This window comes from Conger conger, chromosome 4 (genome assembly GCF_963514075.1).
Source record: "Conger conger chromosome 4, fConCon1.1, whole genome shotgun sequence".
Taxonomy (NCBI): Eukaryota; Metazoa; Chordata; class Actinopteri; order Anguilliformes; family Congridae; genus Conger; species Conger conger.
In genome coordinates, this window is record NC_083763.1 from 49,069,771 (window position 1) to 49,282,965 (window position 213,195).

Sequence of the window (213,195 nt, forward strand, 5' to 3'; positions counted from 1 at the left end):
CCTGCAGTGGCTTTACTGTGAAATTATATTAGGTTTTTCACACAATAATTAAAAATGACACATTTTACATGCATATTGCAGCATAAAGCATAGCCTAGGCAACAGTTTTAACTGTCTGGCCTAACTGCAATTGCAATAAGTGCTCCCCTTGGTCTGTTGCTCTTTGTTAAGGGATGTAATTACAGTGTTTACCATTTGTTAGCACAGTGGCAAAGGGGAATACAAAAAGCAGCTCAATCAGTTCATTTAAAATCGGCTTGGCCAAACTCACATTTCCAAACTCACACGTGTATAGCCTAAAGCAAATTGCTCTACACCAGATCAAATGCATTCTTTGCATGAGAGACTCCAGTTTAGGTGAGTGAAGAATGTAAAAAAAAAAAAAAAAAAAAAAAAAAATACATCAACATTAAATAGAATCATTAGATTTAAATAAATAAATAAAAACAGCTTTTAATAAATCTTGTTTGATCATTAGCAATAACACTAGGGAAGCCAGATTAGCGCTATGAAGCCGTTATGCCGATATGGGGCAACGCAAAATGGCACATCAGTCATATCCGGTCATTTGGTGCGCTGCTACTTGGTTACATGTCAAGCAAGTGTTACTAACAAATCATCCGTTGCCACTGGAAACGTTTAAGTCACGCCCCCTTTGAGTACGCAATTCTACTAACTATGCTGTTCAGAATGCAGCTTTGCATTTCGTGAAGTAGGCCGATAGCAAATAAGGTTTAATTGTTCATTGTTGAAATACGGTTTAAATAATTGTAGCACAAGATTTTCTCAGTCGCATTTCTTTCGCCCTCCCACCCAAAGTAGTATGATCAGCATGACTCCTGCGCGTTAGCCAACTAGCTTTCTCATTTACCCAAACCTACTTGTAGGAATTTGATAGATGCAGCATCGGCGCAACAGCTGCGTATCAGTGAACTAGTGCTCAGTCACAGTCAACAGGTTTCGGACTACCACAAAAAGTAAAATAACTTAGCAGTTTTATTCAGGATAGTCTGTTAGATAAAACTCGATCCGCTAGGTTGTGTGATTTCGCTGCCTAATTTTCGCAAAAGGCTAAAATATCACCTTTTCATAACGGATTTTCAATTATAAACGACAAATCCATTTCAGCGTTTAACTTTTATAGCTTGCTGACGCTAGCGCGCACTTCCTTACAACACTATGTAACTACAGTAAGGAACGTTATAACGACAAACGTTTGCAAACGTATATAGGCTACCAGCACTTTATTTTTAATCTTAGGGTTGATAAAACGGGCTTCTAGTTTTCATAAATTAGCCTACAAATTGGACTGGTAGTTAAAGCTTGTTAGCTAGTGTGGTGTCGGCTACATGTAGCGCGTGCGACTAAAGCTAGTTTATCACAGGACCGGCGATCAACAGGTGTTTACATCTCATGTGATTCGAGGAGGCGCAAGGGGAGGGATACAGTCCAGATGACCAGATGTCATCATCAGCATTAAAGGGCAGAACAACCGCCTTCAAAACGAATAACACCGATTCCCATAACAGCCATGTTGAATGTAGCAAAATGTGTTTTAAAGTAGCTCATATCGGTTGCTTTCGTTTGTAGTTCCAGAACTTAGTTGTATGGGACCAGTCACCGTAGGTGGACGTAGACCCTGCCCCCTCTTGCATATTAGCCAATTAGAAACGCCAGAGATGCGTACAACATACCCCCCCCCCCAGAACAAAATTGAATATAATGTGAAATAAATAGTGCTATACCTCGTCATACAGTGCACATATACCATATATTGTAATTATGTTTGATGTTGCTATATTTTATTTACTTACTTGTAATTAATTAATGACTTATCTGTAATGTTTTTTTTTTGTTTTTTGTTTTTTTACAAGCGATGCCTTCAAGGCATCTTCGATGAATGAGACAATGAATATTAATGTCAAGTGTAAATTATTATTATTATCAAGATGTTATCTAGTGCTACTAACAAAAATCAGCCTAAATATTATCCTTAAAGACATAGCCTAATATGAATGTCGTTATGGATATTACCAGTAGGCTAGGCCTACGAACGCAGTCATACAGCCCAATGCCGCTATCATCTATAACAGCAACAGCACTTTATTCTATAAATTATAGCAAAATTGTCCTTATATAAATAATATCATTAGATTGAATGGAATTATCATTACATTAGTCAACATTAAATCCATTCAGTAAGCGCTCTTATCCTGAGCGATTAGCCTACAATTAGGCCTAGAATATAAAGTGCATTGACTTGAATTAGCCTATCACTCAGCACAGAAGTTACCAAGATAGGCCAACAGATAGCCTATGTTGCCTCAAAAACACTTATTGTTAAATTTAACAGTTATTGTTTTGGGATTCGATAAGCCTATTTAAGCCACACCGTGTAGCTAACATTAGAACATTTTAAAAACAAACAAAAAGCGGTCATTGCATTGCATCTGTTAAAGTTAAAGTTAAGCGAATATAGACATAAAGCGCCTCTTTCGTTTTTCAACAACAGATCATTATAGTCAGATGGTTGTTGCTCGATAAACTTTTCTCACTTTGCTCGATAGAGACTCCTCCTGTAGAGATGCTTACTAACTGAACTAGCTAGTGGCAGCAGCCTCAGTAACACGTCCCCTTGGAGACTGGCAGTCCAACACGTGATGCGTCTACTTATCAGGTTTAGGGAGAAGAGAGAGCAGCGCTGAGAGACCAACCGAGAGAGGATAGCGAAATAAGTGAGACTTCTCTCCTCCCGTTTCTCAACTCTTTACCTCCATCATCCTCATTGGGAGGACGGAAGAAATATTGAACATAAAAAGTTAAAGAACTTAGGACATCCTCAGAAACGCCATTTTGATTCCTCTCCGGAACAACTTTGCAGTTTTTTTTCTTAGTCCATCATCACCATCATCACCATGTCTCGGCGCAAGCAGCCCAACCCCAACAAAGTCAAACGTAAGTAGCTAGCTTGCTAGCTCCTCGTACCACTTTCTTAGTCTTGTATTGTTTTTTTGCAGACGTTCGAATGGATTCTTCAGCGAATATAGGAGGTAACATTTGCATGAAGTGAAAGTTTAGTAAAGTTGAAAAAGAGATGTGTGGATGGTCTTTAGTTTTCGCAACTGTCGTTTGCTTCCTAGTTTCGTTTAGCTAGGACCTGATGCTCATCCATGATTAAAACGTCTGAGCTGTGGAATTTGACTGGTCTCTTCCTCATGCACATTTATTTTTAACACACCCGCTAACTACCTGGTCATGGCAGTTCGAGCTTAGCTTGGGAAAACTACAGAAATGGATCAGGTTAGAAGTTTTCCCCATTATTTTAGTTTTGAAGGATGGAGGCTCCTGTCGAAGCTGCAAAGTTTATTAGTTAGCTAGCTAGCTAGCTAGCTAGCCGCTTCGTTGCGCGGAGCATCCATGTCTTTTAGCTAGCTAGGATAGCTAGTGTACTTTGACCGGAGCGTACAGCTTAGCTTGTGGCCATGCGTGCATTTAGCCAGCTACGTTGTGACCTTGTGGAGACATTTAGCTAGGTACTTGTTGGAATATTAAATGTTCTACATGATTTGTATTTGGTTAATACTACTGCCTAGCTGTCGCTCTATCCCTGATGTTCCTCATATGACGGTTTGGCAGTCCGACATGTTTTTTTTAAAGTCCAGCCAAAGAGGAAGCCAAAGTATACTTCTATTTAGTCGTTTAAATAGCGTCACTAATTAGAAAATAGTGATGGATTTCGTTGCATCATCTGTAAGGGTATTGAACTGTTAGTTAATGTGTAATTTTGAATTGACTACAACCTTTTATGCTGGGGGGTTGGTGTCAAAAATTGATAATTATAAGTCAACGTTAACTTAAATGTCGATAAGTCTTCTCTCGTACTACCTACCCGGTGTGGCTGACGTAACTTGGACTAACAGTGTCTTTTTTTATTGACTGTGAAAAGTTTCACAGCTTGGTGAATGAATTGATGAGTTCTGGTCGCTCAGGAAACTGCAGCCTAGTTAGCTGATGGTTGCTAGGCACCTATTCCTCGCAACTTTAACGTTACTTCCTTCTGCTCGACTGCAAGTTTGTAACTCTGGATGTTTGAAAATCAACGTATTTAATGTTTAAGTAAGCGAGTCGTGTTGTTATACTGAAGTTAAACGCTTATTTGCATTTGTTGACATTACCAGATATTATTTTATAACTAAATGTTAGGTTGTCATGAAAACTAAACGTTATTGACAGTTGGTTGATAGATTCAGCTAATATAAAAGCAGATAAATAGCCGATGGTATTCTTTAGCAAGTCGTCTCGCGTTCCCTCCTGTAACCGCTTGGAAGAAGATAGAGAGGAGAGTGCAGATCCGGATGAGCAGTTCACATTCCATTACGAAATTCTACACTACTCCAGAGTCGACCTACGGCGGCAGCAAGGCTCACACATCACATTCTCATTTTGTATAAGCACACAATTTGAATCCATACATTTAGGCTAGGATGAACAATAAACCAGTGAAATAAGATGAGGATGCTGAAAATAAGGGAGTACAAATACGTTATTTAGTTTCGACAACACGTTGTTTAAAAGGTGATTTGGCAGGAGTCTTTTTCGTTGCTTGTCCTTTTTGATCATCACTGAACTGCTACAACTCAAAGTAGTACGCCTGAGTGACTATCACATCTAACAATGGTATTGCAAGAGACCACTGTCAGCTGGGCTATCATCCCAGTAATGTTTTCTTGGGTAGAAATTAGCAGGGGGTTTCTGACACAATCGTTGAACGGCCTGTGATTATTTACAGATTTAATTTTACCTGAGAGAGGAAGTTGTAACTTTTGCTAACGCTAACCCGTACTTTCCGCTGTTAAAAGGTCATCCAGTGAAAAAGGAGGTGGATGTTGTTTTTGCTGCATGTGTATTCGCCAGCCTGGTGGCATCCATACTCAAGTAAAGACACGCAGCAGCATCGCGAGTTTGAGGGGAGAAGTCAAAATGGCAGCTACCATTACTGGCTTTTACAGCTTCAAAAAACTTTCGTCTTTGTTTAGTATTTGTTATCCGTTTAAATGCTAACAAACACGAACACCTTTTATCGTTTGTAGTTTGGGTCATTAAATTATTTTGTTGTAATTGCTTTGGTTTTAGTTTTTACACAAGCCCTGTGTGATGACTAAAGAGGATTTACAGTTGATTAAAATGTGCCCTCCGAATGATGAGCAAAACTTGAGCAAGTCTGTTGTGACTCTCCAGTCATCTGACTCACCTGAAACGGATGGCAAGTCTTCAACCGTTTGGTTTCACAAATTTGGATGATTCACAGAGGTGCGTCGCCATACAGTCCTTTTGTTCTTGCACTTCGTTTTAGGTGTTAAGAAGTGTGCAGAAATTGGTATTTCACCAACTGAAATATTCAAATTGATTTTTTGCTTTATGTTTCTTTTGTATGTCGAGGCATTTACATTTGTAAAATCACTGTCGTTACCTATTTCCACCAGAGCATCTTTAGCTTGGGTCACCTTGTATATATTCTTGCAGATGGGAGGAATATCTCATTTTATCTTAATCTAATTTGAAATGGAAAAATATAGCCACTGGATTTCTAGAAGATGGCTCACTGTGGTCAGTGGTGGTAATTACATAGTGCTTATTTATTTGTAAACTAGCCTATTAGTATGTAACTCTGGTATATGTACATGATTAAACCGCACAGGTAAAAATGTTGCTGATGTCTGTGAAGATTTTTTTTAAATGACTCTACATAAGGAGTAAGTTAACCATTTGATTTTAACACCAGTATTCATATTCTCCTGACAAGTTCATTGTAATGGTGAGAACAATACAATGTGCACACTTATTTTATTTGAAGCAGGCTATGTTGCCATTTTCATGGGTTGAGTTGTAGCAACAGTCGAGGAGAACAGTATGTGTAGTCAATGTTTGCATTATGCATGACTAATCCTAGGTAAAATTGTTTTGGCCGCTTTCGCTGTTTCACTACGGTCTTCCCGTTTCCGAAGGGCTTACTTGTTCCTTCAAACTTGTTCAATGTAGCATCTGTGCTTTTTCTTGAACATAAGTTATTAATAATAATGTAGCAAGCTGAAGCCAAAATATCTTCTCTTCTTAGTTAAATGTAGGGTGGTGAGCTTTGTAGTGACTGTGTCTGTTGCATATGCCCTTGGTCTCTAACTTCCCCTACTCTGTCCTATGGCCCGAACAGTGGCCTGTGTTGTGAAAATAGACAAACCTACTACTCCTGTCTGTGTGGGAGGGTCTTAATAGATTATACTTGTATCTGATTGAAGGTTTCTTCTCTTCGCTATTGAAATGCTGATAGAGCAATAAAGAGGTGAGCTGTTGATTGGTCTGGGTTTCCTCTTCTTCCTCCTCTTTCTTCCTACAGTTTTTAAGATGGCCAATATTTTCTTTCTTGAAATTCAGCATACAAGATTGCATACTTTTTTGGTAATAATTAATAAGCCATAATTCAGTATTTATCGAACCAAATATTGAATTAAGCTAGTGACTGCATAATCGGAAATCCTAATAAAAAAAAGCTTGGTGATCGTAATTTGTCAAGGAAATGTCACATCCTTTGGTGATGACAAATGCCATGTGTGACTTGATTTCAACAGGCATGTGGTTTGTTGGACCCATTGACCACACAAAACCAAAGTTGTCAACTTCCACAACAATTGGAAGTTGGGAACACAAGCTTGCAGTACACATGCTTCTTTTAAATGCTGTTAAGGACACAGAGCTGCCAAGCCTAGTGGAAAAAAAATGCCTTGGAAAAAGTTACAGCTGAATCAGCCTTTGAGCCCCATGTTATCGTTTGTATATAGCAAGTAAAATAGTTTTGTTTAATTCTGCAAATCTGGCCGTTCGGACCATAGGCAGGTTATAATTGTACGCTGTAATGCACTTATTCTTTCAGTGAGCAAAAGAGATATTTGCTGAAATATCTTCAGGTATAGTTTTCAGACAAACGTCGGCAGACTTTCAGAATCTTTTCTCTTTTCTTTCGTGTCTGTGGGGGGCACCCCACAATTCCCAACCCCACCAAATGCACAAGTCAGGAGGTGACAGATCGCGATTTGTTTATCTGGTTCAGACACAGCAAACGGTCCGTTCAGATGCATTCATTGGAAGACTTTGTAAAGCGCTGTAGAGGCGGGCAGCTTGGGTAGATTTAAGAGATTCACATGTGGACGTTTCTATCCCCAGCCTGGGGGTCTCCACAAGAATAGCAAAAGCTGTAGGCCTAGTGCATAGAAGACAAGCTCAGTCAGTTAGAGCCAGGTGCAGGGTGATTGATTTATTTTTCAAATCATGTCTGTCGCTGTAACTCTTTTATATACAGTAAAGATCCTCTTTCGCTATCATGAGCTTTTATTTTAAGTCTGAGCAAATATTTACTTTCATGAATTAGATGCTTTAACAGTTTATCGACTCAAATAGCATATATGGAGTTAAATAACTATGTAGGCCGGTGTGCCCCCAGGAAATGTATTTTTCAGCAGTGGCAAGGCCCTGGGTCGCGGGGTTTGAGGTTTGAGGGGCCATGTCACCCATCATCATCGTAGACATTATTTGATGATCTTTAGATTTTATACACATCACGTAGCCTATGAAAGACGCGTGAGGTTTCTGCAAATGCAATACGTAACGCTCCTTCACCACTCAAAATAAGCCCGTGTATAGCACCTATCTTACTTCACATGTTTCTCATACCTTGACTTTATTTCAAGGTATGAGAAATGCAAATGCACAGGCCAAGGCTATGTGAAACTAAGGTTAATTTACTGTTGCTTAGAATTATAGGTTTTCAAGAGAATCTGTAACTCTCCAATTGTTATTTTGACCAATACCGATTTTACACACATCGCTATATGCGAATTTGACGGTGTTACATCTGTCACATCTATTACCTTGAGTAGCCTAGAGGTATCTAAGAGGTATCTAGGCTACTCATGAGATCTGTAACTAGCTACAAAGCAAAAATATGTTTCACAACATGATAAAACCGCATGTTTTTTAGCTTCATATTATGTCAAATTATTAAACCCTGTTCAGGGAGCTCTGTCTGCCTTTCTCACTCTCGGTCTGATGACGAGGTCTTTTAGGTGTTTCAAGATGCGCTATGGTTTCATAAATTTGAGCAGGATGAGGCGTGGCTTCAGCTGTGTGTCAGGGAGTTTACTACTGCACGCTTGTCAGAACAGAGTGCACACACTAACGATGATATCCATATTTTGATGGGAAATTGTATAATTTAATGCACTTGCTTGCATCCACGGTGAGAATCTGGTAGCGCCGGGCCACTGAATGAATGTAGCAGAAACACTGATGTAGGCTATATGACATCTAGAATTGTGGCCATACTAGTAAAATTAAGCGAATTAATGGTGACTTGTATAACAATTTAGGCTGTGATGAGATTTTCAAGATTTTTAAGAATTTGTGTTTGCCATCAGAGATTTCTTCGCTCAACAGAATTTATGCAGTCGCATCTCTTGAAATGAAGTGAAAGTGAAATCTGTCATGCAAGGTGGCTAATTTTCCTCTTCTGTCGGCTGCCTATTTTTAGGCAAGTTAAGTTTCACCGATTTGATTTGCGCATTCAAGTTCCGGGGTTCTCAGCCTCAGTACCAATGACTGCAAAAACATTAGGGGTTTCAATCGACCGTAGGTGTTTTAGGCAAATGAAGATGCACTTTGCAGTCTCTCTCTTTTGCGAGAACAGTTAGTTACCTCTCTCTGCCATTGGCCTGTCAGCGACCACTGAGAAACATAATGGCTGTCTTCAGTCATTTAAGCAGTCTCGTTATTACACAAAGTGGCACCTGCTGGCTCACGTGCCACCATGTATAGAGGCTTGTCTCATTAGTCATGTAAGGAACTTTAGATTTGTTTTCTGTAACTCGGATTTCAAGAGGTAAGATCTGTCCCATTAGAATAAACACTTCAAGAAACAAGAACAGTAGGTGAACAATCGTTGGTACATTATACCCTTAGAAAGCTTTCTTATCAAAACAACATTTGCATTTAGCAAAACTTTCAAGTGTTATGGTGGGCAGAAACTATTATTAACCTTGACGTCTAAACTGATCAAGCTTATAGTCCGCTCCAAGGGTCATTTCATGCTTTCTACAGCTGGCCTTTACAAATTGAATGAAACCGGCTATTGCTGCTGTTGGAAGTTAGATGTTAGTTTCCAAATTATGTTTACTATTGGGGTAAGGACACTTTCCCAACCAACAGTTTCACTTCAACAGGAGTATCCTATGATGGCGAGCTGTGTGAGAGCTCAGTTTATTTTAGCACGACCATCCCAAGCAATCTGTTGTAATGTCCACTGTATGTTCGTCCGTGGGATGAACGGTTTGCCACGAGTAAGCTAACCCAGGTGGCAGCCTCGATTGTGATGAAGTCGTCTGTCGTGCAGTAATTGAACTGTATTCCTCGACACGCATACGCTCATAAAGTCGAACAAAACAAACAGGCTCTTCATGAGCGGATGGGGGTGTGCGCATGTGTTTGCATGTACCGAGCCCGGGTGAAGAAACAGGAGGCATTTGCGGCGCCTCGCCAGAAGCTGAGGAGAGAGGAGAGCCTCCCCTGCCAGGAGCAGGGTCTCCTGAGGGCCACCCTGATGGAGAAGGGTCCTCATTCGCCCAGGGGAGCAGAGGGGGCTGCCCCTTTGGCTCGCCGGCTATTTTTAACCCGTCTATTTTAGATAAGATTATGTTCCGTCCTCAGGCTGGGTGTGGACGGGAGGGCCTGGCCTTGAGGGAGTTTGAGGATGTACCTGTGGGGGAGGGGGGGAGGGTGAGCCAGGGTCTGGAACGAGAGGGGGCTCACCACGTCAATTTCATCGCTCGGAAGGAAGAGCCGCTGCATCCTCGCACACCCATTACCCTCCTCCGCCGCCACTTTCCCCCTGCTTTGCATCCGAATATCACATGAATCATTTCGACGAGATGGGATTTCCATACTGTAAATCTGTGGAAGTATGCAAGGGAATAGACTGTAGAGAACTGTTGATCATAAAGCTACCTGCAGCTGTGGGAACATTGAACAAATAAAATATATTTTCCATAAAATGGCAGCCTCATGTAATAGCTCTTGTTCGCTCTTTTTGTGAGTGGGTCAGTAGACTCCAACGTTCTTGTTGAAACTTGAGAGCTGAGAAATTTCAGTCAACACCGTGAAAGAATCCTCTGCTGCAATGTGCGGGAATCCTGTATTGCGATATTTAGTGCTGTATCGCTGTTTTGTTGGCCCTTTGGATGAGCAGATAAGCGGGGCTGTTTAGCCTTGAAACTTTGGTGTTGGGGAACATTTAACTTCCAGTTCATAACGGAAACAAATGTTGTGGTAGTGCAGTGGAGATATAACCCAGCTAAAACAAATTGCTTTCATCACAATGTTGCATTGCCACTACATGGCAACATCATTGTGAGAATGTGTTGTGTTTGCTGGGAAGCCAGTCCACTGCAGATCTAAACAGCTCAGCTCTTGCGATGAATGCATTTAGTAGACAAGTAACCTTCCATAGTCTGGCTCATGTCCATACTGCCTTGTGTAAATATAGAGCCAGGGACATTGTGTGTGTGTGTGTGCGTGCGTGCGTGCGTGCGTGCGTGCGTGCGTGCGTGCGTGCGTGCGTGCGTGCGTGCGTGCGTGCGTGCGTGCGTGCGTGCGTGCGTGCGTGCGTGCGTGCGTGCGTGCGTGCGTGCGTGCGTGCGTGCGTGCGTGCGTGCGTGCGTGCGTGCGTGCGTGCGTGCGTGCGTGCGTGCGTGCGTGCGTGCGTGCGTGCGTGCGTGCGTGCGTGCGTGCGTGCGTGCGTACGAGCACTCTTTGGTGAGGGGAGATGGGTGGCTTTTGTAGAATGGTGAGTTTCAGCATGCTTGAGTAGGCCCTGCATAAGAAAGTCAGAGACTTTTCAGTCAGAGAAAAAAGAAACAAATTTCAGAAATTCTAAGCTAAAAGAGATGAATGTAAATTAAAGTATAGAACCATACGTACCTTACTCTAATACATGCTATCATAATTGTCTTACATTTTTGCCTTTTGAGATATCCGGCCATAAAAATATGAAATAATTAACATGCAAAAATATTAATATTTCCTCTGCTACAGAATGAGGTAATTTAACAGTCATTTTAGAAGGAAGCAAAGCAGTTGTGGTGAAGAAAAGTCACTTTCAAGAACCGAAACTTCTTATCACTCTTAGAAAGCCCACACTATAGTGCCTTTCTGAATCATACTCGTTTTCCTTTCGAAGGGTTGCAAGGGTCAGGAAATGATACGCGTTTGAGTTTTCTGTAGTCTTATTTACGTGCAACATGCTTTATTCATACTTTAAACTCTAAGAAAGGGCAGGATAATCAATCATTTGTTCACATTGTGGCTTTTCCTGTGGTCTGTAATTATGATTATTTTCTACAATGACCTCTTAAGTGCCTTTTTAAGTGAAGAGTATCACAGTATAGTGAATTCAAAATGCCATAAAATGCAAATCCAGGAGTTGAATTACACCTGAAAAAAACAGGTGAATCACACAACAATTCCCTGTGGGCACAATCGATATCCTGCAGTTGCTGTTGACTGCCCTGGGCCCACTCTCATGACCCACGTCCGTAGTCTCAGTTAGTCCGCTCCACTGGAAGATGCGAGGCGCCCAAAGTGAAGTTTGCCCACAACATGGCCTTTGAACTGCCATTATATTGTAGACAGTAACTAGACTCCCTGTTCCCAGTCCTCACTGTTCTTGTAGACAGCCAGAAGAAGAAAACTGAGTGCCTTTTTGCTCTGCTGGTAGCCTGTAAGGTACATTACTGGGACCCGGGAGGTTAGTGATTCAAGCCACGATAAGACCCGCACAACTGTTGGGCCCTTGAGCAAGGCCCCTAACCCTGCTTTCATCCTAACCAACTGCAAGTTGGGGGGGGGGGGGGGGGGTCATACTTTTTAACCCCGGTTCCAACCCGCAGTGGTGTTAATGTTGAGTGCAGATGCTCACCCAGCCTGTATATCCTTTGGCCTGCTGCAGGTCATTATACTGTACTGAGAGCCACTAGCAGCAAATAAAGCAGGTATTTACTGCGGGTCAAAGTCTGGTCTGCAGCTATATCACTGATGTGAAAGAATGTGCTGGGGAGGGAGGGAGGGAGGAGAGGGATGGTAGAAAATGTAATGGCTGGCAGCAGCACCTGGGGTGAGGAGCAGAGGAGCGTGGGGGGAAAGGAAGTGAACCAGTCCATTTTGGGGGGTTCAGGGGCGGGGGGGGGGGGAGCTGGAGGAAGTGTTAAAACAATGGCGCGGAGAAAGCAACCCCCCCCTCCATCGGTTTATTTTCCATCCTCTGTCGAGGCAGCTCTGGCAGTGAGGATCATGGAGAAAAGGGCGGGGTGGAGTTGGTGGGCCGGGCGGAGGCCCCCCCTCGGTGGGGTCGGTCCCCTCACTTGGAAGCCGCGGGGAGGGAAGGGTTAACAGGCCTGGGAGGGAGCGATGGAGAGGGAGGCTGAACGGAGCGTGCGCAGAAAGAATGTCTTTCCTTCGATTTTCTCTCTCTCCAACCCCTCCTTTCCTCCTCTCGCTCTCTTTCTCTCCTCCCCCCCCCTCTCTCTCTCACATACGCACACACACATTCTGTCTCTTTCTCTCACTCTGTGTCTGACTTGGTCCCTGTCTCTCCCTCCAGCTCCCACCCTAGTTTTCTCGCTGACTAAACAGTTTTGCCAGCTGGTAGTCGCTAGCAGGCTGAGGAGTTGCGATAGCTTCTGGAGGTTAGCGAGGGAAGGGGGGGAGGGGGAGGGGGAGGGGGAGTGGGAGGGGGTGGTACTCACAGACCGCACTTGTTGCTCGCTGGAGTTAGACGAGAGAGGGAGGGGGCAGAGAGGGAGAGAGAGAACGGAGAGGGAGAGGGGGAGAGGGGGAGGAGGGGGAGAGGGAAAAAAAAGGACACGATGACAGCATCGTCCAACCTGTTTTTTTTTTGAAGCCGTCGCCTCCACTGACACCCCTGGGCCTTTTGTCTCACAAGGCCGAGGCCTCACTCGTGTGCGAGTATGCGGATGTTTCTCCCGCGGAAGCAAGACTCTTACACCTGTAATCAAGGTCTAATGACACCTATACTCTGCAGCTTCTGTAGCCGGCCCATCTTAATTATTTCAACGCAGTCAACAGATTAGCCGTATTCAGAGCCTCGAGAAACGGCACGCTTTTAGCATGGTTGCAGTTATATTCCGAGGCCCGTGTGTTTATTGGGTTCCCTGCCCCTGCTGTTCGAGTGTTTCCCCACGTCTGCCGCCTTCTTGTAAGCTTCGCTTGTCTCGGCACCTCTCCTTTTTCGGGTGTTAATTGGGAGCGAGCGTCTGTGTGCCTCTCGCAGCCTGACCACCGCATTTTTGTTCGCCGGCACCGATAAATAGAGCTGCCTGCCATGACGGCCTCGCACAGAAGTGCATGCTGGGAGGCGCAAGGTGGCTTTGTTCCATAGTCCGCTCCGTGAGTAAATTTTTTTTAGGACAGCCAGTATAGGGTGGACATTGCAAAACCAAACGGGTGTTCCAAGAACTCACACATTAATGATTGCTTACTTGAAATTGGAATACTAAAATTTACTACAATACAAATAAAGATTTATGATAAACATTGTGGCTATTTCCAGATAGTCAAAGTAGGCAGCAGCACAGTGTGGAAACACTGTCTAATGACAGCTTGAGAACTAAAAAATAACGGTCACACACAGGTGTTCACCACAGCCTCTGTTCTATTCAGATTCTGGTAACGCTTTCCAATGAAGTCACATGAATTGGCATTAACTAATGTAGTTGTTAACATGAATGAATGATTTACAAATGCATGAAATTCACTTGTCATTAGTTAATGTATTTATTAACTCTTAACTAATGTATTAGCTACATGAATATTTATACATTAGCAAACCGTAGGATAAATGGACAATTAGTTAACCAGTTAATGTATCTGTTAATGCTATTCTCATCCCAGTATGAATTGGCATGTAGTTGAAAGCATGTATTCATGATGTACTAAATACATGAACAAAGCTGAACAGCTTAATGTTTCAGTAGTTAGATAATTAACAACGGCATTAGTTCTTGCCAATTCAGGTAACCTTTGTAAAATGTTACTCAGATTCTCGCGGCGTATCTCCACAGGGGGAACCCAGCAAACGTTTGTCGGCCAGGCTCCACATGGTTCCTGCAGGTTCCATCAGTGTATTAGCAGCACCAACCTGTTGAACGCTGGTCGTCCGGTTATTCGCCAGCCTTGCGGTTTTTTAAAAATAGATTTTGTTTTGCATTCATCTGCCACGACCCAAGTTTCGGGGGATCGGCCCGGGTTTTGAAAACGATATCCTGGCGACCCACAGGATGAGAACATAACTTCTCCGCCACACACGCATCGCTGAAAACGAAAGGCAACCCAGGGATTTTTAGCGGCCATTTGGTGCACCCACAGGAGAAGAGCGAGGGCTTCCTCGGTTGTCTGAAATGGGAACCACATGCTTAATCTATCCAGCACAATGGACTGGGCAGAACTTCCATGGGAAAGTTTGGTGGGTGTCATCTGAAATCTATGCGCGCACAACATCTGTTAGCTTCTCGACGGAATATACAGATAAATCGTTACTTTGGCACTGGGAAGAAATGCATCTTAATTCTAATTTGTGCATCCTCTTGCAAACTGTGCGTGCTTTGCAGTTGTGCGTTTGTACTATCGTTAGCCTGACTGTTTTTAAACCACCAAAAAAAAATCATAAAATAAGTTACAGCATCGGTTCAGCAGCCATAAAAAACATTATATTTTTACTCCATATTGACGTGAGCTGGCTTGCAGGTATTTGGTGTGGAGATTCCCACCGTTACGGCTTGGTCAGTCTCATCCCCCAGAGCCTCGTTCCCATCACCTGTGTGAGATCCCACCCTCCCCCTCTCGGTTCTGAGCGCGTGCAGTAGCGCACCTCCCCCCCCCCCCAGTGCATGCTCTGCCGCCTTGCCCTGCCTGCCTCCTTCTCACCCTGCTGAAAAGGTGCCATTGTTTGTTCTGCAAACACCGGGCGCACCTCCTCTCTAAGGAAACTCAAGTGCCTGCTCCTGCCGTACTCCTTAAGCCCAAAATTTGACTCTTGAAGAAAGTCTCGTCCTCTTTCTCTCGCATGCTTGCTCTCACTCTCACTCTCTCTCTCTCTCTCTCTCTCTCTCTCTCTCTCTCTGTCTCTCTGTTAGTTAATCTTAATTAAAGTTGTTTTTAATATAAAAAAATGATCTGTCTTACACACTTGCTCACTCTCACACTCTTTCACACACTCTCACATACACTAACACTAAGACTCTCTCTCTCTCTCCCCCCCACACACACACAATCTCCCTCTTTCACTCTCACACAAACACACATATCTGCATCCCTTTGTGGAACTGCAGTAGGAGTGGGGGAGCGGGACATTTTTGACACAAGCTGTACAATGCTGTTGGAAGAAAGACACGGAGAAAGAGGAAAAGGCGAGGGATGGTCACTGGTCTTGTGATGGAGGGTGGGGTCTCTTCACAGTGAATAAATGAAGGGTCAAGAGGTGCAAGTGAAACACTGTTGTTTTGTTTGTTAGAACACTGTTTAGTTTTACACAAATTTACTGGGAACAGTTGACTTTTTTTTATTTGTTGCATCCTTATGTTTTTTGATACTCTTGAGTGTAGTTAGCATTATTTTTTATTACTCAGTTCCTCTTTACATAAATGGAATTGTGTTCCATTTACATTGCAGATATAAAAAAAGTATTCTCATGTCAATATTCAATATTTCCATTCGGTTTATAATTCAATGTGACAATAAAAAGTTCTAGCACACATACTCCACTCAACAGGACTTTGTTAGCCTTTCGCTCCCGTTCCGTCTTTCTTTTCAAACCTGTTCTTTGGTACCTGCAAATCTGGCACGTATTTCCCTTGTGAATAGTGAGTCACCCCTGTGTCATCTTCGCAACAGCACGGAGGCGGTCAGAGGCTCGCCAGACAAGTAGGGCATTATCCCCAGCGGGTGGTTTTCTTAACGCTCGTCCCTGTATCTCTTGTCATCAGCACGCAGCTGCTTTGCGGTCCGTTCGTCTCCCGTGATGACACGCGTGTGACGCGGTTCCGTCAGACGTGCCGGAATGGCTGGAGACGGAGGCCACGCCCTCCTCGGCAAGAGCGGCCTCCAGCCCGATCCGCTCGTCTGAGACGAGATGCTACTTCGTTAGCACCTCGCCCGTTCCAGAGTAAACCAAGTCCCCAACGGGGGAGCCAGGCAGAGGATGGAGGGCACTCCTTGCAAAATGAAATGAAGATAAAGTTAGGTTGCAGGAGGGAGCGGGGTTGGGGAAAGGGCGTTTCTTCTGGGAAGAGCTTTACGGCAAGTCGGCATCCTCCCTTGGGAGTAGTATCAGTCATCCGGGCCTCGATAGCCTTTCTTGGACGTGCCCCCTAGGCGGGGGCGGACAATAAAGGGGAGAAACATCCCCCTCTCTCGGGTGTGAGACGGTGCCTCTCCCCTCAGAATGTGCTCACACAATGGATAGGCTGAAACTTTGCACTGGGAAACGAAACAAAGGTGTGCTCACGTACCCACCTAGAATTCAAGCGGAAAGGGCCTTGTTTTCCCGTTTGACAATTCCCGACTGGGAAACCACCTCGGATCAAAGTTGCCGTCGGCATTTTTAGCCATGTCGGCCGCAGCTGATCCAAGGTGGTTTTCCGGTTTGATACTGGACTCCGCCGGTTGTGAAGCATGTACTCCCTGGAAAGATCAAAAGCACTACGGTTTTTATGGGTGTGTAAAAATCATCTTTTATCAGAAAAGATGTTAAAATAATTGATGTCACACAACAAATATAACTTCTTTTTTTCGTACGATTAGCAAGCTACTGGTAGATCCGGTACCTCCGTTTGCTTTCAGGAGGCACTAGTATAAGAAAACCGCCCCATGCACCAGATTAGGCTGACTCACTTTAACAAAAGTTAACAGTTTTCTGTGCATGAAAAGTGAGCTGAGAACAGAGACTGCAAATGGTGAACTGGCCTAGACATTGCTTGCAAACAAATGGCTCATTTTATTAAAAAAACTGTTTATCAACCATCAAAATGTAGTATTTCCTCATATTAATTTGACCTATTCCTAGACATTCAATATATAATGCTGCCTTCTTTCTAAGTGCAGTACTGTAAATCTAAAGTCACATTGAGTCAAACAATGAATTTATAGTGCTGCAAAAAGCAGTATTTATTGGTGTAGTTACGGAGTTTATAAAACTTACTGCTAGGGAATTACTGTTATTATTTTTTTATTGTGTCCACATATATCCACTCAGATGGATATAAATTGGAGTGAAAGCTTCACTCCACTTTTCACTCATTGGCACCTTCCCTGCAAAAAAGAGAGACAAACAAAGACTCATTCCCAAATGAAAGCTAACCAGTAAATCAAATTCAATTAACTGTGAAGTGCTGTATGACTACATGTTGGGATGTAAGCACTTGGATAATTCGGTATTTATGGCCAAATGTAGGCTTGGTAGCAGAGTTGCGGCGTGGTGTATTTCAGCAGTTTAAAGAGCACATAAATCCCATCTCTAATAAAGATCAAAAGCTTTTTAATAGCTTTTGCTCTGATGCCATAAAGTGTCAGAGAAGGTGGAAACAAACTGCTGTTATCTCTGTTTGTATAGTTTTGCTGAGGGCCACTGGCTTGCTCTGTGAAGCTACTTCTTTTTGGGCAAAGAAGTAGAGCCGAGCAGATCTTTTTACAGGACATACCATCCAAAGCTTTGGCTCACCCTGCAGTGCAGATATACTCTGGTGGCCTTCTGCCTTGGGTAGTGGGGGGTTGGGATGATTCCAAAGGCCCTGACTGATAGAGGTCCTCAGACATTTGTAATTGTAATTGTGCAGGGATGGGATGGAATGGCCTGGGGTGGTGGGATGTGAGATCTTTTTAAGGGGCTCAGAACCCCTGCTAATGCTCTTGATGATGGAATCCCTCTCATGGAACAAATATAATGATTAGTATTGTTAACTAACTTACTACTGAGAAGTTAATCTGTACAGTTTTGTTAATGTATTTGTACATCGTTCATTTATGTTAACAACTACATGAGTTAATGGCAATTTATATGGGAATGTTTTTTTTTTTGAACGAACACGTTAGTTGAGTTAAATACATTAATGAAGAGTAATATCATCTTTGTGTATTTGTCCATCATTCATTTGTGTTTAACAACTCCATTAATTCATGCACCTGATTGTAAAATGTGACCAAATAATATTTTTATATCTGATAGCCATAGAGTAGTGACCTGGGATCCAGGATCAGTTTCTGTTACACTCTTACACCAGGAGAGCTGTCACATAATCTGGTAGAATATAAATAATATTAAACCCAAACAATTATCGTTATATCTCTCTGTATTTTCTAAAAGTATGCAGATTACCGCAAAGCTTTTTGGAAGGGCAGAGGCTACATAAATGTAGTTGAAACCATAACATCTCAACTTGAGTGCAAAACCCCTGCCAGAGCTCTGGCATGTTCACCTCTGCTGGACCAGTGGAAGGTCAGAGTGATCTTCAGTTGCTCTCTTATCATTAACTTCCTAGTTATGCTTCCCAACCTTATCCCTATGCACTTTGATACTTGTAAAGAGAAGAAAGGCACAACCAGGCCCCAGCAACAAAAAAGGCCCTGACGTTTGTATGCTTATGAAAGGAAGTTATTTGCTTTTTCTCAAGTGGTATTATAAGCTACTCCACTCTGCCTGCTATTGGTCAGTAAAGGAACCAGGCAGATGTGAATGCTTAACAGTGCACTAATCCGGCCATTTCAAGCCACGAGCTCCACCAAAACTGTGAGCCGTTGCTCACCCACGTTGTCCGTTTATCCTCCTCTCGACGTACTCATTAACTTCTCGTGGAGGAGTCATTTGCAGCAGAACGTCCCAGAGTCCCTGAGCCATATTCCCGGTGCAGCCCAAAGCCCCACAGACCGTGTTAAGGGTAATCACGCTTCATTACCCTGCTAATTGAATCATTAAGCACACTCAGGTGTGGCTGAGCCTCAATGACAATTCGGATGGCTTCTAGAAACGGATGGGTACACGTGACTTGCGCTCCGTTTCTTTGAGAACCATGATTTGGGACTTTGGCCTAATTCATGCTTTTCTGAAACCAGCCATGGATTGGTTGGAGGCTGTTTCTTGGTCCCACCCACCTGCAGGGCTGCCTGTGGGATGGGGTGTACCTTTGTGAGGTTGGGCTACATTGAGGCAATGTGTCATATGGTCAGAATGCATGTGTCAACATTAATCCAGAATGCATTGTGTTGCCTTCATTCTGTTGTAAGGTGCCTTTGTGGCTCAGATAGACTGCATATGTGGCATAGTATGTTACCAAAGTGATTTATGATGAGTTTGGATGTGGGAAGGGTTAGGAAATCTGAATGAAAATAATGCCCGTTTTAAGTTCCTTAAGGAAGCGGGCAATCTCTCAAAGTCTTGGACCTCTTAGCCTCCCCTTGAACAGGAAATGGTGGATACTGCATGTTGTTTCAGGTTTTCATAATTACGTCAAGTTCCGCAGTGCATTAGGGCAATTGCTGGACTGCGGGAGAAGTTCTGCAGTGCATGAGGGAAATTGCTGGACTTCGGGAGACGGTGGTGGAGCAGTACTCTGCGAGATACTAAACTCTTGCAGGAGATAAAAAAAGAGCCAAAGTTCATCCTCAGCTCCCTTGGAACTCGATTTGCTCACGGCGTTGGAGTAAACATTAACTATGATATCAGTGTGTGGAGGGAAACCTTTTTTCCCCCTCATCTGCAAAGAACAGCATTTTAATATTCTCAGAAGATGGATGGTGTCCATTCTGACCCATTGGACAACTGAGAAGGTGGGGCATTTTCTCTGTCCCTAGGTTGAAGATAATTACTATCACCCCTTTCCAGGTTAGAAGTGTATACTGTAACCTTTTGTGTTATGAGGATCAGATGACATCCAGGTCGGTAGGGTGGTTTTGCTGTTCTCTTTAGTAGCTCACAAGGGCAGATTGGTCACCTTGCTGGAGTGTAAACGAGCCCTGTCCGTTGAATGTGTAGTAGTCTTGTGTTGAACTGAACACTTTTCCTGCTGTCATTTTCCCCCCAATACTTACCTTTTATTTGTCCAAAGAACCCAGACTCTGTTTTTAATAGGTAATTGTAAGCTGAACTCTTGAACCCTTTTTCAAGGAACAGGCATGGATGTCCTTAAAATATCTGGAAAAACGATTTTCATGAAAAAATACATATACTAAAGCTGCATAAAAATAGAGGACAAATAAATCATCCTTGGCCCACTTCAAGAACGTAAGCTGCGATTGCAGTTTTTATTTTTAGCTTTGCTCTCAGCCTTGTCTGCTAATTGAGACAGCTGTGTTTGCTGCCAATTTGCTAGCAATGGAAGAATGGTACTAAAAGGAGGAACCGAACAGAGCGAACGCGATTTCGTGCGATGCTTGGGTTGCGCTAATGTACCCGACATCCTTTACGCGTTTCTTCGGGGTGGAGTTTGAGAAGTTCTCCAGTTTTTATCTGCTCCCAAGTGTCCAACTTCTCCTCTAAGGAGTCCCGACTGTCGAACCCGCGTTTCCCGATGAATCACTCCCTTGTAGGGGCATATCCTCTGGCGGAGGGCCTCGTAAGGCGAGCGGGCGGTGACGCCGGAGCTTGAGAAAAACAATGTCACTCTTATGTCGTTGGGTGGGGGGAGGGCGCGATGTGCTGTGTGATGCTGGGGACCCGTTCCAGGGCGGCGGAGAAGCCCGGCGTTCCCGCGTGCTCCGGTGATGGATGAGGGCGGCTGCGAGCCTCGGCCCCCCGCCGTCAGTCACTCCAGAGTCCTTCGTCGCTCCGGCACAACAGCTGGCCGCCGCCACCCTATTGGCCCGAGCCGAGCCTGCGGGGGTGGGCCGGTGGGGGGTGGGTTAGCGCTACCGCGGCTAGCAGTTGGCTGATGCTGTGGCCTTGTACTTTGGCCTGCATCCTGGCTTTGGAGTTTTGGGCACAGTAATGGTACAGCCTGAGCCAAGGGGGGTGTTTTGTGTGTGTGTCTGTGTGTGTCTGTGTGTGCTCTCTCTGACAGTTATCTCTCTGTGTCTCATCTTCTGGCTCAGATGTGCAGTGGTTCTCCATACTGACAAAGGGGTCCAATATTATGTAAGAAATCTGAGAAGCTTCTTTCTTAGTGCAGCATTTCTCAGAAATGTCCTGTCCATCTCTCAAGATGAAGTGATGGTTTTCTGCACATCTGTCAGCCAGACTTCTCTTGGAATTGTGAATCTGGGAGATGCTTACCTCTGAGTTAAAGACTATGGAGATGTTTTGTTCCTGGATGCTTACTGGCTGAGATGGTGTTCTACAATTCTTTGTAAACAGCATCACTCCGCGCACTGTTCCAAATTATATTACAAAATACGTAATATTTTGTTACCAATTAATTATTTGTATGTGCTGCAATGTTGTGGGAATGGTATATTGACAAAATATTCCAGTACCATTGTAAGGAAATTTTTTGTTGGCTGCACAGGAAGTAGTATCCCTTAAAGATCCCCATAGATTTTACCTACTGTCTGGACGATTTAATAAAGTTACACAAAATGAAGAAAATTTGGTTTAATAGGTTTCAGATTGTGCCGCTATTTAATTTTTTTAAATTACATTTTCCTCTTTTTCATAATCGCTCCCTTATCTTTCCTTCTGCTTGTGTTCCTTTATCCTCTTTATCAGCCCTGCTCTAACCCTGATTCTGATACAGTGCTCTGAACATCGCTCCCTCCTCTCTCTTTCACCCTCCTCCCCCACCCCTCCCCTTGTCCCCTCCAGCCTGTCTCACCTGTTTTCCCTCTCCTTTGTTTTTCTCCCCTCTTTCAAAGCTCCGTCCCTCGCTCCACATCTCCTCCTTCCCCCGTCAACCAAATGTGGCATTAACTGTTAGCAGGTAGCATCAACTATTCAGCTATTTAAACAGAACCACACAAGTGATACCATTTGTGACCATGGAATTCTAAGGTTCTGTCTGTGTTCTGAGTTGTGTGAGATATTGAGCTTTAAAGCTTTCACATCCTAACACAGCAAAACTGAAATGCAGGGCAGTTCTTCAAAATGACAGATACTGGAAAAGTACTCTGAATGTACAATATCAAATTGCCCTATAAACATCATATTTATGACACTGACTTATATTTGTCAAAAATGTCAGCTAGAACCTATAATTCTGGTCTGGCATTGATGCAATGGCAACTATTTAGCATTCCGTTTCAGTTGGTTTGTTTCCAAAAATGGTATAATTCTAACAAAAAGTAATGACATATCTTATACATTGCTAAATCACCAGCTCGCTGCTCAGGGTTGTTTTAGCCAGAGCAGTTTGCCTTTTAGTGTACTTTTTGGCATAAAGCAAATTTTTTCAGCGTAATCCCGTAGTGTGCGTAAACAGTACTGCTAGGCTAGCATGTGCGAGCTTGCATGCTGTGTGACTGAGAGGGCCTACAGGCACTCTGTCACTCCCCTGTAGCTCAGGTGCTGAAAGAGCTTAGGCTTTTGTTTGTGAAAGACGCTGCCCCGCCCGAATGGTACTAATGCAGGCACCCGTGTACAGTGGTGGGTGATCTGTGTGCTACCTCACAAAAAGTGCGTCCAAACGAATATCATAACATGCACACGTATGTGCATAATGTGGGCATAGCGCACATGCAAAGAGGCCTAGCCTAGTGCCGCAAAGGCGCCTAGCCTAGCGCACACATAAAGGTGCCTAGCCTAGCACACACGTAAAGGTGCCTAGCCTAGCGCACGCGCCATGGTGCCTGCCTAGCGCACACATAAAGGTGCCTAGCCTAGCACACAAGTAAAGGTGCCTAGCCTAGCGCACGCGTAAAGATGCCTAGTGTAGCGCATGCGCAATGGTGCCTAGCGCACGCGCAATGGTGCCTAGCCTAGCGCACACGCAATGGTGCCTAGCCTAGCACACACGCAATGGTGCCTAGCCTAGCGCACGCGCAATGGTGCCTAGCCTAGCGCACGCGTAAGACCGAGAGCAGGGCCTCTCCGAGCTCTCCCCCCCCCCCCCCCCCAGCCTTCCCTGCTCCGGCATACCCGTCCTCGCAGCCCACCCGAGAATTTGCCAAGAGGAGACGACACCACTGTGGAATGAATGTGCCATTTGTTGTGCAGAGAGACAACTGTCAGAGAGCAGCTCAGACCTGCTGCGTCTGCAGAGACAGAGACCGAGACAGAGAGAGGGAGAGGGGGAGAGATTAACGAAGATGGGTGGACAGAGTCGTCCAGAGAACAAACTCTCTAGCGGAGCTGAAGTGAAATTTTGCCGTCTGCTTCACGTAGCGCCACGCTCTGGCTTTTATGAATTGGCTGGATGTGTAGCTTGTGGACCTGTGGGAGTGTTCCTGTCGCTTTAGTGCGGGGCGGCTACAGGCGCAGAAACCCTGTGTGTTTTCTCTGAAGAGCATGCAGCTGTCCGTGTCACTGGGATCTGTCGGCACACAATCTACATCTGCACTCTTACTTTCTGTAACTTACACTGCAGCAACCCACCCTGTGAGTGCATGTGTGTGTGTGAGAGAAAGCAAGAGAAAGCAAGAGAGTGAGACATTGTGTGTGTGTGTGCTTGTGTTTGTGTTTGTGTGTGAGAGAGAGCGAGACCATGAATGCATGTTATTTGCTCTGAAAGGTCCCATCCCAGTCATATTCAGCATTTTTCTGTTTGCAGGGCTTAATTACTTTGTACACATATTGGTAAGGGATGGTGTTCAACCAGAATTCAAGCTAGATGCCTAAACAATGTTAACCTCTGAGCACTAGATGCTAACAGGGCGATACTAATGACACAGAGAACATGTCCGCCATGATACAGACCCTTCCAGTCTGTCTGTCTACTTATCCAGCAGTCAGTTGCTCCCCAGAATCACCATAATCACCATAACTGAGGAACACTAACAGGCTATTTGGCCCAAAACAAAAGACCAGCCTTCTGGGGGATGGAGTAGGGGGCTAACAAGCTAAAACGTCCTGTCACAGGCACCTGTGCATAGTGACAGCTGAGTCTCACGTTGCCTAGGACCCCTGCTGGGTCTGCAGTTTTCTCCGTTAACCCTTAAGTCTGCCTATCGTTTCATTTCTTTTCAAAGTATATTTCTATAGGAAATCACATTTTAAAAGATACTGCTGTGTAAATCTGGAACCGCAATAGACCATTATCTTTGCCATTTCCATAGTTATCATTCATGTGTTCTTGTTCATTTAAATCAAGTGTTGTGTTGTGGGTGTTCTGTGTTTTCTTCCTTTTAGATATGTGAAGCGCTTTGTACTTTATGTAAGGAAGGTGCTATACAAATAAAGGTGGTTATTATTATTATTATTATTTCTTACATTTACATCAGGGCCCTATAGAAGTGTGGGGTTTTTGTATTGGCTTTAATGTGTACTCCTACACCTATTTTAGTGCAATTGTCATTGGTCTGATTTGTGGAAGTGCAGTCGTCATTGGTCTGACTATGGAAGTGCAGTGGTCATTGGTCTGACTGGAAGTGCAGTCATCATTGGTCTGACTATGGAAGTGCAGTTGTCATTGGTCTGACTGGAAGTGCAGTCGTCATTGGTCTGACTATGGAAGTGCAGTCATCATTGGTCTGACTGGAAGTGCAGTCGTCATTGGTCTGACTATGGAAGTGCAGTCGTCATTGCTCTGACTGTGGAAGTGCAGTCGTCATTGGTCTGACTGTGGAAGTGCAGTCGTCATTGGTCTGATTATGGAAGTGCAGTCGTCATTGGTCTGACTATGGAAGTGCAGTCCTCATTGGTCTGATTATGGAAGTGCAGTCGTCATTGGTCTGACTATGGAAGTGCAGTCGTCATTGGTCTGACTGTGGAAGTGCAGTCATCATTGGTCTGACTGTGGAAGTGCAGTCGTCATTGGTCTGACTGTGGAAGTGCAGTCGTCATTGGTCTGACTATGGAAGTGCAGTCGTCATTGGTCTGACTATGGAAGTGCAGTCCTCATTGGTCTGATTATGGAAGTGCAGTCGTCATTGGTCTGACTATGGAAGTGCAGTTGTCATTGGTCTGACTATGGAAGTGCAGTCCTCATTGGTCTGATTATGGAAGTACAGTCCTCATAGGTCTGACTATGGAAGTGCAGTCATCATAGGTCTGACTATGGAAGTGCAGTCGTCATTGGTCTGACTATGGAAGTGCAGTCATCATAGGTCTGACTATGGAAGTGCAGTCGTCATTGGTCTGACTGGAAGTGCAGTCGTCATTGGTCTGACTATGGAAGTGCAGTCATCATTGCTCTGACTGTGGAAGTGCAGTCATCATTGGTCTGACTGTGGAAGTGCATTCGTCATTGGTCTGACTGTGGAAGTGCAGTCGTCATTGGTCTGACTATGGAAGTGCAGTCGTCATTGGTCTGATTATGGAAGTGCAGTCCTCATTGGTCTGATTATGGAAGTGCAGTCCTCATAGGTCTGACTATGGAAGTGCAGTTGTCATAGGTCTGACTATGGAAGTGCAGTCGTCATTGGTCTGACTATGGAAGTGCAGTCATCATAGGTCTGACTATGGAAGTGCAGTTGTCATTGGTCTGACTATGGAAGTGCAGTCATCATAGGTCTGACTATGGAAGTGCAGTCGTCATTGGTCTGATTTTGGAAGTGCAGTTGTCATTGGTCTGATTATGGAAGTGCAGTCGTCATTAGTCTGGCTATGGAAGTGCAGTTGTCATTGGTCTGACTATGGAAGTGCAGTCATCATTGGTCTGACTGGAAGTGCAGTCGTTATTGGTCTGACTATGGAAGTGCAGTCGTCATTGGTCTGACTGTGGAAGTGCAGTCGTCATTGGTCTGATTATGGAAGTGCAGTCGTCATTGATTTAGGTACAATAGAGAGTGGAAATAAAGGTGGAAAAAGCCTAGACTGCTGCATCTGACCTTGCCGTCCGGGTTTGACTTGACCGACGGAATGCAAGCCGTGCTGAAACGCAGGAACGTTCACACACGGTCACAGGCGGAGCAGCGGGCGGTCTGTCAGATGCCTTCGATTAGCTCCCGGCAATTTCTAACTTGCTGTCATTTCAGATGCAAAGAGGGGGAAAAAAACGTCATTCAAATATCTGAAAATGGGATTACAGGGTCGAGCACCAGGCAAATTATGAACCGCTCCGTTTTGTGCTCTCGACATCATAAAGCACATTGTGTATCCTCAGGTGAAGATCACAAAAAATAAGTGTTATTCATCCTGTTTTTGTTACACAATACACACCATTACAGACCTGGCCTCATCTTGTTATAAATGGCCTTCTGGTCTTCTTGGACGCCTCCCTCGATGCGAAATAAGGCAGTATGCCCATGGGGTGTTTTGCCCCCATCGTGCTGTGAGGTGAGTGCGAGTTCATCTTGATAAGGACCTGGAGTCCTCTCTAAAATGGTACACTAAACCCCACCCCACCCCACTTAACCCCCCACCACAACCTTTTGTTCTTGGTGTTAGGAAGCTTGCAGGGGGTCCAGTGACAGCCTATGTATCAGATGGGAGTGCTGCAAAGCGTCCTCAGAACCACGTCGGATGGGCCTGTAGGACTGGTTCATCCAGATTCCCCCACCTCTTCCCTTGACATTCTGCTCGCTGTTTGCCCCTTCTTCTTTTAATGTTTTTTTCCCCCTCTCTTCATCTGCTTTTGCTTCACTCAACCTCCCCCGCCAGCCATATCTTAACCTTTTTGCTGGTGAAACTGATATTGGACCGGTTTACTGTAGAGCGTGCGATAAAGAGCCTCCGCATGTTAATTGGTCTTAAAACCGGCCTTTTTGCATGTGCCCAGGCCCTGTCAACCAGACCAGGTGCGACAGCATCCCAAAATTATTTGACGCACTCGCACTTCCAATTGCGCCCACGGACACCCACGTTATTTCAAGTGCGACATTAGTGTAAACGGCTAATGATTAGCACAATAGCTGAAATTTGAATATTTGTCCCACTGTTGACTAAGCAGGACAGTGACCTATGAGTTCTTGTTCTCCGAACGCCCTCACCTGCTGGGTTTTTATAAAGTAACAAATGCATAATAATTTAGTTAAAATGTCATTGTTTGTAGTTCACTTGTTCGATTGACCCACGTGCCCAATAAGATTCTGGTGATTCCTGTGATTACAGTGTAGATATGTTATTGATTTTGGTCCTGTTTGATCACTCGGTTGAAGTACGAGCACTTGGTGGTTTGTTTGTTTGGAGTGTGTCTAGTTATGTGTGGGATGTCGATAGTTTGGAGAGTCTTACAGCGGACCTCGCAGGTCCTGTTCAGCAGAAGGTCTGTGAGGAAGACCAAGAGGCCTACAAACTGCTGTGGATAAAGAGGGCTTGAAACTGAGATGTTTTGTTGTCCCAGTTGCAGCTACCTTCCTGACACTTAATTGGGCAGTTCTCCCAGCTCCTAATCTGATAATCTCTGTTGCTCACTCTAGCACTCTTTCTCTATCTCTCTCTCTCTAGCTCTCTCTCTCGCTCTCTCATTTGCTCTAGCTCTCTCACTCACTCTAGCTCTCTTTCTTCCCTGCTCTACCTCTCACTCACTCTTTTTCACTCTATATCTTTCTCTTATTCACCCTCTTGTTCTCTCCCTTTTCAAACCTCCTTTCAAAAAGAAGCCGAGCCGTCAGTGGTTCTGTGACACTTCTCTCTCTTTATGCTCGCCTCTCTCCGGTTCAGTCTCTCTCCTATTCTCTCCATCGCGTGCCATCTCTCTTTGTCTCGTCTTTTTTTTTTTTAAAGAGAAAAACTAGCCTTTCATGGAAGTCTTTGTGACATTTGCTCCATCTCTCCTCTTGCTCCTCTCCCATGACTCTCTCTCTCTCAATCTCCCCCTCTCTCATTCCCCCTCTCCCTCTCCCTCTCTCTCTCCCTCTCCCCCCTCTCTCTGTCTACACCTCTGCCTGTCCAAGCACGCCCGCAAGATTCGCTCAGTTCATTCGGCCTCATCCTCCATCTTCAAACACAGAGCCTGTTCCCTGTCCTGGGGCTCCCTCTTCCAAATTTGTATAATTCGTTGTATAATATTTGCCTGCTGGTGCAGACAGACCGAAGTGGTCAATGGTTCTCATGGGCTCCTCGTACTGTTACACAACGTTTGCGCAGTTCCCTCAGTTTTTACCATCATCAGTGTGTTCAGGGCTTCAACTGTAAATCTGCCTGCTCCTGCTAGCTGTTTGGTTTATTCTGAAGTGGAAAGCAATACAATACAAAGCGGTCAATACAAAGAGAAAGATTTACAACAGCATTAACTTGTAATGGTGTATAAAGTGTTGGGGGGGAGGGGGGGGTTGGGTTTGGAGTTTAGCTCAGCATTTACAGGTACCAGTGACTCTTGCCCTTGATTATAGCCCTAGTCCAAATTTCTGCTGACTATTTAGGTCACTGTACCATTGTTTCCTCTGGGCCTATGGGAACAAAGGAGTTCTCAGTTTACCAATCAGAGAAAGCGAGGGGCGTGTGCTGGCTACGCAACTTTAGCGGGAGCGGGGCCTTTTTGAAGTGCGCTCGGAAAAGGCGGGAAGCAAACGAGCCGGTTTACGGCTTAACAAGGCCGGCTTGAGTCAAAGTCCTGCCTCGTCGGCGTCAGGTGACCCCCCAGAGGCCGATCTGATTGGAAACGGCGCGCGATAAGCGCAGCTGTATCTAATCTGAGGAAAACGCATGCTGTTTCTGATGCTGTTTGTGCTGTGTCAGTGCGATGTGTAACAAAGCTAATCTCTGTCGTTTTCCCCGCAGTGTGAGCGGCCGCTGCTGAAACTCATGGTTTGCGGTCGCCCTCGGCCCTGATCGAAAATCTTCGACCTTTTAGCCCCCCCCCCCCCCCGCCCGTTCTCCGAATGGGTAAATATGCCGGAGACGCAGACTCTGCCGAAACACGCACAAGCACACACGCACCACGCATGAACAGGGGAACCCACGATAACCTGTACTTTGTATAGTCATTGTATACGTTCTTGGGTTGTTATTAATGTCCTTTAGCAAACAAAGCTAACAGTGTTATCACAATACCAGTCTAAAGATAAGTCCCATATAGTTTCATTTTTAAAATAACATTGTTCATGCTCCCTTTTTTCCCACCTATCCTCAAAGCCATATGTATGGGTTGTCGTGTTGTGACACTTGTCATATACAAGTTTCAGTTAAAATGTTATTCTTTGGATACCAGGTTCTCAGAGGCACTGAGTATACATGTATGTATACATTTTTGCCATTCAGTACAACTGTGCATGCATATGTGGTTAAAGTGATGAATAGTCTTAGTGTATGTGATTGTGTGTGTATGTGAACTGTGCAAGTGTTTCTACTTGCATGTACTGTTCCTAAAGAATCATGACTGTGTTTCTGTAGCCTCTGCATCATTATGTTGCTTTGGGCCCTGAAACTGCTACTGATGTCAACTAAGGTGTTGCTTAATACCTACGTGGTGATTGGCTGTGATACAGTTGTGTGCCTGCAAGCTGTCCTTTGGTTGACTTTCAAACCTCTGTTCTGCTCTCTGAGAGGTCCCGGCCTTTCAGATATTTGACTTCTCGCAGTTTCCAGGGTGTAAGCATTTAATCATTTATAGTTTTTGTTTGGTGTCTGGGAATTTGCCCCATCTGGGAACAGTTAGTCACATAGTAGTTGCATAGTAGGGCAGGGGGGGTTACAGGGCTTTGGTTCTAAACATCCATCACCTTCCCGTGCAGTTCAGGCCAGAATAGCTTTTTTTATTATTAAACTGAACATGGTTACTGTCAGTCTAAGTTTATTTTTTAACCGTGTTTAATTTCTTACTGATGAGTAAAAGGTTGGTCTCCTCCATTTAGTGAGCCAAACCACTGCAAGTTCCTCATTGTAAAACACATTCATGTCTTCTTAAGAAAAATAATTACTGTTCTAATGAGCACCCACTTACCGCTCGTTTGATTATTGATTTTCAACTTACGCTAAGATGAATAGCCACATAATGAGTGTAGTCAGTTAGAAAGTAAGCCAAGGCTTGACTAATGTAACTATCCCAGTATAGGATTCAAATTAAAATTGGTTAAACTGGGACTCTCAGAGTTACATAGGTTTCAGTTTACAGTCCCCCCCCCCCTCCCCCCCATTTCAAAGAACTTGCATCTTTATGATTCAGCTATATTGTTGTTTATTGAACTATTATGTAAATATTATGTAGGTATTTGCAAATTAAACCAATTCTTCACATGAAGGGTATTTGGATTGATTATTAGTCTTGCCTGAAAACCCGCATTTATGATCCGATTTTACTGACTCATAAACAGTAGCCTAAATTTCAGGTGTATTTTATTACTCTGAAGCCCTGAAGCGCACCAGTTGTGCATACTGAGCGGAGGAAGTTTAGCTCTGTTCTCAGAGGATCTTACTGACTCCCATGAGTCACTGCACGGCTGTCATAAGTCCCTTTGCGTCTTACAACAAAGTGTATTTTAATATAACGTGGGCTAATGTATGACAGCGCGGCTAATGTACTTTCCTCCGCGTTTTCACGGTTATTATTCAGACAACTTTATGGTTAGTTGGTGCTTGTGTTTGTTCAGCACCCCCCTGGGACCTGCGGTACCCCGTGTGCATCTGTTACCCTTTTTTACAGCTCTGCGTTTGGATCCCTGCCACAGTCCTGTAAGTACACAAGCCGGAACGGCGTGGCGCATCAGCGGCGATAGGCTTGGGATGAGAGTGTATATCGTGTGACGGACGGCTCACACGAATGACATCATAATTAAAATGCGGGTTACCGTAAGAAACACGGCGGTGCAGCGAAGCGCATCGGGCCAACTGTTGCAGTCGCCTTACCCCGGAATACGAGCGCGGCTGGGACGACGGAGAGCGCAGTGTCTGAGTAGCTCCGTTGCCAGTTATTTACCGGTCATTTAACGGGAAATATTTTGCAATCTGGCATCCTTTGCAGCTGAACTTTTCGAATCTGCTTATTCGGTTAAATCGCACGAGATACAAAAAGAAATGAATGCAAAATGCCCGGCTTGAACCTCCCTCGTTATCGGCCCGTCGGCCTGTTGGAGTAATCGGACGGTTTGGTAAATGTTATTACCCGACTGAATGCGGTTAATAATTTAACCGTCGCCATTGTGTTGCTTGGTTTGTGTGCGCGAGCCGGGGCTGCAGGGGTTGTACAGCTGTACGGTTTCTGTAGACGTCGAGCGGGGAGATCAGTTAGGCCTCAGGCCTCTCCGGGCCTCGCTCTGAAGAGTTCTCTTCGGCTCCCTGCAGGAAGATTTTGTGGGGAAATGTTGCCTTGGACGGAGACGGCAGAATTATCCCTGACTCGGCAGATCAAGATCGGATTCGAGCCACAGGAGCAACTGAGCTCCGCAATCCAAAGCACCTTTGTGTCTGAGAAGTGAGGGACAGGAAAAAGAGAGGGAAGGCGAAGGGGAACAAACGAGTGAGCGAGAGAGCAAGAAAACAAGAAAGGGAGTGAGAGAAAAAGGTCATACCATCTCGCTCCCATGAGACACTTGCTGGCCTTTTCCTCGGCTTGTAATTAGACTCTTGGTGGATAAGGCACACCCCTCCCATAATTCCTTTCACCGTCACTTCATTCATTGTCTACCTGCTCTGCTGCAATTACCAGAATGTCAGCAAACTGCGGTTACGATGCTCTGATGCTATCTGTGAAGAAGCGACAAGTGTTTGATGTTTTATTTTTGGCTCATGCAGTATGTCTGAGTCTGTGTGCCCCCCAGTCATACGTTTTATCGTTCGGATCTCAGGAATCAGGGACATCGGGCCTAATCTTCAAATTGAACATTTTGGGCCACAGACACAGGCACAGATTTAGCCTAGCCCTAGACTAAATTTGAGTTTGAATGGAGATTCCCCATACAAAACGAGATATAGTCCAGGACTAGGCGTAAGATGTGTCTGTGAGATAGGCTCTTTATGTCAGAAATGAAGCCTTCTCCCTCAAGCTTAGCTAGGCCTTGTAGGGTTGCAGCCAACCCTGTTATCAAGGTACCTCAAATCCTGAAGTGCTCTGGGGATGCTAATCTTGCTTCGTGATGTAGACGAGTTAACTGGATAAATTCGCAGAGTAGAACCAGGAACAGCTGTTTTCACTTTAGTTACTCTGTGAACATATCTAGCTAACTTTGTAATCCTGCTTCCTGATATACCCCCCTTGGACAAAATAACTCCTGTGGTGTTTTGTTTTACTCAAGGTCTTACTCTCTGTGCCAAGCTGTACACAGCTGTAGTTGAAGCGCACGGCACCCACACCCGTCAGTTGAATCCCACCACACTACCAACAGCTTCGGACTCCTCAGCCGGTTGCATAACACAGCAGTCTCAGCTCTGAAAAATGGCATCCTGTACCATAGCCAGCATACCTCCCTGGGTGTGCTATTGTGCAACATACCGCAAAAACAGGAGCCTCTGGGATGGTAGAGCCATTTGGAGGAAAACCAAGTGAATGAGAGCGAGAGGGATGAGGGAGGGATGCAGAGAGGAGGAAGAGCAGGGTGCCTCTATCCTGGCCTGGCTCCAGGGCCTGCCTCTCCCTCCCTCCCTCCCCCCCTTCTGCCCTGATGAGCGAAGGGAACTCTCTGCCTACATGAACTTTACCTAGCGTAACACAGAGAGAGGGAGAGAGAGAGTTACACCAGCAGTATTGTTTGTACAACAGTGTGTGTGCATGCTTTGAGTGTGTCTATGTGTGTGTGTGGGGGTCTATTTATGTTTGCTTGTTTATATGTTTTGTTTGTAGGTATGTGCATGTGTGCCTACCATAAGTGGCTGTGTGTGTGTGTGTGTGTGTGTGTGTGTGTGTGCGCGCCTACGTGCCTGTGCGCCTGCGCACGTTCGTTTGTCTGCGTGTGTACATCTAGCCAGGTCTGGGCGTTAGGAACAGAATGAGAAGAATGAACAGAATGAGGACTGGTTGACCTGCTTGCTTGTCACTCTTAATCACTCCCCAGTCAGCCAAGGCCATCGACAAAGTTCCCCGTCTCTCGCTCACAGACATGACTGAACATCACGGTCGGGCAACAGAAGGTTCAGGCCTCCTCTGTGATTTTTGGACTTCCTGTTTCCTGTTGTGACAGAAGCCAGCGTCATCCTTTGCCACTTTGTCGAAACGGCAACCTCTGCAGTAACGGGCAGCACAGAGCTGACCTTCCACGCGCATTGTTCAGACCAGGTCTCGGCTAGGTTACATTGTGATAATCCTATCTGCAGCGGAAACGGGTCACGGGAGCGAGCCACTTGGAAGCTCTCCGGAGCTCCATGACTCAGCGCACTGAGCGTGCTCACTAAGCGCCGCATTCTCACACCCTTGCTCATCCGTCAGAATGAGAACGCTCCTTCTCAACACCGGTGCTCCCAGTGGCCATTTTCCCACATTTTTAGACATTGTTGTCAGAAATAACAACAATGACCCGCCACTATGCTTAACAGCAGAGGAAATTTGATGTCAAAGTTGTGATAAGTGACATGTTTCTTCATACAAAATAGATTTGAAAATTCCAGAAATTCCATTAAACTGCTTTATTTTATGGGTTGAGTGAAGGCGGGTCATTTTTTTTGACAAGGGGAGTATACAGAATGTTAAGACTAGACAAGGGTTAACCAGTCAAGGTTCTAAAAGCGGTAGCTTTAAATGTTGATGAGTCCACTAAAAGGAAAAACTATTATTTGTAAGTCTTGCGTTGCTAAAATAAATATTGCGGTTTTTGCCGTACCCAGTACATGCGCACAGCGCTCAATTCTGGCAGAACTTTCAGATATTGAGTGGGGATTGAATGCGGAAAAATATCACCACTGTGTTCTGAACTTCACGTTATGACCAAAATAATTTTCAGCATATTCATAACTCTGATATTCATAACTCTGATCTGATAAAATCTTTTGTCATGTTAGAATCTTGGTTATGCTGACATATAATAGTAAAATGTTTTGATCTAAAAGACAAGTGTACCCTTTATTCTGAATTTGTGACTTCAGAGTGCTGTGTACTTAACATTTAGGCCTAAACACGTTGGCAGGAGATTTGCTTGGCACTTGCACAAGCCTTAAGTGTGGATGTTTTGCACACCACTTGTGAAGGCTGTTGAGGAATATCTCTTGAAATCTGGTGTATAGCCTTCTTAATGCTTAAAAATATCTTGATTTTCGTCACGATACGGAAATGGTCCTCTATAGCTAAAGAGTAAAGAGAGCCAGAATCAAATGCATGTATCAACAAGCCCTTTTTTTTAATCAACAAGCTACAGTTTTATATAGCACTGTATTGAGCGTACTTTGCTGATAGAAAGTAAAAGGAAAACCAATACTATATACACACACTATATACACACTCCCATGCACGCATGAGAGTTCTCTGCTGACTTGCTGCTCCTGTGTAACAAAATGCAAAAATACCTACAAAGAATTATCTTTGTTTTTTTTAAACTGGCTCTTTACTTTTCAAAGTTGCATAGGAAGCGTATTTCATCTCTAGAGCCTGCCAAATGTCATCGAATGCATTTCTTTGCCTTATTTTTAAATCCGCGTAATTGCTTAAATGCACGTTGTTGTACATCACTCTGGATAAGAGCGTCTGCCAAATGCCCATAATGCAAATGTGAAACGCATCAGGTGACGTGATTCACCTCTTCTGCTGCGCCGTTGTATATTGTGGCAATGCACGGCACTCACACGGATGGCTTATCCTGCCTCAATGCGCTCTTGTGTACTGCTTTAAACAAAAACTTGTGGGTTTGGATTTTAAAGCAGACTCCACTCTACGGCCCTGCCACTGTGGCGCTCTGTACGTCTCGAGGTTCTTTAGTGTCAGGGGAGCGAGAGTGGAAAGTGTAATAAATAGCTCCCATATGGCCACTGGATCCCACCCCACCCCCACTCCCCTCCTCTTTGGCCGCGGCTGCCTCGCCCCTGATTCTCTGGCAGGCGGACAAGCTCCAGAGGAGCCCTCCTCGCTAACGCGTGCTCCAACGCACATCCCCCATCCCCCCCACCAGCTCCCTGATGTTCGGAAAACCCAGCGCCGCATCCCGGGAGCGCCTGTGAATGGCGCGTCGACGCTCCTGAGTCCCTCTCCGCTCCCCCCTCGCGCCGCTCCCACGTTGGGGGCGAATAGGTTAGCGGGTATAAATAAACGCCGCAGTTAAAGCAGGAATGAGGAGGCTCGCCGCTGTTCGCTCGGCTCCTAGCGCCCCGGTTGGGCTCGGCTGCCTTGTTTCACAGGCCAGGGGACCCTTTCACCTCTCTGGGAGGGCCGTGCATTTCTGCTTCAACCCTGACTGAGAATGCATCGTCATTAAAGGAATACACCCTACTTTCCCAGACTTAGACGAAATGTATGATTTCGTTTTCATTTTTCTGCACTCACTGGCTCGGTTTTCATGTTAGCATAACGTGTTAGCTTAGCATAAAGACTTGAAAGCCTATAGGAGTCAGTAGCCTACCTCCTTCAAAGTGAAGAAATAGACCTTACAGCAACCCCAAATTATTTACATGAGGTATGATGTGTGCCTAAAAGTTGTTGGGGGGGGGGGGGGGGGGGAACATGTGGGGGAAAAAATAGTTAAGAAAACCAGAGAAGAGAAGCTGCTGGAGCATTAAAATAACTGGTTCCCCCTTAAGGTTTCACTCTTTTAGCATGATAATGAAGGAAGCGCAGTGCTAAGCAGTTTTATTTGGCGTGCATTGCAGTATGAAATGAATGTGAAGTAAAGCACGTACATACTGTTGTCGCCAAACAGTTTTATAATGAATTACATTTCTAACTTATTTTTAATGTTCTCAGAAAGCGATGTAGCTAAATGAGCATCACTGGGGGTGTAAAGTGTTTGTGCTTCAGTAGCTTGAAAAAACAAGTGCGACTCATACACACCTATTGAATATTTATTTTTGGGATACACGTGTGGGATGTGCATAAAGGGTTATGGGTTCCTGTGTTTCAGACATTTTGTCCTATTTTGTCCGTGACATTGTCCTCTATCACTTGCCATCTTATCTTGATCCCTGTTTACACTTATATCTGATGCAATTCCCAAATCACATCTCGGTATCTCCATAAAATGCAGTTTAAGCTTAATTTTTGACACTGCATTTCTGATTTTGTGCGTTTGGACTGCACTCAAATGTTCAAACTGACCTGACCACCAGATTTGCAGCAGGGTGTCCCGCGACTGTCCTGCAGGCTGTGCGGATCTTATTGTGGCTACACCGGGGATTGAGCCACCAGCCTTGCGGCTCCCAGTCATGTACCTTAACCGCTACGCTACAGGCTGCCTGGATCCCATTTTCAGAATTATCACAAATTATTTCTGGGAGACCCATGTTCCCATAAGCCAAGCTTTGTGGTTCCTCAATTTGTCTGCGGTTCAGATTTGTGGGAGACGTTCTACTTGCGGGTATCAGGGAGCAGGAGACAAATTCCAGGAGCCATCCCAGACCTTTCGGGAGAGGTGGGAATGATGCCTGCATACAGGAGAGCAGAGCAAGCACTGCTGAAAAGTTCTTCCAGTCCCGTCAAGAGTGTGGGAAAAGAGGAAGCTCTGGGGCTGCATGAGGCCTTTCACTCATGAAATAAACACAACAGTGTGCGGCATTGTGGGAAGGGGGAGGCCCACGCTTGCATCAGAAGCAAACCTCGGCAGCGGGGAAGGGCCACATCATCAGCCTGGCCAGACGTGGCTACGCGAGTCATAGCTGCAGTCTGCTTTCGCTGAAGAGGCCTGAAACTAGACGAAACCGGTTTAAACGATGCCTGGAAAAACCGGTCGCAAAGATGTCGATAACCGACTTTCATGCTGCCACTTACAGCTGAGGCCACAAGCCAGTTTGTTGAGAATTCCTGAGAGGAATGCATTTGTTAGACCTAAAACCTCATGTAACCTCATATGTCTTATAACCCAGAACAAGATGTAGAGATTTATAATGGTGGGTGTCCAAGTGGTAATTAAATTAGTGAGAGTCAATTTTAGTTCTTGTTTTGTAATTCAAAGATCAGAAGTGAAGGAAAAGTAGTACTTGAGGTCATTTTTCAATATTTTATCTGGAAGAGAGCAGCGTAATTTAATACGTGATGCTGCATGAGTTTGCATTTGAATGTGTGCTTTATGAGCCAGGCTAATTGTCTTGGATATAGAAAACAGTCCACATTAGTTTCCCTCGATATTTACATGTTTTGTGTGAGCTGAAAACCCTTTTTATTGATTACTTGTGTTGGAAAATACTTTATTTTTAATCTGCACTGCTTTTAAAAGATGCTTGCTGTATACCATGTTGAATTTTTTGTCTTCTTGCACATTATCTTCATCGAGCACTGTTACATTGACTTTGTATCCATCTTGGTGCTGTATTTACTATATCTATTGTATCATTTACATTGTGTTATCACTGTATTGTATTATTACTGACTACCATACCTACACTCAGTGAGCACTCTATTAGGAATTTATTAGACTTATTTTTTTTGGACTTCTGCTGCTATTGCCTATCCACTAGTTTTCTCACGTTGTGTGTTCAGAGATACTCTTCTGCATACCACTGTTGTAATGTGTGGTTATTTGCATTCCAGCTGCATGAACAATCAAAATCGAACTAAATTTACAAGGTGTCAAAATGGCCGATGACATAGCTGAGAGATTAAACGGAATGTTATCGTTACAGTTATAGTCTTGGTGTGGATTGGCCTTTAAGCCTAAACCCAGTAGCACTACTGTAACTTTGGTAGGCTGCTACTCAAAGATGCTCCAAGGCATTTTGTCCGCGCTGTCTCCAGCTGTCACTTAAGGCGCTCGGGGAGGAGTGAGGCTTCAAAAAAAGGGCGCAAAACCGTCATTAGGCGCGCGGTCTGGAGTTACCTCAGTTGGCTGGCGACATGATTGGACTCGATTCGCGATGCCTGAGGAGCAGTTTGTGCCGCATTCCTGAAAGCCCGGCTCTGACTGCTGGGGAGGAGCGCCCGGCTCTGACTGCTGGGGAGGAGAAGCAAAACAGACCAGAGATGTTTAACACGGGAGGGGCCCGCTTCAGGCCTTCTGAGAGAGACGGAGAGGAGGAGCGAACGATGGAGAAGTGCAGGGGATGTGCGGGAGGAATGGAAAGAAAAGAGGGCGAGGGAGCGGGAGAACGGCGAGGAGAGAGGTAGAGGGAAGAGAGGAGGAGGAGCTGGCGAATGAGGAAGAGGGAGGGAGCGTGAGATAAAGGAGAGGCATTCTTCGGGCTGTGGCAGGGCCTGGCGGGGAACACGTGATTCCTGTTTGGTCTGCAGAGTGAGGAAACAGAGAGAGGGAGAGCGAGAGACACAAAGTGAGAGATGAGAGAGAGAGAGACAGCAAGAGGGTGAAAGAGAAAGATGAGAGAGGGAGAAGGACGAGGATAGAGAGAGGGAGAGGGAACGGGAGAGGGAGGGACAGAGCGAGATAACTTTTGTCCCACCCTCTGCTGTTCCTGTTCTTTTCCTGAGTTGTTTTGTAAGGATGTGCGAGAATTTCTAAGCTGTGGAGGAGGGAGAGAGGGGGGGTGACAGGGAAGGGGGGGAGGGGGGGTGACAGGGAAGGGGGGGAGGGGGGGTGACAGGGAAGGGGGGGGGTCGGGTCGAGTGAGAGTGATGGCCGGGAACAGATGTAGTAGAAAACAGCCAACCCCCCCACACCCTCCCCCAGTGTGTGTTTAGCGAAGAGACAAAACAGCACTCCAGTCCGTGTGAAAATGCTCGCCGCTCGAAGCCCTAACCCGGCTGCAAACTGAGCGGGCCGCGAGATCCATCTCTCTCCCTTTCCCTCCCTCCCTCCCTCCCTCCTTCCTTCCCCGCCTTTTATGGCGGCGATTTCCAGCGCTGCGATTCGCTCCCTCTCGCGGCGCCGCCCAGGCCGATCGGAGCAGGGACGCTAGGCTAACGAAAGCCAGTAAACCTGCCGCTAATCCGAACATTCGCCGTGGAAAACTTTCCGCGCGGTTGCCAGCTTCGTCGGGGAAGCTTTGCACGGGCAGCACTCCTATTTTAAAGTGACTAAAATAAAAGAGAGATGTTTGTTTTCCATTTAGAGTTCAGAACGCTTTCTCCGGTTTGAGTCAAAAAAAGCAAGCAATAAATTTGAGGTGACATTAAAGCACGGCGAACAAGGCCCCTCAGTGTGGCTGGGCACCCCGTGTCGGTGGCCAGCTGTTTTTAGGCCCTGTAACCAGAGGAGGCAAACAGAGATGGAGTGTACTTGTGCTGGAAATGGGTTGTGAAATGAGCTGGCCGTGGCAGTGCTGTGGGGATGAGGGCAGACGGACGAGTGTGAAACCGAGGTGTGTCAGAGCAGGAGGAGAGAGAGAGACCGAGAGGGACAGATACGGTCACAGAGACCGAGACCGAGAGAGAGAGAGAAACTTAGTTTAAGTTTAAATATATACGTTATATTGTATAAGCTGCATATTCTTAAATACATACGGTGCTGTCTGTAAGTATTTGGACAGTGACACATTTTCTGGTGTTTAGGCTCTGTACTCCAGCACATTTGAATTTTAAATAATTTTTAAATAAAACTATGATTCATGGTAATGTTAAAGACTTTCACTTTCAACCATCTAATTTGATATCATTTATATCATTTATAGTTCCCCCCAATTTTAGAGGACTAAAAATAATTGGACAATTGGCTGCTCAAATGTTTCTTGGACATTTCTGTTAAGTTTCATCGTTAGTTCAAGCGTAAAAGAGCTAGCAAAAGGTGTAGAGTTGATTGATCCATCTGCAATTGGAGTCTGTTGTTGTCTCTCAACATGAGAACCAAAGAAGTGTCAATGCCAGTAAAGCAGCCATCATTTGGCTGAAAAATCTCAATTAATCAATCAGAGACATAGGCCAAAAATTGGATGGGTCAAAATCAATGGTTTGCCACATTGTTAAGAAGCAAGAACACTGGTGAGCTCAGCAGTGGCAAACCACAGATGGCTTGACCACAGAAGACCGATGTGGTGGATGATAGAAGAATGCTTTGAATGGTGAACAAAAATCCCTTTAAAAATCCCGAAATATCAAGAACACTCTCCAGAATGTACGTGTAGATGTGTCAAAGACGATCATCAAGTGAAGATTATATGCCAGCATAACCTCAGAGGGTTCACCACAAGATGCAAACCCAAGCCTCAAGAATAGAATGGCCAGGTTACAGTATGCAAAAACATACATTACAAAAGGGCTCTGGAATGAAGTATTATGAACAGATGAGATGAAGATCAACCTGTACAAGAGTGATGGAAAGAGGAAAGTATGGATAAAAAAAGGATCAGCTCAAGGAGAGATCACCTTTCAGGTCCTCTTCGCACTTGTACTTGTGTTTGATCTGCACTTCGTTATACTTCGCTCTGGATAAGAGTGTCTGCTAAATGCCTTGTTATGTAATGTAATGTAAAAGCTCATGATCCAAAGCATATCACCTCACGTGTCAAACATGGTGGAGGTACTGTTATGGCTTGGCCATGTATGGTTGCCAATGGAACTGGCTCACTTGTGTTCATTGATGATGTCACTGCTGACAGCAGCAGCAGGATGAATGTCAAAGTATGCAGAAACATTTTGTGTGCTCAGATCCAAGCAATTGCATGAAAACTATTTGGACGACACTATCATGCAGCAGGACCAATGATCCAAAACATACAACCAAAGAAACCAAGGATTAGTTTTTTTCCGGAATGTTCTTGACTGGCCAAGCCAATCACCTGACCTCAGTCAATCAATTGAACATGCATTTCACTTTCTGAAGACCAGACAGAAGGCAAATTGCCCCCAAAACAAGCAGAAGCTGAAGAGGACTGCACTACAGGTTTGATAGAGCACCAGAAAGATAACCAGCATCTGGTGATGGGTTACAGATTTCAGGCAGTCATTGATAGAAATAAAGTCATCATATTCAATATTTTGTTGCAAATCTTTTGCACTTTGTGTTGATTTGTCAAATGACTTTTGACTATGTATAAAAAATGGCTGTAATTCCTATTCTTCACGTAATATGGATGTAGAACCCCTCAACCCTCAAACCATTAAAGCTGAAAGTCTGCACTTTAACCACACAGTGATCGTTTTATTTCAACTGTTTGTTTGCAGGTGTGCAGAGCGAAGAAAAAAAAAACGTGTCACTGTTCAGATGCTTACGGACTGGACTGTATCTATGTGCAATATATCCTCCAGTGTTTGCTACTAAAAAAACAGTATATTAAAAGCTTTTAGAATTCTATTTCTGTATTAACCTATGCTAATTTAACACTTCAGCTAATTTTAATCCAGTTGAGGGTACTGGCAGTGTAAGTGTATGCTTACTTGTTGATGCTGTGGGGGAGAACCAACCTCAAGGCAGTTCAACACTTTTCATAAATGTTTATTAGTTACATGTTAGACACACTTAAAAGGTGTGTTCATGCTTCAGTCTTCCAGGATAGCAGTATTAAAACAAACAAAAACAAGAATTCCAACAAGCTGTCCTCATATCGCTCTGGCTAGCCAAGGTAGCCTGTGGTCTGTGATATCTGTATGCTAACGTTACTGTATTTTTGTTGGAGCGTCATGTGATCGCCCAAATGGGTGGCCGCTCATAAACCAGTCTGCGTTCAAGGGTGGAGTTTGAGCAGCCGTTACCTTCTGGGTAACACAGGCTAGATATTCAAGCCAAACACGTCCAGTGACGTTTTGCCCCGTATTTTGGAAACGGCTACACTGACGGTGATTTTAAAAATGCCTACACACATATTTGAAGCATTTAATCCAAATAATCTCAACTGAAAAAAGCGTGACCGTGCTCCTTTAATGTACCCCTTGTATAAATAGAAAATATTGATGATGATTTTGTTTATTGACGAACCCTCTTTCCTGATTGTTTATTATTTTCCCATTGACTGTATCCTTTTGAATAATTATTCGCATTATAAAAAATATGCATATGTGAAGCCCAGTTGTTTACATTCCCCACACAAACATTTGAACTCCTCAGCCTAGCCTACCCTGGCTAGCTCTTGGAGGCTCACGGGAATATGTTTTTTCAGTGTGTTAAGTCATTAAAAAGTATAACTAAAACGAAATATTGAGCTTGTTGTGTACTTGCACTTGTAGATGAGCTCTTTTACAGTTATTTGCGAACTCTGCCACTGTTCTCAGCCTCCATTAATTTAACGGAGATAAGAAGCATAAAGTTAATCGCAAAGGATGCTGGGATATCATGCCCAGAGATGCTGTCTTCAGAATCAGTCATATGAAGGCACCTTAGAAGGAAACATTTCTTACACACTTCGGATTCGGATGGTACTCGATGCCTCCCTGCCTTCGAATACTGTCCTCCGCTCCTCCCTCCTCCCTCCAGCCATCTCTCTCATCATCCGTTCCCTCCCCTCCCGGCCACAGTAGCTGGGCACGGGGGGCAGGGTCCAGGGAGGCTTTGTCAATGCCCCCCTCTCGCCTCCTCCACCTCCTCTTAGGTCCTTAACATTAGTGAACTGCTGTGAGGGGAATCAGTTGTTCTCTTTGTGACTTGTAGGGAGCCAGCGTTTTCTCGCCCACCCCCCCTTACGAACGTCAGGACTGGTCTTTGAGAGAACAGCAGGCTGGTTGTTTCCTGCCTCCCGTTTCTCCACTGCTGACGTTGCCAGGGACGACCGCATCGCCAGCAGCCTATGGGAGAACCCTCCAAGGCCTGTAGGTCTGTGCCTCCGCTGTAGCCCCTCCCCTAGTTATTAGCAGCCATTATCTTTTCTCCTCAGGAAGAATGTGAGGGTTTTTTTGGTGATATCAGTTTGGGAGGGGTTTTCTGGTCTCTGCGCGCATCTGTTCCGTTGCACTGTGGGTAGAGTCTTCAGTAGCGCTCTGGCTGTCACGACAGCTGCAGTGTCTCTGGTAGGAAGTGTGCCGTTGACTTTGTCTCTGTGTGGGGATGAGAAGAGAAGCACGCACACAACACACACTCACACACACTCATGCACACACACAGAAATGCACACACAGACACACACACACATATACATACACAGACACACATACACATACACATGCACACACACAGAAATGCACACACAGACACACACACACATACACATACACAGACACACATACACATACACATGCACACACACAGAGTCTGTCTAACGCAAAGAGGAAGTGGACTGGGCCGGAGAGGAGCTTCCTGTGGGCCGCAAACGGGAAGCTGCAATTAGGCAGGGGAGGAGGTGGAGGTGGAGGGAGAGGCCTTTTCCCTGCATCTCTCTCTCCGCCTGGCCAACGTGGCTGGTCCCAGATCAGCCCATGTACGGAGCCTCCTTTGCGCCACTGTGCTAACTCAGCTAGCATGACTGATCTGGGAAGATCTCAGGCCGCTGTCCGGCCGCTCCTGCTGGGTGTGGGAACGAGGCTGTGTCTTAAAGGACTTCCCTCTCTGCTCGAAACGCAACCTCCCCCCACACGTTCATACCCAGCTGCTTTTATTTACATGAAATCACGTGTGATGGTGTTTCAGCTGTACGTGGTACAAAAGGATGCAGTAATACACACGCACGCACACACTCTCACACACTCTCACACTCGCACACACTCGCACACTTACACACACACACACTCGAACGCACACTCACAAACGCACACGCACACACACACACACACACTCTCACACACTCCCACACTCACTCACACACTCTCCCACACTCACTCACACTCACACTCACACACTCGCGCACGGGATTCCTCGGCACTCGCAGGGAATCGGGCAGTGCCGGACTTGGGTCCCTCATCCGATTTTGGCAGAGAGCGAAATGCTTATTAACCTGAGCAGCCACCTCCCCCCAACATATTTAGTTGCAAGGCAGCATGGGTAATCCCCCATAGGCCTCTCTGTCAGCACTAGCTGAAAGGCTCTGTTCAGTGCAGCTACACCGAAGAGACGCCTTGAGCGTATCGGTTTAGCGAGAAGCGGATATTCGCGCGGTCAAGGGGGGGTATCACCATTGAGAAAAGCCAGCTTGGCGGTACAGAGCGGGTCTCGACGAGGCAGAGGTAACGCGTGATACACTGTGACGTTAGCGGGGAGGGTTACGCGTGATATCCCGGTGACATTAGCAGGGCGGGTTGTTGTGACCCCCGGATTGTTCCAAGGGTACGGCGGCCCCGGGTCACGCGCCGGGTGCCGGGATGGAGCCAGGTGCTGGATCCATAAAACACCCCGACCGGGCGGGGCTCCTGACAGCGAGCGGCGTGCTGGTGACCACCCCCTGAGAGGGGGGCTAGCGGGCGCTCCCTCTGCAGCTCTGCAGGATTCCCTCTCCTCGGTGCCGCCCCCCCCCCCCCCCCCACTCCGCCTCATGCTCTACTGCCCCCTGTCTTTTGGCCTGCATGTTAGGTCATCTGTCTGTTGTGTTGGATTCTGCTGTGGGGTGTGATGCGTTTGACCCTTTAAAGACAAGCTGAAACGGAAGTTACAGCAGTGCTCTTTCAGGGCAAATTTATGAAGATTTTACTAATGTCAAATGAGTATGTGATCGACATACTGGTACATGATGATGTAAAATCTTTTTGTCCAGGAAGTGGATAGGGAAGTAAATGCCTTAAAATAACTATTTTATTAATTTTTTGAAATATATACATAATATATTCATAAGATGTATACACGCAGACAGAGCCAATTAGATAACAAACTCGTATGATTAAAGAGAAAAGAAACTGAATAATTTCACACCTTTGTTCTTTCCAAAACTTTTTTTGGTATGTATGACCCTGGGTCACTCTGGGTTGTAGTTCTCACTGTCTATGCAATTTTAGACCCCCTGCCAATATTCAAACTAAACTCGCTCCCCTCCCCTGCTCCTGTCTATCACCTGTGCCTGTCAGTGGAAATGATGACAAAACAAATGACTGATTGTGTTTGGTAATGTAATGTGTTTATTACAGTTTAGGTACTTTTCTAATCTGTAAATGAGGCACCGTTACGCTGCTGTTTCAGAAGCTACATGGTGCGATAAACAGGTGGAAAATCCAAGGTCAGTAGTATTTAGGCGCAGTATTTAGTTCCAATCACCTGGGTTTGCCAGTTAGCATAATTCTTCAGCCAGGAGTTGGAACTAATCGGTGAAATCAGCTGGCTGAGTGAATGGGTGGAGGAAACGCATGGCAGGGGCTTTTACTTTCCGACCCCTGGCGAACCCAACGTTGTCGCTCAGTTGGCGATTTGGGGGCCCGTCTCACCCATGCCCTTCTTGCCGTTTCAGAAATGGAAGGCGGAGTAGACGACAAGCAGCCGGCGGAAGGGGTCAGCGTGGATTTGGGCGCGGAGCCTCTGGGTGTTACGGACGACCTGGCCTCGGCGCGGGAACAAGACGAACACACAGGTGAGGGGACGCGCAGGAAGAGGGCGGGCGGGACTGGTGTCGATGGGAAGTAGTGCCGTAGCCAAAACCTGTGTTTATCAAATCCAGTCCTCGGGACCCACTTGGTAGAAGGTTTTTTGTTGTAACCAGGCACTCACACACATGATATAACCCTTTCAGTCCCAAGCGTAACCTTATACCTTTTCAACAAACCAAAACGGCTGTTATATTATTGTTTTGAGCCCCTATTAACTCTCTACTAAATATTCATAGCTTTCTCAATTTTCTCAACCAAAGCCAGAACCTCTTCGGATTTCGGTGGAGCCACTTCAAATTGGGCTTCGGGCTGAAAGAGTTAACTAATCAAGATGGTTTCTGGTGGTTTTTGGTGGTTTTTGGTGGTTTTTGGTGGTTTATGGTGGTTTTTGGTGGTTTGAATGGTTCAGTCATTAAATCAGGGGTGTGAGTTCCACAAACACCTTCTGGCAAGTGTGTCCCGAGGCCTGGAGTTGAGAAACACTGGCCTAAACTGCAGTTCAGTACAATTTAGATCAGGGAGTTTAGATCATACATAAAAATGTTCCATTTAGGTGTTGGTTGCTTTAAAGCAAGATGTTCACAGGAGAGAACGGCGAATCGGAGGAGAAGGACGGAGAGGGCCAGGAGGACTCGGCACAGGGGGCGGACCTGTCCTCCATCAACGCCATGATGTCCGCCGTCATGAACGTGGGCCAGCTCAATGGCGAGGCTGGGGACTCAGCCTCCTCCACGCCCACAAAGACGCCCACCAAGTCACCTTCTGGGAACCGCACGGGGAGGAAGAACCAGGTATGGGTTTTTACTTTATCCAAAGGGACTTGCAGTTGATTAGACTAAGCATGGGTCAATATCATTTTGGCTGATTGGTGTATACAGCTGTATAAATGGATACTATGTAAAGAAAAAAAAACTCAAGGATAAGTCTGCTAAATGCCAGTAATCACAGATATTTGGAAGTACATTCATACCGAGTACACTGTTAAAATTACAGTCCCTTAAAATTGTGTTACGAACCTCACTAGATTATCTGGACACATCCAATCCAGTTTGTATATCGGAATTTTACCCATAACAGGATGTGATGTATTGAACAGGGCCTTGCAGTGTCATAAGCTCAGTCGCAAGCTACTTAAGGATAACACCGTCTGCTAAATGACAATAATGTAAAGTAATATGACTCATAACTAATTTCAAACACTCATTATGCAGGAGGTGATGAACCCAGTTCTGGATTTTTGGGGTCCAGTGGCTTTTGTCTGAATGTTATAATTGAGCTGTAATTAATCCCAGGTCTTACTGATCACATGTTCCAGGCATTGAGTAATTCATGCTCTGGCGTCTCGGGGAACCTGTAGCATTGGAACATTCTGGAAGTAGAGTTAACTTGGCACCAGGCATTCATGTTAATGGAATTGGACAATTGCATCATTGGAGAAATAAACAAGGAAGCTGTCCACAATGAAGCAATACGTGGACCGGATCCAAGAATGCAGAGAATGTTGGGTAGTTAAGTTAAGGGGTAGTTACAACGGAGAGGATGATGGGAAACAGGTGGGGTGTCAAGTTCAGGGTTCGGGTATCCAGCTCTAGAACAAGGACAAATAGTCCTCTTGATTCCCTGCTCATTGCTCATTGCTCATTACTCACTCTTTTGAAATAGATGGAGAAACCATCGCTGGCCGTTCCGCTTCGTTAGCTACCAGAATCCGCAATCTGTTCCCCACCTCATCTTTTTTTTGATAGAACAATTGTCCCTCAACCCCCCCACACTCACAAACACCCTTTTTTTCTGCCACTATTAGTTTCCAGTACGCTTCATTCGTATCATCAACAGTCTTAACAATAACAAGTACTGCAGGCAAATCGGATTTAGAAATGGGGGATTTAGAATGTGCGGGTTGCACCCTAACAGATGTTACCGTCACATCTACGGGACAGCTGTAACTGGAAAAGTGTATCGGATTATGTTGTTGTACCATTTCCATACGCAGAATTTGCGGTGCATTGGAGAGTTTTATCCATAACTTATGGGCCCAATTGGCCAACTTAGCGGCTTATAGGGAGAGCTGAGGTCTAAAAATTCCCAGCGAGAAAATATGGAGTGATTTTCATCTGGTAAACATTGGAAGTTTTCAGCTGGTGAGAAATGAAGGGGGAAAGAAACAACGTGATGTTTCCTTTACTGCTTAAGATCAGTATTGGTCTTAATCGATTTGTTGGTCTTCGTAATAAGATGTTATCTGTGTACCTATTGGATTGTGTGTTATTGAGTGGAGTTGTCACTTAACTTAAAACATACCAACACCCTGACCTGGAATGTACCTTCTAACAAGGAAATGTCAAAAGGCAGAGCGTAAATTGCTGAAGGCCCTGTTGGACTGGAACCAAAGTAAATAGCAACTCTGAATGAAACTAAGATTCTAGGAGCTGAAGTGCTCCTGGTCATTGTGTGAGTGTGTGAGTGCGTTACATGCCAAATGTGCGTTCATGAATGCAGTAAACGTGTAAGGGAGCTTTTAAGTGAATGAGCTGGTGAGAGTGTTTATGTAAGAGTGTGGGAGTGTGTGCGTGTGTGTGATGGAGGGTGTGAGAGAGTGCGTTGTGAGTGACAGAGTGCGGTGTGGAGCGGTTAATGATCAGCTACCATGTCAACATCCGTTGAGTAACACCGATCCGCTGGAACAGTAACGGCTTCACTTCAGGACAACCCACAGCACAATCCCACAATCCACTGCAGGCAGACGGAGAGCGAGGGCAGCGAGCCAAACCGAGAGAGGCACATTCAAGCAGCCCTTTTAACCCAAATAACTATTAGACTGGAAGAGCAATTAGATTAGGGGATAAGAGGGGAATCTTATTATTCATTTGGTCAGCAGACGGGCAGATCAACACTCGCAGCTCCGAGTGGGGCGAAGTTGCGTTGACCGAAGCGGCCCGTCTGCGGCCCGTCCACGTGACCACTGCGACCGCGAGTGCAGCGTCCTGACCGCAGCATCCTGACCGCGTCTCCACACCTCCTCTCTGTGCACAGGGTTGGCCTCTCGCCTCAAGCCAGATGTATCGAACAAGTTATACGCTTATTTATTTAGCCACGTCCGCAAATGTAACTTCTCTCTCTCAAAAAAGAAAACGTAGCCTTCAGTCAATTTTCACACAAAAGATTTCGCTCGGAGCTTTCATAGCACCAACACAGTAGTCGTGCCATTTGTGTATCCTTGTTCAAGCATGGCTTGCAAGACAAACAACTAGTCAGTTTGTGGTCAGATTTATTGTTATGGATAATTTATTTTCAAAGGTAAGGTGACATGGGGCAGTGAATCCAAATCTGTGATGACAAATGACATTTCAAAGCAGAAGTAGTACAAAATTACAGTACAATGTAGCCCTGATGCTGAGGAAGATTACAGTTTTATTCACAATACTACATTATTGAACTTCCATCCAGATACTCAAATTCCACGTAATTTTTGAATCCGTTCCTGTTCTCTGGTCTTCTTCTTTGGTATCACTGGTGGGCAGTTTCTTTTACATTTTCAAGATCAATGAATGAGTATTTCTTTAACAATTAAACCCCCCCTCCCTCATGTCAAATAACAGTGTAGACGGTGGGCTGAGTAGTTGATTGAATTCAGCTTGTGTACTTTAAAGACAAGCGCTGGGATGCTTTAATGAAACCTCTCACACGCTATCAGGACAAAAGCAGGTCAAACAGTTTTCAGATAAACTGATTGTTTCATTGTCAAAAAGTGCATTAGCCTTAACAGTTGGTGGCACAATCTACGAGCTACGTCTGAAACATCAAAGTGTTTATGCACAATATTCTACTTTATTTGAAGGGGATGGAGATCAGAGTTATGCAACTGGTCTCAATTGAGGGGCTCACTGTCTGAAGGTGGTTTTGTTAATACAGCGTGAATGAGTAATGGCTTATCAGTATATCATTCATATGTGCTGATGACTTGTTGGTTTCCGTAATAAGACGCAGGAAATCGTTGTGTTAACACCTGTTTTGCGTTATCACTTTGATCCAGGCGTCGCGCTTTGAAAAATAAGACGCGCAGGTCCTATAGAATGTTCCTTTGAAACGTGTGTGCGGTGTTCATGTTGTTCTTTTGTGTCTGTAACAGGAAGCCAAAGAGGTGAATTCTGACTTCATTTGCCCCCTCTGTGAAAAGAACTGCCTAACACAGCACCAGCTCACTATGCATATCCGACAGGTATGTACTGTGCGCTCACCCACACCTAAACCCTGCCCTTTTAAGTACGGTGCTCAATCTTGTGGAAGTAATTTGAGAAAGTGTTAGAGTTTTCCTTCAATGAAACTCCTTGTACAAGACATTAAAAATAGCATTTCCGAGGGCCGCGGTGGCGCAACAGGCTAAGATGCAGCAGACTTGCGGTTGCAGTTCGCTGCAGTTGCACACCGGGGACCCGGGTTCGATTCTCGGTTCTGCCAAAAGCCAAGTTTGGCCGGCTCACATGGAGCAGCTTAATTGGCTCGCTGCTCCAGGAGGAGGGACTTGGCAGGGTTAGTAGATCGCCGCACAAAAAAGCACCTCGGGAGCCTCGGAATCGCGGTTACCAGCATGTGGCGAGACGGCTTGGAGGAGGCGTGTCGCTCTCGTAGGGCCGCCGAGGGACGGGGTGTGGGTGGTGTATCTAATACTAGCTCTAATTGAATTAGACGGGGTACAATTGGCTACCAAATTGGGAGAAAAAAGGGAAAAAATCCGAAAAAATAAATAAAAACAATATAGCATTTCCTTAAGCTGTTACTCAATGTTAAGGCCATAGAGCATTATGGTCTGGTTTAATTGAGAGTAAAAATGGGAACGGCATCACAGTAACCCAGGGGCGTTCTCCCATATCGTACATGGTCTAGGACGACAGTGGAAAGGGTTTCTAACGGTTCTTTGCTGTCCCCAAGCAACACCAGGAAACTTCACTGACTCATTAACAACACCGGGGAAACTTCATTGACTCATTAACAACACCAGGAAACTGAGCTGGCAACTCCCAACAATGCAGGGAGTCTACTCCGACATCTGCCTAGCAACGGAGAGAATTGACACATAACTATGAAGAGTTCTGGGCAGCTGCAGCCGTTCACATGGTTATGCGGTTGAGCCTTTGGACCAGCGACAAACTTGACTTTGCTTCTCCTAGGGAATAGAACATTTTAATTCACGATTTGTGACTTTGTATATAAGCCTCTTTGCTCAGAGTTTCTTTTGAACAAGACACATCTCCTTTGTTACCAGACCTGGGTATACATAATAGTTTTGGATTCAAATACTTCTCTACACTTTACCAAGCTTGTCTGTTGTGTTGGAACCTACGGTATGAAATGCTCTCAAAGTGCAAACCCCGCCTTCTGGTCCTCTAGGTTCGCTTAACTACACCAGACATTACATTACATTACATTACATTACAGTTAGATGCTCTTATCCAGAGCAACGTACAATAAAGTGCAGATCAGAACCAGGGACAAGTGTGTTGAGGACCCTAGAAGAAAGTACATAGACTAGTAGAGCACAGCAAGTATTTGTGAGGGAATTTGAGTATGAGTAATTGCATTTTACTGAGCTTGTCTGGTGTATTGGAACCTATTAAACACTCTCAAAAAGTGCAGAGCTTACCCCCCCGCCCCCCCCTTCTGGTCCTCTATATTGGCTTAACTACACCAGACAAGATAAATCGAGGCAATCTTTTCCTTACACTTTACCGAGCTTGTCTGGTGTGTTGGTACCTATGAAATGCTCTCAAAAAGTGCAGAGCTTACCCCGCCGCCCCCCCCCCTTCTGGTCCTCTATATTGGCTAAACTACACAAGACCAATCGAGCACAGAAAAGTATTTGTCATTTGTGAGGGAATTGTGAGGGAGTATGAGCAATGGTTTCCCTGCTCGCTTTCCTCAGCACAACTCCGATAACGGAGCGACGGACCACTCCTGCAGCATCTGCGGGAAGGCTCTCAGCTCGGCCAGCTCCCTGGACCGTCACATGCTGGTGCACAGCGGGGAGAGGCCCTACAAGTGCTCTGTGTGCGGGCAGACCTTCACCACCAACGGCAACATGCACAGGTCAGAGCACCCGCCTGGCCCCGTTCCAAGTCAGGGATAATGTACGGCAAGCCGGTTATTATCGCAAAATAAACCCTGTCAGGGAGATGCAGGACCCTGACACAAAGAGGACGAGTCTTCAATCGCCTTGAAGGGGTTTATTTAGTAATAATGACCGGCTCGCTATACATTATCCTGCTTATTACACGGCTACTTACTAAAGAAAAAAATAATTTGACAGAAAATATTGATAAAAAAATTATTTTATTGCTTCCGCTAAAAAAAATTGTCCATAGCAATGGCCTGTTATTCATAGCAGCAGTCTGCTATTCAGAAATAACAGACCGTAGAATGCCGTAAGTGATCACAATCAAGTATTCAACAAAGCCGTGTAATAAAGATTTCATTCAGAAATTTTGAATGTACATCAGTCCCAGTTATGCGTGTAGTTCTGTGACTCTTGTGACAATTGTTTTGGGTTTTTATATTTTTTATATTTTTTTATTTATTATTATTATTATTTTTTATTTTTTTAACCTTATTTGGGCAACTAGTGCAACTGAAGTACCGACTAATAGTGGGCCCTTCCCGGAATACAAACACAACCTAAAAGTTCAGAGTCCACTACCCTAACCGCTGCATGACAAAACAGGACAAACATGACAAATCAAAATCTGATTTGGCCCTGTTTGCATTGTGGGTATGCTCAAATTTGCATAACCTGTAAAAGGAAAACAAGGCAATCACTTTCAGATTCAGTTCAAAGTGATACATGACAGCCCAGAAATTGTATACATTATTGGAGTCCCAGAATAAAACGCACCTAGGTACTTCTAGTTTAATACAAGGATCAGGTGAGCCACACGCCAACTCTTGGATTTTTATCTTTTTCTGTGTGTTGGTAGACAATTATGTGATATAAAATTCCTGAAAACTTGGGCTCCATTTTCCCGGTAGAGCCATTAAAATTTTCCTGGTGTCGCAATGAAAAAAGCATTGTGGAAAGAAATGTGATATTTAAAGCTCCATAACTTTGTAAGGAAAAGCCCTGAATCTTTGTAAATTTGTCTGTTGGGATAATTTTGTATGTAGAATTCATATCTCACCTCAGAAAACATGCATCTACATGGAAGTAGACCGTCTAAATACTCAAGTAGAGAGTTGGGTGAAATTTCTTACATTGGATTCTGGACAGGCTACATTAAAAAAAAAATGGCCACATTGAATATTCCATGAAATATGTTTAAAATGAAAGGAAGAATTTGATGCCGTAGCCGATAGAGCACTATCCGCAAGCTCATTGTGAGCTGCGACGTTGGCGGTTTGAATCCGGCCGCACAACCTCTGTTTGCATGTCTCCATTCTTCCTGCCTCAAAGCTGAATAAGGCCTGAAAGTATCTTTAAAAACAGAAAAAAAAGAAAAGATAAATAAAATAAGTAAAAGGAAGAATTTAAACTGTGTCCGTCGCTCTGGATAACAGTGTCTGCTCAAAGATGAAAACGTGCAACGATATCTACAATATCCAGTAGTTTAAAATACACTAGGCCTATTAAGTAATATGGCCCAAAACCAATGAAAACATTAAATTACATTACATTGGCATTTGGCAGACACTCTTATCCAGAGTGACGTACAGTTGTTTAGACTAAGCAGGAGACAATCCTCCCCTGGATTAGAGCCTCCGACCTTGCGTATCCCAGTCCTGTACCTTAACCACTACGCTACAGGCCGCCCCCAAAAAGACATTTGACTTACACACAAGACCTGGCAAGCTGCTCACTTCATCGGCTGCACTACGCATGCCTCCGCCTTGAGCAGGGCCCGGAGGCAAGGGAGGGCGGAAATTAGAAGGAATACCTTTTTTTTTTTTTTTTTTTTTTTTTTTTTAGTGAGTCTTTGTGAAAATGATAGCTATACAACTGGGAGGAGAAGTTTGCTCCGGGAAAAGAAGTTTGCTTCACCCCACAAGATTTGTTGGCCTGCTAGCTGGGAGCAGGCGGACAGGATAATGCTCCACAGAGATAAATGAAGGGGTGTGTAGGTGTAGGGGCTGGGGGGGGTGTAGCCAGAGTTTGGTGAGAGCGCGAGGGAGGGGGTTGGTGGGTCGGCCTGTAATGGATACGGCAGTTGTTCGAGAGAGTGAAAAGCGCAGGAAGTCGGAAGATGACTTTCAACTCTTCCCTCAGTAACGGTATCTGCTTCCAGCAGCCTTCGCTGATGGTGGAGATAAAGGCTGTTTCCTGCCGGGGCTTCTGGGCCTACCTTATGGCCACGCGCGGCTCAGTCAGGGACAAGGCTGGAGGAGAGAGACAGAGAGAGACAGAGAGAGACAGAGAGAGCAGAGAGACAGAAAGAGGAGAGAGAGAGAGAGAGAGAGAGAGAGAGAGAGAGAGGCAGAGAGAGAGACAGGGGAGAGAGAGACAGACAGAGAGAGAGAGAGACAGAGGGTGTGGTGGTGCAGAGAGTGGATGATGACGGCCAGTGCGAGTGGTCCTTGTTGTGATGCTTGGAATTAATTTTGGTTCTGTTTTGCTTCTCAATCTTGGGTTAGTGTCAGTTTGAGGTTGTGGAATGTTGGGTGTGTGCAGTTGGTGTGGCAATAGATGCGTCTCAATAGACTCGTACATGTGCGATCATCCCAGTATCCGCTCCCGTGTGCATTTTCTACCGTGTCTGTTTTTGAAGTATTTGAAAGCATCTGCTTCACTTTGTTGGCTTTTTTTTATTTTATATTATTCTTCCTGCTGTGTGTATGTGTGTGTGAGGGAGAGAGAGGGGTAGAGGGAGGGGGAGAGAGAGGAGGAGAGAGGGAGGGAGGGGGAGAGGGAGGAGAGAGGGAGGGGGAGAGGGAGGAGAGAGGGAGGAGAGAGGGAGGGGGAGAGAGAGGAGGAGAGGGAGGGGGAGAACATTATTAAGGGTCTTCCTGTGAAGTTGAGACATGCTGACATTCCTGATGGAGGTGGGAGGAAGAGGTCTGAGTGTCTGTGTTTTGGTGTGCATGTGTGTGAGCTTGCATGTGTTCCTTTGGGGTGTTGAGCCTTGCTCTGGCATGGCTGAAATTTGCTTCAATTCACAAATTACCACATATTTTGCCTAACGAAGTGAATATTGTGAGAAGTGTGTCTGTGATATAGTTGGTGGGCAAACTTCTGATAGGCAAAATATGTGGTCATCTGTGAATCCAGGTTTTTACATTACAATTTCAGAAAAGCTTCATTGGGATTGGTCTAGCTGTTTGTGCCTCAGCAGTTATCATTATCCAATAGGCATTGTGGATAGCGCTGTTTACAGTAGTCAAACAGTGTCTTCCATTTTATCATGACACATGATAGCACAGGGGGGCTCTATAATCTGTGCACCTTTTTCATATGTATTTGAAACACTTTAAATCAAAACTGCCTTTTCTTTAGAGAAATGACCAAAAACCCATCCGAGGATGTAGTTCAGCTTTCTAACAAATTCACAAACCAGTTTGTCAAATTGTTCCGCAACTCTTATGCTTTTTGATCCTCATCCCGCCCTGTAGCGCAACTCTTTTAAAGTCTGAGGGACTCTGACAACAGCCCCCGCCAGCCCAGGATAATCACACGTTCGCATCAGCACACAATAGCAGTCCAGCCAGGACACCGGTAAGCAGGCCGCGACCTCTGGTCCACCAGGCAGAGAGGCTGGGCTTTAAGAGCGCTAATCTGGACAGCATGCTGTTCCATGGATGTGAGCTCATCGCCTTGTGTTTCTGAGGGTGAGGGCAGAGGGGAAATGTTTGTCCAAGTCAAACCATTTTGTCCTCACTTCCATGCTATAATGGGATTAGATTCAGTCGGTTAATGAGAATGGTGCTCTCTCCAGTGTGAACAATGCTTTCTTTTCATTGTTGCTGGTTAAGATGGGCCATCTTCATCATAAGTGCTGTGTAAGGCAATATTCATTCATTCATTATCCTAACCCGCTTATCCTGAACAGGGTCGCAGGGGTGCTGGAGCCTATCCCAGCATACATTGGGCCAAAGGCAGTAATACACACTGTACAGGTCACCAGTCCATCGCAGGGCACACACACCATTCACTCACACACTCATAACTACGGGCAATTTAGACTCTCCAATCAGCCTAACCTGCATGTCTTTGGACTGTGGGAGGAAACCCACACGTACACGGGGAGAACATGCAAACTCCACACAGAGAGGCCCCGGCCGACGGGGATTCGAACCCAGGACCTCCTTGCTGTGAGGCGGCAGTGCTACCCACTGCACCATCCGTGCCGCCTGTAAGGCAATATGAAGTGATTAATTATAAAAATTAAAACGTTTTTGCCCAAGGCATTTCTGGGCTGTACGGTAACTTTTTTTTTTTTCAAGGAGCACTTGAGCTCCTAATTTGAAAAAATTGAAGGAGCACACTAATGCTATTAAATAATTTTTCTGGTTAGCACACATCAATTTTCAGGAGCAAATACCCCAAAAAAGAGCATTTGAAGAGTCCTGCACTTTGGAAAGAGTCAGATAAAGTAGTAGGAACTGAATGGACTTCAGGAGTTTTGAGTTGTGGAGGGTTTCAATGATGGGATTATAATAAAAGGTCACACCTTACGAGGGTTCCCTGTCTGAGTTAGTGATATTGACCACCAAAATAGAATAAAAACCAGTATCATGTTGCTGATTTATCAGTGGTTTTTCATCATTGGTAATCATAATTGGAATTTTGGGTGTTCTTACTTTGGTGTAATTAAGGTTTATTTCATGAGCATAAGGTATATTATCTGAGGTGGGTAGATGGATGAACAGACAGTGGTCACAGAAACCCATGAAATGTTGCATCTTAGGAAGGTGGGACATTAAAAAAAACTAAGTGTTAAGCTAATTTACTTTGCTAATTTACTTCCTGATTAAAATAACTATTTTTGCCATAATAGGCCAACTCACAATAGTGGCACAATAAATATATGTCTTTAATAAGTTTATTATGACACTTGTAACAGAAGTCGGACGAAATACACTAATGTTTTAACCAAACCAAGTTTTGCCAAAAAGGCTAATAATAATAACAGATAAACTCTCTTTAGTAATTTATGTTTTATGTACTAGTTGATATAAAACATGTCAACGCAATGTTGTGCAAGCTACAGTGTTGTAGGCAGAAATACATTTTTGGACAGGCCTGTGAAAACATGGGTAGGCGACTAGGTAGGTTTTTCGCAATACGCAAAATTGTATTGCCTTACGGTGTTGGAAAGTTAGCTAGCTAATGTCAATCTAAAGGACTGCTGGGTATGTTTGCCCAAGTCAACATGCTGGAGCAGGTCCAGAAGAAGCCTGTCAGGATAGCATGTGAAAAACTATGACTTGCGTAAAGCAAAATATATTACGCATATCAGATAATAAACCCGGAAATTAATTGCTCATAGCTGCTACACATTCACAAACGATGTATCTAACCAGGAATTTTCCTTCGAAGCGTGCATGATGTCATCTGCCCGCCCTGCTGTCTGTCCATTTTAGCTTGCAAATGTCATGTGATAATTGCTAAATATGACTTCATGTTTTTCAAATTGAGAAATTAAGTATTAGTTGAGGGAAAAGGGATGAAGACAACAGGAAGAATTGTCTCCAGGCCGTTGGTTGTCTGTTGGTTTAACCAGTTGCAGTTTTCCGAAGCCTCTCACAGGCCATGTGTGGGGCTCAGGTATGATGGCTGAGGGAGAACAGGCTGTGGCCTGTCAGGCCCACATTTCTGTACGGGCGTCCAGTTCTCTGCCTGCTATTAATAACCACCTGCTGGAGAGTGAAAACCGAGACCTGCAGAACTGGGCTGTCTGACATTACCTCTCCCTTTAACTGTGAGACACACACACAGAGACACGCACGTACGCACACAAAGTCACACCACTGCAAGCCTTAAACCCATAGACGTATACATCTAATTTTAAAAATAAATAAATACACATGTATTTCTGCAAGCACAGACACGCATACACAGTCACATAGGGATGCGCACATAGTGTACAGTCATATAGTCACAGTGAGGCACATAGCGGCACCCGCACACACGCACGCACACACGCGAGCACACACGCGCGCACAGCCACCCCAGCTGGCCTTTTCCCAGCTCACCGTGTCTTTATCTTTGGAGGCTAAGGGGCGTGTGACGCACCTCGTCGTGTCAGTCTGGGGTTTTGTTCTGCATCCCACTTGTTATAATCTGTCACCTTTAGTGGATTCGACCTTTAGCTGGGCGGGGAGACGGAGCGGTAGACAGAGATTGACATAAGCCTTTCAGTTCTTTTTTTTTTTTTTCTGAATTCAAAATATAGTTCGTTTATTAAAAATTTTACATTGTTTATTGTCTGATACATTTTGCAAACCTTCTACTCCATTGCACTCTAGATATCGGTGTAACCTAATGTCAGCGTGTCTTGTCTGCTATCAGTCCTGGAGCTTTCTCTTCATCTTCTTCTCACTTCTCTTCTCCTCCTTCCCGTTCCTCTCGTTCATCCTCCCGGGACAGCGGCTTGGCACCCAACCCTAAAATTACTGGAGCAGGGCCTCTCTCTTCCTTCCCGCCCCCTTCCCCGCCCTCCTCACCCCTCCCTCCCCACCCACCCCTCCCTCCCTCCCTCCCATTCCGTCCGTGTGACATAAGCCGACAGCTGAAGAGTGTCAGCGCTGCCAAACCCAGCTCCCCTCTCCCAACAGCCTCCGGCGAGAAAGAGAAGCTGGCTGTAACCACCGCCTTCTAAAGTGCGCATTTTTCTCCCCGCACTCACCGCGCCCGTGTCCAGGCGTCGATTTAAATATAGGTACCACCCGGTAGCTAGGGAAGGGATGTGCCAAATAAAGAATAAAGAAAAAAGAAACGGCAGAATGCAATCGGACTGCCTCCTACCGGCTGAGGGCAGGCTGCAGCCAGCCGACCCCTCAGACACCGGGGCCGGTGAAAAACGGAATCAGCCGGAAGACGGGTCGGCACCGGGCGCATTTTTTCCAGGGGCCTTCCGCGTCTGTGCTTCCCGCCTGGAGCAGTTCAGAGCGCTGACACTCACCCGCGGTCAGAAGGTCTTCAGGATTGTTGCGGTCGAAGAGATAATTGCGCCGGTCGATTTCCTAGCCGTTGCACCAGGACCGGCGTCTGGCCCTTAAACGGGCATGTCAAAACTGCCCCGATAATTATGGCAATTACAGCCAATTACAGTCCCCCCCCCCCGCACTCCTGCCTCTCTCTCTTTGGTGCTGGCACCGTAGGGAGATGTGGAGATTGCTCTGGTAAATGGGCCCCGTGGGGTTTAGCCATAAATGAGCAGGGCTTCTGGCTTTGACAGCTCGGGCTGCGCTCCGCGGCTAACGCTAATCGTCAAGCAGAGCAGCGCATTCAACTGGTGTCAGGTTGTAGCTACTGTCTCCCAATCAATATATGCGGCCCATTTGGTCAGCTGTTAATAATGCATTTATATTTAGTCTGGGCTTCAGAGTGGTTTAGGGGGCAGTGGCAGTGGTTTGTGGGAGCTTCAAATGCCAGAGCTCGGTTACCACCATTAATCTTTGAACCAAGTGAATCAATGTTTATGCATCCCATTAAAAATGTAATTTTCTGATGTGTTGATAGGGAAAGAACATTTGTTAGTCTTGTTTCTCAAGAAAATCCCATTAATAACAGTTGGACTCAAACAAGAATGCATTTATTGATCTTATCAGTCGGCATATGTTCGATGTGGCCAATTAAATTTATACCCGTTTCAGTGTTAGCAACTCTGTTCTTATTTTTCCAGGCACATTTGACCTATAACCACATAGGTCATGTAAGTGGCCATTTTAGAGCATTACACAATGGTCACAGTTTGTGGGCAACTATGCATTCCATTTAAAGCCAGCAGTTCCTTTGCAGTCCACTGCGTGGACACTATACAGGACAGACAGCTGGGTGCACCATGGAGACCAGCTGGAAAACTATTAATCTTTAAGCCGCAAATGTAAAACAGACATGGTTATATCACAGGAGCTACATTTTTCCGGAGGGGAGGGGGATGAGGACATCATATCCATTCTATTCCTTTGTACTCATTGCATCATAAACAATGGGGACCTGTCTCTGTGTGGCTCAGTTTGGCTGGGTTTAAGGCAGTTCGCAAGTTGGGCTCCAGCAGACATGAGTAGGAGGAGGATTATTTTTGTTTTGCTCACCAGCTGGACTTGGGAGTGCCCAATCAATCATCGGGGGGTGCAAGCACATGACAGGATGCTGGCTTCCCAGCCAAGTGAAACCCTCCCATCATTGGATGGCGTTACAGCCAGTTGTGCACTGCCAGCCAGTTGACATTCTCACGGTCTGGATGGGCAGCCTGTAGTGTCGCTAAGTCTAAGGTACATGACTGGGACTGGTTGCCGGTTCAAGCCCCATTGTAGCCACGATAAGATCTGACAGCTGTTGGGCCCTTGACCAAGGCCCTGAACCCTGCATTGCTCTAGGGTGGATTGTCGCCTGCTTAGTCTAATCAACTGTAAGTAGCTATGGATAAAAGCCTCAGATAAATTAGAAATGAGAAATGAGAAATTATATTTGGTACCATGCCACGTGGTCTTCCATGAACTTGAACTATAACTACAATTAGCCACCCAGCAGCCTCCTGCATTTTTGAAGTTCCACATAGATATTCATGCTAAATGATATCTGTAAGATGAAATCATTTTTCACAGAACTTTGAGTAGATGACTGACTCTCCATACCAATCCAAATAATGTAATTGGTGTTTATTGACGGTTATAACTTTCGGCATTTTCCTCCCACAGACATATGAAGATCCACGACAAGGACCCCAACACAGCCTTGCCCACCACCCCTCCCTCGCCCAGCAAGCGACGACGCCCCTCCGCCAAGAGGAAGCCCAGCCTGGAGGGCGAAGGAGAGCGGATGGACATGCCGCCCAGCAAGAGGGTACACACCCATTCTTTCATCCCCCTTCACCCCACTGCCTGTGGCCCACTGATTCCGGGTGTCATGACCCCCTCATCCCCCCCCTTTACTGCATCCAGACCTGGGTCAGAATTGTTTTGGATTCAAATACTTATCTGTGTTTTACTGAGCTTGTCTGGTGTATTGGAGTCTATGAAATACTCTCAAAAAATGCAAAAAAACTGCCTTCTGTTCCTCTCGGTTGGCTCGTTTGCACCAGGCAAGATGAATCGAGCACAGGAAAGTAATTGAATCCAGAACAATTACGTATTTGACCCAGGTTCTATTGTGTTATTAATGGTGCTCTGTCTGCCCCAGGTACCGGAGGACATCATAGCCGATGAGCTGGATCCAGCCAAGGGTGAGGAGGAGCTGTTCCCCTGTCCCATCTGCTTCAAGTCCTTCGTCTGCAAGTTGGACCTGGATTCCCATATAGACACCCATCCAGACTCCACACTCAGGTACTGGGCCTCTACACACTCACACCAGATGCGGTTTTTTGGTTTCAAATACTTTTCTGCACTTTACTTCTAGAGCTTGTCTGGTGTACTGGAACCTATGAAATACTCTCAAAAAGACCCACGGTCTGGTCTTCTCCATAGACACACCATACCAACCAGTGGTGTGATGATGTGACTTGCACTAACCTGCTATTGTCAGCCAGTGAGTCCCAATGATTAGGTCAAGAAAAAGTCTCTGAACCATGCAGTCTGCCTTTGGGTCGCCTCCCAACTCCCCATCGTTCAGGCCGCGATTGCCAGGCAGGGCCCGCCGGGTTGCCTTGGCAATGCAGGAGCGGTGGTGCTACCTCGCGGCTTGCTATCCTCCCAGAGGCTGAGCGATCCTCGCCTTTCACTCTGCTGGAGTGAATCCAGGGGCAGTTGGGCACGGTCTCCCCCTCACCGGCCTGCGAGAGTCTGCGTGGAATGACCGTAAACGACTTAAAAAAAGATCAAAGTGCACAATTAACAGACGCTTTTAAAAAAAAGACCTCTTAGCATCCCTTTGTGTTGGCCAAGGTGTATTCGCATGGGCTCATTGTCTCCACGCTCCTTTTGCCGCTCGCCCCTTTATGTAACGCACGCCTCTGGTTGCCGTGGGAGGGCAGACATTGGGGCATTCAGAAGTGTCTCCGTAGTTGCCGGGAGACCGCAGAGGTGGCCCACAGAAGCGAGCTTTGTGCGGAGGGAGCTATAATTTAATATATCCGAGCCGGGCGGACTCCTCGAGCATACCAACGGCGTGCGGGGCTACCGAGAGGGGGGTCGAGGGCTTTCAAGGCCCGCTTCCCCACTAACGGCTATTGTGCGAGCAACGACCGTAAAACCCGCTCCCGCCCAGAATGCGGGATTCAAACCAGACCCGGCCTACGCAGGGAGCTAGGAATGAATCCCAGTCAGGCTGATGTCAGCACTTCAGTGCGTGTGTAAGGCCTGACTGTCCCTCACCGTCCCCCTCGCCGCCCCTGGCCCTGGCTGGGTGAATCAGAGGGGGACTTGGTCTGACTGCTCGACTCCCGGTTAGGGGTGATTGGAGACGGGGGGCAGTGGTGGTGGTGGTGGTGGTGGTGGTGGTGGGGGGGTAGGCTGGAGGTTAGCATATCGCCGTAAACACCACAACCCCCCGCAGTCCTCGGCACCATTGTCCGGCGGAAAGATTTAATGGCACTCAATACCGCCACAGAAAAGTGTCCAGTCAGGAAACAAAAGCCACACAAAAGAGGCTGCCAAGGCTTTCAGTACAGCTGCCTGTGTACTGGAACTGTGTGTACATTTGAGGAAGCGCTGCTAATTCAGCGCTCATCCCGTTTCATAAGCACGAGGAGCTAAGAGGACGTGACGCGCGGCTTGTTGGGTCCAGCTTTAGGTGTGTCTGTCGCTGCGAGGGCTCCCTGGGCGATAGTGGCTCCGCTCCAGTGGAGGATGGTAATCTGGGTGTGAGCCGTCCTGTGCAGGATTAGACATGACAGCTCTAATCCTGGGATGGGCTTGAGTCCTGTGAAGTGAGCAGTCTGTGTGTACACAAACACGCACAGACATATGTACACAAACACACGCAAAGACATACACAGACAAACACACACAAAGACGTACACACACACAAACGCACGCACAGACATATGTACACAAACACATGCAAAGACATACACACACAGACGCACGCATAGACCTGCACACACAAACACACGCACAGACATACACACAAACACATGCACAGATATACACACATACACAAGTCTCATTTTCAATCATGGTTACGGGAGGAATGTGTCACAGCATCGCAAGATCGCCTGGTCCGATCATATGGACGGCTGGGTATGTTCTCGCCATTTCCCTGGGGAAGAGATGCACTCTGGGAAGAAGACAAGCCAGGGAGGGAGTATGATGCTCTGGGCAATGTTCTGCTGAGAAACCCCGGGTGCGGGCATTATTATGGACGTCAATTTGACACGTGCCACGTACGGTGCGAGGGAGTACTGGAACAAGAAGTCCAATCCACGGCAGCTCAACCTCAGAACTTCCAGGACTTAGAGGATATGCTGCTAACTACTTGGTGCCTGACACCACAGGGCACCTTCAGAGGTCATGCCGTGGGTCAGAACTGTTTTGGTGGCACACAGAAGTCCAACAGTATATATATATATTTTTTCTCTCTCCCAGCCTCACAATGGCTTACTTGACTGCCAGTGGCAAAACTTGTGCCAAAGGCCATGAACTCCAAAGGCAATCAAAAGCCTAGAATAAAGACTAGATACAGATGTACAGGTGACAGTCTGCACTTTAAACGTTTAAATATCCATTGTTTCATTTCATATCCAAAGAGTACAGGGCCAAAATAAATTGTACCACTTACAGGATATACTTACAGACTGCACTGTATACATCATATGTACATATACAAATCGTATGAAGGCTGTCTGTCCTGTGCTCTTGAGGAAGTAGAGCTTGATGGTGGTTTGATAAATACTGTGACAAGCATATTAGAATTGCTATTTAGGTTTTTGAGAAACTGAAAGTTGCTCCGGATAACAGCTTCTGGTAAATGCCGGCAAGATAAAATAAATGAAAATGGAAGTGTCAGTCACTGTGCCCGTGTGACTTAGCATCCAAGAATCTGCATGTTGTAAGAATGGGATCCATCCACTCTCGTCCACGAATCAGAGTTCAGTTGGGGAACAGGAGAGCGGGAGGAGGGAGGTGCACCAGCGATTAGCTCGCCTGTCCCAGTCACAGCAGAGTGTCCGTGTTGATAAAGAAGATTAGAGCCCCCGCGGACACCTCCTCGCAGCCCTCCCGAGCAGCGCGGCTCGATAAGAGCCACACAGCGCGTCACAGACAATAAGCAGCTGTCCCTGTCAGCACTTAATGAACGCAAGGGTAATGGTGACACAGGTCATCTCTGACACTCTGGGAACCGGGACCTGTAGCACCGAGCTAGGACCGCGGCCAGAAAATGTGCACTCCCATTATTGTTCTGTACTAAAGGTTCTTAGCTGGGCTTAAGTAAGGTTATATCATGCTGCCTACTGTACACAGCCAAAAGTGGACCCTTTTCAGTTCTGCAAACTGCAGTTCTAGTTCTGTTCAAGTTATGAGGTGTCAAGTATTCTGTCATAAATGTTGTGAGGAAATCTTGACCTGCATGTTTGCGAGAAACTTGCATGCTTACATACAGGGATGGCCAGCAGAGGAAAGATTGTGAACTAAGGGGGAAGGGTTGTGATTTTTGCCTTTGTTTTTTATATAGTGATCTGAGAGTGAGTGTAATTGTGAAACTAAATGCTTCCTGATCAAAAGTGACATCTGGGAAACAATGGAGGCACAGGTTATATCATCAGAAACAAACGCTTGATATTTCGCATTGGTTGTATATTTGTGATGATGATGATAATAATGACGATCCGCTTCCCTCCAGATGTGACCTGTGCTGCATCAGTTTCCGCACACACCGCAGTCTGCTGCGTCACAACGCCGCCATCCACAAGAAGCTGCCCACCGACCCTGCCGGACAACCCTTCATCCAGAACAACCCCTCTATTCCCGTGGGCTTCAATGACCTGGCCTTCATCGACTTCTCCTGCCGGAAGTTCCCCCATATCGCCCAGGTGAGTCTTATGAAGTCTGAAAGATTTACCGGTTTGCCTGCACGTCTTCCTTTTTGATGGAGATTGTGAATTTCAGGTCTTGCTTGGATGTGGAATAGAAATCTTTTTATTTTACCTGCTCTCAGAAACTGGTTGAACTGCACTTCTGGGTCTTGTTTCCTTGCACATCATTGCTTTAAAACTTTAAGCTGCCTAGCTGTGACTGTGCCTCTTTTCATTGTGTCTGACCCTATATCCTTTTGAATGACAGGTTTGGTGTGAGACCAACCTTCGACGATGCACCAGCAAGTTCCACCGGTTTGTGTGCGAGACATGCAACAAGGCCTTCCCCTTGCAGTCGGCCCTCGAACTGCATATAGCCACACACAGCGACGTGGGTGCAGCTGAGGAGTCGCCCCTCCCCATGGACATGCCCCCTGATAAGGGGCAGGCCGGGTTCCTGGAGTCCCTGGGCTTGCAGCACATCTCTCGGGCGAAGAGCTCACTCAAAGAGGAAGAGGCCTTGCAGGCAGAGCTGGACAGCATTCGGGTCATCCACGTGGAGCCTTCCAAGTCCAACCTACCTCAGGAGGCGGGCTGCCTGGGCGGACTGGGCATCCCCCTGCTGGACCCCGCCTCCCTCCAGGGCCTGTCCCAGAGGGGCGGCCTCAGCATCCTGTCTCTGCAGCCCTTCCAGAAGGGCTTCATCTTCCAGCCCGACGGCGGCGCCGTGGTCAAGCCCATATGCAGCGAGGGCATGGAGTTGGCCGACATCCAGCAGATCCTCAAGATGGCCTCCGCGGTCCCCGCCCAAATCACCCTGCCGCCCCTCTCCAAGGCGCCCTGCAGCGGCACGCAATCCAGCTACAAGCAGATGCCCCCGCTGAAGCCAAAGCCCCTGGTGGCCCCCCGTACCAGCATGGCCGCCTCCACGCCGCCCCCTCTCATGAACGCCCAACAGGCCTCCCCTGGCTCCATCAGTCCCAGCCTCCCACCCCCGCCCAACCAGCTGATCAAGACCCCCATGGAGTCCTTCTCCTCTTCCTCCTCTTCCTCTTCCTCCTCCTCATCCTCGTTCAGCAGCCAGGACTCCATGGATAAGGCGCAGATGGAAGCCGACTGCATGGGCGACGCCTTAATGCCGATGGACACGGACCAGCGCAAGATCAAGCAGGAGGAGGCGGAGGAGAGGGGCGCAGGTGGGAAGAAGCCCGCGGGCCGCAAGAATATGTACCCCTGCCGCTTCTGCGACCAGGTCTTCGCCTTCTCCGGGGTCCTGCAGGCCCACATGCGCTACCACCTGGGCATCTCGCCCTACCAGTGCAACATCTGCGACTACGTGGCCCCCGACAAGGCCACGCTGATCCGCCACCTGCGTACCCACAGCGGGGAGCGGCCCTACGTCTGCCGCGTCTGCCACTACCCCTTCACCGTCAAGGCCAACTGCGAACGGCACCTCCGCAAGAAGCACATGAAGAACACCCGCAAGGAGATCGAGAAGAACATCGAGTACGTGACCTCAGCCGCTGGCACCCTGGACCTGCTGGAGTCGGCCAGCGCCGGAGAGGCCACCTGCCGCTACTGCGGGGAGGACCTGAAGACCTACCGTGCCCTGCAGATCCACCTTCGCACCCACAATGGCTGCCAGCGCAAGCCCTTCGAGTGCCGCCGGTGCGGGGCGGCCTTCCTGGCCAAGAGGAACTGCATTCACCACCTGCTCAAGCAGCACCCTGAGGTGCAGGAGTGGGAGATGGAGGACCATATCGCCACTCTGCAGCCAGCCAGCACCGCAGGGTCGAGGACCGGCCCCCTCCCTCAGAACGGACTGCCCCCCGTTAAGGTGGAGGATGTGAGCTGCTACGCAGCCGACCTGGACCAGCCCCTGGACTTCTCCAGCAAGAGCCGCGGGGGCGGAGGCACAGGGGGCTCATCCGGTATCAAGCTGGAGGGAGCCCATTCTGCCCAGCTGTCCCCCTACAACTGTTCCATGGAGCCGATGGACTTGTCCCTGCCCAAGAAACCGAAGAGAGAAGCTCCACCCCTCCTTCAAGCTGCGAAGGAGATAAAGGTGGAGCAGCCCGCTCCCAGCAGTGTGGACCTCCCTCACCCCCTGGCTATCCTTGGCAAAGACAAGAGCGAGAAACCCGCAGAGGAGAAGCCCCAGCGGCCAGCATCGTTCCAGCTGTCCCTCCCCGCAGCCTCCCCTCTCAGCAGTGCCCCCTCTGCTGCGGCCCGGTCCCAGAGGCTGAAGCCGCTGTTGCCCAAACCTGCCTCTGCGACCCTCAAGGAGCTCCCTCCGCTGGCCTCCATCGCCCAGATCATCTCCTCAGTCTCCGCTGCTCCAGACCTGCTGAAGAGGGAGAACAATCCCAGCAGCCTCTGCAGGGCGCCCGCCACCGAAAAGACTGTGAACCTCAAAGGCCCCGTGGTGGACTCAAACCCTCCCAGTCCCGAGGACAACCTCGACGGATCCGGGGAAGATCCCCCTCCAGACGGCTCCAAGAAGAGAGCCAGCAAGAGGCCCTCCCGTTGCAAGGAGCGGCCAAACTGCGGCCTCGCCAGCGTTGGCGAAGGGATTGACCTGGAGTCCAGCGGGGAATTCGCCAGCGTGGAAAAGATGCTGGCCACGACCGACCCCAACAAGTTCAGCCCCTACCTGCAGCCCAGCCCACCAATGTCCCTGAAGGAAGAGATGACTGACGCCGGCCCCAGCGAAGACGAGAAGGAGGCCCAGGATGACCGGCAGCACCAGCCACAGGCCAAGGGGAAGAAGAACGCATACTCCAACTCCCTGCAGAAGATGACCTGCCCCTTCTGCCCCCGCGTCTTCCCCTGGGCCAGCTCTCTGCAGCGACACATGCTAACACACACCGGTAAGATGACAACAAGTCCAACATTAACTGTCATCGCAAAACAACATCAGAAAATAATGCACTTGCTTTGTGAGCCATTTTCCATCCAACTCATTTGGAACATACTCAAAAATTGTGATGGTTACGTACAGGTTATAAATTACACTGAAACGGCAATGTATAGAAATGTGGTATGATATAGTCGTAGTCATGCTCATCTGATTGTAAGATACAGTACCAGTCAAAAGTTTTGACACACCGTGGCTTTTTCTGCTTTTTCCTATTATGGTTTTATAATCTATTATATTAATCTGTCTCAAGCATTGAACGAATTTGTACTTTGACCACATATGATTACAAAATGTGAAAATAAAACATTAATCAAAAAAGCCAGAAGAAGGCAAATTGTGTCAACTTTTGACTGGTACTCTATGTTTCTGAGGCTTCCAAATTTTCTCATTCCTTTTTTTAGCTGAGAGACATTCTTCATTCATCATTCACAGCTGATAGGTTATCACAGGATTGGAAGTCAATGTTTGGCAATATGACCTGCCCATACCACACTGGCTTGAAGGTCTTCATACACTGAAGAGGAAAACAGCTTATGTTCATGAATAAATGTTACTTTATATTTATTATACAAAATGGAGGAAGGAGACATTGTTCCTCCATTTTGAATACCTGTTGCACTTGTGTCTCTTCGATGCCAAAGTTTTTCTCCCCACTGTATGAATTGGAATCAAGATCAGTTCCTTATGGACTTCTACAATTCGAAAGACCAATTAAATGGTCTGATCATAACACATATTGCATCACTTGCATATTTCATTTACAAGAAGTACATGGAGTCTAAGTCTCATGTCTGTCTGTCTGTCTGTCTGCCTGTGGCCGGCAGGTCAGAAGCCTTACCCCTGTCCCAAATGTGAGGCCTTCTTTTCCACCAAGTCCAACTGCGAGCGTCACCTGCTGCGAAAGCACGGCGTAGCCAATCGCACGCTGCGTCGCAATGGCGCCATACCGAAGGCCAAGGATGCAGATGAGGGGTCGCGGGAGAGTGCGGGTATGGCCCAGGGTTGATGAATTACATATACACACGCACACACGCAGAAACGCACGCACACACATACACACACACACACACACACACACATAACTGGATCCCCTCTCTTGTGTGTTCATCAAGTCAGTGTGTGGTTCATTAATTAACTGAGGCTCAGAGGGCCATGCTTTGGTAACTGTTCTGCTGCACTGCCCTCTAGTGGATTTTATGGATGGGAGCTGTGTGCGCAGTGAAGTGGACTGAGCATTCAGGATCTATATGAATCCGTTTTAAAAAGATTGTTTTTTTTTGCCCTTAATTCAGTCTTGTCACATACACTGCAAAGAAGAAAATACTTTTTGGAGGACAAATGTGAATAAAGTGAAAACTTTATTCATATTCACACCATAAGGAAGGCGCTCTCCTTTTATTTATTTTTAAATTCCCATGAAAACGGTTATAACCCTCCTAACAAAGAATTGTGTTTTTCAGAGAGCATGTCTGAGACTGAGCTCCTGGCAGGAGAGGCCCAGAACGCTAATGCCAGCGAACCTGAGAGGAAGCCAGCCACACCCGCCCCCAAGGAGCAGACAGAACCAGTCCCACTGGAGCAGCTGGGCCACCAGGGGGAGACACCGAGCCAAGCAGGCCAAGCTGGGGCGGAGCCCGCAGAGAACAACAACGAGGATGACGACTCGCAGAGCAACAGGAGCCTGGACCTCGACTTTGCCAGCAAGCTGATGGACTTCAAGTTCTCCGAGGGCGACCAGCAGCAGCCGACAGCAGGGGGCAGCGTGGCGCCCGCCAGCACTGCCACTCCAGAGTCCAAGCACACCTGCAGGACCTGCAAGAAGAGGTTCCGCTACGCCACCACCCTGGCCCGCCACGAGAGGGCGCACCTCCCAGAGGGCTCGGTGGACCCGGTCCGGAAGGTGACGCGGCGGTCGGCGGAGGCCAGCCGGGCCCAGGGCCCCGCCGCTGAGGAGGAGCCCGAGGACGAACAGCAGGAGGAGGAGGAGCAGGAGGAGAAGAAGGGGGCGGACAGCGAGGGGAACGCCAGCGGGGCGGACAGCAGCACGGAAGAAGAGAAGGAGAAGGAGGAGAAGAGCGACGAGGAGGGCGGGGCCTCGGAACCAAAGGGCGGCGGCGGTGCTGGGAGCAAGGCGGACAAGAGGAAGAAGATCTGCAACGTGTGCAGCAAGCGCTTCTGGTCTCTGCAGGACCTCACCAGACACATGCGCTCTCACACAGGTGAGCATCACGCCGTCAGCACTGAAGCATTGTAGCTATCACTACTGTCAATGGTACAGGCAGGAACCTAGAGTTGTGTCACGTATAATTATACGTCTACGTGATAGGATGTAGTTGAGTGGAATTACATTGTGAAACATAAAGGTCTATGGTTTATATATTTTATATAGGAAGTAATGTGGAAATCAAAGGACCTAAGTGAGGCAAGAGCAAATAAACCAAGGGAAGTTTAATAGCTGGTTTCCGCTTGTTTTGACCAAGGGAACTTACTATTTCCTGTTTGGCGATTGTTTACCTGCTGTGCGTAGAATTTGAACTGTTCATGCTGTGCACTCTCTGTGAAATGTTCCTGACTGCAGGCTGGCATTTCTGCATGGTGAATTTCTGTTGGAAGCATGTTGTAAGAACAAAAGAAATGTCACGTCATGGATGTTGATGTTATGAGGCACTGTGATGATGTACCGTTCATTACATTATTATATTTAGCTTTTAATTTTTTCATCCTGAAGTTCCCCCAGGGAAAAATAGTAGTTCTCTTATATTCTGCAGTGTTTGCACACACCTCGACGTGTGCTGTATGTAATCAGCTTAGGTGTAAATGTGCCTTCATCACCACGGTGACTCCTGTGTCCCCTCAGGTGAGAGGCCTTACAAGTGCCCGACGTGTGAGCGGACCTTCACCCTGAAGCACAGCCTGGTGCGACACCAGCGCATCCACCAGAAACCCCAGGAGGCTGAGGGGGACGCAGAGGAGGAGGGGGACGGGGCGGACCCGGTGGGCGAGGCCGCCAACGGGACCGGCGACGAGGAGGGAGCCAGGGGCCGCTCAGCCAGCGAGAGCGAATCGGCCCCCGGCAGCACCAACCCAGCCTCGGAGAACGACAACGACAGCGAGGCCACGGCCGGCTCCAAGGAGGAGGAGGAGGAGGAGAAGGAAGAGGAGGAAGAGGAGGCCCAAACCACGGAGCAGGCCGGGAGCCCGGAGCAGGAGCCTCCTAAGATGCAGTCACCAGCACCGTTGGCGGAATCGGCCTCGGAGCCTCCGACGGAACCGTCTCCGGAACCTTCCGCGGACCCCGCCTCGGCCGGCAAGGGCAAATCCTCAGACGGCTACATCCAGGGCCTGCTGGAGATCCGTACCCAGCCCTCCCTGGAGCACAGCCTGCCTGCCGCTGAAGCCCCCATGGTGGGGGTGGAGTGAAGGATGGAGCCCCCCCACACTGTGCCCCAGTGTGCCATATCACACTCACCTTTCCAATGCGACTGCACAAACCGCAGGAGTGAAGACCGACCCGTTTCCCCGTGCCTTACTACTTTCTTTCTTATAGATATTTGTATCAAGTTACATTTATTGGAAAATATCTTTTTTTTAATTGCATTTTATGATGATTATATTTTTGATCTTTATAGAAATTAAATTGAAATTATAAAGCATTAAATGAATGATTTAAAGATACCTATTTGTATGATTAACTGAGAGAAAAATATAAGTATGTATTTAAACCGCAGTTGTACTTAAATCTGCAGAGGCTAATATGGTGGTTCGTGATTATGGTGCGGGAGGTTAAGGCTTGAAAATGATAGCATAACTGGAAATCACAACACAGATACCCAACACGGAGGCATCCAAAGTGGTGCCTGTGTTTTTCTCCTTTTTTTCTGGCAGAAATTCTTGTGTCAACAAATAAAGTGTGAAACTTTTCTTTGAAATTCTTTCGGAACTAAATTAGTTCTGAGGTAGTTTATCGGTGGAAGAGAAAGTTGCAAAAGCCTCCGAAAGAATTAAGGTAGTCCTATGTGTGTTGTGATTATTCTCTTATCAGAGAGAAATGGGCAATATTTGCCTTATAGTGTTTTATTTCTAATTCTGAACCGTGCTTAACAACCATCTTCCAGCTAAGGTGAGCCTGCATGGTATTAGGGAGAGGGTGGAGGAAATTAGTGTTTTTGAAAACTTACTGGCTTAGACAAAGGGGCCTGGTTGATTTGGCTAGGACATAAGGGCCTACCGACCAGCGACCCCTCCCTCCATGGCTCTTTGAGCTCCTCAGCAGGGCCCACATCTCCACGGAAACCAGGAGGGACGTCAAGTTCCTGATGCAAAGCAATACAATCAATCTTGAGCAACTCTCCCAAACGTTGGCGGAGTGGCCCTCAAAACCTTGAAGATGTCTTCCAGAACATTTGTATCTAAGTAAAGCCTTACTCTGTGACTCTTTTGGTTTTCAGAGCAGGATTCTCAGCACATTCTCTCTTTGTCTGGTGGAACACTACTCCACGGGGTTTTAAATGGCATACTTGAACTGAAGTCACCCTAAAGTATCTTGTTCACGCGTGGCAACCTTCTCACCCATTGCCTTCCAGAATACGCCACGGGCAGGGGTGTCGAGAGAAGAATCGGAAGACCGTCTGCAGGGCTTTTTTAAAATTATTTTTGTTGTATGTACTCTTTTAAAAAGGAACCTCAGAAATAAACAAGTAAACCTCAAGGCACGGAAGACTGTGTCTCCAAATCTAATGTTGGATGGAGAGTGGAGGATTACCATTGACATAAAGGAAAGCAGAAGGCGTTTCACACGACGGTCAGCAGCGTCTGGACAGATGACCTCAGATCTGGCACCAACCAAAAAGTTAGAAAGCAAAAAAAACAAGTGGGATTACAACTAAAACGGCAGAATGAAAAGCAATCAGCAAAGACGAAATGGAAGCGATAAACTGAAGCAAGTGTTTGAGCTGTGAGCAAAAACGCAATATCAAGGATGAACAATGCGGAGGGGGTGTGGTTAGATAACAGGTGATGGGGAAGTTGGCCCCTGACTGGGCACAAGTCCACACTCTACACCAAGCATTCGTCATGCCTTGTGAGGCACAGGGCGTGGCAGTGACCTGGATGGTAATGTGCAATGATATACGCTCAAGACTGTATTTTGGTAAAAGAATAACATTATGAAACCTAGCTTTCCTTTCCATTTTCTTGTATGCATGTGTGGATGCGTGCGTGCGTGCGTGCGTGCGTGCGTGCGTGCGTGCGTGCGTGCGTGCGTGCGTGCGTGCGTGCGTGCGTGCGTGCGTGCGTGCGTGCGTGCGTGCGTGCGTGCGTGCGTGCGTGCGTGCGTGCGTGCGTGCGTGCGTGCGTGCGTGCGTGCGTGCGTGCGTGCGTGCGTGTGTGTGTAGCTATGGGAACCCATAAATACAACACACTAGTTTTAATATTTATTGAGAACCCAGAGTGTGGTGAGGTTACTTGAGGAGAAGCCATGTATTATCACATTTATGCTGCAGAGAACAAGGATTCAAATATAAGAAATCGTCTCCCAGCGTCGACCTGGGACTACCATTAGCAATAATCACTATTGATTCTAAAGCTTTATGTAGATCTTTATATGTTTGTAGACTGTGTGGTCTATTTTGTTATGATTAGTTTGAGAAATTAATTTTTGTTTCCTCCTATATATATAAATGCATATAAAACTGTGAAATTCATTATGTGTTCAGCTAAGGGTGAATCTTAGGCTAGTTTTGCATGTTAATCTAATTTGTTCATTTTTCTCGCTCTCAGGGCTTTTACAGAATGCATATTCAATATTGTTTTCCTTTTGTTCCTGAGTTGCAAAAAAAAACAAAAAAAAACAAACTTTTCTTCAAATTCTAAATTTCTACAAGGAAAAATAAAATACCAATCACTACATTTAGCACTTCACTGTGAATTCAAATAATCAGAGAGAACTCATTCATTCCCTTTAGGCAGACTGCTCCTTCACTGATTGGTTTAGCTGCATTTCAGTTGTGCCCAATGACGAGGCCTGTTTCTGTTTTTATGTTTATTTTCCTCCTCTTTCTCTCAATGCCAGAAGGAATGTTTGACTGAGTTAACGGATGAAATGGCCGCCTGTATCACTGTTGAAGTTGTGTGACTTGCTGTTAAAGGGAACTGCTGCTACACCCACAGTGGACAGGTAACAGACCTGGATTAGAACAACTGAGTGTTTGGTACTCTACTCCTTTGTATTACTGTGCTTCAGATTGAGACATGTAAGCTGTTCTGTATTGATACAATTTAAGCAATAAAGATATATTAAGGAAGGGTGTGAATCGAATGTGTTTGGACTCGTTACTTCACCTGTTGGCACAGCCGATTTTGTACAGGAATATAGGCCCAGGAACTAGACCTTTTTCATTTATTTTTCGTATCAAATCACATCTAGGGCCTTGGGAGGTTCTAAATGTAGTCTATTACTTGTGTATGTAGATTAGGCAAAAAAAGTTAATCCTGAGGTTCCATATTTTCCGTTGTTGATCATTTGATTTGTACTAATGTTACTCATCCCACTTTTGGAAAAAGAAAATACATTTTACAATGACTTTTTTTTCATTTAATTTCATTTTAAGCATACAAAATTAGAAGACTCAAAATTAGCACTCATTCATTGACCATATGAATAATAATTGCACCATGCAATTACTTATTTGAATACAAACCAGATGACTATGGTATAGCCTCCTGCATTATATTGCCGGAAGATGGCATTGAAGTCAGAATCTTAATTGTTTCCATACTGAACACGTCAAGACAATGTCCATGGAATACATCTGTGTAAAAGCAATGCAAGACTGTATATGTATTCCATATTTAGTCGCAGATATTGATAGAATGATAAAATTACATGTAGCTATTCAGTGAGCAGTGTTTCACCGCTGTATTGGAATATCTAGCTATTTTTAGCAGTGAAACATTCAGATGCATCCTAGAGTTAATGCTCCTAGATAAGACAATATTGTCCAATGTGTCACTAGTTGCAGATGAGACTGGACAGTTAAGCACCCCCGCCCAATCTACTACTCAACTATGTGTAGTATAGCACATAAAAACATACTTGATTTAGTTGTCATATTGCTTACTAAAGGCAAGAAGAGTTTGTTGCTTCCACGCTGGTTGAAGGAGCACTGAATGTCGGGAGTTAAGCGGTCTCCGGATACCGGAACCATGGCCACTATTAGGCTCGTGCAAAGGGGTAAACTTTACAAATGTAAAAAAACAAGTACATATGGGAAAATTATCTTTATTGTAATTTAGAATCTTGCGAAACGCACCAAAAATGAACACATTGTTTAGTCTACAGTATTCAGCAAAACCTTTTTAGCTTCAAGAAGGGAAATTGTCATTCCAACACCACTTACTTTCAGCGGTCATTACCATAAAATTTCTTATGAGAATAAGCCAGGGCACACTGCACCTAATACGTGTTCACAACTGCAGTAGACGATTATGACCCTTTTCACATTTCAACTGACAGCTCTTCAGATGACATGGATCAGTACATAGTTCATGTTGATTTGGGTGAAGCTTATTTCTGTAAACATTCCTGTCATGATTCAACCTCCCGTGCCCTTACAATCATATACTGCGATAACCATTTTAAAAGTAGACCTTCAAACTGTGGGTTCACAGAATCCGTTACCCACATCATTTCCTGGAGTTACGCCAGATTGATTGCTCTCAGGTGTGTAAATTAGTTTCATTTTATAACGATGCAAAGGCCAATGAGCTCTTATGCAAGCCTGCTTCACTCCTAAATCTGTTGTTTCGTGGTAATTTCATATTTAGATAGATTTTGGAAAACTTCAGTAAAAACTTTACTTAAAAGAAACCTTGTTCTTTCGTAGTCAGGAAATGCAGAAATTGGTGACCTTCACACAAGTATCAAAAAACCTGACAATGAAATATCAAAACAAAGAGAAGTCATTTCATGTCACTTCTCACATTATTAGATAAACATGTCAAAGGAAAACTGCTTCAGTGCACTTCACTCAAAGGTGCGTGCTTACCCTGATGCGTACAGCTAACCAGTGCAAAAAATTATACCAAATTAATGCATAATTTCTGCCTTTTCTGAGACATGACCAAATGCCACGTTCTCAGAAGCAAACAAAACAAAGGCAATGGCATATTTCCAAAAGAACAAAAAAAAAAAAAAAAAGCCCAGAACTGCATCCCAATCCTGCCTTGCTCCCTTGGAAAGCAGACCAACCATCTGAATAATCAATCTGCCAGAACCAGCCTCTGCTCCGGACAAATGTTAAAATCAAGGCCCTTAACTGGCAATCCCTCTTTTATAGTAATGCACTTTAGTCACTATAATACACAAACAGATTCATAGTGCAGCTGTAGTAAGTGGTTGTATCTGCCTCCCAGTAGAGGCTCTGACGGACATGGCCTCCTCTTGCGTGCTTTGCCGTACCGCCAGATCAGACGCCGGGCGCAACGGGCAGAGACGGGCGGCAGGGTCACTCGTCCGCGCCGGCAGAACGCTTCTGCGCTCTCTTGCGTGGCGATCTTCTTGGGGAGGCCTTGTCTGGAAGGAGGTAGGGGACGAACGCATGTTTAGGCCTCAGACTTTACAATACATACTGTAACTACAAAGAAATTGATTAAACGAGGGAGAAACTGGTTTGTGAAGCAATGGTATGACGCCATGTCCCAAATCCTGGTCACACTGACCCACTGAACTACCACTTTTTCAAACTCCTAAGCTGCCCTCCATTAAGTTGTTTATTATATCAGCATACAGCATTCTGGTCAAATTGGTCTTACCCATACAAACCATAATATAACACCCCTTGCTTTTTTACTCTACTTAGCCAATTGCTAAGACCGACATACTATTTTTGGTGGCAAGATGACCCCACATAACATCTGTAACAACCCAATCATCTTGTTGAGGCTCAGCAGAAAGTCAATTTTCTGCTCAATAATGTGACTTAATTTGGGGGAGGCTCCATTCTACCTCATGTATGATGGGAGTAGATTAACAGAAGCCATTGCTTGTTTTCCTGTGAGACTACATTATCTCTGGAATTGGCGTTTCAGCTAGTTTCCGCCTAAAAGCTAACCCTTTCTCTACTTCCTGAGACACTTCCTCATGTTCCAGCTCCTGAGAGAAGAGAAGAGCCTCACCTCGTCGGCTCTGCACTGAAGGCGCGAGGAGATAAAGGGTAGAAGAAGAAAGATAGCACATCCAGTTAGAAACACCAGAAGAAAACAGTAGAAAAAAACCAAGACGGACACAAACAAGAAATGATCAGCATAGCTGCACAAAAACAGATTCAATTATGACAGAAAAGAAAAATTATCCATTGAAGAAAATTAGATGCATCACATTATCCTAGATTATTCAAGCGAAGCATATGAAATAGGGCCCTGGAGTCAGAAAAGCTATTCATGCACAGGCAGTGAAATTTTTTTACAAACCAGGACTGAGTACTGCAGAGTAAAACCCGGGACCTACCCAATTCCGGAATATGGGTTTCTCAGCACGGTTATCCGGCTAGCTAGCAAACCCCCTGCTTCCTGAAATACCCATAACTTTATACAAACTCAATAGATGGGTGGATGACATATCCAGAATTCACTAGTATCGAGTTCCCAGACATTTACAGCTAATCTTACATTACTTGGACAAAACAAGTCCAAGTCCAGGGAAGCTTCTGCAAATTAATAGCCAATAACGCTAACCTAGTACGTAACTATGTGATGGACAGTCTGCAGCATTTATTCATTTTGTTTTCCACTCTTTAGCAAATATTAGTTAGTAGCCAAGCTAGAGACATCATCTCTAAAAGGGTCTATATTAGGCAACTAAGTAGCAGATCAGTTACAGAAATTCACTTTTACAAAGGGAACCTGTGGAAACATAGAAACAATTCACAAATACATTCGAGTCATTTCATTATACCCTCGAGATTGCCAAGTGTGAATGTTACCATGTATGGACTTACTGATCTGGTTAAGGGTCTCCTGGGGGATCCAACTCATGTCCACATCATTGTGGCTTGATGTTCCCATCTCAACTTTGGTAGCAGGTCTCCGTCTCTACAAGGACCAAGAAAAAGAAGTCAGTGCACATGCCCACCATTCCACCTGCATCTTTCACAGTGCTCACAACCCATGCACTATGCGTTACTGTTAGAGGAAACACCGGTTTAGAAACAAGTTTACCCAATCAAAGCATGCTACAGGCTCATGGGAGTGCCTGCCTTACCTTTCTGGATTCCAGCAGTTGATGCAGCCCTACGATGACAAGCAAACTCAAACCAGACAGGAAGACGTACAAGAAGATCCTGAGGGAGGGGAGCAACATTGTCCATTTCATGAGTGGACAGTGTGTTCAGCAGCACAGGTTCAGGTTTAACTATGGAATCCACTGAACTAAAAATGTAAGGCTTTTTTCAGAAACAAATATCTCCCCACGTGTTTTTTTTTTTTTAATGATTTTATTTCCAATTAAAATCACTATGTCAAGTATAATAAAATCTTAAACGACCAAACTTACACAGAAAAACTATTTCAAGCATTATTCTGCAGTAAATCCTTCAAAAGCTGTAACTTATTCAGTCATCCACCCGGTCATCAACTTACGTCTCCCCATCTAGACCATCTTCTCGCTCGATGACAGTCACGGTCTGGTTGAACACTGCATCCTGGAACACGTTACCCTGGAAGAGTGAAGAATGTGAGTGCAATGCCTCAGGAAAAGAATACCATGAATTACTGTCCTACAGACCTAAAACGGGACACAAATGATTGTGTTCTGTACTTACAAGCACATATTGTGGTTTGGACAGTGAGGTGGGTTCTAGGCTTGAACGATTGCGATCTTTCGAATCATTGCTTGTTTTGTTTTTTATTTGATGATTTTCATTTGTTCTTAAGGGTCCAAAAACCGTGCACAGGTCAATGTAGAAGAGGTTAAAAATTTGCATGTACTCCACACTCACATTGCTGTCTTTATAGTTGAGGTTGATGACCAGGCCGAAGGGCCGCCCTCCCATGGGCTCGGCGGGGATGAAGGAGTATTCGAAGGTGGCCTGGCGCTGAGGTGCCACGACGGTACCCAGCTGCAGGGCGGTGAAGTTCTGGATGTAGAACTGGAAGTCCTGAGGGTAGCGGAAAGAAGCGTCCAGGGACTCCACCACAAAGTCTTCGCTGCCCTTGTTGGTAAAGCCCAACAGGAATTTCACGATGTCGTTAGCAGGGAAGTCTGGGACAAGGAAGACAGAACAGTGCACAAGAGGTGAACCTCAAGACAAATTACAAAAATAAAACAAATGCTTAATGACAGTAAGGACACAATTCAAAGCTATTAAACTTAGCTTGAATTAAATTAATTTAACATTAATTTACACATTTATGTATACAAGAACATTCAACATTAACCATTTTAACACCCATAAAAGTAAATACTGCTAACCTAAAGATAAATCCTAGCGAGCCATGGCAATCGTTTCCTAACTGTAGGTAACAGAGGTAATTTCAGGGTTGTGCAGGAATTCACCTTCTCCCTTGACAAACAAGATGGTGGTGTCAGCATGGGGCGAGGCCTTCGCTTCCCCAGACGAGACGTCTTCCTCCTCCTCCTCCTCTTTCTCCTCTGTCTTTAAAAACACGCCCATGAAAGAGTCAGGATGGGAGAGGCTTCATTTTCAAACCAGTCGATAAATTTACTCATCAAAAAAAAAAGGAAGCCATGATGTTGCGCATGGCCACTTTGTGCGTGGATCTCATATATAGTACAGCAACAAATTAACCTCTCACTTAGTGGGTCAATTATTTACAGGCTGAGATAACGATATTGAAATCAGTGTTGGCTCAGTCTTCCTATTTGATGGAAGATGCATTTTGGTAGCCAAGCTAAAACCATGAGGCCTTACATTGGCAAAGTTGATGAGGAGTGGAAATCTAGGTTGAGACATTTTCACATAAACGGATGAGGTTAACTCCAATATATAGAAGTTTCACGATATAGCCTGGCTACGTAGTCAGCTAGAAAATTCACTTTTCAACCAAACAAACTTTTCACCTGGACGCCTTGACAGTGTTGCACCAACTTTGCACTTCAAAAAAGTTAAATGGAATATAAAAACACATTTTACAGCACTTTAGCTAGGTTACTAACATAACACTGAAGTGTTGGAGGGTTTGTGTAACATTCTGACCTGAAAATAATAAAAGGTTAAAACAGGCAAGCTGTAATACTTGGCTGCGTATCAACAATAAATGTGCTAAATGGTATTAATTTCATAGTGGTTGAATAAATCGTTACACAGTGGTGTAGAGTGGCTCGCCTCCACTGCTACATTCTTTGAAAACCTTGAGCTTTGTGTTTTTATGCACTTTGTGTCATGTTGGCTCAGGCGGTAAGAGCAGTCGTCTGGCAGGAGGATTTTTTTTCGGAGGGTTGCTGGTTCGATCCCACCCTGGGTCTGTCGAAGTGTCCCTGAGCAAGACACCTAACTCCCAATTGCGAGCTGGTTGGTGCCATGCATGGCAGCCAATCGCCATTGGCGTGTGAATGGGTGAATGAGAACCATCAATTGTACAGTGCTTTGGATAAAGGTGCTATATAAATGTCAACCATTTGGCTACATTTTGCCATATGCAGGCAAGTACACATTTCATTTACTCATGGTTTCATACAGATATACCCAAAAAGGCCAGTACAAGCTACCATCCCCGGCCACAGTAACAACAGTAAGCAGCATGTTCAAACTTTTAAAGGGCAACAAGCTCTAACTTGAGCAAATGGTTTTGGTTTTTTTCCTCACCAACTCCGTGTTCTCATCATCCTCAACCTCCGCCTCTGCCTCGTCATCTTCATCCTCAGCAATCACATCCTCTACCACCTCCTCATCCTCGGTTGCGTCTTGCGCTGCTGCCAACGGACCTTGGTGGAGGTAACAGAATAATAAATAAATAAATTAACACAGAAATGCTTTCTTTCCAAGCGAAACATCTGTCTGGTACACTCAAAGTCTTCTGCATCAGGTTTCTTGTGCTGCTTAAAGCAAACCACTGCTAAATTAACTGAACTGACACCAATCATCTTCTGCAGTCTGATCAGATGGAGCAAGGTTTCACATTACCCAATACTCATCACTCTGAATGCAGGACGTGAAAAAAAAAACTAGTTAACAGATCTAAAATATAATTAGTGCTACCAAGAATAATTAACCAGATGCAAAGAGGAGACTAGAGAGGAGACTGCATATTTCATCATAATACGAAATTGTTTTTTCTTTTACATATCAGAACTCCAGCCGAGTTCCGTAATTAGCTTGTTATTTTGATTGACATTTTCATTCTGTCCATTGTGGTTTCAACAGTCCAAGCAAACCAAATTAATCAACTGGAGTGGGACATGGGTAACGGTGTTTTATCTACTGTATCTAGCTGTAACGGTGTTTTCAATTGAACACACTTTTGATCCACATCGTCACAGATTTTAATGAGATTTGGCATGCTGATTTGCACTCATAAGAAACCCCTCAAACCGAAATTGCACTTTGTCCATCCAAGATTGTTAATCTGAGAGTTATGGGCTCCGAGAAAATACTTTTGGTTGTCATTTCACATCTGCTTTTCCATATTCTTTTCACTGATACAGAGATGGATTTAAGCATGGATCACCCACACTGGCCCTTAAACCCTAAATCAGTCCCAGTTTTCTTTTCTCCCAGGTAATTAATTTGTGCTACTTACTCCCAGAGTTAGTGCTAATGATTGGCCAGTTTTCACAGCTGGCTTCCAGGTAAAGGGAGAGTGGACAACCCAGAACTAGTGATACAAAACTGTGTATTGCTACTTCAGATAAGTAATGATATCTTGGCAATGACTGAAATATCCAAGACCTAGAGATGGTGATGGCATTATAACTCTGGTGGAAATGTAAATCCATTTTAAAATACAGGTTTTTCGGCCTGTAGCGTAGTGGTTAAGGTAAATGACTAGGACAGGCAAGGTTGGTGGTTCGAATCCCGGTGTAGCCACAATAAGATCTGCACAGCCGTCGGACCCTTGAGCAAGGCCCTTAACCCTGCTTTGCTCCAGGGGAGGATGGTCTCCTGCTTAGTCTAATCAACTGTATGTTGCTCTGGATAAGAACATCTGCCAAATGCCAAAAATGTAATGTAATGTAAATGGGGGGAACATAATATACATGTAAAAGATGGAGCCTATAGGTGATATTAAAACCCCTTATCTATGATCTATAGTAATAGAGATAGGGCAAATCAAAATCATGGAGTCATGCAAATTAGCTCACTTAGCCCATATCTCCCAGATTAATAACCAGAGACAAGTGTCCTTTCTATTCCAGGGGTTTCTTATTAGGCCAAATAAGCAGGCCAAATCTCATTAAAATCTGGGATGGAATTACTCCAAAAAATCTGGAAGATGTGGATAATGGATATCACACCTGGATAAAATACATAATTGTTTCATATAATGTGTTTCTGTGCTTGATTGATATTGCCTGGTGAAACTGAGCCAACCAGGAGGACCAGAAGGTGGTGTTTGCACTTTTTGCGGACATTTAAAAGGTCCCTATACACCAGACGAGCTCAATAAAGCTAAGAAATGTATTTCAATCAAAAACAATTTGGTTACGTATTTCACCCAGGTCTGAGTGATGGAAAAGGTTTCATATTTTGCGAAGTTACCGTTACCAGTGAACTCACACTTGGTATTGAATGACTGCCAAATGCCAAAAATGTAATGTATGTAATGTAATGGGTATGCGAGGTAGCCAGAACTGTATTCAGGCACATCTTACATTGCACAACAAATGTACTTCCTACGAAGACCAGAGGCTACATATTGCTTGATGAGCCATCAGAATCCTATTTGCCAATGCTAGAGTCGAGATTGATTGGCTAGCTAGCCTATAATAGCTAGCATGGCTAATGCTACCCTGAAATATTGGTGTGCAATGCGATTATTTTTCGTTCACTTTAGATTTGTTCAGTCAAAAGAATGACTCACTTCAATCATTTGATTGATTTTTGGTGCCAGACTGCTGATCTCCTGGGATTTTCATGCACGTCTCCAGTTTGCAGAGAGTGGTGCGAAAACAAAAAAGCAGCATTTCTGTCGGCAAAAACTGCTTGAGAGGTCAGAGGAGAATGGCCAGACTGGTCAAAGCTGACAGAAAGGTGACAGTAACACAAATAATCACACATTACAACAGTGGTATGTAGAAGAGCATCGCTGAACACACAACGCACCAAACCTAAGTGGATAGTCCACAGCAGAAGACTCAAGTCTAAAAAATAAGTCAAATAAATACCTAATAAAGTACATCTACAGACTAGAGATGAGATTCATTAGTTTCATAGGAGCCCCCCTACAGGCGAACGACTTCGGACAGAGGCGCTCGGTCAAACGAACGAGTAAAATGAACCACTCAAATGAACCACTCAACTAAGAAAACTAACTAAAACTCCCGAGTGAATAAAAAGAGTCGTTCAATTCGAACTCGTTGGCGAACTGCACATCGCTACCGTGAAAGGAATGATGGAGCTGCAGCCAAACTGCTCGAAATAGCACAGGTGCTAATGTCAATCTGAACTGGTTACACATCAGACCACTTCTGAAAAATCGCTGCTCTCCTCTGCCCCAGGTGGGCCAAGGTAACGTTATTAGCTTAACACATGTCATAAGTTAACATTGGCAATGAAAACACGCAGTTACCGGCATTAGCTAGCATTTGGACAACCGGCTAACTAGGAATATCCATATTAACTTGCATCCATTTAGTAACCGGTCTGTCATCATGTAGCTAACGTGTATGCTAAAAAAATCGGATCCGCTGATACATTAGGTAGCTAACGTTAGCCGTGTCCACATACGTTACTGCACAATGTGTTCGTTGGTCACGGAAATATGCTCCGTGGTGGGTGTTTTTTCATCTAACGTTAGCCTAGAGCTAAAATTATGCTGCGCGCTAGCTTGCAACATGAGATAGCTAATGACACGTCAACGCAAATAAAAAGAAAGCTGCTTAGTTTTTATCTTATAAAAGGCCAAATGTCGACGGAGGACATTGCTTTACACTTGTTATAATCAGGTGATCGATGTTCGTTTCAAGTTGAGTGAGCCGTTAGCATAACGTCTGAAATGGGCTAGTTCCCTGTTTTCAGCATTCAGATTTCGCTGCGCTAACGTTGAACCATGCAGATTTAAATGTAGCTACCTAAGAATTCAGCAATACATTTCGTTTGTTGAATTACGTTAGTAAGAATTATATTTGTATAAAATCGACTACATATAGCTACAGACGGATTCTTTTCGAGATAACCTACACTAGCTAACTACAAACCGTTCATTATCTCATAATGAACTTAGTCAACCCTACGACGTCCTTAGCTAGTTAGCTAAATGCAGTCACACTCAATATTTTGCAAAGGCATGAAGTTACTTACCTTTGATAATATTGGTTGTTGGAAAAGCTATCAAAGCAATTATGAGCAATTTTCGTAAAAATCCCATCATGGTTCCCAGGGAAATATGTAGAAGTCTGTTTCAAACTCAATTCAGCTAGCTAGCTGCGAGCTCCTTGTAGAATCTACTCAACCACAGCGCTTTTCGAAATGGCCTGTTCATCCGGGGTAACGTGACGTCATTCTAAATTTGAAGACGCTGACCCACCGAGACCCTCAAACAGGGACATATTTCATATACATCGCTAACTCGGTTAGGACGATTCTATTGTTGATGGTCCGGACGTTAGGTTTCCTAAAGGGATCTCACAATTTAGACGGGCTTTTCGTTGAACAGCCCTAGGTTTAAGGTTTAGGACGACAACATGTACGTTGCCTATATAAACCACATGGAATTTCACTCACACAGCAGGAAATGAACTCACTTTTTGTAAGCGATTATCTATTACCTGTAAAAGTAACTGTTTGTCATCAACTTGGATGAATAAGTTCCTATCTTTTTAATTGCTATCTATTATCCTGATTTTATTTATCACAATTCTTGCCTCAATTACTGAAATATGTAATTGTATTTTTTATTTTTCCAGCATTACTTGCCAATAATGTTACACACAGAGAGATATTTAGGAATTATGTTTTTTATTTTTTATAGATAGATAGTTGTATATTTTTTATGTGAGTCACCACTGCTATTGTATCAGTTATGTATGCTGACTTCAAAATAGCATGATAAAATCCAACATGAGGCATTCATTATCAGAATTACAGGAGGTATTTCAAAGTAAAGGTAAGAGGGATCCAATGTGCTAACTGAAATTTGAGGCCCTAATAAATTCAAGTATAGGATGGTGAGAGTATCCCATATTATGCAGTAGTTCTTTGCGTAATGATTGAATAGGAAAAGCAATTCAATAGTTACTAAAATCTCCATGGATGACTCACATCACACATTGTCTAATACATATACAGACATTGTATTTAGAAATTAACATTAAATAAGAAATGCCTTCAATCACTAAACAGTAAAACTTAACACATGAGAGTGGGCAAGGGAAGCTAGTCGTTCATAGAACACAGTACACTCAGTAGCAATCACACACTAGTAGCAAAAAGGATTATCTTATTCTCGTCTTACTCTTGTGTTCTCTGGTCTTCTGGGAACACATGCCAAAATGTTTTATAACAATTTGCAGTTAAGCAGGAAGAATATAGACATATGGTCACAAACAATTCAGCCCATCCCCTGAATATTTACCTACAAGTTAGTGTGTGTAGTGCTCCTCATTTTCCTAACATTGCCTCATGCCTGGACTTGAACATCCCTAGGGTCTCAACCACTACTATGTGACCTGACAAGCTATTCCACATATTGATAACTCTCCTGAAATTTTCAGAATGTACATATTTGCTAATATATGCCCTTGCTCTATTGAGAGAACCCCATCTGAAAAATCTAGTGCAGTTCACTTTGCTAATCCCTTTTTCAACCTCAATCCAATCCCCCCTAGTCTCCCTTTACTAAATTTGAAGAGATTAAGTACCTTAAGTCTTTCCTCGTAGAGCTTTGACATTTCATACAAGGAACCAATATACTGTAGTTGCCTTCTTTGACCTTTTTCAGAACTTCTATGTATTTCTATGTATCGCCCCCGTCTGCACACAATATTCAGTGTTACCTTGTTTTTCTATATATCCCAGCCTTCTTGCCTTTTTTATGTTACAGCAAATGCCAATATCCTAATTGGCTCTGATAAACCACTACTTCCAAATCTTTTTTTTTTTATTGAAGATATTCTAACTGTTCCTCCAAAGAAATTCCCCATATACTTTCAAAAAGCATTTTGGCTACTCTTGAATATCAGATTATTGCACCTTATTTCTCATTTTTACATTTCTTAAAAGGCCTTTACATAGCTCATCTGTACTGACACTACACCTCCTTCACTCTCTGGGAATGACAGGAGAGATTATAAGTGGATCTGTATTTTGATCTTCAGTAATGACACCTGTATTAAAGTAGGGGTGCACGTTCTCTTTAAAGCCGCAAGCAGTGAATGTGTAGATATGCAACTTTGCCTCAACATTATAAAAGGAAACACATCCCCCCTCATAATCCACATACACCCCAATTCTTTTAGGCTTCACATTCATGGTGAGTTGGACCGGAGGATCAGTGTAAGCATAGTACTCGCTTCCGTTTACCAGCCACAAAGTCCAAAATCCGTTCTCAGGACTGCGTACAATGGAGCCCTTCCTATCCACTGACTTTGCAGCTACTCCTACATTCCATTCGATTTTCTCCCCGACCTCTAGCTCCCAGTAGTGCCTTCCGGAACTTAAATTCTGCTCTCCCAGTGCCGCAACAATCAGGTCAAATCTCTCGGGGTTATCGGGGACATCTTGTTTCGCGTTTTTAAGGCACAGGCTTTTCTTGTCACTTGAAATTACGAGACATGGATGGGCAGTGTCAGGATCCAGAGTCACATCATCTGGTAACAATAAAGGGGGGAAATTGTCAATCATAATGATGATTTATCTTACAAAATTAATATTTACAAATAAATATCTATTTATTTAATCTCGATTAGATATTTTTCAGCAAATGTTGTGCTTCTGAGAATGCATTAGGTAATACATTAAATAATGCCAGAAATGAGCTTTTTAATTGTTATAGTCCTCTGACTTTAAATTATATAATATTGGAAACCATCTTCCTCACACATGACAATTCCAGCTCCTCACCGCCACAACAAAAAAGGAAAGAATATGAACACACATATTTACACACCTGCATATTGCTGTATTTTCTCAAGGTCTGCAATGAAAAAACAGATATGATCAAACACATTTCCAAGAACACAGAGCAAAGCAAAAAGTTATTAAAATGAATGCAAACAGACCCATTACTAAAATAAAAATAATACTATTGCCTTGGAATTAATTATGAACACACATTTCCTAACAAAGATAATGAGTAGGTTCACCATTTTTCTGAACCACAAGACAGGGATTTAATATTGCATTTCAAATAATATGTGTGTGGGATTCCCCTAAGCACTGACAATTAGTGGTTAGTTGTGACGCTCATTGAAGCGTTTGCCTAACACATGGAGAGGGAAAAAAATATGTATGCGCTGATTGGTTGAGAAGGACAAAACCACCTTGGTCTTGTAATATAGATGCAATCCAGTAAGGAAAACATTTCACCCAAGACTATAAGGGTCTTTTTTTCTGCAGAAAGAGTACACCTCCTGACTGATTCTATACCATACAAAAAATATATTGTTTACAGCAATCATTTTTTATACACTCTAGGGTCTGTGCAAATGTGCGCATGCCAGTTTCAAGGACAACCATCTCATCCTATAAGAAAGTAAAACTCATTCTCCCATTTGCCATATTTCTTGCTATAGGCCTGCAGGATTGCGAACGTCCTGGCCTGTGAGATATTTGTATCTGACTCATGGTTACTCATAAGTAACTTCCCATCACAGATACTCCCCTTTCATATAAAAGATATACATATACAAGCAATACAGATCAGGAAAGAACACGTCATTATGCATACAGTATAATATATATATAAGAATAACAATATGAAGAAACACATGCTCAGTCACAAAACACCAATAGATAAAAAAAGAGAGACCAATGACAAGTGGAATAGTCTGTGAGCAGTGTGTGCTAACATCTCACTGGTGATACTGAGTAACCACAAATGACAAGCATTTCTCAATAGATTATAATAAATGGCATGGCATTCCTATGCAAAACAGGTTGGGCAGAAGTAGACTACGTGACACAGACTGAAATCATCAAGTCTACTTACACCATGTGTATGGTCACAGGCGAGTCAAGACATGTTTGACATTTTATTTGTTTCGTGAGAAAAACTTTAAAAGTAGTTCTTGCTGACACTGTGTACCTTGCTTCAGTAAATTATTGTTGAGGTGCAGATGGCATCAAGAACTGCCTGTTGGACTTAAATGTGGCTGTATCCATTCTGGTTAATGGTTACATGTTGAAAGCATACCAGAAACCCCCAGCCCTCAAAGGCTAAATGCCAAGTGCAGTCCATTTAACCTAGAATTCCCACACTTGCAAGTGGCATTTGGCCAAGCAATTTCCCCAAAGTTGATAAAGACATGGGAGTTGTTAAAAAGGTATTTAAACATTGTTAAAGCAGACAGTTGCTTGACACAGCGCTTTAATATAGGTATAATGCTGTGCCATACCATTCCCAGTATTTCAATTTCTACTCCAGATTTGTGGACCTGGAGATAGACATCTCGCCAAATATTGCTTGCTGGCACACCTCAGGGGGTTGTTTACATAATATAACATAATGACAAGAACAGGCCAACCAGCCCAGAAATGCTCACTTTTCCTACCCCTAGAGTGTACCTACTGCTTAGTTTGCCTAAAAGCTAAATAGTACAGTATCTAGCACCTTATCAAGTGTGGTCTTGAAAACCCCCAGTGTTTCTACCTCAATTACATGTCCTAGCTAGCTATTCCACACTCTAAAAATTATAGGTTCAAAAAAGAAACCTAGAGGTTCCTTAATGAACCTTAAAGTTAATTTCAGAACCCTTCCTCTGTCACCAGTTCATATTTGAACCTTTGTAAGTTTCAAAATGATCCCATCTTTAAAAAGGATTCTCCTAAGCATCCTAGGGTTGCTTGAAGAACTTCTTATATTAAGTTTTTATTTCTGGGATGGACTATAGTAATTGTCATGGACTATAGATTTATTGATATATACTCATATTTGTTTTATATATTCAAAGCAATATTTTAATGTTCATCTGTAGTTCACCTTGTTAATCTCTTTATTTCCCCAATCAAATCAATCCCTACACTGTTTGATAAAGATTATTTTTGGCACAGCTCATGTTAATCATTAAAGTGGCCTCATCGAAAATAAATATAAATACATGAAATGTGCAATAAAGCTGAAAAACAAAAAAAGTTAATACCAAACACTGGCTCAGAATGGTAAATAGCTATTGCCGTGTGTCAAAATATTCAGAGGCTGCATAGAAACTGCAACCATGATGTTATCCATATTTCTTTCAAGCAACGCACAAATTCTTCCCACATATTAAAAAACAACGATTTCCCAACACTGAAAATATGCTGCTGCCAAATGTATGTGGATCTAATAACAACACTGAATATATTTTAGTCAATCAACACGAAGAGGCAATTTACAATTTACAAGTGGCAATGCATAGTTTCGTAGTTGGGGCAGCCTGTAGCTTTGTGGCTAAGGTACATGACTGGGATCAGCACAGCTGTTGGGCCCTTGAGCAAGGCCCTTAACCTCCCCGGGTGTTGCACTGTGGCTGCCCACTGCTCCCAAATAACTAGGGGTCAAATGCAGGGAACATGCAGGTGATAAAACTGCTTTGGAAAAAACGGTGACCCTAAAAATGAGTTCATTTCGGGTATAATGCAATACTCTTAGCAAACCTAGTCGTTTCTACAATTTACCTTTTGCGGAAAACCTCTTCTCTTCTTCCGTGATTAACTCCACAAGTTGCGACAACATTTTCCGTACAGTTCCCAGGCATGGATCAGCATACAAAGGGATATTAGACGGAATCTTCATATGTGAAAGTGTGCTCAGCGTTGGGAAAATCTACAACGGGAAAGGCATAATAAATGTCCGCAAATTGCAGATTTTTACCCATTTGTGAAACAGCGTGATTGATGCTTTCTAACCCGCAGGATATGGATGTAATCCTCAGAGTAAGAGAGCTCCTTCAGCTCCGTCTTTCGTCTCGTAAGTTCGGCAATTTCCCGTTCCAGCTTCTCGATAAAGTCTTTCTCCCATTTCTCGGCAGCTTCTTGCTTTTCATTTATAAGCTCAACGAGCTCGGACGGGCTTCTCTCAATCGTGTGCATCAGAGCAGTGAAGACTTGCACGGTGTCCTCAATTTCTTTCTCCGAGTTGCCCTAATGAGACAACAACTAAAGTCTGTCGGTGAACATCAGCAAAACACAAACGTATACAGTGGATAGCAATGGGTATAGGCTACCACGTACCAGTGTGTCGTACGGTAGTGTGTCGTAAAAAACGTGTTCAAAGATAACAATGTTTCGATATCGAAAAAAACAATAGGGTCTCCAAAATTAAGTAGCCTTTACGCAACATTGTAATGTGAGATAACGGCACCTGTCACAACTCACTTTGCTGAGCTCCGATGACTGCTTTACCTCTTCCATCGTTTTAATTCTCTCCTGGATCATCTGGTTTATCTCATCTTCGACTTTTCCAAACTGAATCTGTGAAAAGCCCCGAGGCATTTGTTTTAGTGAATTCGTTTTCGAGTCAAGAAGCAACATTTAGAAATTAAAATTCCTCTCTTTAACTGTCTTATTCACCCAGTAACTAAGAGAATAGCTTGTAAAAGTATGCAGACCTTTTTGAATAAGTATTAGTTAGTAACAACACAATTATTATTACAATTAATTCCAACAGATGATCATTTAATGAGTTTCTATCTTTTTTTCTATTAGTTACTCTTTTTTCCTTTAGTTACTCTGTAAAGCGTATTTGTGACAGTCCTCTGTGAAAAGAAAATTGAATTGAAAATGATAGATACTCTATGTAGATAGCATGGTGCTAAGGCAAGCTTTAGAATGCTTGAGCCCCAATAGCACATATAGGCTAGTCATTTATTTGTAGAGTAGGCCTATTAACAAAGCAATGTTACAATGTTATGTTTCATTTGTTGTGCATAGCAAACACAGGAAAAAAAACTATTAGAAAGATCATATATAAACATATTTAAGCTACGTTATATTTGATTATGATAAAATAAAATAAAACATTTTATTGCAATCAAGGTATGTCATGAAGCGAGGCAAGGACCAAATTTGTCAGATGAATTTTACCCTTTTTTCTTCACATGCTCTCTCTACAAGTATGGTGTTGTGTCCCCTGTGGTCTTTCTCTGCGCACAATGCACAAATGCAAGTCTGGTCAGACAGACAGTATACTTCCAGAACTCTCTCGTGCTGTTTGCACATGCGGCCTTCCATGTTCACAGGATCGGACAGCGTGTGTTTATTGAATCTGTGTAAGCTGATATGTTCACCGCAGTAAGACGTCAGACACGTTAGGCAGGATTTCACCGCCTTGAGCTCGGTACAGATATCGCAAAGCACTGCCACTATGGCGGGGACCGGCGCTGTCGCAGATGTTTTAGCATTCTCGTCAGCTGAGCTCTTGAACTGCTCAACTATTTCTGCAAAGCTTTTGTTTACGCAGAGGTTAGGTCTTGCTTCAAAAGTCTCCTTGCACAACGGGCACTGTGGCAGATCACAGCTGTCCCAGTATCCACCGATACATGTCATGCAGAAGTTGTGTCCACAGGGTGTGGAGACGGGGTCGTTGTATACATCTAGACATATAGAACACCGAAATTGATCTTCAGACACAAGGATGTTGGGCGATGCCATTTCTGCGGAAACATATTAGAAGTAAAATGTGCGTGAAGAAAATAATGAACATGGGCCTATTGCAAGTTTGCAACATAAAAATATGACTTTAATTTGGTCAAAGCACAAAATATTCATTTTTAACACAGTGGGCCACATTTTCACAGTCCAGGCACAGCTGTCAAATTGCAGTAACATTACGGTGACGAATTAAGGTGTGTTAATTCAAGTTCAAAGTCAATTTCAGGGAATCAACACACAAAAACAGCTGTATCTATAAAACGGTAAAACGCATACAAATAAACATACTACAGAATAAAAGCTGACTGTCTTTACTTTTGTCTACTGTTCGTAGCTATATTAATCTCGAATCCAAAGGCTATCTAGAGGATCTTTCACTACCGTTCCCATGCCCTTTTGAGGGCACTGTAACACATGATTATAGAACATTTAAGCTACTTCAGACGACCCCCTCTATCTCCCTCAATGATAATCAGAAACTATATGACCACTTCTCTGCCCCATACCTTCAATGTTCATATGTCCGTATTGAACACCACAACGCAAAACAACAGAGTTAATACTCTACTGCTAAAGTTTAAATGTGGTCTGGGTTTATTGTGGCATTATTCCACCGAGTTACCAGTGATTTATTTGACTCGTTTACACAAATGTGTTCTTCTGTTACAAGCTCGTCATCTTCCTATCGTTTCATATGTAAATATATAAAACCACAAACCACCTATACAAATGAAGAGATCTATTTATGTAGAAACTCACACAACAAAAACACTGTCGTACATCATGAAGCTTACTTTTCTCACGTACTCCTGTATGTCCGCTCAAAGCATTATCCGCGGCTGCCAAGTAGGCAACATAACCTAGTTGCCCAATTCCCTTGTTCTACAGTTTCTCTTCCGTGAATTGAGGTACAATAGCTGCCACTCCACAAATGCAATCCCCAATTTACACAAATAAAGTAATGCTTTTTAAAATTGGGCAATTTACTTACATGTGCTCTTATGTGCTTCCTTTAAAAAAATTCCACAGCTGGCAAGTAAATTAACTAGTTCGCTAATGCAATTTCGTTTGACTTCAGTGAAGTGAGTTGAAGTAGATGCCACTCCCCAGTGCACGGGCGTCTCCTCTTATTACAGTTTAACCATTTAAAACCTTTTTAATGCTGAAAAGTTTTTATTAGTGAATCCGAGCCAATACTTGCACCATATCTTGGCCCCAGCAGGAATTCAATGTACTTTAGGCTACATAATAGGGTTATACGTATATACAGTAACATTAAGTGACAATCAATAAAACAAAATGCATAAAAGGAACAAGAAATTAAATTTATTCGGAAAAGTGTGTACGTGTGTAACATAATATAAGGTAGGCACTTGTTTTTTCCTTTGCAATATATTTCAGTGATCTTCACAACATATTGCCTTCATCAGGATACAGTGAGCTAGAAGGCCAAGACTTCGTTCAACATTTACATAATTTGCAACTGATTAACGAAACAGAAGTATGGATTGACAAAGCTGTTTATTTTCTCACGTGACACACTGCAAATAATAAGAAAACAAAAACAAACTGCTTACAATAGGTGACAACATTTGAGATCCACTAGTATCAGCTCAAACAAAAAATATCAGTGATGATGTTTAAACACTGGGGGAGGGAATACTTGTTTACAAGTTCTTTTCATCTAGACTAGAAAGAGCAAAATGTCAAGTCAAAAGGTTTGTAAATATGAAATGTCATTGTTTCTGTTCTTTCAGTTATTCTCACAAATAAATATTCATCTCTGTTTAAACAATCTTTTTTTTATTTCACCCCAAGATGAAAGTATTGTGGACTAGAGAAATCTGTATCTAAGGGTTGTGAAACAAGGGAAGAAATAAAATATTCTGGCAACGGAGACACATAGTTTTAATTTTAAATGCAATATGTACTGTAAGTGAATTTGATGGTAAAACTCTATTTCAGAATGAAAAAAAATAAAATAAGCAGAGCTAAACCTTGTATGCAAAACCTTATGTCTAAATAATATAGCTTGATGAAGAGTTTTTGAATGATGAGCGTCTCTTCGCTTATACCACCCGCAGTCATGTTTGTGTTTCCCAGGACTTTGTACGTGGTGTTATACTCCATTAAATTAAGCCTTCACTTACTATTTTATCATATTTTCAACACTTTGTTACATTAGCATTTTTATGTTATGCAGGCATACATCAATAAGAATGCTCAGCAACCTCGATTAAGGCCAGAGGTGGACAATCCTGATTCAGAAAGTAAAAGTCCCTCCCAGTATTTTGTTCTAATCACCTGAGTTTGCTAATTTGCACAATTTTTCAGCCACAAGGTGGAACCAATGTGAGACCATAGAATCATAAGGTTCTAACTGACATTTTTGAGAAAAATTTCATAAATATCATGATCACCAGTCAGCCCAGGTTGGCTCATGTCACCCCGCTTCTCATTGGCCTCCGCTGGCTTCCTATTGCCGCATGCATCCGTTTCAAGGCCCTAGTGTTGGCATTTCAGGCTGCTAAGGGGACTGCCCCACCTTACATACAATCCTTGATCACTCCCTACTCCCCAGCTAGACCACTCCGGTCTGCCAGCTCTGGTCGCCTTATGGTTCCCTCTCTACATGCACCTGGCGGTCAAGCTGCACGTTCACGCCTGTTTTCCGTTCTGGTTCCTCAGTGGTGGAATGACTTGCCTACCACTGTCAGGACAGCAGAATCCCTCCCCCTATTTCGATGCAGACTCAAAACCCACCTTTTCAAACTCTACCTTAGTCCTCCCTCCTGATTTCCCCCGCCCCTCCTTTCTGATATCCCTATCCTTGTCTAATAAAAAAAAAAAAAAAAGAAATTTGCACTTATGATTATGACTATGTTTAGAACAGCATTCCAGGTGTATTTTCCTCGTTCTGGATGTGATGCTTTGACTTATGGTAGAACCTATGCACTTGTAAGTCGCTTTGGATTAAAAGCGTCTGCCAAATGACAAAAATGTAAAATGTAAATGTAATAAATATGTTGTTTATAGGGCACTAAATTTACTGCAAGTGTGGAGTTTTAAAAGTATGAAGAAATGCTAAATTTAAAAGGTTATATCTACTTGGATCTCAAAACCAGTCAGAACGCAGATAGAACCCTTCAAGGCCACAAATGACTGAAATCTCCTGGCTGATGGATGGATGAAACACATGGCAGGACCTTTATATCTGTCCCGAGAACTTTCCACCTCTGATTAAAGCAAACAATATTGCCATATATTTGAGGCTGTTTTGCATCCTTACAGATTCATACATTATTTCCATCACAAAACCAATGTGGGAAGCCAAGTTACTGTACTGAAGAAATACAAAAACATGAAAGCCCAAAACTTAACCCCATAACATTTGAAAAGAAAGGGTATTACACTCAGTGAACACTTTATTAGGCAGACCTGCACACCAGCTTGTTAATGCAAATACTTAATCAGCCAATCATGTGGCAGCAACTAAATGCATAAAAGCATGCAGATGTGGTCAAGAGGTTCAACTTTTTTTCAGACCAATCAGAATGGGGAAGAAACGTGATCCAAGTGACTTTGACCGTGGAATTATTGTTGGTGCCAGACAGGGTGGTTTGAGTATCTCAGAAACTGCTGATCTGGGATTTTTATAGACAACAGTCTCTAGAGTTTGCAGAGAATGGTGCGAAAAACAAAAAACATCCAGTGAGCAGCAGTTTTGTGGCAGAAACATGTTGTTAATGTTGTCATTACAACAGTGGTATGCAGAAGAGCATCTTTGAACACACAACGCATCAAACCTCTAAGTGGATAGGCTACAGCAGTGGAAGACTTATTAAGTCGAATAAATACCAAATAAAGTGCTCACTGAGTGTATATTTGCCACTTAATGCTAATGAAAGTGAGTTTTAGTTTCACCAGTGATCCATTATTAAAACCCAATATTTTAGCTTAGCAGAAATCGTAATGCAGGTCAGAAAATAAACCCACAGCAAGGGTTTACATTGACTACCAGGCCAAACAACATTACTTGTGTGGAGCAGGTTTACCAAAAAAAGCAGCGTGTTATAGAGATAATAAATAAAAACAGCTACAGTACTATATTATTTTGCAAGATAGTACTAAAAAGGTCACTCTCTCCTCCATGCTTCTCTCACATTTTGTAAAAAAATGAAATAAAAGGTTAGTTAAATTTCAAATGAAAACTGTTGCAAAATAAAATTGGGAAAACCTCTCTCCCAACTCCCAATACTCATGAAAGATTGCAGTATCAGTATCTACAAGCTGTCACTGACCAACCCTGGTCCTACCATGCCATCTCTCTCTTTTAACATCAGAAAATAATACATGTGCTTACTTGGAGGAACTTGCTGGAAAAATTTGTGTGCATGACTATGTGTTCAATTTATAAGGCCATTGAAGACATAATCCATTGTTGACCTGTGGCTCTGAAGAACAAGGATTATTAGCCCACAATTGTTGTAGCCACAGGGCAAAACTGAACTAGGCTTCCTGGTGTTGAGATGTACTGATTTAAAGAGGCCCTGCTAAATGCCCTCCAGGACCTGGGCTGAGGTCCCCTTGGGGTAAGGTGCAGGTCTACAGTTAGTTTAAGCTCTCCACATAGTTGGCGGGAAGCATGCCGGTCTTTCCTGTCCTCTGCACCGTTCCGAACATCCAGCCCTCATCGATGGGCTGCGCGTTGATGATGACGTCACCGTCCCGGAAGGACACCTCATCATGGTCCTGTGCCGCGTAGTCATACAGCGCCCGGTATGTTCTTTCCTGTGGGGAGGAGATTGGAGCACAGCGATGGGTCAATGAAATATACCCAGATTCTACAGACCAAGGAACAGCAACTCGAGGGCTGAGAAGGACTCAAAAGACAGAAAATGTATCAGCCCTAATGCTAACATCAGCCTGCTATCTAGGCTGGTATGCAGAAAATCTGGGAGTAAATCTCCTTCTCCTTATCTTATCTTCTGGTGTTTTTGCCATGGTACAAATTGAGCACAGATACCATTGCTTTAAGCTGTGTGTTAACATCGATTTACTTCAAGGCTTAGAAATGGAAAGGAAAGAGTTAAAAGCAGTGGGACTCACCACGGTGGCGGAATGAGGGGGGGACTGCACAGATCTTCCAGACGACATGCTGGTCTGGTGCATGTAGCCATACCCCGGCTGGTGCACACCCTGGTGGTATGCTCCAGGCAGCACGGGGGCTGGCGTCCAAATGAAGTCATCCAAACAAAGGAAAAACAAGCAGCTTAGTCATTTAGACATGGTTGACAGATGAGGATGGTTTACTTCTTCAACACATCCTGTGGGAATGGTACACCTGGAGGAGCATGTCAGTCAAGGTGCAGGTTAGGTCATTAGAAACCACAGCAGCAGAACAACAGGCAAGAGAAAGGCACGTAAATCCTGTGAACAAAACGTGAGTGACAAGTTCAATTTCAGGCAGGAAAGAATGTAGTCAAAAACAGAAACATTCAATCGGTTCGTGAGCACCCTTCAAATCACTGGGAAGACCGTGAAGCTGCTTGTGATTGGATGAGCCATTGGGAAAGGCACATTGTGAAGAGAAACTGGGAGAGAGAGAGCCTAGCTTCCAAGAGACATGTTCACGAAAGGATGTTGGTATTATATGAGTTTACAAGAGTATCGGCAAGCATTTGTAACAAGGATATTTAGAGAGAATGTGTTGTGTTTTTGTGAAAGATAAACATAGGCATAATGTGACCGTTGAGTTAGTAAATGCAGTAACTCCCATGATATGTGCACATGCCTCTACTGTTGTGTGTTACTGCGTGTGTGATTATGAATCTGTGTGAGTTAAAGTTACAGTACAGTGTGTCCTTAAAGGCATACTACGCAGGATTTTCACATTGAAAATATTATGAGGGTGACAGAAGGGAAGAGCAATCGTCTGTCATTTCGATCCCCTGCCCTAGGTGTGCCAAAGTGTCCCTGAGCAAGACACTGCCCTCGATGAGCTAGTTGGTGCCTTGCATGGCAGCCTATTGCCGTTGGCGTGTGAATGGGTATAATGCAGCCCATTTACCATATATTTGCGAGTGACTGCTTGACTGGTATGAATCGCAATTCCAGAACCTTTGATAACTAGCTACTCACTAAACACCAGCAGGAGTAATTTCAAATAGCTAGCTAAATGGCTTGTGTGGAAAGCGACTACTAAATTAACCAGATGTTTTACGAATCATATTAGACCATGATTTTCTTAGCTCATGGCTATCACAGATATCACACGGTAGTCTCCAAATACTGTGTTACAAAGCTACCAACAACTAGCCAAAATTTCTTAGTTTTTGTTTTTGTGTGTAACCACAGGAGGGAAGCAAAGAAATAAATCCTGTATAGTATGCCATCTCTCCATTACAGCGCGCATGTGTTAGTCAGTGTTTTGGCGTTGTTGAGATCGAGCACTACCTCTGTCCTGCTGTGCAGAGCTGTTGCTGTACACAGACAGACTCTTGTCCCACAACTCAGACCCTAGGGAGCTCACTGACTGCTGGGACTGCTGGCGGCTAAGGCGGTTTGCGCGCTCTACCTCGGAAGCCACAAGGGGGCGACAAAGACAACAGACAGGGGCAGGATGGCAGAGGCGAGCGATTGGGGAAGAAAACAAATGAAAAATAAAAAGCAGTTGGGAAGGAATTATACAGAGAAAATGCTAAATAGTAAAAAAATTTAAATAAATATGGCACAAATGAAGGAACAGAAAATGAGTTTAAAAAGTAGAATAGTGGAGTTGATAATAAAGAATGATGAAGGAGTGAAAAGGATGAGGTGAGCAGTACCCGACATTTTTTGCAGACTTATAGACTGAATGTTATCCTCCACAGGGTCAAAGTCAAAGATGGAGCCTGGGTCAGTACGCCACACCTTCAGGTCTTTCGCAGCGCAGAGAAAAAGTCCTGGTTACTCACAGACATAAAGTCAATGGGAAAGATCCAATTTAAACTGGCTGTGGTAATCTTAATCAAATGTAGCTAGCTGGTACAGCAAAAGGAGAGGTTTGGGCTCTTGATACCAGCATCACTACAAGTACCACCTGTCCCCAGATTGAAACTGCATCATTGTCAAGTTTTTGGGAGTGAAAAGGGTTCCCAGGCCCTGCAGAACCTCTCAATGCCGTCGAGCGAGACTCACCCATCATGATGCCTGGTCTCGGGTCCATCATCACCACTTGCGGGTGCACCCCCTTGTACGCCGCGTCGCTGATCACCTGGTTGTTCCGCCGGACTCGCTCCAAGGTGGGGTCGTCGGCCACTGGGGTGAACCCTCGGCCCTTTGTCCGCTCAAAGTCCGCATGGTATTTCGCCTATCAGATTAAGCATTATATTACAGACGTCTTCCACCATTGCTCTACAATGTCATCCATATGGTTAAGTTAGTACGTTAAGAATAGTGAGAAATTACACAATTTGTAATACTCTGTACATGCAAAATGTCAAATCAGCATACACACCAATTCCAGTTTGGAGAATAGTCACACACACAAGCACACAACATAACCCATACACACACACAGTGAGGACACACTATGAGTAAGGGTGCATTTGGTCAGCAAAACGGCAAAAAGAGCACACTGAAACCAGAGGTGCAAAAGTTTTTATTCATAAAACAAAACAAAATATTTTTTTAAATGTTAAAATAAGTACACGTGAATAAAAGCGCTGGCAGAGTTGTTGCTGTCGCCCTCGTCCGGGCGGAGGGGAAGTGGGGTTTACCCTTTTCAGGGGAGTTAAGAGTGCTGCAGTCCCAGCCACAGTGAACTGAGTGCCGTTACTCCACCATGGCCAGTGGTGTCACGGCCAGCCTCACGCTACCATGGAGATGCTGCTCTGCGACTTCCTAACACGCCTCAACTCGGGCGTGTCCACCGCTGACAAAGCCCGGCCCTTCATCTCCAGCAACCCACGCTGGTACTTCACCTACAACGCATGGCAACACAAGGTCACAGAAAGCACCTGCTCCAGACCTCTATTCACTCCAGCTACATCAAAGTGCAATGGAGGTTGTGTGGTGCAATGTTCCAGCACTAAATTGTATGACTTGTGATATAGTAGCGACATCGCGGTGTTGAGCCAGTGGTAGCAGACTTGCCGAGCTGATGTTCTCCTGGTTCTGACGGACTCTCTCCATCTCTGGAGTAACGCCAACGGCGGTGGCTTGGCCCAGCTGTTTCTTATACTTCACCTGTGAAAACACATCAGCTTTCACAGCACAATAGGCATGTAATAATGTATTAAATCAATAGGCTCATCACAGTGACACAACCAAACAAAAAAGCTTGAATTTCACAGAACAGAATTTAAATGCTCAGATGGGATTCAGTAGGCCTCTGCAGCATCAGTGAACAAGCAAACTTTAATGAGACTTGGATTGGTTACAAAGTTACATAAAATTATTGCAATTTGTTCTTTGATGGGTTCATTTGCTCCTATTCTGGTTATTAATATACATAGATGAGCCAAAACATTATGACCACTCACAGATGATGCAAATAAAGGGCAGGCGAAAAGACCTGAGTGATTTTTGAGCTGAGTGTGGAACTGCTGATTATTAGAGACAGGAATTCAAGTCCTTAGTTTCTATCTAGTTCAGACATGGCCAGAGGTACACTAATCTACAGTAATTACTGAAACTGGAAAAACCCCTTCACTGTTTGTGCTGTTGATAGATGGCTACCATGGTAGATTATAGATATTAAAACCCCTCAACAAACCAAAACAATGAAGGAGAAGGTGCTGTTTTATTATAAACCTTTATAAATATTTGATGTATTGTTAAAGGGTAGTCAGTATCAAATAAGTTATTTATTTAGTATGCTGTGTGTACTGCTATCTGGGGAATTAAATCACTTCAAGATGAATTGACAAGAAAATGCAGGATATACGCATTTGAGCTTTTCCACCACTTAAAACAAGTTCCACTCTCTTGGATTTTTACACACTGTTAAGAGTCGGAGGCTTGGTTCTCACTGTGCTGATGTTCTCCTGGTTCCTCCGGACCCTCTCCATCTCAGGGGTGTCCTTCAGGGCAGTCCCTCTGCCCACCTCTTCCCTGTACTGCACCTGAACACAGGTCCTGCATTCACTCAACAAAGTCTTCAACAAAGGTAGCAAACATAGGGTCCTATTCCGCAGAGTTCTGATTTAAGATATCACACTCTGGAATCGACAAGTTCCATACCAAAACATGTAGGTGTCAACATTAACAGGTGTTCATTAGTTATTTCAGGTGTTAAACCTTTTGTATAATGAAAGAGCACGATTTTAATTCTGTAAAGTATAAATAAAGAGAATGTAATTCCTTAGTTTATATCCAGTTCAGCAAATAAATACCATCTGCTTCATGGAATCAATGTGGTTTGTCTCTTCACTCACATATTTATTTCCCCCACAATTTATTTGTGGAGTTACCTCAGAATTCTGCTAGGCATCTCTGAACCTGGACCCTATGGGTCTGGCAAAAACCAAAACAATGAAGGAGAAGGTGTTACTTTACACTGAGGGGGTTCAGTTTCAAATAATTCTTATTTGATAATGTGTGGATAATGCTCTCCGGGGAATGAAATCACATCAAAATGAATATAATTAAAATGCAGGATACACCTGAGACTTTACACAAGTTCCGCCAACTTGCCAATTCTTCTACCCCTGTTTCATAGCATAGCTGGCACAATGACTCTGCTTTTTACACAATGTTAACAGTCTTGGTTCTCACTGTGCTGATGTTCTCCTGGTTCTTCCGGACCCTCTCCATCTCAGGGGTGTCCTTCAAGGCAGTTCCTCTGCCCACCTCTTCCCTGTACTGTACCTAAACACAGCCAGCAGTGTTGGACAATGCCATATACAATTTGCTTGAAAAAAATATCAATTTTTTTTGAGACGATAAAATTTATTTTGAATATACAAACAAACATCCAAATTTCTGAATTTATTTTAAAGGATTTAAAAAATCTCCCATTTCTCCCATAGACCATCAGATTTTTTGATCTGGAAGTCTAGAAAATGCTGTAGATATTTCTGAAGGGAATGACAACACGACTTCTGAGGCCTATTGTTTAGTGCGGTCCTCTAATGCACAGTGCTGTTGTGAAAAGTCTACCAGGGTAGGGTTTAAAAGATCCCCTCAACAAGCCAAAACAATGAAGATGTTGCCATGCTATTATGAATTTTGAGAAATGCCTAATGCATTGTTCAAGTGTATCCAATTTATAAATTTATATATTTATTTATTTATAAAATGTATTTATTTATAGTGCAGAATTTATTTGGGGGAATTAAATCACTTGGAAATGAACTGAATCAAACCTCAGGACATGTTTGAGCCACTCTTGACCTTTACTGCTTTACAGAAGTTCTCCATCTGCTTCACAGCATAGCTAGCACAATGATTCAGCTTTTTACACACTGTTAAGAGTCTGAGGCTTGGTTCTCACTGTGCTGATGTTCTCCTGGTTCTTCCGGACCCTCTCCATCTCAGGGGTGTCCTTCAGGGCAGTCCCTCTGCCCACCTCTTCCCTGTACTGCACCTGAACACAGCCAGCAGTGTTGGACAAGGTCCTGCATTCACTTAACAATGGCTTCCCTACAAGTATGGGAAGTAGCAAATATAGGGCTTTGACATGTAGGTTTTAACATGTTCCTTAAAGTTATTTCAGGTGATTTGTATAAACATGATGTTTATTTTTCTCTATATATCCATGTACTGTGTTTAGAAATAATGTCAGGTCAGGTAATATGAAGGAGGCCCCAGCTGAGTGTCAATCTGATGATTATTAAGAAACTGGGTTGGGTTGGTGTTCAAATCCTTACTTTCTCTTCAGTGCAAACACGGCCAGAGCTGCCACTTGATTGGCTGTTTTGGTACTGGACTGTGTCTGATTGAGCCTGTCTCTCAATGGGTTATAGGCCTTGGAAGTCTGACATAACCCAGAGCAAAAGTAGTGAGAGGTTCTCACTGTGCTGATGTTCTCCTGATTCCTCCGGACCCTCTCCATCTCAGGGGTGTACTTCACAGCAGTCCCTCTGCCCACCTCTTCCCTGTACTGCACCTGAACACAGCCAGCAGAGTTGGACAAGGTCACACTTCGCATTCACTTAACAAAGGCTTCCCTACAAGTACATACAGGAGGTAGCAAATATAGAGTCTTTAAGCTCTTAAATTCAGAAGCCACATACCAAAACATGTAGGCTGTGTTTGAACACATAGCTGTATTAATGAAGCCCAGCACACCACATTGGCCCTACATGTAGCTGCTGTCTACATATCCTGTGCCCAACAGAGCACAGGTCTATGTAATGGTGCAATGTATTACTGAAACTAGACTGAGTACTCTTTTTTTTACTCAGTGGACGAGGTACATTTTAAGTGATTCGGCAAAAGGAAAGTAAAAATGATTATTAACGTAAAAGGTTTCTGATGGGCGGCAACAAACGCTGACTTACATCGCTGAATTTCTTAGTGTTCTCCCTGGCGAGGATGATCTCAGGAGTTTCAGTGACAGAGGACATCAAACCCCTGAGCAGCTTGGAGTCCCATGTGTATCGTAACTGCAAAGATAGACCATGCCAAAGGTCAAGACCCACAGAAAGGGGATAGGAAGGATTTTGTGAACTGATGCACAGTGTACTGTGTTGTGTTATGATGCACAGTGATGTATAGTGTCATGTGATGACTTACACTATAGCATTTAATGAGATAATATGTGCATGATGTGAGGTGCATGATGTGAGGTGCAGTATTTAATACTATAAGGTTTAGGGCCCTGTTTTCGACTCGACGCACCATGGCGGTAACACCAAGCGCAAAATTGCTAGTTTTAGAGAGAGAGGCATTACTGCGATTATCTAATTAGGATCCAAAGCCTATTATGACCATATTATAATCTTGATATTTTTATGCATGTCTAGTTTTGTACCTGTGTGCAACAGGCAGGAGGGTGTGCAGTTGTGGAGTTGCATATAGGCCCATTACTAGCCTAATATTATGCTGTTGAAATAGCAATGGAAATGACTACATGACTTAAAGCCAGGTTTTGGTTGGTAAAAACGCAATTGGATTCAGCTGAAAAAAAATAACAATACTCCGAGAATTACCATGACCACCCCCAATTTAAAGACCAAATAGGCTCATGGCCATTTCTTATTTTAAAAGTCAAGGCGCTGGAGGGAAAAAGGTCATTGCGTCTCTTTGAAACTTGCAATGCCACTTGCGTTTGATCTTAGATAGGGCCCTTAGTGTGTGATAATATTAAAAGTACAGGTAGTCGACTTACGACCTATGCAACTTACGACCATTCGCCTTTACGAACGCGACTGCGCGGTACGCTTTGATACAGAACACTTGCTCCACTAAACTAAAAACTAAAAACTAAAAATAGGTTGAACAATGTCGGAAGAAAAATGTCTGAAAAAGGGTGAATTTTTATATAATGTGTAGAAAGATGATACTGTACAGTACATATATTGGTTATAACAATAATGAACAAAAAGAACGTTGTTAAAATATGTAAAAAGATGATAACAGTACTAAGACTGGTGATACAATGGTTATAACAATAATGAACAAAGAAAATATTGATGAAATATGACTTAAAGATTATTATAATATCATTACACAGTATAATATAGGTAATTATAACATAATTCCAGTTCCACTTACGACCGGTCGGTTGGAACCAATTATGGTCGTAAGTCACCGACTACCTGTAATGAGTCATAAGCATATAATGATGTAAGGAGTAGTCTAATAATTGAAGCTGCAGTGTGTAATCATCTAAGGAATAGTGTGTTATGTACCGAGCTGACGTTCCTCTGGCTGTTCCTCACTCTCTCCATCTCCGGTGTGTCTGACACCACTGCGTATGTGCCCTTCAGCTTCTCCGCTTCGTCCTTGTATTTTTTCTGGTTGAGGAAGGGGTTAAAACGCAGCTTGAATGATGCTACAGTCTTGGGCATCATAGTAATAACACCATTGCCATGAAGATGTTTGCAGTTAGGATAGGTTCAAATACCTCCTTCACCAGTGAAATGCCTACATTTCCCATAATACTGTGCAAGCACCCTTTTCTGTGTGTGCAAGACTGCCTTACCTGGCTATACACATCCTTCAGGTAAGCGGCGTGGAGAAGCTCAGGAGTGTCTGTAACCGTGCCATATGAATTCTCCCTGAGCTGTGACAGCTGTTTATAGGAGGCCTGCAACAGCCAATCACAAGCAAGGCAATCTTTCATGCCCTCCAGCAAGAGGACTGACAGGTGGCCTTCTTAGACCACGAAGAATACCCAGCATTATATGTTCTCTTCACCTTGCTCTCATTCATTAACGAAACACAAAATTTAAACCTTTACAATTATAAAAAGATGTTGCAATTATTATGTGAAGTGCTAGACAGATTTCTCATTAGTCACTGGAAAGATGGGACGCATGTAGTCTCTCTGTTAGCATGCATGATTTATGAAAGTGGTGCTGAGCGAAACAGGCATTGGATTTTACAGTAAGAGGAAGTCAGCATCCATTTCTAAGTAATTAAATGATCAGCGAACTGTCAGTGAGTGTGGGCATTGAGTGATGCTGCCCTGAAGCAGTATTTGACCTTTCTGTCTTCTACCTGATACCTTTTTGACAGATGTTGTGTGAGTACGCAAGTTGGTGAGAGTCTTGGCTAGAATTTTTTTGTTTTGTGCAAATGCCTAATTATTGACCTTAGAAGCTGTGGTGCATTGTGTTGTGTTTTGGTGGTGGTGTGTGATGCAATCTTAGCCTTGATTACAGGCTTAAATGTGGACTTAAATGCTTTCTTATGTTGTAAGACGGCTTTGCAGTCTGAAATAGAGTAGGACTTGCCTGGCTGGTGATCTCTGTGGCTTTCTTGGCTCTTTGTATCTCCAGCACATCTGCGCTCACGTCCATGCCCTTCCCTACGATCTCTGTTTCCATGTCCTTACGGTACTCTTTCTGTAACAACAGCACCAGTACAGGTCAGTATCTCGTCCTCCTCCCTACCCAGGCATTTACTGTAATGTATGTCATGCAATGTTGCTAAAATCTCATTAGACATCATCCAAACTGCAAACACACATGTTTCAGTGTTAGTGTGAATATTATTGTACCACTGGCTGTGAAATAAATTTCAGGTTGGATACTCAGAGAGGCTGATTGGGAAACTGAACAGGCTCCATGATTACCACTTCCACTTCCATGTTTTATCAGTGTCACAGTGTCTTTGATTGCAACAGTAATGTACCACCTCTGTTTAAAGTGACAATCTCTGATTTTCTCATGTGAACAAATATAACATATGAGAAATATTCCCAGTGGCATTTCTCCAGCAATGACCATCGAGACCATTTGCATTGTTCAATTTAATTTCTATATAATAAAAATGGGAGAAAAAAAAGTAAAGAGAGGACCCTGTATAGAAATGTACGGAGTGAAACCACATAAGCTGATGGAAGAAACAAGTGTTGCGCGTGCGGAGATGCATAGTTTGCGTGGCACGCAGATGCAGGGTTTGAGCAACCACATAGACATGTATCCATTTTGCAAAAGAGCTAGGTTCTGTATAACGTGCTCAGTATAAACCATACCCCATTTAACTAAAAATGAACCAAACATGCGATGCAAAAGTGCAGCAGATGCCTCTGTACTGCTTTCTCCTATCATGCAATGACACCAGGACAGGGGATGCAGGGATAATATTGCATTAGCAACCCAATTAGTTTCATCAGGTCTTAACATTACCTATGCAAATCAGAGTAACAACAAAAACCAGCAGACCCTGCGGTTCTCCAGGACCAGGTGGTTCAAACCCCAATGTAGCCACAATTAGATCAGTGCAGTTGTTGGGCCCTTCAGCAAGACCCTTAACCCCACATTACCTCAGGGGGGATTGGCCCCTGCTTAGTCTAAACAACTGTAAGTCACTTTTGATAAAAGCATCTGCTAAATAACTGTAATGTAAAGATCCTTTTACCATTAGAACATGGATGCAACAAGGGTCATAATACTGTAGGCCCATTTCACAGATTCTGGATTTAACTGTTTCATCAAGCCCCTTCTCAATGCCAATAAGAAATCACATATAACATAAGTAAAATGACCTACTGGATCAATTCATCAGACAAGCTCAGTAAAGCATAGAAAAGTATTTGAATCCAAAACAATTACGTATTTGACTGAGGTCTGCTATGTAGTCATGTGCTGTGCGCATTCTTACCTGGCTGGCCAGCTGGGAGGCCCTCTTCGCCCTCTGGATCTCAGGCAGCTCAGCGCTGACCTCCATACCCTTCCCTCGGATCTCCGTCTCAAGATCCTTCCGGTACTCCTTCTGCAAAGAGGTTCCACATGATGTAGCTTTCTTTTCTGTCAGCCTCTTCTAGTCATTTTAGCAGCATAAATAAAACATTTTTACCCAATTTGGGGTATCCAAACACAAGGTCGTTTCCTGAAAGTGTGAGATTAGTGTTGCAATTGCGTAACACAAATAAGTGTAGTGGCAGGCAGCATAATGCGTGTTTTGTTGAGTTCAGTGTTGGGATTTGGAGGGTGGGATTGTGGGAAGGCAGGAGTGGAGTACCTCATTAAGGATCTGACCAGCGTTCTTCACTCGGATCAGGTCTGGTGTCTCCTCCAATCCGGACAACCCTTTCCCCTTAACCTCTAGCTCCAAGTCCTTCCTGTACTCTTTCTGTGAATGCAGAATGAGTACATGCTTCATCTGTTTTGCAATCATTTTTTTTTAGGTTGTTACAACAATTACATCATAGTAACAATAGGTCATTAATGAGTGATAGTTAAAGTAGCTTTATTCATACGAACAGGAACATACAAAAAATACATCACAAGCACTGCTAAAGAGTGACAAGCTAGGATTATCTCAAATGTGTCATACTACTGAAAATAATGGATATCATTCGGTCTACATCATTATTAACTAAATATAAGGTATTACATTACATTACATTTTATTTAGCAGATGCTTTTATCCAAAGCGACATACAAGAAATATATATCAAGGTCATTAGAACATACAGAGCATAAACTACAATTCTCAAGGAAACCATTGTACAGCCAAGAAAATATTTTTCAGTACACATGGCAAACAGGCCAAGTAAGTATTTTGTTTATGCTGCTAATGACAGGTTTGGATAAAACAGAACTGAAATTGTATTGTAACAGTGGGGACTCGTGCATACTATTGCATCTATGAGGCATCACTGAAAAAATGATGGAAATGAATTCAAATTACATACAAAATATATACATTTATTAAAATTGAAGAAAGCATCTAGCTCGGGTGCTGTAGGTGCTATTTTCAATCTGAGCATTATGGGACTAACCTCGTTCAGGAGGTTGCTAGCATGGCGAGCATTCAAGTATCCAGGGGTCATATCCACCTCTATCAGAGCCTTTCCCCGGATGTTGTCATCATACTCCTTTCGGTATTCCCTCTATTCAAGGGGACAAAAGGAAAAAAACTCTTCTTTCATTCCTACTGTTGCAGTTTTCCATCAGAATTTTTTTTTTCCATTATTCAGGTCATTGCAAAGATGTGACAACATTATTAAGCTCCAAAATGGCCATTGTTAATAAGCAATAATACATGTCACCAGTGGGAATGAACATTTTACGTTTGTTGTTGCCTGGCTCAAGACGAAAGGGATATCACAAACAACAATAAAGAAAAGGACTGATAGGTTCTCTGGAAACTGTCAAGAACAGGGAGTTTGAATACCAGAGAAAAACAAAACAATAGATCAAATTTGAGATTCTTTTTGACCAGAGGAAATACCGATGGCAATAAATATTGTATTTGCAGGGATATAGGAAAATGTCACACTATCCCAAAATTATGACATACCTCACTTTGCATTTTCTGAGCCTCTTTGGACACTTTGTAGGACTGAGTGTCCATGAACTCTAGCTGTGACTTTCCTTTGGACTTCTCATACTTCTCTTTGTATTTCACCTGCAAGGCAAGATGAAGGAAATGTACATCATAATTAGATTATTTTGGCTGTAGTTGAAAGGGGGCTGTTCTAACTAGATGAAAATGTATTACAAAATGGTTTAAGAGCGGTCTAGGTGGCAGGAAACGGTTCTGACCTGGCTGTGCAGTACCGCGTTCTCCCTGTGGTGGAGCTGTTCGGCGGTGTCCAAGGCAAAGTGGTACTGGCCTTTAGACTGCTCATACTTCTTCCTGTATTCCAGCTGCAGGGACAGAGCAGTGATTAATTTAATTAAAACAGACAATATATTTAATAAATGGCTGTCACTTTGAGTTCTTTGTTCCAGTCATTCCCATCATCCTTTTTTCATTTAAAAGATACTGATCTTTAATTAATCTTTAATCTCTAATGAACCCATTAAATATTTCCACGTAAGATTTACACAGATCGAGGAGTCCTTTTTTGAAGGGTGTTATGTAAATGTGATACACATTATTGTCAATACATTACTGTGTAACTAAAGGTATTTTTATTGGTCTTTTGTGAGGAGTGGATTCTAGCTCCATGTATAACACAAAGCTATGTGTTATAGACAGCGCCTGCGGTCGGTGGCAGGGAAGAGGGCAGGCATTACTGTACATTGCTCTGCAGCTTGCTGGCTTGCATTGCATGCTCCAGGTGCAACAGATTTGGCAGGTCGGTGGACGGCTCGTGTATCTGCTGTAGGTCACTCTTGTACTTCACCTGAGACCACGTAAACACAAACAGACTCAGACTCAGACCCAGGAACTGGGGTTTAAGTCTCTACTCGCTGCTACTCTCTACTGTGAATTTCTAATTAGCATCTCTTTATTCAAGATACCTATCTCTCAATATTCATTGAGACCTAAAATGGCAGAAGAATATCATCCTTTAGTGAGATACCATGACCCTCAAAATGGTGGACAAGAGCTTTGTAATGGTTCTTGGACCTATTGTCCTGAAATGTAGCACTCATTTTCATTGATCTGCAGAAGAAGAAGAAAACATAGTATCACAGTATATATCCCCAGTCCTGCTGTGGTGATCTTTCATTGTCCCAAAAAGGGATGGTGGGGTGCGGGTTTAGTTCACATTCTAGGTTAAAGTAGAAAATGGCTGAAAAAGAAGACTCATTGAAGGGTATGATGTTTTTGGCCTTCAAATGTGGCAAGATCCTTTAGTTTCCACGGGTCTGAATCAAACTGGCCCAGTTAAACAGCTATTTGCATTAAAACAGCCATTTGCCTTTAACAGGTTCCCATGGAAACAGCTTTAGAATAAATGTATTCTTTAATAGAAAATTGTTTCTGAAAGACAATAAGGTGCAAGAAAGTGCTGTGAAGCTTCAGGAAGGTCAGGGTGGCCGTCACATCTAACCCAAATGGCATGGTAACTCACTGCTATTTCAGGGGATGCTATTTAAAGAACGCATCAGCAAAATTTCTCAACTTCCTGTGAATACTGGTGTTCTCGCTGCAGAAGTACATTTTGTACATATCAAAGTGTTGGTAGGCCAGTGCACATAGATAATATTATCTAGAGCCACACAATATATGGGCAATACATATCAGAAGTGCATTTTGTGCTTGTAATGTGATGTAATGTATGGCCTGTGCATGTCTACATGTGTAACGCCAAGAGCATACTAAACAAACCAGCATATCGCAAATGACGTGTCATACCAGATGTTTGTGGTGACTTGAGAGTGTATTCTCTAATAATACACAAAGTGCCAACTTGTGTAAATTAGGTTCATTTCTGCACTAAAATGCTTAGGTTGAAAATACGGACTGGGATGCATTGCACCCACCTGGCTGGCAAGGGCAGAGGCAGCCTGTGTGTGTTTGAAGGACACACACTCCCCAGGGTTGTACTGTGGCTTCTGCCCTTTCTGGTCCTCAAACTTCTCCTTGTACTTCACCTGGGGGAGGGCGAGGGACAGTGAGGTCAAAGCTCACTATTAGACATAACTCCATACACTTTGTGTTGCTGTAGTTTACACGGGAAAGCACACCATTATGTTTTCCCTGTAAAGTAAACCCCCCTACCAGACCCTACAGAGCCTTTCCCAGCTGCTTCACAGTTCTGTGTGTTTGAGAGGTTATGGAGATATTGCTGCTCTGGAGAGGGTGTGCTGTTCGTTATTGTCTGTCAAACCCGACTACGTGAGTAGTGATAAACTACTGATAAACTGCAGTAGAAATCATTGCTGAAGTAAGACAATGTTAATATGCTGTATACATTTACTACCATGGAAGGAAAGCAGTGTTAATATACCGTATTTCAGTGGTCCTTACTCCTGGTCCTGGAGAGCTGCAGAGTGTGCTGGTTTTATTTTCGCCTTAATATTAGCAACCAACTCAGGCCCAAGAAACCAGGTCAGGTGAGGTAACTGTGTAATTAACTGCTTTAATTGATCAATTAAGTGCTGAGTAACAACTAAAACCAGGACACCCCACGGCTCTCCAGGACCAGAGTGAGGACCACTGCCGTATTTATACTCGTATGGCTCTCTAAAAATCACAGCACTAAGCTGTTGAATTAAAATACAGGAAGAAACAAAATACAGCAGCTGCAAAAAATGTAAGTAAAATTTAACAGGATTTATTTTCATAGTGTATGATGGAGCAATCTGTTGGTACCCAGTGCTTCTGAGCACATTTGATTGGCTGCTTCACCACCAGGGGGAGAATCCTTATTAACATGTCAGACCTGGCTGCAAATGAACCTCCCTGAGCTATCAATAAATTAAAGGCTATAATTGTGACAACAGTAGTGTAGTCTGTAACTGTTCAAGTAGTGTATCTGTAGTTTATCTGTATCTGTTCAAGAAACAAAACTATCTGTTCCAGTATTTGGAAAGGAACACAGAAATGGACATAGCATGCACTGGAAGTTGTACAAACAACAGAAAATGCTATGTTTCTAACATGAATTGACATTTAAAAAATGCCAGTTATTTTTGCTGAAATGTACATATGAAAATGCCAGTTTTCTAGCTCAATGTACTTTTCTTTTCTTTTTTTTAAAGATGGCATGTCCTGCAGTTTGCACAATGCCCAGTACTACACCCACTACTAGGTTTCTATCCAAAACAGATGAAGACAGTTTCGTTTCTTGAATTGATACAAATACTACCCAGAATAATAACACAGTACTAAAAAGTGAGGAGAGCTTTCTTTCCATTCCTGCATAATCCTGCATATACCAGTCAGTCAATAAAACATTTGCTATTCTTTTGATCTTAAAAAATATATGCAATTGGATGTTGCTCCATAAATAGTATAGATGTGTAATACATTCATCAACATATGCTTACATTGCAGTGTTACACATATTAATATTGTCAAAATCATCATTCACAACAGCATTTACTGGACTTTAACTTTAAATATGGCTGATAGTCAAAGCTACACAGTGTCAGAGTTTACCTGGCTAGCCAATTTGGAGGCTTCTTTGGCATGCTCAATATCTGACCGCTCCAGGACAGACTGCTCATTGTAGATGTCAGTTTTGGCTTTACTCTTATAGGCAACCTGTGACCAATAAGAGAGTAGACAACTTTCAGAAGACATGTTTTAGCATTGGGCATTTGGATGATTTTTCCACACCACACATATGCTGAAACAAATGCTGAAAATATGACATAACCTGTGAATTATTCTGCCTGTACACCATTTAAAGACCATCTTTTCAGAATCTTTGACCGAAACAGAATTATTATACTGCCCCCTAGTGGAGGATTAGATAGTGGTACTGTGCATTGGAGATGTTTATCACAGAACTAAGATAGTATTTACATTTTAACCAGCTATGTGATGATTTAATGGGCAGAACTGAACTTGATGTGAATATCCATACACAAGGACATACCAGCTCTGGCAGTTGACATCATAAGGAAATCACACAATCTGTATCTTTACATATTTGAAAAAAGAAAGCACACTTATCACACTGATCTATCACATTTTGTAGCTTAATGAAAGCATTAAGTGCAAGAAAAAAATGTGAATGCTACCCTATGTGTGCGCTTGCTTCTATAAAAAGAACTGGAATATTGACTGTTGTGTTTAATGTATCATGAAAATTGTTCAGCATGCTCAAATGATATTCTGGAGCAGCGCAGCATCTTGTTAACTTAATGATGGATTGTGAACAGCAAGCGGTTTGATCACAGTCACTTACATCACTGACTAACTTGCCAGACTGTGTGGCGTTAAGGATGTCCAGTCTGTCTGCCACCTCGGTGAACTTGTGAAGGTCCTGCCTCCCCTTTCTATAGGCAACCTGCAGGAGAGACAGTGCGAAAAAGCGGTGCCAGGATTCAGGCAAAGCTATGAGAAGTGTGTGAAGTGCCTTAGAGTTAGAGGGGAGTTTGGAGATAGACGCAGAGACAGATGGCAAGGTTACAGCAGAGTTTCTTAGTGTGGAGTTCAGCGAGACATCGGAGAACTATTTGGTAAAACAAAGAGATGCGCAGCTTGCATTGTGAGAGCTATATTTCTTAAATATCACAGTTTTAAAAACACAGCGGATTCCAGTTCTGACGTTTTTCTACAGTTATAGGCCCGTTGGAAGTAGAACACTGTAGAAAAACAATGCATTTTTAATATTGGTGGCCCAGTATGCTTACCAATAAAATGCAATGAAGACATTATTGGTTTTATTTGAACTAGACTCCCATAAGGAGCTCTAGTTCAAATAAAATGACAAAAAACTGTAATTTAAAAGAAAATAGGAAGCAACACACCACAGAGCAATTGCTTTAGTTTTTATTTTTCAAATTAATCAAACTTCTTTAGAACATGATTTTGAAAACGCAATAAGCATGAGCCCTCAATTGAAATAATGTTTTGTAAACCACCATCCTATAGCTGTAAACACCTTGATCTACAAGTCTGAAACCTTTCATCGATTTCTCCCCTCCTCATCTTCAGTAAGAATATTAACTGATGTAAAGTACTGAAAAACAGCAATGAAGAGCATCTGCATATAGTACCTTTAATTAGGATAACAGTGCTGAGTATTAGCCTAGTTTCACTGTGATGTGAATTGATCATGGCATCTCTGAAATAAGCAATCTGCCTGAGGGAAACCGCTGCTTACTGCACATGACTCAACCACTGATGGCCCTGCTGCTTCCTAAATATTGTTTGCCATTTATATTTTTATCATACTTTTATCACTGTTTAATATGTATCAGTGAATCACGGGTGTGTGTTTGTGTTTGCGATGTGCCCGTTTGTGGTGGATAGGCAACATCGCATTACGGAAAGCAGTGTACACAAAACACGGCTAGTATCTGCATTTCGTTCAAGCTCAAAAAATCCACTGCTGAAGATGCCATCTAATACACTTTCCAGCACTTTAATAGTAGCACAGAGCTGAACAGGCTTTTGTTACATGAAGTGTACGGTGTTAGTTTCAACGGAATGAGTCTCAATGGTGAAGCTAAACTCATTTGAGAATATGAATCTTTGCACATGTGTCTAGGAACATAAAGTGCAGTATGACAGGTACTTACATTGCTCTGTTGCTTGTTGACTTCCATGGCGTGGGCGACATCAGGTAGGGTCTTCATGTTTGTGTAGCTCGACTTCCCTTTTTCTGCGTTGTACTTCTCTTTGTACAATTTCTTGGGAAAAGAGGCCAATGAAAGCATTGGTGTTTTTGAAATACTGCCTGTATGAGATGCCAGTATGCCTTTAGAAGCCATTCATTGTACACACAAGACCCATTTGAACTTAAATATTTTATCAGGCAGCAAATGTTGCTCAGATATAACTACAAGACACAGTTGCTACGTATGTAGCAACTTCCGCTCCCCAAAGTGATTTTTAGATGAGACAATGTTGAGGAAAGGTTGAGGTTATTTGAACTTCTCACAGCATCTCTGTGACAGCATTCCAGGTACAATCAGCCACCTTCATAGCACATCGCAAAAACTTTCGCACACCTGACGGGAAACTGATACAGGCTCTTCAAGAGAAAAGCACACGCCAGCCGTCTTACTGTCACGCTCCAGTTAGCTCAGTGCTAACTGAAGCAGGCGCGCAGTTGTAATTGATTCCTCAACATGAATGGGACATGGGCTGGGCTGTTGTTCTAGGTGCCCGGGGGATCGGAGTATACCACAGCTGTTCCACGGCACACGCATGGGTGGATCCCCTTGCTCTCACCTCCATCTTAAGGCACGGGAGCTCGGCGGGAGCAGCCGGCTCCGGTTACACCGCCCGCCTGGGCGGAGGTGCCGAAAACCTCTACCTGACAATGGTCTCTCACCACCACTGAGCCACGACCCTGTGACCTCAAGAGTCACTCGCACTCTTTCAACCCTATTCATCTACAACAACATACAGTGCAAATGCCTATGGTCTACACCAGCGCTACTCAACTCCACGTCCTGCGGGCATTCACTTCAACTATGCGCTACGACACCTGATTTTGCTAATTAGCTTATTACCTGAACTAAGCAGGTAAAATAATGAGCGATATCAGATGGTGTAGCGCACGGTTGGAGCAAATACCTGCAGACCCCGCGGTCCACATGGAATTGAGTAGCGCTGGTCTGTACATAATTATCTGGGTGGGTTACAATCAGAAAGCTTTAGCATGGTTCAAAATACACATCCAGATATGTTTTGTTGAGATATCACAGACAAAAAAAAAACCCATTCAGTTCTTTTTTTAGCCATAGAGAGGTTGGTGTGTAGAGCACCTGTTTTTGAGAGAGCGATTTCTACAATCTATTGTGTGACTATAAATACTGATGTGAAAGGTTCAAGGAGGCTAGCATGCTTACATCACTCTGGTGCTTTCCCACTTCTTTGGCAAACACTGTTTCAATGGTCTGGGGCATCTGGGCATACAGGCAAGTGGCAGAGTTCTTCTTGCCTTCTTCTTTGTAACTTTTCTGTGAAAAAAGACACCAGCGGTCTGTAAAAAGCTCTCCAACAGCAGTAGCAATGTTGTGTGTACACAGCTGCAAGCTACGTACAGAAGCTTTTCTTGATGTGTTGTATTAAATGGCTGTCATTGTCCATAACAGCAGTAGTAAGATTATACTCATACCTGATATGCTGCCAATTTTGGCCTGTAATTGTATTGCTACAGGCTTGAATTGCAGGTATATTTTAGGACATAAATTCCATTAATTTCACATGGTACAGGGCTTACAAATATTCCATGTACACTCAGTAAGCACTTCATTTGGTATTCATTAGACTTATTTTTTAGACTAATTAAGTCTTCTGCTGCTATAGCCTATCCACTTAGAGGTTTGATGCATTCAGAGATGCTCTTCTACATACCACTGTTGTAATGTGTGGTTATTTGCATTGCTTGTCACTTTCCTGTCAGCTTCGAGCAGTCTGGCCGTTCTCCTCTGACCTCATTAACAACGCGTTTCTGCCTGCAGAACTGCTGCTCACTGGATGTTTTTTGTTTTTCCTCACCATTCTCTACAAACTCTAGAGACTGTTATGCATGAAAGTCCCAGGAGATCAGCAGTTTCTGAATCACCCTGTCTGGCACCATAACTCATTCCACGGTAAAAGTCTCTAAGATTACCTTTCCTCCCCATTCTGACATTTGGTCAGAAAAACAGCTGAACCTCTTGAGCATGTGTGCATGCTTTTATGCATTTAGTTGCTGCCACATGATTAAATATTTGCATTAACATTTGCATTTGGTATACAGGTCTACCTAATACAGTGATCACCGAGTGTACATCTTATGATAATATATAGATTTATAATAATTGTATCATTGTACAATAATACATATATGCACTTCAGTTGATGCATTGCTGACAAAGGTAAACTTGGGTGATGGTACTCTACCTCACTGATAAGCTGAGACACCTCTTTAGCATGCTGGGTTTCACTTGTTTGTGTCATCTGGGCATACAGACAGTTGGCAAACTCCTTTTTCCCAGCTTCTTTGTACTTACTCTGGAAACAAAACAACATATTCAACCCCTTTTCAAGCACAAAAGGAATTGTCTCTGTTTCTACAACACCACAAGCCATGTATATGTGGTACCCATCAAACACCTTAATACAAAGTTTATGAATTCAGAGTTTATTGAAGTTGGTTAGTTGATTTAATGGTGATAATTTTGCAGTGAATGTTCTTTGATCTATTGAAACTACTAGACTGGCACTGTTAGCATTGACATGCAGGACCCTTTCTGGCACACACACAGCCAAGGAAAGAGAGATTAGTTTGGAGTATGTCTGCAATCTTCACAACAACCAGACAGTCACCTGGCGTGGTGTGAGTGAAGCCAGTTGTTTCCCACACAATTATTCAAACACTCTGTGACCCCACCTCACTCAGAGACTGTGACATTTCTTTAACAAACTGGGTTTCAACTGTATTGGGCATCTTTGCATACAAGCAATTTGTCAGTTCCATCCAGGTACCTCCTTTGTACTTTTGCTGTGAAGCACAAAGAATATCCTTTCTTGAACATGCACAGGTAAGCGAGAAATACATTGCTCTGAAAGTACACACACATAATGGTAAACCTTCACAGTTGGCGTCTGGTTTGTGAGGTTTCTGGAAGCAGCACACAGAAAAAGTAGCTCTGTAAACATGCATTCAGTGCCTTCATATAGAACGACAGAGAACAACTAAGGTTCATGTACCACATGCAGAATACTGTTCAGGGTAAAACTTGAAACACTGAACTGCATTTGTACACAGCTATGGTGGGATAGTTGTGTACCTGCTTCCTGTGTTTATTTTGGTTTAGGTCCTTGAAATCATGCAAATAAAAATTCTGAAAAAAAAAGAAACCTACAGCAGACAAAGATGAAAGTTCAATACTTTCAACAGAAAGTACCCCTACATATCTTAATATGTGAGGGGGGAAAAAGAGGAGTCTATTATTTGGTTTATTTAGAATATAAAACCTGGGCCCCACCTAAATCTGGATCATGGAAGTAAAAATAGCTGTTCTGGGTTCAACTTTGTGCAGTTATCTAGCTAATTTAGTTCAGTTTCATAAATACAGTACAAAAATACACATACCGCACACCACACTACACCAAGTTTTACCTCACTCAGCATTTCCGACATCTGTTTAGCAAACTGGGTCTCAGTTGTCTCTGGAAGTTGGGAGAAAATGCTGTTGGAAATCTCCTCTTTACCTTTCTGCTTGTATTTATTCTGAAAGACACAAAGATGGAGGCAAGCAGTCAGACTATACCCGAGACACAATTATGGTGGTTATCTGAGTGATATGAAATGTGTAAACTCACTCACCTCACTCTGGAGTTCCGACACTGCTTTGGCAAACTGGATCTCTGCGGTCTCTGGAAGTTGAGAATATAAGCAAGCAGAAACCTCTTTTTTTCCTTCCAGTTTGTACTTGATCTGAAAACATAGAAAAGGAAGAAAAGTTATTTCAGTTGAAAATGACCTATTTACCTCAAACAACAAATTAGATACAACAAAATAAACTGGTGAAACTGATTAAATTGACTGAAATTGATTGAAATGAGACTTTGTTGTGCTGTTGAGTACCTCACTCTGTAACTGGGAGGCCTCCTTGGCGTGTAGGGTTTCCAGAGTCTCCGGTAGCTGAGAGTACAGAGAGGTGCACATCCCGTTTTTCCCTTGCTGCTTGTACTTGGTCTGAAACACAGTAGCCGACATTTTAGTAATTATCCGTTTAATTGGTACCTGGCTTCTCTGTATCCATAGACTACATTTCTCCAAAATTAAACTTTCTGTTAAAAAAAGAGTGGAGGTTGAAGTGACATGGTGGATTTGATATTCTCCTCTACAGCACAATTCAGTTTAAAAAACTTCAGAGCAGTACTTCAGTCAAACCAATACACGAAAATACGCTGTGGGGTCATAAGGAAATCATACAGTAACCAGTAATTAAAAATTAAGCTTTTACGATGCTTCTGGGATACGTATGAACAGTGTGAGCCAAGGAATATTTAATTAACAGCCATCTTTTCAAGCTTGGACACAATATACTCTCATACTGCACCATTTCTATTCCACTTACTTCACTTTGGAGTTCAGATACAGCTTTGGCAAACTGGATCTCTGTGGTCTCTGGGAGTTGAGAGTAAACACTGTTGGAAATGTCTCTCTTCCCACGTTCTTTGTACCTGTTCTAATTAAGTAGAAAAATTCAGATTTTTAGTCAAGCCAAACTGTTATCATCAATTTACATCATATATTTACATTGGGGAACAACTGGATAATATTATTGTGAATTTATAATGTATTAACTCTATAGTAAAAGCAATAAAATTACCTCGCTTTGCATTCCAGATATCTCTGTGGCAAACTGGATCTCTGTAGTCAGTGGGAGCTGGGAATAGAGGCTACTGGATAGAGTCTGTCTGCTAGACTCTTTGTATTTGTTCTGGAAACAAATTAAGAATATACCAATCTTAACACACTGGGTTGGCCCAGTATGAATCACTACTATCAAAGAGTTATGGCAGGCTCACCTCGCTCTGCAGTTGGGAGGCCTCTTTGGCGTGTTGAGTCTCCATGGTCTCTGGTAGCACAGAATACAGAGAAGTAGAGGCCTGTTTCTTCCCATCTTCTTTGTACTTAGTCTGCAGCAAAATATTTACAACAAAAAATGTCTTTATTTTACACTGAAACACATGTGTATGTGTGTGTTTAGAATTCGTATTATACAATAGGTTATAGGTTACTTGAATAACACCGGTATAAACAGTCACACGTGTTAATAAGGATCCAGTATCATTGCAAATGGCATGGCAGCTAGAATAATTAGCTGTTAAGAGCAGGTTTGTTAAGAGCAAAGATAAGATGAGGTTGATTTGCATGATACAGTATCTCAGCTAAATGGGATCTGGTGGAGAATGAGTGAAGCCATGCGTTTCTCACAATTCATCAAACACCCTGTGATCCCACCTCACTCAATGTCTGTGACATTTCTTTAGCAAACTGCATCTCCCTTGTATGGGGCATCTGTGCATACAAGGAATTTGACAGTTCCTTCTGGATATCTCCTTTGTACTTCAACTGGAAAATATAAAGAATATCCCCCCAAAAATGATAATATAGAAAACAAAAATGACATAAGTTCTGGTAGCAAACTGTAAGGAGACAGTCATGCAAATTTAATGACTTAGACTATGAGATATTGTACCTGACAGTGAATCTGCTCTGTACCAGCATCACTCTCCATGGAGATATTGTGACTCACAAATAAAAACAGGTGCTAGTTTTCATTTCCAAACAGACACTGTTTGGTGAGTTAATTCTGGTAACTAATCAACTTCATAAGCTGTATTACATTACATTACATTACATTACATTACATGTCATTTGGCTGATGCTTTTATCCAATCAGCTACAATGAGATGTTCCCTTTTTTCATGAATTTCACACTATATGTCCTTACTAGGAACAGGGCAGGCCAAAGCACATACAGTAGTTCAGCCCGGGAGTATGGTCAGACCCTAGTCTCTCATTTATTATTCAACAATACTTTACACGCCCACTTCAGTTCGCTATTTTCATTTGATATTCATAGCTCACTGGTTGTAGATAACAGCAATAGATTTTATCTCCCCTCCATTGCCAAAAACTAGGAAGTTGTGTTGGGCCGAGACCAGAGTGAAACACGACCAGCACTTTGCTTTTACAGTATTTGTTTGGAAAGTGGAGGAGCAAATGGGAAACGGATAGGCACTCTACTAACAAGTCTTTACAGCCTGTAGAAAACAAGTGCACACACTTGAAGCCGAAAGTTATACCTCACTCTGGATTTCCGACATCTGTTTAGCAAACTGGATCTCTGATGTCTCAGGAAGCTGAGAATAAAGACTGGTTGAAATGTCTTTCTTTCCACCCTCTTTGTATTTGACCTGGAAGTAAGAAAGTTTCCATATTTTAGAACAAGGCCATCCATCCATCCATCCATTTTCTGAACCCGCTTATCCTGAACAGGGTCGCAGGGGGGCTGGAGCCTATCCCAGCATACATTGGGCGAAAGGCAGGAATACACCCTGGACAGGTCGCCAGTCCATCGCAGGGCACACACACCATTCACTCACACACTCATACCTACGGGCAATTTAGACTCTCCAATCAGCCTAACCTGCATGTCTTTGGACTGTGGGAGGAAACCGGAGTACCCAGAGGAAACCCACGCAGACACGGGGAGAACATGCAAACTCCGCACAGAGAGGCCCCGGCCGACGAGGATTCGAACCCAGGACCTCCTTGCTGTGAGGCGGCAGTGCTACCCACTGCGCCAACAACAAGGCCAATACTGTAATTAAAAGCTGTTTGCAGTTTTACATCTTTAACACAAACCAGAAACATAAGTAATTTCTGCATCAAGGAATATAATGCCTTCATGAGTATTTACCTCACTTTGGATCTCTGAAACTTCTTTGGAAAACTGAATCTCAGCTGTCTCCTGAAGTTGAGTGTAGAGGGACCTGGAAGTATCCTTCTTCACTTTTTCCTTATATTTCACCTGGGAATGAGGACAAGACATTGCTAGTCAAAACATACCAGTTAATTCTACCAGTATTTAGGTTGTGAAATGCAGTACATGTTTAGCAAATATAGACATGCATTTTGGTTGTCAAGAACCAAATTCCTGAAACAAATTAGAGGAAGATTAGTGTTACATACATCACTCTGTAACTGGGAGGCCTCCTTGGCATGTTTGGTCTCCAGGGTTTCAGGTAGCTGAGAGTACAGAGAACTGGACACCTGCTTCTTCCCTGCCTCCTTGTATTTAGTCTGGAAAACAGTGAAAAACTCATAAGTCATTCATACAGAGGTTAGCTTTATGTACAACATAGCAGTTCTAAACCATTACCTCACTCTGGAGTTCTGACATGGCTTTCACAAACTGGGTCTCAGTGGTCTCTGGGAGTTGAGAGTAAACACTGTTGGAAATATCCCTCTTCCCACGTTCTTTGTACCTGTTCTATTAAAGTGAGAAAGCATATTTCGAGCCATTATCCAGTGACCTATTGGTGAAATTAATCGTATGCCATTTTCAACAGATGTTTCATTGTTACATGATACATAACTACAAAGATCAATAAAATACCAGTGTAATAAATCAATATTCATGCAGAAAACATTTGCCAACATTAGTTATTTTACTAACCAGATGTTTTACTTGGGAGTAATAGCCCTGGATTTCATGAAATTTAAAATCTGGCCAACTCATAAATACATTTTATTTTCTTCACTAAGATAATTACTAAGGTTACACTAAGGTGTTTATTTTGGTAATCATTGAACTCAAGCAAACTGTCAAGAGGAAAAAAGTGTTTGTGAGTTAATCCAAACTTTAATCATAGCCACACATGGTACAACTACTCATAGTAAGCATAGCTGTTGATGATATTACTATAACTGTATATATTACTGTAAACGTATAAAGTATATATGGTAAAAACTCATAGAGGTTTACCTCACTTTGAATGCCAGATATCTCTGTGGCAAACTGTATCTCTGTAGTCTTTGGGAGCTGGGAATAGAGGCTACTGGAGAGAGTCTGTCGGCTAGACTCTTTGTACTTGTTCTGAAATGAATAAAAAATGACACTGGGTCAGCCCAGATGAATAACACAGTAGCTGCGGTACCATATATTATTTATTCACATGACCACACATTTGCATTTAGCTACACACCATCCGTCTTTCAGATGAGACATTAAACCAAAGTCCTGACTCAATGTGGCCTTAAAGACCCCAGGACACTCTTTGCAAAGAGTAGGGGGTTCCCCAGTGTCCTGGCTAAATTCCCAACCTGGCTCTTTCAACCCGCTACCTAATCATCCCTTCATTTCATTGGCAAAAACATTATTCTCTCCTATCTGCTATCGATGAGTGTATGAGTTATAATTGGGCACAGGCTCACCTCGCTCTGCAGTTGGGAGGCCTCTTTGGCGTGTTGAGTCTCCATGGTCTCTGGTAGCACAGAATACAGAGAAGTAGAGGCCTGTTTCTTCCCATCTTCTTTGTACCTAGTCTGAAATAAAACATTTAAAACAAACAAAATAAGATTTCACCTCATATGCACAAATTTACATTTCAACAGAAGTCTACAGTATCTGTTTGTTTTACATTTTCATCATATTGTTATAGATTACTTGAATACTACCAATATAAAGAGGCTATGGAGACACACATGGATGCACGCATGTTAATAAGGATCCAGTATAATTCCCAATGGCATGATAGCCAGAATGATTAGCTGTTAAGAGCAGGTTTGTTAAAGGCAAAAATAACATGAGGTTGCTATCCGCAATATTTCTGTTAAATGGTGGAGAGTGAGTGAAGCCAGTTCTTTCTCACAATTAATCAAACACACTGTGACCCCACCTCACTCAATGTCTGTGACATTTCTTTAGCAAACTGCATCTCCCTTGTATGAGGCATCTGTGCATACAAGGAATTTGACAGTTCCTTCTGGATATCTCCTTTGTACTTCAACTGGAAAGTATAAAGAATATCCCCGCAAAAAAGGTGAAATAGAAAGCCATTTTTTGGCACTGAAACAAAAAACACATGAGTTCTGGTAGCACACTGTGAAGAGAGATATGCACACTTAATGGCTTAGGCTATGAGGTTCTTTCAGACAATATATACACAGAACCTACAGCGCATTTCACTAGAACCAGTCTCCATGGAGATGCTGTGACCCACAAATAAAAACAGGTGCTTGTTTTTATTTCTTCACAGACACTCTTTGGTGAGTTCATTCCGGTGATTGCTGAACTTACCACCCTGTGTCTGCCAGTGGAAAACAGCACTAGTTTTTATTTTGACAAATGTTTACTGAATCCCAGCTATTTACTTTATTTGTAAGTCAAAGTTAGGAATCAATTTTGACTGAACCCAGGCTAATGTGTGACACTAAAAACACAATAACATAGCATACTTCTTCAGCACTTTTATATTATTTAGTTAAATATGCATGACAATATATAATTTTATGGTTCCCAATGATCAGCTACAATGAGATGTACACTCAGTGAGCACTTCATTAGGTATTTATTAGACTTATTGGGCTTCTGTTGCTGTAGCCTATCCACTGCAGGCAAAAACGCATTGTTAATGAGAGAGGTCAGAGGAGAAGGGCCAGACTGGTCAAAGCTGACAGGAAGGTGACAGTAACGCAAATAACCACACATTACAACAGTGGTATGCAGAAGAGCATCTCTGAACACACAACGACTCTAAGTGGATAGGCTACAACAGCAGAAGACCAATGAATCTAAAAAATAAGTCAAATGAATACCTAATAAAATGCTCACTGAGTGTATATTTAGTGACATACAGACAACATATTTACGTATTAACTTATTTTTGTCAAAAATGTCAGTTAGAACCATCTAATTCTCAGCTCCTAATTTTCTATTTGAAAGAGTAATTTGTACATTAATAACATTAATTTGATTCATAGCTCATTGGCTGATAATAACAGCAATGAGTGCACACACTTGAAGCTGAAAAGTTATACCTCACTCTGGATTTCCGACATCTTTTTAGCAAACTGGACCTCTGATGTCTCAGGAAGCTGAGAATAAAGACTGGTTGAAATGTCTTTCTTTCCACCCTCTTTGTATTTGACCTGAAAGTAAGAAAGTTTCCATATTTTACAACAAGACTTAATACCGTAATTACCACAAGCTGTTTGCAGTTTGTTTGCAGTGGATTCAAAGGAATCGCAGCAGTATCCTTTTGGCTCTTCATAAACATACGTCTGTACATCTTCAACACAAGCGCATACACAAAAGACAAGCTGTTTCTTCTTCCGGGACTTCATGAACCTTTACCTCACTTTGGATCTCTGAAATCTCTTTGGAAAACTGAATCTCAGCTGTTTCCTGAAGTTGAGAGTAGAGGGACCTGGTATTATCCGTCTTCACCTTTTCCTTATATTTCACCTGGGAATGAGAAAAGGACATTACTGGCTTTATTGATTCACTCAGACAATTTCATCTTGATAGTGTTTAGTTTTTTAATAAGGCATTTTTGCACTCAGAACTGCCACTCATTTGATTTTTTTTGTTTGTCGCAACATTCTCTGTAATCTCAAGATATTGTTGTGTGTGAAAATCCCAGGTGCTCAGGAGTTTCTGATATACTCAAACCACACTGCCTGGCACCAACAATTATTCCATGGTCAAAATCACTTTCTGATGATCATATTTCTTCCCCAATCTGATGTGTGATCTGAACAATTGAACCTCTTGACCACGTCTGCATGTTTTTATGCATTTAGTTGCTGCCACATGATTGGCCGATTAGATATCTGCATTAACGAGCTGGTAAACAGGTCTACCTAATAAAGTGCTCACTGAGTGTATATTGCAGTAAGATTAGAGTTACATACATCACTCTGTAACTGGGAGGCCTCCTTAGCATGTTCGGTCTCCAGGGTTTCAGGTAGCTGGGAGTACAAAGAACTGGACACCTGCTTCTTCCCTGCCTCCTTGTATTTAGTCTGGAAAACATTGGAAAGAAACTCCCCAGTTGTTCACACAGAGATGCAGTTTCTGTACAACATAGTCATTCTAAACCATTACCTCACTCTGGAGTTCTGACATGGCTTTCACAAACTGGGTCTCTGTGGTCTCTGGGAGTTGAGCATAAATACTCGAGGCAATATTTTGTTTACCACGTTCTTTGTACTTGTTCTGAAAAGAAATATGAACAGATCTCACAATGAATCACAGTGCACCGTTTCCGGAATGTATTTCACCAGTCTTTGCAATTATATCTCAGACAAAGTATGGTCCCAATATTCTACAAATTCCCCTTGACATGGTATATATTTATGACTTGGCTATAAAAACATAAGATGAATCAAATCCTGATAACAAGTACAATCCCCGGAGACCTACAGCGACAGCAATGTAATATATTGAACCAATAACACAATTTCCCTTCAATTTGCTTTTGAGATAACTACCTCAAAGGCAGCTGTTATGGGGATTACATGCTTCACAGAGTTTTACCTCACTCTGGATCTCTGTCAGCTCTCTGGCAAACTGGATCTCTGTCGTTTCGGGGAGCAGGGAATAAAGAGAAGACGAGGCCTCCTTTTTCCCGTCTTCCTTATACTTTTTCTGAAATTACAGACCAAACTGTTCATTAAAATTTACTTGAGGCTGGACAACTTGAGATAAGATATTGGTTAGTGTCTTTGTTGTTTTGTAGTAGTTGTTGTTCTAACAAGTAGTACTAGTTGTATTAGCAAGAGAAAGAAGAAACAGAAGAAGAATACAACCACAATATTGCTATTACTAGTCATATAGTCATTACTAGTCATTCTAAGCATATACTAATCCAATGACTTTGTTTCATTTCATTACAGCAGGGGTACAGAACAAGCGCCAATCTGTTTCTGGATTTTTTTGTGCCAACTTCTGCTCTTAATTGTTTCATTAGCTCAATCGTATATTTGACATATCTGACATTTGCACAAGCACCAGCCACAGCCAGTATCATAAAGTTTTTACTGTGCAGGAATTAACCATCATAGTAGCTAAGAGAAGGTAATTGGTTGGAACAAAAACCAGTACGCGGACCGGCCCTCCAGGTGTGCACCCCTGCATTACAGACATACTGCATATGGGAGGCATTCAAGAATAAGATTCAAAAAACTAAAAGTACAAGCCACATGCTCACTCACCTCACTCAGTAACTGGGAGGCCTCCTTGGCGTGTTGGGTCTCCAGGGTCTCTGGCAGCTGAGAGTACAGAGAACTGGAAGCCTCCTTCTTCCCCGCCTCCTTGTATTTAGTCTAAGGAACAACACAGCTATGATATTTTTCATACTGTGAATGGATTTGGAAAGGAGAATTCATCATCTTCACAGCTCTTCTCCTGACGGATCGAAGCATACGTCACATCACGCATCTCTCATCTAGCGCTTGGGTTTTGGATTTCAGCGTGAATGGGAGCAGACCTTATTTATTATCCTCACGACTCCGCAGTTTCTCTCACAATTCTGAACCCAAAACAAAATCATTCTGTTGTTTGTTAACAAAAGATGCCTCCGTTTCCAACATTCTGACCGGCACATCTCTTTCCATATCTTTGCATGTCAGAAAAACAGATGCTTCAGTTTCATCTTGCTACTTTTTCCCCTTTCAGTCACTCCATTTATGAAGACTCCACAACTTATTTTATTCTACAATTATGTGGCAAATCACTCCTGACCCAACTTTCTCATTTTATTTTTAAACCACTGAGAAAAATCACCAGACTAACTTGTGCTGACAGTGTTTTGCCCAATTCGGGACAGGCTAGTCCTTCCGATTTCCTTGGTCTTCATGCTATAGCTATGCACCTAACTTATCAATGCAGAATCATATGTCCACCTTGTCCACCTTCCTTTGCTTTCCACACAAGACCTCCCCACAGGGCCACATAACATGCGGTACTTTTTGTTCTAACCAACATCCCTTTAAAACCGTCATGTTTTACTGCAACACCATTCCACCAATGATGGTGACCATTAGACTTCTGTGAACCTTATCTTTCCTCATTAAGCTCCTCCCCACTGATAAACTTCCTGCACACTCTGTCCAATCAGTGCTCATATCAGCATTCCTATGATAAACTGGCTATTGTAGCCAGGGCTTGCTGAAGCTCAGCAACTTAATTATGAGAATCCATACCCTGGGAAATGTATGTCTCTCCAGACTCACAGTTCTCATTCCTAAATTGTAAATCCTCCACTCATCTATCAGAGTCATAAAGCACCTGGATGTATACTGGGATTATGACACATAAATTATGACTTCCTGTGCTACATTACTTCTTGCTTTAGATATTATCATTTGCTTGTTATAAAATACTACTGCAATTAAATTTTAAAATGTGTGAAATGTTAAATCAACACACCACAAGAAAGAAAAGTTGAGGGCATCAGTAAAGTGGGGAATAATAACTGGGGCAGTTCTGTCAAAGCATTAAGTGGGCATTAAAGTGTCAAAAACCAAATATCAACAGGGTAGTTAACATGGCAAATTATAATATTTTAATTTCTTTCAAAGTGAAATCAAATAAAAAGTACTGACAAAATAAAGTTGCATATCCTCTAATAAATGTTTTACAATATCCTCATAATGCTGTGCTTTGATTGAATCACCCTCTAGGCAGCTGTCAAGCACTGAAAAGCTTGTATCACACCTAATGCGGAATGAGAGATTAGTCTGGAGTACTGTCTGCAATCACCAGGACTACCGGACAGTCATTTGGTGCATTGTGAGTGAAGCCAGCCATTAGCCGTAGTTAGTAGAACAACCTGTGACCCCACCTCACTCAAAGTCTCTGACATTTCCTTAGCAAACTGCATCTCCCTTGTATGTGGCATCAGCGCATACAAGGAATTTGCCAGTTCCTTCTGGATATCTCCTTTGTACTTCAACTAGAAAGTAAAAAGAATATCCTCAGAAAATGACAGGGAGATAAAATCTCTACAACAATGAAATTAAATAGGTTTCATTGTATGAGTGTACAATGTAATGCAAAATGTTTGTGTCTGAACATCAACACCGATGGTGAAGCTTTTGTAAACTGAACACACACAGCTTCAAAAATGGAAACATCCATCTACATAAGAAGGTTTCAAGAAGCGTGACAAAGGTACTGCAGCTGAAGTAAAGTTAACAAGCTATGCCTACAGCTATGGATTTGATGTGTGTCATTCATCTGTCTTATTCAGAACATTAAATGTAGGCCGGTTCCGTTTATTGGCTACATTAATTTTATTGTTTACTGTTATACAAACTCATAAAAATCCAATTAACATCTCGTAGGGACTAAGGAGCGTGGAATGTTGAAGCTGGCCCCTCTATATAAATTTAGGCTGCAGTAGAAATGATTTTTTTTCTTGACACACAATCCAGTTTTCCTTTCTCCGATTGGAATACACTGATATGACTGCTTTAGTGGTCAATTGATTAACTACAGAACTCATTGATACCTCGCTCTGGAGTTCCGACATCTGTTTAGCAAACTGGGTTTGCATTGTCTCTGGAAGCTGGGAATAAAGACTTGTAGAAGTCTCTTTCTTTCCACCTTTATACTTGGCCTGAAATAGAAGACAGCCCAGGATGAACGTATTGAGAGCCAGATTTCTCTCTCACACTGTGAAACAATAAGGAAATGTAGCTTCTAATCAATCCAGATAACGCGTTCTGCTTTTGAGGGACCTTTTGGAGCATATGAGGTTGTGGATTATTTGACGAGAGTACTTTACCTCACTCTGCATATCTGAAAGCTCCTTGGCCAACTGAGTCGCCATTGTCTCAGGAAGCTGAGAATAAAGGGAACTGGAAGTCTCCTTTTTCCCACTTTCCTTGTATTTTATCTGGAGAGACAGAAAATAACAAATGACCATTTTGATTTTGTAGATATGTGAATAGTGTGTATTAATCTTTCAATTTAAACATTTAAAAAAATTGTATTCAAATTATGAATAAATATTTGCTTGCTTTTCATGTCAAAAGTCTTGGATTAGCAGAGCTCTTTCATATTCCAAACACTGTGTTGGATATGTGCACTGTGTGTACCTCACTCTGTAACTGGGAGGCCTCTTTGGCATGCTGGGTCTCCAGAGTTTCTGGTAGTTGGGAGTACAAAGTGTTGGACACTTGCTTCTTCCCGGCCTCCTTGTACTTAGTCTGAAACACAGCCAAGAGAAGTCAGTTCAGAGACTTGCACGAACAAGCAACCAAGAGATTCTGTCTCAGTCTGTTCACTGTATGAGTTTGTGAATGAACCACCATGACGGCTCAAGACAAAACACTGCAGGCTACAGTGTATGTGGTCCCGAAGCAGAACTATGGAGCGGTATCTGTAACAAGCTGTCGAGTCACATGAGTTCTGACTTGTGCTGAAGAAAGGCACAATCACTGCTATGCCACACAAAACCAACAGTTCTGGTGTAAGTGCATCTTGAGGAGTGCCAACTCATGGTTCAGCTAGTCCTCACCATGAAACAAGCAGGGACATGGGGTCAAGGACAGACTTCTCATTGTCTGGCAACAGTACAGTCATCATTCCCAGAGGTTGGGCTGGGTTCAACCAGGGGAAGCAAAAATTCAGATGTTTTGTAGGATGACGTTACCAAGAATAAGTGAGATATTACAGTTATGATATATCATAACATGCTCAGGGTTCAGGGCTCTTGGTTTTCACTGTTAATCAACACTGAATTGATTCATTAAAGCAGTTGATGACTCACCCCGCCTAGTTGCTAAAGTTTGAACTGGTTGGTGGTTATTGGATGAAAAACCAGCACATCTTTGAGATATTATTTGCAAAGGTGGAATTTTCTAAACCCATTTTGTTCGATAAACCCAGGAGCTCAGAACAACTCTCCTTATTTAGCAGGATATCAAAGCCACATGTGGTATACTTATCAATAGTCTTTGCAGGAAAGTAATATTAACTGGGAAGCACTGCACTAATCATCCATCTTTTCCAGAGCATTCATCCTTTGTTCTTTCCTTTCACAGAATGTTTCTGATTCTCCACAGCAGAAAAGATTATCTGCACATACACAATTCTAGTCAAGCACGGCACTGTAAGAATATTAAAGCAGGCATTTCTGCTGTAGCAATCTTTATACTGTCGGAAGGCCTGGAATAAGGATGGGAGCTGGTCTCTGCACACGGTCTTACCTCACTCTGGAGCTTGGAAACTGCTTTGACAAATTGGGTCTCTAGGGTCTCTGGGAGCTGGGAGTAAACGTTTGTGGATATATTTCTTTTCGCATTTTCTTTGTACTTGTTCTGGAGGAGAGAAAAGTTATCTACTAATTGAATGTTTAGATGTATTGTCTGCATTCTTAGTCTAGCACAATAATTTGAGTATGAAATCACTGCAGCTTCTGCTTGAGCAGAAATGACAGAAACAACATCTGAATACCTTGCTCTGCATTTCTGTAAGTTCTCTTGCAAACTGGGTCTCTGATGTCTCTGGAAGAGAAGAGTAAAGAGAACTGGACATGTCCCTTTTCCCACCTTCTTTGTATTTGATCTAGAAAAGACAAAATTGGAGAAAAAAACTGATAAGGCCTGGTAACATATTTACTTTTCATTTTCATTTAATAATTAAGCTGGATTAATGACTACATTTCATTTTTTAAATGTCAATGTCAATTAACCCTGGAGTCTAGACAGCACCTACTACAGTGCAGTCCGTAAGTATTTGGACAGTGGTACAATTGCTCTCTTCTGTTCTTTTGCTCTGTACACCTGCACAGTCTGTACTTTAACCTCATTGTTTCATTACAAATACAATGTGCTGCAGAGCAGAGGCAAAATAACAGAAATTGTACCACTGTCCAATAATTATGGACTGCACTGTATGTGAGTGTGCGTGTGTGTGTGTGTGTGTGTGTGTGTGTGTGTGTGTGTGTGTGAAAGAGAGAGAGAGAGAGAGAGAGTGAGAGTGAGAGAGAGAGAGAGAGAGAGAGAGAAATACCCCCTCACCTCACTCTGTAACTGGGAGGCCTCCTTGGCGTGTTGGGTTTCCAGAGTCTCAGGTAGTTGGGAGTACAGAGTGGTGCAAACTTCCTTCTTACCTTGCTGCTTGTACTTAGCCTAAACACATAACAATAACCAAAGTATCATAGCTCCTTTCATTACAATAATTACTAATGTTGAACCCACATTTGCTGTTTTCTTACTCCCTCTCACACTGGATATGATAAGAAACTAAGAAACATAAGATATACTAAAAAATATTAATATTCCAGCACATTTTTCAATTTATTTTACTGACCTTTCCTTTCCTAGAGCCCTTCCCCGATGAGTTGCTGAGCAATTAATATTTTTTTAAATATTTTTTCTCCCAACATTTTCAGTCAATGGGATTTACTTGATAACAAAATATTGTAAACATTGGGGTTGCAAACCACATACAGTATGTGTTAGGGGACTGGTTTATTGGCTTTTTGATAGACAGATAGATACCTCACTCTGCAGTTCTGAGAGCTGTTTAGAAAACTGAATCTCTGCCGTCTCTGGAAGCAGGGAGTACAGGCTGGTAGAAATCTCTTTCAATCCCTCTTTGTACTTGAGCTAAAAAAAGAATGGTGGATTTTTGCTATCCTTTTTGTAACACTAATCTTGAGACATCTTTCCTGGAATCTGTTTTCTACAACCATCCAAAGCATCAAACAGTGTTTCTTCCCCAAGGCTTACCTCACTCTGGATATCCGAGATCTCCTTGGCAAACTGAGTCTCTATTGTCTTGGGAAGCTGAGAATAAAGACTTGTGGAAATGTCTTTTTTTCCTCCCTCCTTGTACTTTATCTGAAAAATGAAAAAGGAACATGAATGTGATTCTTACTGCTCAAGCAGTAACAAAGAATGGCACCTCTCCAAATTATTAGGGTTCAGTTAGTAGTAGTTCTAACTCTGCACATACTGTATACAAGTAGAATTTAATACTGGTTAAAGTGCTAAATCTTTCTTTGCATCTTTGCATCTATTGGTTATTATGGTTCCTTCTATATACAACTGAAATAGACAAATACTGAGAGGAAATGGAAAATTGTGCTTTGTCATTTATATATGTATGTTGTCTTTGTGCTCTGACACTTTGAATTAGTTAAAGTTGGTCAGTTGGGAAATTTGGAAGCAATTGTGTTGACACGGGTACAACTTTTTGCTATACATTGACGACAATTGAGTTTGAGGTCAAAAGATGTACATGAGATGACAGATTCGATTTTCGATGTTGGTGTAAATACCAGGAAATGAAAGCTAAAATTCTGAACTCTTGTCTCGTGTTTATCTTTTTATCTTGACCACAGATGTATTCAGGGTATTGCCAAAACTAAGGAACTGGCCTTGCTGCTCCAATACTTTTGGAGGGAACTCTAGTTTCATACCTGGCTCTGCAATTGGGAGGCCTCCTTGGCATGTTGGGTCTCCAGGGTCTCTGGCAGCTGAGAGTATAAGGAACTGGACCCCTGCTTTTTGCCTTGCTGCTTATACTTCATCTGTAATACAGTACAACAACAAAAGCATTCACACACAGTACGGGAGACAAAGAGCAAGGGGTATATAAATGTTAAAAACAGTTGATCAAAATATCACATGATAACATTTCTCTCTGGTGGGCCTGTAGATTATTTTGTATTCGCTACATCAAAAGCCTAATGCTTGATATGCTTAATTATTGTACCTCACTCTGGAGTTCTGACACAGCTTTAACAAACTGGGTCTCAGAGGTCTCTGGGAGTTGAGAGTAAACACTTATTGAAATACTCTTTTTGCCTTCTTCTTTGTACTTATTCTGAAAAACAAATGCAGTGCAGTAATTACATTAATGAGTTGATTAATAATATACACTCAACTGTAAGTTATGAAGTGTCAGGGGTTACTTATGATAAATATGCAACCTGAAAATATGCATCCCAGAACTGTTCATTCTGTAAACTGTGGATTGACAATAACTGTTTACACTAGCATAAAGGTTAAAGTGAAAATAAAATGCCATAATACCTCACTCTGAATATCGGCAACTTCTCTTGCAAACTTCATATCTGATGTCTCTGGAAGTTGTGAATAAAGGGAACTGGAAATTATATTTTTTCCATCTTCTTTATATTTGATCTGGAAGACCAAAACAGAAGCTCAAAAAAGATAAGGTCATAAAATGACAACAGTACAAATTAAAACACCAGTTACTCCAACCATAAACATCTGACTAATGCATCTCCATTACATGTATGTCACTCACACCAATAAAAGGATAAGACTATTTTTTAAATCCTATAGCAAACATTGTAACATACTGTGTTACTTTTGTATCTTTCCACATCAAAACTTATCAAATATTTTGTGATCACCTATGCATGACAGGAAAAAAAATTTCATCACATCAATTAGCCTAACTACTGTATAGGGAGGTAAATATGAAGTTGTTGTTGCGGTCTATGATGAATTCCACTAGCATAGCGCTGATACCGGAAATGCCAATCAGCGGGACTTGTGCTTTACCTGCCTACAGTACCTGTACAGTAAAATTGCATACCTCGCTCTGTAACTGGGAGGCCTCCTTGGCATGTTTGGTCTCCAGGGTTTCAGGTAGCTGGGAGTACAGAGAATTGGACGCCTGCTTCTTCCCTGCCTCCTTGTATTTAGTCTTAAATAGAACAGAAAACACTTACACTGAAGTGCCTTTGATATTCCAATCAGAATAACAAAACGCTATTGAAGCTGGTTGTTTTCTTTTACTGGAACCAGGGTTTCTGTTAATGTAATACCTCCCACAGATTTAGGCCTTAGCTCAAATGTGTCATTTCCATTCAAGCTGCTAGGTATGTACCTGGTTACTATACATTCTCTATTTGAGCCAATTAATGCAATCTCTCAGATTATTGATTCATTTATTCAATCTCAAGCTGTGTTTCAACAAGTGGATACCTCACTCTGCATGTCTGACATCTGCTTGGCAAACTGGGTCTCGGTTGTGTCTGGAAGCAGGGAGTAAAGGCTAGTGGAAATCCTCTTTTTCCTGTCTTGTTTGTACTTGTGCTGTAGAATATAACATAAAAAATAATTTTATAACACTTAACTATCCTTAATTTCATGGCTCTCTGCTGAGGACAAAAGGTTACAGAAAGCTCTCACTCAAACAATATGACCCCATTCTGCGTTTAGCTCTGAATTGGTGTATAAGTAAACACAATAGCAATGTTTTTTTAAATCCCTATGGAAGTAGATTAGTACTGTTAGACTAGTTATTCATAAAGCCTTACCTCACTTTGGATGTCAGAGAGTTCTTTAGCGAACTCAGTCTCTGTTGTCCCCGGCAGCAGAGAATAAAGACTGGAAGAAATCTCCTTCTTTCCATCTTCTTTATACTTGATCTGTGAGATCAATAGTCCATATGAATAACTGAGGGAAGTTTCGCTACTTTCAGACTCCTCCTTTCATTAACCTATATTTTAATTATTCAGCAGAAGCTAGAGTTAAAACTTTACTGTGCTGATTTAACCACTGTTGACCTGGCACCAGGATGGCTTCTTTAGCATCTTCCAGGAAAAAATATCACCTCATGATTCTGTTCAGAGCTTATCTGAATCCAGCTCAACAGTGCAAAAGGGACACAGTACAAGGCGGTACTGCAGTCAATACAGTAAATGATAATGAAAACGGCTTCCTTGAGGCTTTCAAACACAGTCTTTCAGGGCAGAGAGGATGTATTGTTTGGGTACCTCGCTCAGGATCTGGGAGGCTTCCTTAGCATGCTGGGTTTCCAATGTCTCAGGCAGCAGTGAATAAAGACTGCTAGATACCCCTTTCTTCCCTGCCTCTTTGTACTTAGTCTGAAATACAGTAAAACAATAACTCACTCCACACCATGCCTGGATAATTACATTTTAAATTTAAGGCATATAGTAGATGTCAAATATGTAATGCTCCAGAATTATGCGATCCTTAGGTAACTTATGACCTCCCTCACCATCTTCCTCACCGTCTGTGGAGATAATATCCACTTGTATCCTCTTCCTGGCAAGTTTGCATTCCATATGTGTTATGCCTTTTTAATATTACCCTTACAGTGCTAAGAGGTATGTTTAACCGTTTATGTATTGTTTTGTACAAATTACCTGACTTGTGATGGTGAATTACCATCCGTGTCTTCTGAATTGACAGTTCTTTGGCTTTTCCTATGCTGATGGTTGACAAAGGGATCGAGTACTTTTCTTTTTTTTTTTTTACTTTTTTTTTTTTCTATTTTGAATTTTTTATACTTAAACTGCTGGATATTTACTGAATCAGCTTGGGTTAAGTGCCAGGTAATAAAGCAGTGATCAATCTGGGAATTAAACCTATGACTTTGGAGTTGCAAGGCCAAATCCACTAAGTATTACCATACACTGCTGCCAAGAAGATTCACAAGTACCACTAGAACATACTAACTGCTGTTCGGCTGGTGCTTAGGCAGAAATAAGAGATGCCTTCATTTAAATAAATAAAAAAGTGGAATTATTCTTGATCTTGTCTTACTGAGCAGCTCTTGTTTAGATGCCAAATGAGAAATTACTGGTGATGAGGCGTGTCTAATCAAACAGCATAACGTTTTTGTAAACCCGCTGTGAGGAGCAGTTTTCATTTAAAAAATTGTTGCCTATTGATTGGAGTGAATTCAGGTATCAAGCTCCATACTAATTCTTACTCAGACCGAAACTGTATTTTATCAAGGAGTTTTCAAGGATAGTGGCCTTCATTACAAAGAGATCATAATCCTTTCAGAAAGTTTAAAGATACAGTATCACCTGTTAATATGGGTTTAGGAGATAAAGGTTGTCAGGACTACTGACAATGAGCATTTTTTTAATTACTATATTTTGTACAGGAATTACAGTATTTAACTTGCCAATCAAAGATATGCTTTTGAACTGGGGAAACAATGAGACTTCACAAGCAATAACAAAAGACCACTATGGAAGGTTAATTGCATGCTTACTCTTTCTGATAAACCTTCCTGGATCTATAGATGCTATATGACCCTATGAACATTGCACATGGTCTCGCACCCAAAGCTGATTTACCTCACTCTGGAGTTCAGACATAGCTTTGGCAAACTGAATCTCTGTGGTCTCTGGAAGTTGGGAGTAAATGCAACTGGACATGTTCCTTTTCCCACTTTCTTTGTATTTGTTCTGAAGAAGAAGAGACAGAAAAATGTTATGCAATTTTTCCCTTTATGTTGTTAGTTAATATATTGCAATACACACTGAAAAGATATGCAAGGTTAAATAAAGGACAACAGAAAGGTATTAAGAGTGTTGTAAGTAATGATTGAAATAAAGATTACAATACTTACATCACTGATCATCTCTGTGAGCTCTCTAGCAAGCTGAATCTCAGATGTTTCTGGAAGCTGAGAGTAAAGAGAAGCTGGCATGCCCTTGTTCCCAGCTTTGTATTTGATCTACAGTAAAAAAAGGAGAATGAGAAGGGGATATTTATAATGCGTGCACCTGCAAAGGACATATAATTAAATAAACTTTTTACCACTGGGCCAACAGCTGTTTCTCAGAGAATTTGTTTCTTGGTAATATACAATAGTCTTTAAATAATTTCAGCTTGAATTACACTTGAATGTAAAGAAGGAGAAAATTACATTTGTGTTTCATAACTTTAAAAAATTACTAGAATAGTCATTGAATCCAAAACAATTATGTATTTGACACAGGTCTGAAAAGCACACGCTATCCTGCATTCTCTGTGCACTACCTACAGTACACTGCACTACTGTTCCTTTTCAATTGGCAATACAGTCGCTGACCTGCTGACAACCGGCAAGGCTGACAGCGCTACCCAATTGATGAGAGGAGTTGCTAGTGCGCAATGAGCCAGTGTACCTCGCTCTGTAACAGGGAGGCCTCTTTGGCATGCTGTGTCTCCAGAGTCTCTGGTAATTGGGAGTACAGAGAGCTGGACACATTCTTCTTTGCAGCCCCCTTGTATTTAGTCTGGAACACATTAACAGGCCGCTGCATTCATTCACTTTATCTAACCGGTTCAACTGAGGTCAACTGAGAACGCTCATTTGCAATGATGACCCGGACAATCAAAATGTGGGTAGAAAATGCAAGGGATTGTTAAGGCAAACCGAGGTAATGGGAGTGATCACACACACACACACACACACACACACACACAGCATGTTATTCCGTACATCTGTAAACCACTATGAGGAACAGCGGATATTCATTCTCAGTTCTCTCACCTCACTCTTGAGTTTTGACACTGCTTTGGCAAGTTCAATCTCTTTAGTCTCTGGCAGTTGAGAATATACTCCAGAAGTAGAAGCCACTTTTTTCCCTTCCTCTTCGTACTTGCTCTGGAAAAGAAGCCAAAGACTCATATGGTTCATATGTATTGATATACTGTTTCATAAGCTTTTCATATAGCAGAGGAAATTACAACATTTTCTCATGCTGAATAAAAATTTTAGAAACATTTTATAGAGCAATGCCGTTGTATATGAAGAATGCTCTCCATATGTCTATACTGATCCAATCTAGATGTACACCGATGAGCCAAAACATTATGAACACTCACAGATGAAGCAAATAATGTTGATTATCTTGTAAGAATGGTGCATGGCAAGGTCTGGGATATGTTAGATCATAAGTGATCTGTTGGTTCTCGTCAATGTGTTGGATGTGAGAGACATGGGCAGGCATAAAGACCTGAGCGTAAAGGGCCAAATCGTTATGGCCAGACGACCGGGTCGGCAGGGTGTTGGGGGCGCCCAAGGCTCATCGATGTGTGAGGGCAATGAAGGCTATCTGGGCTGGACGGATCCGACAGAAGGGCTACTGCGTCACAAGTTGCAGACAATTTGAATGATGGTTACAGTAGGAATGTGTCACAACACCAGTGCATCACACCCTGCTGCGTATGGGGCAGTGTAGCTACAGACTGGTCAGAGTGCCCATGTTGACCCCTGTATGCCATCAAAATGGGCACGAGAGCATCGGAACTGGACCTTAGAGCGAGGTCTGAAAGAGTGGCCTCTTTCAGCAGGATAATGTGCCGTGCCACACTGCACAAATTCTTTGGGAATGGTTTGAGGAACATGACGCAAAGTTTAAGGTGTTGCCCTGGCCTCCAAATCCCCAAGATCTCAATCCAATCGAGCATCTGTGGGATGAGCTGGAACAACAAGTTCAATCCACAGCAGCTCCACCTCGCAACTTACAGGACTTAAGGATCTGCTGCTAATGTCTTGGTGTCAGGTACCACAGAGCACCTTCAGAGGTCTTGTAGAGTCCATGCCCTGGTGGGTCAGAGCTGTTTTGGTGGCACGCGGAGGACCAACAGCATATTATGCATATTGGTCATAATGTTTTGGCTCATCAGTGTATTGTATCTTGTATTATAAAGATAAAACACAAACTAACAGATAGCACCCAGTAGTTAGTGCTATCTGTTAAGAATTCAAAGGTCTTGTAATACCTCACTCTGCTGGTCTGAGAGCTCCATCACAGTTTGGGTATCTGTAGTCTCTACAAGCTGAGAGTAAAGGGAACTGGAGATGTCTGATTTCAAGCTTTCCTTGTACTCAATCTTGGGGAGAAACAGCAAGATATTTGCAGTGTAAATGGGTATTGTAATTATTTCCAAACGTATTCCAAATATTAATTTAATAATATACTTCAGCAAATATGTCAAAATGTTACCAAGCATCTGCTGTGAATGATATAGTAGTGATAAACATCTATCCCATTGAGCACTAGCTCTCCTGAATGCAAGTTAGACTGAACATCAGCCCTGATGCATGGTTAGCGTCCACAAGACTTTCTTCATTGTCTTAATTTAAACATTTACCTAGGTTAGTTGTCTGAAGGTAGTATGGTAGCACGTGAGTACAGAAATGGACTATTAGTGGAGGAGGATGGAAAAGGGGAACACATTACTAATTTATATATCTATCTAGCTAGTCACAAAGGCTGTGACACCTGACAGTCACAATTTTTACCTTGCTCTGTAACTGTGAGACCACTTTGGCCTGCTGTGTATCTAGGGTTTCAGGTAGCTGGGAGGACAGAGTGATGGACACCTCCTCCTTGCTTTCCTCCTTGTACTTCATCTGAAATATGTCAGTAGTGGCAATCACTTATAGAGCAACTCCAAAAATGTACCACCCACAAGTAAATTGTATTGGAGAAGACTGAGAGAGGGATAAGGCTGATAGAGGGATTAAGCGCTGAAAAGTAGCTGAGTGCAAACTTCACACAGAAGGCCCCCTAGTCAGGATTCTAATCCTGGACATTGTTGTTGTTGTTAGGCGACGGTGTTATCCACTGCACCAAAATAGCTCATGCTACAAATAACTATAAAAAATATCTAGTATATACAAATCGCATGAAACTATGGGAGGAGATATGCAATGATTCTAAAACATGTATTGGCCATTAGGTCAGGGAATTCTTGATGGAGCCTGACCCAATAGTTCAGAGTATGGTAGTAAATTGAACTCCACCCATTCAATCCCCACATTGGAATAGAAGAACATGTTTAGACTGATATACAGTAGGTTGATATGGCAATGCATTTTATTCCAGTGTATGCTATAAACACACCATTCGATGTAGCATGCAGCCCTTCAGAGATTTGCCTTTACAGCCACTTTAAAATCTTAAGTTTGATGTTAGTGAGTGGAGGGCTGAGAGTTAAAAGTGAAGCTTATTTCACAGTGTTCTGATGGCTTGATTATCTGACACATCTCATTGCCTGTCTGATAGCTCCTTGGGGTGGTGTTTCAGTCTTTGATGGGTTTGTTTTCATATGGGCTTTGAGTGTATTTATGCACAATCAGGTGCTCTGACTCAGAGGTGTGAAGACTGATCTTTGTCTGAAGTCCGGAACCTCCTCGAATGCCTCACCTAGCTCTCACTCTATACAGTTGTATGGAAAAAAGACGTCTTGTTTCTGTGTACGGTTGCAAGGGCATACGCTTGGCTAGAGAAGGGCGGCCAGTAGCGTAGTGGGTTAAAGCACATGACTGGGACACGCAAGGTCGGTGGTTCGGTCCCCGGTGTAGCCACAATAAGATCCTCACAGCCGTTGGGCCCTTGAGCAAGGCCCTTTACCCTGCATTACTCCAGGAGAGGATTGTCTCCTGCTTAGTTTAATCAAGTGTATGTCGCTCTGAATAAGAGAGTCTGCCAAATGCCATTAATGTAATGTAATGTAGAGAACGATGTGTGTTGGACAGAGCCTTTGCTCTGCACTTGTTCTGGGTGATGACAAGGGTGGAATTCGGCCCGTCTGGGCTGCATCGGTGATGCCTGACAACGTCTGATAATGATAATGATAATGACCACAGGAGGAGCCTCCCCATTTCTCACCTCTTTTAAAACAAATACATGTTGACAGACAAGGGCCTCTGTTCATGCTGGCTAATGCTAAGAATTGTGTATCTGGAACATTGTAGTCTATTGGCAGGTGCTGATATCCTACTGGTTACGGGGGGGGGGGGGGCTGTCACTGTGGCTCACCTCGGAGATGTACTCCCCCAGGTTCTTCTCATGCTGGAACTCAATATCAGGGCCAAAGAGGCTCTGGCCTTTGGATTCATCATACTCTTCCTTGTGTTCGATCTGGAAGGCAAGAGGTGGCGAACAGCAGCTAGCCCTGGACCATCTCTACATTTTATTCACCAGATCCAGATCTAGCAGGGAAAGGGTTAACCCCAGGAGGTAATAAAGAGGAAATATGACCCTGATCTGAGTCCTGGGTCTTTGGATGCTATAAAAGAGCCATGTAATTGAGTTACCCTTCAGCACACAGTTATCAAACGCAAAGGCTTCAAATAAGCACCTCCGTACCTTCAGCAGACTACCTCTAATATATCATCTTAATGACTCATCACGCCCGTTATAAATTGACTGTCCTGAAAACCGCAGGAATGCTTTTCACAACACAGATTTCACAGTGGATGAAATTTAGTTGCAGTGCATTTTAGGCTTTCAGTGGTACAACAGATTTAAAAGGTGCTTAGGAAAATAATCAACAGATTACCTTACAATTAGCATTTAGCGTGTATTTCTCACTCAAGCTTGAAATGAAGATTTCCGGAAAAAAAGTCAATAACCTCCTTTATGTGTTGGACTGGATGAGCCAAGTCCACATCAAATTAATGGCTCTAACGTAGCAATAAACACCTACAATGCCCAACCAATTACTTTTCCATGGAAGTGCTATCTAATGAAACCACCTTACGTGCCTTGTGAGGGCATTGTCATGTCGTTACTTTCACAACATTTCCGAAGGAAATCGCCTTTGGAAGCAAAGAGAAAGGGAAAACCACAGAGAGGTCATGCCAAACAGTTAAATGGGAGGACTGCATATATCCAGGCTGAGATTATTTCTGACACACAAAAATAACTTCAACAGTTATGCGCAAGGGATGGCTGCTCAGAAAGATTGTTAGAGAGAGCGAGTCCATTTAAGTGACAAACAACATGACTAGCAACCAAAGAAGTGACCTGTGGAAAGACCTGTGAAATGGCAAAATGAACAATAAGGAATTGTGAGGACTTTGCTATGCAGACACATTTCAGTTAAATTTTGGTCATCTATTCCACTGCTTTGTATTGGTAGAAAGCATTTGAATAATAATGCGATAAGTCTACCTCTTTTCCCTATCAAATTTTCAGAGACTTTTTGAATGAGCAGTGGACCATTATGTTAAAAATGCAGAAACACTCCTACTGAATTTCCACAATGGCTAAAAGTTGCATTTTCATTGATCCACCAGCACTATAATTATGAAAGACTTTCAGACATGTCTTATTATTCAAAATTACCAACAGATAGGTGGTATTTATGCAAATTGTTGCTCAGATAATTTGTTTATTAACAGGAATAAAATTACACACTCTGCCAAATACAGCCTTTTTAAATTTGACAACATCTGTTTGTTTTCTATAAATGACCAAAGGACACATTGACGTAGTGAAAATGTGTTGTGTGACAAGAATGGCTGTTTGTTGTTCCTCAGTAACCTAGATTTAGCTATCAAGGAAAGCTACACATACAAAAGCCATGAGCCAAAAATAAAATTTTAAGCATCAAAAATTGTGAATAATTAATTGTCGCAGATTCATTGGAGGAAATGACCGAACAAATTACTATGCTGTCATTCAATGTGCATTAAGCTGACAGACAACAATTATTCCCATTTCCGAAGTAATTTACGCATTCACACTAAATGTTTTTTCTAAATTTTGCCGCTTGTAGTTTCTTTGCAGCTACAATCCTTCACTCATAAAGAAGATATTCCAGTAGAATATCCTTTTGTTTTCTGATTTTTTTTTTACCTTCATAATTTCAATAAAGTCAATGAAACAATACTTAATTTTGAATGGTGGCATTTACACGGTTGCCACACAGTGGTCACTGCACCCCAGACATTTTCATGAGGGGATGAAAACAGAAACAAAAAAGCAATCAATTGGGGAAAACCTGAAATCATTCCCAGACCCTTTAAAGGGCAATCACCTGAAGAGCATGCATGGCTCAGAATCGCCCACCTCTGAACAAACAATTATTTTATACCCTTAAGAATTAACAGAGCTATGAGAGAGGGAGAGAGAGAGAGAGAGAGAGAGAGAGAGAGAGAGAGAGAGAGAGAGAGAGAGAATCACTACGAGAGAGGTTCTCTCTCTCTCTTACTGACAGCAAATGGCAACCTGTGGAAGCTCAGTATGTAATTGGGACTTGCAACTTCAGAACATGACATGTTTGTGGTGTGTACCTTTACCAGCTGAGACAGTTGTCTTGTGTTCACTGTCCAATGCACTGATGCTTTCATTTACCGAGCAACCAATAAGGCCAAGTTGCGCTCTTCACAGAAGTTGATTAGAAGGATGTACTGTAAGATTGTGCTTTGTATACACTCACTTTATTGGGTATTTATTAGACTTGTTGGTTTTCTGCTCCGGTAGCCTATCCACTGAAGAGGTTTAAAGTGTTATATGTTCAGAGATGCTCTTCTGCATACCACTGTGTGGTTATTTATTACTGTCACCTTACTGCCAAGCTTTGGCTAGTTTGACCCTTCTCCTCTGACCTCTCTCATTAACAAGGCGTTTTTGCCCACAGAACTGCTGCTCTTGTTTTTTGCACCATTCTCTGCAAACTCTAGAGACTCTTAGTAGAAAATTTCAGGAGATATTTCTGAGATATTCAAAGTCAAAGTCACATCACATTTCTTCTCCATTCTAACATTTGGTCTGAAAAACAGCTGAATCTCTTGACCATATCTGCATGCTTTTATGCATTTAGCCACATGACTGGATGATTAAATATTTGCATTAAGAAGCTGGTGTACAGGTCTACCTAATAAAGTGGTCACTGAGTATATATTTCATCCAATCTCCTTCATCTTCCCTGAGACAGGCCCAAAACCAATTATCACCTCACTTTGTCCCCTAAATCACAAGCTATAACAAATGGGGATTTTGATAGGCTTCTCCCCAACAACAATTCAAATGAATTTGATGGCTCCTGGCACTACCTGGCACCCAAATGGTAAATACCACGACATTGGTAACGAAGAACTAAATTCGAATCAGCCACTCTGTCACGAGATGAGAACAGAAGCAGGTTTATACTCACATCACTTATCATCTGGCTGCTCCTCTCGGTGAATTCCACCGTCGGGTCCTGGACAATGGGCTTACTGAAAGCCTGCAGGGAGACACAAAAACCACAGTGCTTCAGACCCACTCTCCAGGCCAAGGTCACGTGAAGGTCGCCGGTAAAAAAGTGGCCAACCTCACCTCAGTTTGGTCTTCACCCGACCCCTCGCCCACCTCTACCCCCGCTGCTCCCGTATCGCCATCCATACCAGCAGGTTAAAAAACGGGAAAGACGAAAGGCTGATTCGCAGAGGCTGTGGACGAAGACGGAGGCACGCTCCTCTTCGTTGGCCGCACCCAAGCGTTGAGCCCTGCGTTCTGGATGCCTCTGGCCTGCCTGACGTCCCTCTGTCAGGGAACTGTTATCTAGTTTGGTTGCCGGATTTAGACCCTACTTGGGCTTTATCTCAGCAATGCCATGCGGTTGAGGCAGAAGGCAGTTTGAATGGATTCGCTGCTGATGTCGCACACAGAAAGGAATTCCACAAAGCAGATCTGTCCCCTTTTCATTCTCCTTGTGCACTTCACAGATTTAGGTACTTTTTGTATTCTGGGCAAGATCATTCAGTGTTGTCTGGATAGACACACTACTTAGCAGTAAAAACAGCTTCATTTCCATGAATTTGTACATTTGGCAGAGGACAACTGAAAGACAAGGTCAAATGATAAGGACTAGCAAAAATAAGCCCACTATAGTACTCCTACACCATGTCTTCAAGACAAAGACTGATTTGAAGTCCCTTCTATAAAATCTGCAACAAGGTATCTCAGAATGTAAATTCCATTGTCACTTTGTAATTCAAAATATAATAGCCTGATGTCTTCCCATGAAACAACTCTTGACAGAAACAGTCAGAGCAAAAGTTGTGGAAGTCAGCTAAAGAAGCAAGTGACCAGCAGTGAAAATCCTTTGTGTAAGCTCAACTTGTGGGTCAGTAATTTCACAGTTGATTAAGTTTGAACATTAAGAAATTAAACTTTGAAACACCCAAGTATTACTCTCCCCACCCCACTGTTTCAGTTGGTGCTGTGCAATACGGAACCAGGAGGGTAATTTGAGATTGTCCGTCAGTCCATTTGCAACAGGATAATGCGCAGGTTGAATTCTGGGAGACTCCTGGACCTTCCAGGAGGGATGTCTGCATACTATGCTGTTGCCAGGACATTTTCCTAGAGGCTCAAGGCACTGTAAGTCAGTAATTACACACTGTAAGTCTGTAATTTTAAATAAGAGGACCACATACTTCTCTCAGACTGAAAAGGTTATTTTTCCAACATAAATAAAGTCAGTTATTGACTTGCTTTTATTAGTTAATGGCCCAGTTAATGGTCAGCCACTTAAAGAGTCACATTAAATGTGAATGCCACAAAAACTCTCTGGCTATCTTCCTCTGGGGAGAGATAAAGGCCCAAAGATCACATATAACGATTCATTTATAGTCATTAAATGTGATTTTCATTGTAGAACCTTTAATGAGCCACTATTATCGTATTGTGTATTCACAATAATGTGTTGAATGGCTGTTGATGGATGCCTACCTTGGTAATTTAAAAATAAAGTAGGAGCAGAAGAGAAAAATAACATGTTAGAGAACATGTTAACAGTGGTTTTGTAGACGCCACAGATATCTCTCATTTTAAAATAGGCTTCTCTTTCTGTACTTATAAGCCTAAGTTTAAGTGAACTTAAACTTAAACCAACAATCAAAACACATGTAATTTAGGTATCATTTGAACTGTTTGCAAAGATATATCTCATTTTCACTGACTGCTAATCTTTTGCATATTGTGAATTGCAAACTGTTCAATTTTGTTACTGTACTTCTATACATCAAACACTTACTGTTCCATATTGTAGTCTTAACCATCAAGAAACATTTGCCTTATTTCTGTAGTTTTGAAGTCCTGTCCATTTAATGTTCACCTTCTGCATCACTGAAAATAAGAATCTTGACAAGATGCAATTGATATAATATGCTATCTCGATTTTGTGAGATTTCTACCACCGAGGTTCTACTGTACATAATGATTCATAGTAATACTGAAAGTGCCAAACTAAAGACAGAGCTGGTGAGTTTGGTACCTTACCCAGAATGCAACAAGACTTATCACTTTAATACTTTATGAAAGTAGAAGTTATAAATTGAATAGTGCTACTATTGGTCATTAACTTAAAAGAATTGCGTTATGGGGGACAATGACTTTAATGTACTTAAACACAACTGTGCCCGAGAGCATGGGCCCATCCTTCACAGTCACTTACACTAGACACCCTGTTCAGTGGATCTCTCACAGAAAAACACAAGTGGCTTTAAAACACTTTTGGAATAGACTGAAGAGTTTCAGCCAATCAGGTGAATGAGGCCAAGCTGAGGGGAGCTTTGCCCTTAGTTCCTCCCATGCTACAGCATAGTCTAGCACAAATACTACTAATACTACATTACCAGATAAGGGCAAAAGCCAGCAAGGGATACCTACCACTGCTGCTTCTCATACAACTTTATGTCTGGCTACACTACTGACAGAAAGAGAGAGCCATAAACACTGAATGCATTTTCCCCAATCACCGTGTGTCATGCTAGTCTTAGCCTGTTTTCCAACTTGTATCAAGTGGGCGAGCTTCATTCCTCCAGACCAAATTGGCTCACTGTGCTATCAGCGTAGTAGGAATTCTGCTGTGCTTATTTAAACTACTCGGAGCTGGAGGGCACAGTCAATGACTCTTTTCGCAGTCACGCGACTGTGTGAAAGGCTGGCAAAGAAGTTTCAACCAAGGTCTTCAGCAAATATATTCCCAAATGCAAACGCAAGCGTAAATCCTCTGGACACAAGCAATGTGCCCTCTTTCTGTGCAGAAACGGAAGGTGCGTCGTCGCCGCTGATATGCAAGAAAGACATGCTATTCTTCAGTATCAAAACACTTAACTTGAAACCGCTAATCTGGATAAGGACAGCAGCAGTGAATGGATTCCATTTGGTAAGGCATAGCATGTCACAGTCCACAGTTGGCTCAGTGTCAACACTCTTCCCCTCGCCGTGTATCATATGATAACTACACCACACCTACAGGTATCTACAAAACACTGAAGTTATTGTGCAGCTTAACCATTTTACAGTCTCTCAACAGCAGATTGCTCCTTCTCCTGTTACTAGAGAGGAGACTCAGGAGAGGATACCAGGGGCAATGGGGAAAAGTTGAGCAGTATAATTCAGACACAGAAGATGAAATCTGAAATGAATGAAGTCTGAAAAATAGACTAGTGTTAAGAACGGAATACCAAGTTGGGCTTAGCAGGGTGTGATACAATTTAATTATATTATTTTTCATTTAACTGATAGGTGACTTTGTGCTAAATATGTGCTGAAAAACCTACATTTCATAGTTAACACAATGTAGGGAAAGTTCTTAGTTTGACAGTCATCTAAAATGTACAGTACATGGCAACAGTATGTCGATTGAAATACTTCCTTTGGTTTTGCTGTATCATAAAGTAACCCCAGGCTAAAAAATCTATCCCAGCCAATATCTGCTTTTGTGCTGAGCCATGTTTCAGCACAGTCCCAGATGACAAACCCACACGCTGGAAGTCACAGATTCAGAGCTGAAACCCAGGCTTATATTCATAATGCATCGTAGCTTAAGAATGCTGACAATTGATCAGTTTAGCCTTTTAGCTCATAATGGATAAGGTGAGACTATGGTTGAGAGAGCCTACTGCTACTCTTTAGACAAGGGGATAAGTAACTCACGTTCCTCAAGGGATGGGAACTGCTCGCTTTCAACCCTACCTTTACCTGAGAGTCAGGTGTGAAGACAGCAGTAGCACTAATAGCCCAGGAGAAGAGAAAACCTGGACTGGATATGGATTTGAAGGCCAGTGTTGATGATTCCTGCTTTAGATGCTTTATGAATACGGGCCCTGTTCTCTCTTCTGATCTTGGCAGAGGTCTAAAGATTCCTTTGCTAATTTGTTTGTCCCAAATAGAATGTGTTAATAGGCAGGCAGTCTTTGCCCAGCAGAGTAGTCTAAAATTGTTTACAGCAGCTTTCTCTGAAAGGAACGGAATACAAATGGAGGTTCAAGCGCAATTAGTCATAGGCAAGCAGTTCAAAGGCTCCCGCCATTTAAAATCTCTTTTCATTAATGGAGCAATGACTGAGGGTGCTTCTGACTCTCAAAATAACTTGCTATTGTAAAGTGGACGAGGGCACATTTTTCACAGTCTATAATCAGCGCTCATTTCGTTCAATAATTTCATTTATTTAAAAAAAAGAAGTTTTTAATTCACAGATTAAACCCATTTCAGATATAAGGGTGATGCAAGTCCTACTTTTATATCAAGTCACATAACCAGCATCATGTCCCAAAGATATTTTCAGGACATTGCTTATCTCTCACTTACTGCCATCCCTTCGTGGCCATATCTGTACAGTCAAGCTCAAAGAGCAGAGGATACAGCTCTGCCCTGGCGTTGAGCCACAATGGCCGACAGTGCAGAGGAAGTAAAGAAGGCCAGAGCCAACAGGAAGTGCATAGCCTGTCCACCCTCAATATGTTTTCACTGTTGTGAATAGTACTGTCTGGAGCAGACACATATGACCACAGTAACTGTCTGCTGCAGCCATAATCTTTTTTACACGGCAGCTAATGGTCAGTACATGCCTGCACACACAGATGGGAGCCGTGGTCCCCGATCAGTTTGTTGCAGTTGCACACCGAGGACTGGGTTTGATTCCCTGTCCTGACAATGCTGAGTTTGGCCGGCTTACATGGAGCAGGGGAGGACTAAGGGGGGTTAGTGAGATCGCCACATACAACACTACCGGGCATCGCAGGCGGGATGGTGCGGCTTAGAAGGCGTGTCGTTCTCAGGACCACCAGATCCATCTGGGCCACCGAGGGGTGTAGGCAGTGTACACCTAGCTAACAAACTGGCAATTAAAATAGATTGGCTACTAAATTTGGAGAAAATTGAAAAAATCTGAAACCCCCCAAAAAATGCACTGCCTATTAAAAAGCGTAAAGGTGTATGCTTAACAAATGTACATCCCTCATTCGTTACCTTGCCCCCTCAGTGTTGTAATGATCCTGCTCAGTTGAGCTGATTAGTTCACAAGAGAAGATGTAGCAGTACAGTTCAGAGGTGAGCAGTGGCATATCAAATCAATGTGATAAGCATGGAGCATAGAGTTTAAATGAAGGGGCTGAATTTATTCTAAGGGGAAAACGAAGGCTGATATTCATAGTTAGTTTCACGCAGAAGCAATGGCCTCCCTGTGGATTGCCATGAGTCATCACTGCTTCTTAGAGCTGCACATTAGCACTCATTATGGTCCTTTCTTCAGGAATAAACTGACTACATTGGCTCAGCAGACTTGTAAACGTAAAATAAAAATCTATAATATGTCATTTTTTGACACTTACAAATCATGTCCGATGCAACCTCTCCATGCCTGGGTGAAACTGATCTAAATCAAAACAAGGAGCTTGCCCCCAGTCTATTGATCTCCTCAACAGACAACAAAGCAGAGCAATCTCCAGTGAAATTCACATATGCAGAATGCAAAGCATGTGACCCTGAAAAGTGCTGATGATATAGGGATATAGACAACCAATTATTGGGCCCAGAGGCCAGCCTTTACTTTATCTGGTTAGTGAGAATGGGGCATTAGGGAAATAGTGCAGTGCAATAGTCCATGTGTAAGACACATTTGCCCAAATGCAATGGGAATCTAAAGTCTTTAAATGCTCTTTGCCCCAGCTAGTGGAAAGCACTGGGGAAAGGCAGTTTTGAACCTTTGAACCTGTGATTAGGGTTGTTGCCCTAATAATCAAAGATCTAGAGGGATTTAGAGACATTAGCTTGTTTTTCAAAATATACTCTACAATGTCTTTGAATAATTATCTTCCAATGATAAATGGCCACAACATTGTGAAAAACCTGAAAATATTGCCATTTTTTTATAATTTCTGAACAATAACATTTTCAGCTGGCCCAAAGATGGTAGTCGAGATTCAGTATCACTGAGATTTAGGGCTAGGACTAGGGCTAGGGCTTTTGGAGGTGATGCCGCCACATAAGCTAGCTTGAGCCGAAGGATTTGTATTAGCCTTCAGTGGAGCATCAGATACTGGCTAATAGGGCAGCCATATGTGCAATTTGTCTGTGCGTCTATTTAAATAAGGTCATGTAAAAAAAACACCCATAAAAGAATCAAAGAGTCAAAAGGGGAGTTTCTGACATGAAAGGAGCCCCTCAGAAATATTGTCTGTCTCTCCTCCACAGTTCCAGGAATACAATCCATCTGTGCATTTATACACACCTCTTCTGTGTGTCCTCTGCTGAGCTGACAATATAATTCACACTGGGAATGGCGGTAATTCAAAACTATAAAATGTTCGTCAATCTGACCGTATCACCAAAATGCACCAAGTTAAAAAATAATAATAATGTTATTTTTTTCCTCTTACATTAATACATATAATTTTCAGTAACCTACTGTCTTTAATAAGACTAGATATGTTTCTGCCCCCTCTCAGTTGACTAGTCAGTCCATAATGCTATCTCTGAAGTACGATTTCCAATGACCTACTCTTACTCTGTAAGGCGTCTTTGTGACAGTTTTCAGTAAAAAGTGCTATACAAATAAAAAAACTTGAACTCACTTGACATACTGTATGTGTACTCTATAATTTTTATTATGTTCACCAGTTTAAATCTCTCACAAGAAAAATGTGTCAAGAAACAGTTTACACACTGGGTATCTCATCCATGTTTGCAACTGCACTGATGGTAATGACACAAGCGTTCACACCCGATGACGAGACCTCCCTTCAGCCGAACCCAAGCCTCCGCAGACAGCGCAGGGAGGAGACAGAAATCCCCCCACCTCCTTCTTATTACCTCCTTGTCAGCTTTGTCAAGTGGAGGTTTAGGTAATAAAATAATGTACAACCGTTTTTAAAATGCACCCTCCCCCACCTCGCAACCTTATGAATTAATTAACATTTGAGGATGTAGTATTCTCCCCTCCAGAATTACACAGCAGAATAATGCCATTTCACGGTCAGGTGATGCTGACACTGAGACTGGGGTCTGCTTACCTGAGACAGCTGTGGGGCGCCTGAAGCGCTCCTGGTCATCACATCTGGAGCATGTCATGGAGTAGGCATATCCTGTCATCTGAGCACACTAGGAAACTGAAGAACAGCAATGCACACGTTAGTGCTGGGTTTCAGTTTGACCCATGACCATGTTTCTGATTCACTGGCATGGGTGGGAAGGTTGCTCCCTGATACTCGGGGTGGTGTGGAGGGCTTATCATCACAGCTAGGTATCAGCCCAAAAAATTGTGGCCACTTCAAGACAGTTGGTCTGCTAATTGCATTGCTTTTTCTAAGCTATGTCTAGGCAGTTTTCCAAAAAGGACATTTGTAGACTCCAAATGGACACATGTACAATAAATTGTATTATGGGTCGTGTATGAGGTGTAAAATACTATAGACTGTAAACTAAATGATAAAACACTTTTTATCCTGAAAAATGCATTCTCACTTCCCCTTGCAGTAACCCTTCCCCTACCTCTCCCTCTTCAACATCCCTCTCCCCATCTGGCAGCAGCATGTCCAGAAGACACAAGCCAATTATTATTCAAAAGCAGGCCTGCTCCTTATTTATAAGCACACAGAATCATAATAAAACAATTTTAAGAATGTATTTAGATGCTTACCGCAAAATGGGGTCACGTCACTGGAAATTCCCTCGAGTGTGGAGTCAAATGCGTTTTCACTGTCCTCTTCAGAACTATTTAATCTTTCGAGGCCTCAAAATATAGAATATTCTTTATAGACTTAGTCATCACAAAAAAAAAAAAATTTTGTTGCAAAATATCAACCTTTCAGAATTGCCATTCTTTTGAGGTTTCTCCAAGTTATATATAGTTTTTGGAATTCTAAACTATTATGGATTTGGTTCACTGGATCCTTGCTGTGAGAAGGAAGCTGACATTACCCTGATTTGTGTAGCTTGTGGACTCCCAAAATGGAGAGAAGGTGAGGTCCCTCTTGCGCTTGTTTTTCCATCCCACATGTTACAAAATAAAAAAACTGCTATCACTAAAGCAATGACATTGTAAAATAGTTCATAGAGATAGAACCTTGAGTTTGAATGCTTTCAAATGTTATATGTTGCGACCGTATTGATTTAAAATTGCACCATGAAAAAAGGAATGAATTTTTAAAATCCCAGTCCATGGGCCAGTGCAACTTAAGGGGTTAAATATATTTCAAATGTATTTGTTAATTACATTAAAAAACAAAACAAATATAGTGCCGCGGTGGCACACGCGGTGGTCCTGCTAGATCCGAGTATGGCTGGTGCATGGGGGAGCGAGGGTGGGGGGAGGGACTCGGTGGGGAGGTTCGCTGCATATGACCGCCCCCCGAAACGATGTGGCTTGAAGAAGGCGTGTCGATCTCTTTCCGGCCACAGGGGGGCAGGGTTCTAGCAGTGTTTCCTCAATAAACATGGGTGATTGAAATAAACAGGGTAGAATTGGCCACAAAAATTGGGAGAAAAACCTGAACCAAATTATTATTATAAAAAAATACATATTTATGTTAAATGTAGACTGCTCTTAACTGAGGAACTGAATCATGGATTGGATATGCACCCAGACGAGACCAGTGCAAATAGGGAGAGATATTGTGAGTGTACTGTCTGCAATTTGTGCCTCTGCTGACCAAATGCACCTCCTGAAACAGACATACGCACACAACAAACAAACACGCACTCAGATACAAACACACACAAACTCAGACACAAACACACCCAAACTCATCGAATTTGCCACAGTCCACTTCCCAGCACCTTCATCCCCCCTCTGAAGGCACAGACGCCCCATTTTTATCTAAACCCGCCACCGACATTACGTAACACACTAATGAGGATGAGCTGGCTTCAGTGGCTGAAAGGGAGGGGATGGAGGGCCACGAAGAGGCCAAGGCACGAAGGAGCGGATAACTAGAGCGGTGGGGGTAAGGGTGGCCCGGGCGTACATTGCTGATCTGCTCTTGGGTCTTCCTCAGTCTCTGAAGCTCTGGCGTGTCTGAGACAATGCTGAAGCCTCTGCCCTTGCTCTCCTCAAAGTCTTTTTTGTATTTGACCTGAAAAACACGAAGAAAGCATGAGCTAGAAACACAGACACATTCATCTTTTTAGAAAGCAGTACTGGTCTTTTAATCATGTTATTGTATATGTAAAACACATTGAATTGCACATGCGAGTGGTCAATGTGTGGAATAGCTTGCCAGTACATCTAGTGGAGGCAGAAACACTGGGGGATTCCAAGGCCAGGCGTTAGATTCTATTTAGTTTTTAGGCAAACTAGGCAGTAGGTACACTTAGGGGTAGGAGAAGACCAGCATTGATGAGCTGAATGGCCTGCTCTCGCCATTACCTTATGTTATGTTACGTTAAATGCGCTCTATAAATAAAGCTAGCTTGCCTTGCCTTGCCTTACTGCATAATTATTTATTGCCCTGTTTCATCAAGCAGCACATAAAAATAATTATGGACTCAACTGATTCATAGGTTTGCATTCAGAATAATGTGTGGTATTTATCATCGGGCGTTAAGCCAGACATGATGACATAACTTGACATTTTACATTTTACATTTTTTACATTTTAGTCATTTGGCAGACGCTTTTAATCCAAAGCGACTTACAAGTGCATTTTAAAAGCACTCCTCCACAGAGAACATTTCTGTTGGCTCTTAGTTTTGGATAAACACAAAAATATAGCTGCCAGTCCCACATGATGGTGCACCACTGGCTTTAGTCAGCCAATCGTGTAGCAGCAGTGCAATGCATAAAATCATGCAGATATGGGTCAGAAGCTTCAGGTAATGATGAAATAAAAAAATGTGATCTAAGTGACTTTGACCGTGGAATGATTGTTGGTGCCAGACAGGGTGGATTGAGTTTTTCAGAAACTGCTGATCTACTGGGTTTTTCACATACAACAGTGAATGGTGTGAAAAACAAAAAACATCCAGTGAGCAACAGTTCTGTGGGCAGAAACACCTTATTAATGGGAAAGATTAGAGGACAATGGCCAGACTGGCCAAAGCTGACAGGAAGGTGACAGTGACACAAATACCCACACATTACAACAGTGGCATGCAGAAGAGCATCTCTGAACACACAATGCATCAAACGTCTAAGTAGATCAGCTACAGCAGCAGAATACTTAATAAGTCTAATAAATACCTAATAAAGTGCTCACTGAGTGTTTCCTCACACACCCATGACCTCTCTAGTCAATCAGCACCCAAGTTACAAAACAAGCACAGGATTCTCCTCTGACTCAATGTGTGAATGTAACTGGTGTAAAGAAAAATATTAAATTCAAATTGTTGAGGAAACTACCACTGTGACCAGGCACTCTTTATTGCATACAGCATAGAGATTCACAATACACCAGCACAGTGCATTCTCTGAAACAAAGCAGCAAGCCCTCTGATATAGTATGTACTCCCCTTTTTACAAGACTATGCACTTAGCACATTCTACATTGTTCCAACCATGCATATATTCTTCTCGCTCCTGCTGAATCTTAATCTTAATCTTTATCACGCGCCTGGGCAAAATAACTTTATCTGACTGGTGAACAAACAGACACGAGCATGTATGTGATTGCTTTAAAGTCATCTCTTTAGTGTACATGGTCTTCCACACTGGTGGACTGCAGAGTGAGAAGAAGTAGTGGCTTGACTTGCCACGGAAGAGAGAGCATGACTGTCTGAGCTCTCCAAAATTGAGAGAGAAGAGAGGTACAATAGTTATGCATTTCAGAAAATGAATATGTCTAACTCAGAGTTGGCATTTGTCAAAATTTGGGACTATTTTTGTTCTTCAGCCATGTCCCTTGGGACACTGTAATTGCTTGAGCTGTTGACTTGACATTTTAAATAATCTATTTACTGTGGAAAATTGCTTTTGTAATGGCATGGGTGGATATTTACACACTGTGTTTACAGTGCTTCAGTGGAGTGTCAGGGGAAGGGGGGGGGGGGGGGGCACCTCAGCATTGTCTGGCCAAGGCAGACACTCTGGGCCTCACTGAGATCTTTAGTATGTACAAAACCAACCAATGGCTGCTCATGGTATTTGTTTTGCACCAATCATTCGTTGTGTCGCACATGCTAAAAGGTATTGCATACAGTATATATAGGTCAATAAAGCCCTCTGTGTATATTTGGGTTTTTCAGTGACCATTAAGTGCCTTCATTAAGCATTTTTGGTAATAGGAATAGTACTCAAAATATAAGAGTTCAACGATAATCAATAATAAAAACTTTAATAAAAAGTTGAATTTGGATTTAAGAGTCTGATACCATATATATAGTCTACCCACATACAATAGGGCACAATAATGGACCGTAACCTAAAAAAAACAAAAACAAAAATCCAAAAAAAAAACACATTACAAAAGAATCAAAAAAGGAAAAACAAAAACAAAACATGACACAAAATACCTATATACCTACAACTATAAAATACAACGGTCTCAAAAACACAGAACTTGAAAAATGTCTTCACAAAGTCTTCCTCCAACACTGCAACCCAGCTTTATTCATTTTGGCCAGGTGAACCCGGCTGCACACAATTTCCACTACCACAGGCAAGCAGAGGCTCCAATACAGGGCAACATAACACATTACAAGAGGTAACTGAGAAAGTTTCTGGGAAGATACAGGTAGATACTATAGGTATTCAAAGGGCATGATTTGCTGTATTCAACAAAGCCGGGAAATTAAGAATTTTATCTTCAAGAGAATGGTATTTGTCTGAGTACATACGGTACTCAGTGAAATAAGGACTTTGTGAAACATACGCTGTGGAATCTATATTAGCAAAAGACACATACCACTAATGTGTACAGGAATTGCAACAATGTGACACAAACATGGTGAAAATGTGAAGAGAAAATAAGACGACTAATTTCTCCATTTAAGTTTGTTGAGTCCGATCTCAAAACAGATCATCTTATAAAAAGTATCTTAGCAAAGAGAAAAACAGTGGCATTGACTCCTCTAATGAAGTCTAATCAATTTGTTTAATACTGTTTCACAATACCCATGTACATCAGTATATTTTTCTTACTTTCTTTACGGGTGTTTCTAAAGCACCCCATTATATATCACCACTCGGTGAGAACAATTTGTCTTACCGGTAAATCTAATCTATGTCTGGGTACAAAGAAGGAAGATTGCACCTCCAGTCATGAAGCACTCAGATGAAACATGGGACAATGGCCGCACAGCATGTAATCTTCGCTCTGGCATTAGCACTCTCTGCAGGCGACTACTCGCACGAGGAGCAACTGCATTCCCTCCATAATGGCGGGATACCCGGACTGCCTATAGCGACATGTGACGATTATCCCGTCTCCTTTCCATAACCGTCCATTCTCTTTGGAGTAAAGAAATGGAAAATGTTGAACTTGTCACCAAATCTGAGAAATTGTGCTCACTAGAATCAGCCAGCCTGAATCTTTTTTTTTAGGCTAGGGTAATTAAGTGCACCGTTAAAATGTAAAATTGCTTTTGCTCGAACTGTTTCACACGCCAAATAGATAGCCAAGTTTGAGAAACCCACCGGTAACATGAAATGTATTTATTAATTTCCCTTTCCCATCTCAGGCTATTTCAAAATTATATGATTCCCACTTTGGTTAAGTTATTCCCTCAATCCCCTTCATTATAAAAAAAATACATTATAACAAATTAAAACCCCTGCAGCGATACTGTCATGTACCCAGCTCCTACCCAATGGCTGATGCTAGGCAGGTGTGGGCTTGGTTAGTACTTGGATGGGAGACCCCCTGGGAAAACTAAGTTGCTGCTGGAATTGGTGTTGGTGGGCCAGTAGGGAGCGCTTCCCTCTGGTCAAATTACCACCAATACCCCAGTGCTGTGATGGGGACACTGTGCTGTAGGAGATGCTGTCTTTTGGATGAGATGTTAAACTGACTCACTGGTCATTAAAGATCCCATGACACTCTTTGCCAAGAGTAGGGGTTCCCCGGTGTCCTGGCTAAATTCCCTACCCTGGCTCTTACAACCTGCTGCCTAATCATCCCCTGATTCAATTGCCAAAAACATTGCTCTCTCCCTGTCCACCTCAGCTTGTCTGTGGCAAGTGTTCTGGCACAAAATGGCAGCCGTGCATCACCCAGATGGATGCTACACATTGGTGGTGGTTGAGGCGAGTTTCCTCCTTATCGCTGTATAAATGTAATCTAATACATTTATGTAATATCTCTCAAAAACTAGATGTGGCCTGCTCTATCAAAATCAGTTGTATTGACCCCAGAACAAATTGAAGGAGGAGAATGTAAGCTTTCTAACAATGCAAAAGTTGAGTTTTGAGAGAACGACTCCAAAGTAGGGCTTTCACACAGTGGCCGTTGGATTTCGCTGGATTTAGCCCTACCACTTTTGCAGGTGTGGTGCCACCCCATGGCTTCAGCTTAATAACTATAAGGCACGAAAACTCATGTGGTACTGTGGTCCACTCACAACTTGCATGAGAATATTTCACTATTGCATCATTTTTTCGGCTTTTCTTGCAAGAAATACCTCAAGAAACGCCATTCAATAAATGCCTTCAATAATTCCCAGTCATTAAAAATCCCTCTGACATCAAAGCATTATGGGGTCTATTAGCAGATGCAATGCATTTTGTATTGATCCATCTGAGATGTCTCTTTGATGGCGATGTGACTACATTTACCAGCAACTTTCATTATTAAACACGGGAACATGATAAAAGATGAGGGTTATGGAATCGAGAAGGGAATTTTTCCATGACGGTAGGAGCAACTATTCCTACAGAGGGTTTCCATAAGCCTTTTAAGGTATTTGCTAACGACGCAAGCGCACCAAGGCTCAGTAATGGCCGTGATCGTGACTGTGAGTGGGACTCTAATTATGAGCCTTACATTACCGAATAACACTGCCCTCCGCGTCTACTGTCTTGTAATGGATTACTCTCACGGTTTCTTTTTGAGGCCTGTTAGCTTTCCGGATTAGTCACTTGGGCCTCAAATAACCTAATTATTGCACAGGCCGACGGATTTCAGAATGTGGAAACTGGGAAAGGGAACCAGTGAAGGAACACTGCCTTCAAGCTTTCCGGCCGATCTTACTTGTAATTTAGGCCGCTAAAACACACAATTTGCTCAGGTAAGCAGCGCTTCTGATGACTTCGCTTGAAGAGGTGCATTTGCGGCTCCAAGTCAAAGCACAACCAAACCAATGGCAATTACGTTTCCTGATATCCTGCAACCAAGAACATACACTGCTTTAGTAACTTTAAAGCAGGGCATGTTGCTTTAAAGTTTCTTTAAAGGAGGGAATAACTGAATAATGCATTCAGTCAGTATTAATGAATTCAAACAACATGCAGCTTACAGCGTGCGCCATATGCCTCTGGTCGATGACTAATGCTAATTGCCCCAGGGTTTCTGTGGTGTGATGGAGTTGGATACATGGGTACATATGGAGAAAAGGGGTCAGAGGACTGAACTGTGCCCCTGATGAAAAAGGTTTGAAATCCAATAATCCCTTTGTATTAATGAGATGATAAGAGCGCCCAGAACAGCATGAAGGCAGGATCTCCTAGGTTAATCTAAGAGGAATTAACTTTGTGGAAGCAACGACAGTCTTATGCAGTAAGACTTTGAAAAACTGGAGAAGGGAAAAAAATCTATATGCTATGTACACATGATCCAGATGATGGCTGTTAGTTATGTAAAAAGTCTTGAGCTTGTATCATTGTCACTTCTTAAATGCTGAAAACAGATCGCTCTTTACTGCGTAGTGGGACAGACCTATCAAATATGAAAATCTGAAACCAGCCAAACAACTTTTTTCTTGATTGTATTTAAATATGGCTATCCATAATCGCACAATTCTGAAAGTTAAGCATCCTGGAACTTATTATTATAAATATTAACCCATACACTCAACTCATAGAGAACTGGCCCCAATCACATTCAGGGCATTTTTACATTATGATGTGCTTACTTGATATCTTTACCAGGGTAACTACCTACAGTAACTACCTGCATTTTTCCCCAGTAACACTTTTGCATATGAAAATTAAATTCCATGCTGAAGATCTGAGATGTGGGAATCTGTCTCTTTCTCTCGCTCACTCTCTCGATTTCAATTTAATTTGAATTTATATTTGCTTTATTGACAGACAACCACAATCATATTGCCAAAGCAACCCATACAGTGCAACACAAATGGATATGGAAACCAGATACATAACATGCCAGAAGTATGACCAAAAACACTCCCCTACACAATTGTTTAGGGTCACAGCTATCCCTGAGCAAAACTACTCAACAACATGTTTAGTTAGCCCTAGGGCCAACTCTGCTTCTTATTATTCCTCAGGACGCCACTTCCCCTGCCAGTACATGCGTACAGACCATTGGGCAGATCTCCCATATGTGCCTATTGGTTACCTGACTCTGTAGCTCGCTCTGTTGCTTCAGCCGCAGGTTCTCGGGGGTATCAGCCACAATGGTGAACGACTGCTTTGGATAGTGCCTGGAAGAGAGACACAAGTGTCAACAACGTCAGTTTACATTACATTATTACATTACATTATTGGCATTTTGCAGACACTCTTATCCAGAGCAACATACAGTTGATTAGACTAAGCAGGAGACAATCCTCCCCTGGAGCAATGCAGGGTTAAGGACCTTGCTCAAGGGCTCAACGGCTGTGCGGATCTTATTGTGGCTACACCGGGATTAGAACCGCCGACCTTGCGTGTCCCAGTCATTTACCTTAACCACTACGCTACAGGCTGCCAGTTGTGAAGAATTCAGAAGAATTCCATACCTCTTGCACACAAATTTCTCACAATGTTGCTTCACCATTTATTACGTTTATTCTTCGAGTTTAAATAGTTTCTAAAACTCAAAATACATTTTTAGGTCAACAAGGGTGATTTTTATAGAGCAGGTCACATATATGAATTAACTCACTTTGTCTCAGACTATTACACTATAATGATATGTGATATTGACTTCAGTACATATGGGTTCAAATGACCAGCATCTATAAACCTAAAATGTGCCACTGATTTATTATCACATCATCCCAAGAACACTGTCAGAGAATTGCATTCCTGCAGAGTGGAAAATAAAAACAAGTGAACGCACATGTTCATAATGTGGAAACATAGCTATAAATAGATATTGGAGTGCTGGAAATCATACAGTGAGTTGATATGCTGTAGCTATCAGTATGAAATTAAGAGTGTAGGTACAGTGAGGGGAAGGTCAACAAATAGCACCAGAAGAGTGGGAAAGCATGCATAAGGTTATCTGTGCTGGCAGGCATGTTTGAACAAATGCAGCAGTGCTCTGATCCAAAGCCAAGATCAGAAAACAATCATCAACTCAAAAAAAGCCCTTGAAAGTTCAGATATGATGTCATAGCATTATCTGATCAATGGTAACAAAAGAGCTTTTTAATGAGTGGAACTCCTTGGCAACAACAATGTCCTGGTTACCTAGGGTACATGAAGCTCCGCCCACAATATTATACATGTGTGGCACGTCAAGCACAATCAGAATTTACACTGTTTGTGTGGCAACCCCTTGGTGGAGGTAGGGGGTGAGGGGTGGGCTTCATTGATAATATGATCATGCACCTAACAAAACCAAAAAGTAGGAAGAATTGGGTTCACAATGGCTCCCTTCTGTAGAGGGATAATGGGCTGGGGGTCTGTCGCAGAACAGCTATCCAATGAAGGATGGAGCCCTGCACCAAACACTGCAACGTGGCTATAAATGAGAGGACAGGAGCTGCTGATAACAAGAGGAGCTGCCAGAAAACCTCTGCTTGTTCACAAAGGGTCCGAGGACATGAAATGGGAACCAGAGTCAGCAGGACCAGCGCATGAAATAAAGGCATCTGGTCACCCCAGCACCTGGGGTTCTTGTCAGACACCTCATGATAATTCTCTCCTGGCAATGTCAGACAGGACTGTAACAGCAAAGTCTTGCCTAGCATTGATGTAGTTGCCAATTACAGACACCTCTCTCTCTCTCCCTGTCATGAATAGTTGAGCCAGAATTCAACATTGAAACTGCTGTTCAACTCGAGCCTCCTGAAGCACTGCAGTGACATCACAGTCTGTGACTTTGAACTAATCGATCAGCCCGTCCTTCTCAACAGCTCAGAGCAACTGGCAGGGAAGTACAATCCCTCCACTGAAGGGTGTATCGCACAGCTTACCTTAAATTAGAACACTGTGAGTTTATGCGACAAAGTAACCATGGAAGAATTAAGTTACATAGCGTACACAATCAAGCCATTTGCCGAAAGGGGAGGAAAGCAATGGCAACAATGGTGGGAACTTGTCAGGGCTTGTTGATAATACAGACCCCATTGTTTCTAAGCTGAAAATGTCACTGAGCAACATAAAACTGAAAATCTTGTTCCATTCAGAGACTGAAGTTGATAGCCTGAGCAGTGACACCACAGATGTCCACATATTAATGTACAACAGGACGTTGGCGTCATATCTTTATTTTCAGTTAAAATTCAATTTTATAATTCACAAATTAATATACTATACGAGTATATTATAAAATATACTATACAATTTCATACAACTTTATGAAGCCCAGCCCTGACACAAAACATGCCATGTGATCGCAAACATTTCAGCTGTCTGAGAGCATAAATGAATCACATTCAGAACTGTATACACAAATTTCACCAACAAGGAGGAGCAGACCCAGAACTTCAACACATGAAGCAACAGATCCATTAAAAAGTAGTTCCCCTTCCTGATTTCCTCCATTATTACATATCTATTTTTCCCAACCCCCAAACTTGTTGATCTACCGCCAGCAATTGCTCCTGTCGACTTCAGGAAGAGATGGTAGACACATGCATATTTGATTCACATGACTCAATCTCATACTTCCCATAACATGCCACAGCAGGATAACAGGTCAACATATTCTTTGTTTGTGCATCCACAGGCGCCTGGTCCTACCAGGAGTGGCCGCTATAGAGCAATGAGACCAATGGAAACGCCGGAGATGAGTCAAAAGGGGAACTTTTTGGTCAACATTACATATTACATTAATGGCATTTGGCAGATGCTCTTATCCAGAGTGATGTACAGTTGATTAGACTAAGCAGGAGACAATCCTCCCCTGGAGCAATGCAGGGTTAAGGGCCTTGCTCAAGGGCCCAACGGCTGTGTGGATCTTATTGTGCCTACACCAGGATTAGAACCACTGACCTACAGGTAGACAAGCAAGGTATTGGGCAAAAGTGAGCACAAGCACAGATTGGCAGTACATCATAGTAATGACTGAACATGGTTCTTCTATAATATTTTCAAGGCAGAAATCCTGCATGGTATGCCTTTAAGGAGAATGTCTGGTTGTCTGTCTGTCTGTCTGTCTGAGTGTAATTTGGTTGTGCAAGACAATGATCCAAAACACAAAAGCAAGTCCACATCTGAATGGCTGAATGGAGTGTTTTATCTTTACTCGGTTTCCCTTTGTCTTTTTTCAAGAGGATGACATCACTGTACACAGTACATATACTACCAGTGCCAAAAAGATTAGCTCCCTACCCATTTGCATTATGGTAATGAACTTGTAAGATGTCCTTAACCGGCTAACCTGTGCAACAAATTAATACAGTTAAGCCAACAGCGAACCATCTGCACACGAGTTACAACCAATATTGCGGAGGCTGGAGAAATGCTGGCTACTCAAAGCTTTAATCACTGAGTGGGCATCAGTCAGAATGCAGAAACTTGGGCAGTTCCACCAATTTCTTTATTAAAAGTTGTGCTTACAGTCTGCTTGGATTCACTGTGGCATTCTGTGTGAATATGGGTTTGTGTTTGTGTGTGGTTCTGCAAATAAACAACAAGGTAGTACATCAGTATTAAGTAAACCAATCCCATAATAACAAGGGCTAACCACATTGCTAATGTGTGCTAAAATATTAGCCCCTATACATTTAAATTATCCCTGTATATTTTTAACAACACGTTCATCACAGGACAATAGCGATATACGTGACCATAATTAATTTGACACAAATGATGAAGCATGACTCATCATAATTACCTTAATTGTTGTCTTTCTGTGATTGACTTTTTTGTGTATCAGTATTTTTAGTTTGGCTAGGTAAGCAGTGTTTGGCTAGTAAAGGGGTTTGCTCATACTTTTGCTTTGTTTGTTTGTTTGTTTGTTTTAAAATAATAATAATAATAATAATAATAATAATAATAATAAATTCAAATAGGCCCTGGTCCTTATCTTTGTTGTGCAGGTAGCAGTTGAAATTGTACTTCCCTCTAGGGTCTTTCAGCGCACTTATCCCTGGTTATGGGTAGGCACTTTGTTGTACATCGCTCTGGATAGCGTCTGCCAAATGCCATTAATGTAATAATTAAATTAACAGCTTACAGCATGGTAACTGAACATACCATTACATTACATTACATTACATTAATGGCATTTGGCAGATGCTCTTATCCAGAACAACATACAGTTGATTAGACTAAGCAGGAGACAATCCTCCCCTGGAGCAATGCAGGGTTAAGGGCCTTGCTCAAGGGCCCAACGGCTGTGCGGATCTTATTGTGGCTACACTGGGATTAGAACCACTGACCTTGCGTGTCCCAGTCATGTACCTTAACCACTACGCTACAGGCCACCCTCCCAAATGATCAGCTTCATAATGAACAGTAAAACGACACAATACACGATAACAATAGAATTGAACATAAAAAAATTACAAACTTACTTCTAGTTGGACACACACTTTAACACTTAATAATAAAGATAATACCAAATCGCCCAGACATACAGTGTGTTGCCAAAATGTTGGATTAACAGGCTTTTATGATCTTCAGAACAATTTGAAGTTCTCTGTTGGCCGTCATCTTCCGGAACAGCGGGAAGTCAGCTGACTCACAGGTCTGAGGTAGGTACGGTCCTTGGCTTGAATCTCTGGGGTGCGAATCAGCCCATCTGCCCCAGGGAACACTTTGCTGACTCTTCCTACAGGCCAAGATGCTCTGGGCAATTGAGGATCAATCACCAGGACAATTGTGCCCAACTGAAGTGGGGCTATGTCTGCCTGCTACTTTGACCGGGTTTGCAGTGTAGACAGGTAGAAACTGTGCTGTCCAGAAATGATCAGCCAAGTCTGCCACAGCTAAGTAGTTCAGAATTGTGGTACACTGCCTGTGGTGGTGAGGGGTCCAGCTGCCAGATTGGGGGTAACCGGATCTGGGTCAGCCAAATGTGTGGATACACAGCCTAAGGGCTTAGAATTGAGCATTCCCTCAATCTCAATCAGGATGGTGGTGAGTGACGACTGTGATGACTTGTGAGCCCAGGGTAGCCTTCAACCATCCAAAAGGAGGCCGTATTTATGCTGGACACCACCTCGATATGGACTGCTCTTGCGTCTCTCACTCTGATGACCAACTGTGATCTGGAGTGGGCAGAAACAATCAATCCCTGTCGGGAAGAAGGCAGACTGATGCAGTCTGAGGCAGGCAAGAGGTAAGTCTGCCATCTTGGAGTTGATGGGTTGGGCTGTCCATCTTTGACATTCTGGAAATTCTGGACAAGAGAGTTGTTCTCTTCTTATGGCTTCATGACCACGGAGGATCCAGAACTTCCTCCTGAGCTCTACAAAGACACAGCATCAGGGTGTTTCAAGTCTGTTGGATGATTTGTTTGGTCACTGTATGCCTCTGTATGGTCCAGGACAACAGGGTGGATGACATCAGACTCCAAACCTTAACAATGCCACCTACTCATATCAGCTGCAGTGACTCACCAAATTCTGGTGCTAGTGTGATCAAGCGGCTAGATGAGGGAATCGGTTTTAACAATCAAATGTTCATTCATTCATTCATTCATTCATTATCCTAACCCGCTTATCCTGAACAGGGTCCCAGGGCGGCTGGAGCCTATCCCAGCATACATTGGGTGAAAGGCAGGAATACACCCTGGACAGGTCGCCAGTCCATCGCAGGGCACACACACCATTCACTCACACACACACACTCAAACCTACGGGCAATTTAGACTCTCCAACCAGCCTAACCTGCATGTCTTTGGACTGTGGGAGGAAACCGGAGTACCCGGAGGAAACCCACGCGCATACGGGGAGAACATGCAAACTCCACACAAAGGCTGACCGGGATTCGAACCCATGACCTCCTTGCTGTGACGCGGCAGTGCTACCCACTGCACCATCCGTGCCGCCAGACAATCAAATGTAACTTATAAAAATTACAAACTTACTTTCTAGTTGGACGAACACTTTCACACTTAATAATAAAGATAATATCTAGAATGGCCCATAAACATATAACTTAGCTGCACTGTGCACCACACTGCCTACCACACTGCTCTTCTGAAATGAAAACTGTATTTCCTACAGCCCTTCCGGAGAGCATCACTCTCATTGGCCTAAATGCAGGGTTAACAGTCCTGCTTTTTTTTACGATCTTCAGAACTGCCATGGAACTCCCAGCAAGCGTGCGGACCCAGCGCGGAAATTTCTAGGGGCGGTAGTGACAATGGCCTCTCTGTCCTGTCGACTCAGGGCGATAAATGAGACGGTCGGGCTGAACTCTGCTGACTTCACGCTTTCTCTGCGAAGGATTCATCCTGCCAGGACAGCAGCAGGGTGCTTCACAGTGATTCTGGAGAAGAAGCCCCGGTGTCAATGTACGCGGCAGCCCTGTCAGAACACACAGCGTCCGGGGAGCAGAAAAAATCAAGCCCTGACGGACGACTCAAACGGTGACATCAGCGTGTTTAGTGGCCTCCATTCACTATTGTCATTCAATATTAATGGCTGGTGACAACGTAGCCCACGCCTTTGCGGGGAGCATCCAGTCATTACTCCCTCTAAATGGCCGTTTTGGATTTTGTTTGTCCCTTACATGGGAAAAGAAACAGACATGACGGGATCCAAGGGTGAAGCAGCATGCTTCTGAGTCACATTTCTTCTGGACTGTCTCCAGAGCAGTAAACAACTTATGGCTGCCCATGCAAAAGTACTTGCAATGATATGTTGTCACCCATATACTGCATTCATTTTCCATTGAGTTAGCAGACACTCTTATCCGGAACAGACAATAGCACATCTCTGTCTCATTTGTTAATTTCACAGTGGGATTTCAATGGTGCTGCTAAATCGACTTTAGTTTGTGATAACAGGAACAAAAATGAAGACACCCGCATGAGAGATGAAGGCATAACTAGCGCATAGAGACAACCCAAAATATAAATTCATAAGAAAATAGAAAATAGAAATAGACCGACCCACTAAGCTATAGAACCCACATTTGCACTCAGACATTTAGAAATATTATGGGGACTAAAACTGAGACAGTAAATGATGAAAAATAGAACTGCCCCAAATGTATAATCACAAGAGCTTGTAACATCATTAATTAATTGTATTGAGGAGGAAGTCACGGCACTGACTCGTTGCTGACCCTGACTCACTATTTTCTCTGCCTGTAAGCCTGACAACAGGAGAGCCTATAGGCTTGCTTTTCACTGGATTATTTGGCTAAGTGGAGGGCAAAGCCTCGATACCTGTGGGTGCTAGGATACCATACACACTGCATATTTTCCTCCAGGGCAGTACCTCTCTGGTACCGTATAAGCATTGACACCATCCTACTAACAGGCCCTCATGACAGAGATATTCATTCAAATAAAAATGCTGGAACATTCTGCGATAATAAATCTTTCATGAATACTTTTTTGACAGATATTAAAAGAAATCAATATTGTAAACAGACCCGTAGATATGTGTTCGTCACTAGAAAATTAGTTATCGGCGTTATCGTGACCCAATGTCTCAATGTGGACTTTTTTTAATTACTTGGTAAAGTATTACATACATTAGTTGTGAGTGCAACTGGCAGATACTGGGCATGCTATCCTACGTTAATCAGACAGAGGATTATAGTTTGTAACGAAACACAAAAAGGTATTCTCGGCAAAAGAGGCATATAACATTGTAGCTGTTGAAGCTCCATGCAGGGCTTTGGTTACCGACACCGGGCCAGGATATGCAAAGCCTGTGGGGGGAGCCTCTGTGCGAGCTTTGTTCATCTGACTCTCTCCCCTGGGTCTGGAGTTACATACCAACAGCACTGTGTCTCCAGTAGCAACTCTGGACACTTTGTTCAGGCCCCACAACTTAATTCCCAAAAACAATGGGCCGCTCTGTGGGATGCCGCGTACTCGCCAGGCAGCCAAGGTACCTCTTCCTTGCCCAAAACATGAAGCACAATAAGGCACTTATCCCTAGACCGAAACAAAAAGCTCCTTCTTGAAGCTCAGGCAGGCTGTGCTAGGCCCAAACTTCCTCTCTCTGAGCTCTCCCGTTTGCTTTGTTTTGCATTTTCTTAGTTTTAGAAAATGTGCAGGTTTTCTAAAGGTTTGCTTCACTGAAGGCTTCTGCTGTACAAACCAGGGAAATATCGAATGGGACAAAGCCTAATACTTTTGAACAGAATGTGCAGGGCAGACATGGCAAATAGTGTGGAAGGCTATGATGTAAAAACCAGTGGTTTGCCAATATAGGGGATCAAACTGAGGCCATTCACTTTCAAAGAGATGAAAACAAAAAAGAAGGAAAGGGTTAACTCTCCAGCCCTCTCCGGGAGTGAAAACGAGTACTTTCTCCATCCACGGTGGTCATTTTTCACTAGGAGACCAGGAGACAGAAAAAGAAAGATCCTGAGTGAAAACAGGAGAGGGCTCATTAAGCAGCACTTCCTTCAGTTAACCTCATGTCCGCAGCACAATAATCCACTCCAGTTAGGCAGAACCGCGAGGGGCAGACTCAGAGAGAAGCCATTTTCTCATCTCCGGCCCTGCTGCCGGGTTATTCAGCTCATTCTGTTGAGCAATACGTCCCGTTAGTTATCATTCAGGAAATACACAGATAAATTCACATGTATGACTGCTATGACTTTAGCATGCAGAGTACACGGTAAACACTCTGATGTTGTGTTGTCAAAATATCTATGGTTTGTTAGCATTTTTGAGACTTTCAGTTCAAACTATTTGACGGTCTATGGGAGAAAGGAATGGAGTTTTTCTAAATCCTTTAAATTATGATTGCATATGAAAAATTACTTTTTGGTGTTGTTCAAGTGGATGCTTAAAATGTATTTGCTGGATACGATCGACTAGCCTGGGAACCCTTCTCATACATCCGCTAACTTGGGGGAAAAGCGGCATCAGAATTCAATGAACCCATTGCCCCTTAAGAGAGCAATGTGACCGAATAAAATCATCCAAGTATTAAATGGCAGCTTAAATCACAGACTGTGGCAGAGACAGTTATGTGAAACTCCCATTCATTTTTTCCATAGAGAATTTCAAAATGCTTTGATCTGGAAATCCTCAGTCAAGGTTTTGCCCTGGATTACATCAGACTTCCAAGGCCTATTGATTCAGTTTATAGTCAAATGGTGTGGATTGGCTAATTGATGAGATGACTGACTGATAACTATAACTAAAGAAAAGTCAATGGCTGTATCCAAAATTACTCCCTATTCACTAATTACTAATCCCTATTTGTCCCTGTAGTATAGTATAGTATAGTTTACTAAATAAACGGTGAATTCGGACAGCAGATTCAATTCAAGTCAATTTTTCCAATCAATCAGCGTCATCACCTAGGCTAGGTCCTGCTGCATATAGCTACAAAACTATTAACAAACATACCATATAGCCGGTTCTTAAAACATGACTCCGGAGATATTAAACCTAATTTTTTTTTTAAACGCCCAGTCAAGATGCAGCTCACTTAACCCTGCGGTTAATTTTAAAAACCAAGAAATCTATTTTCACAGTTTGTGTTTTTTTAAACATGAATCTAGCCTACATGGTCTTGCCTTATTTTATGTGTGGAGCATGTAGAAGAACACATTTTCACTAAGTAAACATCTACAACACATCCCCGCTACACATTTATATCCAAAAATAGAACAGAACACAGGTTTAGAAGAATGCTGTTGGTGCTTTTAGACTGGATGTAGCCTACTTGTTCGTTACAAATAACCTTAATGTCAACTATAAGACATAGCGTTTTAGCCAGCTAACAAACAGTTACTTACTGGACAAACAGTGTTTAGGATTATTGAATAATTAATACAGTATATTATGTTATATTAGGGTAGTTGTACTTTATTATAATGTTCAATGTTCAATGTATTTTCCATCAATGTGTCAAAACCCAGAATAGCTGTTGTATCATTTGAATTGCTCCTGGATCACGTCATCATCTCTCACAGCTTAAAATGACAATTCGAAAAGGTTTGTGTAAAAGCTAGGGAATACTGGTCACAACGCATTGTGGTTCGTATACACTTTTCAGGTGACAGTCATTCACTAGATTTTACGGTGCATTGTGGGGTATTTCTAGTGCCCACAAAATGTGAGCAAAATTTGATTTTTTTCATTCAGACACTAGAACAAGATGGCTGACAGCCAATCTAGTTTAATATTTGGTGAATAGTCAGCCAATTCGGACACAGCCTATATCTCTGGGCTTTAAATAAAGTCAAGACACTACATGGAATTCAACCCAGGCAAAGCAGATTGTCCTCCATTTTTAATAATACAATTTATGGAGCCCATATTTTTCATATAATCTGTAACCAATGAACTCACAATTATGTGTAATTAATGAGTGAATTGACTCTTGCTTCCCTTCTAACTGTTAAGTTATGGCCAAACCTTCCCTAAAACCATGATGGAGATGCCCTACTGGGAGATCGATGGAAATTTTTCTGAAGATTTGTTTCACAACTTGGCAGAGAGCGAACACTATAGGGACACAAGGACTGTGAAGTTAATTTGTTACTCAGTGCTGGCTAAGACTCATTAGCTTCAGCTGTCTCTGCAGGATAGGCCAGTGAACAGACCGTGGGAGAAACAGTATTCCCATGAGCACATACTGGGAATTAACTGCCCCTGTACATACCCATTTCTGCAGACATGAACCACCGCCTGCTTGAATTATCAATATGTCAGCAGGTTATCCTTATACACTCAAAAGGTTATATGCTTAAAGTAAATGACATTATTAATAATTTATGTTATGTTATGCCGAGAATTCATTTGTGAACTTGTCCACCACTGTTTATTTCCACTTCTGTTCAGTTGTATAAAAGGGATGAATGTTTCCAGTCTACTCTGGGCTAGGTTAACCTGTCTGGCATAAAATATTAAAGTTTCTGTCAAACTGGTCTTACTTTCTGTTTGCCTGTTATCTATTAACAGGAAAAAACACAGAGTGTGAGAACCAAAAACAATATTAATTAATGTCTGTTTTCCTTCTTCCCTAAATGCAGGTACTGTGTTCATTTCCCAGCACTGATGACTTGTTAAATAAATCATAGAAGTGGGTCAAGTGCCGTAGTATTTATTTTTTTCTAAGTATCAGGTGCCAAATTACATGTAATGCTGGAGGCAAATAAACAAACGGTTATCTGAAGAGATTAACATAATGTAATGACAAGAACAAGCCATTCAGCCCAGCAATTGTCACCTTTTCCTACCACTAAACAGCACCTAATGCTTAGTTTACCTAAAAGCTAGATGGTATCTAGCACCTTATCAAGCCTAGTCTGGATAATCCCCAGCATTTTGCCTCCACACAGCAGAAGCTATTCCACACAGTGACCACTCTGTGTGAAAAAATACTTCCTAATGTCTGTGCGGAATTTATCCAATTTCTATTTATGCCCCTCATTCTACTAAACAAACTCAACCAGAAGAATGTCCTGTAGTTAACTTTGTTTGTCCCTTTAATGAATTGAAAAACCTCACTCTATTAAAAAACAGGCAGTGTCAACAGTGCTGAATTATTTAGACGGAAAAACAAGGTGCAGTACATTGTTGTGTGCTGTACACTTCAACTTCCAATTCTTGAGTGATCTTATTATAGAGAAACCCAGTGTAGGACCACTTTTACCTCTTCACCAACTTTTTGGCAGACCATATGATGACTCTAAACTGCAGACAATCTTGGTCCTTGATGAGCTCCATCCTTGGCGTGGTGTACTTTACTTCTGTTGTCAGTTCCTGCCTATTATGGTTGTCAAGTTACTGACAGGTTAGTGTTCTCCTACGTAACTGTGCCTGGTGAATCTGAGTTGTTTTGGTAAGCAATTATCTGCACTTGGCCAAATGTGGCTTTTTGAGATTCATGGAAATCCTGAGGTTAAATTCTGAGCCAAAAATAAGGAAGCTTGTTGAAGAAGAAACAGCAGTCATGCAAGGCAGAAGCTTATGGGTAAATGTACACTTGCTGTGAGAGCATGGCCCTCTTCCAAAAGAATCCTGTTCTTTGCTACAACATTATGATTAAAAACATACATGAACCATATATTAAGAGATTTGTGTGTGTCTAGCGATGACACGGCCTGACTCACAGGCTGACATCAAAACCCACATGGGTGGTGAAGGGAGGATTGGACATGGTCCAAGCACAACACACAGCCTTGGAGCTGAATTATATCTGCCACTGTGTGTTTCTGATACTCTCGAGGACCCGTACAATCTGAACCTTTGCCAAAGCATCTGGAAGACTGAATGCAGAGAAATTACTCAAACAGACTGGCACAGGATCCCAAGGGATCAGGTAGTGCAGGTGACTACACTTGTGCACAAGCTCAGTGTTTGAAGAGCTACAGTGTGGATGTTGGGATTTGTACGTGTCACCCAGTGGGCTATGGAATTTTGATATTACTTTTGCACATTGTGAATTTCAAAGCACACATCCGGCTGAAAGGATGGGTGACAGTACAGAGCAATGAATGTGGGCATTAGTCACACAATACTAAGCCTACGAGAACAGGCATTTTACTGTAAAGTGGACAGATGACTGGTAGTGAGGTTGCAACTATGGGTTGGAAGTGGCAATATAGATAATTTAGAGATACTATGGAGAAGATTTTGAGGCAGCAGTATGGAGGTGATTATAGACAATTACAGCAATATAAATAAAGGGGCTGAAAAAGGCAAAGTTGGCATCTGAAGTTGAGAGAGAAAACATTAGAAGGGTGGCCATCTGAATAGAAAACACCATCATTGTTACTTAATGAGATGTTACTTAATGCTAATAGGATATTACATCAAAGAGAAAACAAATCTGAATTTCCCTAGGATGATTAGCCCATGGATACATTTCCCTTAATGACTGAAGAGAATACCCAGAATAAACACTTACCAACTAGATCTCAGATTGAAACATTAAACTTTTTCAAAAGCACCACAAGAAAAAACGTAGCTCTGCCTGAGAAAAACCCCAGCAAATCAGAACAGAATTTAGAAGCAGGAGTGATCTCCTGTTGGATTGCTGCATTGCCCAAGGAAGCTTGAGGAAGGTCAGATGTAGTCAAGAATAGAGCCATGACACAGCTCCCATAGGGACCTGGGGGAGGCCACACACAGAAAACACACTAAATTCCAGCATTGGAATGATGCATTGTTCAGCTTATCTACACGGTCAAGAACGGATGCCCAACAACGTTAAAATGGCATTTCTCAATGCTGGTGTATTGGTGGGGGTGAGGCACCACTGATCCTGCACACACTTGCTCTGTGTGGGATGTTAATCCTGGCCTGGCACAAGTCAATGTCCAGTAACTGACTAAAAGACCTGTGTAACCTGGAGCTTAGCTCCGCAGAACTGGCTAACAGATAAATATTGAACTATAAATATAGCTTCATATTAACATTTGCTGTTTATAAGACCAACAGATATCCATCCGAAAACATAATGTAATGTAGGCTGATGTGTGAGGCAGAAATATATTATAACAGTTCAAGTTAATTTCTTTAATGAAATGTGAAGGATAATAAAGGATAAAACAATATTGTGCCCTATGTTTGATATGAACTTATTGCTATTAATAATTTCACCAACTCCAAAATACCAGTGGTTGATCAAATCGATAATACAACTATCAATGGTTTTCACTTGAGTTGAATACTAAATTATGGGCGTGTATGACAGGGCTTGTGAAAAAAAGAGGTAACCATGGCAACAGCCTGCATTCACTTCTGTTTCAACCTGGAGGATACATCAGCAGGAGTCAGTCTCTGAGAGGAAGTCTTTTCGGAGTTAAGTAGAGTGGCACTTTCAGACCTTTTCACTCTTAAACAGGAACCTGTTTCGAGAATCATGCTTCACCAAATCTTTGCATTGGTGGGGTTTGCACTTTTAGAGTGTATTTATTTGATTCCAATACACCAGACGAGCTCAGTAAAGCGTAGAAACGTATTTGAAGCCAAAACAATTATGTATTTGACCCAGGTCTGCCAGATAAAGCTGTTGTTGGTGCAGATTTTTTGTGTGCACCGGGGGCAGATCCAGGGGGCTGCAGAGTCTGAGCAGAGCTGAGTCACTCCTGGGCTGCAGCAGTGAGGTTGTGCGGGTCCCAGGGCCACGGTAATCCATCACCACAGACATTACCATCACTGGGCGAGGCTTTGCACCAGCGATACGTGATATGTGTGTTATGATATGTTTGGGCATAAAATATTGCAGATGAATGGCAGGCATGATTCAAGTTGCTGTTAAAAAAACACAGCTTGCCTAATGTCTGCATTTCATACATTTCATTACAGACATTCATATGCAGAGCAACTTGCATGTTTTTTGTCATATTAACCATTTATTAACCATATTTACCATTTTCTCATGATAAAAATAAATGTTAAAATTTAAAATGATTAAACTTACAAAACTAGATCAAATTTTTTAGCTGTAAATGTGTAATTTAAATATTCCGTTGAATATTTTAATCCATGCCATTATTTTAATATTTATGAAATAATATCATTTTGGCATTTGTCAACTGGTAGAAAAGTGTGTTCTGCTGCCTATAAAATTCCTACCTTTTCAGGATATCTTGAAGTTATATAGACGTCAATCAGATATCCAGTGGGAAAATTGTTTTTCCCACAATTGCTCAGTTTACATTTTAACAGCTCATTTTCAAAGTGATAAAGCCAGCTGTCACAGAATACTGCTGCCACCTGATAGGTTAGATAATAAGTTATGCAAATTATATGGACAGAGCACATTTTTTAAAACTGTGCAGTAGATGGAGCCAGGATGAAATGGTGAGTGCAATTACTCTTTAATGTGTCAGCTTCTTCATTTGTCCATACTGTGCATACAAACTACATCCAATTTGATGGCTGTTTATTTCTGTGACATGAATAATCAAGGCCTTTGGGATTAGGAGACAGCTTTCCTATCACAGATAATTGTAAATGCAAAAACATACTGCTTAATTCCGCAAAATGTTATTAAATTTAAGAGCTTATATCAGAGTGTGGTGTTAATCCCCACTAAAAAGAAAAAAATCTCTCAGCCAGTGATCAAGCTAAATAGATACTGGTACCCAACCGAACAATAATCTGAGCTCCAAGAATGCAATTTAAATGTTTTAATCATTTAGTTATCACAGTATGGTGGGTCTAAATATATACCATGGCCATGGACACATTTTGAAACCCTAACATTCTGTGTGGTTCTGTCAACTCATTGCTATGCAAATGGTTAACAGTGTGTTATATGGTCAGCTTTGGGAAATTGTTTTAAAACTACAGTGACACTAGTAAGAGCCACTCACAGCACTGTGCTGACCTTATTCTGGCCATGTTTGTTTTCCTGACAGATAGGTGCTCTATGTCTGGGCTGCAGAGATGTCATTTGGCTCACCACAGATGAAAAATAGATCCACCTTCCTGTCTTTCTACCAATAGATGAAGGCCATCTCTCAGCAACGCCACCCAACCTTCCCTGGCTACTGGGTTTTTTGTTCCCTGGTTTTCTTTAATCTGCTCCTGATCCTTGTTTTTTCCTGTTTTGTCCCTTGAAAAAAAACTTCTCTTGAATAAGTTTAATTAACTCTTGAAGGGGTTGTGAGATGTTCCATACAGCTAAAGCACTGGCATTCAACTAGATGAGGATAACCTGTAATTGGCTGTAGCTATCACCCAGGGAGAGATGGCATTGGTCAGATGGGTCTTTGACCCAAACATTATGGAGGGCACTGTAAATTTCAGAGGATAGCATGTTCATGAATGTACTCGCATCCAGGTAAATCAAAATACTAATATTGATCGAGAGCATTAGAAGAGAAGAGTACATAAACAGCGGTAAACCTTAAAATGTCATAATAGTATAGGGTGGAAAGTCTTAGAGCAAAATAAAGGTTACAACTGCTCCTATATAGTATGGGGGGGGGGAATCTAAACAACTTAGTAGAGAAATAAAATATATTCTAACTGTTTCTGTAAGGTATATCCCCCAGGTACTAGCAAAATTGCTTTTTTGACTTGCTCTACAGTCAAAAATGTCTGAGTGACATTTATCTCAAGGAATAATACCTGCCAAGGATGAACTGTCATTGATGTCATCTAAAGCCTGCCAGGGTAAATCCATTTGTAAATTAGTAAAAGATTTCCACTAAATGCTCTTGCAAGCATGCTTTTTTCAGGCGAGTAATGTGCAGCTTGAAGCTACACTGAATAAACAGATGATATATTATATTTTTGTTAAGCACATTACAACCCTACTATCCTGACAGATACATAAAAGACATATCTGTCCCGTTAAACATTTGCTAGAAGGGGATTACTGCACTGGCCTCTTGTCCCTCACCAATGGAAAACAACTGTTCCATTCTCTACAAAAGAGGGCCCCTCACCAATCAAGTGAGAGCAAGCCTTCCGGGCATGATCCACATTGTGATGTCAACGAAAAGGGTCATCAGCTTGACTCATAGCTGTGATGTCAGCAGCCAGGAGAAATAGGGACTCTTTATAATAATTGTTATTCCAGGACTTGTGATTATATGTTATCTTTCAAACTGAAAAGTCTTGTTAGGAGGTTCATGCACCAACAAGGCTGGAATCCGATTACATTTGTGAGCACTAGATATTATTTTTCTGCCATATCTAACTTGCATCCATTGCAGTGTATACACTCATGAAACTCTGATAGTTTGATCATGAGTCAAAACGTTTGGTATGTAGATGTATGTCAATAAAGCATATATCTGCCTGAACATAATAATAAATTATGTTGATAAACATAGCTTACTATTGTAATATTATTGTAATAAAGCTTCTTTTAACTTACATAACCTCATACATAACCTTTGATTGTGGCGTTGTATACAATATCATCCTATATGTATCACTGCAGACAGTAAAGCATGAGCCATTCTACTACAATTTACATTAACATTAACATTACATTAATGGCATTTGGCAGACGCTCTTCTCCAGAGCAACATACAGTTGATTAGACTAAGCAGGAGACAATACTCCCCCGGAGCAACGCAGGGTTAAGGGCCTTGCTCAAGGGCCCAACGGCTGTGCAGATATTATTGTGGCTACACCGGGGATCGAACCACCAACCTTGTGGGTCCCAGTCATGTACCTTAACCACTACGCTACAGGCCGCCCAAAATTTAGGGACAACTCTCCAGTAAGCAAGTAGCCATGAAAAACTTTAATAAAAAAACTATACTGTGGCAAAGAACCAAGCTCATACCACATGAATCACATGCTTACTTCTTTTTTTATAACTATATAAACAAGACTAGGCAATAAACAGGCAATGACAGATACCCTTGAAAAAGGTCATCCACACACAGCTGGAATTAATATGTTCACTTTATCTCCAATCCAAAGTCATCCAACTGTGGCACTAAAGTTGAATCATAAATTCTTATCTCAACCTCGTGTCTTATCTACAAACCTCACAGATTTAAAAAAAGAACATCTAATATAAGAGTTGCTGGGTGGCTCATCATGAAAAAGCACTGATCTAGTGTGAGGATGGGCTGCACACTCTGGTATGGCCTGCAGCCTCCCAAGGAGACAAATAATATAGAGCGTAGCTCAGTTCTGGCAGGCCACAACAGTCAAGCTGCTCCAGCTGAATTTGGCTCAGCTGATTAGTGATGTTGGCCTACCAAAGTCCATTCACATATCTGGGCAGTCTATTTGAATGGCCTCCCCTTACTCATTGGTGCTTCCTCCTGCATGCTAGCTGCTGCACGTTGCCAGTCAAAAATTTCCTTCTGTGCTTATGCTCACTGAAGACTGCTAGTCTCCACCACCCCAGCTCCTCCCTCGCATTTATAGACTATCCTTTATGGACAGCACTGTGGTACAGTGGATAGCACTATCGCCTAACACCAACATGGTCCTGGGTTTGACTCTAACCAGAATCTGCACAGTTTGCATGTTCTCCCTGTGTCTGTGTGGGTTTCCTTCCACATGTGATCCCTTTTGCCGCTTGCCTCCCTGTCTTATTCATGCAAGCTTGTGTGGATGGCAGGGAGGTCTTCCAGAACAGAGCCATACAGCCAAACATAACTGTATTGCCTAAGATTATTTAATAAAGATTCAATGAAAATAGACATAGTATTTTCAATCAATTCAAACTGTTTGTATTTTAAAATACATTCATGAAAAAAAAAATGGAACTAGTTTGGAACATTTGGAACTTGTCCTCGTTGTTCTGCTATATAGTAAATACACCTTTAAGTCAAAATATCACAATTGTAAGTGAAATATCTTGAAGGACACAGGTATCTGCACTCAATACTCATCCACAAAATTTCTGGTTTGAAAGCTCACAACTCCAGAATAATAAATATTAGCAAGGAGAAGGCTTTGTCTGCAGCACATACCACTGATGGGCAATGCCAATGGGGATAGTCAGGACCTCCTGACCAAGAGGACATTGTTCAATTGCAGTGCTGGTGACCCAGATTCCAACCTATTGAGAAAGAACTTTACACAGAATGGTACTGTGTTGGGTTTGATTCCTCATTAACTACAGAAGCCCCTCCAGCAGTCCATATGGATAATTTTACAAAGCAGGTCGGAGGTGTGACCTCTCTCCTATTGTGTGTCATGAGGGGGCACACAATGCTTATTTTACAGTGCTTATTAGTCCACAGACAGCAGATGTGGTTTCCCATGTGATGCTGATACTCTGCACATAAACACATCAAAAACTCCCTTTCACGTGGTATCCATCACACAGATTAAAATTTTATTATTTTTCATTATGTTTCATTGATGAAGCCCGAAATCCTTTGACAATTTGTGAAAATAGAGGAGGGAAATGGCAGGTGTGGCTTATCACATTACAAAACTCTAAAAGCACTTTTGCAAACAACTGCTTTTCCCAATGCATTAGTATCCCTGAGGTTGTACTGCACATTTTTGGTCTCCTAGAAAACAGATTGCTTTAGCTGCACATAATTGTTGTCATGACGTAATGATGATACAACTGCAACATTATATGCAGAATTATCGGGAGGCAGAAGAGAGAGTCAATTCATTCCGTTAAGCTGCATTGCAAGGTCGCTGTTCCACAGACTTCCCATTGAGGTCAACATCTCTTCCACTCGAGTAACTACAGGGAAATGTTGTGTGTGTTTCTATGGCCCTGAATCATGTAAGTTACGCTATAGCCTGCATTTTTTCCCTTGTGGTCGAGGGTGAGCTCACTCTTCCAATGCAAGTGCACTCCACAGCTGCTGCTTCCTATTATTTTAGCCTGGAACAGCGCGCATGTTGCCAGAGGCCCCTTTCCACAACAGAGTCATAGAGCTGTGTTTTATTTCCTTTGACAATCCTTGTCGTTTCTTTTTAATTTCCATTCACCATAAGCTCCGCCACCCCACCTCAGGTGTTCCCAATTTAATCGTGGAAGTTCGAAACTTCCACCTTTCAGCACTTTTGCCGGCCAACCACTGGCTTTATGACATTATTGCTGTTGTTAAGCTGATGATTTTAACTAGAAAAGACAAGAGTTGAGAAGACTAAGCAGCCAATCCACTCTGGAGCAATGTGGGGTTAAGGGCCTTGCCCGAGAGCTGCAGTGAGCTTGAACCACCTTCTAGGTCCCAGACAGGCACCTTTGTCACATGTGTTAAATGCATGCAACTATTCAAAGTAGGATATATACTGTAGTTAGACCAATCATATGTCACAAGCAAAGCAAATGCAAGGTGCATGGGATGATGCATGGACAACAGTATCAGTCTCAAGAGGGCCAGGTTGTTTTCAATTCCATGCACGAATACCAGCATTTAAAGTAAACGCATACTAATTCCTTCGACCTTTGCTGTAAGAAGCGTGTAAGTCATAAAATACCTGACTGTAATTGATGCCAATGGCATTACATTTATACCATGATATTTATTGTTAGATTAATTTATCCACAGCCCAGGTTGCAGGGCAGGCGACCTCAGAATGCGCTAATCTCCATCTTGCATCTTAAGTATACAGCACCTAGTGTTTTATTCCACCAGAAAGATGAAAAACAAAAAGCTGCTCAAATCTTAGTAACACTTAAATAACACTGGAAAAAAAATCTGAGCTATGTATGAACCAATGACATGTGTCTCTTAAGAATCATTTGAAATAATTGTATTTATTAAAGAATTACATTTGTCAGCTATATAGCATATTTACCCTGACCAAATCAAAACTAATATTTAAATAAAGAACTTCAGTCGCATAGTAAGACTGAAAACTTATCCTCATCATATTTTGTATGTTATCTGCAGGCATACAAATTCCAGTGGCCATGTATAATTCATATATACAGTATATAATGACCACAATACCAATGAGGTTTAAAAGTTCATCCTTTGTAGGGTCATTCAGATTAAAAGCTGTTGTATTTCTAAACTGAATGCAGTTTAGGCAGTTTCATTAGAAGGCCACCAGCCGAAGTGCAAGCACTTTATCTTCCCTGACATATAAAAACTGACCCTGCTGATCTCTCTTGCTCTCCTGCCAACACAAAACATTGTCTAATAATCACAGGTGAAGTCCTTTGAATGCTGAAAGGACAACACAGTGGATTATACTAAGGTTTCAGTTGACTGCTCTTGAATTTGTGCTGTGCATGCATGCTGCTTTCTACATGGTGTCCCTAATGGGAGCTAACTCAGCCTCTTTTGTAGAAGGAAAGGGGATATCCAACATATTCAAGGTTAGCATTCTACTTCCACCAAACTCAAGGGGGTATAGAGATGCAACAGTCATGCGTTTTAATTAATGGCAGTCCACAGTTCACAAGTGACAAATTGCAGCAACCGTGGTGTACAACTTTTATGCCACACTGCCACAGCAACACAGCAATATAGCTCAGGACTGAATCACCAGTCTTGAAATCCAGTTGATTAATGACTGTACATTATTACAATCATCACATCACATCATTAAATCTGTATTTATTTTTGGAGGCCAACCAACTCTTCGAAAGGAGAACAAAAGCAGTTCTGTGTAATTACCTGTGCATAGTTTATTTGCACACCTTGTGTCACTTTTCTTCAGGAACCACCATTACCACAGCAAATGTCCATCAGCACAGTCTATTGTTCTTTTGAAGAATTAGTTTGTGGAGCTGGCAGTCATGTCCTGCACACTATGTTTGAACAACACACCAACACACATAGCGGTGTATGTGAAGCACAATAACAGATTAGTAATGATTTGTACTATCATAGAAAAACAGGAGATAAACACTTTCTGGAAGAATGAGCATGTCCCAGTTTCTCACAGGAAAGAAACTGTTACAAATTAAGGACTGGGGAGAGGCAAGGCAATTCCCCTCCATTGCCTTTTGCAGTCTTGGATAGCCTATTACATACTCTATCAGGCATCACGCTTAATTAAGAACACTTTGGGATCAACAAGAATTCAATATCCTTGTACAAAATCACAACAGAAGTTTCACAACAGATCCAGCTCTCAATTTGTGACCTTCGTAAACTAGACAACACACAACATGGTGGCTGACTGTATTGCGGCAGGTTGGTGGAAGGAACCCACTAGCACAGATAAGTTATGAGGAAGAACAGGCCATCATCATCATCATCTATCCCCAACCACCCTTTCAGCCTTTAAATCATCAAGCTACACAACCTCTCCCTGTGGTGAGCATTCAGGTATGCATACTCTGCATAACTGATTAAAATAATGACCGGTGTCTGCTTCTGTTCTCATGGAGGAATAAAAAGGTACTGTAAGGTACTGTAGGGTCCTTGTGTGCAGCAGCTTTTACTAAAACCAGACAATGTATTCCTAGAATACATTGAAATGCACTGCACTCCAAGGAATTTTAGTGACTCACAGATGAGTGATTCACATTTAGTTCAATCACTGAATTAAGATAATCACTTGAAATAACCCTTGGTAAATATTAGGATTTTGCATGCGCTACATAGTATGGAGAGAATAAGAAATTACGGCAACAAACAATAAAGAGCAATACATCTGGATTTCAAGTGTGCAACGCAGGGAACAAAATCAGACGTGATTATGGCCAGATCACACCGCTGTAGAAGAGAGATATTTCTTTCTGATGTGTACAGTGCTCCAACTCTTTGCTATGAGCAGAAACCTATGGAAGAAACTATTGTTGCGAGTGCGAAGATGCATAGAATTTGCATGACACATACTTCCACCAGTGACGCAAGAAATTTTGAGCAGCATAAACACAACTAGAGGAGGAGTTTGAGCACAGTCATCTTTGTTTGCAGTAACTTTACAACAATGGATGAAAGTTCAAGTAGTGGAAAAGGAAACCAATGTAGATGCACATTAAAGGCAAACCATGCTTACTATGGGACCTATGGGAATTGAAGTACAGAATTGACCTGTTATTACCGCCAGTCACCATGGGAGGCCATTAAGTCCAACAGAACCAAGGAAATCGTTGATCGCCACTTTAAGTGATTGATAGATAGAGAGAGGTAAGGAAGATGCCATGTCACACCACTGAGAGACAGCTAGGCAGTTAAAACATTATGGGGCTTACGCGCTGCAATAGGGCTTCTTCTCGTAGCCTTTGTAGTTCTTCATGTTGAGGGTCATTTTGCACACCTCGCAGTGGAAGCATCCTTTGTGCCAGTTCTAGAACAGAAAACACACAAAGCTGATTCAGGGTCTGCCAGTACAGGTCCAAGGGTTCGTTCCATGCTATCAACTTGTAATGAAAGTTCTTGCTGTAGCTTGATCAATTTCATTGTCTGCTGTGTTTTGATTGGAGGCATGTTATCGTCTCAAGCTCTAAGACAGATTAGCCCATAATATTGTGTTGATAAGTAAAGAAATAAATATTAATAATAAATTAATACATAGAACTCCTTAGAATTCTGCATTTTGAAAGGCTTTTTGAAAGTGTACAAATCCAAACACATGAGCAACTAAGAAACTTACTTGAACTAAAAGATTTGACTCCCGCTACAAAAGAGCCCATCGGCTGTTGTAAGCATTGTTTATGAATGACTAAGTAAGTTTGTTGGTCATTTCAAGCTTTATAGAAAGGTCAATAGGTTGAAAGGGAAAATGTACATGCTTAGTTACTCCTTTATTATTAGTCACAGATATCCACACGCAGTACTGGACTACCAGAATTGTGGAAAATACAAAGCATTAAACCATGGTAATTCCTTGAGTATGTCATAGTATCATAGGAAGCTAGCCAGTCAATTTACCTTTGCTTTGTGCCACCCGTTTTGTTGGCTTGTGTGTGATACATCCTTTCATGATATTACTCAATCTACTCTACACCAGTATCTGCATTTGATAGACTGGCATCGTATACATAAAGCTCTTGAAACTAAGGTATATCTAAGCCTCTACTCCCTTTACACTTGACACTGGAGCTCAATTCAATGTTGAAAGCAACTTGCTCTTAAGAGTTACTTTTATGGAAATATTGCCTCCTGATGGTCTGACAGGTGATTTAGAGCACAGGTCAGTATACACCCAAATATTTGTCAGGGCATGTATAAAACAAGCTTAAGGTATCCATTCCCATTCTAGATCCCCCAATTATTTAACAGTATTACTTTTATATCTGGTTTCACAATCTTTCAGAGATCACTGTAGCCTTACACTGTGAAAACATGGGAGGGAGTGCTCACATTGAATTTGAAACAGCACTCTTCTCAGTTCTCTTCGGGGTGGCTACATTTGGACCATGACTATGACAGGCGAGTAAGGTTAAAATCTCCTGCCTAGAGGAATCTATGAAGCAGCGCCGATAAGCCTCTTACGTTTTCTGTCTTCACAATTTGCAGGATTCTCGCCAAGCCAACCTTGCAGATTGTTCGATTTTCTCGCATGATTTGTTATCGCTCCTGTCGCTGCTAATAATGAAATCTGGAGTTATCACGTTCTCTTTCGCCCATGACTTTGCCTCGGTTTAATACTGATTATTTTTGCAATTATCATTTCGCTAAAACATTTGACATAAACTAGAGTTCTATACATCATTATAATGCATGTCTTATTACGTAAGATGCAATTTGCGTGTCTTTGAAGCACGCGGCGGCGCTGAACCTGTTTTTGTGCTGCGTTCAAGTGTAGGCTGTGAGATTGAAATTTTGAGAAGAGGCAAGTAGTCTATAATACAAGTGTGTGTGGAAATGCTCTTCTTAGTGCTTAAATGTTGTATGGACTTCACCTCAGATAATCTACGGACTGGCTACGTCAGTCTTTAAAAACATTGCTTCACCTCCACCGCACCACCTAGGTCAGATAAAATGTAGCCTAGCCTACATTCAATCGAAATTGCACTTCTACTCAATAGTCTATCTGTAGCTACTGTAGTGTAACAGCAGAACAGCTAGTAGCTGGATTACAAGTCATTAAATTAGCAATTTAATGCCAGCATTTCTGAAATCGTTTTTCTCTCCCATATATTAAAGTAGGCTATTGCACTTTGCAAAGAGCCGGACAGGATGCAAGGTTGTTTATCAACTACCAAAATAGTAGTCATAGCCTACGCTTTCATAGATTAAAAGTGTCAATCAACATCAACTAGCCTACTTCATATTTTCCCGACGAGTTGTTACAACACTATAACAATAATAGCAGTGACGTCTTTAATTCAAGAACACGTATGGATATTGGAAAATAATTACTGTTGCAGTGAAACGGAATAAATGACTTACCTTGTCCAGACAATTTACTTTCTCCGTCGGGTAGACAATTTTCCCACAGCGCGCACATTGGGGGTTCATTTTGAATCAGCTATATATTTAATATTCCCTCGTCTCACGGTCAGATTCAGAAGATAGGCTGTTAGGTTTGTGGTGATGCAGCAACGTCACTTCACATCCCGATCACAACAGAAAACAACAAACAAACAAAAACGTACACGGACCCGGCTATTAGTTCCCACGACAGTGGTTCTTCTGCTAGAGTTGAATCGATGCAGCAAGTGAAGGGTGCACGGACTCAAGTCGTCGATGCGTGTGACACAGCACCTTGAAACAAGCTGACGGTTTATTAAGCGACGTTACAGCGCAGATGGGGAAACCCTAGGCGTAGGGTTGAGCTGAAGCTGCGAGACGGGGCGTGCAATATATCATACGCATGCGGTGGAACAAGAAGAATCTCTTAGCAACATAGCCCCAGCAGGTTCCTCGGCGGGTTGAATAGAAGAGGATGTTCTAAATTGGGAGGGGAAAACATTTTCATATCCTAAAGTACAATTTCAACTAATTTATGTTTTTCTTCTATTCTTCTACGCTATGAATTAATCTTCAAACCATTATCAACACTGAAAAACTGTGAAGGGAGGGCTATCATTTCTATAGGTTTTTCTTTCATTAGGCTACACCATGTGGTCACTAGCTACAATTCTATCAAAAATGCACTGTTGAGGATGGTTGTCACATTTACTTTGGGGCTACTTGTAATTTTACATGTCAAATCTATAGCCTAAAATAAATGTCTATCCCAGATAACCCTAAATGTTATCTGGTTATGTCCATCAAAGACTTGTACTTTTTACCTAAACAGTACCTTACCTCATTGAGAATTTTGCCTTACCTTGTTGAGAAGTTTGGTGATGAAACTGTTCAATTTAAACAGCCAGTGTGTTCTAAATAAACATCACTGTAGTATTGTACGCAAATTTTCTGTTCCTGTTACATCCACCCACAGTTAGTGTGGTACGTTGGAACAGTGGCACTCCTTGTAGATATTGTAGATGATATTTAAATTACAGACAAATGTGGGTAGCTTATATCAAAGTTTGAGAACTCAAGCACAAACACTCATTGAGTTATGTTGGAGCAAAACATGTTACTATTGTCCCTACGGAGATCTCCCCTACAGAGAACACTGGCATTACATGAGACATACAAGTTGACTATACTTTGCAAAGGGGTTTTTATAGATGAGTAATTTGTAGACAGTCTTATTTATACAGATATCTGGGTACAGTGATTACACACTCAATAGTGTTGGCCACCACATCAGTCACCTAGTCACATGCAGGAGATCTGTATTTCAAAAGGTTCTCTTACCTCTCTTACCTTCCTGTTGCATGGTTTCACACAGATTTTCAGTACTTCAAAATCTGATTCTGTATAGTATTATAACAAAAGGCTATAGGTTTGTGACAATGACTGCCATTGTTTTTCCCTTTCTCAAGTTGCTTTGTCCCAAAAGCTTTGAAAGCTATGTAATATTTCACAAAACATGCGGTGTGCATGTTATGGACAAATAAACACATAGCTTACTAGTGTTTTATGCATATTTACACCGTACCTGCCTTTAAACAGTGAAGTTCTGGCTAATTCCCAGCTGGTTGAGAGATCCACTCCATCTGCATATGGTATATTACATTGTGCCCTTATTATAATAACCTTGCAGTATCACATCAATGGGGAAAGAACAAGGGGGACTTTGGGCCGAGATGAGGCAACCTGCAGCTCTGAATCAGTGAAGAATGAATATTGCCGAATACTGAGATCAAAGGATGCTACACTGCTTCAGTAGATCAACGTAATTTAACCATGACGAATAATCAGGCAAAACCTCACTCTTGAGCTTCAAAAAGTGAATTCATGAATAAGTATCACGTGAATAGAATTTGGGTCACCGTTTTGTTACAGCTTATGAGTCCACAGATGTCAGCGATGTGCAGCATTTTCTGTTTCTATTTATCGCCCTCTACTGATTAATTTGGATTCTGCAATCGTTCGGTGGAGACATTGAATCCAGTAAACGGCTCGGGAAGTCAGTCAGATTTCCTGTTTCTTTGCTATAACTGCCCCTCTTGTAGTTTGTGAAAGGTCACAATATAGCTCTTTTCATGGAGTAGACCTACCACAGTTGGTGCTGGGTTATACTCCAAATTTATGCAAAATTGTACCTATCGCTTATTGTCATTGTTATAATGACAGTGATGCCAATATTGTTTCCATAATCATTCAACCATGTGGCATATCTATAATTTAAGATTAAGACTGCTGATGCTCAGTCAAAAACTTCAAAAATGTAAAGAAGTGTCTGCCCTATAACATCATTTTATTAACAAATCTTAAAAATCAGGTTATGCATTTTTTTTTTGCAAATTAAGGTTTAAGGACAAAAACATGACCTAATGTCCATATTTATTTACTTTGGACCAAACGCATATTGAATAAAAATGTAGAAACTGTGTTAACCTCTGTGTTAAACATTGTTAAGAAGCTTTCTGATAATAAGAGAACCATACACTCATTTTTTAAGAAGATATCTGTGTATTTAGGGAGGGGGGCTCCAATATTGGTCAAAATTTAGGGCCCCTATCTCCTGAATGTTTGACCATTTGTAAACAAACATTCTAACATTCTCTCATGTAGGTTAGCATGTATAAAAAATGTGTTGAAATCTAAGACGGTGAGGTCAGAAAGTTATTTATTTCTGACAGAATGTCTTAACAGTTACTGTGTCTGTGTACATAGCACATCTTGCTGCCAGAAAGGGGACCTCGTATTACATCATAGGAATGACCAACAGTAAGGTGTTTCCCTGTAGTAAAAGCCATGGGTGCTCCAGAGTTAGTTCTCAGAAGTTGTGGCTAAGATCAAGTGTTATCTCTCAGCTGTAGCAACTAGGCACATTTAATCATAAAATTGGGAAGACCTCCATCAAAAGTCACCGCACAGTATGTCTAACTCAGTCAGTGAGTCCTCATAAACTGTTGGTCCTGCACAGTGTGAGCGCAGAGGGTTACATTGTAAAACATTCCTTACAGTGTACAGGACTTTTGTTTGTTTGGTTTGCAGGTTATTAAATCATCCCCACATGGCACATGTTTGTTTCTTCAGGAATCAATGGCATGTGCCACAGCTGAATCATACTTAACCTGAAGCAGAATGATCCAACAAAAGCAGAATGATACAAGGATTAACTGTTTTCATTGTTTCCATTCATATGAACAACATTCTGACCGAGAACAAAAATATGATGCACATTTGGAAAAGCAGAGCTGGAATTTACACGGCACACAATGCACTAATTCAGTGGTTCCCAAACTCAGTCCTGGGGGACCCCTGTGTATGATGGTTTTGATTCCAACCACAATTGCAATGTTAACAAGCTGTTAATTTTTCTTAATTATGTGCTATTGATGTTTCAAGGGATTATTTACCCTTTTAAACCAGTTTATGTCAGATATGGTCACAAATAATAGAATTCCCATGTTCATATTATGCTTATTGAGCTATATTGCAATTTTATTACATAAAAAAGCAACTTATTTTTAACTGATCAAACTAAAGACTGAGGTGAATCAATCGGCCCCTAATTGGTGAAATTGTGGACACCTGGCCACTAAAACTAACCACATGGAAGACGATTAAAAAAAAAATTCTAAAACAAAGCAAATGATAAACCTACAGTGTTGATAAATGTATGAAAATCTGTTCAGCAACCTAATTAAGAGCCCATTGATTAACCTCAGTCTAACATTTGATTAAAAAATGTGACCTCGTTTTATGTAATTGCAATATAGCACAATAAAAACAATTTTAGTTTTATTCTTCATGGCATGCATAGCTAAATCTGAGAGGGTAAATACATATTTTTCATCCCTGGCGTGAATAGCTTGTATTTAGGCTACACCAGCGACACAACTAGAACGGTAATCATTTTAAACGCCACTCTATTTTGTCGACAATGCATAGTTTCGATTAACAGTAGTCTAATAAAATCTGCAGTTAACGTTAAAACATTTATTAGCCTATTTTTCTACATAGACTTTCCGGACTTCATCTCTTATCCGGCGCCTCGCTTAGGCCGCTAAGGCTGTAGTTCGATTTCCTTCTCCCACCTATATATATATATTATAACTGGTAGCCATGTATTTCCAATTCTTCGTCAATGTAATATGATGCAGTTTCCGCCAAAAGTGAGCACCATCGGTGAAAAGCATCTCCACGACAGCCTGGCTAGGCTAAGAGTAGGCCCACTCAGGATGGCACAGGCTCACAGCGAACCGGTCTCGTGTAAAATTGCGGAAAATATTTTAAAAATAAGAGGCCACTGAACATTTACATTTTACATTTTAGTCATTTGGCAGACGCCTTTAATCCAAAGCGACTTACAAGTGCATAGGTTCTACCATAAGTCAAAGCATCACATCCAGAAACTAGCAAAATACACATGAAATGCTGTTCTAAACATAGTTGTCATCATAAGTGCATAAGTCAGATGAACCTCTTGACCACATCTACATGCTTTTATGCATTTAGTTGCTGCCACATGATTGGCTGATTATTTGCAATATTTGCATTAAAAAGCTGGTGTCTGGAGCCAACCAATCAAACCAGTCCAATACAATGAAAAGCAGTGGTCTCAAGCTCATTGCCATGGAGGGTCATGTGTATGCAGTACCAATATATGTGTAATTAACCAAGTGCCTTAATTGATTCCAATTATTTATGAAATCATATGCATTTAAAAGTATAAGCAACAGTTGTTTTTTAGACAACACAAATAACACATTTTACTTCATATTTGCTGAATTATTAAGAGGGTCTGGAAAGCATGTGAATATCATCAGTGGTGGTTTCTTCTTAACTCTGTATACCTGAGATGAAACAACCTTAGACTCAGGATAACGGATTAATGTCCCAACCTGAAGTAGGATACAGTAGGCTTAGTCTACTAGTTACAAGGACTAACATAGGCTACACATAGCCTATATACATATACGGCAACAGTAGCAGTTACCCACATGCCGTTATGACGGCAACTAAAGCATGGAGGCCATCTTGCCTTTTTTATTTATTATTAGTTCTTACATGTAAGATTGGGCATGTAAGACCCTGCAGTAGCCTTCAATATAAACTAATAATATTCTATGCATATTATATGCACTCAAATAGATGAAATCTGTAATCGGGATTATTATTATTAGTATAATAATAATAATAATAATAATAATAATAATAAGAATAAGAATAATAATAAGAAGAAGAAGAAGAAGAAGAATTATTATTATTATTATTATTATTATTATTATTATTATTATTATTATTATTATTATTGCTCCTGCGTTTGATGTCTTGTTTAATTATTCAAAAATATCGAAAGCTTAATTGTTTACAGCCGAGATATAAGGGGCGTTCAGCGAAACAATTGGGGCAGCCTAAATGATCTCTTCGGGAAAGCCACAAGATGGCACCAAACCCTTTCGGAAAGCAATCGCAACATCGAATGCTGCATGAGAAAGAAACATAATGCATTAATCTGCTCACTTTATATGACTGCTGTTTATATAGTCTCCGTCGTCTGGCTTCAATTCGGTAGGCCTATATTTTCATTAAATGTGTTAGTGTTACTAGTGGGGCACAAACTAACACGGGGCATGTTTAAACATTGGGATGTTGGCTAGTTACATTAGTGCAGTAATGATGGGTTTGTTTTCACTTTTGTATTATAGCAACTCATGTGTGAGTGGCAGGACGATTTGAAAACATCATGAAGAATTATTAATAAGTCTGTGTTTTAGCTCCATGAAAGTATTTTTTTTTCATCCAAGTTTTTTTCGATTGATGTGTGAACAAATATACGCTATTTAAATCACTGTCTTGTGGGTTATGAAGCAGTATAGTTTTAGCACATGTCACTAGCAAGCAGAGACTGTGAGACATGCAGGAGTACAATTAGAAGTCCGGGCATGTTGGAACGCAGTGTTCCAACATGCCCTCGCCTTTTATAAATGCATTATCCACAATAGCTTTTAATATGATGTTGTATATTGAATGTGTATCATCCATTTACTCGGTCCTATTTAGCAGTCGCTCTTATCAATTTCTTCCCAGACATTCATTATGTTGCCATATGCGGTTAGTATAGACAACATATCGACCATTTCTACTGGACAATTATCAGATGAATAATGTAAACGGTAAGAAATGTAGGATTCACCAAAAATTTGACTTTTATTAAAGCAAAGCATTTTCCCAGACCGTTTTCAGACATTTCGGACGCCGTTTAAACTTGCCCCATAGTCGGGGCATGTTGGAACAGTTTCACTCCCGCTACTTTTTACTTTAATCCCCAGGAACTGTACCGATGGTCTATATTCATAGCAAAGACATGTAGGCTATGTTTGCTGTAATATGTGTAGGCTATATATTTTTTAAGTAAGCGAAAACCTAAAAGCGTTTGCTTGTTCCCAAGTCTCCCCCTTTATTTCGCGGCTTTGCCGAATACGCTGAAGTATCATCACAAACCACAAATTAGATGTATTCACAAATTATGCGTTTAAACAATAGCTACATTAAATAGCTTTAAAAGCAGTCCTACATTAAAATGCAGTAAAGTGTGGACTGTCCTGGAAATATCCTGTTAAAGGCGTGGCTAAAATGACAGCTTATGAGTCACTGACAAACATACCATATTCATATAGCTCTGAGAGGAATATTCTACAAATGCAATTGTTATGTTCCCTATAGCCTGCACGTGTGTTAATAAGAATATTCATATCCACCCTCATTGCAGCCGTAGCCACTTAAGAAGCTTCAGTGGAAACAATTTGCGGTGGGTAGAAGGAGTGTGTGCTATATTGTCGGATAAATTGCGATGTATTATTTGGAGAAAAAAAATTATTTGGAGCCTCTGTGATAGCTGGAACTGTCGAAATGAATTAACTCTTATTTAAAGTACAACGGACTAATTCTGCAAACCTTTGATCTTTTATCCTCCCCTTCCCAAATTCTGATCAGTAAGCAATCGGCTACAGATCAATAACATTTCCTAATCAGTATGTTATCCTAATCAACATGTTGATTTAGTTTAATGGAACCGATTAATTTTCTCCAATTTTCTAGTGTTAGAATTAAGTACGATAAGCTTTATATGTAACCTTCAAAACAAAATAGCATTTATGAAAGTGTTTTTCTCTACTTTTAAAGTGACGTAGTATGTTTCATGTGTACCATGCACTTAGGCTATTTGATTTCAACGCTCAAATGTTGTTTAAAAACCAACGGAACCAACGAATTTTAAGTGTAACTACTAAAACATTGTGCCCCTAGCGTACTTCAGTACAGTAAAATGCACAGTGCGAAATTAACCTTACTCTCATGTAGCCTACATGTCCCCATTGGACTCATATGCATCTGTTAGAGCTAAATTAACACTGGAAATTTTACTGTGAATGTTTAGTTAATGTAATGCTTCTTGCCTTGCTGTAAAATCCTACCCTTGGATTTCCAGATGGAACAGAGGTTCGTTTTCCAGATGGGGCGCCACCGTTGTACTCTTCAGCAAGGTGTAAAGCCTCAATTTCTCCAACACATGCTCGAGTTGTAGTTGAGAAACAAGCTGATATTATAAGCTACACGGAAGAAGAAATGTGTCCTTCTATGTAGCATTGAGGCCTACGGAGTCGGACCGTGCTTACTCTGTTTTTCTACAAATAGTCTAACACTAACTAGCGCAGATGTTCTCATTTGTATAAATGTAATACACAAAATAGAAGTCAAATAGGTTTCAGGAGTATATTTGACTTCTAGGTACACTGTTGAAGGCTACATACCTAGCCTAACTGCCTTTCATTTTGCCGGAGAGGGTAGTCAGACTGGTGCTGTTCACAATCAGCGTTTTGTTTTAATTCCACGTTTTTAATGCCTACTTAAATGTGTTCACACGTGGGCACTATGAATGCAATATCAAATTATTTAAATGTAATTTATATTTATCCACTTAGTGCTGTATTTTATTTTGGTTGACAAAATTAGGCCATACTTGATCCTTGTGAAACGGTTTACAACGTTAAATTATGCAGCCTTGCGCAGAGTTGGCGTTCCATGTTGCATACTTTTCCTAGTACTTCATAATAATTCACTAATTCAGTAAATGTACAAATAAAGCAAATGCACCCATGAGCTCTGTTCACATATAATCTAGTTTAGTTTATTCTCCCTAATCGTCTATAATTTCGCAAACCAGAACGAAACACCGCCTATGGATTTGAAGGGCTCGAATCTTTTTCGTTCCACCTTAAATTTTGTGCCGCCGCTCTCAACCTTCCCCTTTAAGACATTTTCAATTTGCCCAGTCTGACCAAAGGGGGGCGCCAACAGATTACGTCTTGTCAGGTTCCTATTTGTTGTGTTAAACGTCAAACATTGTAACGATTACTATCCATTGCAGCAAACTGTGAAGCAAGTTGCTTGTTGGTGTTCACGAACGTGGTCTTTCGATTAAATAATTTAATTTCCTAGTGATGTATTGTAAATGTATTCACGAGTCAACATTAAATTTGCCTATATTCTGTTCCACCAATAGTTTTTTGATATAGGCGTAATATATTGGCTGTGATGAATCAAAAATGGATGCGAAACACTGAACCGATTTAAAAACTCAGCATAATGACGGAAGCTATATAAGCTATTAACTTTGAAACACTCAGATATTTTCTTCACCTTTTTCACTGTGCCAAGGTCACATATGGAGTCTCTCAAGCTAGCCTTTGTGCAGAAATACTGTTATATAATGCTGTTTATGCATAATGAGAAAGCAGAGTGTGGTATCCACCAGACTTAGAATGTTGATACTTCAAAACCTGTCATTATGTATGACTTCAAAACATGTTTGTCTATCGATGTGCTTTTCTGACAAAATAGTCTGTTTGGCCTGGTCGATAGTCTGTTTGGCCTCTCTAGGAAAAAAAAATGCAACGCTTTTTAAATAAAACTACTTTTTAATGCGGCAACCGTTTAATAAACTGTCTGCCATTGTCGATTGATTTACATGTGCCTAACTGAAATCAGCAGACCTCGTTTTAAGTTTAAGTGTAATATATGTTTGTTTTACCAGTTAAGTTAAACGAATTTCATACTTGACACAAATCGTAAAGCGGAATCCAAAGTAAACTAGATGATGCATATTGTTCTTTTATGCAACTCTGAGAAAATAATTAAATGTGAGGATGTGTTTAAATAGTTTTATTACTTACATAACGCGCATAACACTACATGTAGCCGACTTCTAAAAATTAAGTGCTCATTCTGGAGTGCCCTATGTGATTATCATGCGAATAACTGAAATGAGAGGTTGAAATGAGAGTAAACCCCTGTATTGTGAATTATTTAATGAAGATTGATTAGTGATTAGAGAGGGGGGGGGGGGCGGGGGGGGGCAGATAGAGAGGGGGGGGGGGGGGGGGTTAACTTACACGCGTATGAATATATAGTCCAGCTATATCTTCAGTAGGTTTGTCTGTTGTATCATCTTATTTTGTTCCACAATGGAAGGATATATATTAATGTTGGCTACATTCTAATTAATGTAAGTAAAGTATGTTTTCCTTTGCCATCATTCTTATTAAATTAACTTATGCACATGAAATAGCCCATGCTGTCTGCAAATAGACTTGGGTCTATCTAGCTGTTTGGTCCCTTTACATTGAAAAAGACTGGCACAATTGACAGCTGACTTCTAGCAGTTGAACCACAGCTAAAAGTGGGCCATCATGGGGTTTAGTAATTTTTGTTTAGGATATTGGTAGCTTGATGGAAATTTAAATGGGAAAGCATACTTTTGATGGCATTTAGAACACAAACAGTAGATTTTTCATTTGGCCCCGCAGACCTAGTGTAGCGTATAACAATGAATTTGCTCCTACAAATGTATACCCTTGTGTGCATGCAGGCTGACAAAAAATTCCCTCCTTTACGAATACTTGATAGTGTTTCAGTTGGCAGATCTGAGAGAGAGAGAGAGAGAGAGAGAGAGAGAGAGAGAGAGAGAGAGAGAGAGAGAGAGAGAGAGAGAGAGAGAGAGAGAGAGAGGTGGGGGGCAATGGGTAATTGGTTCAGATAATCAGTGTCCGAACATTGAAATGGTTTTGAGTCGACAATGAGACCCGTATCACATTTAGTTATACTTAGTCTACATATGCAACAATGTAAATAATGTAAATGCAATGTTTTAAATATCTTACTAAGCCATGCGTTGGCCCATAGCCTACACAAAGCAGAATAACGTGATACAGAAGCTTTTGCCTCAATATATTTTGCCCAGCCAACTGTTCATGGTAATGCTACCAATGGATGATTGTAGCGTAATATCATGTCAACATCCGACGTTTCTGCCTCGACATTCTTACCATTGTAGGTTATCTGCAATTCTAGCTTGTAGTCTACAGGCCCAAAGGGGATCTTATCCAAAATTAATTAAATTAATTAATTAAATTAATAATAATAATATTAATAATAATAATAATAATAATAATAATAATAATAATAATAATAATGGAAATAAAGACAACCACGTTGATGCAATTCGCATAAACATAAGACACTGTTTATAAGTTCGTTTAAAATAATGAATTGAAGCAACCCCCGAGTTGAATTAAGCACATTTCTGCATGCAGACTAAATGCCGTAGCCGAAAAAGTGCGATAGTTTGACTCAATGATTAATTGTGAAATTTGTAGTCTGCACAGTAGGCTATACACACAAATCCTGATATGTCGCGTTTATAACTGCATCTATCTCCATGATTGGGCCTATACTAGTGTTAGGCCTATATAATCAGAACGTCCTTATTGTGGAAGTAATTGATCACACACATACAGAGCAACAGCATATACTCTACCATTTACAACAGAATTACGTTATATGTTATAAGTTTTAAAAATGTATTTCAAAATTGCATTCACTTTGACCTGATTTGGCTTCTGAACAATGTTTGGTCTAGTTTATCTAACTGTATTAAGGTTAATAACTACCTTAATATGCTACAGACTATCACATGCTATAGGCTATTTCGTGGCAAAATTAAAAAACTAAGATTGGAAATAGTGAAGTTCTGCGTGAACGCACCACTAACAAAAGAAAATCAGATTCTGAACACACACGCGCACACGTAGCATATGCACACACACTCGCAGAAAATAATCCTCAAATACAGGGCAACAGCATATACTCTACGATTTACAACAGAATTAACTAAGCTATATAATGAGTTTTAAAAAGTTATTTCAAAACTGCATTCAGTTTGATCAGATTTGGCTTCTGAACAATGTTCGGTCATTTTATCTAACTGTATTAGTTAAATAATTATGGTTATGACACTATGTATGACATTATAAAGATGTCTGCTCCTAAAGATATCTGCTCTGCATCTGTATATAAGGCCACTGCTTTAAAAAATAAAGATCTTAGCCCTTAAGACAGAATTCAACATTTAATTGGAGAAAATGTAGGAAAAAGATAAAATACAGATAAATGCAAATGCTATTTTTCCAGCCAACAGTTCAACTATAAACTACCTCAACTACCTTAAAAACTATGCACATGCAAATGTAAGGATGATTAAGGATCCATCTTTTAAAACTAAGAATATGCACTGAAATTGTGGATATGAGCAATATATTTATTGCACTGTTCATATCAAAGGATTTAATTTCCTACATTACAATATTTTTCTGATTGTAATGGATTTTATGGCTGCCAATGGATGATGCAGTAAGATACAATGGCGTTGTGGATCAAAATAAGCATAAAATTTGCCACTGAGTGTATTTTTGAGTGCATGGTTTTATTAATGAATCCCTGTTGATTTGCATATGGTGCATTGGCTCATGATGTTGGCCAACTGATATGGCAGGTCAGGAGAGGTCATGGCTGGATGAGAAGAAAATCTCAATAGAATGGTCTTATACTCTAACCAGATAGTGAAATATCAGCAACGAAAATCTCGTTTTGACACAGCTATAGGTCTATATAACTAACTGAACTGGCATTGCCAGTACAAACATAATAAGGAATTCCGAATCATCGTGCCAGCTATAGCCTACTTGAATGTGGAACCTTTGGTTTGTGTGACGCGAAATAGGTTTAATGTGTTTATTATAACCCATGGAACCGCAACCCATGGAACCGTGCTTCCTCACGTGGAGCGCCAAACAATATGTAGGCTACTTTTGTGTGGCTGTTCTACGATTTCCCAACATTTAAAGAATGGATCGTGAATATGTACGTCTGGATTTCTTAGCCATACGATTACAAGACTGCAACTTCCGTAGATTGCGTAAACGGCAAGGGATGTTAATGTGTAGCCTAAACGCAACTAACTAGCCTGCGTTAAACAGATTTTATACTGTCATTATGTTTTATTAGCTGAAGTAGTTGGCTGCCGTTTTACTGGTAAACACGATCGCTTACCTTCTTACTGAGTTCAGTTTTTTCACGAATCGTCCCGGAAAATATATGCTACGTGTTGGCCGTTGGAAGCGACCGTGTTGCTAAGTCAAATTAACCTTGAGATAAAGCTATATGGCACGGTAAAATCATACGTGCCCAATTAATTGAGTATTAACGAAAATTATCGGATTGTATGTGCTGTTTTAATATCACGTGCTATACGCTATTTCGCGGTAAAATTAAAAAACTAAAATTGGAAATAGTTAAGTTGTCGGGGAAACCACTACTAAGAGTTTTAAAAATCTGATCCTGAACATACACGCGCGCGCACACACACGTAGCCTACGCACCGCACACAGTATGCGATTTCGGTTGACTCGCTGAAATGAATTCTTTTTCCCGGGGTCAGATAGGTCCCCAGTGTCAATCAAATGGAGCTAATTCAGAAATTCCATTGTTTGGAACCACGTCAGTAGCTTTTCTCTTATCCCCCCCAACAATGAGAGGTCCTCTGATCGCTCATTCGGAATATTAGGCATTATCCACCGGTAAGCATCCAGCAAATGCTGGGTTTGATAAAGTAAATAATGTAACTTTCACGCAAGCAAGGAAAAATGATAGGAAGATCGGACAATGATTTTTTACTTTTCTAATTATTATGGCAATTGATTAATTGACTAATAAACTTAGTTTATGTGGCATATAATAGTCCCTGTTCTGATCTAAATAAATATATAAACATATTGATAACTTAGGCTATAAACACATCACCCATGATTCGACAAAATTCAACTTCTCTGAAACATAAAAAAGGTGACATCGTATTTTTTATGGATTAAAGTCAGAATCTACGTTATTTTGGAATTACACTAAACGGGGTTATTATTTAAATTTTTAACCAAATGTAGCCTATATTTAATATTTCTTTCTCTCTCTCTCTCTCTCTCTCTCTCTCTCTCTCTCTCGCGGATAAAATGTCGAATTATACTTAACTGCTGTTAAGTTTTGTTATCGCTTCATAATAGTCCACAGGACCTAATCGGTTAATTATGAAAAAAGCATTTGGTTTTCCACTGCGCCAATACCCCTGTAACTCGCGGTGTAGCCTTGTATAATGTAACAAATAGTGTGCGTATAGTGACGTTCATATTCCATTTGGTATCGTAAGCGATGTTGAGTTCAATGTTCAATTGAAAACAACATGTATGGTGAGTGTAATCCAACTCGTCACACCAGTTACTCAGAAACAAACTTATTATAGGCATACACAAACTCGTTGCAGTCGGTAACATTAGAATCTAATTTTCTTGGCCTTACTGTAATTTGTGCAGTCCTATCTACACAGTTAACATATGCTATCAATTGTAGTTGTGATTAGGCTACGTGTTTGGTTTGTAATTCTGGAGAAGTTGGTTTGTCCAAAACTGACCGAAGCATCTGTCCATCATTCTATTTAGCGAAGCGAGCCGAAACAACTGTGCTATCTATTTGACTCCAGAATATGCTTATCGTGATGTTTGTGCATGTAAATCAGTTGGCTTTATGCTAAATATTTGCTTGCTGTCTGAAGTCCATGCGTAACTTTTAGTTTGCCTATAATTTATATTTTCGAGAAGGATTATCGTATGCTATCAGTGGAATGTCAGAAGTTACACACGCTATCGAGTCTGCACGGTTTTAACACATAACTCTCTGTTATTCCATGGCACATGAGCGTGACAGAAAGCGATTAATGCAACCTGCTGTGGACATCAAGAGTCTGTCCTTTAATTAATTATCACTGGAAATACCCCCTCAAACCGTTTTAAACTTACAGATCAAATTGAAGTAGGCTGTTTATATTATTTGGTATTTGTAAGCTATTTTAAATCTTATTTTGTAGTTGACGTCACCAACAAGGGGATAAGAATGGCGCGATAAAATTGGAATAGCTCACGGGGTCGTGTCTTCTGCATTGACAACATTAAAATCGAAATGTAAGAAAATTAAAACACAGAAACTATCGCTTCCTTTTCCTGTTAACATTTCTTTGTGAATTCAGTAGCCTATATAGCAACACATGTTCTGCTCACTAGTGCAGAAACATATTTTCCCATTAATTAGACAATTCAGTGTGGGTATATATTATTTTGTTAAAAGGCTTGACGACCTATTAGGCCCACCTATCAGAAGCTCATTTTATCTGTATGGATGGACAGGCGGGTTGCATTGTGATGAATTTCAAAGTCCCTAGGCCTTATCCTTCATTCTTTTTAAAAACATATTTGCTTTCCGGTTAAATACAATCCACTATGTCGAAATATACTCATTTAAATAAAGGCATTATATTTTTGTCCAGTCATATTGTGGAAATGTGAGTTTTTTATATAATGACATGACCTAAAATGGCCTTCCAATGCTTTACCATACGTTTACCATACGTTGTAGCTAATCTACAAAATCCTTCGCTTTTAGAAGCCTGCTCATTGTCATTCACGTTAGTTTTACCGATTTAAAAATAAATGCTACTGCGGTCAGGACAACAGGAAACTGACTGAAGCAGACTGAAGACCCACCATTGCTTGGCTCTCACTTCATAGCATATCCTCTTTCTTTTTGGATTTCCTTTTGGGATAATGTTACAGTCGCTGTGCAAATATGGTATGTAATTGTGGTATTTACGTTTGTTTACAATAGCCTATTAACTCGGTTTGTTTATGTTCATTCCACACCTGTTGATTATAAATGGGTCTTCTGTGCCTTTGGGTTGGCACGCTTTTCCATTCCTGACACCATCACAGATTTTCTCCACCTCTGTAAATTGTCCTGGATAAGAGCGCAGCGCTGACTGTAATGTAACTTATAAGGCGGCAAGTCTCGACTATCCCACTGCATGTGAATTACTTGGTCTTCCAGTTTGTTAAGGATACGGCTTTGGTAGTTAATACATTACATATAGGACATTATATGCACATCCTAACACGTATTCATGCCACCCATACAGTTGCTCATTATAATTTGTGTTGTAGCCTATATGCCTACGGTGAGTAAAGTGAGAACAAGCCATATTTCATATTATATGCCTACCATGTTGAAATATTGAACATTATGCATTATATTAATAATAATATATAAAGAATGTAACGATATAAGGGTTTGGGATGATGACTGAAAGCAATATGCTTTCGGCATCAGGCCAACCCATATCCTTGAATTTAAAACTCTCCTCAAATCCGTGTGTCCACTGAAGACAGGGCAAAGTTTATTTCGCAATACGGGATTAATTATATATATATAATTGAAGGTTTGATCATTTTCTGCCGTACCTCTTCTTTCCATAGAAAGATGAAACCGGGGGGTTCAAAGCATGTAGGTCTATATTCCATAGAAATCGGGATGTGTCAGTGAGCTCCATGCTGTTTTACAATTAGTGCTACCTGTAGTTAGTAAACTTGGAATTGAATAATGGTCTATCCATAAAAGAGTACACTGTGCGTGTGTGTGAAAAGTAAACATCTATTTTGTTTAATGCATCGACCAGGCATTCCTTAGCACTTTAGTGCAGAGAAAAGTCTACACGAGAGGCTATTAGAAGTTGTACATACAGTAAAAATGAGAACAGAAAATGTCAGGCCTGCTGTGCAGTTTGTAACATCTTGAAAAATAATTATTAGCTTTTGCTGTTATAAATGTCAGTGTAACTTGTCTGATTGTAGGTACTTAGGTCTACCAGGGCTATTTTTGGGACTGTTGGGTTTAGGTGTAATTCACAGCGTTATAATATGCACTGCCCCTGACTAGGACCGTAGGTGTTAGTATTTTATATCTAACACCTACGAAATGCATGACATCGTTATTTTTTGATGAAACTTGCAGAATATAATAATAAAAAATTCGATAGGAAATGTTTTGCAGTGTACCTGGCTTTCATTCTTTCACTAGCTTGAGCCAGATGGAAATCATAGTAAATTAGTAGTATTTTACCGTAGCCTACTCAGTTCCTGATATACGGAGCGTCGCGTGTAAACTCACAGCAGTTAACTGTTCAGTTGAAAACGTGATACTATTCTGTTGTTTGATTCCGTTGTTGGGCCTAATTTGGTATAGGCCTACGGATTCTAGAGGGGATTTCACCTAAATAAAATGAATGAAATTGAACTTTTATTTGTATCACACTGCTTTGAATTAGCGAAATGCAAATTATGTTTTCACATTTCTGTCTGTTTCTAAAACGTAGGCTACTGAAGGTTAAATACATGTAGCCTACTTTACAAACACGAATGTTTGATGTTTCATTCCAGTAGGCTATTGTTCATTTAAACCATTCACTATATGATTCAACAAGTCTCATATTAGTTGAACGACATGTCCCAAAAACGTTTACAACTGCATCCCCAAAATTGTGGTTGCCTTGTCATGAAGAAAAATCTACTAGAAAATCCGTCCCCGTAACCTACTTGAGAAAACTCGGCCCTGGAAGGACTGTCTTCCCGGGGGGGGGGGGGTCCCTCTGTGGTCTACAGGGAATACAGAATCCCTTTCACCCACCCCCATTCCATCCATATCGTAGCGTTGGCATACAATAGGCCTACTACACAATGTCAAGACGCTATGCAGTGAGAAGTACATTGGGACACAGACATTTGATTGAGTTTAAACATTGCAACTGTATCAACAGTCATCTGTTTTCAAAACATAGCACCTAGGCCTACCTATATACTCTACCTATATACGAACTGTTTCAGTACCATGAAACCGTTTAACCGTTTAACCGTGAAACCCTGAAACCCTGAAATTGGACAGTTTGTTTTGAATAAGTGTCAGCACGGCTTCTTTTCCCCAAAACGTGTTCAAAGCAATGACCGCAATCATTCTGAAACCCGTTTCTTAATACTATCAAAAATAAATAATGTATTTAAATGACGTTGACTTTTATTGAATCTAAATGCGAACTTTAAGTGCATTTCACTGACCCCAGAGTTAATACAGGTATATATGTGAGATATATGTGAGGGGTATGAGATTGGTAAAAATGGGCAGTGATGGCGCAAGATAGGGCCTTAAACAACTTTTTGAATTCCAGTCGATGATTAATCCGCCCTTACAGAATCTTTGTAGTAGGCCTACCCTAGATATTTACTCACAACACAACACAACACAAAACACACCGTATTAGTGTGAGATGATGAAGACAACAGTAGTGTGGTATATTAGACTCCTGCGCTCTTGTGGTTCCACAGGATGACCCATATGTTTTGTGCGGGTTCCATAATGTCAGGAGGCATACAGTAGCGTTGTTTTAGGACGCAATTAACAACAAGGAAAGTTCCACTTTCTGTTCTCCCAGTTCGCCGATAAATCCATGCCACAATGGGGGTAGGCTACTCGCCATTAACAACAATTAGCAATACAGTAAAGTATACAATCCAACTTTTATTGAAATGTGGGAATAATTTCTACTTCTAGTAGCCTGTTTTAATTGCGTACGAATTCAAATTGGCTGAACAAGAAAAAATGTAGGCCGGCTCCATATTTGCTATTTCTTGTCAGTGATCAAATGTAGAGCTACCTTTTCCATAGACGTCCAGTAGCCTATATGCTTTGTTTCGTGAGCCACGAATCAAACGACGTCCTCAACCTTCTATATGTTTAGTGCGTAATGTAACCGAGCTGGCCTCAGCGACTGTTAAAACAATTAATATCTTTATAGTTTCCTGTCGTCATTGTTATTATATAAAACAACAGATATGCCTACACAATATGGCCTACGTTTGAATGCGCACGTAGTCCCGTCCATTTAAACATGCAGGACCTACAAACAAGCTACTTAGTTGCCCGTCTTTGTGCGTTTATTTTGAAAACTAGAGAATATATGCTCAGGGCAGATGACCAACAAAATCTCAGCATGCTTTCTTAAGAGCAGCTCGGAGAACAGTTCGCAGATTTAACATAAGCCATAGCTACCGCGTCATACAGTAGACCCATACAATATTCTGCCGTATAGCTGCGAAATTGCCTACTTTACGTTTTATTAATTCCTAAATTAACTTAAAAATTATAATTATTTGAAATATTTAGCTTTAGTAATTATAAACGTGAACCTAACGATTTAAAAAGTAAAATACTTAATGCAATAGGTGAAATTCAAATCCTAAACAGTTTAAGAGTTCACAGATTCTGTAAACCCCGCCTCGTGCGTGTCACGCTTCTTTTGCTTTGTTACAAATGGTGCATTCGTGTACGTGAAAGGGCAAGATGTGAGATTGCCCCATTTAACACTGAATGCGTCTCCAGTCGACTTGACGCTGATTGCTTAGCTCGAGTGTGTGTGTGTGTGTGTGTGTGTGTGTGTGTGTGTGTGTGTGTGTGAAATAGAGAGAGCAAGCAACTGTGCAAACTACAATAGCATGGTTTGAACACACATATTCTCTTTTACATGTACAAAACCTGCATTCTCTTTTGCATGTTGTATGGTGGCCTAGAACATGTTCGTAACCCATAGCAGTAGACATAGTGATCCAACTTAACACAGTTGCGTTATTTTACAGTCATTCTAAAAGTAACAACAACAAAAAAAACCACACTGTAATTTACACTCAAATGAATTTAATGAGTAAGTCATTACTCAAAAAGAGCGAAAGTGCTTAAGAATTCACCATTCAAGTTTTCATTTCGAGTGCATTTATCCTAAACAACAAATGATATACAAAACGTGTAAATCACAAAAATAAATATTTAATTTCATGTAGACAACCAGTGACTTCAAATTTCTTGTCAAAACTGACCTCAAGTATAGCAAAAACAGGGGATAGAAGAGTTCAAGATCAAAACGCAGTGACACCATACAGCTGTAAATTGATAACATCACTTACTTCCATTGCATTTTCCTGTGGAACCTTAAAATGGAACCACTTTCCAATGCCAAATACACGAATCTCCCCTTAAAACGTCATTTAAATAACTATCTTTTTTCTGCACACTGAGCAACATAGCTTATCGGTAGGCTTGTTTTTATAATTATTATTGTAGAATAGTCCCTCGACTGCAACATTTGACCCCAAATCATATTCCAGTGTGGCCTACTATATGACAAAAGAGGAAAGGTGAAATAACATCGGTCGCTGTCGAAAAACAAGTAAGCGAATGGGTAAAGTGTTATATATAGTCATTTCTCATTGTTGTGGTGCTATTCAACGTGTTGTAATCCATGCTCATGTTTAGCCATAAAACCTGAAAATAATGTAAAGTCCCAATCCTGAAAACGTTCTGACGCCTCACAGACATGCATATATTTGAATGCAAAATACATTCGTAATGAGACTAGTAGGCATTGGTGTTTTATAGTGGTTTTGTCGTGTGGTTTTTTCATTTACTCAGTGACGATAGTGGAAACGATACTGCCTGCCGCCAAAATATTTTGTCGTTCATACCGTCGGACTGTGGAGGCCATGGGGCTACTTTCAGGTTGTAAAACTACTCAGATTTAAGATAGGGCTCATTACATGCCGATTAAAAAGACACTGGGTGTATACGTTAAACAAGGATATACACATTCAATCAACACCTCAGCCTTGGTCATATTAATCTGAAAATGTATTTACGTCTGATTATTCAATAGAAAACGTACAGATCGAATTTCAAGAGGTAAATGTAGGCCTACATCAGCAACATACAGGCACTTTCCATTTCTCTTAAAACTTAAAACACACACACACACACACACACACACACACACACACACACACACACACACATACAGAGTGAATGTTGGATTTTATGAAAGCATGATTATAAGCGTTTTAAAACATAAGCTTATTGACTTAAGAAGGCTCCCACTCCCACATTTTGGCCGTGGGAAAAACACACGTTTTGTCTGTATAACGTCACCAGTAAGCCTAAATTTAGTTTGTGGGCCTACAATAAAATAGTGCTAGTTTTATCTAATTTTGGCAAAGAAAGTAAGGTGCAACCCCTGGCACGTCTTTCACTTCAGCTTTCGGGCCTGGATAAACCAAGAACATAATTCTTACAAATTGGACGTTCTTTATATATTGCAATATACTGACTTCTTGGACATTTTGGGTTAAGCCTTGGGCACCTTACAAAAAAACTTTTGTGCCTGTAATGTTATCATTGGTAGGCTATGCACACAACGTTCGTTTAAATGCATACGCAAAGATAAAAGAGTTCGTAGTTCACAAGCTGTTGATAGGCCTATTTCTTGGTGGCCTGTTATTGTTGTTAAAATCTAGGAAAACTAATTTGAATATTATTTACTGAAGTAGTTTCGCGAGAAATAAACATACATTCATGTTTGCAGAAATTTCAATTTACTACTGCCAACTATTGGACATCCAAACCTTTGATTAAGCTTTTAATTTGAAACATGCTATTTTTGTTTTCCTTTTCGTCCGTAGGCTACTTCTCAAACAACATCTGTTCTTTACGGTCTACCAGGCCTCTGTATTATTTAAAAGTGCAATGCACGAGATTTGTGCTTTTGTTCAGTGTTCTGCAATTTGTCCATGAATGTGCTAGCAAGATAGATTTGGTGTTTGTTGTTTGTCGTCTTCGTGCAAATCCGAACAGCTCCTCCTGATTGTCAGTAATTAAGGCCATCTGTGGTCGGCCTAACAGTAAGGGTTGTATATTTGTGTGTGAGCACAATCACAAAAGAGTAAGCTACAATTCCCCCTGCAAAAATAAAATAATGAAATAAAAAACAAATTCAACCATTCATAGAAAAACCGAGGCCAACCATTCTAAGAAAGCATGCACGCAATAAGAAATAAATATAAAACGTAAAAAACGTTCCTGTTGACAGCACTGTCAGGGGAAAACTACAGCAAGGTTGCAATTGGTATCCCAAGAAAGATGGAAAAAATCGTAAATAAAATCCAATTACTTTCAGTCATTGAGCACATTTTTAAACAAAAATAAAAATCTCACAACAGTGCAGCAGAAATCTTGCAAAAGAGTTTGCCTCGGGGAATCAATACGAGTGAATAATACACTTGATTCAACAATGGTACAATCCAGTAGGCCTGTAGTAAATGGGGAGAACTACAACACATTTGAAAAACCATTCTACGCGAATGGATTCCATCGTGTCAACCTGTTTTGTGTACGTTTCAGTATAAATCCTTGAGGTACTCGTTAGGCGATTAATCGGACCTGTAAGTCTTGAAAGTGTTCCAATTGTAGTTGCAGGAGTTCCATAAGCATGTGGACTGTTTATCCAGGAAAATGTAATCAGTGCTTGTCGCTCAATTTTAAGACTTTCTTTTTTTAGTTTTTGGTATAAATCACCAAAATATGTCGTAAAGATATTTCCTGCGCTAAAATTTCCGAAATTTGTGACTTGGTGGGAGGGGTACAGCAGAACTACCAAGCTGCCACTTCCACACAGGATGAGACCGGTGAGGCTGGTTATCCTTCATAGAGTTTAGGGAATAAGCGGGGCTCAAATCCCCATCACTGCCAATAATTAGTGACGGCGGAGACGGAAAATTTGCCATGAAGTTGAAAGGCCTTCTCACAGCTGCTACATTGCTTGCTGCACGTTTGCGTTTACTCCCGCCTGTAAAATCCTCTGGTGATCCTTCATCATTCTCGGGTTTACCTGTAGATCGTGGGGTCCTGTAAACTTTACCATTTAATTTCAGTTGGGTCGTCGGAATTCCAGAGTGTTTCCCCAGTACCAAAGTCCTATAGTTTTTCCTTACCCTTGCACCGTTTTTGTACTCCCCGTCCTCTGGATAAGGGGTACTTAAAGTGCTTTGAGATTCCGGGTGTATTGAGGGAGACTTTTGGGAAGTGGTAAGGTCTCCGGCGCACTCAGTGGCTTTATTAGCATTGTTTACATTATGTACTGGTTTATCCTCGCCACTCGGATATTGACCACTGGTGATGTCTGGCTGGTTGCATTGGTATTTCCATACAAGTTCATTACCCTGACAAGAATATTCATACTCGTCGGATATTTCCTCTACTTTAATTTTAACGTTCTGGAGCAGAGTTGGCGATGTCTTTAGTAATCTGTTCTCGTCGTGAACATCGGCGGGTGTGCTGGGCTCCTCTACTTCTGTCTTGATAATGTTAGAAGGTGGGGGTATGTGAAGGCAATGGCTAATTTTCGGTTCTTTCTTGAAATGTACGTCAAATGAAGGATTGTTGTCGGTGAACTGAGAAACTATTGTTTCTTTGTCTCTGGCACAGTATGAGATCAAGGCTTGGGGGCATTTGTTTGCCCGTCCTGATACCCTTTGTAGAGGAAACTCTTTGTTTCCCTTTGAACTAGGTGAAGACCCTGTTTCAATAACACTGTTAATTGCGGGGTCAGTCCTCTTTGGATCATTTGGAATTTCATTTTCAATGTGTGACAATGTCCTAGAAAACCTTTCTTTCCTGGTTTCCGTAAAGCAACTTCCAAGAAGCGGGCATGTCTTCCGCTGCTTTGATACAGTACTATCCTCGTGTTTGTTCACAGAGGTTGTGTGAATAAAGTCAGCTTTCGTGAGTTTCCTGTTCGAAATGCCGTAATCCAACTCTGTTGTTCCGCTTTGATTTGTTGTGCTGTGTTGGAGACTACAGTGAAAAGACGCTTGCTGTAGAGGAGGCGCTTTATTGCTGAGAGCTGAAAAACTGGTACGCCTCATTCGAATGCTCTGTAACGAAACTTGGCTCGCAACAGAACTTGAGTCAGATTGAGAAGAACTCTCCTCATCTGAGCTGACATCTGACGATTCTGACATAGAGTCATCTTCCTCATCGGAGGTTGCGGAGTTACTGGTAGTAGACAAACTTGAACCAAAATCCGAATCATCGACTCGTTCGGAGTAAGAACTTGACTCTGTGTCGCTGCTGCAGCTCTCCTGGAAATTCCCGATGTGTTGGTGGTCGAGGTATAACTCATGCTGGAGGTAAAATTTGTTTAAAGAACCGTTGGATACTTTTGACTTGCAGCATTTCGGGACAAATAAAACCTGATGACTGCGTCTGCCTGTGCTCCAAAATTGTCTGCCAGTGTCCTCGTGCTCTCCTTTCCCTTTATAAATTAGGTCGGTAGTGCTTGAGCGCCTAGACTGTGCCGCAATGGCGGAATGACAGAGTATGGGTTGTCGGGTGCATACAACATTCCGAATAAACGAATTATTTGAATGAAATGCTACACAATTGCTGGGAATCTGAGAAGTTTCATAGTTTTTTGGGGATTTGCTTTCCGACTTTGTGACTGCTTGATAGCCGCGGCACGCGAATTTACTGTAAATTTGAGGTAGATTGGAAGCATGGGGTGAGGTAGCCCCTTGTCTTCCAGGTCTGTTTTTAAATGAGAAAGTCTGAGGAACCCCGTGCAAACTTAGCCAAACTTTTTCTTTCCAGAAACCATCGTGGGGTTCTCGATTGATCTGGTCGTCACAGGTATCCTCTTGTGAACTCTTGTTTCTTTTTTTGGATTTAAGCACACGCTCCGTTTTGCAAGAAATATACAAAGCTTCCACGTCTTCCCTTGAAATCAGAGTACATTTAGCCGCATGGAAAGCTATAGAGTTTATTGCTTTCAGTTTTCGCAATTCCTCCAGATCACAGTGATGCTTCTTCACGTTGAGGTGGTCCATTCTTTTATGCACGGTAGTCCTTGGAATATTTTTCAAGAGGTCGGTGAAGACTTGAGAAAGGGCAAACATTTGCTTGCCCTTAATAACCAGGTACCCGAGTTTCACACCCTCCATTTCTTCATAACCAAACTCCAAATCTCCCATTTTGTCTATTGTATTAATCCCCACATCTGGCGCGATGAATGTCCCCAGCAAACAGTTCTTTATTTCAAGGCATTCTGTTGCCAAAGCAGATAACAGTCACAGTGTCCACGCTGCGTCAGTAAGTATAAAACTTTGCAAAAATAATAAAAATGCATAAACAATTAATCCATTGCCCTGGACCCAGCATTACTGATGAAATGTATATGATGCACACAGGCAGGCTGCTGTCTGCCTGTGTTCTTGTACCTGTGGTCTTTCGTTTCCCTCTCCATTTGCCCAGAGAGGAGGAAGAAGGTGAACTGCTCAGCCAGAGTGAGAGCGATACAGAGAGAGAAGGGAGAGAAAACGAGAGAGACAGACAGAGAGAGAGAGAGAGGGGGAGAGAGAGTGAGTGAGCGAGAGGGAGAATAAGAGCCAAAATGCAGCTGCTATTCCCGCTGCTGGTTTAGCAACAAATAAAATGACAGAAGGAAGTGAGCAAGGCTGGAGACACCTTCATCAATTAATGCCCCCAAACCGGCGCTGATTGGACGCCACTGACAGGTGATGCAATAAAAATTGATATTCCACCGCCCACCCCCCCCCCCCCCCCCCGCCCACCCCCCAACCCTCCCCACACAATTAACATACTCTTGTACTCCCACCTCTATTCTTAAAGTAAATAATGCAGCTACGAAATGTTGATATTTCAATATTGTTATTTCAACAAAGAGTTGTGTAAAATCAAACGCCTGTTAATCTGTTCATCGTAGGCATACACATTTTAGTTCTGAAACAGCCCATTTAGTTTGACACAAGCTATTTTATGTACCTTGTATTGAACAATGTCTTATACAACTATTACACCTACGAAAAGTAGGCCTGTCTCCAAAACACCAAAAGAGTAGCATATTCTGTCTTTCCGAGCTGTTGTTCGTCGATGCATTTTGCAATTCATCTGATTATAACAGAACAGGTCAGAAGTTCAGCGGTTTAATTTTGTTTTAAGGCCCCGTCCTTAAAAACGTGTGTGTCCGTGCGTGTGTGTGGTGTGAGTGTGCGTGTGCATTTATATATGCATGTCTTTATTGCAGTTCACAGGCTATCATTAGATTGGATCAAAAGTAACAACTGCGGTATGGGTATATGTCTTCACCAATTCGCCTTATATACAGAATCACTGTGTGTGGTAGTGAAATATTCTTATTAGTACTTGTCATATATTTTGACAAAAAGAAGATTCCATTTAAACTAAGATTAGTTGTGTTAAACATGCACAATTAACTGTGCATATAACTATGTACTGTTAACGAAAATCGACACTTGCCTAATGTTTCATGTTTGTTTCAAGCATGTCTGTTCGTGCGTGCGTGTCTCTGTCTGTGGGTGTAGGTCTACGCTGTTTAAAGAATTCCAGGGGGGAAATCACGCTCTGTCTGCTCGTATAGGATACATCCAGTGTATAGTACTAGAGTATATAGAGTAGGATACAACGTCGCCATACAGGTTTTTGCATTATATTGTACTCAAATTCCGTATACGCTACAATGGTAGCGTAATACCTTCTAATGTGATGCGAAAATATGACCATAGTACTGCGAGAAGAAAATTAATGAAGCCTCATATCCACACAATGGTTAGTCTTGTTGATGTCAGGACGTATAGGCTACCGTTTCCTGTTATGTCCTTTTTTTGTTCATACTTTTGTTATTGTCTTCCCTAATATTCACTTAAGACGTGCCTTGGCCTACGATCACGCGTTATTTCTGATGATACACATGCTCGGGGCTAATACTAATCCATGTTCAATCCTTATCTCAGAAAACAAAATAGTCTTGATTTTATTGTTGGCTACGTTCCGTATCCTTATACGGCGTGAGGAAAGCAGCTAATTATATTTAGATAGTCCATAAATCCGCGTGTCTGTCCTGCGTGTGTGTGCGCGCGCGCGCGCGCGTTTGAAACACGATAAATTTACATAGTTTCCAATCTGTTTGCTGTTGGACTGACAGAACGGATATACTTAAATGTGCGCTGTATAGGTTATTTGTGTGTGTGTGTGTGCGCGCGCGTGTGTGCATGTGAGCGGGGGGGGGGGGGTTGGGCGCTTCGTATTTTATATATAGGCTAATGCTGTCGTTGTAAATGCATGGCAGTGAGAAAGGAACACGTCACGCTCTGCCTTATAATCATTCAAGATTGCTCTCCACATAAAATAAACTACTATATTGTTTAATTATTTGGTTTAGGGAGCTAAAAAAAACCCACAAAAAAACCAGTGGTAAAATATACGTTTACGATGCTTCTAAACTGGATGGTTTTTTTTCTATTCGTATTTTGAAAAGGCAAAAACTTCACGCTGTGCCATATTGTCTGATGAAATTGCTCATTAAATAAAAACTATTGTTTATTGCTTTCGGAATAACAATACTGTGGTTAAATATCAACATATATTATTCATGAAGTCACCGTTTTGGGTTCAAAAATCTTGATATTTATGTCGCGTTTTAATACAAAAAGTGGATATGTGATGATGCGTTTTGCACACCGGCGCTGCTTTTCTTCTCTGACTTGCTGGAGACCGCTGAGATAGCACTGAATAGAGAAAAAAAAGTGTCGTGGGGCCCTCCGCAGATATATGATAGCTGCTTTAGATAGATTTGTAGGCCACACTCAAGGGAATGCGATCAATAGCTCATAGCTTTCAGTGTGGATTATGACATGGCAACTTTTTAAAAGATTATCTGCTATACACAGAAATGCAAAATAGCCTATCTTTCGTCTGGGTTTGTTCCTCCCATAGAAATACATGCCTTATATTTTAAACAACTCGAACAGGATCAAGTTTAATGTGTGTGTGTGTGTGTGTGTGTGTGTGTGTGTGTGTGTGTGTGTGTGTGTGTTGGCGCTTGGATAAGATGTACGCTTGCCATAGGCCTATTAAAAAAAAAAAGCTTATATGTTTTTATTGTTCATTATTGTTTCGGACCATTTCCTTCTTGCTGTCTCACCCACGGAAGTCCTTTTGATTTGATAAACCTAGTAGTGTTATCCCATGATCACTCCGATCAAACAACTGGATTTTATCGTTCGTCTTGGCTGTGGTTGCTCGCTCATGATCAAGCCCTAGATAGAATGAATTCACATTGCGCAATCCTAACAAGTAATAACACTACATTTTAACAATCGCGCATAGAAATACTTTTTGTGTATTTTAAAACATATATTAGCACGTATATATATTCTCTATATAATAAAACTAGGTTTATTCATGCTAGAAGGAGAATGTTAAAGTTTGCCTTTTATATAGCCTATCTAGACGCATCAGACTAACATCTCTGTAAACGCTATTGAATAATTATCATATGTAGACTGCTTGAATAAGAAACGTTCACTTCTATATATCTCCCTTTACACTTTTAATTTATTTGTTCATTTGCAAATATGAATTGTCTGTTGCAAAGCCCAAAGCTCAGCCTACCTAGAAGTGAGCACAATGAGGTGCTTGTGACGTTAGTGCTCAAAAACAAAGCTCTAGATGCAACTTCTGTATGTTATATGATTTATCCTAATTTCACATAATCCAGCCTTTAGAGAAGCACATTTTTTCCAAGCTATTTTCCATTATCTATATTATCAGTGTTGTAAACGTGTATAAAATCACACTGTCAGAAAAAGTGGTACGGTAGGGGTCCGTTGTTTTTATTCAAGTTACAATTCCTGTTCATTTTCCCTCACTGGGAATATTTGTACCTTATAATAGTAATATAAAGTATTAAGGTATAATGTGCGTACCTTTGAGGGTACTGGCCCAGTGACAAGCCATTGTACCCCTATAGGTAGGCCTGCAAAACATTATTTTCTAACAATGCATTTCACCATCTATAGGCCAATGAAAATATGAGTACGTTTCTATACGTCTATAGTAATAGTTTGCTATTTAAAAGTTAGTGAACATTAGTTATTAGTAAAATTAGTCCTTATTTAAACATGTAATATTATATGTAGCCTATTATAGCTTATGTGTTACATTATGCATTTGGTTATACTAATTGTGATGTTCCCTAGTTTGAAGTAACAGTAAGACAGGTGATTAGGAGTTTGTGGAGGACGCTCAGATGATATAAAGTAACAATAAGGTGTTAAGCAGCACAACGTGCTCTCAGTTATTTATGCCGATACAAGTACTACTATGCTCCTGTGACATTACATTTGTATTACATGAATCCTGGAGTTTGACATATTGTTAACTTAAGAGGTCTTAAAGTAGTTTTCTGTGACAAGCCTGCCTATGTCATCACATCGTTACCTAAACCAGTTCGGCTCCCCGTTAACCCTACAGTAGAAATTGCATTCAATGCATTCACCCTACCAGTAATACAGTGACATGGACCTTTTTATGACCATTGACCTATACAGAACTGTAAACAGTTAACAAGCTTCGGCAAAGATTCAAGAGACTCAACAATTCGTCGTGCCTTCGTTACATTTGTGAAATGAGTGAATAGGGCTCTTATCTTGGAGATGCTCTTCACAAAAACCCGGTAGTTCCAAGCCATATGGCGGAATTGACATTCGTACAGAGGCCTATGGCTGTGTAGAGGGTCCCCAAATCTTTGTCAGTAGCCTTATATAACAGTTGATGTGGTAGACCGTATAAAATAAAAAATCACAAATCATCTGAAATCACATAACAATTATACATTGCTGGTTTAAATAACTTTCGTAATGGTGTAGAACAAATTTTATAGATAGTGTATTGTTACTGTAGGCACACAAAGCAAGGCTAATTCTTGTTATTCATGGATTAGATCGTATACTTCCCTGCAATTTCCGCCTTTTTTCGCTCATTGACCTAGACATTTAACGGGTTTTTCGTGTTCAAATATAAATCGTGTTTGGTTGGAACATATGTACATAAAATGCATGGTATGAAGTTATTGTAAACTGTTTTGTAGTACTTTAAATATCTAGACGTTGAATGGAATGAGAAGTGGGATATAGTGCTGTGAACTAAACACAAGAATAAACGCGAATCGAGTTCCGCTCATTTACATGCGTTGATCAGATATGCGTGTTGCTCTTAAAAGATTATCTGCGCCAACGTGAATTATTTTTTCCCCCATTTGGTTTGATTCGTGCAATAGGCTACTCGTAAAAGTACTATAATTATAGTCTATATTGCTTATAAAATCCAAGAA

General features: G+C 42.1%; 6 protein-coding genes across 14 annotated transcripts; 1 reads left to right on the forward strand and 5 right to left on the reverse strand.

Annotated features, from left to right (window-relative positions):
* Positions 1 to 2,618: 2,618 nt before the first annotated feature.
* LOC133126538 (ras-responsive element-binding protein 1-like) lies at positions 2,619 to 73,777 on the forward strand. Of its 3 annotated transcripts, none has more exons than XM_061238858.1 (13): positions 2,619 to 2,955; positions 28,853 to 28,957; positions 45,317 to 45,436; positions 46,038 to 46,243; positions 49,582 to 49,671; positions 51,373 to 51,536; positions 60,297 to 60,441; positions 60,778 to 60,920; positions 64,375 to 64,564; positions 64,815 to 67,416; positions 68,291 to 68,455; positions 68,927 to 69,685; positions 70,324 to 73,777. In XM_061238858.1, the coding sequence occupies exons 2-13, from the start codon at positions 28,954 to 28,956 to the stop codon at positions 70,884 to 70,886; spliced, it is 5,151 nt and encodes a 1,716-aa protein (XP_061094842.1). In that variant the 5' UTR covers positions 2,619 to 2,955; positions 28,853 to 28,953; the 3' UTR covers positions 70,887 to 73,777. The 3 variants fall into 3 exon arrangements, with proteins under 3 accessions (XP_061094842.1, XP_061094841.1, XP_061094843.1); XM_061238859.1 differs by lacking the exon at positions 2,619 to 2,955 and adding an exon at positions 3,237 to 3,300; XM_061238857.1 differs by lacking the exon at positions 28,853 to 28,957.
* A 952-nt stretch (positions 73,778 to 74,729) lies between these two features.
* On the reverse strand, positions 74,730 to 84,140 carry LOC133127663 (translocon-associated protein subunit alpha-like). Of its 2 annotated transcripts, XM_061240706.1 has the most exons (9): positions 83,942 to 84,140; positions 80,288 to 80,406; positions 79,018 to 79,117; positions 78,461 to 78,723; positions 78,102 to 78,178; positions 77,725 to 77,803; positions 77,462 to 77,555; positions 76,641 to 76,655; positions 74,730 to 76,038 (listed from the first exon to the last, which is right to left on the reverse strand). In XM_061240706.1, the coding sequence occupies exons 1-9, from the start codon at positions 84,009 to 84,011 to the stop codon at positions 75,971 to 75,973; spliced, it is 885 nt and encodes a 294-aa protein (XP_061096690.1). In that variant the 5' UTR covers positions 84,012 to 84,140; the 3' UTR covers positions 74,730 to 75,970. The 2 variants fall into 2 exon arrangements, with proteins under 2 accessions (XP_061096690.1, XP_061096691.1); XM_061240707.1 differs by lacking the exon at positions 76,641 to 76,655 and having other exon boundaries at positions 83,942 to 84,137.
* A 441-nt stretch (positions 84,141 to 84,581) lies between these two features.
* Positions 84,582 to 92,622, reverse strand: LOC133125916 (E3 ubiquitin-protein ligase TRIM39-like). Of its 2 annotated transcripts, none has more exons than XM_061237661.1 (7): positions 92,421 to 92,622; positions 90,863 to 91,431; positions 90,155 to 90,250; positions 89,687 to 89,920; positions 89,456 to 89,603; positions 86,748 to 86,774; positions 84,582 to 86,448 (listed from the first exon to the last, which is right to left on the reverse strand). In XM_061237661.1, the coding sequence occupies exons 2-7, from the start codon at positions 91,427 to 91,429 to the stop codon at positions 85,901 to 85,903; spliced, it is 1,620 nt and encodes a 539-aa protein (XP_061093645.1). In that variant the 5' UTR covers positions 91,430 to 91,431; positions 92,421 to 92,622; the 3' UTR covers positions 84,582 to 85,900. The 2 variants fall into 2 exon arrangements, with proteins under 2 accessions (XP_061093645.1, XP_061093646.1); XM_061237662.1 differs by lacking the exon at positions 92,421 to 92,622 and adding an exon at positions 92,224 to 92,411.
* A 118-nt stretch (positions 92,623 to 92,740) lies between these two features.
* LOC133125915 (nebulette-like) lies at positions 92,741 to 127,825 on the reverse strand. 5 transcript variants are annotated; one of them, XM_061237659.1, is made up of 45 exons: positions 127,754 to 127,825; positions 126,123 to 126,233; positions 125,446 to 125,556; positions 125,014 to 125,124; positions 124,821 to 124,931; positions 124,261 to 124,371; positions 123,945 to 124,055; positions 122,340 to 122,450; positions 121,891 to 122,001; positions 121,285 to 121,395; positions 121,095 to 121,205; positions 120,823 to 120,933; positions 120,206 to 120,316; positions 119,358 to 119,468; positions 118,922 to 119,032; positions 118,723 to 118,833; positions 118,468 to 118,578; positions 117,972 to 118,082; positions 117,711 to 117,821; positions 117,504 to 117,614; positions 116,282 to 116,392; positions 115,243 to 115,353; positions 113,965 to 114,075; positions 112,626 to 112,727; positions 111,872 to 111,976; positions 110,251 to 110,361; positions 109,059 to 109,163; positions 108,577 to 108,681; positions 108,332 to 108,439; positions 107,811 to 107,921; positions 107,048 to 107,158; positions 106,688 to 106,798; positions 105,316 to 105,426; positions 104,562 to 104,666; positions 104,269 to 104,373; positions 102,916 to 103,020; positions 102,429 to 102,521; positions 101,907 to 101,999; positions 101,189 to 101,281; positions 100,444 to 100,536; positions 99,566 to 99,658; positions 99,289 to 99,393; positions 98,609 to 98,780; positions 96,539 to 96,657; positions 92,741 to 96,220 (listed from the first exon to the last, which is right to left on the reverse strand). In XM_061237659.1, exons 1-45 carry the CDS (start codon positions 127,808 to 127,810, stop codon positions 96,041 to 96,043), a joined length of 4,935 nt encoding a protein of 1,644 aa, XP_061093643.1. In that variant the 5' UTR covers positions 127,811 to 127,825; the 3' UTR covers positions 92,741 to 96,040. The 5 variants fall into 5 exon arrangements, 3 of the variants coding, with proteins under 3 accessions (XP_061093643.1, XP_061093642.1, XP_061093644.1); XM_061237658.1 differs by having other exon boundaries at positions 112,626 to 112,796; XR_009708486.1 differs by having other exon boundaries at positions 96,192 to 96,220; positions 96,539 to 96,773; positions 112,626 to 112,796.
* A 1,144-nt stretch (positions 127,826 to 128,969) lies between these two features.
* Positions 128,970 to 136,097, reverse strand: LOC133126645 (nebulette-like). Its single transcript, XM_061238986.1, has 11 exons — positions 136,019 to 136,097; positions 134,678 to 134,788; positions 134,219 to 134,329; positions 133,884 to 133,994; positions 133,492 to 133,602; positions 132,960 to 133,070; positions 132,640 to 132,750; positions 132,344 to 132,454; positions 131,652 to 131,762; positions 130,938 to 131,048; positions 128,970 to 129,122 (listed from the first exon to the last, which is right to left on the reverse strand). The coding sequence occupies exons 1-11, from the start codon at positions 136,037 to 136,039 to the stop codon at positions 128,970 to 128,972; spliced, it is 1,173 nt and encodes a 390-aa protein (XP_061094970.1). The 5' UTR covers positions 136,040 to 136,097.
* Positions 136,098 to 205,388: 69,291 nt separating this feature from the next.
* skida1 (SKI/DACH domain containing 1) lies at positions 205,389 to 208,087 on the reverse strand. Its single transcript, XM_061240413.1, has one exon. The coding sequence runs from the start codon at positions 208,013 to 208,015 to the stop codon at positions 205,592 to 205,594; it is 2,424 nt and encodes an 807-aa protein (XP_061096397.1). The 5' UTR covers positions 208,016 to 208,087; the 3' UTR covers positions 205,389 to 205,591.
* Positions 208,088 to 213,195: the final 5,108 nt, after the last annotated feature.

What these genes read in the sequence shown, in the direction of transcription:
- LOC133127663 (XM_061240706.1), bottom strand. Translation starts at nt 84,011, where the DNA reads ATGATGGGATTTTTACGAAAATTGCTCATAATTGCTTTGATAGCTTTT. An exon ending in AACAACCAATATTATCAAAG is followed by an intron (nt 80,407 to 83,941) that starts GTAAGTAACTTC and finishes ACCTCCACCAAG; the next exon opens with GTCCGTTGGCAGCAGCGCAA. An exon ending in AACTGCTGGAATCCAGAAAG is followed by an intron (nt 77,556 to 77,724) that starts GTAAGGCAGGCA and finishes TGGTCCTTGTAG; the next exon opens with AGACGGAGACCTGCTACCAA.
- LOC133126538 (XM_061238857.1), top strand. Translation starts at nt 2,916, where the DNA reads ATGTCTCGGCGCAAGCAGCCCAACCCCAACAAAGTCAAAC. An exon ending in CATCCAGACTCCACACTCAG is followed by an intron (nt 60,921 to 64,374) that starts GTACTGGGCCTC and finishes GCTTCCCTCCAG; the next exon opens with ATGTGACCTGTGCTGCATCA. An exon ending in ACACATGCTAACACACACCG is followed by an intron (nt 67,417 to 68,290) that starts GTAAGATGACAA and finishes TGTGGCCGGCAG; the next exon opens with GTCAGAAGCCTTACCCCTGT.
- LOC133125915 (XM_061237658.1), bottom strand. Translation starts at nt 127,810, where the DNA reads ATGCCACATACAAGGGAGATGCAGTTTGCTAAGGAAATGTCAGAGACT. An exon ending in TGTCGGAAATGCTGAGTGAG is followed by an intron (nt 116,393 to 117,503) that starts GTAAAACTTGGT and finishes TTTTGTTTCCAG; the next exon opens with AGTAAGTACAAAGAAGCTGG. An exon ending in ACACTAAGAAATTCAGCGAT is followed by an intron (nt 102,522 to 102,915) that starts GTAAGTCAGCGT and finishes GGCTGTGTTCAG; the next exon opens with GTGCAGTACAGGGAAGAGGT.
- LOC133126645 (XM_061238986.1), bottom strand. Translation starts at nt 136,039, where the DNA reads ATGTCTGAACTCCAGAGTGAG. An exon ending in TCTCTGACATCCAAAGTGAG is followed by an intron (nt 133,995 to 134,218) that starts GTAAGGCTTTAT and finishes TATATTCTACAG; the next exon opens with CACAAGTACAAACAAGACAG. An exon ending in TGTCAGACATGCAGAGTGAG is followed by an intron (nt 133,603 to 133,883) that starts GTATCCACTTGT and finishes GTTCTATTTAAG; the next exon opens with ACTAAATACAAGGAGGCAGG.
- LOC133125916 (XM_061237661.1), bottom strand. Translation starts at nt 91,429, where the DNA reads ATGGCATCGCCCAACATCCTTGTGTCTGAAGATCAATTTCGGTGTTCT. An exon ending in GAGCATGTGAAGAAAAAAGG is followed by an intron (nt 90,251 to 90,862) that starts GTAAAATTCATC and finishes GGCTTTTCACAG; the next exon opens with ATTCAGTTTGGAAAAGTCGA. An exon ending in ATTACATCCATATCCTGCGG is followed by an intron (nt 89,604 to 89,686) that starts GTTAGAAAGCAT and finishes TTCCCGTTGTAG; the next exon opens with ATTTTCCCAACGCTGAGCAC.
- skida1 (XM_061240413.1), bottom strand. Translation starts at nt 208,015, where the DNA reads ATGGGAGATTTGGAGTTTGGTTATGAAGAAATGGAGGGTGTGAAACTC.